The sequence below is a fragment of the Onychostruthus taczanowskii genome, unplaced genomic scaffold (genome assembly GCF_017590055.1).
Source record: "Onychostruthus taczanowskii isolate IOZ18803 unplaced genomic scaffold, ASM1759005v1 scaffold2, whole genome shotgun sequence".
Lineage (NCBI taxonomy): Eukaryota > Metazoa > Chordata > Aves > Passeriformes > Passeridae > Onychostruthus > Onychostruthus taczanowskii.
The window spans coordinates 8,221,324-8,439,416 of NW_024499239.1; the positions used below are offsets into that span (position 1 = coordinate 8,221,324).

Below are 218,093 nucleotides of genomic sequence, written 5' to 3' on the forward strand. Positions count from 1 at the left end.
TTCAAAATCTCTCCCAGACCCCTCTTCAGGCAGGAAACAGTTCCCTCCTGGATTTTCAGCATTCATTCGTAGGTGAAAAAGGAGGATCAGAAAAGGAATGGGATCTTATTGTGTGGTCTGGCCTGAAGCATCTTTATGCCCTGGTAATGAGTTCAGTTCTGTTAATGGGAATTTAAAGACTTTCAGTGACTTGAACAGTGATTAAAACTCAGACATGAGGAAGAAATAATGAAACTGTATGCTGAGAACTTAAAAAGTATAGTTAAAGAGCATCTGTTAAGTGATGCTCACCAAAAAAGCCAATGTTAATAACTAATTTTCAGTGGCCTCACAATAACCTGCTTTCTAATAGTCTGGAAACCTGTAAAAATGTTGATTAATTCTGCAAGACCTAGTGGGCATTGTATATTTAGTTTAGTGAAAAATATTTTACAGAAAATACTATATAGTTGTGCTAAAATAGGCTGTTCTGTGAATACTAACATTAAAAATGCATCCTTATTTTTAAATTTTATTGTTAAGGCATAAATACATCAAAATAAATATTAATTGATACTTCTGCAGATTTATTCCTGACTTTATTAGGTTATGTAGACATGGTACTTAGGAACATGGCTTAATGGTGAGCTTGGCAGTGCTGGGTTAATGGTTGGATTTTATGATCTTTAGGGTGTTTCCCAACCTAAATGATTCTATGATTCTGCCTTTGTCTTTACAGAAATGCCTACTAAAACAGATCTGTCATCTGACTGACCATGAATGAATGTTTCACAGAGAAACAAACCCATTTCTACTTTGATCATTGGCTGTGAAGCAGTTTTGTGCTCACAGTATATACATTTTCCCTTTTATGTAAATCTACTTATCATTTGCATCATCTCTGATAATGCTGTAAAAGCAAAATATATCATATGCTTTGAAACAAAGAGCCTCCTTGCTTAAGTTGACAGCCTTCTTATATTAGTTTAAAAATCAATCTTTCCTCAAACGGAGGATTAGCCAGCTACACAATAATGATCAGTTTTGTAATATGTGAAACGTGTCAAATCTAATAACTAAAGTCTGCCTAAACAAAAGAATGTGTTCAAAAAGATTAGTGGATTATTGAAGGCTCACACAGTCTGATGCCACTTTTCATGCTCCTTGGACAGCTTTTAGCACGTCTCAGCTGCCAGTCAACACGTGCTCTTTAGGCACAGAAAATAATTCAGGAGTTTATAGGAGAGCTGGGCTGATGCTTTGAATGAGATGGCTATTTGGTGAGCTGGAGATGTAAAAGGCTTTGCTTTTTCATCAGAAGGATTTTCTGCAAAGCCTGGGAGAGATCCTGTGCTTCAGTTAAAACAAACCCAGTTAATGCATATCATCCCCATCCAGCTGCTGGCTGCAGCAGGCTTAACCAGCAGTGCTGATGCACTCTCACAGGTTCCTGTCGGGCACTGCACACGCTGCTCCTCATTCACACCTGCCTTGGAAGCTGCTGCCAGAGGGACAAGGTGCTCCCTGGGGCTGGCAGCTCAGAACACAGATAGAACTGCTCAGGGTGCATGCCCTCACCAGGAAAAGAGAAGGGTCAGCGTTCGGCTAGCAAACACATGAACCAAATTATCTCTCATAACTACAAAATTCATCAACTTTGGTAGTTTGTACTGAAGGCCAGTAGAATTACAGTACCCTTGCCTTATGATGTGTGGACAGTTTCATTAGCAGTGCATCTTCAATAGCCTGAATTGATGTACTTGGAGAAGCACTTCTAAGCGATGGCAACTGTCTACTTGCTGTGACATCATCACCCACAGCACACTCAGATGCTGAGATATTGATAGTTTTGACAAGAGGCTTTAAAGGTTTAAGTTAAAATGGTGCACTCTGCCCTGTATGATTTATCTGCCTAACCAGTTTTGGGAATTCTGTGTTGGAATGTTGTCACTATTCAAAAACTATTCTCCTTAAACTTGAATTCTTCTTTGAAACAGGTTTCTGAGGTCTAGTGGTGCACACTTTGCAGGAGTCAATTTTTCACATGGCAAATATCTAACTTGTAAACCTTTCAGTGCATAAGAAAAACACATCATCTCGTGTGGTATCACTAATGCATGAAATATTGAGACAGATGTAATCCCAGAGAGACAGATTTGGATGTGTTTTCCTAGTCACATTTTGCTGTCTTTCCATATTCTGTGTACTACTGTGGGTAGCTGACATGTAGGTAAGTTGCCATTAACTTGTCTTGAAACTTCAGGGTCTCACTGTGTTGCACAGAACCTGCAGAATGCTTGCAGAAATCCTTTGCAGTTAATTTAAACCTAAAACCACTACTGTTGCAATTTCAGTTTCAGCTACTGTCCAGCAATCCACCGTTGCATCAGGTGATTGTGGGACTATTCTACTTTATTTCTGCGCATGAGCAATTTGTCAAACATGAGATTTATTTAAATATTGCTTAAAGTTTATTTTAAGTATTGCTTTTGGCATTATTACTTATTAAGTTCGGAAAAGAAATACAGCCACTTCTGCCAATACAAGAATGGACAAGTTGTAAGGTACTCTACACTGATGCTATCAAGTTCCTGCAAATCACTCAGTGATTGCCAGCTTTCATGCTTTCTGTATGCTGCTTTGAAAAATTGACTTCTGAAAACCTGTTTTGCTTAGGTTGCCACAATATTTTTGAATCTTGATTTCAATGTCAACTTAAAAATTTTGTCTACCTGTGTCTCATAGATGACTGAGGCCGTGGGCAGATTTCTTTCCTTGTGACTATTGCTGTGGGACACTGGAGTCTGCAATGGGTACTACTGCATAGTCTTTCAGTAGTGCAGTGAATGAAAGAATAATTTCTGATACACTGATGTACACTGTTCAAACCTATGAGGCATTCACAGTTGTTCTGCTTTTCATCTCCTTTCTCCAAAGTTCAGTAAGAGGAAACAGTGCCATTAATTTCTAATGCCAAACACTCTAATTATATTGGCCAGCAAATTACTGATTAGATTGAAGGTAGTCCCTATTAGACATATGGAGATCACCTCCTATCACATCCCAGGTAAATGCTGCTCAGTGTGTGTGCTCTATTGTCACTATCTTTAGTTCTCTTCTTTGTAAACCAGTTACTTTGAGCACTGAGAAAAACAAGACATCATTAATTATGACAAAATGTTGGCCTTTCTGTTTTGAAATGTCTGAGAAAAATGCATGAGGATGGGCCCTACCTTGATCCTGGGAACACGAAGGCTCCTCTCTTCCAGTGAGCGTCTTCAAGCTGCTGTTGGAGGGGCCACCACTTCCCCGGGGCTGTAACTCTGGTCTCATGGACCCTGGTGAAGGAGCGGCTGAGGCTGTGGTGAGCCCGTGTGCACCAGGCAGCACGCACTCTTCTCCTGCTCCCAGAGGAGCTGCAGCTGAAGGGCACATAAAGGAAAAGACAGCCACTCACCTCCTCCTGGCATGGCATGGCATGAGCTCGGTGCTCAGCTCCTGCGGCTTTTCCGTGGATGCAGCTTTCTGCTGCAGCAGACGTGGGAGGTGGCTGCTTCAGCACAGTCCCTGCAGGTGCACTGGGCTGTGTTTATGGCCAGGCAGCCAGGATCAGAGGAGAGGTGGGAAGAGGGGCAAATGTTATCATTCCCAGATGAAAACTGGTCTGTAACTCCAAATGGAAAACTGGTCTGTAACTCCCAATGGAAAACACTCAGTCCCTATCTGAAAGCCATGAACTTTGAACTTTTTCCGTACACATTGTTTAATGTGTGTTTGTGTATGTGTGTGTGTGTGTGTGTGTGTGTGTAAATGTGAAATACATACAATTTTTTTCTATTAAAAGTTTGAGTTGTTGAAATACAATCTTCCATCAGAAGTAATAAATGATGGATATGTCCTTAACAGTCTTTTTTAAAACTGCATAAATCTAAATAAAACGTTCCTTGTGGTATTAGTAGGTTAATGCAATGTGCTATAAAGTTCATATTCATAAAAGGATATTCTATACTGCATAGTCTTGGTGTTGGAAATTAGCCCAAGCCAACTCTTGCTACACTAATTGTTCCTTACCCTTTGTGCTCCCTGACTTCTGCAGGATACTGATGGTCAGTAAATAATCATACTCCCTTAAATAGAAAGGTATTTGCTATAAAAGTAATGTTCTTTGATTTCTGTTGATGATGTAGCAATAAGTCCTTCAGCAGGCAGAACTCTGTCTGAAGTAAAAATTTTCATTTCCTGGCCATGAACTACATAATGAAGCCATTAATCACAGACTGCCATTGAAGAGTGTCAAGCCTAGTTTGCTCAGAAGCCACCTACAAAGCATAAGGTGTGATTAAAACAATACATTGTGAAAGAAGGTGAGCCTAAAGCAGTATCTTCTGAAAAGTTTTTGGTTCTTTCCCTTTTCAACTACAAAAAAACTAATTACAGGAGGGGCAGAGAAGTAAAATAATAGCAGTTACCCTAATTATCTGGAGTCTGTGTTTTGTGTTGGATGGATGCTTCAGGTGTGCTTACTATCTGTTTGATTTCATTAATGGTACTTCATAAATTATATGCAAATAAGGAATGCAGATGGGAAAGATTTCAGACTAAGTATGAGAATTTTATTGCTGACTATCAAAGACCTCCTAAAATGCTAATTTTTTAGACATAGTCCTTTGATCACTACAGATAGTGGATGTTAATCAAATAAAACTCTGACATTGTTCTTGTGATTCTAAATGGGAAGTGAACAGTAGTCTGCCAAATTTTAATTGTTCATTTGGGCTATACTACTATCACTTTGCAAATCTCAAAGCCTGGTATTAGAGAATATCCTTCTTAAGAAGAATAATATATTTCTGGAAACATGCCTGAATATCACTGGCTTGAGAGCACAGGTATTCCTCACTTCTGAGAACTGAATTTATACTTCCTCTGAGTGCTGCAGCAAGTTGCTGTGCTGAGTGGATTGTGGGTTTGCACAAGGCAAGACTGGACAGAATATTTCTAGGTTAGCTGGAAGGTGGGGCGATGTGAACTGACACAGCTTTCACAGAGCTCTTTTGGTTGCAGAAGTGAGGCCACCACAATATGCCTGCTCACTGCGGGCCTTGCAAACACCTCCTTTTGACACTCAAGTCATGTAGCCAGACAAGTTATGGTTTACCTAGAAAAAAAAGCAAAACAATAAAGAGGGAAAGTGAACACCCTTGTTGCCTTCTGCCTAACAATCCTTTGATGGGGGAGCCATAACTTAGCACCAAAGTATTAAGAAGCCTCTTTGATTAGATACTAGCAGTGAAAAATATACCCTGGAGGAAAAACATCGTAAGAAAGAAGAACAGCACTTTTTTTTCCTTTTCTTAGCCTCAGGTCATGCATGTTTACATTGCTCAGGTGTTTATTCTACTGTAACTTGAACTCTACACTAAAACTGAATCAATTATGAGATACTGTTTGTAGAATACCTTCTAACATAAACTTTCAGGTATGAATGAAGACACTGAGGTGGAAAATGCTCATTCATTTCATAAATATTAGGATTTTTTAAAGCATCCTTCTGTATAAAGCTCTGATAAAACACTTCTATGAGCATTTTTATGTGGATTTCTCCTGTCTTTTTAAAACCTCAGTTATAAGCTTCTAACCCCCTTTAGATGGTTTTAAGAAGGAACAAAAAACTTTGCAAATGCATAGACTTATGCAGTCCTGGCTCTACATCGATACGCCAGCCCTTCCCCATGAAACAAAGGGAAGCTTCTCAAAAGTAACCCAGAGAGGAGGTGGAGGAAATACCACCACCATCTTCAGGAGTCAGGGTGAAGTTCCTTTAGGAATGGGCCAAGAGGCTCTTCAGTGGCTCTGAAGATGAGGTTCCCTCTGTAAGCAGGTCGGGGTGAGGGTGAAGGGCAGGCACATGGTGCTGCACCCCTTAAGGTGCTGAGAGTGCCTTCTCACCCTCCTGGCAGCCAAGCATGCATGTGCCTCAGGAATCTCTGTCCTCGGGTAAGTTCCTGCCTTAGGCAGGGCTGGGGAGCAGCGGAGTGGGAGCGGTGCCCTGCAAAGGCACCCCGACCTCAGCCAGCAGCTGCCCCAGAGGGAGGCAGCAGCCAGTGCTGGGAGGAGGGGCCGTGAAACGGGAGAGGCAGGAAAATTCCAGAGGGTAAAAGTTATCTTGAGACGATGTGGCGACACCTATGGAAAAGACTTGGGCCTGGCTCTCCCAGAAATTATTATTATTATTTATTAGCTCAAGAGCAAAGAGCAAAGGCTCTTCTGTGCCTCCTTTCTTATTCCAATGTTAAAGAGCCACAATGAGCCAAATTAATCTTTAACAAAGAATACTTCCTCCTGTTTTCCCTGGATACTCTGTCATGATGGTGGTGGTGGCTGGGTGTCCCCTGAGCAGGTACAAAGAGGGAGGCACAAGTCTTTCCTCACCAACCCTAGTGACCCAGCCAGAGTAGCCATCTGACGTAGTGTCTGCCATGCGCTGTGCTGAGAAGAAACACTCCACTTTCCCTGTATTTGTAAGAGTTCAGATCTTGCTAGATAAACACAAGAGGAACTGGTATTTCATAGAATCAGAGTGGTTTGGGTTGCAAGTGGCCTTAAAGATCATCTAGCAACCCTCCTGCTATGAGCAGGGAACCTTCCACTAGGCTGGGTCACTCAGAGCCCCATCCAGTCCAGCATTGAACATCTCCAGGGATGGGAGTCCACAAACTCTCTGGGCAATACTTTACTTCAAAATGGAAGTGTAAAGCCTTTGCAGAGCTCTTAATTACAAAACAAAAGTTGTAGTCTTTTTGTCAGAAGTGGGCTCTAAAAATTTTTTACAATGTGAGTTGTTCAAAGCTCACTTCCTCAGAGTCCCGCTGAGGTTCTGCTTCTCTGCACACACCAGAGCAGGATTTCTCTGTCAGAGATTTTGTAGTCTCAACCTGGTGAGGAGATATTCGTTTGTTTAAATATACTGGCAAATGTTATGGCCAGAATAAGGAGGATGCTTAAAGTAAGGTTGGGAAAATCCTTTTTTTTTGGTGGGAAATATTATTCTGCCACATACATATATGCAGATACACATCTCCAGCAGTAAGGTAGTTCATTATTCCACTGAGCCAGGACAGCATGTGGACCATGGTCTATCACTATTCTAACACCATATTAAGCATTAATTTGTTAACTGGCAGCAATGGAAGTGAATGTAGTTTCTTGAAAGGCTGTGAGCTTGGGATTCATAGTGTCCTTGAAAAGTCTTCAAGCAGACAAAGGGTGGCAGGGCTGATGAAGCAGAGGAGGATACCTTTACTACATTTGGATCTGTGCCATGGAAAGTACCCACGTAACAGCAGGGAAGTGCCAGGGCTGGCCCTGAGGCTCACTAGAAAGAAAGTGCTCCAGGGAGAGCAGAATCCAGGTATCGGTCACTGCAAATATGTGCAGTGGTGATCTGGTAAGGATATGGCTGAACATGGGGTTATTCCCTTAAATATCTATGTTAACAAAGACGTTGTCTGCATCAGAATGGGAAAACATGTAACAGATAATCAGATTACAATTTTCAAACAAATCTTATTCCGACTTCATGCACTGTACCTTTTACTTTCTGCACTGTAGTTGATTTAGGTAGAGTTAAGAGCTCTTGTAACAGACCAGGCATCTCTCTTGCACAAACACAAACTCACAAGATTCCCTGCTTGGGCACTGGGCCATTTTTTTCTCCTGCATATTTTCTACTACAGTCTCCAGGAATTATGCACGTGCAAAAGACACTATTTGGTCTGTAACAGGAATATAATTGTTGAGAGATATGATGAAAATTCATGAAAATTTAAATCTGAGATAATGCTGGAGTGTATATAGTTATTATTGACAATGAATTTAAAAGTGTTAGGGCAAGGATCATCCAGGTTTACTGCAGTTGCACTGCTGGCATGTCAATCATATTGCATACATGATGGTGTGAATAGTGCATAGCAGCAGGAGGTACCTGACCTGTGCTAGAAAGTAAATGACGGCATGGAAAGAGCCAAAAACCAGCAGGTAGTTCCTCAGTTCACCATGGACATTGTCCTTCCCACATGGTAACAGTCCCTCAAACTTGGCTAAAGTGTAGCTCAAGCTTATTATAAAGATATAAAATCTTAATTGGAAGCAAATTTCTGTTTCCTCTTTTATTCTATTGACAAAAATAGCTTTCTAAAAGTCCATTACTCCTTTAACCGTAGTCTCTAAATGCTTTTAATTACACCACCTTTCATGGTATGACATGAATTACAGATATTTAAATGCTATGCATGGCTCAGGTATCACAAAAACAGGTTCTCCTGAAGTGTTATCAATAAAAGCATACATGATAGAGCTACAGATTTATGGCAAATAAATGCTAATTTTACTTTTGCTAGGCATTATAAACATATCAAGATTGTAAAAAAAAATATAAAAATATTTGTTGAAGGAAATTTCCAATACAAAGAAAAGTCTTTTTTTTTTCACTAGGTCTCTCAAAAAAAAAAAAAAAAATTCAAGTGGAGAATAGGTGATAAAAGCCAATAAAAGCCATTTTGCGTGTTACAGTGTATGTTTATGGATAGTGCCCTGCACACATGACCAGTGCTGAGCAGAAAGATGTAAATACATCTGAACTCTCTTGAATAATGTAAATGTCTTTCTTTTCCTTGTAGATCAGGCTTAAACTGGGTATAGTCAGCGTATCTGTGAGAAAATAATTGTAAGAACCATCTGTATATGGCCATTTGGAGCAAGTAAAATACTAAAATTGCTTTTCTTGCATATATATGTCAGTAAGACCACTCTAAGTCTAATTAATGATAAGGAATTATATAATGAGAATAATTTATCCTTGTCACAACCGTCCTAAAATTAAAATAACAAATTATGAAAAATATCGAAACAATCCCTTCCAAGTAATATCCAGTAAGAACATTTTTGAGATTTCTCTTTTGCAATAGCTCTTTTGTGAACAGAAAACATTGGTTTTTTTGTGTTACAGTGCTTATAAAATGGGGAAAATGTTGATTTAATTGTTCATTGACAAGTGGCCTTAGAAGCAATTTTCAAGCAGCTGTATTTCTGTGGATTATTCCCTCAGTGTTGTTCATGACATACGGAATTACTAAATGTCACAAATCATCCTGGGACACCAGTATTGTACAGTGCAGATTATTTATTTTGCCAAGTCCAGGTTTTTCTTTCTTAGCTTTAGAATTTGGAAACAATCCCAAAGGTAATAGGGAAGTTTGAGAACCTTCTCTTAAATATACCTCTTGGCTGGCTCCATTTCCTGTTTTCTTGGCCTCTCCAGGGACACAGAATCAGTGCTACTCATGCAGTCCTTATGAAGTTGCCTACAGGCCTTCTCAACTTCGTACATTTCAGAGGAAGTAAAAAAAAAAGAGTAGGCTGTTTTGAAAACTAGGCTTTTTCTTTTAATTAATAAAATCTAGCTGCTTTACAGTGCTGGATAAAGAAGCTCCATGTGACTGCTCCCAGCTCTCTCACACCTGCAATGTGAGAGGTTATAAATCAAATGCAGTAGTTTGCCTTGTGGTGCTTCTGACCAGGTAAACCTCCCCCAGAAAAATTCCAGAAAGCAAAGAACCGTAACAATGGATTGCTGCACATAATGCTTCTCTATCATTACATAAAGGACTTCATAATAATCATAAAAAGCTGAACTGGTTATTCAGGGATTTCACAACTGGAGACAACTTGAGGTATCTCAGTTTTTCTGCATTTGGATTCTCCTTTCAGTTATTTACCTTTTCTTGATTTTGATACAAAAATGTTGGTTTTTTTTCATTTCCCTTCATTTACCAAACCAAACTCAGGCCAAAAGGCCTCTATGAAGTCCAGTACAAGATTTGGATCTATTTATTTGTTTATAGTCAAGAAGGAGGATGAAAGCTGAGTTCCAGCAACAACTACACGTTAACATGAATTTGAATCTAGAAAATGAATGGCTGTCTGCCAATTTAAAAATTCATTTCTCTTAAATCTTATGGGCTTGCCTTTGGTTGCAAATGCAAGATGTGGCTGGGGGGGTGTATTCTATTGCCATCTGTTAAAACCAGGTGGGGCAGTTTTCTTTGTCTATTCCACAACCCATCCTCCCTCCTGGAGATATCTTCTGTTCACGGGCCATTGAGTGTCACTGCATGACTGATAAAATTACATCATCCCATTGTGAGATGCTTCATGCAGGGGGAGGAGCCAAGCATTCCCACCTGGATGGAATCTGAGGTGTGGAACACCACAGCAGCCTTTTCCCACTGGATTTCCAAAGGATCAGCTTTTTCCCCCACTGGATTCCCAGAGGAAGACCAGGCCCATCTACACCACCACTGGACCTTCAGAGGAAAACTCCACCCTTCTACAGGATCCCTGCTCCAACAGAACCACAGCTGGCACTGCAGGAGGGCTTCAGTCACCATTTAATGGGAGTGCCACCAACACTCTGACCCACTGGGTGTCAGGTCGTATTCTGACTCTGTTAGTGGTTTGTTTTGTGTTACTGCATTTTTATTTTTCCTAATAAAGAACTGTTACTCCTACTCCCATATCTTTGCCTGAGAGCCCCTTAATTTCAAAATTATAATAATCCTAAAGGAGGGGGTTTACATTTTCCATTTCAAGGGAAGCTCCTGCCTTCCTTAGCAGACACCTGTCTTTTCAAACCAAGACAGGGCTTAAAACTCATTTGTCAACAATCATTTTATTTATGAACACATACTATAAAAGGAGAACCATCATTCTTTCTGTTTCTGGAGATGTTTGGATTTCAAAATCTTGCCTCTGTTGCTTTTACAGCTGAAATAAGCACCTTTTGCCTGGGTGTTAGACGATGTCCACCCTAACATCCTGCCTTTCACACCCTCTCCCCACTAATATTGTGCAATACCAATCTTGAAAAGAATCAGCTTTGCTTTGAATGGAGCAGAATGCCTCTTGAAAAGTAGCCTGTGGTCAGGTAGTGGAAGTGTTGTTATGTAATGTATGCCGAAGAGGTGAATCAAAGACATTTAGGCCTTTTGCTAACTTATTAGGTGCCTCCAAAACAAGGTTTTGGGCATTGATCTTCCAGCCTTAGTGGCCTTTTACCACTGTTTAATCTAATTATGTCAAACCTCACTGGAGCCAGCTAGAGTCCCACACACTGATCACCATGTGAAAGTGAAAGCACTGTTTTAATTACACACTTATTCCTATATGTGAGCAGATGTCACAGGTGTGGTTGTCACATCCTTCTAATATCTCAGACTGCTCAGTGCAGGAGTCTTGTCAGCACCATCAGGGTGGATGCCATGGTCACAGTTCTGGATATGTACAAGTGTTACAAAATAACATAAAATTTAATAGAGGATGGGAGCCTCAGTCCAATACTGGCAGGTGAGCACCCTTCTGATGGCACCCTGAGCTGAGGTCTGCTGAGACACACACCACAGCTACTGAGGTACCTGTCAGCAGGGATTTGATGTGGTCCCTGCTCCTTCAGAGCTTGTTTTGTGCCATCAAAACTGACTCTTTAAGGAAAGAAATTACCTCCCTGGTTGCCACATCATGTTTAGCTCTAACAAGAGAAAGCCATGAGGAAAGAAAGTCTGAGGTGCTGGTGTGCAGGGATATGTAGAAGGTGACTGGGAAGGATATCCTACACAACCCAGGGAGATGTAGCAGGCTCAGACAGACATTAGCTTTGGTCTGGGAGGGGGTTGTTGTTATCCAGTGAAAAGGGCATTAGGCATTGTCAGGAGGCCTGGATTACACATCCTCTGCATTGCTGCCAAGTGCTGCTGCTGTGTTACTGTGTATTTCCTTGGATCATCCCTCACAGCTCTGTTTCCCATCCCAGAGTCTGACAGTCTGATCTGGCTCTTAGGGCTCTCCTGATGCCCTGATTGCCCTCGAACACAGCACTCCTGTGCTTCCACAGCAAACAAGGGTGATTTGTGCCCTTCTGAAGGCTTGAATTCACCTGTGGTAGATGTGGACATTTGCAATGCCTTTTCTTTGCTGTTTTAAATCAATTTCTATTCTAGGAATAGAAGTGTTTATTGTCACTGTCATATTTTCTGGAAAAATCCCTTTGCCAGGATTGCTCTCCTGGGAAGCTGAGAAGCCTCAGAGAAAATAGAAAAACAATATTATCTCATTTGCTTCTCCTGTGTTTGGCTGCTTTGGAATGTGGTTGGAGATTGTTTATACAACAGGTGATTGTTTCATTGGTTTCTGCTGTGAATTATTTTGACTTATTTTCCAATTACAGCCAAGCTGTGCTGAGGCTCTGGAAAGAATAATGAGTTTCTCTTTAGTATTCTTTTAGCCTTCTGTTTGTATCCTTTCTGTATTCTTTAGTATAGTTTAGTATTCTTTAATATAATATAGATAATAAAATAATAAATTAGCCTTCTAAGAACATGGAGTCAGAATCATCATTCCTTTCTTCATCTGGGAACCCCACTAATACAAGAGTTTATCAAATAAATACTGAGAGCAAAACAGGAAAAGTAATTAATTTTCCAGATTTTTTGCTCATGGTGGAATTCACAGCCATCAGAGAAGTGAGCCTGATAACTAATAGATGTATTTATTTTTTTTTTTTCTTTAAGATTTTGAAGCTTTTAGGTAATTTTGCTGACACTATGTAGTAAGGAATTCTTCACTGATTCAGGAATTCCTTTAAAGGTCTTAAGCAACAGATGAGTTGAACTGAACTGATGAGTCTGGTACACTCATAATATTGTTCATGGACATAGAGGAAGCATACCTTATATAAGTAAATCCAAAGATTTTCAGTATAGTGGAAAATGTATCAATCTCCTTCTACAATTGTCTTTAGTCTAGATCTAATTGCTGCTGAAATAGAATGATATTTTTTGAGACAAAGTCTCAATTATGGTGATATGGTCCAGCCTTATCATTTTTGTGATTCTGCAGTACAACTGAAATTATAACATGTGCAGTTCTTAGGAGACATCCTTTTTCTCAGGGTAATGGTCACACTTGCACTGCACCTTTGAGTCCTGAAGTCAGCAGCTTTGGGCTACTGAACAGGGTGAGCAGTAAGTTATCAGGCTCTGAGGGCACAGTTTAGTGCAGCTCCATACTTTATCATCCCACATCTGTCTTTCTCTATGCCATCCCCTGTGTCTCTGCTTCTCAGGGCCTCTGTTATTGTATCAGACCCATGCTTCTCTCCATCATTATTAGTTGTTAATTACTATTTTATTCTACAGGAAACAACTGCTTATTATGGCTACCAATACAAAACTGAGATTATACTATGCAATGGATAAACAAATTAATTATCTGTAGATACCGGGTTAGTTAGAAAAATTGCTGCAACAGCTAAGTTCAGTAAAACAAAGCTTCAGGCAGATGAGGGTGAGAGCAGCTTGACAAGGCTCAGTCCCAAGGCTCAGTCCCAAGGCTGTGCAAACTCACTGCCAAAGTGATGGCCTGTCTGCAGCAGTGACGTGGCCATGTTCTGGAGTCACAGGGTTAGCACGGCCCCCGAGTCTCCTGGCTCACAGGTGGTAAGGCTGCCCATCTCCCTGCAGCAAGCAGTGATTCCATGCAGTTCTTCAGGTCAGAAGGCACCTCTGGACATCATCTGGTCCAACACCCAGCTCAAAGCAGGGCCAGCTTAGGTGGCTTTCAAAAGACAGCCCTGCTTTTCAGGGCTGTTCTTAACGGTGGCTTTTCTCACTAATTAAAATCCGGGGTGTGATACTGTTGTGGTTTAACCCCAGCTAGCAGCTAACCACCACACAGTCACTCATACCCATCTCCCTGGCCAGATGGGGGAAGAAATAGCAAGGATGAAAGTGAGAAAACATGTGCGTTGATATAAAAACAGTATAATAATTAAAATTTAAAAAAATTAATCAATTGTAACAAAGACCATATCAATAAATGGGGGGGGGAGGGGGGGGGGGGGGGGGGGGCAGGTGGGGCAGAGTGGGAGGATAACAAAAAAATAGAAAAGTAAAGTCCAAAAAGATGAGATAAAAATGGAAACATTAATTGGAGGTGAAATTCCTCACCACCAATGAAATGATGCCCAGCCAGTCATCAAAGGGCAGATCCCCACCTACACTGCTGTTGAGCACGATGCCTTATAGCACGGAATATCTCTCTGGTCAGCTGTGTCCTCTCCCAGCTTTTTGTGCACTCCCAGCCTACGTGATGGTGTGGTGGTGTGAGAAGCAGAAAAGGTCTTGGCTCTGTGTCAGCACTGCTCAGCAGGAACTAAAACATCCCTGTGTTATCAGCACTTCTCAGCAGAAATCCAAAATAAAGCCCTATACCAGCTACTGTGAAGAAAATTAACTCTATCCCAGCCAAAACCAGCCCACGTGCCACAAGGTAAAGAAGCCAGAGTCAATGGGCTTAATTTTCTGTATGAAATAAAATAAACCCCTCAAGCATCCCAAAACTATTACTCTCAAAACTGGTCCTACTGAATAGTCATGACTTCAAAATAACTAATTTCAACTTTAAAAATCAACTTTGTTTATGCTATATGGTTGGTATAACATTTTCTTGGTTGAGCAAGATGGTATGGTGTTGCTGGCACAGGTTTCTAACTCAAGTTCATCCAGTAAATTTGCCAGCCAATTAGGAGGCCATAACTCTGATGACACTGCACCTATTCCTGTGCAGAGCAGGAATTCCTTGTGGCATGGGGGCTTCCCAGAAGCTAGAGTGTGTCTGCCTGGGTGAAGTGTGGAGCCCAGCAGGCTGGGGAGAGCAGGGTGGGGGAGGTGAACAAGGAAGAGGATACTGACCTTCTGCTCCCTGGGGCTCTTGGTGAGCTGGGAAAAAATCTGTCACTCAAAGGTGCTGTATGTTGAGGATCACCAGCTGTATTTATATGCTTATCTTATGCAGCTGTATTTATTTTCCTTATTTATTTGCTTATTTATTTGCTTATTATTGTATTTATTATTATTATTTATATGCAGCTGTATTTATATGCTTATCTTGGAAGTACATGTTTTGAAACAATTTGCTCAATGTGTCAATCTGCTCAGATGGAAATAATCAGCAGGGGTAGTGATATTTTATTTGAACACTCACTTTGGTTATATTTCATGGGGATTTATATGCTTATATAAGTCATAGAGGGGTTACTTGAGTGAACCAGCCAGTGGCTGATGCCAGAGCTGAAAAAGAGCAGAGGCATCTTGCAACCCTGCATGCTGAGCTGACTCTAGGCCAGTGTGCCCTTCTCACTGTCCAAGGAGAGTACTCTGTGTTTCGAAAAGGAAAGTGAGTTCAATGTGGCAAAAGTAAGACAAAGTTCAAAGCTGTGAGTTGTAGTGGAGCAAATACAGTCTAGAAACACATAAAGGGAAGGTGCCAAGAGGATGGAGCCAAGCTTTTATTGGTGGTGCCAAGCAATAGCACAAGAGGCAAAGGGCAGAAACTGATGCACAGGGAGCTCTGCCTGAATTTGAGGAGGAACTTCCTTACTGTGGGGGTGACCAAACACTGGAACAGATTGCCCAGAGAGGCTGTGGAGTCTCCCTCACTGGACATATTCAAGAACCATTTGGACCCAATCCTGTGCCGTGTGCTGTAGGATGACCCTGGCTGAGCAGGGAGCCTGGACCAGATGATCCACAGTGATCCCTTCCAGCCTGAGCCACTCTGTGATTCTGTGAAATTAATTTCCAAGCAGCAATAGCAGTTAATCATGGAAAGGATTTAGATGCCATGAGCTCTCTGACTCTTGTTTCTAAATAAAATTCTCTGCTTAAAGACATATAACCATTTGGAAAAGAAATCATTCAGGTGAGGTTTTGACCCATCTTGTTTACATGCAAAATGAAAACATTCCTGATAAACAGTCTATAAATTGATCTATACATTTCCCTCTAGTGGCAAAGAGACATAGCCACTGTTTGATCTCGTGTTAGTAATGAATCTGATGTTGTTTTGATTTGTGGCAGTTTTTCTTGTAATTTATCCCCATAATTGAAATTACCATGTTTTGGTTTACTATTTGTGATATTCCAGGAAGATAAATTACTTCCTTTCTCATTCCTTTTTTTTGTTTAAAAGTAAAACACCAACCTTATTCACTTATTGTCCCTAATGACCTTCTTAAATTTTCCTATTTCAGATTTCCTATAAGAAAAACAGTAATGAATAAATGTTAGCTATCAGCTCTATGAATCTCAGCCTAAATTAAGTAAGTGTGTTGACAAAGTCCTGACTGATTTGTGGTAATGCAGACATTTTTCACAATCCCAAATAAACCTAATCTTTCTTCTTAACAAAATTCTTTGTTGTTGTATCCTTAAATAACCTGCTAGTAAGTAATTATATGTTTGTCTATATAAACAGGTTCTTAGTAAGATATTAGCCACAGAAATTTGTTTCTCAGCTTGCTCCCTAGCCAGTTTATTTTCAGTTGTCCAGTACCCTGCACTAGAGATGATTGACCAAAATGTTGATAATAGGCCAGACAACAGGTCTTAATATTCCACCATGCAGTCATGCAGCCTTTAAGAATTTGAGATTTTTGTTGAAAATTATGTCGATATTCTGATATTTTCCCCCCAAAGCCTTATTGTTCCAACACTTTTTTTTGTTTGTTTGATTGTTTTTTTGTTTTTTTGTTTTTTTTTTTTCCTGAGGCAAATAGCTACACTGATGCATTTTCCAAACACCTTTACTCAGTTTTTACTACGACTCAGTGATTAGGGTTACTTGTGACTGTACCTCTGGACTATGTGGATATGGGCTGAACAGGTGTGGGCTGAATTGAAGGGAAGCAAGAGTATGTAATGAGATTCAAACTAGGAAAACCATGAGTTCATCTGACTAGGCTGGGACTCAGATAGAGAGGGGCCAGTTGATGCATGCTGATGGAAGCGAGTACAGAAAGATGTAACTGGGCAATGTTAGATCAGTGGGAGGGAGTTATGGGCCTCCTCCCCTCCAGGCTTGGGTCCAGATTTGTAAAGTCTCTTTGTTTCATCTCCATGATTTCTTCTGCACATATTTCTGAAAGCCTTTCCTGGAAATGGTGATACATATAACACATTTGACTTGTGAAGTAATTATCCCCTTCTTTATGCCTGCCTTGTAGGGCTCCTCTAAGAACAAGCTCAGCCATATCTGCTGATGATCTATTTCAGGAAAACCTTTCCCAGCCCCACCCTTCTGTGTTGATAGGGCAACAAATTAAAAATTCAAAGCCTCTGGCATAGGGGTGGCTGTTTCAGATACAGCAGAAACTGAAGATTCCTCCTCCTATCTCTCTTTGATGTTAATCAGTTATCAAGACATTGGCAGGTTCCAGCACTCTGTCTAAACCAATGATGTAATTTTTACAAGTAGGCTTGAAGCCCTTGGCAAACCAGCCCTGTTTGTTTCCCCATCCTTAAGAGCTCTGTTATTGCTATTCCTGATTGAAATTCAAGGCCTTTGGAATTTCAGTTCATGTTAGAGCCAAACCCAGAACTCTGGAGCTCTCCATTCCTGGACACCTCTTGGGGCAGGGACCTGAGCATGCTTCCTGTGCTAGAGCTGGCTTGCCTGAACACCACAGGCAGCAGCTGACCAGGAACATCTTCTGGAGGGTCACCTTGTCCTTGGCAAAAAATCTCTGTAAGAGATTATGTGACAAAATGTGACTGTAGTGGAAATACAGGGATCATCAGTGGGTCAAGAATCTCGCACTTTTCTCCTTTTTCTTCTCTCACAAAACGCTAATGCATTACACAGAAGTCCTAAAGCCACTTTCATCCACTCTCCATGTGAAAGAGCCTCTCACTTCGTGCCTTCTCCAGTGCCACTTAACTTTTTTCAGGCATATGATTATATAAATGAACATTCATCAATCAATTCATCATCTCTATTACACAGTACCTTACCATGACCAGAGACACCGAAATGAAGAAGACCATGTCTAATTCATACTTGCATTCCTCTCTCAGGGCACAGTCACAGGAATTCCCAGGGTGCTCGCTGCTCAGAATTGGCAGGCATGGCAGAGGTTACACACAAGACCAAGATGGAAGTAAATGGAAAACTTAACATAGCTATAAATAGGCAGAGCTATTATTTAAGTTTCCACATATAGGAATTAGCTGCTTTAAGGAAGATCTTTGGTATGAATATCCTCTAGAGAGGATAACTGGAGAGGCCCCAAATAATCTTGTTTATGTTTGCCCAGTGACAAAAGCCAGTAGTTTGCTGTTTAAGGGGTATTGTTCTAAAAAAAGAACAAAACATCCTTTTAAAGTCTGATAAATATAAGGCGATAAGTAATTTCAGATTATCAAAGATAGGATGGGCAACCCCATCTCTGTGGGGAGAAAAAGTGTTTCACAGTAGTTACTACTGAACCTAGCAGTAAGATCTGGCAATGAAAGACTGAAGCTAGAAAAATTGCTATTGGAATTGAGGTACAAAATTTTAATTGCAAAGTTAATTAAAAATTGGAGGATCTCAGTGTGGATTGGGATGGATTCTTCACCACCTGAAGTCTTATATCAAGACTGAATGTCTTAGAAACCTTTTCATTATTTCCTCTTGAGATTACTGGACCTTATACAGGAATCACTCAGAGAAACTATGTTCTGTATTTTGTCAGAGGTGTCAACATGGTCCCTTTGACCTTAACACCTGTGAAAAAAATCAGAGCCATTTTCCTTCTCTGTAATAAGAAGGCATTCCATGACATGTCAGGGAGTATGAGTGGAGAAATGTAATAAACTCGACCCAAGAAGAAACAAATGGCTTAGTTATGAAGGAAATGTCAGTGTTACCATTGCTGTCAATCTGGCACTGCAGCACACAGGATCAAGTGCTGTGTTTATACAGAGAAGGAAGCCAGTCTCTGAGAAGGTAGGGACTCTGACAGAAAACTGAGAGTCTGACCAGAGGAAAACAATCTCCTTGGGATTACTGCTGAAGTACAGCTGCAGAGGAGGTTCTTGATGTCTCCAATCTCCAGGCTGGCAGGAAAGGGCAGGCTGGCTTGAGTCTCTCAAATGTATGGGGACACTTATGTAACACTGACTGGCTGCTGATTATTACCATCGAATTATATATATTTGACTAATACTTTTATTCATTGCCATTTTAAAGACAATGGGAAGTTTAGGCGTTTGTTTCTGCAGAAATAGGGTTTGGCTCTTCAAATATGTGTAGAAATGGAAAGCTGAGCTTGATCCTGTTTCTCTGCCACTCCTTTAATAATAGGACTTTAGGCTCAATAGAAAGGTTTCCTGGATAAAAAAAAAGTAAGAATATGGTCCCATGCTTTAGGTTCATTCTGAAACCATCATAACAGAAGTAAAAGCTGTTCCATTTTCTGGGATAAGACAAAGATTGGAAAAGCAACCCACTCCAAAACAAACAATGTAATTACAATGGCAGAAGACAGGTGAATAAAGCAAACTGGGTCCACCAAATGAAAACAGATGATGCTGTAACATTACCTTCCCTCACTGATCTCACCCAGTCCAACGTTCACATAAATCAGGCAGGGGTGTGCCTGAGAGGCATTAGTTCACTGAAGACATCTGACCCAGGTCAGAGACTGCATGATAAACTGGAGCATGGCTCCAGGCACTCGCCTTGGGATTGAGCAGCAGCCTGCACGGATATGCCCTGCTGAAATGCATCCAGATGATCTGGTTCATCAGGTCAAAATTATCCCAGCTTCCCACCCCACCCTGTGTCCCACCTGGCTAATCCATAAGCAAGGCTTACCATTCCTTCAGGCTCCTGGTGGCGTGGGGCTGAGGTAAACTGGCAGAAGGCTGCTGGGCAGCTCTCTTACAGGCGCACGCTCCGATTCACACAAGGCAGCAAAGTACACACACACGTGGCATTTGCAGAAAATCTGCTCCCTAAGTCAACACGAGAATCCCTGCTGATGGCAGCAGATGCAGGGTAGGTCTCTGCTCGGTGCTTTTCTGCTCATTTGCTGTCCTTGCAGGTGGCAGAGCAGGACACCCTGGCACACACGCACAGCAGGGTGACACTGGCGTGAGACAGTGACACAGAGATCAGTGCCAGCCCTCAGCTTTAGCAGTCTCAGCTCACCCCCTAAACAAAGGTGTGGAACAAAGCAGTCCAGCCTGGTACCGAGGGAAGGTGGCCTCCTAAAAGATCCTAACAACCTGACCACACTGCCCCAGTGGGAGAAGACTCTTCCTGGGAGATTCCCAAGGGAGAAAAGCCTCAGGAGAAGCTCAGGACCTGACCACTTAAAAAAATCAGGTGAAGATCCATTTGTTTTACTTCATAGGATGGAAGTTCATTTTTACCAGTAATTGAAATGCATTTTCATATATTTTCTGAATAAACTTATGCTCAGACAGTGAGCAGAGCCTTTCACTTGTGAGCATTCCCATACTTTTCCTCTGCAGCCAGTCAATCCACATCCTTTAAATAAAAACACTGATAGGGCAGTTGTAACCAGCAGTGCCTTTACATGTCACAGTGCACAGACAAAAACCTCTTTGCTAGAGGTAGCTCAGGCTGCTTAGGATGGACATAGTTGTTGGGATAAGTATATACTAGAGCTCTACCTTCCATTAGTCTCCAGGCAGGCCATGCTTTCCTCCTCCTCACCTTTCTCATGTCCTGAGGAAGCCTCTCTGCCTGCCTCCTCTGCTCCCACACCTGACCCAAATCCTCACTCTCCATCCTTGACACGATGCCATATCCCACACGCCGTGCACATGTCCTTTCTTTCCCCTCACACAACGGTGAGGGAGGAGCTGTGGTCTGGCTGCAGACATCCCTGGAAGTGTCTCTGCAGAGCAAGCTTAGCTTGAGATGAACGCTGCAGCAATATCTCAGGTGAAATCTGCTCTTCACATGTGATGGTCCCTTGGTGTCATCTCTGGAAAGGTAGCCCTGTGTTTCTGAGGAACACCCACCAATATTTGTGTAAAGAAGATCTGGTTGGTCTTTCCCACACTGAGAGAGAGCTCAGGGAGGTGGTGGCTCTCCCAGCCAGGCTTTCTCGTGCAGCTTCACACTGTGATGAGGTGTGAAATCCAGTCCTGAGAGGGGCACTTAGTGAGAAAAATCATACTCTTAAAACCCTTTCAGACTTCACAAAAATAAGATCAGTCACTGAAGTTACTGGCATAGATTAACTCTGCTGATGGTCCCTGGAAATGCCTGCATGTCCATCTTGTCAGTGGAGAATACTCAAAGCAATTTCACCTGAAATCTCCCTAAGACTAAAGAGGAAAAATAAGGACAGTGGGAGGTGCATTGGCAGATGGATGGGATGTAAGGAAGTTATCATAACTGTATGACACTGGAGCATGAGAAAGCACCTTTTTATGCAATATTATAAAGAAATTTCAGCAAGGCATGTGATGCATGCCAACCAGCAGTGCCCCAGAAGCTGTCATTGCAGCACCTCTACTGGCTGCCTGGCAAGGAGCGCTGTGAGACATTTGGGTTCTCTAATAATTAAGAGCTTGCTCCTGCCAGCTGCTGAGCATGCCCATCTTGTGTCCCTTTTGGCTGAAGGTAAGGACAGTCATATCTGCATGACAAGAAGCTTTGGCAGGATGGCAAGCCATAATTTCATCAATAAGATAATATTAAACATTTATATGATAAAAAAAAAATATCTGGAACTAAAAAAAAAAAAATCAGCACCTCTGTCCACCAATACACAAACCTCTTCATTTTCTTGTCTTTCTCTTGATCTGGGTTTTAAAACCATGCTGAATTGTGGGAAGCCATTCCAGACCCTGCATAATGAAAACGCAGTCTGTGGAACTGATGAATTGCAGCTTAGCTGTTAAATACAGAACATCCAAACTTTACTGCTGCCACAAGCAAACTTCTTGGCAAAATTTGGAGAAAACAGACAATGTTATACATGAGTAGAAGGACGTATCTGTATTAAATACCTCAAGGAGAAAACTTATGTCTATATCATGCATGTTCTTGTCAAGAACAGTTTGGAGAATTTGAGACAACCAATGGATTCCTAATTTTGAAATTATGTCAAATTCAGAATACAGAAATAGTAATAGGATGGTAAGATCATGCTATGGTCATCTACTGTACAGAGCATCCTGTGGTATTCAAATAAATGCATACATTTTATAAGCCCTGAGAACACTTTTGATCTGTGGAGAGTTGGACAGTTTAAGGTTTTGTTAATAGCTTGGAATGTTTTTTATGCTGCAATTGAGAATGCAGCTTTGAAGTCATTCAAGCAGAGACTACTTTGAGATAATCAGGTTTTTGAACACTCTTGCTGTTTCTTCCATTCATTGACTGAGGAATATCATTGGCAGGGATATGGTGAACATCAGTCAAAATCCTGGAAGACCGTGATTTCACAGGTGATACCTGAATCATTGACCAGACATGATGGCATGTAACTGCAGAGACTGACAATGGGAGGAACCTGAAACACAGAAACTTGCAAAGCAGGAAGCTGATAGAGCTGGGAAGATAAAAAGGGTATTGAATAATGTAGCAAAACACACAGACTGCAGAAGTAGAGTCATTCAGGTTGAAAACTGTGAGTTTTGTTGCTGTGACACTAAAGCAGATAATAGTACTGGGACTGGAGGGGAACCAGTCGCTTTTACTGTTTCAAAGTGATGTGTAAATGAAGACTAATGGAGAAATAAACTTCTATTCTAAACAGAATGTAAAGGAAATTTTATTGAACAGGTCAGAGACACTAGGGACCACAAAGGAACTGATGAGAATACTTCTAAACATTGCTATGCCTCCACATTGCAGACAGTAATGGATGGTTGGATGGATGACAAATGTACAAGCGAGACACATCAAAGCTACTATTAAAGAAAGTGGAAATGGATTAGCCACTGTCTGGGGAAATCAGATATCAGAGCTAGCAGTCAAGCCATGGAGTGGAGTCTACAGGGTACAGAGAAAAAAGACCATAAAGGTTTGTGCTAAAGAAGATTTGTCTGGCTTGGAATGATATCAAACAGCGCTCTAGGAAAAAGATGAGTTATGGGTCATCTCAGGGGCCCTAAGTGTCTCCTAGATAAGTAATATTAGGAGGAGATTGTCAGGTATGCCTTTAGACAAGTCTCTGTGGAGTGCATTGGGAAATGGAGCTGTGTTAAACAGGTGCTTCACGTGTTCTCATGAGGGTGATGCTTGACTGTGCATTGGTGATACAGTGGCTGCCTAATCAATATCTGGTTGGAATACATGGCAGCTGTAATTTAGGACTTTAAAAAAAGACAGTTTTTATTCTTTGCTCTGTACTACTACACGGCTGATGGCTGCTAATGCCCAAAGCAATTGTTGTGACAGAGACACATTTCAACTTTTTCTTACCCTGTCACAGCAGTGACCCCTCTTAGCTTTCCTCCCTTCTCTCCTTTCAATGACTTTCCTGTTTATCACTTTGTTCCACACTAGCCAAAATTTTTTCTCAGCCACTTGTTTCTCCTTTAGTGTAGCCACTGGCTTCCCTCACTGCTTTTACATAGATTTTGTTGTGACAAAAAAAAAAGAACCACAAAGTGGATTTCAGGTTATATGGAGGGGAGGAACAGACACAAGTGGGGACCAGACACGAAGACCTGTATCTTCACACATGTTTTGTAGAAAATACAAGTCACTTTCCTTCATGGAGGGGCCGAGCTTCCCTCCTAGGAAACTACAGCAGAAATTGCTCTCAGAGGAAAAGAGAGATAAATGTTTTGTATTCCATATTGGCACGAAGTTAGCTGGCAATTAGTGGGGATGAGCTAACCAAAACATCAAAAGAAACTATATACAGCAAACACACAGATCTTTCATGTCAAGAATCTTGCAGAGTGATTGCACTGTGCTTGGTGCTTATGAGTCCAGGAAACTATCCACCTAACCAAAATACAATCTTCTATCAGGCAGGCTACTGGAACTAGACAGATTTGGAATTATTGACATTTAGAAACTCATTTTCAGAGACAGGCATCAGCCAACAAATGGGAAATATCTAAGCCAAAGAGACTATTGTAATGTGCAAAATAAATAATGCACACACTGAATTATTTATTAATTAATTAATGTTGTCATAAACAAACTTTTAGTGCTGAGCCTTTCAAAAAACTCATCTAAGTAAAAGACAACTCAGGCTAAAAAGAAGGGGAAATTATTCTGGATATTGAAAGCAGTGAAGTAAAAAATCCTAAGGAACATTTTTGCTAAACTTCCTAACTTGGGATTCACAGAGACTGGAGCTTCCAAGATAATGATGAAAAAGATGGTGTCTCTAGTGTAGTGATTTATCAAAATACTTCACAAAGTTCTTAACATACATTGGTAAGAACATAAATTTCTCGGCATTTCAAACTAGTTATCCTAATATCCAGTCATCTTTAATTGCCAGTGACTTCACTCAGGCCTTGTTGACAGTTAGTTCTTGACTCAAAGAGTAGCAGTGGCACAAGTATTTGTTAATGCAAACCTTTTTTCCCTTAAACAAACCATTATTAAAACAAGTTTCTATGAAGTGTACAGTTTTCTTACCTTCGAGTTGCTTACAGACAGTTAAGTTCTTTATCTCCTTGTCTGCTAAACTCATAGTCCAAATGATTCCCAACCCAGTCTCAAAGAGAAATACCCTTCAGCTCAATTTTTGGAATCATGATTTTGACTAGAAAGGCTTTAGGGAGCACTATTCTATTACAAAATCACACAGCAATGCAGGCATAATCTGAAAAGCCCTGAAGTGAAGTAGACCCAACCATTCCTTGGCCCCACTAAAAGTAAGCTTGACACATGAAGACTTAGCTGCTCTGGCAGCTTCCTTGGCTGCTGCCTAACATATTTTCTGAGGAATAGCATTGGGTGGAAAATAGTTTCTTCCTCCCACAAAACTACAAGACTTTGAAATCTTTCCTATCCAGAGTTGGACAAAACCCAAGACTTTTTGAAGCAGTTTGTAGAAACCAAGAGATGCCTCACCAGCCAAGAGTCTGCCCGAGGTGTTCAGCACTGACTGTCCTTCTCCCTGGGCTAGCAAGACATTGTTCCACCTGCCCCAAGGTCAGAGGAACCACTTATAAAGAAAATAAACAATTATGTCTGCAAAATGACCGATTTTCTATAACAAGCATGGGAGCTTTCACAGAAACCACCCAAAACACATTCCTTATCACTCCCCAGCAGAGAAAACACTTGGGAAGGAAAACAGTGAGTGCTGTTCCCTTGGCCTGGAGCTGGCAGGGTATGGATCCAGCCTTGGGCTTTTTTCTCATTCCAGAGGAGAGCTCTAATCCCAATCAAGTGGGATGTTATGACCAAATAGCCTGTTCTGTCCTGGAAACACTCCTCTTTCTCTCCCTTAAAATGAAAATGAAGGAAAAAAGGGAAGGGAAGGGAAGGGCATTTGTTTGATACATACACATCCTAGTGAAAGATTCTCAAGCCTAACCAGAGCAGGCAATATCTGATCAAAAGCATTTGGCTGCAAAATTCATGACCAGCTCTGTTTGAAAACTGCTATTCAGAGGTAGCTTTAACCACCACCACCGCTCTCTCCAGGCTCCTCCGTGTTTGTTTTTCCACATCCCCTGGTAAATTTGCACAAGGGTTCAAGGTCTGCTGCCGTGCGTGCAGCCTTTGCCAGCCTTGTTTCTGCGGCGTTGCAGGGAGCTCCAGGTGCCCTTTGCAGCCCCACTGCAGCGCTGCTCCGGCGCGGCCCGGCCCAGCAGCGGGGTGCGGGGTGCGGGGTGCGGGGTGCGGGATGCGGGGTGCGGGATGCGGGGTGCGGGATGCGGGGTGCTGCCAAGGGACTGCCGATCTCGTGGGGCAGTGCGGAGCTGCTGGGGCTGCCTGGCCCTCCGGGACAGTTTGTCACTCGGCCCCCAGCACGCCGCTCTGGGCGGATATGATTTCTTGGCTTTGCCCCCAGCACACCCTTCCTGCCAATTTCTCCGCATTTGCATTCTGCTGGCGCTGCCGGCAGAAAAGGCGCCGTGCCCCCGCGCCAGCCACACCTGCTGGTGGCTCACAGTGGCCCAATTCACAGCGCAAACCTTCCGAAACCTCAGCCTCCCCTCCTGCACCTTCTGCAGCTGCCGCGAGGAGTCCTGAGTGGTCTCTCCCAGGATAAGCCCCTGTTCCCTTCTCCCCTCTCCCAGCGGCACATTGCACAAGCCAGTGTGTCTACCAAAAAACACCCAGGAAAATAATTTTATAGTCCGTGTTAGCTACTGTTCTAATTGCAAAGGAAAAGAAAATTCTACTTAACTTTCAGATCCTTGGTAACAAAATCTTTGTTGAGTCTATGACTAAAATATTAAGGAAAGACCATCAATAAATGGGATTTCTTTGGATGAACAGGAAGCTCTGCAGAATAATAAAAAAAAAGGACAAAATTAGAGTGGTGTAAAATCAAACAACTAGAGTGAGGTGAAATCCACAGTGGGATCAAGTGGTTGGGGGTGACTAAATTAAGAAGACATAGCTGAAGAAACACAACATTTCAGGCTTGATTTTCATTACTAGTTACAAGCAAGTGTGCATGGAAAGTAACCCAGACTCGCTGTGCACCAGCTGCTCGCAGCGAGCGCAGCAAGGACAGCCCAGGCACTGGCACAAGTTGTACACAGCCCTAGGACACAGCCTATCCACGAGTCACTGCTGTCTGCACTTCTTCACACCACAAAGGCAATGCAATTACATGTGCTCTTGCTTTTTCTGGTCTCTTTTTTTGGTTTTGTGTCTCCTTTTCCTTAAATTCTCAGTCTCTAACTTAAAAAAAAGGATTACATTACATAGTACAATGTAATTAGCTTAAATGAGGGAAATCAAATTTACTAGGAGGAAATCCTGGTTTTGCTCTAATGCTTCCTGCTTGTTCTGGATATTAGGCTCAAAAAGATCAGAGGGAGAGTACCTGTTTTATCATCAGTATGTTTTCCCCTAAAATCTGTGGACATCAAATGTATGCATTTACTTTCCTAATCATCATAGGTATTTATTCATAGCCTCACTGACTGGCATCTAATGACATCAAAAATTCAACTTATAGCATGTGGCATACACGGTTTAGCCCCTTCCAGTTCTTCTGCAGGAGGTTTACCCCCATGGCCTATGCCAGTTTCAGTAGTGCTGCCCTCTTCATTAGCCCACCTTTTTCCTGTACAAGCTTTCTTCCCTCAGTGCTGCTCACATTTCAAAGCACACGGATGCTACAAGTGAGGAATTCCCCTCAGCTTCACCTCCTTTGCCTACTGCAGGGGGCTCACCTTGCTGAAGAAGCTCAAAACAGCTGAAGCAAGGATGCCCTGGGGATAGGAACTGAGGGAGCAGTTTCTCAGCATCTTTTGTAGAAACATGTTGCACTGGGGTGCAGCTTGCAGCTGGCCAGCTGTGCTGCTTGAGTGGAGACTTGGAATGTACCTCTCTGTCACACCAGTGATGGGAGTGCATGTAGACTCCCCTGTGCTGGTTTATGTATGGGCAGCAATGCACAGAGCTCTGCTCCAGCTGCAGAGCTCTCCAGAAGCAGGTGTTTAGCCTGTGGGAAGCCAAAATATGAGCTTATGCTAGGCCAGGGTTCCTTTGCCAATTCCACCAATGGCCCAAGAAAGTTTCTTGGTGTCACCCTCTCCCTGAACTCAGCTCGGTTGCTTGTAGAGGCAGCACAGAATCTCGCCACACTTGTTCTCAGGCAAAGTGATCTCAGCTCTATCAGTCTGCCTTTTCCAGAGGTGCATCCTGCTTCAGCTCACCTCGTGTTTTGTTCTGCACGACTATGGCAGGATGTATCCTATCCCCACCCTGTGTCATGCTGTGCTCCAAGGCGCTGTCCCTCCAGGATGCACAGGCAGTGACACACGAGAATAATCTGGGAGACCAGCCTGTTCCAGCCTGTATCACTCATGTCCCAGTGGTGCCCAGGGGCTCTCACATGTTGATGCTTTTCTCAAGGCCCCCTCTGGTCTTAAGAGATACTCTCTGGATCTGCCACCCCTGCTCACACCAAATACAAAGCTAGGGAATTTTGGAGGGTGCTGCTCAACAAAATTGGGCTCCTGCCATGCCTTGCTCAAGCCCTGCCCTGTTCACACATCCCTGGACAGTCACAGTGGCCCCACACCAGGCAAGGGGTGTTTGCTGTCCAGGGGTGCCCCTGCCCAGCCTCTCATTGCTCACTGCTGCTGCATATATTTCCCTTGTTGCCTGGGAAAAAGAATTAGTCTTGGTGTTCTTGGATGTTTTTATAGAAATACATTAATTGGACAAAGGAATTTAATCACCTTTTGCTAAAAATAGGGATCACTGCAGTGCAGACCTAGCAGGAACATAGATCTGTGGTGATTTAATGTTAGGGCCCACTCTGGGAAGAACAGCTAAATATTCCAGCTTTCTAAAGGTTAACATACATGCCTAATTGTGGTCTATTTAGAAAAAAATAGTTCAGACATCTAATACATAGCCAAAAGTGAAAGGCACTTGTTAAAGTCTTGGGTGGCAAGCAGACTGCTGCCTACCCTTGTGTCCTAGCACTACTCACAGCCCCTCCAGCCCTGCAATAACTTGCAACATTTTCTGCCTCTACAGCTGAGCTTCTTTGTGCTGGCTCAGTGCCACCATGCTCTGCACTTCGGTGAGTTTATGCCCAGGAAAGGCAGGGCTGTTTCAGAGTTAGAGTGTCTGAGTGGGGCTAAGGACTTTCCAGCACCCATCTCCATTCTGCCTCTGCTTTTGTAGAGCATGGTGAGCCCAAACAGAAACAGCTGAACTCATTGTGTTCCCACCACTGTGCTTATAAAGAGAGAAAAATGGGACATCCTCTTCAAGGCACTTGAAAAATCTGCAGATGAAAAGTTCTAAAGAAGAGCAGAGAAATGGAATAATGCTTTCTAACTAGCTCTTTGTAACAGAGAGATGTAAAATTGCTGGATTCTAAATTGAATTGATAAATTGAAAACATTAATTTTTTTCAAGGTAAGATTTTTTTTAAATAGTCAAATTACAACAGGAAGTATTGAATTTCATAATATTGAAAGATTATGAGCATAATGACATGCAATATGGAACAAACCTCTCATGTCAACTTAAACAAAAAATCTGCATTTTCAGATCTTTTTTCTCTTCATGTATCTAGAAACTGAGCAGTGACCTGGCAGCTGATGTGAAACAGGTCCTGCCTCTCACACCTCACCTGGAAGAAAATTGTGAGGTCAAGTATTGCCTTAACTTCAGGAGTCTGGCATCCAAGATATTCTGATGTCCCAGAATTATATGGAATAGCAGGTGCAAATTAGGAAAAAAAGCAAATTAAAAAAAAAAAAAAAGAAGAAGATTTTCCAGCTCTCTTGTGTATTTTCTCTGGAAAAAGCACATTTAGGTTGCTCTGCCAACAGTCAGACACTTGCACTGTGTAAGGTTGACTGGGCCTTGTGGGCTGCTGCCACCAAGTATGGACAGAAATTTGTATTGTATATAGAAGATGGGCTGCCCAGAGATTTTCTTAAGGGCTTGTTCTGCAAAGCATGTCAGGAGTGCTGCTCTCTTTATGCATCCAGATGATCACAATGTGAAGAAACAAACAATATAATGTGAATCATAAATTATCTTGTTATGTTTCAGAGCAGCTGTTTGTGACAGAATATTGTGATAAAACCAGCATATATGCTGTGGTGTGGTGCAGACTGGGTAAGCACGATGCACTCATCCTTCTTCTTGGTCTTTGGCCTTCAGAGGCAGTTTTGGCAGAGACAGCATCATTTAGCCTCTTTAGAAATAACACCACCTTTGCCTTCTTAAACTAAGGTCTTTCTGACTTGTGTGATTGCTACTCAGCTGGGGACTGAAATAGCCACAAGAAGGTGTCTTTGGTGGCTAAGCCAGCAAAAGCAACTACGATAACCAGTGTGGAATGCATGGGATGCCTAACCTTCCTTCAGTTCCGATGCTGCAGCTTCCTGCCTGGACAAACGAATATAATCTGAGTGCAGAAGGATATCAGATGTGTTAGCTCTGATTGAGACTATTACCTCTCATTGTAAATGTTGCCTCTCTAGATAAGGCACAAGCACAGCAGCTGGCAATGGACAGTGCCCTTAGAAGTGGCTGCAAAGTCTTTCCTGAGTGTGAGATTCATCTCATGTCTCTTGAGAGAGGGATAAACCTGTTTTTCTCATTTAAAGCAAAACTGACAGTTATCCATTATTCCATCTAGCAAAGAATAAGGAATATGATCCCAAACTTGTAGCAGAGGCTTTACATTTCTCTCATCCAAACCAAATGGTGCCTTTCCATAACAGTATCAACAGCCATAACAATGTCTGTAGCCCAGGTTGGATTAATTCATTAATAACAATTAATGGAATCACATTGCAGAACTATCAAATTCTAGAATTGCTTTTTAAATTGAACTTCTCTTGAGTTTTTCCTAGGTGGTACCTTTCTTAATCTCTTGTTCCAAGTGAAAGGTGAAAAGTTTTTTTTTAAACTTCATTTTATTACTAAGAATACAACTAGCACAGATGAACTTTGAAGTATATGTAATTGAGTCTCATGTGATCAGAGGATCCAGTGTTGACAGGGACTCTCTTACTCGATGTAAGTTAAATGATGATATTCCCAGCCAGTGCTAGTGGAGAGCTGCTTATTGTTTGCAAACAGCATAAATCTGCTCTTGATTTGTAACATTGGCGGGTCACCTTGAAGAAACAAACTGAACTAATTTTAGGTTCGCATTTTTAATACATCAGTTTAGACCTGTCAGCACATTACAGAAAAAATTAATGTTAAGGATTTCACTGAATTTTATGACAAATTCTAATACAGAAGCTGGAAACCTTGGGTTTCTAAGGTGGAAACCGTGTTTAGCTTTAATGCTATGTGCTATTTAAAGGCTTTTAAAAACATTTTCCAGAGCTGCACTGGCCTAAGATATTGCCTGGGAGCGAGCCTGCAGCTGTTTGCTTGCAGCAAACCTGGAACTGTGTTTCTTCTTGTGGGGCAAGCTGGCCCCTTTTTGTTTCACAGCGGCTGTGTTTTGCTGAACGCAAATAAATAAATCATGTTTGTGTGACAAGGGCCGCCCTTCGGTCCCGAGTGCAGCCCGCATTCCCTGTGGGCAGTCAGGAACCCGTCCCGCTCCGTTCATCCCAGCGCTGCTGGAAGCTGCTCGGGGGCTGCCCTGGCACAGCCCCGGCACCGCTGCGGGGAGCGGGGAGAGCCGGGCTGCAGGGTCTGCCCAGCCTGCGCTGCAGCACACCGCTGTGTCTGCAGGCACACCGCTGCATGTGCAGGCACACCGCTGCATCTGCAGGCACACCGCTGCATGTGCAGGCACACCACTGCATCTGCAGGCACACCGCTGCATGTGCAGCCTGAGCTGCAGGCACACCGCTGCATGTGCAGCCTGCGCTGCAGGCACACCGCTGCATGTGCAGGCTGCCAAACGCAGCCGCAAGGAGCAGGGGAAGGGCAGCACAGCTGCTGTTTTGCCCCACAGCCCGATGGAGCCAGAGTGGTTTTCTAGCACCACTGCAGAAGTGGTTTTTTGCTCCTCTGTCTCCATTGCCATAAAAGGAGGAGAAGAGCACTTTCCTACTCCCCAGACAAACTGTGGCTAAAAACAAATGAAGGATTTTGAGTCACTCAGTAACAACGATGGATGTCGGATAGCATAAAGTAGAGATCACTCCGCTTGTCCTCTGCATTCTCTGTCAATTGATTCATTGCTTTCAGACCTTTTCAAACTTGTTTCATGAACTAAGACTTCCATGACCCTAGTAATTACAGCACATACAAAGTTTTCATCAAAACCTTTTCAAACCAAATATTATTTATAATAACTAGAAACTTTTCTATTTTCCAAGTCATCCGAAGATAATTTCTTGGACATATCTCATGGCTTCCGTTTTCTCTTGGAGTTGCTGGCAAGGAAGCTCCTTTAAACACAACCTATTTGAAACAACATTACCATCTAGTGGAGAATATGATCCAGCACTGATGTGAATTTCTTCATGCAGAAATAGACACTGTGTGACTTGCACAAAAACTGTTCAGCACTTCTTAATACCGAATCAGGAAGTGAACTAAATATTCATTTTGAAAATCAATGCTTGAAGTTAGCTGACTGGTTTAACAGAGGAGTAAAAGAGTCTTTCAGTCACACCAGTAATATTAGAAATGCAGGAAATCAGTACAAGAATCTCTAGATTAGTTTTAATTCCCTAAGATTTTCAGTGGAAAACTTTGATACTCGTTCTGAAAAAGCTGGTCACAGGGCTTTCACTTCCTGCACCTCCACCCTGCCCTTCCTACACTTTCTCTCTGATGCTCAGTTTGTTTATTGGGTTTCTCTACTGTCCCACCAGTTGCTTACCCTGCACAGGCTTTGGTAAAACAGCCAGCCTTCAGTGGGGCCTCCACAGTGAAGCACAGCTCTAAAGTGTGCAGGACATGTAACAACTCTCCTAAATCTGTCTGGTCTCATCTGTGTTGCTCCTGACCCACCATGCTTCTTCCCTCATTGCCACATTTACTTCAGCATTGTGGCTGAAACCAGTTTGCAGTTCTAGACTTGGCTAGTTTGTCAATCTGTGGCCTAAACCCCCCTCATTTAGGCAAAAGTTAACTGTTAGGGAAACACACCATCCTTTGGGGACACTAACTTTACACAGTGCTCAAATGCCAAAGTAGAAAGCTGGACAGAAAAATCAAGGCCAATGGCTGCTTTCAAATCCACCCATGACTTTCACTTGCAGGTCGCCTAGGGCAACATGCACAAGTGTGAAAAGTCATACTGGGAACGTGGTTCATCTCCTCCACTTTCCCTGCTGCCCTGAACAAGCCCTGGTATCCCTGAGGAGAGCTGCACTCGCGGGAGTTGCTGTCTGGAGGAGACGGAAGCGCTCTGTGCAGCACAGCCGCAGGGGTTGCACAACACTGAATAACAGCGTTACAGCACCTCCTTGGCTTGGGGTCACAGTAGCTGCTTTGCTTTGGAGATTACAGGCTTAGGTCTTAAACTCCTGGGGTAATAAACACATTAAAAAATAACCCCAGCAGCAACAACAGAGCCCCTCCCCCAGAAGCAGTTTGTTATCTGAGGGTGTCGTCCTGTTCCAGTTGGAATCGATGATCAAATTCCTCCCTGGGGATAAATTTGGGTACTTGAATATCAGGCATTAAAAGGAAAGTAAAATGAGACAATAAAATATCAGCCAAAAGTTTTGTGGGTTTTCTTTTTAGAATCAAATTTCTTCCCTTCTGATAAGATACAGCAGGGTAATACTTCACAATTGTTGGTGTTTCTTCACTTACACAGACAGAACATGGTAGATCTGAGAGACAGAAAGTCCTTAAAACTTGTAATTAAGAAGATCATTACAATATGCCCAGGGTAAGACTATATTGAAATCAGCCTGATTTTTGTGATGGGCCTGGGTATGAGACCTATTTAATTTTTAAACCTTCTCCACTAACAGCAATTGCTACATACCTAGGCTAATTGCCTGAAGCTTTATAATCTTTTTGCAAAAGATTGTTGGAGAGAGCTGGAAAAAGCTCTTTCAGTACAGTCAGAAAATAGGAAAAATGACCAAATGAATTAAGGCAAGGGAATGAGCTTGGCCTTTTCTTTGTGGAATATTCAGTACATCTTTTCCCAATTCCATTTAACCTCCAGTGAGACTCATAATTGTTTTTTTTTTAAATTCCAAATTAGGCCAGTTTGGTATCCAGTGATAACATTAGATTGGATGTGTGGGGGCTTGGTAAACTAACACAGCTGACAACTTGTGAGTCCTTGCTTTCAAATGTTGCTTGCTTTTAAATGTTGCTCCTACCTTTAAAAAATGCAAACACAATCTGGTCTCAGACCAGTGCCTTGCCCATCTATGTAACAGCTAGGACTGCAAACAGGACTGGGAAGCTGGGGGGGTCATGATGTACGTAATTCCAGACTGGAAACTTCACTGAATCTTGCAAACCTCCATGGGGAAAAAGAAATGCAGGTATAGAAGATTTTTTGCACAGATGATGTTTCAGAACAAGAAGCTTAGGAAGGTTTCTGACTGGTCTTGATTCTTATATCATATTGTGTCCTGTGGAAACAAAATGCCTTAATACAGTGGAAATTAAATAATTGAAAATGAATAATCTATGCTATAACTACAGAATAAATCTTGGGATGATCAAAAATGACTGAAAAGACCTTAGGAGCCATGGCCATTGCCAGCACATTTAACATGAGCTCCCAGTGGGTGCTGAAGCAAGAATGCTATCTACAAACATGGAAATGCAGGACTAACCAGGGGCATGCAGAAGACCATCAGTGGTCCATCCCATGCAATATCTGTTCCTGTCTTCCAGTAAGTAGGAAAAATGAAAGGTGGTACAGAAGCCCACAATATAAATGGTCAGGGGCTGGTAAAATGCTTCATATTGCCTGCATGCTCATTGTACTTTAGCCAAGAGAAATCTTGAAGTTGACCTGAAAACACTCAAAGCAAGTCAACATGGAATGGTGTAGGCAGACATGAGTGAGCTCTTTCTGTATTCCAGCCTTGCTGGGCACAGGCTAACTCCAAACTGGGAATCATGTAACTGCCTGAGTTTGGGACTGCACTGAGCTCAAACTAACAAACTTGGCCAGGAAGCAAAGCAATAGGTGTGGGTTCTGGGTAAAATTAATTATCCCTTTTGGAAGGCTTAGTATATCTCTGATCACAGACAGGTTTTTGTAAATCTGCTTCTTGGGAATTGTGGAGATACACCTTGAAAAATAGCCAAGAATCAGGAATGGAAGGGAGGAGCTGACTTTGGAACCATTCATCAGGAATGGTGGGTACATGTCTAACTTACATCCTTCTTTTCTGACTGAAAGAGCCAGATCCGGGTATCCATAAAAGCTTCCAGACTGCCCATGCCCTTAGTTTCCTCAGGGAAGAGGGCTGGCAGTGCCAACAATTTCTGGGCAGAAACCATGCTTGGTAATGGAATCTGGGAGAAAACATAAAATCTTTCAAGAACTCCATTCCAATGGTTGATCTGCCTCAACAACAACAACAAAATCTTTTGGTTCTGCAGGGTCTTCAATGTTTAGTTCTTGTTTGAACACAATAAGGGTCAACCCTTCTAGATCAAACTCTCATGGAAAGTGGAAGAGGCATCATCTCTTGACATTTGCTGGATCATATGCTGCTGGTTTTCCAGAAGAGATGCTTCACCAAAATGCACAGGACTGGTATTAGTACGGAGCCAGTGACTCTCGTGGACCTCACAGCTCACAGAGGAAACTACCTAAGTCCCCAGTGATGTTTTTCCTCTTGACTGTTTGGCTCATCAGGACAGGGTGCTCAAGTGACAGACAACAGAGCTTGCAGATGTTCTGCTTATGTCTGTGTAGTGTGCATGTCCCACTTTATATTGCAAAAGAGAATAGCTGGTGGGAGGGGAATACAGAAGAAGGAAAGTAACCTTCTCTCTGAGAGAATTTTTAGTCACTGTAGTAACTAAAAATTCCTGAAATTCGTAGCCCACAGCAGTGAGCTGTTGCATGCTTTTTACTGGGATCTATCTGGAGGTCATACAAAGGGTTTGGGTAAATCCCTGCTGTCAGCTCTTTGCTTCTGAAACTCTCATTTCCTCCTTCTCTCACATACACTTATGCTCCTTTAATCACAGAACTTCCTACTTCTTTTTTAAGCAAAAGCTGACAGTGGAAGTTTTTATCTTTTGTTGAAGCATGAGGCTTTTTAAAAGGGGAAACAAGAATTTACTGTACTTGCAACACAAACAGGTCCACTCAAATGTCCAAATATATATTCCTTAATTTGTCCACAATTTTAAGCACCTGTTGCCTTAATTTGTCCCTATTTAGTAATGTCTTTTAAACTTTAGCCCCAGTTAAAATAGTATTGCTTTCTGGAACTCAGATGCTGGAACAAATAAGTAGAGAATCTGAAAATCTGAAATGCTAGCTTTTTTTTTTTTTTTTTTTTTTTTTTTTTTTTTCTTTCCTCTTTTTTTTCTTTTAAACAAATGCCAGTAATTTTGTGTTTATGCCTGCTGGATTTAGGCTAAAACTGACTTATTTTTCCTACCCTGTGTGGAACTTGGCAGCTACCAGAGTATGGGTAGTGGCTTGCTGTGGCACCTTTCATGCCAGCCAGCGTATCTAAAGCAGCATGCAGTAACACTGAAGTCAGCAGTTATATATGACTCCATCACTTTATCCCATTAAATCCTGCAGGAGCCAGTTGGGTCACCTGGAGTTTCTGCAGGTACAATTTCTGTTCAGGCATGGTAAAACACCTACATATGTTCTGTCTCACCATCCTTTTTCTTGTTTTCCTACAAAGTCAGTGCATTAAAGCAATTTTTCTATTCCTTTGACACAGTTTAGGAGCTTAATGCCAAACAATGAAGTTAAGGTCAGAAACATGACAGTCAAACAATAAACCCCAAATTTGTGAGCAAATAACTTTTTCATTAAATGTCAGGTAAGGTGGCAGGTATCACCAAAAAACGGTTCCAGCAGGGGCTGCAAAATAATGGATCAGCATCATGGACTGCCCTCACGTAAGCTCCAGCAAAGTTACACGTTCTAAGTGTCTGTGGCTGAATTTGCTACTTAAATTATTTGATTTCTAGGTACTACGGAAGCTTGTTCTCAGCATGATGAAGATGTCAGTGCATCCCAGATATATGCCAGAAGCTCTTGGAAGATATGGAAGATATTTTTGTATTAACAAGTCTTCTTTTATTTTCCATTCTAGCAAGTCATTCTGACCAGATTACTATGTTATGTAATCAGCTCTTACTTGACTTTCTCCACTGCTTGAAAAGGATAGAACATTTTCTTTATCAGAAAAACCCTGCTGACACTGAAGCCCTCCTTTATGAGCTCCATCAGGGACTGAAAAAAACCCGAAGGTTTTCTGAGGCTTATCCCAATTATTTCACCATGCTCAGATTAGTATTGCCTCTCAGTTCAATGGGCATTTGCGCTCACATCTCTTTATGGTATGTCAGACATCCTGCTGCAGGTCTTGAAAATGTCATGGCTTTATCCTCTCTGGCCCTACATGCCTTCCTAACAGTCCATCTCTCTCCATTTTTAATAAGCATCTTGGTTTTTCCTTCTCTCAAAAATGAACATAAGGTCTGTTAACAAATTGCTGGACAAGCTTCCTGTAAAAAATGCGCTAACATGACTCTGTACTTATGTACTAATTACATTGCTATTTCTCCATTTGCAAGGTTCACTGCTCCTCTGTGTCTGCCTCTTACCTCAGTCTCTAACCACTGAAACCACCATTTAAGATTCCTTATCAAAAAATACCAGAGACAATTGGTGTATCAGGCCATTAAACACTAAACAACAACCACATTTCAGGTTTTGTTTGTTTTGCAATCAGGCTTTTTGTGATATGCCCCAAGAGAAAACTGTGAATAAGGAGCTGGGAAGACATACATGTACCACTAATCCCACCAAGAACCCATGACTTCATGAGCTCAAAGTCCCAGCCAGCAGCTGACTCGAAGCTACTCAGCTTATCTTAACTAGTGCATGGAAGAAATGCTCTTGAAGACAACCACTGCCTTGGCAATTCCAAGTCTGCAACATTACAAGAAATGTCACTGTCTACAGAGCCAACAACATCCCATGCATCAAATACTGGCAACACAGAAAAATGAGACTGTATATAAGAGTGTTATTAGTATTCACTCATCCTGTAACAACTTATGAAAAAGAAATCTGAGAAAACTGAACTTGAAATTTCTTAATGCTGGTGAAACAGTCAACCCTTGTGCCTCCTTCTCCCTCCCCCACTTCCAAAAGAAAGAGGGCAATAGGATGAACCAAATTGTAGCAAGACTTTATTTCCTGAGGACCATCTTGATTAGAATGATTTGCACATAATTACTGAGAAATGGAAACTCACTGCCTCACTAGTAATACAGGACCAGACAGATACAACAGATAATTATCATATTCTGCTTTTACCTAGAAAATGAAAAATGTATTTCTATCTCCTTTGCAGACAAGCAGTCTAGTGTGAAATGTTAACAAAAGGAAAGGTATTACAGAAGAGTGCTAGAGAATGACAAAAACAAATAGGCATTTGGTTGAATATAGGATCAATGGCTGTTGCCAGAACATTTTTATTAGGGGTTCCCAATCAAAAAAGAAATGTAATGAAATTTTTCTAAAATCTCTTTGGTTCTGAAACAATGCACAAGAAAAGTCCGGGATGCTGAGCTAGTACAAGCTTCTCCAGAAGTTCTGTTTTAATGATCTCTGTTCTCTCTGCAAGAGGAGTTTCATCATCTTTCAGCATCTATAGCCCCAATGCTTTTCTAGCACCATGAAAATATATGATACAATGAGACAGAAGAAAAAATGCATTTAGGCAAAAGAACAACTAGAGTCTTGTACATAATGAAGTCCCTCTTGATTTGCTTTGGGTTATGCTGAAAAGGCCTACTTTGAGGCACAGAAAGTTCTTGCAGCCTCAGGTTTGTCTAGATGAAAGGAACATTTTCTGGCAGCTACATGAGCAAATGAGTACCTAGTGATCCACCCTAACTCAGGTTATGTAAAACTTAGTGGGTGTAAGCTGCACATGTGCCTTCTGAAAGAAATGCCTGGATTGCACTCCCGCTGGTTGGCCTGGCTGCCAGCGCTCCCCTCCCTCCCCCGCACCTGCTCTAGTAAAGCTCTCTTGTAGAAAAATTACTTCATGTCACAGGGCGTGACACCATATAAATGCTGTGCAATGATCTAAGGTGCCTCAAGCAACCACGGCATTCATCCAGCTGTAGTCAAAATGTATTAATTTCAGGCATTTTTTCTGGTGCCATCAACACCAAAATTGTGTTTGCAAATACAGTGCAGCGTTTGATGTGGAAAAGAATGTGAACATAGAATTTTGAAATGGATGGGAGACTAGTAAAGGGCCATGTTACACAGAGCAACCATTGTGTTGGAGGTGCCTAAGCAGGCTCTAGAAGAACAGGCTGGCTTGTTCAGGGCAGAGCAGTGGCATGCACAGACACCTAAACAAGCCCTGACCAGCCCAGCCCCAGAAACAGCAGCAGTGTAGATATGAAACCTGAGCTGCGTGCTGGGGAACAGCAGGGGCAGGGCAGCTCTGAAGGGGACAGTGAGCCAGGGGCTGAGGGTGACAGGCAGGCAAAGGGAACAACTTCCTGACAAGGAGCATGTCCCACCATACTCAAAAAACACTAGCAAGGCAGGTCAACAGTTCAGATGACCAGTCAAGGCTGAGCTCAAGCAGGAAAGCCAAGCCCATAGGTCAGGATCAACAAGGATACATAGCCAGATGCAGGTGTGGCTGCAACACAGCTCAGGCAAGGACCAAGCACAGGAAATGCAGTTTAAATGCATCTCCTAAAAGATGGTGGCATTGTGGGAAGCAGCTGGTTTCTTCCAGCTTTCTGTTGAATGGTTGCAAGGCCAGCAGGCACGGAGGCCCAATGCTGAAATGCCTCTAAGACAGATGTCTGCATTATCTAATTAAGCAGCCTAATCTCCAGGAGAGAGGGGAATGCAGGGAGGGCACTGATAGTATCCCACCTGACTTGGCTACAAAGTAGTATGCTCTGCCATTCTGACATACCAGGCTGTTTTATTACTATCTATTAATTGCAGCACCTATTATAGTGGGCTTGAAGTAAAAAAATGGATTCAGTGTTCCTTGCTTCACTGAGTGATGGAATAAGATCCTAAAGGAGTAAAAGCATCAGCTATGTTGTCTTTGCCATGCAGAGACTGTTGTCCTTCATTCAGAGTCCTACTAGTTGCAGTTTTGTGAGTTAGTCCTAAATGCAGTTCCTGTCAGATTATTATGTTTGAAAAAAATTCCAAGAATATTTACTGACTGCTATACTACAGTCCTTGCTGCTCAGGATTGCTGGCAGTGCCTCCACTTGAGTATGTGTCAAGCAAGAGCTGGTGTGTGCTGGGTACCTGCAGAGGAGGTACCTGGCAAGGACACAACATGTTTTAATGGGCCTGAGAGAGTTACTTTTGGGAGGAAGGAATAGCTGCCAGTAAAGGACAAGGTTGCAGTGGCAGCATTTCCCATTTCACATTGTTTTGGCAGAGCATTGCCTGACATACCAAGTACATACCAAGACCTTCTGGAAGAATCTTTCAGAAAACCAGTTTGACACAACTTAGAAGATCTGAATTGCACTGGATGCCAGCAACCAGTGAGAAATTGAAATATTTGGTGCAAGTCATTGCACTTTTTTGTGACTCAGTTCTCACTCTAAACAAGAGAACTTGTGCCTTTATGAAAGTGCTTTGATCTTCCCACGATAGGCACTGTATCATTTCTCCAATTCTGTATTAAATAATGATCTCTGGAAATAAACACCAGGGCAAGAAGAAGTACATCAAACAGTCAGAAGCACAGGGAGTCCCAGGTACCTACCACAATTACTTGTTGGAAGAAAACCAAACCAGAACTGGTGACCATGACCCACTGCAGCCGGTCCTCTGTCCATGCAGCGCTGTTCACTGCAAAGGTTTCAGAGATCCTGCCTTTTTCTTGTTGCAAATGTCAACATCAGTTCTTTCCACGTTTCAGGCTAATCTCTCTCAGGACCACTGCATCCATGTAATTCACTAGCACACTTACACTGCACCCTTGCTGCCTTTGCCATGCACCTTTGAAAGCCTAAGCTGCACGTACCAATGAACCCCTTCCTTCCTTCTTCACTGTTTTTTCTTTTCTTCAAAGATTAGGCATCACTGCTGGGGATTTTTATCTGTAGAAGTGATATGGAGAAAATGTTGATTATTTCAACTTGGATTTTCTGGGAGTGGCTCATTTGCTATTTTTGCTGAGGGATTTGATGTATGGATTTGCAGGTGGCTTTTTAAAAAAATATTCTCTGAATCAGAAATTACTGTTCATATAGAAGACAGTATATGATGACAATTTCTGGTACTCAGAAAATAAGAGACCTAATTTTACACATTTTTAAGGATGCTCAGCTACAGCATAGCTGGAGTATCAAGTATCTGGGACTAGCTCTGGGCTCTATTACTTCTTTCTCATACTTCCAGAAGGAAAAGCCCCGAGCTTTTACAAAGTTGGAAACTTGGTAAGTGGTATTACTTCCCTTCAACTTCAGGTCCAAAGCCTTTTACTGAGAATTTGTGTAAGTGCATTACTTAGTGCACTTTGATGAGAACTAGAGTCACTGTTCCCAGAAAGCCTGACTGGTAAATAGGTAACAAGTAAGTTTAGGCTTTTCTAACTATATAGAAGCAACTGTTTCATTGTACCAGGGAGCTGAATGTAAATTATCAACCATTGTAGACAGCACCGTACTTCCAGGGCAAGTCTCATCTCACATGCTTCTGAACTGGCACCCCACCAACTGTGGTTTTGTTTTTGAATACCAAAAAATGTAACAACATAGATGTAGGCATAGATTATTATTATTATTTTTATTGCTTTTGTTAAAAAGTCACTGTATGAACTCTGGCGCTATGCTGTAAAAATGCAACATTACTGAGTGATCTAACAGTACGAGGTCCATTATGACAAGATTTTAAACATGAAGCGTAAGCTTCACTGTGGATTTCCAAATTAAAAAAAACAAGCTGAAGAAGTAAATGAATTATTAATAACTTATGTATGTGGAATTTCAATACTAAGTGAATATAAAGTGGACTTGCAAAAACCAAACATATAAAAATCACGTCCTGGGTGAATCTCCACTATAGCAAAACACCAGTGCCTATAAATTCAGTGTTTAGCAACTGAAAAAACCGATGGCAATATTCCTAATTCTGAAGTAAACCCCAACAAAAGCATATCAATGGCTATTATTGCACAATGTTGCTTTAACTGGCTTCAAACTGCTTTTGCATTAAGAAAAGTGAGACTTACTTTTTTCAGATATTTAATCTTATTTGAAAGATGCACTGCAAAATAATGGTGTCCTAACTAGAACTTCTATATCCTTTATGAAACAGTTTAAGCATATCTGGCACACCATGAAGCTCTTGAAATTATTCCACTTTTTCTCAGAAAAAGTCTTTAGATTTCTCAGAGGATGGGTGGGCATAGAGTAGCAAATAAAGGGGAAAAAAATGACAGTGGACATTACTTTCCCAGCAATAAAAGATGTCTTACATCACACAGCAGGTCAGAAATAAATAAGATGAAATTTGAGGAGTCTGAATAGAAATCCTTGAATGATGCTGCAAGAGTCACAGGCTTCACCAAATTAATGTCAGTATATTTTGTTAAGAATAATGTAGTTACTATATACAGTATGTTTATCAGATAATGCTAACTAAACAATACACTAAATTAATTGTAGTTAAAGAAGAAATATACTAAACCAACATACTTAAAAAAAAGGAAGGCAACCCCCAGTTATGCATAGTTACATATGATAATGTCCAGCTCCCTGGAGTTCAATGGATTGACACCTTCAAGCATCAGGAAGCAGTTTCTGAGGTGTAAACAACATAATTAACAGAACCCAGCCAAGCTGTAGGGGAATTACACCAACAAAAATTTCAAGTCCAATCACAAATCACCTGTAAATGTTACCACTGCACAGCTGCAATGGGGCAGTCATGCTTTCAAAGGTTTTACACTGACATATTTCTTCAAAAGACCTTCTAAAGGATGTGCTATTTAACTTGGTGGTGATCCAGACACAAACAAAACTGTGACAAACCCAAAGCACTTAGGTTTAGAAGCACTTATTGAAGAATCCATACCATATTTACAGTGTATTGCGCATGACTGCACACACTAGTAAGTTTCTCCTGTTTACTATTTCTTATGTGGCATCTTACTCTTCACAGTATTTCTACATACTAAGAAGAGAAGAGTCTTTCCCCAGGAAACCAGCTTCTCTGATATGGAAAGCCACCATGCCCATATCTTGCTTTGCCACAGTAAGGTGTGTACAACAAACACGACAACGTCAAATCCCCATGGATCATGACAAAATGACTCAGTTCTTCCCTTTGTTTCTTGCTCAGCTTCTCTGCTTCCTTACAACTGTGCAGGTCAGTCAGCATCCAGTTCTTGTCTACTAAGAAGAGGCTTCCCATCTGTATCACCCATCTTTTTTTGCATCTCTTCCACAGCTTTCAGCAGAGCTGCTCGCTCCTGCTCAAGAGCAAGAATGGACTGCTTCAGTTTGCCTTCATTGGTCAATAAAAGCTCTACTGTAGCTTCAAGGTTTTGGATTTTTCCATTAGCCACCTATCACAGTAAAAAGATAGGAGGGGAAAAAAAGGTAAATTCATTAATGACTGAAACCATCTTTATTTTTTGAGATACATGACTATATATAAAATACTAAAGAAATTATGAAAAATTAAACTCAGAATATAATGTAAAGTAATGAACTTAGAAAGTTACCAAATCTGCAAATTTTATACCAAAGAACTGCAGGTTAAGATAAGCTTCTGTATGGGTCAGTTGGGAGATATTTTTGGCCAGCCACAGTTGTTGCTTTGCAAAACAAAGACAACTCAACATATTAGCTGCATCCTCATTTCATCTCAACATGGAGTCCAATGAATATCAGGTTTGAAGGCAAATGAGTAGAGGATTTAGAGCACTATGCAAATGGAAAACACATTGTGAAAAAATTCAAAAATTCTTCCTCAAAATGCTGCACATACTGGCATTCTACTTCATGGTGAAACAAAGTATTAGATGGTTCAAAGTCCTCGTGTGAGACCTGTAGGTACTTTGACAATGTCAGATATCTGTTTGGAAGTTTCAGCACTTGGTAGTATTTGGAGACAGGACGAGTACAGTGTGGTCTTTGCTTTCAGGAAAGTATTTCCCTTTCTGATGAGCCCACTAGCCATCATGTAATTATGATAGGTTACAAACTTCAGCCTTTGGGGACAAAATATTGACAAATTATATTGACCCATTGACATTATCTTGTGATGCATTTTCCTCCTATCAGCAATGCACCACCTGCCACCCTATGAAACAAAGTCTGATGCAGCCCACCTCCAAGACAAAGGGACTGCTCCAACACTACAGTGTTAGTTAAGTTCCCCCTGACTTGCCAGCACTCAAGTGGAGACAAGCTTCATAATAAAGTGCTTCAGGCTGTCAAGTCTATAGGGACAGGAGTGGGTGGAAGATCACAGAATCACAGAGTGGATAGGGTTGGAACGGATCACTGGAGGCCATCTAGTTGCAACCTCCCTGCTCAACCATGGTTCCCTAGAGCATGTAATTCAGGACTGTGTCCTGACTGCTTTTGATTATTTCCAGTGAGGGAGACTCCACAACCTCTCTGGGCCACCTGTGCCAGTGCTCGGTCAAGCACATTGTGAAGTTCTCATGTTCAGGTGGAACTTCCTATCCATTAGTTTCTGCCCATTCCCTCTTTTCCTTCTGCTCCACACCTCCGAGTAGAGCCTGGCTCCATCCACTTCACACCTTCTCTTCATATGCTGATGACCTGCTCCAGGAGCTCCATGTCTCTCTTGAACTGAGGAGCCCAGAACTGGACACAGCTCCTGATATGCCTCACCAGGACTGAGTAGAGGGGCAGGACCACCTGCCTCCACCTGCTGGCAATGTTCTTCTTAATACACCCAGGACACCATTGGCCTTCTTGGCAACAAGGTTAATGGACAGCAGGACACCCAGGCCCTTCTTCACAGAGCTGCTCCCCAGCAGGCTGTCCCCCAGCCTGTGCTGGTGCCTGGGGCTATTCCTCCCCAGCTGCAGGACCCTGCACTTGCCCTTGTTAAATTTCAGAAGGTTTTTCTGTGCCCGTCTCTCTCTCTGCCGAGGCCCTTCTGAAGGGCTGCACAGCACTCTGGGGTATTGGCTGCTCCTCCCAGCTTTGTGCCATCAGTGAACTCACTGAGGAGGCATCTGCCCCTTCATCCAAGTCCTTGACGGATAAGATAAATAATACTGGGCCCAATATTGAACCCTGTGCAACACTGCTAGTCACAGGCCTCCAACTGGACTCTGTGCCACTGATCACAAGCCTTTGAGACCTGTCATTCAGCCAGTTTTCAATCCACCACACAGTACACTGTCTAGCCCATGCTTCCCAAGCTGAAGATCCTTGATACAGGTATTTACAGGGCATCACATCTTAAATATCATCCCAGAAATCCATATTCCCCTTACTATATTCAACAATTTCCTTGTCCATGTTGCCCAAAGCTTTATGATTATATCTTGCAGAAGAGTGCCTCTCCTTCTGACTTCTCTAAGGCTCAACCTAGAACCTAAAACAGGATCAGATCTCACAGGATCAGAATGTACAGCTGAAGCAAATTTTTGTTAGGCAATCTAAATCCGGGTGATTGACTAGTCTTAGTCAGGAAAAAGAACCAATGTCTGAGAAACCTAAACTTCCTTCACCGATTATCTTACAAAGTTTATGTCTAACAATAATCAAGTGGTTTGAAATGTCTGCTTCTTACCCTTGAAGTCCCTTTCTCCATCAAATTAAATGCACAGTCAAAAGTTTTACAACAAACATCCTGTTATAAAGCAGCCAGAAAACTGACTTCTTGCTCACATAAGCAAAGAATTACCCCTTACAAAGAACAGGTGCACTGCCTCTGAAAAAGCTGCAGACTATATATATTAGAAATTATTATTTCACATAATGTTTAAAAAATCTGGATAACAGCTAAAAAAATTGTAATAGAAAGTATGTCTTTATAGACAATGTATCCTTTCTCTAAAGTATCCCTAAATTGTGACTTTGTAATTAGTTTACCAATTTTTGACAGAGTAGTATCCCTGCTGTAATAAAGCAGTGACAGAAAATATATAAATGAAGTTGAAAAAGCACTTTATTTTTAGTTTGAAGTTGAAACAGCACTTTATTTTTAGTTATCTTCTACAGATATGATTTTAATTACAAGAGAAGAGGCAGTGTGTTGAATCAACTTTTCACTAACTACAAATATATGCTCTAACCACCCCACTCTCACAATTCCTTCTGCATGTAAACTTTGAGGGCTAAATTAAATAAAACTTTAAAGTGGCTACCTTCTAAATTCACTAGACCAAACACCAATCCCTCCTGTGATGTGGTATAGGGCAGCCTCTTCTGAAAAGGTGCATAAATTAGAAAATTAGAATGTTAATCATATATGAGATATAAATTGTACCTGCAGTTCTTCCAGGAGATCAAAGTTTTGTTTGCGCAAGCTGCTGTTTGCCTTTTCTAATTTATCCAGTCTCTGATTGTCATTTAAAGATGAATCTATAAGCTCATCCTGAAGCACATGATATTCAACTTCATAAGCTTGCAACTGTTTGGCAATATCCATTTCAAATACCTGTTGTACATAAAAATATTATTCAGTGCTGTGCAGATTAAAACATTGCTCTTTCAAGGCTTTAAAATCTATTGATCTAGGTCTAGACTCAGATATTTAATCAATGCATACAATAAAGGACTTATTTTTTGGCATTCACATTTCCTATTGTGGAAATGGCAAGCCTGAGACAGTGGAGTGCAATACATTGGCATTGGATCTACTTAAAAACTTTGCTATTGATTTGCTGCCTGACTTCAGCAAAACTACTTACAATAAAGGCTTCAAGGGCATGGACTTGCAGAGTATTTCCCTTTTCAAATTTAATACATCTCAGTTTTGGCATAAACCCTTCTAGTCATACCCAGAATTAGTTGTCAGTTCAGAAAAAGTGTGGTCCAAACTCACCTGCCACATGTACAAGTGTAAGGCTAAGTAAAATAAAAGCCTTAAATGAAAAACAGTAGACTTTGCTATCTTTATTTATGACTCTATAGTATTTTTACAGACTGAAAGAAACTGAAATTTTCTCTCCTTACACTAACATACCTAACAAAAACATTATATAACATCAAAATAGATCTCTATTATTGTTAACTACAGATCACTGAAACGAATGCTCAGTCTTATCCATGAACATTAAGAAAAACTTTTATTTTAAAAGCAGATAAATACATTGAGATGCAAAGTGACCCAAGAGAAAAAACCTACTATTTTCTTTTCCTTTTTTTAGGTTTTGGCAAGCATCTGCCTTCAAATTATTCATAACTATGACTCCAATTTCCACTACAAGCAGTGAAGAAGGTAGTAAATGAAAAGGACAAGTGTGCCAATCACAGAACATAGAAGAAATAAAAGTTGATTTTAAAATGTATTTGAAAAATAGCCCAAGAAGGGAAGTTCCAGGGTCATTCTTTATTTTTAAATCTCTTGTACTTTATAAATATTGAAAATTAGTCAAATCCCATCTTAAATACATGTTAAAAATAACAGGAATATTTGCCAATTTTATTTATCTGCTCTGTCTACAGAACTTTAACTGTTGGTTAAAGAAAACATCAGTTTATTTAATGTTTCTGTCACATGTAAAATAAAAGGTTACTTCGTAGTTAAATAGCAGCAGAAATGTATGTACTGAGCATCTAAGCACAGGCTGAAATAGAATTTTAACTCGAGTTTGATTACACATAGGGAATTTTCATTTTCTGTGAATCTGAGCATTTCTGGAGAAGACACCCTGTTGAAATTTCAATAAAACAATCAGTGCAATTCAGCAGGGCAGAATGTTACTTCCTCTCATCACCTCTGCCACTTCTAACCTCTGTGCTCCTGAGGAGGGAGGGAAGTCCCTGCTGTCATAATCAGAGTATCAAATCTGAAAGAAGGGAAACATGAGGCAATAAAAAGTTTTGAAATGAAACCTAGCTAAGTGAAGGCACGTTAAGGCACGGAACCAAAGGCCATGCTGCAGAAGGATGAGGAGCATGGGGATTAACCCAGGAGCTGTGTATGGACTGTGGGCTGGTCAAACAGCTGCTCTCTTCAGAGTCAGCCCTGATCAAAGCAGGGAACTGCTCTTCCTTCTACTCACTTCTACCTACCCACTTCCAATTTAGAGCAGTCAGGGCTGCCTGAACAGAGCATCCCTCCCTCCTTCAGCTCAAAGCACACGGTTTTCTGCAGGTCACCCAAGCACTGCAAGTCTTTCAGCCTGGCAGGTAACACACAATTCCCTTCACCCCTTGGAAATTCCTTGCTTTCCTTCCTCTTGCACAGACTTTCTAGCTCTCATCTCTTTCCTTTGACACTAAGCACTAGGAGCCTTTTTTCTGGCCCTAATGTGGGCTGTGTCCCCCAGAAGCTTTGCTGCCAGGGCTCAGAGGGAGGCCCTCACTAGCCCTCTGCAGAACCCTGCGCTGCTGCTTTCTGATCAACCCATGAGCTTTGATCTCCAGCAGCCCCTGGGGGGTTTGTCAGCATCTGCAGTTCTGCACAGTACAGCCCCTATGCTGGACCACAAAAGGCCTTCAGAAAAACTGGCTAAAGCCCATCTTCTATTTGCCTGCTGCAGTATATATGTCAAGTGTAGAAAACACTTAGGGTTTTCAAACAGGCAAGCCTTAATTGAAATAATTTCTGTTTTTTTCATAATCCATAAGTATCATCTGGAGTATTCTGCTAATTTAGCAATATTGCATCATTTTCCTTGTCTGCTGTTTAAAAGAATTGCATCAAGGATTCCAAGTTTTGCTGTCTAGAGTCACTACTCACTGCAACAGTCTGCACTGCCTCATGTACTCCTGACAGAACTACAAAGGTGCTGTTGTTACATACTGGGCCAGTACCATGAAAGCTACTAGAGAAAGAGTGGATGTGGGAAGGCTTCTAATTTCATTAAGCAAGGTTAATATTTGTGAGGCTCTTGTAAGTCAATTTTTGCTTCTGATATGAGACTTGGAAGGCAAGCTTCTTTGGTAAAAAAAAAATTAATTTTCCCTAAAGGCTTCATAAAGTTACAATAACGAATGGTTACAATACCATATAAAGCCACTAAGTTGTCTTAGTTTACAAGTCATCTGCTTCCAAAAGTTTTCAACATCTTCCAAACTACAAGAGAGTTCTCAGCTTGAAGTAGTAGCTGCTCTGCCTTTTCTGTCGGGAACTTAACAAGAGCATTCCTTTGCATACCTCTCATGTGTTCAGTTTATTTCATACCTGACTAATGGTCTTTTCCATCTGTACCAAACCCAAGTTGGGGAGAGTGCTTTTAATAAAATCAACAATAGTTTCTAGATTCTCATGCTGCAGAATCAAGGGCTTGTGGCTTCCCAAAAGGCTTAAAGCCACTTTAAATATAGCCTCTGATCCTTGAAGAAAGAGCATATCTGTGAAAAGAAGGAAAAACCAGATTATATCAAGCAAACACATCTTTTGACAAGAATATCAAAACAGTAAATTGTCAAAGGACAACAACTTCTGATAGAAGTGACCTGGAGGTTAGATACACTGTGCTGGACACATACTTTTGGCTACAGTTTTAGAAGTTTTATAGGATCAAGATTATTACTGTGAATAGCACACTTAACTAACACAATCACTTACTAATTTGTTTAGTGAGTTTTCACAAAAAAAACCCAAAAAAAGCAGTTCAAGTTTAAGCTAAGTCTACAATAAACTAGGTAGTCAAGTTTATCAATGTTGCCACTTTTTGTGCATGTAATAGTTTAGTGGGCTGTTTTCATGTTTGTAGGAATATAAATTTGAATAAGAATCTAATCCAAGTGCCCTTTAAAAATCATAATACAACGGAGAAAAAACCAATACCTGAAGGCGCATCTGAAGATCTGAAATTTGGTTTTTCTCTCATGTGGTGGAAAAAGCCACAAAACTACAAAACAACATTTAGCACATGAGGCTAAATGCACACTTTCCAGTAGCCTCAAGTTTCAGGTGCATGTGTTTATTTTTAGTATGTGTCTCAACCACTTCTGTTAATATGCTAATAGCTACATTAATAAATACCCTGAAATCTTAGTCATACAGCTGAAGTGTAAATATTGCAGGTGGCCCTGCAATGACAGCACCTGGCATACCAAGCACACTGAAACCACAATATACAGTGACCTTTCAATGTCTTTTCCTTTCTTTTCTTTTACAAAGTGCCTATGTATTTATAGAGTAAAGAAATAGAAGTCTGCAATAACGACATCAGACAAGAAACTCAGTCTGTACAAACAGCATTGCCCTGCACTTGACTTTCCTGCTAACTACTGTCAGAATCTGCTCCTGGTTTCATTGAAGGGCTCACCTTGCTACAGACAGAAGCACCTAACAAATTAAACAATACAGATGGAGGTGATAGAGAAATAGAAGATACTGTGGGGTTTTTATATTTCCTAAATATAAATTTACTTTGAAAGGGCTTCTCTCTTGTTCTTTCCCTGCTTTGTATTTGAAGTTGTGAATGCAGCCACAACCAATCACAAAACCATCAAAAACCAAAAATTAAAAAGAAAAAAAAATTATGTCCCAACACTAAAAAAAAAAGAAAAAAAAAAAAGTAAAGCAAAGAGATAGAAAAAACCCACCATGCTGTAAGGGAAACAGCTACTAGCAAAACTACAGTTATCTCTGATACAGTGAAAAACCTATGAAAGCACTGGCTAACAGCCTTTCTTAGGAAAACCAAACTCTATTTCCAAATTTATATCATAATGAAATTCCCCTCTTACACTCTTTAGCTTGCCATGTTGAAGCCGTAACTCATTTCACTCTCTCTCTCTCCAAGAAAGAAAAGCACAAGAAACTAAGCACAAATCTCACACTTTCTTGCCATTCGTCCTAAAAGGGGTGGAACATTTTTCAGCTCTGTGTTGAGCTGAATGTGAACTCCAGTGGCAGAAATGATTAAAAAGTGGTAACAGAGCACACATCTGCCTCAATTCTCTATTGAAACTCAAAAGTATGGGAAAATGATTCATAGGGAAAGCTCTATATTAGGACAGGAAATGCTGAAGAACAGCTAGAAACACAAAGTGAAAAAAAGCAGAGCTAAAAAGAATGTGTTTTTATGATTCAGCACCTGTCCCATAACGACATGCAGATTAACTCAAGGTGACCTGAAAGTTGTTAATGAATGTCTGTATGACTGAGCTGGTAATACACAGCCAAAATCCCTCTCTCATTTAAAACAGCAAGTACTTAACAAAGACCTGTTTGTTATCCACTCCCCATGCTTCATATTAAGTGGGCTCCCAGCCAACAACAACACAGTCAAGACACCCAAATTAATGTCAGCATGACTGCCAGCCTACAGCATTAAAAAAAAGCAAGTTTTATATACAATCTTGAAACAAAATAAACACTATTCTATCAAATCTCCTCTATTAATAAGTAAGCAGAGGTACTAAAGGATGCATCTTTTGTAACACTGTACTTTCATCAGCTCCTGCTCAGGAGAAGTGTTGAAAATTTGGACAGGTAAATGAAAACTTAAAAGGAGTTTTGCTGTTTGATTCATAAAACAGTCTAACACACATTTACATATTACCTGTTAGATGCCTGCAAAAAGCACGCTGTATGGAAATCCAAAGGAATGGTCTGTAACAATTATATAATTAAATATGAGTGGTCTAGCTTCAAATACCAGGGGTTCAGAGCTACCATGTTAGAAAATGGCAGTGCAATCTCAGACTGTTAATAACCTATAAATCAGTTACTTCAGCATCAACATTCTCTCCTCCCAAGGGTTCTAATAAGTGAGCAATGAAAATCTATATTTGTATGTTCTGCAAAAGTGTGCGAAGACATAGGTCAAAAATGATTGGATTTTAACTTGCCATGTTGCTACTGACAGCCACTGGCAGAGTGACAGCTCTAACCTTTTTTGTTTAAAGTTGTGCTTCAGTGTCTTTAGTATGGATGAGGATAAGACTTTACTTTCTAATGTAAGAGTATGTCCAATGTTCCTAACCAACAGCTCAGTAAACACTGTTTTAAGAAAGTTGTCACTCTGTTCTTCTAAAGTTCTTCTAAGTCTTCTGATGTTTACATTTTTGTAATAGTTTCTCACGCACTTTTCATGTAAATAATGATTGTTTTGCATTCCTTTCTGGAGAAAGAGAAAATTGATACACTATTGGTTTGACCAGTGTGGTTGGAGAGGTAGCAGTTTCATCCTCCAATCCATGGTCACTTTTAGAATTCTCTAAATATCAAAGTCCAGAAATAAATGCACCTTTTTTGCCTTGAACATCTCAGCGTGTGAGTGTCATTCATTTCATGTTGTATTGTGACAGGAAGTTACTAAATACAAAGGAAATGCTGAGTTTAATGAAAATACTAAATACAAAGCTGCAGGTGTTGGTCACATTGAACTTTCTCTCTAAAAAACATCAGAGGTTTTGAAGAGGCAACAGTTTCTGCCACATATGCTTTTCTCTTCTTGACCTAAAATCAGATGTGTGAAGATAATGTATCAGTGTCTTCTATTGTAATGCAAAGTCTTGGTTTTCTAAAACCCTACAGTCCTTCAATGATGAGAAAATGCTAATCTGTGTATTAAGGCAGACATCCAGATATACTGAATACAGAAGGCACTTTTATAACCTCACTGTAGGTCAATTGCCCCAAACACTTCTTACCATGTACAATACAATGAAAGATTAACAAAAAGATGAGTTGATTATAAACTCGGTATTTGACACTTGCATACAGCACTTAATTTGATTCCTACAGATTATTACTGTCAGCTATACACTTCTTGATGCACATTAACCTGCTTTGCACTCTTCCAGGAAAAAAACATGCTGTTTTCCCTGGAGTTTGGATGATAGTCATGGGACATATAGTTTTACTCAATACACCATCCTTTTCACTGTAAATTTTTCTAGCATTACTTTTAGCATGCCCTTAAACAGAAACTAGACAGGATTCTTGTTGGTTCTTCCTGAGCTCTATATTCCTATTTGTGGTAGGTAAAACTTATTGTTTTTAAGTCAAGAAAGTGTCAATATTAATCTGCTAATGAACAACTTCTTCGTTGCTTTCTCTTAAAAGAAAATTAAACTGGTTTCTCACTAGAGGAGAACTGGGGAGAAAGCTCCAATTTTCTTCGTTGCTTCTCTTAAATGACTAAAGAAAATTAAACTGGTTTCTCACTAGAGGAGAACTGGGGAGAAAGCTCCAATACACCCCACTCATTATGGACAATCCAGTACCATATAATGAAGAGGAAAAACAAACAAGTGAAAATGAAACAAAGCATCTTCTTAGACACCAAACAATCTATGAAATATATATCCAGAAGAGAGCATCAAGGTAAATTCTTAACTGGAATTTAATTAAAAAAGAAAGATTATGTAGATATTAAAAACAGGCAACAGAAGTGACTTTAAAAACTAAACCCCAGATGATTCCAAACATTTTTGGAACTAAAACTGTCAGTAACCAAGACAAGAAACACTAGCTTAAATGCCTTGTATTTCTGCAGAGTAAATCCACAATTACACTGCAAGGGCCATCTCTGTGTGTGTTTTAAAACATAACGCTCAAGCTAATTTTCTGCTGACACTGTTGGAAATGACGGATGGAGTAAATGGATGTACTTCTCAGATGATGTCTTTATTACATTTCTTTTCAGCTTGAAAATAACTAGTTGTTGGTGTTGAAGTGTCATTGTCATAATACAATGGCTGCCTTCATGGCACCAAATTTTACATCCTCTCTAAAAGTGGTGACAAGGTGGGAAAAGGTAACAATGAGGATGAAAAGACATTACGGACTGTAGTTTACTTTCCTTCTCTCTTCCACTTTTACTGATATACTGCATACTCCATAGGATGACCTCTGTTGTTCTGTTCACAGTAAGCAAAGTATTTCTCCTGAGTGTCTGAAACTGCTTGGACATAATGCTGCTCCTAATACCCAGATTCCACATTTAAGACTTCAGAAAGAACAGAGAGAAGTTTTATGAGGAATTACCAAATACTCTGGATACGAATCCAAGGGGAAACTGGGAGGCAAACATGGTGAGAAACCAGGGAGCAGCATAGAGGCTGGGGCCAATCTCATGTGCCTCTAGGTGGTTGTAGAGATCTCGATGGTAATCATGAAGAAGTCGAGACAATTGGTACATCTGGATCTGCATGAAATAAGAACAAGAGACTAAAGATCAACATGTTTTATCATAATACCAAAGTTCATGCTTCATACTCATCAGAAACAGAGAAAGGTATTTGTCAATTGATGTTTGGATGAAATTGTGTGGAAACAAGAAATACCTGGAAGCCACCTAAAAGACACAGGATGGGTCACCTGTGAGCCTACAACAGGCTCATTTGCAGGGTCATTTGAACCTCATTTGAACACAACAGGAGTCTTCTTATTTATGGTTTCCATAGTTTCCCCAGAAGTATTTTGATTTGAAAATCATGAATTTAGGATGATGTATTCTTTTCCTGGATTATCCTTCCCTATTTTTAAGAATTCAATTGAAGTTCAGGTTTTGACAATGCTAGCTGTATTGCATTATTACTATTATTTAACAATAGCATCTTTTACTTAAAAAAAATGAAATCATACCTGCAAAATTGTCATGTCAGGACGATATTGTTTTCTCAGGCCCATGTCAAACATAAGAAACTTCAGCATTTTAAAAGCATCTTCCTCACTCATATGAAGTAGTAAAACTCCTGCTACAAAACTAAGGCCCTGGCAATATCCTACTTCCTGGTCCAGAAGTGAATAGGCCTTCAAAATGTTGTAGAGTGACAGCTGCCCAGCTCCCAGCTGTGCTGAGAAGTACGGATGTGTTGGAAATGTGCGCCCTGCGAAAAGAGCTGAAGTTACTGACTTAAACTAAAAAATAAACAACAAAACCCCCAAAACTATATCATATTGTCAAATTAAAGTTTTTCAAAAATGTAGGTTCTTTTGAGAAGTAGATTTTGAGTCAACCCACAGGAAGACCATAAGAAAGTTAACAATACAGAACAATTGACTTGTATACTCTACCACTGTTTTGTTACAGTTATTGCAATGTTAATTTAGAAACTGTCAGGGGGTAGGGAAAACCTGTTCTTTGGAACAGCTGATTTTTAAGACTGACTCCTGAACATTTTATCAAAGGATAATAAACTATTATAAGGACTATTATAAGTTGTTCTAATAAGGACAACTATTAGGATTGAGGCACAGACTTAGAACATCTAAGTGGGCTGAGGCCCCTTCCCTTTACTTTTTCTTTTTGTGTTTTTCATGTAAATGTGTCTCCCATCACAACCCTCCTTGCCTTGGTCCCTCACAGTCTCCATTTGCCTTTTTGTTCCCTGCAGCCTGTACCAAGAATTGAGTACCTGTATATAAGCAACGATATATGCTATATACATATTATGTGAGAGCACAGCTAATCGAGGCAGCCAACAGACACAGCATTTTGTGCAGCCATTTCTGGGCTTCGATTCCTTGAGCTTTGAGCATACAGAGACTATGTCCAGGATCAGCAGGGGACTGCTGGAAGTGTGAGGGTACTGCTGCTGGCTGGTAAGGCTGATGCTAACCAACCCTTGTCAGTTGCCCTTGATGACAGGGTGCCTGGAGGCTTTGTTCCAGCTGATCCCTTATATAAGGGAGGACCTAGGCAATGGGGCAGAGCACACCTTCAGCAAGCTTGAAGGTAATACAAAACCGGGAGGAGTGACAGATTCACCTGTTACCATTCAGAGGGACCTCAACAGGCTATCCAAATGAGCTGCCAGGAGCTTGATAAAGTTCAACAAAGTTAAGTGCAAAATTCCTGCACTTGCAGGGAACAAACCCGTGCACCAGTATTTGCCACCCATCTGGAAAGCAGCTTTGCAGAAAAGGACCTGAGGGTTTTGGTGGTCACCAGGTCAAAGTTGAGCCAGGAAAGAAGGCTAATGGTATCCTGGGAAGCACTAAAAGTGCTGCCAGCAGCTGGAGGCAGCTGATCCTTCCCCTCTACTCAGCGCTGGTGAGGCCACATCTGGAGTGCTGTGCCCAGTTCTCTGTTCCCACTACAAAAGAGATACAGCCATGCTGGAGAGAGTCCAGCAAAGGGCCACTAGGATAACAGAGGGACTGGAGCATCTCTTCTAAGAAGAGAGGTTGAGAAAACTGGGACTGTTCAGCCCAGAGAAGAAAAGGCTCAGGAGGATGTTACCAGTGGGCACAAATACCCAGTGGAAGGGAATGAAGAAGAAGGAACCAGGCTTTTCCCAGTAGTGCTCACTGACAAAACAAGAGGCAATGGGCACACACTGAAAAACAGGAAATTCCACCCTTTTTTTAAATTTTAAGGGTGGATAGACACTGACACAGGCTGCCAAAAGAGGTTGTGAAGTCTCCATCTATGGACAAAGTCTGAGCAAACATGATCCTAGGCAGCCTGGGCAGACCTTGCTTTGAGCAAGGGGGATTTGGACTAGATGATCTCAAGAGCTCCTTTCCAATCTCAACCACTCTGTGATTCTGTGAACAAAGACATTAAAGACTTAACCTTTGCAGATTTTTAAAAAAAACTTCCAAAGGCAAATTTTTCACTTTTAGGAAAAACCTCCTCCTATCAAACTTCCTCTGTGAAATACCTCGACAGAGGAGAAATCTGAATACCTCTTTTGTTCTAGTATTAAGTTGAGCTTGTTTTCTGATTGCCCACTTGTTAAATACCACCCCACCCTTTAGCTCCTGGAATGCTGCTCTGCTACCAGATAATATCAGAACTCCTGTTTCAAGACAAAGCCCGGGGCAGAGTCCTTCTGCCATGTGGTAGCTGCTCTAGCCTGTCACATGGGACAAGGCATTCGGTTCTGAGTAGGTTTCCCTGGCCAGAGTGTCAGAGTTGAATGTTACAGAATAAGTATTCCTAGCTTTCAAATGAGAAGGAGCTTGCATTCCTTTGCTTGAAGGACAAGTTACTACAGCAGAGTCTAAAGGCAAGCCTGCACTGCCTCACTCAGGCAGCAAAGCTCATTTCTTGCTAAGTCATGAAAAAGAGTTACAAGCTCAGCAAGAATAAAAATGCTATGAAGTTCTAAAATCCAGTAAATGGAGGAGGAGAAGAACTGCTGAACTCACAAGCTGATGTGCTTCTGAGAGCCCTGATGTTGGCTTAACTAAGAATTTTAGCCTTTATTTTGGAGCAAACATCTCTGGCCCTGCCCAAAAGAGACTAAATAACTGTGATACCGCTAGAGCCCCAGCATGCGAAAGGAAGTACCTATTACTTTATTTTTAAAAATGTAATAACACAAAACCTAATTTTCTACCGTGTTCATCAAACACCTAGTGATGGATGGTTTCCTACACTGATAGCACCGTGACATGTAAATTGGGCCAGCAAAACAGCAGCTACACCTTAGCTCTGCATCCATCTGCACACTCTTGACCTCAGGAAGCACCACTTACATCTGAGGATGCATCAATTCAACTAAGTGTGAGCAATACTATTACAGCCTTGGCTCACGCTGTCTTAACAAGACCTATTTAGCGTAATTTGAGAGAGGTTGTCAAGTATTACAACCACTATATAGTGAGAAATACCTTACTTTCAAGGTGTAAGTCCATGCTCTCAGAAGGATTCTTAAAGACTTAAGAGAAAATGCTTCTGATGGCCTGAAGGCACACAAGTCAGAACATGTAAATCCCTTCTAGCTGCCTGTCCAGTTTTGCTGTCTGTTACTGTGCAGCACAGCACTATTTCAATGTGAATTACTAGGAAGTCTTCAGCTTCCTAATTCACCTTATGGTTATGACAGGGCCCAATCCCTGTTTCAGCTAGTGGGCTGGCAAATAGCACCCTGGCAGAAACAACACCTTGCATGAAAACCACCATGAAGTTACCAATTTGCCAACACAGGCAGTCATTTGTTTCTACAAGAAGAGCACATGGCTAAGATGAGAAGTGTTTGTGCGCAGAACCAGGTAGAAAATATGAACAGCTTGCTGAGCCAGTAAGCCCCAGACTGCTATTTGAGATAAGCAAGCTCAGACTGACTGTGCTCCCTACTGTCCAGGAGTTGTCCCAGCACTTATACCTCTGCTAAGGTGTTCACTCAATTTACCCAGCACAAAACTGTTCACCTCTCACTCAACCACTTGAGTGTCCCACCGTTCACTGGCAGGGCTATCAACAGTTCCAGGTATGCTGGACCAATAGGCATTTGCTAGTCAATGATCTCTGGCTGCATGTACGTATTTCTCTCAAACACAAAAGATAGTTGTCTGGAACTGGGGAATGCCTAGATGTGCAAAGTCTGAAGGGAGGCAGTTTACACACAGTCCATTCCCGGCTGGCATTAAAGCTCCTTGGACTGTTACTTTCCCAGTGCCAAGTCAAAACCAGGCAGGTCTGCCAAGTAGGGGAAAGTGAAGGTGACAGCCACCACCACCCTCTCCCACCCCTGGTCACACCACTTCCTGCAGAAACACACCTGTTCTTTCACATTCCTGTGTATTTTCTATGCACTGCTTTGGTTTTTTGACTTTACCAAGTGTTGCAAAAAAGTAAAAAATAGCCTCTTTATTATCTAAAGCTTAGGTCACCATTTAAACTTGACAAATTTTCTCACAGTTTAGTACCCACTGAAGACAGTCAGCACACCGAGTTTTTAATAAAATAATAAATGGGGGCTCCCAGACAGCTCTGGGTAAAGGTAATCCTTTCTCATCAGGCAAGAAAGGGGGTAGATCCACTTGCAGTGAAAAATGCTTAAATACTGTTTGAGTAGTTATAAAGAGCAGAATTATGATGGGACAATTTTGTACTATTGCTTTACAGAAAAGATGTAAGAGAAAATAATGCAATGGGCATTAATCACTCAGATTAGTCCAAGTACAACTTTTCCCATAAATTTTTATCATGACATTTGGTTACTTGCAGTGCATAATTTCCTTTGATGGGAGTTTTTCATTGTAAATTCATTTACTCAAATGCAATGATAATGGATTTCTTAAACTGACCCACACAGACCCTCAGGACCAAAGTGTCAGCGCTATGTTCTGGAAGACATTGATTTTTTGCTTTTATTAGGGAAGAGCATAATGAATACTGAGTTCAATGTGGGAGCATCCCACACATGAGCTGTGATCCTCTTGGAAAAATATCAGCTCTTGATTTCTCACACCAGATTAAAAGCAGTTCTTACCAACAACCTATTATTAAATAGTGAAAGGCATTTTGTGTGTTGCGTTTAAGTGTCTTACAGAGACCACAAACCCTTTTTTTAAATTTCAGACTACTACTGTACTTACCTAGATCAATAAGAATTGCATGCTGTTGGGAAGTTAGTTGCTTTAGGAGTTCTTTATAAGGTGTGTCCTTTGGTTGTTGTTTACTTGGAAACTGATGTTTAAGATGGTATTGCTCAGCTAGAAACTTCCAGATCTCCCCACGGTGGTGACGTGGCACTCCTGAGCAGAGAAAGTAATTAAACCAGTAATTTGCACTCCTACTAAGGGTTCTGCTCTAGGTAACAGGATTGAGAAAATTAAGATGCCTATTTGCTATAAAGTCAGGCATATCCCTCTTGGCAACCTCCAGTGGACCACAGAAGTAGATGAAACTACAGTGCTTTCACTTTCTCAACCAATAGAAGACATCAGCCCCTTAACAGGAGTGATTTAAAGCAGAAAGAAATACTATGAACTGCCTAAGGTTAATGCTTACATCCAGTCTGAGAAGCACTAGAAGAGGCATCAAGAATTGCAATACTTGTCTCTGAATATGCTTATCTCAAATTTTTCTGTGCAAAGTACACAATAAAGCACTGCAATAGAACTAATTCACACTTTTCACTAATATAGCATGGACTCTGATGTTATGAGTATGTTTTAGGAAGGTGGGGTGCACACATACCAAAAATATAAATAGGGACAAATGAGACGTGATCTAGAGACTACAACACAAGGCACATAATCAGATAGCAAATATTGGATTTCTAGTTTTGCTATTGGCTTGCTTAATGACTGGTGCACATAAAAATGTTTTAAAGTTTGAATTTATTTCTCTTTAAAAACGGCAGATGTTACTTAAATATTTCACATAGGTAATGACAGCCTTCATTTTTAAACTGTATGCGAAGCTCTGAGAGTAAAATTAATTCAGCACAAGACTATCACTCACTATTAAATCAGCTACACAAGAAATCAATGCACTTTCACTTGAGGAAGTGTTCTGTCAGATATTACAGTTTGAAGTAACTTACAGCCTGAAGTTTTTAGGACAGTTTTTTTCTTTTGGTATATATATGACATATGGAGGACAATAACAATAAGAGAAATCAAGACTTACTCAAGCATCCAAGTTATATGGAAAGATAACAAAACACGTTAAGATTTGATATTGTTAAAAATATAGGCTTACCCAGTTATTTTAAATGGGCAATTTGGTTTAACTTGCTTGTATAATTGCACATAGTCAGGTGCAATATTTAAAATATTAAACTTCTGACAGTGGTTAAGTCTTGATACTTCCTTTACATGCTGGAAAGCTTTGTAAAGAACTACAAAAAGCTCCTTAGAGTAGCCATCATTAGTCCATATAGCACTCAGCCTAAGGCCTTTGGGTCCAACCATGGCAAATGCAACACTGAGTAATAGCCCAATTTCTTAGAATATTTAAAAAACATCCTTAGGTTGTATTATTTTTGCTGCAGTGGAGACAGGGGTGGTTGGTCAGCCCTGTAGTTGTGAGGAAGACTCCAAGTGGTGTTTGCAGGGACAAAGTTCCTGAACTCAGAGAAAAGGCAGTTCTGCAGAGATACCCATGTCTACTGCTTGGGCACAGACACAGCCTGGAACAGAGAATTTCCAGAAAACAGTGCAGAGGGCTTCTTCAGTTATTCACACAGTCATTTATTAGCATTATCCAGGTGGGTTTTTAAATTTAATTGTAACTTTTAATTTATAAAATCAGATTGCAAAAACTGTAATACGTTGAAGTAGCATACAACTCTCCTGGTAAGGGCAGATGTTATTCAAAAATGCATGATGTAGCTCCAGTGATACAACTGCAGCAACCACTGAAAGGGACTGGTACTTGCATTTGCATAACCATGATGGTACCAAAAGCTGTTACCTGTTTTGTCAGCAGCCTGAGGAACAGCACTAGAGAGAACATGGTTATTAGGAGTGGTTAAGTGGCCACACTATTCCTTTTCAGACACAATTTACATGCATTTCAACAATTCAAAAAACAAACTGTTTACCTTGTCCAACAGCAGAGTGTATTTTTTCCACATCAAATTTAATCTTTGATCTTCCAGGTGTACTCAACATTTTTTCCCAAATCAAAGTTACATCTTTTAAGCATGGTGTGATTTCCTCATAGTCAAGTTTCAGGCGTCTGTTCTGCAAATTGTTTTCAGATGCTAAAAAGTGATATAATGAATGTAGCAGTTAATATTGTTTACTATTTTAAAAATGGATTAATTTAACTTACAACTTTCTCATGCTATTCACCTGAAATATTTCGTGTCTAAAATTTCATGATTCTGGGGTTGGATGGGTTTGTTTGGTTTTCTAAAGATATTAATTGTGTTTGGCCAGTTAAATTGAATTCCCTATTCCTAATCAACTCCTAAATATGAAGAAACATGAGACATGATGACTAATGAAACAAACGTATGATTTTCATAACAAGAATTTTCATTTTCCCAGCTCTTCAGTGCAGAAGACTTTCAGCAGATGAAAACACAAACCCAATTTAGTAATCTATTTGTTATGCATACAGCCCTGTAATAATAATAAGTAAAAACAATAGTTGGGAAAGCATCAAAAAATCATGGCAGAAATGAAAATGATTCTGTCACTGAGTGTAATTCCAAAGTTTAGAAGCAGAGTGAGAATTTAAAAGGGTGTCTTGGTATAGCTTATAAGTTTTTTTTCTGTGGGGGCATTTTAGTACTATAATGTCCTGGAAAACAGGATTTATTAATGTTAAACATGTAAACTAAATAATTAAGCATGTTTTGTGACAGTGGATAGATCTGTGAAGGTAATAAGACTGAAAAAATAGAAGAGGAGAAAAAGAGGTGCAGTTCTTATGAGATATATATGTCAGTTGTCTATTCCTAAAAGGATGAAATGATGAAAGAAAATGCTATAAGGAAACCAAGATGCAGCTACAAAGACAGCACTAAGGAGAGACAAACTGTGGGGAATTTATAGAGAAATTAACAAAATAGCTTTCAAATTTTTAACTAGGCTGAAACGTGGCTGAGTACTCAATTCACCTAGTTCCAGGACAAGAGCAGCTCTCTACTTGCAAAAAATGAAGCAGAGCAAAAGTTCAAAACACATAAAAGTCTGGAAAGGCTCTATAGTATTAAAAATTAAAAGGTAATTATCTTACAAATAACATGATTTGAAATGATGTTTATGAAATAGTATATCAAGAAATGACCAGGTTTTTTTATTAATTTGCCCTGATGTGTTTACAGTACTTCTTTGTTGTGATGATGCATTACTGTAATGGTAACAAGATACTCTTATTTTGAGGATATTCTGCCATATATCATAAGTCTGCTGCTACTTTTGAGGATTTCACAGTATGAACTCATAGAATCACTCCTCTCCATTTCAGTCTTGAGATAATCTATGTTAAAATGTTATTATATTATCTTTGAATAATTTAACTCTCCATTATTTTTATTTTCAACTCCTTTATACAAATTTAATAAACAGTTAAAGATTGCCTGACATTAACATTCCATAATGACACTATCAAGACACTAAACTCAACTTGTTCTGAGATCTGTATCTGCAATTCAAGTTTTTTATATTATTGAATTCTAAGAGTCACAAAGGGTTATCTTGTCCTGTACTCCCACTGATTACACAAGCATCTAGATTTTGAAAAATTAAAAAGAAAAGAACTGTTTATATCTGGAAAGTGTACCTCCTCATCTTGTAGTTGCTTTCACATGTGAATGACTTTATTCAGTGAGGTTATTCAAGTGAGTTGTGAGGTTATCTAAGTGTTTGCAAGATTTGGACCTCAGAATATTTAATTTTTAATTCAGTAATTAACTACAGATACATGAAATACATCCACTCATAGTTTTATTACAGCTGTGTGTTCATGCTGAAAGTAATTCAGTCTATCTAAACTATTTGTCAAGTTCTTCATGTTTTTGTCAGGTCAAAACCAACACATTTATAAATCAGAATATTAAAAACCTTAAAACACAGATGTTATTGTATGAACATAACTTAAAAAGGGGCATTTAAATTTCAGGTTACAGGAAAACAAACTTGGCGAAATCTTTCAATGTTTCATCTTCTGCAAACTAATGTTTTTTGGTGCTTGGCAACTTTTCAGGCTTTTCTGCTTTATTCAGTCTTCTCATGCTATGTGCAAAAATGTGACTTGTGAGGACTGAGGTGAGAATACGCCTTTAGCAACAAGCTTATTTAGATACTGACACTACCCAATTCCCACTACCACACATATGCACTAGTAGTAAAGATGCTGTGCTCACTGCAGCACAGTCATCTGTTGTTTTCAAGTATTGTCTCACCATCTGAGCTCTTCATGCAGCAGCTACCTAGGACAACTTCCTCACCCCACAGGGCATACAGCACAGCTGGGCCTTCAGTTCTGCCAACACCCACCTCATTCATTCACTAACTAGCTTTTTAGACATGCTCAGCTTAACGTATGTGTGATGGTTTTGCAATTTTTTCTTCTGGGCAGACAAAATTGGAGCATTTGGTTAAACTTGCTAAAATGTGTATGGATATTAATGACCAGCACTTGCCAAAAATCTGACTGCAGGCTGTGGGTTCAGAGAAGATTTGAATATTTGAATACATTTGAGAAATGTAAAAAAAATCAGGAGCATAAATACACAAACCAGAGAAAATTTAATTCCAAATGCCATAATAAAGTTACAGAAGCTCATTTACAACAGCACTGTTCTAAGCTTGAAGAGTTTGTATAAATAATTTCTCTTAGCACCTCTTCTCCAGATGGCCTCAGCCTCTGGCCAAGGACACTGTATATCTGGTATCCACCGTGATATTTTATTTTACTGGATTAGCTAGTACATTGCTGGGAACATGCTTGTCACCTGTGGGGTTCTTAGGAAACGCGGGTGTCAGGTGTTCTTCAGACAGGGCTGAAATAGGAGAGCTACACTGCAGGGAGCAAACAGCCTACAAGTGGGCCAAGTGCTTTGGCAGGCCATATCCAATATCCAAGAGGTGCTCTGTCTTTCCAGTCATGTGTCTTAGCCTGAGTTTAAAGGATTTCATGTTTGGTGTACTGAACTTTTCATACAGCTGGGCCCTCTCTCTACACACTTCTTGGAAGTCAATCCTTCCTCGAGTAGAGACAAGAAAAAGAAATATTGCCATTTTCATGCCAGGTACCTCCCCTTTTGAGGGTTTAGGTGCCTACTCCCTTCCTGAACACCTAAAATCACCACGATAAAAATTTCTGTCCTCATCATTCATATCTTCAAAGGAGAGCTCTCCAAGGCAATCACTTGTGATTCTGCATACACCTGTTCTTCATGTGTAAAAATTGCCACCAAAATGGATTTGTTGCAGCCAAGTCATTCACAGAAAAATTGTGGCTAAGAACAACTAAAAATTAAAGTTTCTCAAGTCCCTTTGGACTGATCTAAGTCATTACCACCCTGCAGAAACCTTGCTTGCACAATGCGGGTGCTACTGCAGGAACCCATAGTTTCACGTCCACATGAACCTCTTTAAGAACTTCCTTTGAGCCTCAAGACTGGCTAAACACAACGTTGCAATGACCAATACTTAGACAAGGACCTGTGGATGTGAATGTAGAAAAGAACTGAGTTCATGATACTGATCATGCTGAATTCCTTGTGAGAGCTTCTAGACACCAGCCATGGTAAAGACAGGGTCTTTCAGATCAAGTAAACAAATAATAAGGTGAAGTAATAAAAAAATTATCATACATTGTCACCTACACTAATGAGTGCTGAGGGAGATATTGCTAATCTGATTTACCTGTGGGTTCCTAGAATGTTTCATTAAGGCTTGGTGCAGTCCACTACCAAGGCCACAGAGAAAACTGAAAGGTGAGTTTGTATTGCAGTAGGGTATAGTACTCAAGAACTTCACCAACCTTGTAACTTCTGGTTTTCTTTCTCCATTCTGAGGAGCAGTATCTGCTGAATAATGGCTTTCTTCCACAGCTCTCGAAGCTCATGGGGTGTCCGTTTCCTTTCTTCTTTCACTGGCCCAAAGGGGCCATCTTCACACACTGGCTCCAATGGGGATCTGGGTGGGAGATCTCCCAATTCACAGTAATCTTTGAAAAAGAGAAGCTGCTGTCAACTAATTGGATGTCACAAACATGTGAAAGAAAGAACAGTTTGCACATGTATAGATACACACATCTATATATATACACACTATCTCATGTATCCATCTATATCTAGATAGATAGATAGGTAAGAGGTAGCAATACCAAGCAAGGTTTCTCAAATGACAGTTTCAAAGAGACTTAAAAGCTGCTTCAGAATAAGAATCATACAGACTAAAGCCTAGAATATTATTTTCTATAACCTGGTAAAAACATTGTACCACAGACCAAGAGCACATCTTGCTAATTACAACTTTACCCCAGAGAACTGAACAGAAAAGGCAAGTTTGAGAAATTACAAAAACATAACCTACAGCTGAAACGTGGCATGACTCAAATAGCAGATAAAATCAAATACAACACCCACATAATTTGAAGAATAATCTCTAAAGCATGTTTAACAAAGAAAACACACGCCCTTAGCTGCACAAACACACCACCACCTAAGGCCATACAATGGGATGATTACCAGCTCTTAAAGTAAATAGGTGGAAAGAGAGACAGGCACTTAAGACATGCTTGTTTTTACTTCTCATTTTTAACCATATCATAACTTTCTTCATTTTTTCTTTTGGCTTCAGATGGCCTACCACAAAATTTTGTCAAAAATTTTATCATTTTGTCAAGCATGCAAAGCAATTCTAAGACTGAAAACGTTACAAAAGAAAGTGAACATTAAATAAATCTCAGGCAAATTGAAAAATAATTTATTTTTAGAAAAAAAGGGTATATAACATTGTTTTACATAAGTAATCAATGTAAGAAGCACAGGCTGTTATACTTTGTTTTCTTAATACCTGCTGTAGTATCACTTAATTTTATAGTTTTATACAGCTTCTCTGGAGGCTCAGTAGTCTTTGACACAACCTGTATCTAGAAGAAAAATTACGCAACTCAACAACTTTAAAATGAATGGTCAAAACAACCAATCTCTTCCTACCAAATCTCAAACAGAAGGCCATAGCAACAGCACTTCTTCACCCAACCAGAATGGCTATGAAACGGCTCCCAGAGCTATACATGCAAGACAGTGCTTTAAAGTTAGTGCAACAAAATCCATTCACAGATTCACCAGCCAAGGACACACATCTGTGTGTGCTATTTCAAACAGGTCCTGTAGAAGAAGCATTCCTGAAGCAATTGTTCTGATGGCAGCTCAGTGCTCCACATCTTTATCATTGCCGAGCATGGTGGTAAAGATTTTGAATTAAACACACACATCATTTCATCTCTTCAAAACTAACAATATAGGAAGGTTTTCCCCGCTGTAATTTCTGCCCAGACTGTCACTCTGCTTTGACTCATGCAGCTCATATACAGCTATTCTTTCCTTGTTTGTTCGAGGCACTCACACAACTGAGCTCAAATGACGAAGAATGGAAATGTTCACAGCTGTTCACTTCTGCTTTTCTAAGTCTTGCCACTCAATCTTCTCCTCTCAAAGAGTCAGAGAGAACTAGAGTGGCTCCAAATACCACCCATTTCCTTATACACCATTTATTTGCTTGCCACCACAAAGTCTAGGGCTAAAATACACATACAAAAAAGAGTGCAACATTTTCAGCTAGCAAAACAATTTAAACCTTTACAACCTTGCACTCTGGCTATAGACGTGGATACCCACACCTATGGTGTCTACAGCATTTCAAAGGACAATGAACACCATGGGAATGAGAATTAAGCAAAGGTCAAATATTTGACACTTTAATGGCAATCACCATTTCTGCAAAGAAAATAGGAAAACTGACAGGTGCACTCAGAAATACAGCTGGTTATGAAAAGTATCAATACAATGAAAAGACTACTATATTCATTAAAAGAAATAGGGAAACATTAATCTTTTTTTTCTTTACAGGTAAATGGAAAGACTTCAGTGGGCTAAGATCTGCAATGATGAAAGAGCTACAGGCAAATGTCAGCACACAGAGAAGATACACACACTCGATAACTTTCAACTTGTATTGACCATGAAAGGAAAATTATTTTTATTTGATTGCTGGTTTTGATGCAATCGTAGGTTTTGATGCATATGCTATACTGTGTAGAATTTCTAAATATAGTAGCTTTGATCTCAATTTTCCTTAGTGCATATTAAGAAATATTTAAAGGGCAATGCTCTTAACGATAATGCTGGTAGAATTCACTTTCTTTTTTTGGAATAAAATAATAAAGAAATAAAAAGACAATCTTCAAAGGAAGTTGTTAATTTCCGCTAAGGCTGCATACAATAATGACCATAAGAAAGAGGAATGAACAGAAGTTCTCACCATAAACCAATGCAAAAAAGTAAAAGTGATCTAGATAGAAAACCCCTTATCTACTGTACAGTGTGGTCTATTCACATTTTACATTCACATTCCATTCTCAAAGCATCCTATATGGAACACAGGCACATCCTGGGGGAAGCAAGTCTCTTCTGCACATCCTCCCAGTGATTTATGTATCTCAGCGTCAGATGTGTATCCTGATTTTATGTTTGCATACATGCACTAACATGTTAGAAAACAATAGACTATGTCCAGATACAGTTTATGGGTACCTACTTGCTAAAAAAAGCCCTAAACCCAAAAAACCCAGGCTGGCAAAACACATGCAAGGAAACTGATTAAACACGTTGCATTCCTAAAGCAAGAATGAACACATTCAACATCTAGAATCTTCCTGTCTTTAAAGTACACATCCCACTTCCTCAGGACAAATTTCAGGGATTGGTCTTCAAGTACCAAATTCACAAGTTTATCCGAGACATTACTCACTTGTCGTTCTCCAGTGGTCAAACTGTGGCAACACCTGAACTGCTGCAAAGCATTAATTACTGAAGACCACAGTCCTGCTTCCATTTAGGCTGGAAATTTCCCATCTGTTGCTGACTAATCTCATAAAATCAGTATTTATTAAAAGAAATAATACTTAAGGCTATAAAAGAAAACCAAAAGGTTACAAAATTCTATAAGCTGAACAATTATGATTATCTACCCTACCTCTAATGCTTCTGTGAAGAGTCCTAGGATTGATTTTGCCTTCCAAAAAGCAGCTCCTTTTCTATTTTTTCTTTTGCTTCTTATCACTTGTGGACATTTAACAAAAAGTCTAAAGTCTACTCTGATAAAGTGCAAGACATTCAAAAGCTGCCTTCCTTCCTGTCTGCATGCTGGCAAGATTTACAGAAAGCAAAATGAACCTGTTTAACTGCTCAGATGGCCTGTCAGAAGTCTGCAGAGTTGCATCAGCTGTTTGGCTAGTAAAGGAGGGAGGAAGGTGGAACAGGAAGGTAATCCCTCAAAGCAAAATAAAAAACTCAGACATTTGTAAATCAGCACTAACCCATGCCCATGAACATACAAGGTGATAGAGAGACATATCACCCAGCTTCCAGATGCAGAACAGACAAGAGCAGAAATACCGTGACAAGGGCCTGAGTATTGCATTGTTACACACTGGGAATCTGGAGAATAGCAGAGAAAGCAAAGGTAAACAGTAGAGCAACTCAACTGCATCTAACTGGGAACTCACATTCCACTGAACCAAACTGCCATGTGTTAACATCCAAGCAATGTGTACCCTTCAGAACTTTTATGAGATTAGTAGGTGCACTTGAGCAGGATCTGAAGGCTTCAGCACACACTGAAAGACTGCTTCCCTGTTCATCTGCCAACTTAGTCAGCTTTTGTTGACTCCTATTCCACATTTGACCTGACCCTAACTCCTTTTAAATATATTGCTTCCTTTGCTTCCACATAACATTCTACCTCCATACATGCGACTCCTACAAGCCTATAGCACTTTTGTTCTCTAAGGTTCAGGATTTGGCAAGGTGACTCAATAACTATTAGTATATTTGATCAATGGTAATTTAATGGTAATTTTCCATTTGAGGTTCATATTTGGACTACACTTCAGAGCTATTCTTCTGCACAATGGAATTTTACAAGTCTGTGGGTCAAACCCAAGGATTCCTTGAGAAACTGCACTTCACTGGGAAAACCACCATCTTTCCTAGGCTTGTGAGAACTTCTTCAAGGTACTGAATTTCAGATGACACTTCTCACGAACCAGATGGAAATGTTGCTCAAATATTCTAGCACATCCATACATACTTCAAAAGCATTCCTCTTACGCTTTCACTACTTATAACACCTAACAAAGGAGAAGGCCAGTAGGCACAATGGACCGCGATGGAATTTGTACAGCTCATCTATTCATTTATACTCAGCTCTTGGCTTCACATGGCAATGCTTCAACCCTAAGGTGAAGAGTATCCCTACACTCCAAAAGGATCAACAAATGCATGACACAAAACTCTCAAATGGAAAGACAACACAAAAACAAAGTACAAAAGATTAAGAAGGAAGTATCATGATATATTTCTACCAGGGCCCACATTAAAGAAATTCTGTACATGGAAAGATGGTGAATGACCTCAGTAGTAATTAAAACAGAAAATATCTGATCAGAAATTATATGAACAGGGATATTTCATTTGTAAATCACTAAGAAAAAATTAGTTTATCAAATATTTTCCTAATCAATCCACCTTAGTATTAAACAAGGTTTAAGTGACAAACCAACCTAAAAGTCTAAATTTAAAAAACATTCTTTCAGGATCACTTAGTCTAACCAAGCTCAACTGTCAAAACCAAGACAACAAGATCATCTTTGACTAGAAACTCCAACACTTCAAGTAGAAAGGAAGGGCTGATAGGGAGGAGGCTCAATAATAATGCATTATCATCAACCTCACTACAGAATTGTTTACACATGGCTTTCTACATGCAGTGTTTACCAGTCACATCCACTCTCTGGGGTTAAAAAGTCAGAGAAGATATGGTAAGAATCTGGACAGAAGAATCCATTAAGCCTTTTATTTACTACATTATGTTATTTTTCTTTGTTGCATTTCAAACTTTACAAAATTCAGCTTGGCAAACAAACAAGAGAATTTCATAATCATTTAAGATTCAATTGCCAAAAGAAAAGACATCAACAACATCCTTAGTTCTCTTCAGATTTTCCATTCAGGTAGTACAACACCTTTCACACATGGTACAGAAATAAAGAGAAATGCAACCTTCTATAACCGAAGATATAATAGTCCTATTATTTTACACAGCTGCCAGGAATATTTAACTTCATAATCAGATGTGGTAAAATGACCAGGAGCCTTCTGTAATCAGAAAGCTTCAGATACAGAATTACAAGAAGCAACAAGTTCTTCTAATCTGACATACAACTTAAAGCAATGGCTGAATGAGGAATTATTGAAAAACTGTGCATTTCAACACTGTTGATTAAAATCAGCTCTGAAGGATGCTTTGGACTTTGCTTTTGTTTTAAAGCCAAGACTTTTAAAAAACTACTCACTACTTACAAATTAATCTCATTTGCTAATATTATCAATCCCTGAGAAAGGAATGCCCTGATATTTCAGTGGGCACAGAAGACATCAAACGTTAATTGTGTACTTACTGGCCATAGCCAAACTTCTATGCTGCAAATCAAGATTGAGCACATATTTGCTCTGAAAGGAGCAGAACTGAGTAATCAATTATGACCAACTGCTTTTAATTAATAACAACTGTGCTGCTAAAACAGTATTGGCAAACACATTACAAATAGTTTACACCCCATAAATACTCTTAAGCACAGAATGCTAAAGCAACAGCTTATAGTATTTGCAGTGCTACTACAAAATTATTAAAAAAAAATTTTGCTTAAATAATGAAGAGATATAGCCCACACCACAAAGCACATAAAAGATAGGTAGGTGTTAACTACAGCTTTTAGAATAACAATTTAAAGAATAACAGTTCTTCAAATACAAACTTTTCTTCAGCACATAGGATTTAACAGTTTGACACTTCTATCTGACAGAGGCTGAAACCAAATTAATTTTAATTAATGAATCAAGTTCATTTTCCTGTACAGAGATACTTGTGTTTTCTGTACCATTTTTTTTCTGCATCTCAAGGTCTAAAATAAAATGTAGTTCATTTTTTATCTGAATTTATTTGCTGAGTACTGCTAAGAGATACAAGAATCTCATTGCTCTGGATTTCAACTTCTTTCACTATTCAACAGGTAACTTCATTACATATTGCCCACATTAAAACAAATCACCCATTCTCCAACCTAAAGCTGACATAACTGTTACAAAAGTCTTGTTGTCTACTTCTAACACTCCTCCTTCACCAAGAAAGCTGCAACAAGCACAAGTAGTTTCCCACCATTTCCTTCAAAAACTAATCACATCCCCCTTAAATCCAGCAACTGACTTGACTGTGCTGGGAGCTTCTGACAATCTGCTAAACAGTTCTCTTACTATGACCAATTCTGAACAGTCAATATGTGAAAAGTGTAGTTAAAACTGTCCACTGCACAGAGATTTGTAGATGCTGAATACATGTAAGTGAATATCTTGCTGCACTGCAGTGCAAGGTGAAGTTTCATTATCAGTCTACACAGATTTAAGGATGTCCTGCTCCTGAGGAGAGTAAGGGCATCCACCCTCACCTTCCAGACCCCTGGCCCTGCCTGCTCTACTGCTTGTGTAATACTGTGAATAGGACCAGAAAATGACCCAACTGAAAATCAGGGCCTTTGAGTGTGTCCGTACTTCATCTGGTTTAAAGTGATCACTGAGATGTTATTCTCTTCACCTTTTTAGCAGTGAATTAAAGAGTCCTAGGCCACTTCCATAGCCAAAAAATGTGGCTCTTGAGTGATGCTACAGAAGTAGGAGCATCTGCCTCCAAGCAGGCTGAGGAGATATAAAGGTAAATACCAAATAATTGAGGAAACACATTTATTACTTAGAATGTTTAAGACAGAGAGTATGGGAGAGAGCTTCAGAAAAACAATAATAAAAACCTTCTTTCAAAATAAATGTAGTATTGAAACAGATCAAAGTGTGATCCACTTTGTAAGAAGACTCTGCTTCCCTTTTTCCATCTCTTGACTTTGCAGGATTCAATACTCATTACACTCCCACACATAAAAAACAAAAACAGAATTCCGAGGATGAGACACCGTGCCTGAAGGTGCCAGTGAGAGGAACGCTGCCCCCTGGTGCTGCACACCACTCGAAGGATCCCAGCAGCTCAGGAGAAGCCACTAACAGCAGGAGCTGAGGCTGGAGAATCTGAACTGCAGCTTGCTACAGGGGAACTAGCATCAATCAGCACTGCATCCTCCAGCTACCAGCTGTAAAGTGTTAGAAGTCCTACAGATCATTTCACCCATGTAGAAAATCCTTTCTACGTCTTCAAACTGGACATCAGCCTCATCTTCAGGCTCACCAGGGATCACCTGGCTCTCCTGTCAGGCAGCAAATTGTGTAATAGTTCTCTGATGTGCTTAATTGTAAAGTTATGTACAGAAGCAGGGAAAAATACTAGGGGAAGGGGAAAGTGGCAACACCAACAAGCAGGAAGTGGCTGGAAAAGGGTGTGTATGTGGGGCTTTGCTCCCACAACAACCAAAAGTAATGGTTTCTCTACAAGGCTTTGTGTTATCTCAGAGTGCTTGCCTTGCTGAGCATGGCTACTTTAGTCCAATCATCAGGCTAGGCAGGAATCTCAAACGGCAAGAAAAAAAAGGCTTTCTAGCATATCTGCAGTAGTTTTCTTCTACTGACTTAGGACAGAACACCCTCCTTCATGTATACTAAATCCTTCCTTTTAAATAATGGTGTCTGCAAAACAAACTGTGCTCTCTGCCTGGTAATTCATGATGCAACCCCCAAAGCACAGCCAGCAACCATTTTGTCCCACCTGAGCTACAGAAAATGAAGTTTTAGCTCAAACTATTTATGAGCACTTCCTAAAGAATTAAAGTAATCAGAAGTGCAAGACAGTGGGACTAAGTGCTGTTTAAGCTGTTCAAGCTACAAGTGGAAATTCAGGAAATATCAGACTTTTATCAAGTTCAGTACCCCGAAATGTAAGATCAAAATTTCAGCAAAAGCTATGTACTAGTTGTCTGGGGTTTCTTTTTTTTTTTAACTTTTAGTAAATACACCTTCATATCCTGCTGTGTTAACCACACAGAGAACAGCAATGAACATGATGCACTTTGAGACTCAGCTCACCACCTGCCTATACAAACAAAACCACAAGTGTCAGAGCCTAGGTTTTTCTGTGAATATAAAGCTTAAAGCTGTCTCTAGTTCTTGTGACAACTTACACATTCTTATGTGCAATTTACTCATTACAACCCAGAGGAATTACAGCCACAGAGCAGTTTCATTTTGTTGACAATGCCTGCCCACATGTGGTCAAAGCAATGCACAGTTCAGGCACCCTGGTGGATTTTACCTTTAACACAAAGTTTAGTAAAGCAGCCTAGGTTAAGCTTGAAAAACTGTGAGTTTCATCTCTGAGTCACAGAGGTCTGGGTCTCTTGGCTGAGGGACTTAGTAGCTTTTAAACACACCCCTTCCCAGCTTCTTGCCTTACTCCCCTCCAGCAGATTACTCTGTAGCAGGGTGTTGACCATGGCAGCTCAAGGGAGAAAGTGGTCAGTGGAGTCTGCGTCTATGAAGGGGAACTCATAAATCACACATGTTCCCTTATTTCCCTCCCTTCATGCTTACTTTTGCAGAACATGACAAAGCATGTTATCTTTAAAACCTTCTTTGCCCTCTGTCCAATTTGGCTGAAATTGATCTTTTGGTGATACATCAGCTGTTTGTACAAATTAAAGAAAATCGGTCTAAAAAGACTGAGAAAGACTTAAAAAAAGACAATATGAAAGAAAAACAAGACGATGAATGACAGGTAGTTACATTTATTTTGGAACTAGAGGGGTTTCTTAGTTAACTGTGGTGGTGAGTCCAGTGTAAGACCAGCTGTACAGCAGCTCTCTTTAAGGCTACAGAGACTGGATAACAAGTGAGCATCCTTCACTGCCAGAAATGCAGGAGATGCATAGAAGTCCAAATAGAAAAACCCTGTATTTGCTTTAAATAATTAAAAAAATCTCCTGACTCTGAGTTTTCTTCTGTTCATAAACTATGTACAGTGAAAGAAAAAAGAAAATTAATGAAGAAAGAAAGCCAAATATTTTAAATTTCTGCTCCTATTAATAGCACATCCTGTTTTCCATTTTGGCCGCACTTGTTTCCCAAACTATTCTGCTTACCCAGCTGTAGGTTGTTAAAATTGTATCTTGCAGCTATTATGTCTCAGAGGAAATGCTTGGGTAGGCAATCTATGTGGATTTTGTTTTCCTATTTAATATGGGAAGGTTACCTGGCTTTCAAAAACAAGTCAGACTATTTCCAGTCACAAAGAAAGACATCACACTTGTAAAAATAGAAATTTCAATAACAGCTCTTCATATAACATGCCTTTATGTACAACAGAGCATTTCACATCTATGTTCGCACAACACACTCCTGAGACCACTTCACATTGAAGTACACTAAATTTGAGAGGCATCTGTGCCCATATATGCAGCTTACCTCACTGTCACTCAAACTGCGTTGCAAGCAGTGCATTAATGATAGAAACACTTCTGTTACATGCCTACTGCAGTTAATTGAGATCTCACTTTAAGATGCAAGAAAAACATCTCAGTGACACTAACATGGTTACTTTTTACTACATTTACTATAAGACACTGCTCCTTTCTGTTTCCTTACACTTCTTCTTATTTTTCATACAACGGCCTTAGAGGTAAGTCAGAAGATTTTCTCAAGGATTCTTGGCCCCAGCATGTCCTGTACTATCCTGTACTATCTGGCTTACATAAAACGAATGCACAAAATGATGCACATGCATGGTTATGTGCAGCGGTTTTCTTCTAGTCTGTGGTTCTTCAGCTCCACAAAATTTCACAAAATAATTATGGGAACAGTGGATAACTATGACTCAAGTGGCAAATGTCGCAGACTAGAGCAGCATACATGAGGACAAAGCATGCGCTACAGAACTCAAATGAGATAATGAAATAGTTCTATACTCCAACACAGAAAGATGAAATAGAAGCATCCTCTTTTCTTCCGCACAATACTTGGCGATGCATTTTTTCCCAGAACTCATTAAAATAGTACACATAAAAATAATTTCTTCTCTGGCTAGTTAACATGATGTAAAGCTGAAATGTAAAAACTCAACAGCTAACGAGCTGAGTATTACCAAAAAAGCAGGTGGCAAACTGCAGTGACAGTACAATCAGAACACCAGGCAAACAGATCCCCCTTGGTGGACACAATGATTCACACCTCACACACTACATACACATATAAACTCACAGAAGCAAACAAACCCAGGCTTTACCATCGTATCTGCTGGGAGAATCACAGGCTTTCTGAGGGGTGGCCACTCGCAGGAATATCTGCTGCCTCCACGAATGCCTTCGAGTCCTCACGGGGCTGTCGGCATCCAGGGCCGGCTGGCCGTGCTTGGACTCGTAGTCGCTGAAAGGGCAGAACACAGAACGGTTTGTGGGGAGGTCACCTGGGTGTGCCAGGAAAGCCACACAGCCCTCGGGAACACGTGGGCACTGCCTTGGGAGCGCAGCGTGCTGTGCACATGCCGGGCCAAGCTCGCAGTGCTCGGAAGGTGAAATTTGCTTTGTGGCAGAGGCTTACGCATGGCTGCAAACAGCACTGAGGCTCACAAACAGGAACTGGCAGCTCTTTACAGTCTACTCTTTCCAGTTCTAATTAATTTTCAGTTTTCTTTGCAGCAGTATATTAATCAGATGTATTAAAGATACATACACAATAATGTAGCTTTACCATCACACTATTTACATTGCCATCCACAAAACTTAGCAATTATTCATAGGAGACACAAAGGCTTGCTGATGCCTTTTATCCGTACTCATCAAGGAGCTTTATAAACACCAACTGAACTTCCAACGTTCTGTGCACTGGATATGCAATATATCCTGTCCCAACACAGACTGGGAGAAAAACTTTAAATCTTTCTGTTAGCAAGTCCACCTCTGAAATATGCAACAAACTTGGGAACAAAATCCAAGAACCTTGGATAGTACTCCTTTGATGTACATGCCAAACAGAGGTTTTTATTCAGAATATAAAACAAAATAGTGAGGAACAATGCTGTTTTCCTATTAAAAATCCCACTAATAACTCACATCTGTTAGAACTCTAAACTACTCATTGCTTTATTTCAGCTATTAGCTAAATTTTACATGAGTCTTTGTAGAAGCTGAAAGGGATAAATGAAATCCAGATAGCATCTAGGAAGGAGCATTTTACAGATCATCCTCTCCTTCCAACATGAGGACACTGACATTGCTTAGGATGAACCATATATTCTCTTAAGTGAAAACTCTTCCATGTCAGGAATAATCACAGAAATACATAGATGGAAGTTGCATGACCATTGCAACACAAAAAATTACTAAAATCTGTAATCCTAATGGCAGAGTTGTCTGGGATAGCTTAATTCTTTTGACAGCAGTTACATGCAGAATACATGCAGGTAAACATTTGCACAAATCAGGTTTTGCAAGTGCAAGAAGCATTTGAAATATTTCAGACAAAGAAGTCTTTGAAAATACAGTTTTACCTCCAGGCTTTAAGAGAGAACCCTACCTTGTTGTGCTCCTAAAGTCAGAGGTGTTATTTTCATCTACAGGAGCCAGAAATTTTAAGAAATTTGGCACAGAAGAGGAAGAATGAAGCTTTTTCCTTAAGGCAGTACGGTAGGAGATGCTGAGAGTGCAGTTGGGAAAAGTATAGTTTAGAACAAAGAAGTATAAATCCACAGAATAAAAATAATACACATTCCTAAGTTTCAAACAAAAGGCAGCTAAATCCTGAAGATCTCAATATCAAGGAAACCAAAGTCAAAACTAAAACTGCTAACAAAGCCCTACTTTGAGATACATATTTGTTTGGGCAAACTAAAATGTTCCAATGTATATAAATGTACTTCCAGTAAAGTTATTGTTCTTTGCTATATTGCAAGATTTTTAGTGCATGTTTCAAATAAATTCCTTTAATCTAATAAGAACCAATGCCAACTTTATGACATTTTCTTAAATATGAGTTTCAATGCTGACTAAGTTTGGGGGAAAAGGTTAGGAAAAGTTGACACTGATAATCTCTGTGCTGGCAAATTAAAAATAAGACTTTGGCAAAAACTATTTTGTAAAGCATTAACAGGGTTTTATTCACACAAACTTGGAACTTTAAAGGTAAAAGCTAAGCCTTCTGACTGATCATTCAGGACTGTGGCTCTATTTATGCAGCAGACAGGAGCACTAATCAAATTTCATCAACAGTCTTCTGGCCAACATAATTGTTTTAACATAAATTATTTTCGTTAAAAATAATTATTTAATTGTCTTTTAAAATAACAAGTCTGAAACATACTCAGAAGAAGGTCAAATAAAATGAAGTAAGAACAACTCAGATAATGAAAAGTTTTTGCATAGAGTGACTTGGCTGACAATACTAGACAACCTTTTTTGAGACAAGTACACAAAAATCACATGAGTAGGAGAATTTATTCCTGAAAAAGAAAGTTTAAGAAAGAACATTATGGTTTATCAGAAACAATTCTATCTGGCTGGCATTTAGCACTGTTTCCTGAAGATGTGGATGGAAGGGAGTGGGGAGCACAGAATATTCTGGGATGATCACTAGCATGAAGTGAAGAAGGTTCTTTAGTAGCTGGTATTGAGATAAAGAAGATAAGGCTGTAGCATGGTGTGCCATGCAAACAGGGCTCACGTACAATTACAGTGTAAATCCATTACAATTACATGGTAATTTCACTTACAGAATTGGGAAGCACGACTGTATTGATTTAAACTCATTAACCCATTTGACACCCCTATCAATTTCCATTTTCAGTGTTGCTGCTTAGATGTTCAATATGGCATACCCTTAAGAGACAGGGAAAGGAAAGGAGAAGTTGCAGCTGTGTGTACAGAATCATTACCAAATCACTTGGAAAAAATTGCTCTGAGAATTTAACCTTCAGGATTCAAGTAAGTCTTACTAAATTGAAGAGTGATTCTGCAGACTTGGATTTCCTGCCTTGAGCTGTGTCATACTTCTGAGATAAAGCTGAATTAAGAGATTCTAGTTAGCACTCAGCAAGTACAACTGAAGAAAGTGGTGAAGCAGCATCCTCAGCTGAGTATTTTCTTAGGTTTAGAAAAATCAGCACCTTGGAGAAACAGGAAACTTTCACATACGAGAAAAAACCCAAAAAATAAACAGCAACAGCAATAAAAATTGCTTGCCAATGGCCAGTGACTGTTGACAGTGCTTCTGAGGACATTTGGTCTCATTAGCCTTTTGAGCTGAAATAAGCAGTTTTAGCTCAAGGGGTTAAGAAAGAGTTACACACTTTATAATTTTTAGGGAGCCACTCAGTTTCAGGTTCTCAGAGAAACAAATGTTAATGTCCTTTTCTTCAATGCTCTCTCTAGGTATTTTAATTCTAAGAAAGAAGGCAAAAAGTATAATTTGAAAAGTATAATTTGATACTGCTGCAAGTAATCAAGACAAATGATGGGTTGATGGTTTGGGGTTTTTGTTTGTTTGTTCTTGGGGCTTTGTTTTGTGAGGAGTGGGGATGGTGGTGGGGTTGTATGTGGAGAGTTTTTTTCCTATCAGCTCTCCATATTCCTGGTGCTTCTTGCCCCATGTAACTACTTGCCTTTAATATCAGGCACAAAAGAAAAGTAGTATGTTTTTGTGTTGCCATTAACAAAGGACAGAACCAAATGCTTCAGGAAGGACAAACAGAGTGAGCTCTCAGGTTCTTGGCAACTTATCCCTCACACAATTTAAGGAGTGCTGCTGTCTGCTGCATAACAACAAACTGGTTTGGAACAACTGGCTCTAAAGAAAGAGCCAGTGTCTGAAAGAATTTGATTGATTAAAACAGTAAATTATGTAAGTACCAGCTCTACATTCAGTGGTGGAGCAGTCAACGAACTTCCTCTCCCACAAAAATCTACCACCTTTGGTCTATACTAAATTGTTTCAATTATTTGTGCTATAGAGTTTCATATTTACGACATAGGAAAACAAACACTAGCCCAAACTATTTGCAGCTACTAGCTCACCTTTTTTGTGCAAAATGCCCACTTGTTTCTCCACTTGAATTATGCCTTAGATATTTTAGGAAGTTGGGTGAAGAGGCCGAGGGATTAAGACGAGCTAGAGTAGGAGAACGTGCAAGTTGACCAGAAGAACTTTTAGATTTGCCGACAGATTCGTTCACACCATATAGTGCGGATTCCAACCAGAGCGATGGAGTTGAGGTAGCACAGAGAACAACACAGAAAGAAAGGAAAGGAGGGAAAAAAAAATGAAATCCCTTCTCTAATCTTTGAAAGGGAGCTGGCATATGTAAATGAGACATTTCCTATGTTTTTCACAGTTAATGCAGTAACTATAAGAACACTAACTTTTTTTTAACTCAGTCAGCAAAGCTCCAAATTCACATTTACAGGCTTCAGCAAGGCATTTCAGAATATGACCAATTATAACTCACCAAAAAATGGCACTAACACCCCCATTTCTTTTTCCTTATACGTGCTTCCCCATGATTTCGATCAGAAAGTCAGGCATATGATCAAGAGTTCCAATAATGAAAAGTGAAATACACAAGTATTTCAACAATAATTGGAAAAAGCCAGATAGAAGGGAGGGAGAAAACTGCCATAAAGTTAAGAGGGGACTAGCGATGCAGAGGCAGGCCTTTGAAGGAGGACAGCTTGAAGAGTATTCATATTAAAGCAAGTAATGGTTTGTTTTTGTGAGTAAAATCTAGACAGGCTCACTGAAAAGCTAGACAGGAGCCTCATCTCTACCAATAACTAGGCACTTTAAGTCACTTTGGTGTGCTATTTCAAAGCTACATATGAAATCACCAACTAGTAAGGTTTTCAGGATCACAGAGGCTACTGGATTTTTCTCTGTAAATAGAAAACAAGAAGTAGCATTTATTTATACTCACATATCAAAACAACAAAAATGATTGTTTGGACAAATATAACTGTATCAAGTAGTTTGTGACATATACTGTGGAACTACACACCTCATGTCTTCTTTCTCCTGGGAAGCACCCAGCGCTAAAGGTGTTTTCAAAAAGAATACCTACAAACCTCCACGGAGTGACACACTGCATCTCTTATCCATTAAGAGGACATACCTGGTATGCAATTATCATCCCCAAATATGCCCTTAACAAACAAAATCATAGCCTGCTTTTAATAAGGCTTACTTTCTTTGGTGAGGAGTCTCTGTGCTCACTGAGTGATACCTCATAAGTTTCCTCTGAGGAACAGATGGCGATGTTTCGGCAGGCCCCAGAGATTCCCGGCTCTCACTCGGTAAATGGCTCAGTGTGTTTGCTCGCCTCCGAAAGCTCTGCTGGGGCACTGTAACAGACTGCTCCAGAGAGAAATCTTCTGTGTTGCTGCAGAGATCATCCAGCGATCCACTGGTCTTGACAGCATTTTCTGCAGGAAGCGTAGGAAGTCTGTCTTTTTCCTTTTCACACAATGGTGGCTCCTAGCAGTGCAAGAAATAAGGTTATCAATATATGGGCTTAGAATCCATCTCTGAGATTGCAGTACCATGTCATTATTCACATCCCACAGATAACTGCTTCAAACACACGCATTTTTATCAAGCTAGGTCAAAGAAATATGTTTGATGCTTTATGTCCTTGTTATTCATCACTTAGGCCAACAAAGCAGAGTCTTTATTTTGCAGAGAAAATTTTGAGTAATTTTGAGAGTAATTGTATTTTATAGTATGTTGACTACAACTCAAAAGAAATAGGGTCAGAACAAAATGGTGATGTTAGGCTAACAGTGAAAAGGGTGGCATTGCAGAATGCTGTATCTTTAGCAACTCAATCTAACCATATAATATTCCTCTTGTCTACCTGTAGATTACAAAGAATTTAAGCCTATGACTAAATGCCTGTTTCAATCCCAAGCCATGCATTTTCTTTATTCCTCACCTTGTGGGTTTCCTGCAGAATCAGCCAATCTTTCAAAAACAAAAGCAGAAAGAGCAGACTCTTGTTTACATGGCGTCAGGAGTCTGCAGGTGAGCAGGAATTACAGCAGAATCAATAGCTGTATATCTAAGCCTGCAGAGTGCTATGCCGCCTCCAGGGAAGAAGACTGGCTTCTTCCATGCTTTTGGTTTGTATTGTTTTATACAGACTAAAAGTTTTCTAACCACACAAACAGGGAAATTACTTCCTGCTTTAGTTTTATGTTTCTTTTAATACAGTCCTGCATTCATGGTATGAACTTTCAGGGCTAAAATCAGTCAGACTAGGATCAGGAGCATGGTCATTATAGCACTTGTTTTGCTGCACACTGTTGTAAAATTCAGATGATTTTATATAATATTTTATTTCACATATTCATACAAAATATATGTTACATATAGTACAAGGCATTTCTAATTCAGTAACACTTCTCTGGTTTATAACACAGGGAATAGAATGAAAAGCCTAAAAGCAACTTGAAACATTTCACATCTGACCATATTTCATACTTGCTTAGTTGTTTCAGGGAATATTTTTTGAAGTGTCTAAATATGTACAATTATCCCAGGCTTTACTTACTTTACTTGTGCTGCTTAAGGTACTGGACATAGAGCTGTCCAAATCCACAGAACCAGACCTGTCCAGTGGACCTCTGGCTTTACTGCCCTGTTGAAATAAAGCACATCAGTAGTTAAGTTTGTCATTTATAGGGCACACCAAAGAGATTTGGATAGCACAGTTGGGATCTGCAATTTTCACAGACAGTATCAAATTTAATTTCCTGAAATGCCTAAAAATACCCTTTTTCCCTATGGGAAACAGAAGCCTCATTCAGGATAGGCTCTGTAAACTTGAAGGATCCTGTGGAATTAAGGAATTCTCATGGGCAATGATGTGCTTTCCATGATATGTACATAACCACATACTTCATGAGTATTAGAACTACTGTTAAAGTACTTGCTGTATTAGGTACTTACAAAGATAGAGAAAAATGAAAAGGATGCCTTTTACAAAGGACTAAAGCCATATAAATTTAATACACAGGACAACATAATTTCTGGTATTACCATTAAGTACAAATCAGAAAGCATAAATATTTCTGTAGAATCTGTGAACAATATTTTTATATCATTTGTTTGAATAATGTTTTTTGTGTAACCAAGAAAAAAATATCGGAAGAATTCTGATGTGCTAACACAATTATGGAACTCGTATCTTCCTAACCTTAAATCATATAATTTTTTAATGTTCTGAAGTTAAACCTCATCTTCTCTTTCAAGTTTTATTCCAGGTAAAATATAAAATGTTGTCATTATTCACAACAATGACTATCTCTCTAGTTCAGCCAAAACTTCTGGCTCCAGATCTGATAAAAATCAAGAGTTTCCATCAAAACAGCAATGCCAGTGAAAATGCAACCAGTGCACAGCTATGCTTACATGAAGGCAGCTTATACCAGTCAGAACAAACTGAAAAAAATTAGAACAATACTACAGCTAATATAACAACACTAACATATTTCATATCCTGAGCACAGCTGCAGTAGGATTTTATAGAGGTGAATTTTAGAAATGCCGTCTGGGAAGTAACAAGAGGAGATACAAAACTCAAAAGCATCTCTATATGTACAATTGTAACAGGAAAACCTTTCTTTTGTTATCATTTGTCTTAAGAGAAGAGGTTAGATATGATGCCTGAAGCAAGCTTTGAAAACCTAGTTTTGTCACTACGAGTTGCTCGTCTGTGAACTAATAAATTGTACTAGATATTGCTTCAATGTAACCATCCAATTTCTGTTCCTATTTGTTATTTGGCATTCTGTCACAACTCTTTTGTTTTAAGGGAGAAGGTCTGATTTTTTTTAATCCTTTGTCAAGCAGAAGTCCTTCCAAGCCTCCTACTTTTTTCCTCTGTTTTCCTCAGACTTTTCTCATGAGGTGCAGAATGAAGGCTATTTGAATGAGAAGACACTCCATAGATTTAAATCATTATTAAACTTGACATCTGATTTAATTTCAAACTGTTGCTGTTTACTTCAGTAGCTAATTTCAGTGATCTGTTCATGATAAATATTTTCACAGAATCACAGAATTAACTAGGTTGGAAAGGAATCACTATCACATAGAAGCTGAAGTTTTTTCCACTAATTAGTACTTCCAGACACTGCCTACAGAGAATTTTACCAGATGTAATATTGCATAGATGCCTTCATGTTCTTAATGCCATTCTTTACATTTCTCACCTTTAAATAATCTACAGAATTAAAAAGTTCAGATATCCCACTATTAATCAGTTCGGTGTCACTAATAAACACATCTCATAAGGAATGCTTAGTCAGCTCCTTAGTAGTTTCCTTCCACATAAAGAGAAGTGAACAATTATAATTACTGGTTTAATTTTTTAAATCCAAAAGAGAAATAAACCAATTGTTTCTTTTTATAAGTAATCATATTAATCTTCATATTAATTTTTTAAAATGCCTATATTCACACCTTCTCATCTTGTAATTAGTTCACTTTATCCAGGGCTTGGTATTCTCTCTTCCAAAGCCTTGCTTTTTCTGTCTTCTAAAATGTACACTCAAATATTTTTGTCACTGTGACTTTAATAACCTTTGGGCCAAGGCCTGGAATGCTAACAAATAAGACTTTTCTATCAAATAAACAATGCAATAACATTCTATTCAAAGACAATAAACATGAAGATACTTACACGTGATAAAATACTTTCAAAAGATTCTGTAAGAGACCTTTTTGCTTTGTTCTTTAACATGTCTAATCTGAATCTCGAAGCACTGCTGGACACTTCATTTACAGCATTCTCAGCAGGAGGTTGTGAAGCCTGCAAGTGTTTAAAAACAGAAATGCAAAATACTTAACAGCACGGAGAAAATCTCAGTGAACTGTTTGAAGACTTCTATAACCTGTACCAATAGTTTTTCCTGGTGTCCTCAGGTTGTCATGAATTTTTCACTAGTGATACTTTTACTGAAGTTTAACAAACTATCCAAAAATAAGGACAGGAAATCTCTTAGGAAATGTGTTGAGTGAACTAACATGCTTCAGAAGAAGTGCCACTTTAATATGGATTTACACTTCTATTGATAAATTTTCATTTATACCAATGTAGAATTGTACAAATTCTAAACGTTTAAGTGTAACAGATTAGAGATTTCTTATGGATTCCCTTTTCTTCAATGAAGAAATGAATCAAATTCTCATCATTAACAGAAACTCTCAACTTTCTCCGTTATGCCAGGAAGATGAGTAACAATCTATCTCCTATATATTTCACCAGTAGAAACATTTTCACCTTAAAGCTAACAGCCATTTGAGAGTTTTGCTTCTAAAATAAATATTTCAGTCCATTTTTAGTGCTGGTGAATACTAACGTAGCAAACAAAAAACCAATATTATGATACAAATATTACCATCCAAACCCAATACCTGCAGTAGAAACCAGAGCTCAGTTTTCAAGGCTGTTTTGGGAGGTTCATCTTGAAGCTGACAGGCACCACAGCCCTCTCTACTAGTCCCTAAATTCAGAGATCTGAATGCTTGATTTGTGCAATTGCTACTGGGCAGGTGAATGATATGTTATTAACCATCACCAAACTGTCAAGCCCAGATGTAATTTTAAAACATTCTCTTTCCAGTATGACAACTTTATAGGCTCCTGTATTTTCTTTTTAACTTCTGTTCTGGTTATGCCAGGCCAAGGTTAATTTTTGTAGTAGCCAGGAGGGGGCATGGCCAGGAACTGAAGGATATTTTACATCATCTGCCATTGCTGGAGGTAGGGGTCTCTCTTCAGAGAAAAGGGGCTCCTTCCAGTCAAAAAAATGTGTCAGGAGGGAGCACTGCAGCACTGTCTATCATTGGGGGGTCGATTCTGCGTGAATAATTTCTTTTCTTGTACACTCTGTGACTAGTATTGCTGATATTACTGGTCATTTTCTTACCTCATTGCTGTTTCCAGTAAATTGTTCTTATCTCAGCCTGTGATCTTTGCCTTTTGTGCCTCCAACTGTACTCTCCATCCCACCACTGTAGGAGCCTGGGTTGGAGAGTCTTGGTGGGGGCACTGAATGGAGAGCACCATTCCTAAACTATGACACCTTCCCTCATTTTATTCTCCAAGGGTAAATCAGATGCTGCTTGCTATTACATTCTTATGAAAAAACACTTATTTTAAAGTGTTTTTGTTAAACATCATCCATGTACTAGTATAACATTTCATCTTTTTTCTCCCCTGATTTAAATATTTTTTTTTTAAAAGGCAATGAAAAGCATGAAAGTGAATACACAGAACAGAAGGGAACAGGAACATCAGGGTGTCATGGGTTAATGATTGCTGAGACAAATAACAGTATGTGTTCAAAGGTATCTAGTATTACACAGGCCTGGAGATAAATTATCAGAGTCAATATAAAATGTTATGCTGAGACAAATGATAGATTATGGGGAAGTCAGTTCTTCTCTTAGAACGCTGGCATCTTTGCAAGTGTTGTATTCACCAATTTGGTTTCAGGAACTTAGCAAACAGATTGCAGCAGGCCTTATAAATTTTCAAATCATTGAAGATATATTTCAATACTTCATACCTAAAGATTTTGTCTTGCTTTGTATATCCCTATTTCCAAGCTGTTTGTGACTGACCATCTAGCTAGCATTACACCAAACAAAAATATTTTAGGTATGACGACAGAGGACCTCAGGCAATGTTTCTTCCTCTTATTCCACAACCGAAATGCTTTTATCTTAAAAGCATATTTCTGGTGAGATGCCCAAGACAATAAATCAGAGAGTGAAATAGGCAATTTTCCTTCTGTTTACTCAGGAAGGTCAATAATTAGCTAGTAAGCCATAAAAGGAGAAGAGATTAACAAAAGTGAAAATATAGTAAAGGAAGATTTGCTGCTACTTTCCTAATTTATTCACAGGTCTAATTACTCTCCATATATTTATTTCCTAGTTCATGTCACAAATGGCTGACAGCAATCATCACAGTGGAATTATCAACCAACAGTAGAGGGACAGTCAAGACTTTTAAAAGGGTCTAAATAATTGGAACTGAAAGTTTTCAGTGAACGGATGGAATCCTTTTTAAAATACTAACCTCCTTGAGTTGTCTCAAGGTAGCTACTCACAAACCAAGGCATCCAAAACCACTAATCCCTAATGTTACCTGTGCTGTATAAATAGTTTAACAACACTGATGGAACCTGATAGAGAATAAAAGGTAGCTCATCTCTTTGGACATGGATGAGAGTATCTGCTGCTGTTTCTGCAGCAATCCTCCTCATCTTAAGGCCACTTCAAATGGTTGTTTGCACACAAGAAATAACTTTCAGTCCTGAGTAAATATAATAGCTTTATCAATGACCAAATCCAATGTGTTGTCATTACTGACTCAACACTGACAGCGAGATGGCAAATGCCACAGATCAGCTGAGAGCAATCACAAATTCACTATACATTCTCTCACATATATTGAATTTTCATTGCAGTGAGAACAAATAAATGATTTAGTAGTTTGCCTTGTTTGCACGCCTGTCTCCTAGGCCTGAAATCAGACTGTACCAGGGACCTCAAAATCAGAGACATCTGTTTTGGCACATGACAACAGTTTATGAACCATAAGCAAACCCAGTATTCACCACTGCTTACACACTGAAGTTTCAAATTACAAGTGATGCAAATTTGCCTTTGGAAAGATATAAAAATGGAATAGAAAATTTTTTCCTGGCTTCTCCTTACATCAACTAAAATTGAATGTTTACTTACCTGTTTTGCTTCTCCAACATGAACATGGTCCTTCTGTTTTTCTTCATACATGTTTCTCAAAAGAGAGATAACCAGCTCATTCTCTTTTTGTTCATTTCGTGGTCTTAATTTCTGTAATTGAAAACACCACAAGCACAGTAATTATACATTTGTGCAACAGTTTGCAAATGTTTACACTTTTCATTTGTCACTGTAATAAATCATCAATCTAGGAACAAGTTTAGTCTGTTAATGCTACTACTCCAGTCCACCAGAGGACACCAGTGTCCCAGACAGAGCACCAACACAGCGACAAAAGCACTTGACCTCACTTCATACAGGACAGAATTTACGCCTAAGACAGGGGACAATTGTACAGATATCAAACTGCCACAAGCAAATAAAGGCTTTAAAAATATTTTGGCCAATTTTCTTTTGATATAAAGAAAACTGAACCACTGTAGTTCTGAGCTGGTAGCACACATGACGTACTGTTCTAGAGACAGGATTCACAACACTTCTAGAAATCCTTCACACTGGACATTTAGTTTTTGGGAAATTACATAGGTTTTTTATAAATTAGTGCACAAGGTGAACTTATTTATCTATGCTGCATTTTATTTCGATCTCAATTATTTCAAGAGAAGATTTTAAAACAATTTATTAAGTAATTTAATTCCAGAAACTGAACTTTTGAAAAACATATGCTGCCATAAGCCTGTTGATATAATGCAGAGGATACAGTATGAATTAATGCCAAGGTAGCACATTAGAGTAATAGAAGTACCACCCAAAAAAGCAAATGATGGTAAGAACACATGGATCTGCAAGAATGCAACATTCCAGGCTGTCCAACTGAAAAAGTTAGCTGAGAAAGATGGGCAGGAGATTTGTACTTTACTCTTAGTTTTACCAAGTTAATGGTTTGCAGACCAGAAGCAATTAACAGTTTCCTGTGACTACTAGAAAGAAGCTTTTAGTGTTCTGTGTGCAGAACACTAAAAGGCAACAGTGCTGCTAGCTGTCCTATGCTAAGACATTACTCAGCTCATGGAATTGGTTCCACAAGGTAACTTCCAAATTTGGTATTGAGTAATAAATTGCCACGTGGAAACACACAAAGAGACTGAAATGACTCAAAAGAGGAAGGAAACATTACTTTTTAAAAATTCTGACATTTCTTAATCTTCAACAGTATTCAATCCCAGTGACATTTCCTACAATGCACATCATCTGTTGTAAATCCAGCTATGCTTTCCTCTTCCTAAAATAGATTTAATTAAGAAGATTGAAAGTTTAACTTCTTTAGTTAATTTGACAAAAATTAAGATATGGGATAAATTTTAGGCAAGAAATTTTCTCATCGGGGAATATTACAGAAATTTGTTTTGGTCCAAGTAACAGTTTGAATGTCCTCACAGTACAAGTTATTGCCTTCATCCATAAAAAATGTGTTCAGTTTTACCTAATGAGAAGGCAACATCTCCATGGAAAGCAAGGAGTATTAGGGGAAGAAAAATTAGTATAACAGTCATTTTCATCAAAAGATAAGTTTTTAACAGCTCTAGAAAAACAAATTAAATAAAAGCACAAGCTGGCTAGCAGTCTATTAAGGACAAAAAATGAATTATTCACAAAAAATGAAAATTACTTCTGTGTTTTACACAGATGTTAGCAAAAAACACCAGCTGCTTTAAAATCTTGTAGGAAACAAAGCTTACCTGAACCTCTTCAAAAACAGAGGCCTGTTCCTGGTTATTTAGTGTGGTTAGATGCTTTTGTAGTTCCAGTTTAGTCTTAGAAGGGTGCAACCCTACCAAGAGGAACAAAAATGAACAAATTAAAGGGTCAAATTTTTCAGAATTAATCAATCACATAAATATGCTGACAATCTAAGCCAAAGCTTGTCAATTATTTGAGCTGGCCCATTCCATGATTTCATAAGAGGGCATTAGAAAGAACTCTAGGTTAATTTACTACTAAATTCATGTATTTAAAATGAGGGACATGAACTCTGCAATGAGGAGATTTACTGAGCACAGACCAGGATTATACTCTTAGCTGAGGACTCCATTATCACACAAGACAAACCCACAATCTACTGCATTTTAGCAGACTTGTTTTGTTGGTGTTTTGTGCAGTGCTGCTTGGATATTGCTTATGGTATAAACAGAATTCCCTTTCATTTTCTCCAATTTCTATGCTCTGGGCCCTTCTGAAAATGAGTAAATTTATTGCTTGTTAGTGAAAATCTTACTTTGCCTTTTGATGAAAACATTTATTGACAGTCTAAAGCAGACTACCCTTTCATTCAGATTATTTTTTCTGTTCTCATCCTAGATTAAATTCCTTTCCTGTTTTCTGTGGAAAAACAGCAAGCCATCAACAATATTGTGCAGTTCAGTTTCTGATCATGGAATATCGCCTTCAGAAGCAGACAATATGATTAACAACATGGCTTGATTGAAGGTATTAAGGAACATTTGCCTTTAAGAAACTTTCCAAAAATCACAGCTAGCTGAAAGCCAAAATAGAGTGAAAGTACTTTTGGAAGTTCTCCAGTTTCATCAAATTAACACTAGGCAGGTTTTAGTCCAACAAGCCACTGCCACGTGATCTGACAAGCTGCTGTTGCCCTTTATTCACCCCAAACTTAAGTGAACAAAATCTAACACTGAAATTTGCTGAAATGTAAAGAGGATTTTTATGACTTGAACGTCTGTTCCTGGGCAGCAACTACAATTCTAATTCCTGTGTTTCCATGAAGGAGCAGAGATCAACACCACAAACACACATATTAAAAGCATTCTGTTCAGTTCCTGCTTAGTGATAGCATAATGCCAGTTTCTAAGTGGATTCAATAGGAGCAGGTCTTAGCTATTGCAGCATCTGTCCTTCAGAGGTTCCTTATCTACAGTCTTCTGCATTTATAGGGCTAAAAGAGCCAAACAAGCTGCAACTTGGTAATGTTTACACTTGGAAACAGTTTTCAAAAGTTCAACTAAAACACATACAGGAGCTTACCTCTTGTTAGAAAATTCCTATTACTTTACAGAAAACCTGACACTACAGTCCTCTAAATAAAAGTACCTGGCTCTCAACTTTCCCCCCAAGTCCCAAGCTCTTTTTAAGCAGTAATTTCCTTAGGATTTTACATACTGTCCACCAATGAAACTGCCAGAAAAAATATTCAACCAGAAAATTCTTTTAACTTCACCTTCTATCTTTTCACAGAGTTTATGCAAACTTTGCATAGGACACCCTTCACAGAGCTGGGGCTGTGCCTTGGAAGTTTGTTGTACAGCAGCCACAGTAAAAGCCTGTTTCAATGTCATCATGATTTCATCAACCTGAAAAGAACAGCATGCAGAAGAAAAGAATTTAACTCTTCCACTGTTTTCCTTAACACAAACACAACAGTTTTTTAGAATGATACTGCCCCTTGCATGGAAATGTGCTTATGATTGAAAACCCAAGCTGTTGGTTGCTATGTCGGCTCTGTGCACAAACACACAAGCACAATAAAACTCATCATGAACTCATGTCTCCTCCAGGCCACCCAATTTTATAACTGTGGTCCAATGAATGATAAAACCCGCTATCTCAAAGCCCTTTCTTGTCTATGATCAAAAAGCTTACTGCAGTTGTGATGCACTGGTCTTATGGTCTTACTTAGAGCACAGGAGTGTAGTCCTGATTTTCAGAACAGGTGCCCTAAGAGAAAACACTCCCCAGAAAGAGGCATAAGGTCTGACTTAGTTTGTGAAATGAAGATTTAGTGGATTTTAAAGAGGATTTTAACTTCTGCCCTCAAAACAAATGGAAAGGTATCTTGCAGACTGCTATATTAGTTACATTTCTGAAATACTTGTATTTCTGAGTGGAGTAGGATTTGAGGACATTCAGCAAAATACAGAGCATACAGCAATAGAGGACATTTAGGGCCTAATATTCTATTTGGATATTCTTGTCTTTCACTTACCAGTGCTTCATCTGTACACTGAAATACATAGCAAACAAAGTGGAAGCCTCCATTTTCTGAAGACTCTCTGCAGATGAACCCAAAGTGATCCACATGTCTAATTCCCTAGCAAAGAAACAACAGCAGTGAAACAGTCATACCTACTCTCAATGTTTTGTACCTGTATTTCTTTCAGGAAGAAAAGAACAAAATAGCATTACATGTAGGTCACTTTTCCCTGTTAGAGCTACATTAAAGACATCTGGCCATTAAAATTCTGTCCTGTTAGAGAACCTAATACTTCATGAATCCTTAATTTCAATTAAGTCAGACATTGTTTTGTTTTTCATTTTGTTTTTAATGGATGAAGTACAAAAGACCCATACAGCAAACTCAGAGATTAATAAATCCTATTAAAAATGTATTTTACTCTGAAATTTTCAGAATATGTGCCTATATGTTCAGTGATGAAAGCTATTATCATCAAATTAAAAAATAGAGTAATTTATGGAAAATACAACAAACCTGCAAAACAAAAAAAACTCAGGCAGAAGGACAGAGAAGCACACTCTGTGGCACAAGAAAAAGGGATTAATAGTGAATGAAGAGTCTCTGACACACCCCGCCCACAGTGCATCACATATATTACCTCTGCATGGCAGAGGACTGTCCTCATTTAAACACATGCAACCTATATTCTTGTAAAGAATATATTTTTTAAGTATTTTCCAGATAACTCTTCCATATAATTTTTCTCCTTTCATTCTCACTTCTTGAAAAATATGGCTCAGAGATCCCAAGATCTACACAACCGTGAATCATGCTCACTGCAGACTCAAACAAGAGTTTGTTCCTGACCAGTGTGCTCCTTCTAGCTAATATTATTCATCCACTGCACACAGGAGTGAGTCTTCATTTCAGAAATCACAATGCAAAGCATGAAAGAAGAATGATGGTTTTATAAAATTACTGATTAATTAGCAGCTTTTCAATAGCAATCACTGAAATTGCTGTTGAGAGAATCCATGTGGAGTGCAAGGATTACATGAGCATTCACAAGCAGAGAATATTTAAACAACAAAAAAAGATAAAAAGAATACACTACAATCTTACCTGAGAACAAAAGGATATTTCTTTAAAGCTTTTCTCAATTGCGACTTTTTTTGTGTCAGGACTGATAAGGTAAACTTCAGACTGGCCAATCTAAAAAGAGCAAAATAAATTGCAAGATGCTAAAAAGTAACATTACACTTTCTTTTGTCCCACTATACAAATGTTTCCTAAATACAGATCTCTTTTTTTTTCTACCTGTATATTTATATCAATTAGCATATTACTACCAGAAAGAATACTGAAACAACACTGATCTGGCATTGAGAGCTCTGCACATTATGGCACTGAGGTTTAACGAGACAAGAAAATACTGTTTAAACAGATGAGAGCAATATTGTATCACAAGTAACCTACTTTGCACTGAGAGAAATACACTCACACTCCCTCTTCCTATTTTCTGCAGTCTTGGAATGTACTACAGCCACAGAAGCTACTCAATAAGGCTGCTTTAAAATTTAAATCCAAGCGTGTGCTTCTTCCTGTAATCTACTTAATAATTTTTGTGAACTTTATTTATTTATGGCACATATAACATTTAATTTAAAGCACTTAACTCAAAAACAAATTAATTTATTGGATTATATTTTCTAACGTAATTTAATCTGTAGGCCATTTGTACAGTCAAAAGCTGATGTTAAGTATTGATGGGCAAAGTATATTTTTTATGGTGAAACTATTGTTTTCATTTTTTCAGATTCTGGTAACATCTTTGTGAGATAGTAACAGAAAAATTTAAATTCCTCATATTTTCTAGCATGTCAGAGACTGCTAAAAACAAATCTCATATCAGATTTTAGGAAGGCAGATGGAATTTAGATCCACTCATGAGCATGACTTGGAGAAACCTGCTTCAATCAGTACCCAATACCAAAAGATGCACAAAAAAACATCAGCAGCACCAATATAACTGTACTTTCTTAAGAGAGTGGGAAGGGACAAATCTCATGTGGGAAGAGATCAAGTCAGATGTGCCACATCTGTATATCTAAAAATGGTCCTGTGCATTCACCTTCCACCTCTTCTTTCACGTCAACCACTCACAATGGTTCTCCCCAGATGCCTGCTGGTTTCCTTGTATTGTCCCTGGGGCTGATCTTGCCTTTGTTCATGGGGCTATTCCTTCCAACACCTACTCCTGATTACTGCTGTCTTCCCCTCTCTGCAGCAAGAGCCTCCTTCTTATTGCTCAGTCCCACATAATTCTTTCACATTTGGCCCCTGGGCAGTAGTGATCATTTGAAGTCAACTGAACAAGGGGAAAAAACTCAAACCAATGAACCTCTTCCCCCTCATCCTCCAATATACAGCCAGGAGAAAAACCTCAAAATACCCCCTCCTCCCCACCTCCAAATCCTAAGAAACTGGGCTAGGAAAGTGGTTCTTCAGGAAGAAGATATGAAGATCAGGACTCTTTGAACCAAGTGAGGAGAGCTGCCAAATAATTAATCTGAATATTTTTCACACGTCATGCATCAACCAACCTTTTCCTCAGTCCTGGGCAAAATGTAAGTAACTGAGAATATAACAGCCATTTTTTTTTCCCCTCTGGATGCTAAGCTACTTTTAAGTGTTTCATATGTAGCCACACACACGGATGAGACTCAAGCATGCTGCCTGCATTCCCTAACTCAGAACCAGCTGAACACTGGGGAAAGGTAACCAACAAACTCAGCTCTGCCATCAGCTGCTGCCTGTGGATACTGAAGGCACAAACTAGAGTTACTTCACTTCCTTACATTCAGCTGAATTTAGACTGGCTGAATAGGAAAAGAATACAGCTGTGCATACTAAACAATATTTTTCCAGGCAGAAAGCAACCCAAGACACAAAGCCAGATCAGCAAAGCCTCACAATTCGGAAATGTGGCTGCCAGCAGGTGACCGACATTATATTCAGACTGAAGTTGCAGGTGTCTTTGAGACAACTCATATATTGCATATATTTAATATAAATATATTTTAATACATTTGCATATATTCAATATAAATTAAAAATGCACTCACTGGAGTAAGGGGATTTGGACCTACCCAGCCCAACTATAATCTCTCTATTTCTAAAATATGTGCCATGAATCAATAACAGAGTAATGATTTATTTAAAATTAGTCATTATTATTACAAAGGGTACCTATATTCTTTATGTGAAATACATGCTCAGGGGAAGAAGGTGAACATGGCTTTCTTTTTACTAGGGAAGAAACATCTCTCCACCTTTTTGCACTCACTGTTTGATGTCAGCCTGTCACAACCAAACAGAAGCTTTAATTCAGGTATAGCTGATTACAACACTTTCTGCATGCTACTTTTTACGGATATAATACAGTGGAAATCCTCCTTAAGGATTTTCCTTCCCTGCTTTAAAAAACCTGCTATGATTGCACACACTCCACTCCATTACTGGCCTTAAGAATGCCCAGCTCCAACAGCAGCTGATGGATCCAAGATGACCTTAGGAGAGTCAGTCATTGCAGTATCAGCTCCAGGTTTGTATCATGCTCAGAAGATACAAGCTGAGTAAAATATGTTACATAGCTTATCTATCATGAGGCTTGTAAGAGGAGCAAATACCACACTCCCTGCTTGCTTCTCAGTTCTTAGAAAATAGTTTTGCTGCTCACCCATCAAGGCAAGGGCATTGCTAGACACATCAAAGCAGGGCAGGAGTGGAAGCATGTGTGGAGTAGTGTAGGAAGCTATTACACTACTACCACACCATTACACAAACGTGCTGGCAGCAGGAGCATCTTCATCAATTCAACTGCTTATCACGGGACAAAGTCTACTAGCTCTCAGTCATGGTTTGGTCCTTCTGCTCTAGTTACAGATAATTTGTTCCCCTGGAAATTTATTTCTGCTATTACTAGCTAATATAAGTGTACATACCATTCTGCAATTGCACAACCACCTACTAACTTGCAGTAACTTTCTAAAAGCTTTCTTTAGAAGCCCAAGGTTTCAGGCAGTACTGTTTTAAACTATTTAATATAAACTTATTTAGAATATGTAAACCAATTTGCACTAACAGGCAAGTTTAAGTTCAGCTTTGGTAATTGCAATTAAGTTATCAAAGAAGTAACTGCCATCTGTCAGAACACCTGCTTTGGTGTCTGCCACTCCAAACTCCAAGATGTGAAAACGCTACCAGAAGCTGCAAATCTTGCTTTACCGTAAACAACATAGTCCGGTTTTCTGCAATGTCAGTTGGCTGCACAACACTGTGTCCATAGATGAGTTGACTTTTTAGGTTCAGTGAAATTGCATCTTCTTCAAAAGACCTGACAAAGCTGTTACTCCTAAGGCTTCCCTCTTGGAAATCCTTCTTAAAAGCAAAGGAACGAAGTCCAGGTTGAGAAAAAGATTTCCTAATTGGCCTTTTTTCCTCCTCTTCATTGACCAAGGGCTGGAACACAGACCGTAATTTGCTGCTGAAAGAGAAACCTCCAAAGTTATTAGCAGTTTCATTTTGTTGGGATGATGAGCTGAAATCTGAATTTTTCGTACAGCTTGCACGATTGAATTTCTCAATGCATTCATCTATGAGTGCTGGAGGTGCATTTTTATGTGCTACTGTTACCCGTCCACAGAAGAGCACCTCAAACTTTTTGGCAAAAGGGTCTTCAACATCTGAGAGATTATTCTGAAACTCTTCTTGACGGGCAATTTTTCCAGCTTGTCGAATAGAGCTTATAATCTCAGGCACCTACAAGAGGGGGGAAAAATACACATTAGCATTCTGGTAGTTTATGACAAACAAATTGCAAAATTAAGAGGCTCCCTATTGTGATTTTCCTGGAAGGATACTTTGATTTAGTTTCAAAAGTAAAAGACCAGTTGAAGTGATCTTGCATTCATTCAAGAGATACATTATAGCAGTTAAACACTGAGAAGGAATTTCTCATTTGTCTCCTTGCCAGGAGTTCACCATCATCAACACTTTGTCAAAAGAACTTTGTCCCTTGTAATGCTCTTCATCTTCAGTAAAACTTTTGCCACTGAATCAACCTTTATAACCTGACAAATTCCAAATCAAAATGAGATAGAAGTACTTCAAAAAGCACACAAGAAGACATGGACTAATTAATTGGTAAAGTTACTTAATCTGTTATTTTTCACTCCCCTCTCTTACTCAAACAATCATGTCATGTAGGTTAATGAGTCTCACAAATTTGCTTTTCCCTTCATAATAGCATATTACATTGTTATGGCAGTTTGGTGGTTTTTAAAAAAAAAAAGTAAGTAGCTGTATTTTTTAATAACTATATTCATTATTTTACGTGTTCATTTTTATTCTACTATCCTAGATGACACTGTTAAATAATATTACCTCATATACAGTGTTATGTGCAGGGCATCTGTATGAGACAGCAGTCTGCTACAGATCACAGATGTTGTAATGAGAACCCAAACTGCCATGTGACACATTCTGAGGGACAGTAAACGGTCTCAGTTGCTGATATGGTTAGATGGTAGTGATAGGCATATGCTCTCTGCTAAGCTGCTGTGAGGCCAATGCTTGGTTACATCACATTGCTTTAACTGACCTAGGAGATTAAGGTTCCTCTGCAGTCTGTGCTGCTGCTGTGGTAATGAAAAATGCGAGGCCACCATCTATGATTACAACTGCTAATTCTGCCAGTTTTATTCACCAAACTTAATTTGAGAAAAATCCATGCAAAGAGTGCTAATTTCCTGACAAAATGGATTTCCCCTGTCAAACATCAACTGGAACTCACTTTACTTACAAGTATTTGCTTGCAGATAGTACAGAAAGAAGCCTGGGACCAGCAGCCTAGAAGAACAACCTCTCCTATGAGAAAAGGCATCCCTAAACCTAGAGAATATTTTTGAGACCTGGCCTCTGGGTTTTTTTCAGACATTTTTACAGCTCTGTATTGCTTAATCATAATACAGTAATGTGCATAAAGCAACTGAGGAAACAGCAAAGGACTCTGAGGGAAAAAAAATCCGAACCGTGAAAATTGAATGAATATTCTGGATGCTCATAAAGACCTCAATAGGATTCCTTTCATAGACAAGGAAATAAAGATAAAGATATGGATAGATAGATAGGTAGGGAGGTAGGTAGGTAGGTAGGTGGGTAGGTAGATAGAGGATTTAAAACAGTAAGTAACACATTAAAAATAGGAACTCAGGAAGCATTACTTCACCCTTCAGCACAAGGCATGAGTCATCAGCTAATCATTCAGCAAAGATAACAGGGAAGAATGGGGTAAGAAAAGCAGGGTCAGGAATTTTTAAGTCCATTCTCTGATATGTCACAAACCAGTCAGAAAGCCTTGGGCTCAGGCAGCTTTGTGCCGAACTTCTTTATAATATGCAACAAGAACATCAAGGGTATAACAAATCTTTAGTACCTCAAACAATATGCATTTGCTCTACAGTGAGTTTAAGGTCCACCTCAGTTTTATTTACTCAACACTCCTTCAAAGAAACAATTCTGAGTGGCATAACATATCAGACTTACAATAAAACATAAAGCTTCATTCTACCCACATTTGAAGGTGCAACTGTTTTAGCAATTTTTAATAAACACGTTTTACTCTTGTGGGAGTGCCTGGACTCATCAGCCATAGGCAATTTTACTACTGAGCTGCCCAGGATACATGCAGAGACCAGCAATCCCACCTCCACTTTTGCTGAGGCTGCAGAGGCAGCAGCAAAGGACTGAGGCATTTTCTGGACTCTGCTTACTTTGGTAAAGCCAACATCAGCTCTCAAAAGAGGACCACTACCTCAACCAGAGTTAAGCTCTCCCTGATGTGTAAGCTACACACACATCAGTGACTATAAGGACAGTTTCCAGCAGTGCAGGTGCTGCAAGGGTTACGGCTGAGCTAAAGCCCTGACAAGGCATTAGGGATCCAGCACATCTATGCACTTACCGAATTTAATTTCTTCAATGTTTTTTCTTAACAAATACCTTGGACATCGACAAAATAGCTATTCAACTATGGCTATACTTTATATACAGACAGTGCTTAGAGAAAGACTCTATATCACACAGAAGGACTTTGCAGTAGTTAATAAACTTTGTGTCTGAGGAGACCAAGCAGGCCTGTTGATGAAAAATCAAGGGGAGTATTTATTTATTTATTTTCACACATGCTAGGGCTTGAATCATGTCATTGATAAGTAACAGCTGGCTTCCGTGCTACACTTACTAAAAAACACAGACTCTTCTGTTCTCACTTACAGACCTAAAAAAATTTCCAGCCTGCTAATAAAATTTTATTACTTATGATTAGGCAATTGATGCAGCAGCAGCAGAAACAGCAGATCATCACCTCACTTTCCTGCGATATTTATGTACATTTATCTATTTATACACATTTATCTATTTTCATTAGTAAAGACAAGATCCATGATGAATGACAAACAAAAAAACCAAATACTTTTTTCCCTGGAACTGATCTTTGCCTGATCAAGATTTGTGCTCTTTTTATCTACCTGTACCACTCCAGACTTTTTATGCAAGTACGGAAAATGAACAATCCACTTGCCCTCTGTATCCTCTGACATTGCCTCTCCAAGTAAACAAACCAGGATGCTTAGTAAACAAACATGAAGTAAACAGTAGTTAAAAATAAGTATATTATAATTATTTCAGGTTATTAGAATAAAGATGTAGGCTCTATCTTGCCAAATGTTTATTAACCACAGCTGGAACATTTCCAGATTAAGCAGCATGCCACTGGGTGATCAGTAACCACATCTCTTGCAAACCTCCAAAAATTAATTAAGATGTAAACATAATCAGGTTTTATGGCTCTTCAATTTGTATCAAAAAGCAGCAAGGATGAAGTTGCTTCTGAATTAAGTTAATGTTGCTTGGAGTCTTTTAAAGATTGTGGGCTCTTTCTGAACACAAGAATTAGATACACAATATGTTTACACAAGATATAATATATATACACAAGATATATATACACAAGATATTTATCTTTTTTGTTCAATTACAAAGGTAATTTAATTACAAGCTGGCATAGGTTGCCCAGAGAGATTGCAGAGTCTCCATCCTTGTGGATATGCAAACTCTGACTGGACATGAGCTGAGCAGCCTGCTCTAGGTGACCCTGCTTTGAGCAGGGGGCTGAACTAGATGTCCTCCTGAGGGGCCACCCTATGTCACCCTGGGGATTTAGATACCAACTGCTTTTATACATACCTATTGGTAACTGTGCCTTCTAATCTGAACTTGCTAAGACAGTGGGGAAAGACTGTTGCGCACAGGATTTCTTCCTGCCATGCAAATCCTCTTTTCTAGCATACTTCTATTCTTAAGTATTTTCTGACTTGTTTCTTAATACAAATATAGAATTAGTGGATAAAGATTATTTCTGCAATCAGAAAAACCACTGCTGCTGACCTAAAATTATTTCCCTACAAAAACCCACAAAACTAGGTACATAACATCTGTGTAAACAACAATGAACTTTTACCAAACACAGAGCATTACCTTCTTATCACTTCAGGCCAAATAAGCCTGCTGAACAGAAGACGCAAATGAAAAGTACTAGGGAAAATGTTTTGTGTTTAGAATGTCTGAATTAGATACAGAAAAAGATCATGTATATATAACCATTAAAAAAACCACTGGACTTGTGGGGTTTTTTAAAGTGGACCACATTATTTCTGCTATAATGAGAATGTTTACTTTGCAAAGACAAAGCAGGGAACTGAAATGCTGAGTATTCTTGTGACGTGGCTTGCGGGTATTCAAGCAAATTACAAACCAACACCTAGGACTTCCTAGTGAATGCTACTCAATTACAAAACAAATAGCTACAGCTTCTATGCCATGCAACAAATAATGACAAAAGGCAGTAATTGTTAAGCATGCATGGGTTTGCTGCATCTGAAGAACAAAGAACAGTTCTTTCCCCTCACATAAATTGCAATTGCATTTTTACCCCTTGAAACTAGCAGTCAACCAGAAAGTTTACATACAAGCAGGTAAGAGGTCAAGGTCTTTATCCTGTCAGTAGATGTAAGAAAGAGTTAGAAACTATTTTAATGAAAAGAGCCCAGTAACAGCTGAATGCAACAGCTGACTTTTGGAAAGTAAGACCAGACTAAAAAAAAAAAAAAAAAAAAAAAAAAAGATTAGTTTCTTTTATACATAGTAGCTAAAAAAGCAAAATGTGCCACAGAAAAAGAACTGCTAACGCATCAGCTGGGAGAACTAGGTGAAAAAAGAAAAAAGTGGGATAATCTATTATTCTAGATGCTATGCAATGTTTATACCTGCAGCACAAATCCACCTGTTTACACCTAGCAGTCTCTGCATAAGGCTCAAGCACCAGCTTAATGATTTCAAGAACATAAGAGGTTTTGTTTAACCTAAGCCAGACCTGTGCTGTCAGGAACTGATCTTATGCAACAGAGTCCTGAAATTGCTGGAGACTGAAAAACATTAGGGTCAGATTCTTAAGCTGAACCTCAGGAGGTCTCACACCACCCCAGCTAGAACAAGCTTTGAAAATCTTTCACAAAACTCTTGAAACAAGCAGATGTTTTGCTTGAATTTTGCTAGCTTACTCAAGCAAGAGAGAACATCGGAATTATTTTTAAGTGCTTTTACTTGCTTTTTTTTCCCTGATCAATAGAACAGGCTCAATAAAATATGTCAAGAAATCTAATACTGTTTGCTGTTAGCATCTTTCCTTCTAGATTTTACGAGAGAGTACTGCTACAGAAAAGATAGGGTACACAGCTATTTAACCGTGGGAGAAGCTATCTAGTTGTATCAGGACAATTATAGCAAAATTTTTGTCACCTGTAAGTTATTTATGATCATGGAATATTTGTAAAAGTAGTAGAATGAAGAAATTAAAATAATTTTTAAACATATGCAACACAGATCAAAGGTAATACAGCACAGTATTTACTTGCATTTTTTAAAAGACTGCATGAAAGTTTTTATTTCAGTAGTTTGATATGTAATAAAAAACAGCTGGTCTGTTTTCAGTACACTGGTGGCAAAATAGCTGTCCAGAAATCAATGCAGATCAGCACTTCCTGTCCTTACCACTCTTTAAGCCACAGTAGTGGTCAACGGACTTCTCAAACACTTTTCTCCACTCATAGGATTTAAAGTTTGGCATTTTTAAACCAAAAGCATTTTAATTAATATAGTTTACAGATATTCTTCTTTTAAATTGAGATACTGCATGATTTCTCCTTCCAAATTCATAGAATGACTTAATTTGGAAGTGACCTCTGATGGCGCAGTCTCCCACATTAAGCAAGACAAACTTCCAAGTTAGATAGAACTTCAAACTTTGATGAGATGCTGGGAGTCACATACAGCTAAGTTCCACATAGGAATAGCAAGACAAAATTATCTTCCTCCCTGACATTAGCAGAAATTCATGGTAGAAAAGAGCTATGAACTTTGCAGTTCATCTCTGTTTCAGTGAACGACTTTTTATATTCAGGTCTTATCTGGTGTCTTCACAGAGCTTTTGCTTCTACTGTTATCTTGTTTAGAGACTGGTCTATAGTCTCCTACACCTCCCTGACTTTTTCCAGTCATTAACTTCAATTCTTCTTGTAAAACATTTTTACCCATTGACTCTTAATAAACAGTTTTTATTTGATTTTTATTCTTCCCACAAAATCACTTTCAAACCCAGATTTAATTCAGGGAACAATAAAGTTCACAGCTCTTCCAGTCCCTGGCTGATGACTGTCCTTGCAAGCTCCTGTCAGTTTTTCTGTGCATAGCAAATGCACCAGGGGTAGAACTAAAGAGACATTCTTACCAACAGCTCCCTAAGTATTTCAGATTTGCAGGTGCACAGAGAGACAAGTCACCCTCACTCCATGACTTCACTTCTCAACACATACAAACCAAAATTTTGCTGCTGTATCCTCACTGCTCATAAGACAGCTATAAACTGTGCCACTCTGAGCAGCTTCACCAGTTGGTCTAGAACATTTCTCTCTATGGCACATAAGATGCACTGGGTGTCTCACTTAACCAGGGAACTCATCAATGTCCTTTGAAAAGGAGAACAAGTTGGAGCACAACCAGAGGGCTGGGAGGGGTAGCCAGGGTAACAGCCAGCAGGACTAACCACAGTGCAGGTAGGCTGCTTAGGAAGGGCTGTGAAACCTACAAAAGCAAGACAGAGGTGCTGTTTCAGCCTTAATAAGGGAGAGCTCAACAGCTGAATATCACCATGGGCCCATGAAAGGAAGAACAGTTGTACATGTTTACTTGTGGGCATGGTTTCCTTAGTAAGGTTTGAATGGGCATTATACAGAGAAAGGGATAAGTGAGAGTGATAAGGCTAAGACTCAAATTTTGCAGGGATGCTTAAAAAAGCTGATGAATCTGCACTAAAATTCAAAGGATATTCTGTGTGGGGCAGAAGAGAATTCTCTGTTTAAATCTAGTTATTTTTGACCTGGATGAGTGGATGAATGCCATTAGCATCGTCTGAGATGACTGACACAGTAAGCTCAGTAAGCTGAAGAGTAGAGCTCCATGTAGCCAACACATACTCTTTACAGTTTACACATTATCATGAAGAGCTGTAAAGGGGACTGGACTTTCCAAACACATCAAGTGCTAGCTTCAGAAGGTTGTTAAAGTACTGCAGATTGATGTCATCAGTACTGTATGCCACATTCACAGTATTGCATTCCTTTTCATATTACAGGCAAATCTCAGCTCGAGAACATTCCTCATGATTCCTCAGCCAGACAGAAAAGAGTACACTTCTTGCAACATCACGTGAGTTTGAGAGCACTCCATGTAATTTAAATAGGCACAAAAAGGTTCTCTTTCCTTCTGGAAAAAAAAAACCACCAAAAAACAAAACAAACCCAAACCCGTATTTGCAGAATCTGTTCATGCAGTATTGTAAACAAGCTCAGAAATAGAACTTAAGTGTACTCAATACTCTAATGAAGTTGGACTGCTCTGTTTTGTGATGGTGCTTTCTCCCCAAGAGAGACACATCATGTTGCTGATACACTTAAAGGGTTTCTTACACATGCTTTTAAGACATACCTTATTTGAATCCTGAAATACAAAAAAAGCTGGCTACTCTCCATAAAAAAAAAACCTCCATGTCCTAGATTGCTTCTTACTTTCGGATCCTTCCTCACGAAAATGCATGACTCAAAAGCAAACTGCACTTGGCAAAGTCCCAGTGTGTGTTTAGAATACCTCCAAATGCAACAGCACTTGACTGGTTCTGGAGGGGCTATTCCTATAAATTGTGCTTTTGGGAAGAATACAGGTATACTCTGCCATATACCTGGTGTGCTTATTACATAGTGTTCACTAATTCATATTTGCCCAGTCCTTTCTGTCCTTACAATAAAACCCATTTATTTTCATCCTGCACAGCTTTATCTGCTCCTCCATTCAGTACCATAAATAAAATGGAACAACCGTGGAATAAATTAAAAGATATTTCAAATAAGGCATTAACACCTTTAGATGTATTTTCTCCATATTTTGTTTCAAATGTTTCTTTTCACACAATTTCATAAATGAAAACATCATTTCTCTAGTTGCTGGTCATACCTACAGGGTTCCTGGCTCACATTTTACAAGGTGAGTACTGAACAATGAGGCAATACCTGTTGTAAAGCAATACCTAGAAATATCTGTGCTCATTCATTCATTCATTATCAACAGAGATGAAATCCTTTTTTTTTGGGAGAGGTGCAAGATGGAACTGCAAGCACCTCCCTTCACAGGGTTGAGACAGGTTTGTGACTTTGCTGGAGGCCATGGGATAGGAAACAGAAGGAAGCCTATTCTTAAATAGCTATAAATGGAAAAAGACAGCAATGGCATTTCAAAGCTTTCAGGACAAGAGTTCTTTTCTGTTTTGATTTTTTTTGAGGCAGGGCGGAGAATTTGTCTTTTTGGCAATATCTGACTGAAAGGCAATGTCAGGAAACAGAAAATTAGGTAGTAACTTTTTTTAAAATAAATTATTAATCAGATTAAATTTCATTTGTACAATAGCATACAGGCTCTCTCCTGGTATCCTTTCCTCCTGGGCTACCAGTTATCAAAACTGGTACAACTGGCAAAATAGGGGTTAGCAAAACAGACAGAAGTGAATATAATTTCTTTACAAATTAAAAAAAACCCTGAAATTCTTCTCTCCTTCTCATTAATATCCAACTCAAATCAAGAAAGGAAGAAAACTCCATGTGTATCTTCACTACAACTAAGGTTATTTCTGATACAACCTTTTTGACAGCTGACCCAAATGTGTGTCAAAATCTCCCTCCCCTCAAAATTTATTTTGATGTTTTCACAAAGGAAGGCAATGGGGGAAGTCAACCCGTGAATGCTTTTGGTTGACATGATGTGTAAGTTTTATCTGCAGCAGAGTAAAACACCATCTCTTACTCTGACAACAGAGTTGACAGATTTCCAACGGAAACAGCCAGCCACACAGCCCTTCTTCCTAGGGCTGCTGGTGGGCGGCACAGGGACAGATGATGTTTTTAATTGGAACAATCTTACTTGAACGTTAAACTTACAAAGGCCCCAGGGGAACTGGAGCGAAGAAGCTGATCAGCTTTTTCCAGCATTCTGCCTGATTAGTACAAAATTCTGATTTGCTTGTGGATGAGCGCATTTGCTGCTTTGCCATATAGCAACAGATTTCAGCTGCCTCAGGTCAACTCCCAGGAGAGCAGGACGGAAAGTAATGACTAAACATCCCATGAAAACTACTCTGACTTTCACTTAAAAGAGCAGTTAGTTCACCAGTTTTCCTTCTCTGCTGACACAGGAAAAAAAACAAAAAAAAAACAGAAGAAAAAATTGCTAATGGCACTATAACAAACTACAATAAATAATTTTTATATTATTCCACATTTCATAAACAAAACCACATCAGCTGCATGAACTGTTTGCATACAAAAAATATGCTTTGGTCTAAAATGGTCAGCCCTCAATGACTGTATGTCAAATAGAAATGTTGCTTTCACAGAATGATAAACTCTGTAGGTTACATCCCAATGGGACATACCCAAATCTGAAATTCCAAAAGACATTACTGGTTAAGGTTCTGGGTAAGTTACAACAGTTTTAATGACAGGCCCCTTGCACTTAATTACCTAAAACCCCAAAGCACTGCTACAAATTTTCTTTTCCATGACTTGCATTTGAGGAGATTAGAAGCTATAAAAAGCTCCACAGAAACAAAACCAGCATGAAACGTTTAGTGCCAACCATCCAAATTTCCATGACAACGGCTTCAGTGAGTTCATCTCATTGGTACTACAGCAGCAGACCAATAGTTCAGTAAATATAGTGAGGCAACTGTTAAGATCTGGTAAAAGTAAGATATTTGGCTATATAGCTCCTTGAAATAAACACAAATTCCCCAAAATGGTTCAGTGAAAAAGAAAGGAGCTGTTTAGTTTAGCTCAGCTTTGCCATTTTCAGTAGCAGGGAGTGTGCCTGTGCAACGATGCATAAGCACCTTGTTTTCCCCAAACCTGCAATTTCACAGGATATCTGTACCTGAAAATCCTGTTTAGTAGCTGCATATCAAAGGTTTCCCCTGGAAAAAAAAACATGCTTTTGATTACAGTGATGGTGCTGCAAAAGTATAAAGAGAAACATTCACATGTCCAAAGCTAGCAACTTTTTGAGTTGGAAAGAAGCTTCCAGATACTCCAGAATAATGTTTGGTTTTAAAATGTGACCATTAACATGTGCGCTTACATACACAGTGCCCTGAAAATGGAAGGCTACAAATGTTTTTATACTCTGTTCACAGCTCTTCAGTTAGTAACAGACAGAAGTCAAGGGCACAGAAATTCCACATAACCTCTTCAGGCCTGATATTTTCACTAAGCACTAGCCAAAAGGTCAACATCCCAATGAAACAAAAATTCCCTGATGGGCCCCTACTCCCTCCATCAGGGCCATCCACTGTGCCACAATGTGTCCACACAGCCAAAGCCATGTGTATGCTGTTTGTCCAGCTTCTCTAACTGGACTCTCAAGTATAATCTGGTGTGATGCCTTCACTATTTTGTTTTGAACCAGGATTGTGTTTGAAAGAGTGGATTCTCCCATTCCACTTCTTATGTGACAGACTACATTATGGGGATATATCAAAACATCAGAACTGTCACCCATTTAAACAGAACTAAACCTTCATTTTGTGATATATTTTGCCGCAAACAGGCACTTGGTTCAGAGCACCAAATGAGGGCCAATTTAAAGCAAAAGTCACTTCACAGAGTGAAGATCCTCAGCACCAGCAGCCCCCTTTGAACAACATATTGCTATATGGCACTCGCTAACATAGATGCAACCTACATGGGATTTCATCCAGGCTAAGAACAGCAGCTTTTGTGCACCTGGCCAGCTGATCCAGGAATAGTGGCCTGGTCTTTTGGGAACTTGAAAGCACAATGGAAAAGAGGCAGCAGAAACTCTGTTGTTATGCGCTAGTCCTCTGAAACAGGTCCACTGAAAAAGTGCCTGAACCTCCCTCTTGCTTCTCAGCAAGAAAATTATGCTTTTCAGAAAGATTTTACTTTAGAAAATGGACACTAAGCAAGTTTGCAGATGATAGAAAATTGGGAGGAGCTGTGACTCTCTCAAAGGTGGGGAGGCCCTGCAGAGCAACCTCGATAAACTAGCAGACTGGGCAATCAGCAAATATAGAAGTTTAAAAAGGGAAAGTTCCAGATTCTGCATGTGGAATGGGGCAAACCTGGATGTACAGACAAACTGGGGAATGAGATGCTGGAAAGCAGTGCCATGGAAAGGGGCCCGAGGGTCCTGGTCAACAGAAAGTTAAATGTGACTCAGCAGTGCCCTGGCAGCCAGGAGGGCCAGCCCTGTCCTGGGGGCATCAGGAACAGCAAGGGAGGGGATTGTCCTGTTCTGCTCTGTGCTGGGGCAGCCTCACCTCGAGTGCTGGGGGCAGTTTTGGGTGTCACAGAACAATAAGAATATAAAGCTGTTAGAATGTGCCCAAAGGAGAGCGGTGAGGACGGTGAAGGGCCTTGAGGGGAAGCCGTATGAGGAGTGGCTGAGGGCCTCAAGATTGAGCCTCAAGGAGACTGAGGGGAGACCTCATCGCAGTATACAACTTCCTCATGAGGGGAAGAGGATGGGCAAATACTGATCTCTTCTTTATGGTGACCAGTGACACGATGTGAAGGAATGGCCTGAAGTCGTGTCAGGGAAGTTTAGGCTGGATATTAAAAAAGGTTCTTTGCCCAGAGGGTGGTGGTTGGGCACTGGAACAGGCTCTTCAGGGAAGTGGTCACAGCACCAAGCCTCACAGAGTTCGTTCAAGAAGCGTTTGGATGATGCATGTGGTGTGATTCTTGGGGGTGTCTTGTGCAGGGCCAGGAAGCTGGACTTCATCCTAGTGGGTCCCTTCCAACTCAGCTTATTCAGCAATTCTGTGAAAATACTCCTATTAAAATTCTATATTTATGTATTAATGCATCTCATGATTTGTTATTGTAACTTGATTTAAAAAGCAAGAATAACTGAAAACAATTCAAATACAATTCAGTAAAGCTAACTCAGTGATAAAACCAATACACAGTAGGTAAAGTCATTCCCCTGTCTCACCTTCTGCTCTTTGAGTTCTGGCTGCTTTTCCCAGCTCTGCTGCCTCACCTCCCCATACAAATTAGTAAGCATCTCTTGACATATTTTGTGTATCTTAACTGATATGTAAAATACTACCAAAACAGAGACTGAGAATGTTTTTCCTCTGAGTCATTGCCATCCATAAGTATTCCAGCTTGAACAGTAGAGCTGTAAAGGCTTCTAATTAAAAAAAAAAAAAAGACAAGTTGTAATTCTATTAATTGAATAATAATTCAGTAAGTCCATTGAGGATTTACTTGTTAAGTCATTAGTCAACCTCTGTACACCATACACAACCTCAGCTCCTTCAAATTTAAAATAAAATGGTTCAGAAGACTTCTTAAAAGTATTTAAAGCTTTTATTAGACGGCTCAGTAAAAAAATTCCAACAACCCCTTAAAAGAGAAGTTTCTCAGAAATGCTGCAGCTTCTACATGCAGGACAATGGGAAGCTACAAACTGTAAAGAGGTTCTTTACCTGACTTTTCCCTAAGGATATTTCTATTTATGGGACTCAGAATGGAACTGCTGCTTTGGTGTTCTCCTGAACACCTCTAGTACACATAAAAGACTGCTTCATTACAGCAGCCTTTCAAAAAAAAAAGGCTATGATGTGAAACAGTATTTTAAATCATCAAATGTAAGGCAAATAAAGTTAAACTGCAGAGCTGCAGACATATGTACATATGGAAAAAAATCCAAACAAACCCTTAGTTTTATCATCTATCTTTGATATGACCTGGGGTTTTCCCTAATCCTGCAGGATTTACTAGTAGTTTTGCTAGTGGTCGGCTCAGAACATGTTAACCACATGAAGACAGCTAGCACCAACTTCCAGGGTGCCCCTCAGCAAAGAAAAGCAAATGGTGTTTGACTAGAGGCTAAAAGTTCTGTTTTGAATTGCAGAGGACAGAACCTGTACAAAAGAGCAAGCTCAGCTACCTTGTCAGGCTTGGCTTGTTAAATCTGAAGGTCAACATGAACCTCAAAGAAGACACTCATGAGAAATTAATTCAGAAAGGCATAAATTATTCAAGAGAAAAACCTTGCTAAACTGCAATCTACATGGCCAGGAACTTCTCTGTGAAAGCTCTGCTCCTTACTAAGCACCCCAATGTAGCTGACAAATGCAGAGGACACTGCGCAGCCACACAAAAGCCATGTGAGCGACTACATTCCAGCCCTCTCCCATCAAATGGGGAACACCTAAGCAGAGCAGGTGCAATTCCAGCCTGCCATGCACAAAAAGAAATGGAAGGATGAAGAAAAAAAGGCAAATAGTTCCAAAGGGGACTTAAGTGCTGAGTAACTGAAGGGTTTCACCACAGGACTGACTTAATTTCAAATGCTGAGCGCATATTCCTCAGTCATCGCCCGGGCCCCAGCAGGGGAAGGCGGGGAGTGACTGGCATACAGAAAACAGTGCATTTGAACTGCTCAGTATTTTGTGATCATCAGCATTTATCTGAAAGATGTCAACTGGCAACAACATTTTACCCCAACATAAACTGACCTGAAGAATCACACTGAGCAGAAATGTAGCGTTCTCTGACAAGGGCATTGTGTAAGCTTGGGTACCAAAACACAGCTCTGGCAGAAATCTGCACTTTCTCTTTGCTACACTGCTGGCATCCAGCCTGGGAGACAAGCGAGGGTCTGTCCTTTCAGCCCTACCCACAGCGTCAATGGCTTCAAGGAGATTCTTCCACAAGCAAAATTGTGGCTTTTGAGCCTTCCCTCCTCAGTGATTCCCAATTCTTCCCTGGCACTAGCTCTCTATTAACTACTTGATTCTTGATACGGTATGCAAGTATTCAAATTCCTTTACAATTAGGGTTATCAGGGATAAATGCACTAGCAAAACCAAGAGTTGCACCCCATAGAACACCACCACCACTTACCTACCCAAATAATTTATCATAAAATGAGCTTAAAAGTAAGACAGGTTTAAGAAATGTGTAAGTTTTTTGGCTCTAGACAGTTTTAAAATGGCTGGTTATGGGGGCTCCTGAAGAGACCAAAACTTGATTTGTTTGGCTAAAATGTAAATCATTCACTCGGGGATTAAAGATGTACAAAGGTGCTCAACTTTGCTAGAAGCTGTGGAGAATAAAAGAAAGAGGCATATCAGTTAAACTGGAGCAAAACATCCTCATAAATGAGTGTGACATACCCTAGAACAGACCGGCAAAAAAGCAAAAATCATCCTTACAGAACACCATTAAAAAGTACCAAAAAAAAAAAAAAAAAAAAAAAAAAAAAAAAAAAGAAGGAGGGGATTTCTTGGCCATCATGATTTTCAGTCTCTCATTCCTCTTCATTCCTTTGCAGAAGGCAAATTAATTTCATTTATAGCTTCTGACCTTAACTAAGAAGTATATTGTTACTCCCATGCATGCCTCTCCAGAGGTCTACCATTATATTGGCACTCTCTATTATATATAGAATAGTATGAATGATGGCAAAACAGCAGCAAGATCAATTCTAACACAGAATAAAAAACTACATTAGGATTACAATAAATATAAATGGCATTTCCAATATTATTATGATTACTTCTTCAGTAATCTTTCATGGCACAAGCCAAGTAACCACATCTTGCTGCACTGAATAGGACAGCAACTTGTTGATGGCTTGAGAACTTCCCAAACTGTGGAAAGCTCATAGGCCCTTCTGACTCAGAAATCCTTGAAAAAAAACCCAAACCAAACTAAAACTTACTTATTGTTTTGCTGTTGGGAATTTCAGAGCATCTATTGTGAATACACTCTAAAATCTGATTTTCATAGGAGAAGGAATCCAAACAATTGGCTTTCTCAAGTCAAGGTCCAAGATTAGCCAACCCAGCTGGGGACAGCTGCACTGTAAACCCACCCTGTTCTTCCGGTGCTGGTGGCACATAAGCGGAGGTTCCTCAAGCTTCAGCACCACACTCTATCACTTGCAGCTCCCCTCAGGAGGGAGCATCTCTTAATAATTATAGAAGAAACTTCTAATTAAGTTGTGTAACTTTGCTTTGCATTTCATCTTAGTTATTCTCTTTACTGGTTCCTTGTTGGTTTATAATCATTCAGACAAAATAAGTTGAACACAGCTATTAAATTATATACAGTGCCTTTTTTTGTAACTAGAAAGACAAACTGTATAAATTTCATAGCTAGCTGAGAATCTGAGGACACATTTACTCAAAATTATTTCTACAATTTCTTGCACTAAGAATTGTTTCAATTTCTTCAGCAATCAGTTCTCTGATTCTGGTTGCTGTAAAGCTGCTTCTGAATAGAAATTTGCATTATAAAATTAAGCAATTTGTAAAGAACTATGACAAATCTTTTTTTTTTTTTCCTAAAGCTGTATTAAATATTATAGGAACAGAAATAAAATTATTTATAACACTTGTCACTGTATTATTACCTCCTACTAATGAATTAATAATGTGTCAGTTTACCACTAAAACCCTGCATGTCTTTTTTGCGACATTTTCAAGCCCACAATGATTACTTTTAGTAACAGTTACTTCAGTGATCTAAACTGAATATGAATAGTCTCTGTGTATCTACCAAAGCACAAAACTGTATTTTCTACTCAGAACAGTGCAAACATACTTTACATTTCCAAGAGACTGTGCTTTCAGGTGCTTAGTCAAAGATTTCCTTTAAGTCAGTTGTCTTAACTTTGTATCAAACCATGCAGGAAAAACAGGTATAACTATTCTTTTTTATTTAAATAATTTTATGAGAGTAAAACAAGTCAGTAGTTTAGAATTCATTATCCACAGAGCCATCATACAGGGGTTCAGCCAGCATCCATAAGGCCAACGGGGGCAACATCAATCCACATATGACTCAAGAGGGGTTTATCCTCCAGCCCAGAATGGGTCCCTTGGCTGAGCCGGGCAGTACTGCAAAACTCAGCCCTGAGGAGCCTGTGTGTAGGTAAGAGACAAGCTGGGTGAAACTGCAGCTAAAAATGTGTAAACAAGATACATTAAAAGGTAATGTTTATACAAACACCAGGGAAATAAATTTTATAGTACATGGCAGTAAATTGCTTCACATGTAACTATCTGCAGGCCTGGTGACCTGCCTGGTGAGACTAAACACTTACCTAAGTGCGTAAGTAAGGGATGCAAGGGGACAGCTTTCCTTCGAGGGGGACAGTTTCCTCCTACTACAATCCCTCCCTGTTCTGGAATGGGCCACCATCTTATACATACTGGAAAGGCTTGCATTTGTGTTGAAAGCCCACAGCAATAGCTCCTACATTTTAATTGATCAAATTTTGGCAGGCAGGAAAGTTTTGTCTACTAACGAGCTTCATTTTATATTTCTAAGTACACTGGCTTGCTTTCCCTCCCAAATTAGTGCTGACAATTAATGGCCATCAAAAGAATAAAACTAAGTAGCTGTGAGGAATAAGCATTGAAATAATGAGTTTTGAAAGCCCAGAAAGAAAGCACTCCTAAAAGCAGTCAGAAGTGCGTTTGTGCAAGAGCTTGTTTCTCTAAAAACAGTGAGCTCCGTGTGCTACAAGTTCCGACACCAGCTCCTCTCGGACCAGCTGCCTTGCCCAGCTGGCAAGTGAACAATGAGAGAGGGAAATGAGCCATGCCTTGGGGGCATCCTTGAAGTATGTACTCAGCGGCATCACTCATCCTTGAGAGCAGCCACCTGTACAGGAGACCGGCACATTCCTAAGGGTCGGGACGGGCATCAACCGGAATCTTTCCTGCAGAGTGCACGGCGAACCGGGCCTTAGGTTATGCATGAGACAGGCTGAGGAGTGACGGGAGAGGTCACTACACGTGCTCCACCCAACAGGTCTTCACCAGAGGAAAAAAAGGCAAGTGGAAAGACAGAAGGATACATTTCCATTTTTCAGGGTGTGTCTAAAGCAGCCTCTTTTCAAAACAGAATAGAGTAAATCCTTCTATCTGAGAATCTGAACAAAGGCAACAGTCACAGATCAAGCACTTCCCTCTTAACATCTTCTGAGGGTAGGTATTTTACTTGTTAAATATTCAGGAACAGGAATGCAGAAGTAATTAAGCAACTGACCATTTACACCTGACAAGAGAGAAGGGAGGATCAGGTTTTATGTTGTCTGCCTAGCAATCTACCTATCTGTTGAATTTCAGGATACACGTTTTTTTTCCCCAGCTAATTTATTAAAGGAAACTACAATTCTTGACTGCTGTACAGCTGTTTCACAGACTTGTCCTCTTCTACAGGTTGAACTGTGCCTTGAGATAGAATATCATTTGCAGCTCATTTTAAATTCATAATGACGGTTACCTTAGAATTTTTTTTAAACATCAGCTCAAAACTGTATTCTAGAGATCTTTAACCATCTTTACTTATGTAATTTCAATTACAGTAGAAAATCCTACTGAAGCCCTAGACACAGACGAAGAAGGCGACGCATGCATTGTCATAATAAAACCTGTAAGTGTCCCACTAAAATCCAACTCATTGTTCTTCATAAATTCAGAGCATGACAAAAAATATGGAAAAAAAGGACTCCAAAACAAACAGTGGGAGCGCTGTTACACATTCCCCAGAGTGTAAAAGTAGCATTAGACTTCAAAAGGCACTGAGGTAGGGCCTTCTGAGCAGTTTTAATTTCAGCTCTCCCCTTCTGCAAATCCGCAGCAACGTAGAACGGGTCGACCAGACCTACAGCTTCGCTTTTAGCCCCTAAACCCACGCCACGTCTGACAGCAGGTTGACTTTCGTGGTCACTTTGAGTGCTCCTCCTTTTCCCTGCCTGAACAATGCAGCAGGGCTCCGCTCCCTTCCCAGGGGTGACTGACTTGCCTGGAAACTACACGCGAACATCTGCAAGCCCTAAGGCTGGACTTTACTTCCCGAGCGCGGAGGGCGCCGCGCCGCCTACCTTGGCCACCCAGCTGAACAATGGTGACATCTTAGGGGCTCCGGCCGCTCCTCTCCGCCTCTGCCGCCCGCCGCTCCCACCGCCTCATGCGCCGGGAGGGACGGGCCCGCGCGGACTCCCGAGGTGTCCCCGCCGCCGAGCGCCGGCCGGCGGCACCGCGAGCTCTGCGCGCCGGGGACACTGCCCGTGGCGGCGCCGGCTGCAGCCGCGGGAAGGGAAAGGAAGGGCCGCGGCCGCGTCCCGCCCCCGCCGCGCTCCGCCTCCGGCGGGGCTCCCCGCGCCCGGGCTGCGGCCGCCCGATCCCGGCGGGCGGGAACGGAGCGGGCTCGGGAGGGGAGCGCGCTCGCCCTCCGGCAGCGCGCCCGGCAACGCAGGCAACCGCCGGCCGCCGCCTCGCGCTGCCCGGCCCCGAAAAGCAGCGCTGACCGCGGATTCTCAACTAAAACTTTCTGGGAACATCCCGGCATTAAAGGATCGAGCGAAAAAGCATCTGTTTGAAACCACTGTGAAATGTTACACTTCCAGTCTGTCTTGCCATTCGTGTTAGCTAATGGTATTTGACATCACACGCTAGCAGCTCAACTTCCAGAAATCAGACTGTCCTGGAAGGCCAGGCAGTAGTATACATGTTTCCCGCAGGTCCAGGGATGTTACTTGCCACTCAGCCAGGAATGCTCATTCCTGTCGTTGCTCCGGCTGAGCTGGCTGAGAACTCCCTCCTCCCCTACTCGGCGGCTGTAGGGCTGCCTGAGACAACTAATTTTCCTGAGTTTGGAGGAAGGGCACAGAACCAGGGAAGGGAAAAAGGCTTGGAGTTCACAGGAAATAATCCACTAGGCTCAAAACAAAAAGCCCTTTATTTTCCACCACCTCAGAAACAACATGAAAAACTAGATTTGCACAATCATAACAGAAAAGCATAGGAGTTTGCTATGCACTTCTCAATGAACAACTAACAATACACTCACCTGCCCCCAAGCCCACATTAAACACTGATGTCAGCCAGGATATCTGGCTTCCCACCCTGTCTGCAATCGGCTCAAACAGCCATCTCTAGTGTGTTAACTTTGAAACCTGTTGCATGTAGTTGTTATAGTGACATTTGTATTTTAAATGCACTCTGAAAACTTCTACATGCTTCTATAGGATTGGGTAGAAGAGCGGTCTTGTGGTGAAGATACTGAATTAGGAGATAAAGTAACAATGAATGAATTCTGGCTTCTGCTGTTAACATGACTATCTGGCATGCTACATAACTGCTCTCTCTGCTCTAGTCCACCTGTTAAAAAAAAGATGATAGATGTTGGCCTTGAAGGAAGGAGAAGTGGGCACACTTTGGCATTTGGGAAACAGCTGTAAGTGAGGCTTAAGTGTTCAGCTATAAAAACATTTAGTAATGCATGAAATTCTTCAGTGTAAATTAAAAGGCCACTGTGTTGCTTACCTTCCAAAAAGCATGCATTTAGTAATGTAGTGGGGACAATAACTGGATTCATTTTTCAGAATGTTCAAATTTCTAAAAAGACAACTTCTGTATTTTAGTATATTAAGTTTGGCTTGTTAGACAACTGTCTCTCCAAAAATACTACATACCCATTTTGGGGAAATGGAAAAATTCGGGGTCAGGGAATAACATCTGCATTGCATAAATAGTAAGTAGCACTTGACACCATCTTATCCAAGTCTGTGATCTCTTAAAAATCAAAACAAACCCTCAGTCCTATAAGCTGTTTCATGTTATCATGGAAAGTATTAGCAAGATATTTGTGGCTGTTTTTAAAATAGCAACAATTAAAATACTTCAAAGACACAACTTAGAGCTTACATCGCCAGAAAGGTGATCTTTCTGTTCTACAGATGTCCTACATAAATTTATACAAATACCCCCATGATTTTTTCTCCAACAAAGTTTTCTCCATTTAAAGAAGCCATTTGGAGAATGAAAGAGATATAAAAAGAGAAAGAAGACATATGGAAATATTAAGAAGAAAGGAAGGTGCAGTTGACCTTTCAACTCAAAAGAGGAGTATTCCTGCCTAATTGTCCTCTGATTTCAGTTTCTCTGTGTTTAATGACAATATTTTTGTGACTCTTCACAGTGTGTCATCACTGAATGTCTCGTAAGAACTTGCCTTAAGGGTATAGCCACAACTGTGGTACCTGAGAACTGGCCTCTCCTGTTGCTCTTGTGTTACCACTAGTGGAGGTTTTAAAGCAGATCCCATTCCCATTTAAAGTTTTTTCTTCTGAATGGTACTTAAACATTGGCAGTTATTCTTCTTATGAATTATCCCCTCTGTCCACATTCACTTGCAACTTCACTTATCTCCTTCCTTCCTGTATACAAGAAGGTCTTGATAAATTCAGGCGGAAAAAATACAAAAAATAAAAAAAGCGCCTGCCATTAATTATCACATTCCAATATTTAGTATTTGTTTAAAAACACCCACAATTTTTATCCTTTATCACTTATTTCTCACCGTTCTTTAAGATTTCCCTGAGAACTGTCTTATCCTTTCCCGAAAGTTCCAGGTGTGAAAGTTTCTACTTTATCAGAGAAAAAAGAGAAAAAGAAAATAACTACTGTGAGAGTACTGTTTGTGATGTGAATTCAAAATGTAATAATGTTTTGGTTCTTAGATGAAGCTGTAATAAATCATACCAAAACAAAGATGTCTAAGGAAACACCAGACTTCTATGACACCTTCGCACAATGCAAGATGCAAAAAAATTGTTTATCTGAATCCATCAATAGAAAAGAGTAATGAATCAAGCCTAACTCAGTGGCTTCTGAATAGATACTGTGGTGAAGAAAAGAGTAAGCTTTCTTACTTCTTTTGGCTAAATTATAAGCAAACTTTTTTCTCAATACAAAATGAAATATTAATCATAAAACCAATTACTTCAAACCAGATCTGCACCAGCCCCCCGATGAAAGACAACAGCAAGAGCCAACACCTAACCACAGGCTAGTAGTGGCTGTCCCTTTGAATTAAAGTGCATAGGAGCCCACCGCCCATGCTAAAGATGAAATCCAGCTTTCACCAAAGCACCTGGGATGACTTTCTTGGTGGTTTCTAGACACTCAGGGGAAAGAGAAATTACACAGATCTGGACAATCTTCTTAGTACCGTGAGTGAAATTTTCTGGCTATTTGCTAACCAGTAGCAAACATGAAAAATGCTGACATTGGGCCGGTGCCCAGAGATAACTTGCAATTCACTCCCTGTGTGGAAGACAGAAGAGAACAGCAGTTCCTCACCAGACTGCTGGGCACTGATTCAGCAGCAGAGTCCTTTCCACCCTCTCCTGTAGGTTTAGCTTACATATAATTGTCTTTTCCATCACAAAATTTGTAATTGCTAAAATGCTTCAATTCACATGATACTTGGATTCATTTTCATTTCATTCCTGATTACTCAGGAAAGAAAATTCCTGTTGGTGATGGGCCATCCTGTACTCTTCCCTACCACCACTATCCCTTCTCTCTCCAACAGTGTCAGAGCATGAGGGTTATCATGTGCTGAGGCTCAATTGCACCTCAGCAAGAGGATTGAGGGAAAGCAAGATCTGTGAAGGGAAAGGTGATCCTACACCTGTAGGAGAGAAGTGTAAGAGCACACAGGCCATGTTGCTCACTCAGCAGACAGTGGAATTGAAGTCTTCCTTGGGCAAGTCATATCCTACAGGCAGGGTTACATCAACTAGAGTGATGTCATGAGAGTCATCAGACAATAAAACACCTCATAAGGTTTAAGCAGCTTTCCTGATTGGCTATCATTAGCTTCAGATTCTTTCCCATGGGTCTGTTTTGGACCAGAAAGTATTTAGGCATTCTTTTTCTCATTTGAAAAGCTGTATCTAGAGAAAATAGCTTGTGCTTTTCTTATGCCCTGTTAGAAGGCAGTTGTGGGTGATAGCAGATGCTGGGATGATCAATCAGTTATCTTGAATGGAATGGATAATTTCTTTGTATTTGTCCCAGACAGTTCAGAGTGGAAGGGTTTCGATGAAATACTTAGACAAACAAGGGACTGGAGAAAATACTACTCACAGCATGTGGAATCCATCACCCTGTAAGGGTAACCACAGCTATACATAATCAGCTTAATGGTAACACAATCTAGCTTTAGGGTCCATTGGTGCCCATTCATAAACATTTAGGGTCATCTGATACAAAGAGTACATCTGGACTAAAATCATTGTGCCACTTCAAACGCTTCCAAAAACACTGATGAGCAAACTTTGGATTGGCAAGCTTTATGCTGGATTGCACATTTTTTGTCTTCCCATAGACAACAAAATAAAGCTTAAAGCTGTCAGGAAGTTCAGACTAATTCCACTCAAGCATAATCATATGTCTGCATTTGACCAAGATGAAATGTACACTGCTGAGTGATTTAATTGTCATCAAATTATCAGATCTCTATAAACGAGTGAAAAAACACAGCCTGAATCTACAGGTAAGTCCAAGCAAGATTTATGAAGATATCTTGTGAGGACATCACTTTGATCTGAATAGTTGGATGCAGAAAACCCACAAGGACGATGTGGCAAATGAGCAACAGGGGAAACTCAGAGCACAGCAGGGAATTGCCACAAAGAGACATCAGAGGTTCCATACATTTATTCTGTTTAGTAATGAGGTTTTCTGGAAGCTGTGAAATGAGCAGGAAGACCAGAAAACAGGTAGAGCAAACTAGGAAACTGCAGAACCAAATCACAGAGCTCAAAATAAACGGGGTTGCTCCCAGTGTGCAATGACAAACAGACACATCAAGCCTTTGAGATCATCGGCTAAGTCTTGACTGTAGCTGGAACAGCCAGAAACCTCCTGTTTTTCCTCCTTGTAGGGCAGTAGCTTTTGGTCTTCTCAGTGTCACCAAGCTGAGGGATAACTTAACTGAGCTCTCCAGAATGCTGAGGTAGCTCTGGAGAGAGAGCAGCAGATGCCAGCCACAAGGATGACACACACCTGCACACACACCCCGACACAACTGGATAAACAATGAAATATTAATTATGCAAGACTGCTTATTTTAAAAATCTTCCAGCACTGGGATACAAAACATGTGAAAATTAAATTGCCATTAATGTCCCCTGGCACTAGACACATGGCCCTGAAAGGACTTTGCACCCTTTTCCATCAGCTTCCTGCTGCTTCCTTGTGACAAGCGCCACAGATCTCAAGAGAATTAAAAAAACCTCTTAAAGTTTAAAAAAAAAAATTTTTCAAAATGCAATTAGTTAAAAGTTATACTTAAGTGCTTGTTGAACTTGAAGCTTATATGATTAACTCAAGTCACACGGGAAAAAAGACAATTCATTTGAAGATAGACCTCATTTCCTTTGTAAAGAATCATACCTCACAGTCGAAAAAATCCTCCAAATTACTAAGCACTTCTACTTCCAATAACAGGTAAGTTACAGAGTAAAAAATGTCTAGAAAGTATCGAGGAAAACCTATAAACAGAACATGACACCTCTCATTTTACTGGTTAAAATCAAAACATAATTATAATTTTATCAATTCCCTATATGCTATGGGAGACATATAATTATGAATGTCTATTTCCATTACATGGGACTTCATGTTAGTTTAGTTAGTCCATATTTACTGTGGCTCACTAGAACACTCTAGTAATGAGTAATATAAAATAAGGAATAATGTATGCATCATTTTACAGAATTATAGCCTAGCTCTTTGTTCGCATCATTAATTATAGATACAAAAATAGTCCCACTGTCCTAGGCATATTATTTTGTATATCTCAGTTGCAGCAGTAGGAGACTAGGGAAGTATATTGAGCTCCATAGTACAGAGAGCCATGGAAAGAAGCCAGTCTTAGCAGTTCTCCACAATTTACTTTATAACTCAATAAATTTATTTCTAACAGCATTGATTTCTCATTATTTAATTCAGCCACAATCCCCATAGACAGTACACAGATTGGAATGGGCTTATATTGCAGTTCACATACTCTAAAGCAATCCCCAGTTCAGTAAATTGAAAAAACTCCAACAGTTAAAATAAAACTTTAAGTGTTAACTATTCTACCTCCAAACAAAAATATTTCTTAGTTTTCCTGGGAACTGCTTAACAATAAGAACTATCAGTTCAGGTTTATCTCTCAGTAGGTGTAGGGTCCAGAACTTACAGTCAATGGAGCTATATTGCAGTTCACATATGATGAGCAGCTGAGTGTGAAAGCTATTTATTTGAGAATTACCCCCACTAAAATCACAGACTAAGTAGTTAAAATATCCTTATACATCTTAAGCAGAGATAACAAAAAGAGGGGAAAAATACCATATTGTCCTGTTCTTTTCCAGAATCAAGCTGAAGAAATTTTAATATCTGTAAGGTTGCCCTCATACTGTAAGCCTCCCTGCTTGGGTGCTCTTGGACAAAACCCTGGTGGAAGAACTGTAGCAGCCAGCTGAGAGCTACTGCAGGCCCTTGCAGTTGATCAAGCGCACTCAGCGGCCTGCACAACCCTTGCTCTACATCACTTCTGAGCACCAGCCTTCCACTTGATTAAAAGCTGCAGCACAGTCTTCCCCTAGATATTTGCAGTGTAATGTGAAATTGAGAATACCACTGGAACCTACTAACATAATAATTTGCATGTACAGTAATTTTGCATGGAGCACGTAAATCTGCCTTTATATTAAAATATCTGTGATTTTTGCTATGTTGTGCTGTTGATTATATTCCTCCTCAGCTGTCCTCTTGTCTTTATCAGCAATGTTCCCAAAATGCACACACTTTTAACTTACTGCTGCTAATCTCTCCCCTTAACCTCTTCTGCAGACTTATTAACCCTTTGAGTGTATCTTTGCCAGTGATATGGACTCATTTGCTTTTGTATTTTTGGCTAAATCATACTGTATTTCAATTACAGTGAAAGCCACAAAATGACAATAAACCACCTTTCAAACCAAGATTCAAACACTGTCTTAACCTATCTGAAAAATCACTTTCCCCATGATTCAGTTGGCTTTCCATTCAGAAATTTACAGTTCCAGGTTTCATTACAAACAACACTCCACATTTAGTTACTTTAAGACAATTCCATTTTAACTCCTAAAAAACACACTGGGAAACATTTATGAAATATAACACACAATAGAGAGGCTTTTAAAATACAGCAGCAGGATTTGTCCTTATGGCTCTTTTGCGGTTTTGATAAAGCTGCATTGCTTCAAAAGGCTCAGGATATACTACTGTAAGTCACCGCTGCACATTTCACCCACATGTGCTGACTGCGCTTCCTCCCCTCTGCCAGAACAATGGGAGCCTCTGTGTGCTGAGTCAGCCATCCAAAAACCAGGCAGGATCCACGCAGCCCCAATGCAGCCCCTCACCACAGGCTCTGTTAACCATCTTGTCACCAAGAAGGGGAGAGAGCGGCATCATTTCATGAAAGACTCATCAAATTTGGAAATGTGTACATATTTTCTGGAATAAAATCTAAAATATTAGTTGACATGCAGTACGCTGTTGAAATACATAAATAAATACATAACTAATTGCAGGTCAGTTTTGCCATTTCCTCCTTTCTAGGTATTCCTAGTACCAATAGGAAAGGAACTCTGGCATTCCAGGAGAAACCTGCAAAAAGCTGGATGGATGGGTTAGACAGTGAATTCTTCACTGAAGTGATCTGCTAAGTTCAGACATCACTTCAACTTGCAAGTCTGAGCTCACATATTTGAATAACTTGCAAGTCTTAACACACATATTTGAATGTGTTCACAGGTGCAAAGACCCAAATGGATAAGAGAACCTCAGAAGTCATCTGAGCAGATATTTTACAATCATAGAATCAATTCAGGTTGGAAAAGACCTGGAAGATCATCAAGTCCAAGCACTAACCTAGCACTGCCATATTCACCATTAAACCATGTCCTCAAATGTCACATGCACACATATTTTAATGCTTCCAGGGATGGTGATTTTACCACTTCGCTGAGCAGCCTGATCTAATACCTGAAACCAAATTATTGAGTAGTTTTTTTTCCCTAATATCCAATTTAAACCTTCCCTGGTGCAACTGAAGCCACTTCCTCTCATGCTGTCTCTTGTTACCTGGGAAAAGCGGCCAATCCCACCTCACTATAACACCTTTCAGATCATTGCAAAGAGTGATCCGGACTCCCCTGAGCCTTCTCCAGGCCAAACAATCCCATCTCCCTCAGCTGCTCCTCAAAAGCTTTGTGCTCCAGACCTTTCACCAGCTCTGTTGCCTTTCTCTGGCCCTTCAATGTCTTTCCAGTTGTGAGGGGCCCCGAACTGGACACAGCACTCAAGGTGTGCCTCACCAGTGCCGAGTCCTGCTCCTGCTGGCCGCACTATTTCTGACACAGGCCAGGATGCCACTGGCCTTCTTGGCCACATGGGCACACCCTGGCTCATGTTCAGCAGCTGTGGCCACATTCCAGCCACTCTGCCCCCAGTCCGTAGCACTGCCTGGGGTCCTTGTGACCCAAGTGTAAAATCCAGCACTTTGCCATGTTGAACCTCTTGCAACTGGTCCTGCCCTATTTATCGAGCCTGTCCAGATCCCACTGCAGAACCTCTGTGCCCTTCAGCAGATCAACATTCCCACTTACTTTGGTGCGATCTGTGAATTTACTGAGGGTGCCCTCAATCCCCTTGTCCAGATCATTGATAAAGATATTAAACAGGACATTTCACCCAGGGTATATTAAATTCTCAAGCGTCTCACTGCTTTCAATTAAATGAGTAGAATGAAGATCAGTTTTAATCAATCTTCCCAGCTTTTTCTCTTAGCATGCAAAATGCTGTAATATACAGTCAAACAACAAGAACTTAATGTATCACTTTCTGTCACTGAGATCCACAATGTCATCCCCACACAAAAGACAAAAACTCCTAAGTCTAACTCAGCTGATGTTTCAAGCTGGCATCAAGATTTCCAGAACAGGCTGACATGCCTGTGCAAACGTGTGTACTTAAAGTCAGGTCACTGAGGGTTATCTGGCTAAGGAAAATTTGTCACATATCTAGGTTTTATATGGCTTGTTGGATGCACATTGTCTCAACATGTGCAAAAGGGTTTATCTTGAGACCTTGACAGTTTCTGTTCTGTAACTTTAACAAGAAATGTAATCAGAAATCTGTGTTTTGTTTATTTGAGGTTCCTGGGAACTCTTCTGATTCTTCCAAATCTAGCATGCATATGGATAGTCTATTAAACACAAAAACTGAAAGAGAAGGAAAAAAAGAGACAACTCCATTGTAAAGAAAAACTTGAAGCATGTCTTCTGCAGTACATGAACTCTCTGCAGAAACCCCACTGAAAAACCTCCTCCCAGTAAGAGGAAGCCTGCATACAGGCAATGCATGCACTCTGAGATGTAAAAGCTATTCATTTCAGAATTGCCCCCACTTAAATCAAGTTGCTACTATATGTGTCTTAAGGATGTATCTGGTTCAGTATGCAGTTAACATACACGTAAAGACTATCCAGAAGTCCTGCAAGTTTCTAGAAGATACATTTTTATACTCGCACACATAAAAACTTATTATAGCAAGCTCCTAACATGACTGAGAGCTAATGGTTTCACATCTATCAGGTATTCTGCTGAGGGGAGCTGAAACACCCCAGAACAGTGGCTGATGTCAAACACTAACCAATGTTAAGCACATCTTGTTTTGTGAAATTTAACACACAAGAATGAACTCCAGAAACAGCAGTATTTCTGTTCTACAGACTTTACATAGTGCTGCTTCTTGTTACATAGTACAATACAAACTCATTCCAATACTTTTAGAGGCATTGCAAAAATTTTGAAAGAACACCCCAACAAAAAAGAAAAAAACAAAAGAACCCACTAGGAGAACCCAAACAGAACTTCAGCAGGACAATTTGGGAAACAAAGTAAAATGCAAATTATACTACTGAAACTTTCTAACTGAAAACCCACCAGCATCTTTCAACTGATTTCTACCAGTTTTAAATTAAGCCTTCAGTATCTCCACGGTAAGGTGAGCAATTCTCCTGCTGGTGGAAAGCAGAAGAGGTGAAAACACAGCAATCGCAGTATCTTACATTTGCTCTGGACAGCCACTAAGTGGCACTTGAACACCTCATCTTAAACCCTGATGAAGCTGCGAACTTGCAAAGGGATTGCAGGGACAAAAGGAGTATGCACTCTGGGGAATAATCCCTTTCAATAACAAAGAAGTTCTTTTCCTGTAATTAGAAAAGCTTCCTAACGGCCTGGCTACGAATCCTACTGTCAGGAACACTGCACAGCGCTCCACAGCAGCACAGATACTGCAGAGAGCTCCGCAGAAGCAACTGCTTTCTCTCCTAAATCCCAGCTCTGATTTGGGTGTCTCGTGCCCCGTTCCAATGTGTCATTACCCACTACTGTGTCGCTTTGAAATCTGCACTTAAGACGGGAAAACTGAAGTGCCTCATTGCTGCTGGACAGCTGATCCAACAAAGGCACTTCTAACATGATAACACAACTTCTGGAAATACCTCTGAATTCAGCTTCAGTGAGAGACCTCTGAAGGTACCAACACTATTTGTACTGGAAGATGCACATTAGAACATGGTTTTCATAGTCTGCAGAGAATTAAAAGTGATGAACGGGGCTTTGCTCTTCTTAAGACTTCAGTAAATTATTGCTTCACAGACATATGGCATATGTCTATTTGGAATATTAAATAAAGAAAGAAACCTAATTTTTGTAATAATGGTGTTGAATCAACCATGTTAATAACACTCAATATATTCTTGTATTTGAATTATAATTTTTCTCGTCTGGTTTTGAAGGTACTTCTGTTCCATTAAAAATCTTTCTAAATTAATTAATTATAGGTATGGAAACCTTTTTTTTTCTATGTGAACAACACAACCGCCATTAAAAAAAAAATCTAAGGCTAAAACCAAGCTGAATAATATATTACATATTATAGGTGCTAACCAAGCAAGTGTCTACAAGCATGTTCAATGTCATTGCTGCAAGTATGTCTGTTGTCTTCAAAGGAACTAGCCTGAAGTTAAAATGCATACAGATCTCAGCCTCAAAGACTCAGAAGTAAGATTTATGTACAATTTGCTTTCTGACTCTTAAAAAAAACCTCCATTTCAGTTAGCCACAGGTTCAGATGCAAATACACCACCAGACATTCATTGCAAGCTCTACTTTACACCTTTGTACTGAATGTACCTTCCAAAAATCTCAAATGAGGAGTTATAACTCCTAGCTTTTATTCCCTCTTCCTATGCAAGTTTTTCACATTGTAAGCAGAAGCATAGCATATAAGCAACAAATGAACACAACAAACCACATAATGATTACTAAAAATACAATTTTGAAGCACATTCTGCCTGTGTGAAGCTAGTTTTGTGGGGGTCTTTTAAAGGCTGACACAAGAAGCTTGAAAAGTGTTCAATCAGTTATGCAGAAGGACCAAACTTAATCCAATGCAAGAGGAATCATGATCAGTGAAGCTGTTTTTATGACTAGCAATAAACCTCAATTACTGTCACTCTGGGAAAAGTTGGGGGGAGGGTGGGAAAGAAAGGGGAAGTCCACATCGACCAGCAGTTTCATACAAAGGACAAACCAAGTATAAGCTGGCATTATCCACTCAATCCTTGTTTCAGATCCTCGATGATCAACCTTTAGGGCAAACACACATATCCATTTAAGCCTGTATTTGTCCAGTCACACAAATCATTCTTTAGGAAAATATTTCCCACAGCCCTTCCCATAACTTGACGTCCACAGAGAGGGTAAAAAAAACAGAAATAGAGAACAACTGTGTCTACACCAGGCAAGGGAAAGAACTGATTTTACGACAATGATTTCTTACCATTATTCACTTTGACATATAACAGGATGGGAGATTGTGCCGCTAAAGTAAATACAGCAGTTATATATGCCTCCTCTGCTTTGGTTTTCTGCTCCACTACAGCCAAAGAGCCCCCATCTGATGACCTTGGGGGCACAGCATAAATGTCAGCCCAGGAAAGGAAAAACTCTAAACAAGCCAACTGCATGGAAATATAAGGAGCTATTTCAGGAAGATGATTTACTCAATATCATAATTTATGACTTGGCATCTTCATATTTGAATGTGGATGGCTTGCATTTGTCTTTTAGGGCCATTTTAAAATCTGAAAAGAAGAAAATGCAACTGCCTGAAGATGAATGTCCATGTTTAAGTAGCTCCAAGTGAGCTAAAGCCCAAGCTTCCTAATGAAACTTGCAAAGCACAGAAAATAGGAGATTTTGGTCTTATTAGTCTTGAGGAAAGATAACTGATATCAACCAGATATGAGCAAGAACCACTCCTGAGTCTGTCTGTACTAGCCCACATGACAAATACAGTCTTTGTTTATTCATGTATTTGACAAAACTTATCTTCTCACTTTTGTTAACTAAATCACACTGTCCTCAATATGCTATTGTATTGTTGTGTATGTGTGCACCACAAAAACTAATATTGTTTAAGGTAAGACAGACTGATTTTTAAATGAAAACTGTTATTTTCAAAGCAGTTTCCCCCCCTCTCTAATACAGCTACTTTGTGGCTTTAAATTGCATACAACTATCATTGCACCAAGTATCCACAAAATTAATTTAAGAACTTCACAACTGTGCATGTTTCATATTACTTAAGAGTGTTAAGTAATTAAACAAAAAATAAAAACCATCTAGTGAGTCTAGATTAGACTTTCTGACTTGAGTTCAGTGATGAACAAAACAGCATTCAAACTTCCAAACTTCTTCTAGTCTTAAATCAACTTCAGCAAGCCTCAGCAGTGGATAACTGAGAAAATACACTGGAGCTCCTTCATCATTAAGTATTTCTTTATATAGTAGTGTGCATGCAGTTTATATTCAATATTGCTATAAATAAAACAGTATTTTCTGAACTCTTAATTCTGTATACACAATTTTTATTTCCACACTCATATTTCTCACTCAGAACTTTTCCATGGGCACAAGTCTCTCAGTTGGGTTTAGGTTTTTTATTTTCCCAGCACAGTCTGCTTGCTGCACATTTGTTTGAAGCTGTAGGACTGATGAGGCTGCAAGGCAATGAGCAGACCCATTCATTTCGTTTGTGCCTTGAATCCAGCACCTTTGCAGAAATCAGACTTTACTACACCACAGTAAGGTGAGCTGGATAACTTTGTTGCTACATATTTTGTTATTGTTACAAATTGTGAAGCTGAGGACTTTCAAAATTATTAGTGTTTGGATATATGCGGATAGACAGCTTTCCAACTGAAGACCACCCACCTTGTGATGTTCGTCTTTTTAGAGCAAGGCTACTTAATCACTGGGCAAGCATGCAGTGATTTCCTCTCACACATTACTAGCAGGACAGATTTCAGTGTCAGTGACACTTTCAGAGGATATTCTGAGTTAGGAGGGACCCACAAGGATCACCAGGTCCAACTATTCAGTGAATGGCCCATATGGGGATTGAACCCACAACCTTGCTGTTACGAGCACCATACTCCAAACAAGGTGGCTCTGTGTGCAGAGGCCAAAGAAGCCTGCAAGTGTCCCTGTGCACCTCCATGCTCACAGTCTTACTTTTAAGATCTGTCATCCTACAAAGAAAGAACAACACGTTTCCTGCTTCACGGCCCAATCCCTTTGGAGTGCTCCTGGTGTGGCACTCTATTTCCCCCACCCGCTTCTGAAAGCCTTATCCCAAAATATTGTATACTCACTTTAGTTGCCAAATTTCTGTCAACTTGAAATTTGACAAAAAACATCTATGGTGATCTAGCATGGTGCACCAAATGGGTTTTGGAGCAGAATGAAATTCATGTCTTTTACCTTATCCCCTAAAGCAGATCAACACAAAGCTGGACAAACATAAGCGTCAGCACAAGGGAAAACACCAAGGAAGTACATCAAGGGATGGTTCAGAAAATAATAACAGAATTGCCTCTTTTGACAGAGGACAGCTATAAAATCTTCTCAGTGTACCATCATAGATTACACTTGAACTAAAACCCCACAGCAGTTTAAGACTGAATGAATTGGAGATCTGAGGCCAGGCTCTAGGTGGTGATATCCTGACTCTCACAAAGGTGCACATGAAACTGTTCTGTGATCATGTTAGGATGCTGATTTCATTGAAATGTTATCACTTTTCCTTTGGAATATTCCAAATGCTCTGAAACACATCACTGAGTGATACTACAGTATAAAGAATAGGGGGAAAGGTGGGAATGTGCAAATCAGCAAACAAAGGAATTAGAAGACCATGGAAAACTGACCTCTAACTTGGTTAAGATGTTAAGAGTGAGCTTCTCCTTGGAGATATGTATGGAAGCTCTTCTCTGTGTGAACATGAGCTTTTTAAAAAAAAACTCTTCTACAGAGCTGGAGATTGCTTAGATACTCTTGGCTCCAGTTACCTGTGCTGGACATCACAAGCCACAATAAGAAAAAAGAGTGGTTAGTAATCAGACGAGAGGCCATCACAAATCCACTTATTATGCTTTTGCCTCAGTTCTACTCTTTTGTATTTCCGCTACAATCCCCAACAGGAAAAGTGAAGGAACAACTGCTCCTTGTTCCTTAATAGCCTTGAACAATAAATAGCCTTGGCATGAACTCTGACCCTAAAATCAAGTGCATGTAACATCATAAGTAAAACACAGTTACCTTCAGTATTATTTAAGTTGAAAAATACATGAACAATGCCATCTGATGCAGTTTACTATACAGTTAACTATTACACTAAGATAAGAAATCACAAGAATATATAATTTTTATGTTGCTGCAGCCATAAGAGTGGGAATAGGCAATTCTTTTTACAAACCTTTTGATTAATTTCATCTTCCTTGATCAGACATTATTTCTGGCTGCAAGTCAGCAGCACTGATATTGCACAAATTATTCCTCCATGTGGCAATCACACAACATTTAGAGAAATCCCACAATATTTTTTTATAAAATGAGAGCAAACACACGAGCATTTAGCTGATGCAGCATGTCACAAAGTCACTCAAAGATTTGACAAGAGCCCCATGAAGGCTTGGAATAATGCTGCTAGGGACAGGGTGACTGGCCACTAAAGTTCCCTGCCAGAAGAGCTCACATACATGGATTGTTTGAACAGATCCCAGGATAGAACTGGTGTCATCACACTCACACTCAAGAAGCCTGTAAAGCTTGATTAATTGTGAGAGTACTGAAAGCACAGCTGTTTGTTTGCATTATACAGGATATTCTGCTAGGATTTACACAGCTAAACTTTGACCTATTTTATAAACTGGACTGTGTATGTGCACATCATAAATATGTATTTGATTTTTCATTTGTTCTGCTGCATGTTTTTTCCTTCTGTATTTTACATTTTCTTCAGTTACTATTTGGGATACAGAAGAGATGTCCTAAACCAAAAAGCAGTGCTAGGAGTTTGCAATTACACAGATTCAATCAAAAACCCTAAAGATGCATAAGGAGGCAGAAAACAGCCAAATTAAGCTCTCACTTGCACTGGCACTAGTCCAGTTACTTAATTTTGTTTCAGTGTTTTATGGTTTTTGCAAAACAAGAATCTCCCTGGATTCATCACACAGTAAAATACAGAAGAAAAAGATAACCTCTATCTTTCAAATTATCTTCCCTGAATTCATTTAAGAACAGGAAATGGTGCTATTAAAAATGAAATACTTAGTGAGGCTATACCTTAGAGTCTAAAGTAAAAATAAGTTGTGTAAGAATCGACAGTCATGAAGCCAAGCCTCACAACAACTGCTTAGGAGTTCACTGGGCCCCTGCCATTCCTTTTATAGATGAATAATGTGAAGTTCAGCTCTGTGCAGCCTCACAGAGAGCTAAGTGTTGATGATCTGAAACCAGCTTCTTCAGCACTTAATCAGATCATAAACAACATGTAACAGAGTGCTGCATTCCAGGTAAGACAGCATGATCTACTTAAGTGCATAAGCTATTTTAACTCATGAAAGTAGGTGAAGGTTGTTTAAAAGCAAAATAACTGTTAAAGCAATGGGTGGACAAAAGCCCAAAGGCCTCAGACAACAGAAGACACCACAGTTGTAATCAAAAAGCCCCACAACAGGCGAGTGCTGCATTTCAAGAAGTGCCTCAGTGAAAGGAGATGTGTTCTATCTGTGCTTGCCTTGGGGCAGATTTGGCACAGGTGAAGTCAATCAGCAGGCTCAGGTTTCGAGCAGGTGTCCCAGTCTGCTGCAACCATACAGACACTGCAACTCCCATGGTAACCCTCCTCCCCTGCCTGGGCCAAAAGCTGTCCCTGACTGGTGGCACTACAGAGAGAAGATTCAGAAGCACCACGCAGACTTGTGCATGTCTTGTGCAGCTGTGATCCTGTTTAAATTACAGGCAATATTTTTCTATTAAGCAGAGAAGTTCTACCTAGTATTTTGCCATCATAGCATTAACTGCTCTGGAAAACACAAGCATATATTACACGCTGTTATGACAACTTGTATCCAGACTCTTGGGGACAAAAAAAGCCCTAACCCACACAAACAAAAACACCAGTACAAAATGTAACCCTTTAAAAATCTGACTGAACTTTTTCAACCTTTCTTCATACTCCAGTTCTCCATTGGTAATGTCACAGACATATTTTTCTTGCAAGACATCAGGTTCAAATTTCTAGGCTTTCCCTCAAATTCTCTAAACCTCCAGTTCATATCACAGAATAAAAAAGGAGAAACTTTCATGCATTCTGAGCATCTGCCTCACTAAAAAAAAAAAAAAATAAACTAAGAAATGACAGTGCTGTCTGCCAATTTCTGCTCCACATACAGGAATTTATTTTACCCTGTGATCAGAAAGAACAAGTGGATCACACACTCTACAGACAGCTCAGAGTAGCCTCACATTAGCATACCCTATCCTGATGGGGAAATTCAACCACTCAAATATCTGCTGCAGGAAAACCACAGCAGAGCATAGGCAATCCAGCCAGTTTCTAGAGAGCCTTGATAAGAATTTGCCAACCCAAGACGCAGGCATGATTAGGAACGCCATAGTCCACCTGGAGGTGAATCTAGCAAAGGCAACAAGAAGTCTTTATAGCTATGTGGGTGACAGAAGACAGGCTTGGGAAAATAGAGCCTGCTGCTGAATGGAGCACAGGACATGGAAAAAGGCCGAGATACTAAATGTCCTCTTTGACTCAGACCTCTGTGAAACCATTAAATTTAGAACTCTTAATCTTCATTTACAATAAATATAAAAGTATAATAAAGGACAGCATAACCTTATTTGCCTTAAATCTAAACTAGCTCAGGGCATGAGTCAGATAAACTATTGACCTGTGTTCCATTTGCCAACCCAAACATCTATCAAGTAAGATTAAACATACCTAAGTAAAACAAATCATTCAATACACCAAAGAAGGATCAACATAATGACATTTGGAATTACTTTTCCAAGCTGAAAATAAGAACAGAAATTACTCATCCTCCATAATGTTTTGGCTACTTCACATCTGCTGGAGGGGGAATCCCTGCTACAGTATGCCCTTAGCCTCACGTTATCTCTTTCACTTCTTGGAGGGAATGATGTGATAAAGCAGGGCATCATACAGAAGGAAAGCTGGGGAGAATGAGCTCAGGAAGGAAATGACACACCTCACCTGCAGTTCCAAACAGTTTAGAACTAGCATATCTCAAATGTAGGACTAAAATGCCAATATTTTTTAAAGTACATAGTTTTCAACAACAACAGTGATATCAATAGCATCACACTTCTGTAGTACATAAGCAAACGTCAGTCCAGAGGCCACTGGGGAGACACAAAGGGTAGAGCATGTATGGTTTCATTTCCATTGCACTCTTACAGTAGCCAAGCACTCTCACCAAGGTGTTCAGCAAGGCTGTGTTCTTATCCTGAAGGGACTACTCTGCTAACAGATTTAGGGGAGATTTAATTTTTCCCCACCTTCACCCACCATTACTCACCTGACCTATAAGTAGCCTCCATAAGCTCCCTGCAAGCAATATAATTGAATCCAGCTCCATTCCTGAGCACCTACAAAGAGTATGCATTAATGCTTCAGCCCCACCCTCAGGCAGAAATTACTCAGTCATGAGGACACATCAGAACCTCGGCAGAATGAGGGGGTAAGGATAAGAAACTCCGCTATGTGTAACTAGCGGAAATTTACTGAAGTTCTATATGAAGGATGAACACTCCAGATCCCATGTCTGACAAATCAATTTGGACAGAAGACTCTAATCCATAAGAGAAGCTCTCTCTAGGCAAAGTAACCCATCCTTTAAGTACAAAGTAGAGTGAAATCATCTCCATATTCACTTGCTTCTTTTCAAGTAATGCCATCTCATCCTTCCCTACTTCCTGCTATCCAGCAGGGAAAGTGAGCCACACATTGCCATGATGGTACAATGGAAACAATTACAGCAGATCCTACAGAGGAAAGACAAAGACCACAATGGGGCACTACCTTTTCTTTCACTGCTACAGAGCAGCATAACAAAGAATTCATCACAAACAATCCTGACATTACTTAGTGTTAATTACCTGTCTACAGATTTTTTCTCTAAAGTGGCTATATTAGAAATGCAGCAACAAGGAACCCAAGAGCCTTGTATTCAGGAAAAACATTGCATGGCATCGAATGCACCTCCATCAACTCTAGAGCTGAGCTAAAGATGACCCAGCAACACTAGCTCTCATATTAAAGAGTAAAATAATCCCTCAGATTAATCTAATCAGATGTATGTTTTTGGTCAATTTGTATTTACAAAGGAGTAAAACAACAGTTAATGGACTGCAGTTGATCTGCAATGCTGATGCAAAAAGCCTGACCGTTCCAGGAGTTCTGTACTTTCTGCCACCTCCAGTGGTATGCCTCTGTCTGCATGACTTTCAAGTTTCTTGTCCTCCTCTTAAAGGCTTTAATTGTTTAGTCTTCTACTCAACTGCCTTTGTCTTAACATTCTAATCTACTGTACTTCTCTCACAGACATACTTCTATCCCCTTTTATTCTACTTATCTTAAGGTGAGGATATACACAGAACTTATTTGCAAAGCCACAAAGTACCTTCTACTTCCAATCCTCAGTCAGACATGACTTAATCCAAGAACTCTTCATCAAATATAACCCTACTACAGATTTATATATGCAGGCACAAAGAATTGTGGCTCTCACAGTTTACAATATTATTGTAATTAGTAATTATCACAAAAGTCTGGATGTCCAAGATTGTTGGCTAAAGATTGTTATGAACATGTAAATTCTGTGACTAAACTTATCTGGACCGCTGTGGTTCTTTTACAGACCTGAAGCAAATAGGAAAAAAAGAGTTCTTACAAACACGAGTGCCAGCACACAAATCTGCTGAGTTGCACAGACTGCAAAAGTCCAATTTCTAAAATTTATTTCCTCTGAAATGGAACATAAATTGCGCTAACAATCCTAAATTCTTTATCCCAACTCAGTGGCTTTTAACAAACAGCTCCTTCAGTTTGTAACAAAAGCATGTGTGCACTCCCTTTCAAGTTGGGCATCTGCAAAACAGGTAACATCAGTTCACTCCTGATAAATACAGAAATATCAATTAGCTAAAAGGCATTATATGACCATATTCAGGGCAAAGTAATAACACCCTACAAAGCACAAAGAACTTACTTTAAATGTGGAAATTGCACAAAATTTAAGTAAAAGAGGCAGGGCTTCACTTTAGATGGTAAGAACATCTGGCATTTCCATTACCCTTTTGTTAAAACATAGGTCCACAAATGCTGATCAGATGTCCACCCAGACTGCAAAGAAGTCAAGAGTAACAACTCTTGCACACAAGGCAAGAGACCAGGTGGAAGGCAGTTTTTGAAAGGATGGATATCTGTGTGAATCTAGAGCTAAGTAGTTAAAACAGGCATACAAAAATTGTGGATGTTGTTTCCAAAAACATGTAGAGACAGCTGGAAATTTAACTAGAGACTTAGTTTGTTCTTCATCATTTCAAACATGTCCAGAAATTTGACCAAACATGAAGAAAAAGTACTTGAATCTTTTGTTGCACAAGAAAATGCCTAAGAAAATGTACTGCAGGTGATCAGTGCTGTGTTCTCACCATAGTCCTGGAAAATCACAAGCACGAGTAAATGCAGAAGCAAACTGAAAAATGCATTTACCAGCTGCTATCCAATGCCAAGTTTTGAAATAACTATTCCTTATTTCTGCTCTTACATACATTAACTTGGTATTCTACATTTAACTTGACAGGATTTTTCACTTGAATGCTTACGATTTACAACGTATTTGCCTTTTAATTTACTGGAACTGCAGTTTTATCTGGGGGGATTTAACTAAAGCTGTTTCCATATGTTTTGAGCTGTAAGCTTGAGACCACGGATTTGGAACTGTACAATGTTTTGCTATTGGGCAGGTTGGCATAAATCCTATGTGTGGTGTATATTCACATATTACCTCCAGGGTTCTTCAGCAGGACACTTCCTATGAGTCAAGTGAGCATGCTGTTTTCCAACATAATGGAGACCAGAGTCGGCTTTCAAGAGGTGAAGGATATGTCACCATTTTGTCCTCAGCAGTTCACAATAACTTTGTGTTAAATCTTACTCATTTTATTCATTCATCAGAGTCAGTGTCTCACATTACTCTCAAACAGAAGAGATCAACAATTTTAACGCTTCCACTTTTTCAGCAAAGACACAACTGGTTAGGAACTGGTTAGGAAATGCAGGCTAAGCCAAATCTCACCCACTGCCAGACATGCGTACCCAATTCCTGTCTCACATCACACAGCAGCAAGCCTGCATGTCACAGAGGGGCAAAGACTGTGCCTTTCTCCTACTCTAAACCTGCCTGTCAGGCTTTGAGAAATATAGAGCTAGGAAAAGGTTTCCACAGAGTCCTGTTGTTAGAGATATGATACATATGGAGGTTCCACACTACCCTCTCCTCTTTCTGAGAAAGGAGGTATCTCTGTTTCCCAGTCACATAGGTCTCAGCTCAGGAAAACAGAAATTTGAGAGGTCTGAGTGCAGGATTAGATAAAGTTCACAGTGACTCGAGAGTGAAATATTAGCCCTAGTGACATCAACAGAAAAGCTCTCACTGACTTGAGGGTCAAGATTTCAGCCCATATCTCAAACTAAAGTGTTTTTTAAGCTGATGAAATTCAGGCCCTGATCCTGTAGGAGTACACACCTTTCATTTCACATATTGAGCAGCTTAAATTTCACTGAGCAATTAACATCAAATAAAGTAAGTGAGTAAGTTTTAATGAGAGCTTGTCTCTAATTCTAAGTACCACCTTAAGATTTTACAGTGTAGCGAAAGGATTCAAACAGTACAAAAGCAACTCTAGGGATGCTTGCTTTGGCTCTTTTTACTTACTTTTGTCTGATCATCAGCCTTAAATACATAGCAGATACTTCGCTGATTTGCTGCTTCATCCTTTATCAGACAAGCAAAGTAGCTTGGATCGTGGCTGTTGTGAATCAGTTTGTGGACCTGCTGTGGCTTGTATTCAAATAAACTTGAACAAATTAAAGGATCCCACTGCTGGGTTTCCCCTGTGTCTGGCTCACAACGCAAACTGGCTGGTGAAACACAAAGTCGAATTTGGCTGACGCTGGGTTCTTCTTTGGAAGACTTTGCACTGAGCAACTGGATCTCGGCCACAATCCAAGGCAGCATTGACATAGTGGTTAGGGAATGCACCGGGAGAGAACCCACGAGTTGCAGACTGAAACTTGCTGAGAAATCACTAGGTGTTTGACACTTTTTAACTTTGAAAGTTATTGGCTCCATTTTACAGTCCTTTAGGGAACGTGGACTAATTCACCAATATTTCAGTTCCATGGAATGACATTATCTGGATGTTGGATGGCTCCTTTGATTAAGGAACAGAAGAGTTCTGAAAGGAAAAGAAAGAGTTATGTAGGTGCTGGAACTCTAGGCAAAACCAACTCTCAATAACACAAATAATTAATAGCTTCACATCCAAAGAGAGCTACCATGGTCTATCTAGCAAGTTCCCCCTCTTTACACTGGGCCTTACTATTTAAGGTCCAGCAAACATAATTGTAACAAATACACTGCTTGGACAAGAGACAGTGCTGATTTAAAATTTGGTTTATGACCTTAGCTCAACTATCTAATGAGTAACTAAATTACAATGAATGTTCTTTCTAGCCTGTGTCTGTTTCATGGGCAGCCACATGTAGATCACATGGGCCTATTTCAATCCTGTTATCACAGGAAGAACTCAGCTGAGTTATTCTGACCTTCATGACAGTTGAAGTCACTGCCTGCTAAGACACCTTTACATGTGAGGAAAAAAAAAAGTCACCTTGACAACTTTCTTGTCCATCAGTGGATGACTTTGAATTTGGCTACTAACATGGAGCTGTTCCCTTAGGTATAGTTTGCCCAGTGATTATTGGTTGCAACCAAACAGATTTTTTTCAATAAATAACACCCTAGAAATCACTGTCATGTAAAAATGCAAGCAGCAGTCAACAGAGTGATTGCTGAAAAACCTGTCAGAAGGAACAATCCCTACAGCATTCTGGGAAGAACCAGATGATGATCGCAATTCATGGTTGCATTTTAACACTGGTCAGCCAGACAGGAACACTTAAATGTTAGCCTGACTGACATTGTATCATTTTCATTTCTTAAAATATCAAATGGAATATACCAAGTTACACACAACCCTGTTGTAACCCTGTTATACCCAGCAACTAGTACCACTACTGTTATTGCTGTATTAGTGCTTTTAGTAATGAAATCCAATAATTGCATTTCTTTATAAATTCCATTTCACAATTTCCATTTCATGCAGTCCATGAAAACACAAAGATTGGCATTTGTTATATACTGTTTAAACTCCTCTTTAATTGCCCCTAGTTCCAGCGGTTACATTATATTGTGTGAGACTGATGCAAGGCTGACAGGCCTGTAATTGCCTGTGTTTAAATACCAGGACACTAGTTTACCATCAGTCTTTCAATAGTTTCCCATGATAAGACTTATTAAAAACAACATAAATAGTACCAAGATATCCTTAAATAACATTTTAATTACTTTTGAACAAGTTTTGAGTAAGTGCCATCTATTTACTGTGGTAACAGTATTTCTTGTCTTTGTTCATCTACAAATATGATCAAAACCAGCACTATTTTTCTCATGAGTTTCCATTGAACTTTTTTGTCCTTCTTTTGCTCTTGTAATAACATTTTCAGACTGAGTTTCTAACAGTCTTTCACCTTTTTGAAAATGAAAGGAAATTTCAGGATTAAAAGAGCTCCAAAAATTTCAAGATTGAAATTAATGTTGAGTTGTTTAAAATGAAAACAATCTGTAGATATCCCACTGTGGAAAAATGTTTCTGCAATAATTGGCAAACTGTAAAAACAAGAGAGCTGCAGAAATCATCTTTGAGTACATTTACTTTTTGAAACTTTTTCATCTTTTGACAAATGAACACTGCGGCAGCATTATCAGTTCCAAGAATAGCAAACTTAGGAAGAGTGCAAGTTTTCAAGATACTATTCAATAAATTAATAATAAATAGCATTCTTGATGTGTAGATCAAATTTTTTAAAGTCTTCCATAAATCTCTGTGTGTGTATCTGGGCATGGGAGGTATGGGAAAAAGGGCCATGAAAATCAAGCATTTGTACACCTCATTTTAAATATACTACAATTGGGAGGGGTTTTTTTGTTTATTTCACGAATGAGCAAGAAAATAAGCATCTTGTTAAGTATACTACAACTGGGAGGGGGTTTTTTTGTTTATTTCACGAATGAGCAAGAAAATAAGCATCTTTTAGATTCATATAAATGCTTTACATCCTAAATTAAATGGCATTAAGCTGTGGCAGGGGTGATTCAGGTTGGATATCAGGAAGAATTTCTTCAAGGTGGTAAAGGAAAGGGTGAAAGGGTGGTAAGGATTGGGAGAGGCTGTCCAGGGATGAGGTGGAGTCACTGTTCCTGGAAGTGTTCAAGAAACTGGATGTGGTACTTGGTGCTACGATCTAATCCACATGGTGCTGTTCAGTCAAATGCTGGACATGATGATCTTGGAGATCTTTTCCAACATCAACGATTCTGTGGTTCTGAACGGGATAGCAGCTGCAGGAAGCACTTTTACACCTCATCAACACAGACTCCTAAACACAGTTACCATTATAGTTTTCCTTCAGCCAAGAATCAAAATGGTCTCTTCTTTCACAAACTGTTACAAACTTTTTCTCCTTAACTTCAACAATGAAAAATAGTTCAGCAACTGCAGGGAAGATGATTGGATTAATTCATAACCACCATGATGTGTAGTCAAAACTACATAAAAATCCAGGTTTTAGCTTCTAGTGCTCTTGTCACTTAGTGGCATAGATAATAATCTCAGGATAAGAAAGCCTTAGAAAACTTCATTCTTAGTTGAAAACAAGAGAACTGAGCTACCACACAGACAATGATGTATTAGCCACATACTTTTTATGGCAAATTTTTTATTTGTGTTTTCTGAAAACACTTCTTAAAAAAAATGTCGTTAAAGGCATGTAGAAATACAACAAAGTCACCCTTGTTTCTAGCAACTTTTCATGTTTCTTTTTGCTCTTTTACCCTAGATCTAATGCAGCCTCAAAGAGAAATTAATATCACAATATAATACATTATTTTGCATACTAACTCTAAGGACTGAACAGAATATAAAAACCCAAGGTTGATACTCTGTCATACTTAAACAAACATTGTACTGCTGGAATGTATTTAATATAAATGTGAAGCTTCTCAGGATTCATCTCTTTTTAACAAAAATAAATACCTTGCAAAGTCAACAGCGTAAATACTCCAATGTCTGCATTTGTTATTTCCAAAGAAAAACACTTACTACTAAATCAAACCAGTTAAGCAGAAGTTAAAATGCTAGGTTTTTTCCCTAATGTTTAGGAGAGGCTGAAAGTGCAGTTTCTCAGAGCACAAATTTAGCAGCATCAGAAAGTCTCCTTATCTAACCCACATCATTCTGCATATTACTGTTTTGCATGTTCCATCTCCCTTTCCCAGACATTCTTTGTTTTCCTCTCCTGTCACTTACTGTAAACAAATCCCACCAGAAATGATGCCAATTTCAAGCTGCTGGTGTTAATGTCCTTGAAGTTTCCCCGAGGACTAGGTTTTACTTCAAGACCATGGAGTATTTATGTACATGCTTAATTTAGACCTAAAAATAGTTTTGTTCTTCTCATCAGACCTATTCCCAGCCATAAAGTTAAGCACATATTACAGCCAAAGAGTAGCCATGCTCTCAGCCCATCCATGTCTGCCCTGACTCTACTGCTTGGAATTTTAGCACCTTTACCCATCTCTGGTTGCCACCTTTCAGTTCATCCCCTCTGAAATTTGGCTCTGCAGGTGCCATAAGAGTTTACCATACACATTAGTACAGTAGGCTCAAACAAGTTTCCTCTTCCTCCCAAGTGTCTGATTAACTCATGCTTATTTCACTTTATTTCACTTCTAATCCAAGAGGGAATAGAAAAGATATAAAAATACAGCTGTCCACTGGTTTCATTCTACCTCAGCTTTGATGTTCCTTTGGCAGCTCTAAGCACCATTCAGCTTTATTACTCTGGGCTATGCTTAGCACACTGGATGTCTCCAGTTGTTCTCCCAGTGCTCACAGACATAACTGGGACAGTTCCTCTTTCTCCTCTCCACTAGCATCTTTTGAAAGGTGTTGCTTGCCCTTGCACTCAAAACTGAGAACAGCTTGAGTGGCACTCCTCAGCTGACAGCTTTGCTGCTAAGACACAGTTTATAGAGATATAGAGAATATGAATGTTTTTGTTCCTACTGTTTAGCCTGCTTTGATTCAGCTGTATTTGCTCCATCAGCACAAGAACAGCCAGTCAAACTGTAACACATAAGATATTTACATAAACCACATTAATATATCTATTCCTGCCTTCCGTACTAGGGAACACCAGACTGACCCATTAATGTGGAAGATGCACATGGGAACACACGTGTGCCCTTTGTCCTCAGCTTCTCTTTTGCTCTCATCAACCCAGCCACTTCTCACAAGGGGGGAGGCTTAAAAAGCATGCAACACAACACTGATGGCCCTTTTCCAGCAAAATACGATATTGTGGTTTTTTAAAACTCTAACCTAATTAAAAAAAAAAAAAGTTAGTCTCTTGCTCTCCAAAATCAAGTTACATTCTCACCGTGTTATGCCACCAAGCTAAAATGGACCCCTTCAGATAGAAGTGAGGGTGATGGCAAGACAGCATGAAAGGAAGAGCTACACAAATTATTATTTCTGCTATTCTGGACCCCATGTGAAGGTACATGTCTAAGCAGCATTGCATCAGGCAGGACAGGACAGCATTCCTCAAAACTCACCCTCTCTCAAGAGATCAAAGACTGTATCGCAAGGGCAAGGTACTGGCTCCAGGTGCCAGTCGGTTAGATGGAGTCAGGTAAGCTTTGAGTTTAGGAAGGAGAATCTTGTGAGGTTATTGTGTTAGTAACCTGGGAAAGTCAGGCACTGAAAAATCAGGTTTGTGCACCTGGGGGAACACCAGGCAGATCTGGAATAGACTCAGATTAATACAGAAAAAAGAGTGGAAATAGAATGTTCTAAACCAAAAGAACACCACCCCATCACAACAACAACAACAACGAGCAGAAACTTTGACAGTGGTGAAGTGTTATCCTTCTTTTGTCCTTTCTTTTCAACTGGACTAAGTTCAATACAGACACGCAGCCAAAAGTTTTAAACTGTTGTTCAGAACATTGGTAACTGCAGACTTCACCCTCCTCCAGTTCCTTCCCTGCTTTGGTAGCAGTTGGAGTGCTGGGACTCACAGCAGAACTCACGAGCTTGGAAGATGTGTCATGCAACGAAGCAGTCAGGGCTTTCACACAGCAATGAATAAATGAGGGGTTTGACCTGGGAGCTGAACAGAAAGATGCCATCATCCTTGACCTTTGCAGTTCTTCTGAGACACAACTGCGCAGTTACTCCACATCAGGCTCAGGACATGACAGCAGCTTTAGTTTCTGTAAGTTTCTGTAAGTCAGTTTTCCTCCCCTTCAAGAAGCTAAGCAAAAAATGCAACCATACAGCAAGTTCTTAAGAAAAACAGCTGGTCTTAAATAGCACAAATTTGTTCAGCTCTTCTCTGCATGGCATTAGCACTGAACCCTGTTGACAAATGGAACCAGAGGCACTGGTACTGACTGCACTTCACCACTGATTATTTTAGCAGAAATATCATACTACTTAAGGATTATGAGGAGCCCTGGCCTGCAGCCAGAATTCTGGAACACTAGCCAGAACTAAATACCACTTGTCTCCCTCTCTTTCTGATCCCTAACTGAAATTTACATTGTCTTTGCTCAAGCTGACAGATTTCTCTATCCACCTGGCAGGATATATAGAAAAACACAAATGAGAATATATATAAAGTATGTCATGATATGGTCACTGCTGAGAACAGTGTTCAAAAAGTTTTTTTATTTAATTCAAGTGGGCACTTGGAAGAATGACACACCCCTCTTGTTGCAAGGATATTCTTTTTATCTCATAGCTACTTATTATCTGCTGTTTCCCTCTGAAGCTACGGTTTGCTGTGGCCAAAAGCATGCACAAGTCCAGAAACCAATTTGCCTCAGAAATTAGTTTTAATTTCCGTTATTTTTTCATTAAATGCTGACTTTTAAAAGACTTAATGCTTAAATGTTGTTAGCAACTCCAGACTGGGTGCTGAATAACATAACCATATACCCTGGTACTAGTTCCAGTAATAAACACGCCTAAAATATTTAGCAGTACAGCCAGCATTTATATCACTCCTCAAGTATGTTTTATAAATAGGCTATTAATAAAAAAATGCAACAAAATGGTAGCATGTTCTTGATTACAAATATACACATTTATAATCAACTATAAAATGAAGAAAATAGCTGACTGTTCCTGCCCTTAACACCTGTTGCCATTTCCTTAGTCAAGTCCACTGAAACTAATATGCTGATGATTGAAGTCTCCTGACTCAGCCTCATACAGACCTGAAGAATATATTGAGCTGTTCTATGAATGTAATGCACTAAAAAAAAAGAAAAAAAAATCTTTGTAAAATAAAGCTTGCTAGGTAAATTACATTATGAATACCGTTCACTTTTATTCAATTGCATATCCATAGCCAAAATGCCTGCATTCAACTTTGCAACTAACTAAATTAAAGTGAAAAAGTGTCAAGTCATCCACATATCACTGAATGTGTTTCACTTTCCTTCCATCCTGTCGTTTTTCTCACCTGCAAACATTTCTACTTTTGTGTATTATCCATGATTTTCAGCATTCCTATACAATAACCCGCGACAAATTTCTATTTGAGCACTTACAAGTGTTGAAAGTATAGTCATATGCATCAGCTCAGAGGTATTCGCTATTCAGAAAATGTATGATTTATTAATTTTGACCCACAATGTTCCATTCAATCTCTGGGCTTAACGCGGACACAAATCCCACCATCTGCACTACTAAAGGCTCCTACGGCAGATCTGCCATGTTAGCCTCTCTCCCAAATAAAACACAGCACACAAAGGCCTCTATCTTTTCGAACTGCGCTATAAATAACCACATTCGTTTCATACCTCTCGTGAACGCAGTTTCAAGAGATCATTCCCCGGTGGCTTAGCTGGCGAATTTAAAGGGCCACAAGAACACTGCGCCGCCGTGGGCAGACTCAAAGTTACACTGGGCCGTGCCCGGCAGGAAAGCTCCGCTTACCCCGGGAACAGCCGCTCGGCTGCTCCGAGACGGAGCGGGGTCTGGGAGGAGTTATACCCACCTATTTTGCATAGATGGGCGAGGAAACAGCACACAAGAAAGAAAAGGAACTAAAGGCACCTCAGGTCACTGACAGATTAAATTCAAGCCGGTCTTTTGGTTATTCTGATGAGGAGCCAACACTGCCAGAACAGCGGCACCGGCGCCCCCGTCCCCGCTGCGCTCCCGCCCGGCCGCCCCGTCCCGCAGCAACGTTGTTCCCTCAGCCAGAGCTGCTTCGCCGGGAGCCCCGCTCGGAGCGACGGCGGGACCCGCCGGGAGCGCGCAGCCCGCCCTTCCCGCCGCGGGCACGGAGCGGGGCCCCGGCCGGACCCGCCCGGCTCCGGAGGCTGCTCCTCCCTCGCAGCGCGGTGCCGGCACGGGCCGCCCGCGGCGGGTGCCGCACTCCTCGCCACAACTCTTCACTTCCTCTGCGCCGAGAGCTGCTCTTCCTCCTTCCCCCACCCTCCCAAAACGCTGCTCGGCCCCGCCGGCGCCGCTGCCCCGGGCCGGCCCACAGTGGGGGCACGGCGGGCCTCACCGCCGCCCCCTACCCGGCCTGGGGCCGGGGCTGCCCGGGCGCCGCTTACCGCCGCAGGATGTGCTCGCCGCAGGGACGCGCCCTCCCGCCCGCCGCCTCCTGCCCTGCCCGCTGCCCGGCCCGCCCCTACCTGCCGGCGGGCCGGGACGAGGAGGGAGCCGAGCCGCACACCCGGCCGGGCCGCTCGCCAGCGCGGGCGAAAATAGCAACAGGCGGTGGGTCCCGGCCGGGGGGGGCGGACGGCACGGGCGCCCGGCAGAGACGGCGGGCAGCCACCCATGTCGCGACAGCGGGCAGCTGAAGCCTCCTCCCCTCGCCCGTGAAGTTCCTCTCGAAGAGCATTTCGGCGACGCTGCCCCGTGTGTCTGGCACAGCCTCTGATCTCCCGCGGGAAACGTGTCGTTGTCGCCTTGCGGCAGTGAGCCGGGGCGGATGGCGGGGTCAGCCGAAGTGGCGAGCGAAGCTTGCTCGCAAAACTGGAGCCAGCCCGGCTCGAGAGCCCTGAAGCGGTCAAGTCCCCACTCGGCTGTGGGCCCAGCCCTGGCCGCAGAGCAGCCTTTTGGGAGCTTACCTGAGTCACCTCGACGGCTTCCGCAGAGAAACCACACTTGCATATGCATAAAATCATTGTAAGGGTAGGTATTAGTTGGTCTTCCAGTTGCCAGAAATGATAATGCATTAATGGATCCAGAGACTTATTATACTTCTCTGCAAGTGGAGAAGATTAAGGCATCCTACATTCCCGTTGTGCAAATCACTTCTGTACTCAGTTAATTATCAATTTCAGCTGCTACTTCTTGGCAGTAAGACCACTGACTTTCTTACTTTTAATCCTGTGCACATTTGTAGAATCAGAGCTTTCTACAGGAAATCTGCTCTGTTGGTGTGAGGGAAACAGTCAAGCAGTTAAATGCAAGCACAGTGTTGCCCCAGATTATGAAAAATAAAACAGATTTTGGTATTCAAGCACATCCCCTACTTGCTAAGTGTAGATACACACGGAGATACAAAATCCATTGTGTCTCCAAGACCTTTGGCATCTGGGTGTACTTCCTGGCACAGTAAATTACCACTTCACTGGTAAGTGAATTGAGGTGTGTAAGTAGCAGTTCACCCAAAGATCTTGTTCCCAGTCTGTGCTCAGGTCATGGTTGGCTGCTTCCACTTCAGACATGGGAATAGGTATGAGTGCCTCTTCATTTTCCATGTCACCTTTACGGTCCTTGGAAAGAGGAATGCCATTTCCTTGCAGTCAGTGCCTGTCTTCATTTTTAAAACATCACAGCTAAGGACAATGCTCTTACTCCAGTTATTACCAAATATCAGTACTGAGTCAAGAACGCCTTTTTGCTCATTTTAAGCCCGTCTGAGCATTGTATGCCTCTGGTAACCATGCTCTAGCAGAAGGTGAACTGCAATTCCCACCCAGACAGCTCCAGCACTTCAGCCGAGGCTCATGCATTCCCACATAATCAGCCAATGATCTTAGGAAGACTTTTTTTACTGTTTCACTGTTGCCTTTCAAAAAAATGTAATGAAAATTTAATGATAAAAATTTAATGAAACAGAGAAAGACTAATTCTCACTTTTTGGAAAATCCTTGAACAACAGAAGCCAATACTAGAGCATCACAATTAAAAATACTTTCTTCTTTCTCCTCTTTGATACTGGGAAAGAAATCAGCCCCAGAATGTTCAGCCTGCCTGCAATGAATGTTACCTAATCATCGCCTTTCAGACTACTTTGGACAGCATTCCTTCTCTGCTTCCTGATGAAACTGTTACTTAAATAGGGGCAATAAAAAAGAACCACAATGAGGGTTTTATGTTCCAAGCCCTCAAAATTAAGCACTTTTATGTGTTGCAGGGACTGGGATCCCAGTATTCATGTGAAAGCTATGAGCACCAGACTTTCTAATAATTTTCTGTTTTCTGAAAAAGTAGATCTCTGTTCTTTTTTCCTTCACAGGTTAGATTTTCTTCACAGTAGCCTGTTAACTGAAGCATATACCACCACATTAACTTCCTCAGACTGAGGAGGAAAATCAAGCTGTGCTTTCCACATCCTGCAAACATGATGTAAAAATAACACCAGTTTAACCATTCTCTCTTTGTCCAGTCACGTTCTAAAAAAAATGCAAGGAAAACCCCACCACTGCCTTTTGTACAGAACCTGAATATACAGTCTTGCATAAAGCACTCTGTGAGAACATGGGGTAATGAACTTCTTTTGTAGGTTAAGGACCAGAGATATCTACTTTCTTGGTCCCAGCTGGGGTAGGATTGTAGAGCAATATAAATTTAGGCTGAATGTGCCAGGCCATGAGTCAGGGCAGAGCTTGGTGCTGTACCCTTTGAAGTGCCACAAGGCAAACAGGAAGTTTCCACCCAAGATGCTTTCAGAGTTCAAGTTGCTCCATAGCTGGGCAGCAGCTGAGCAGCCGTGCTTTTGGATTGTGAATTTGAATGCAGGCACCTATATTGTGTTTCAGTTGCCTTGTAAGCTTCTCTACTTTTCTATGTTACCCATAAAGATTTTTTTCTATGGTTATTATGTAAAACAGTCTTTTTTGTGACTTCTGTCATGTAAATTTGTTTAGTACATTATTAAGGGATGTTGCTAACTGGTCTGCAGTGGTCTGACTTAAGGAGTTCTGGATGAAGTACTACATTCTTATCCAGTGACACTGTATCTCCAGATGCTATTTATATATAACCTCAATTCATAAACAAAATTTGCATAACTGTTATTATAGCACATTTACCTACTGCATGTGCTGTAGGAATACATGCCAGTGACATTAATTAGTGATTACCTTTGTAGACAAGAGGCTTTCTATTATCACTGATGAGTAGTCAAGAAGGAGTTGAGCTGCTGTTACAGATCCTGCCTGCTGCTGTCTCTGTATTTTTGAGCATTTCAGATGTCATGGTTAATCCTCTCTCTTTCATTCCCATAAATACTTTTGAAAATTACTTACCAGTGTTTATGTGAGTATTTTAAGCTTCTCCTTTTTGTTTGGAAGCTGCTGTTTCTATGCAATCATCTATATTACAGTTTATTTAGGTGGGTGTTAGGATATAATTGGAGAGTTTAATAGTGTGATCCCATTATTCACAATGTTCTGAGGGTGCATGACCTCATTTCAGTCACCTGGCAATTGCTATACAACAGAGTGATGTTGTTTTCTACTTGGAAGTTGATCAGAAATACTAATACCATGATGAATGTATAGTGCAAAAATGCCCTGGGGAGGAAAAAAAATCAGCTCAATTACTTTTGATTCGTTTTGTACTTAGAGACAGGAAACTGTTTTACTGATGATCATTTTTATTTAAAATTAATTAGATATACATATGGCATCCAGATGCCTTCAGCATCGGAATCCTAAAAATCCCCAAACTTGTTAATACTTATGTTGGTGGTTAACAACTGTTAATTTAATATCATTTTAACGTTGCTATTCACAGTGATTGTTAATCAAGGACATAAGATTTGCTTGTTGGTGGTGTGTGAAAATAAAACCCATGACCACTGGTATTTTTAAAAGAATTAGCAAGGAGAAAATCTTTATTTACAGAAACTTTGTAGGTGAATCAGTTACATATTTAAGCATACATTGTACAAAATTGAAATTGTTTATATAATAAAGCTTCTTAGAATTAATTCCAGTTATCCTGAATGATTTGTTGAATATAGCAAAATCGTTAAATAAATCCTTCTGCAGCTCAGTACTTGACTATCATAACAATACTTTTATATAATAAGCTGTGGACTAAGTTCATAGCACTTAGATGAAATGTATTTACTTCCTTCCAGCCAAACTGTTCCAATCCATCCCTGAATTTTAATTTATTCAGTAAATTTTATTATACTGTGACTTGTAAAAAAATGAATAACCTTCAAGTGAAGTCCATTGGTCTATCCTTAAAGCATTACTGGTTTTGGGGTTTCTTTTGGCAGAGTTTTGAGTACTATGCTCATTCTTCTCAGTCTCTCCCTCTAGCCCCATAGGCCTGATCGCCTATAGGATCAATATTTATAACTGTCACTGGAATTGTGTTCCCTTCTGTTATAAAAATCAGACTAATTTTACATGTTTTTGGTAATGTAGGGATGTGTCTTTCTCTAGAAACAGCCAAGAATTCCCTTACACCCAAGTTCAATCTGGGCTGCAAGCACTCTTTATTCCAGTCATGGCAATTCCCATTTCTGGATACAATACTAGTGCACCTGCTCCCAGTTCAAGGCTTCTTTTTAACAAATTACATTTGGCTATGTTTTAGTATCTGTCTTGGGACTAAGAATGTCTAAGTAGGCTTCATTATCTTACACAACACTTCAGTGAAAGAATTAGACCAGCTCTGAAGAAACTGTAGCTTAACACCCGTTCTGACCTGCAATATTAACTTCTCTCTTGCTATACTCTTGCTGCCTTTGTTTTGATTCTTTATTTCAGCTCTAGATCCTCTTTCTCTGATGCAAGACAAAGTTAGTAAAGACTTTAGCAATAACAAGTTTTGTCTTGTAATTTTGCAGTTTGTTGTAATTGCTCAAGCAGTTTGACAAACCGCTGTGAGTTTGGCTATTTTTTTTTGTCATGTCCCGCCCCCCTGAAGTTGTGAACTTCTGTCTGGGATAGAGAAAGGAATGGAGCAAGTAAATTCCTTGACCTTGGGAAGACAAAATGATAAAGATTAGGTCATTATCTTATGTCTGTACTGCTTCTGAGGATGTTTCAGTATATATGAGCGCATTTCAGGTCTCACTTCCAAACTTCTAACATTAGCAAAATCCAAATCCAGGTTTGGCATATAAAAGCACATGTAAAATATGCCTCGCTAACCTGTGGAGATGTTAAGATAAATACATTAAAAGATTCAGGACCTGTAATCCTCCACCTTCAGGCCTTCCCCATGAATTCAGTAAAGCATCCTTTATCATATTCTGCACCAAAAGAAATGTGAGCCCTCCCAGTAAAAATGAAAGTAAAAAGAATTACGGAATGGTTTTGGTGTGATGGTCCCCTTTAAAAATCACCTAGTTCAACTTCCCTACATGAAGCAGGGACACCTTCCACTAGATCAGATTGCTCAAAGCTGCATCCAGCATGGCCTTGAACACTTTCAGGCATCCAACAGCTTTGCTGGGCAATTTGTTCCCATGTCTCACCCTCCTCAGTACAAAAAAATCTTTCCTTGTATCCAATTAAATCCATCCTCTTTCACTTTAAAACTGTTTCCCCTTGTCCTGTCACTACAGACCCTGATAAAACATGTGTTTCTTATAAGCCCACTTATATATTGAAAGATCTCACAGCCTCTTGTACAGGATGAGCAACCCCAGCCCTCGCAGCCTTTTTTCCCAGCACAGGTATTCTAACCCTCTGACTGTTTTCATGACCTTCCTCTGCACCTGCTCTAACAGCTTCACATCGTTCTTGTGCTGGGATGCAGTATTCCAAGAGGGGTTTCACAAGAGCACAGTGGAGGGAGAGAATCGCCTCCCCTGTTGGAGCACAAGGCTGCAGGCTTGTGCAGACCCACAAAGCTTCTCCAGCCCTGAGGATGTAGCTCATCAATGCCCAAACTGAAGGCACTGCCCCAGCCTGCCTCCTGAAGTGCCATTCCTGAGTCTGTGATTTCGAGCAAGGAGAAAGCCAGTAAGAAGCAGATCCTTTGTGGTAGGATAGTGCTTTTTATCCTGCTAATGTCCCCCCTTACATAACTGGCTCAGGCATGAAAACTCCCCTGCAGAAAAGTACTGGGACACACACATGGAGGCTTGAAGGTATTAATTCCTTCTGATGGGGCATAATTTACTCAACTCGGTTGACTTGAGAGGCCGCTGTCATGTCTTAGAAGGTGTCATAAACCACCAAAGATCCCTGAAGCACCCCCAGACTCATTTCTGAGGCCTCTCACAGGCCTGCACATGATCTGCAGTAGTACATCAGACTGTAAAACTTCCTCTCCTTCCACTTCCCCTAGGGCTGCCTCCCCGTATGCAGCTGCACAATTGCTGCAATCTTCAGTTGCACTGAAAATAACAAGTACAGAAGACTTGAATTCTGGGAGGATAATCAAGCTTAGGAGTTTTGCATTTATAAGAAGTATGTAGCTATGGTTGTGACCATTATTGCTACACTAATATCCAAAGCAAATACTGAAAATGCAGAAAAGCCCCACATTAAAGTCAACTGGCAACCTCCAAAAAACCCTCTCAGGCTTTGCAAGCACAGACAAGAGCATGCAATGAAATTGAAACTTCTGCTCTAAATTAGACATGCACCAAGTCATGGCAGCACAGTGTGAGAGGCTCCAAAACTAGGCTATGCATTGAACTAATTATGCTTAGTTCAGTGAGGCAAAAAAAAGGTGCTGTATGTCGATATACTATCTTAATGGGTTCATGGTATTCAAAGACAGTTTAGTACACTTTGTATCCCTTGCCTGGAATATTATACAGAGTCTCATAACAAATAGAAATTGAACAAATTTTGCTGTGAGCTTCTTGTTTCTTTGGGCCAAAATCCCTAAGAAAGATCACTACTTCTGATTCATCTGCCCCAAATTTGTCAAAGTCTCACCACAGGCTTTAAATACTTCCTGTTAACAGAAGAACTTCCTTTGCAAATCTAAACCTAGACAAAGCTGCATAGTGTTATCAGATGATATGCACACAAAACAAATAAGTCACGACAAAACAGGCTGTTTTAGATATCAGAATATTACTTATATTTAATTAAAACAAGTTTTGATTGAAATACATTTGCAGTCAACTTTTAGTTCATAAAGCTTTTACTTCAACTTATTGGGTTTTTTTGGTCCATTAAGAGTAAAGGTACTACTTTCCTTCCAAAATAAGATACTAGAGCCAAGAGTACCCAAAATAACTCTTAAAAGCAGAAGTCTTTAGAGTCAAAGTTCTCATATGTTTGGTCCTAAAAATCCTTAACTTCTTAAATAATGCACTTCTAATTCTGCAAAAGGCAATCAAGGTAGTAATTTTGCTATTTTACTCAGTCTTTCGTTGAAGTTTGTTTTTCTCTGGTTGAAAGAAGTGTTTTTCAAGAGCATTGACCAATTCATCTAGTTCCTTCTTCAGCTGTTCAACATCACTGGAAAACAAAAATCACAGAAACAAAGAAAACAGTGAAACAATGGAAAAGCTAAAATGTATAATTTTAGTGTGAGGAATTTTTAGATCTGTTGCATTGCTTTAGACAAACATTTTCTATTAATGCTAGAAGTCTACATTTGATTTCTTATGGCAATGCACTGATGTTCACTTTCAACTGATATGCATGAAGACTATGAAGAAACATAACTCCACAATATAATCTAAAGTAGTATGGCCAATTTGAGTTCAGAAGATCCTCTATTACTAAATGTGAGTGACTAGAAGTGTAATTTTTATACCTGTAGCAGTATTCTTAGGTGACTTTTCATCTGTGAAAAAATATTACTTTCATTATATAAGTTAATTGTATGATTTCCAAGGCTACTGGTTAAGGATATAATTGCTAAACACAAAAGGGTCTGAAATATATTAGAACACTTTATATTTGATTAAATATTTTTAAAGCAACTTTGTATGTAAAAAAGGGGTGAAAATATTTGCATTTATTTAAGGCAGAATGCTTTTCCTGATACTGTTTTCACTGAATGTAAAACCGAGTTCAAAGAAATTTCAGTGACATGAATGTGTCAAGAAATTTTGCAGAAGCTTTATACAAATACATTCTCTAAAATGACTTTAGTAATATTATTGACCATGGACAGCTCTTATTTCTCTAAAACAACACCAAAAAGCCACACAGACCCTGTTACACCAACTGTACTGCTGTAAGTGACAATACCTGTTTCCAGGGGGTGCACAAAGTTCAGAATAGTATTTGATCTTTGGTTCTGTCCCACTGGTTCTCATTGTAGCCACTCCTCCATTAGCAAAAGTGAATGTTATCATTTGGCTGCTTTTACTAGTAGGAAGTATCTAGAAATATTAAGAATATTATTTAAAAAAACACTTGGAAAGAGGCTATATATAAATCCAAATAAATCACAATCACAAATAAATGATTTGATGTTAGATAGTATGAAAAAAGCATCAGCTAAAATTATAGTTTAGTTCTGTTTTCTTCAACATTATGGTCTTAAGACCACAAGGACAGCCTTGCCCTCAGCCTGGAATCTGGCAGAACTGCATCACTGCTAGGTAGCTCATTTCAAATCTAGACAATTTTTTACTGCTAATAGAAGTTGAGCTGTCATGGCATTTCCCAGGAGGAAAGGAAATGGAGATTGTGGCGAAACAGAATCCAAAGCCACATCTTAACAGACAGTATAACTTGCACTCACAAGAAAACAATGCAGATTGCTGTAGCAAGGCAGCAAGATCCTCCTACTGCCCTTCACAAACTGTCATCTTGGAGAGAAAAACACACCACAAAACCTAACAAAAAACCCAACACCCCCGTGGCTTCACTTCCTCTCACCAAGGCATAACAATCGTCACCAATCTAAGTTATTTTATGACTCAGCATGTAAATATGTTTAGTGTTTCTCCACAGAATGTCTTATGAATGTCTACATACATCACATATGATTTACATGCAATTTAGAAAGATACTTACAGCCTTTTGATCTGGCTGGCTGCTGTCATACCCAGTAGTTAGATCCCTTATTCCAGAAACTTTAAATCTACCACAAGATTTTGGGTATGTGTTTTTTCCATCAAAATTTCTAAGGTTGTCAAAAAGCTGTTGAATAACTTTAGGATCATGGCAGATGAAATACGAAGCTTTGGTAATATGGAAGCCGTATCTGTGAAGATGCAATATTAGTGAATCCAGGAAGCAATGTCCTAAGAGTTGTACAACCTTCCAAAAAGCAACACTGTACTCATGCTCACTCAACTGAAGCATCAGTTCTTGCCCTTAAAATTTTAAAAAGGTCCAAACAGCTTAATTATCCATTTTACATACTTCAAATAAACTTCTCTGCAGATGTCTTTTATTTTTAATGATGAAAACTGAGAAAGTTTACAGCAATACCAGAAGAAAAAAGTACACCATTATTGCCTTGAAGTACTCTAACCACCAAAGGAAGGGAAGAGATTACATGTAATAACTTCTTTGAGTGGATTCCAGCTGACATTTTCTAAGTAAAACAAATTCTAGACTGGTTTTTCCAATCACACTTCACTGAAGTGTTTCTACTCTCCCATTAAAGTGTTTTTACTAAACGAAACTGTTCTGAACATTGTCTCTCTACCTGTTTGCTGCCAGGTAATGTGATGCAAAGACAAATGACCCGGTAACACTGACTTTTCAAAATATCATGTTGTTGAGAAACATACAAGCCTGGGCTGGTTGTTCCAGTGAGCTCTTGCTACAGATCAAGACTTGATAAATATCCCTGACGGCAGTGAAAATCTGAGGGGCAGAAACTTCATTAGTACTAGGATGTTCACGCTAGAAATCTGACTCTTAAATAGGGTCATGTTTATATCTAAATGGATATCTTGAAAGTTAATAGTAGTTAAATTAGTCTTAAGAATTTAGTAAGGGAATTAACAAAACCTATCCTGTATCTGAAAGAAGTGATAAGCCTGTTAGGACCATGTCCTTTTTCTGATCTGCATTTACTTCGAGACAGATTCCCCTTCTACATTTCCAAAGCACAAAATAAGAGTTTCTTCTGCTTCAACATTAACTCACAAAAATCTAACAAAAAAGTAAAGTAGTAAGAAGTAGAAAACTGCAACTCTGTATCAGCCACAAACAAAAATCAAACACATACAAAACAACCTCCCAAAACAAAACAAGAACCGTCCTTCCAGCTCATTATCAAACAACAGTTTAATAGGGCAGATTTGTATCCCTCCCTCTATCTGTAGCTTTGCCACGAAGAGTGACTATGTGCAGTGACATCTTACAGACTGCTGTTATGCTGAAGCAGCTCTGAGTCCTCCTCAGTGCCTATGTACACAGCAGCACTGTGGCACAGCTCAATTCCACTCAGTCAAATATTGAGGTCAACCTGAAGCAGGTGTTTACTGTAGTATTAGTATTTAAAAAATAATAAAAAAAGCTCAAACCGGAGCCTGAATAGTCAGTTATTGAACATGCACTTCCAGCTAGTAGCATTTAAGGGAATTCTCACATCAGATGCTGCATTTGCTGCTCTAGGTATGAATTCTTCTTTCATGCTTTTATATCACGCAATTTATCTATGCAGTGTAAGCAAGTCTTTGGCACTTGACTCCTTCCTAAAGAGACAATGAAACAAGCATGGCTAGTGCTGCACACAAATAAGAACTCAGGACTAGCAAAACAAGCAGCACAAAGGCTGGAGTTTTCCAAGAGTCTCTTTGCAGGTTCCGCACTCCCTCGTTAGTGCATACGAGACATGAAGAGCTGGAGAGTATCAAACAGCCTGTGCTGCTCCCTCCTCTAAAACAAACAACCCAAAACCTCCACAAAAATCACTCCCTGCCTCATGAAATCCAATATTCTTCTTTGCTATTGATTTCTTTGAATCCATTAAAAAAGAACAAAAGAAAAGTAGTGCCTCAGAGGGATACCCAGCTGTATACAGCCAAGAGTAATGGCCAGTCACAGCCCTTCTGCATAATCAGCTCAAATCTCATTAATCAGGAGCAGAAAGAGAAAAGGAGAACCAAAACTCAACAACAATAATCTATTAAAAAAAAAAAAAGACAGAATAATACAATAAAAAGCCTAACTTTAGAGCCAACTAGAATGAATTTAATCATAGGTAGCCCTGCAAGGACAGAAGCTGGCTTCTATGTATAGCATAAATAAGCCAGAGCTACTTAAACCCATTCAGCCATTAACATTTTTGAGTGTCTGGCTCATTTAAGCAGCAAGAAGCACTATAATCTCTACACCTTAGCAATACAGCTGGCCAAGCTTCTGTAAAAGGACCCAAGTACAGAACTTCCCAAAATAAAAAAAAATTTCAGGCAAGTGAAGAAAAACACCACAAATATCTCATTACTAATAGAGAATTAGTAAGGTAGTGATTATTATATTTAAAATACCTTAAAACAACACAAAACAAAGTCATAAATATATTGATGTCCACAAGGCAGGAACATTTTCTGAAGATTACTATTACAGAATTATCTTAATAGTACAATAATTCACATTTTATTTCTTTATAAACTATAGGTTGCCATTAAGTCCCTATTAACCCCAGTATGTGAAATTGAGAAAATCTGAAAAATAAAAAATTAAAATTGAACTCACTCATCATAGACAGCTTTCAGCTGCTGAGACAAAGATAAATTCCTGGTTGCCAAAAAGCTGGCCATCTCTGCAGTTATAACAGCAGCACTGACACCATCTTTATCCAGAACAGCAGGACAGCACATATACCCTAAACAAGGAACATTAGTTATAATTAGACACATTTTAACAGGAAATAGGAAGAGGAGGGAAGGTCAGCCAAACATCTTTGAAAGGAGAAATGCACACTACCACAGTACAGACATTTTAGTCAAACCAAAAGCAGAAAAAAATATATCTTCTAATCAGTGTTAATTTTAATAAGCAAGGTATCCAATGGAATTTCATGACAGAGTTTTATCATATCATCAGCATCATCAGTGTCACATGCTTGCAGGTTCTTAAGGAGCTTTCTAGAAAAAGAAATGCCACACTGCAGGAACAACGCAAGTATAGCATTGTCTCAAATGTGATTACCTTATTCGGTGGTGTAAGGTAACACAGATAACTATGTGTGAAATTATCCACATTTTCTCTGTTTTTCAGGTATTGAGACACTCAAAGAGCATTAGAGCTTTACTCATGAATTCATAACCCTCCTCATGAATTCATAACTTTCATTTGTGGCTTTCAACCATGGCTTTTCTGTTCACAAATGTAATTTGGGGTAGTTTTTACTTTATTTTATTCTCTTTTACACTGAACTTAAATCTGTCAGGCAAAAAAGCTCAAGTTCATGTCTGAAAAAAGGCGTTTGTTTCTTTTTTTTAAAAGAACTTTATGCAGAATTTGGAGTCTAAATCTGCATTGCCATGCTACAGCCATGCTGCAGATATATACTCCTAGCTCACAAACTTTGTGCTAAGCAGAAATACAAAGGTTTTAAAAACTAGTATCAATTAGCCAAACAGATTATCTGTTTATCTGAATTATCTGTTACTCACTGGAACTACACCCATGGTATTGAGGACACCCTTTTGTTGCCATTTTTACTTTTTTTACATTTTACTTCATTACTGGGACACTAACAGAGCACTGGCAAAGGCTGCCCTGAGAAATTGTAGAATATCCTTCCCTGGAGACATTAAAGAACCATCTGGGTCCAATCCTGTGTAACATGCACTAGGACACCCTGCTTGAGCAGGAAGACTGTACAAAATGACCTCCAACAGTCCCTTCACAGAATCTCACCCATTCTGTGACTCTCTGCAATTCTGTCACTTATTGCAGTAGCTCTATTTTCATTATTTTGCAAGATATGAAAACATAACATTCTTCTCTTACCTATAGCCTCCTCAAATGCAAAAAGAACAGCTTTCCCCTGGTCCATGAGCTGTTTGGCACGGTTGCCCATCCACTTGAAACCTGTCAGAGTTTCCTAGAGCAGTAAGGAGAAATCAAAGGCATTAAAAAGAAAAGCAATGTTTTATGAACATATGACACTTTGTAGGAAAGATACTAAAAGCACATGGAATAATGTGCAACATGTTGCTTACCTCAAAGTGAAAACCTTCCTTTAGTGCAATTGCTCTCAGGATTTTGGAAGAAACAGTACTGGATAACATGTAGACATCTTTAATGGCACGAGTATCCCTACTGTTATTCTTCCAGCAAGTGAAGATCCACCAGCCTAAAAGAGCTCCTAGTTCATTTCCAGAAAACACTTTCCATTCACCACTACAGGCAAAAAATAGATTAGAAAGTACATGAAATCAAAGGATAATACTGGGCTAAAAAAGAATCTATTGGCTCTTCTATAAATGAATTTTAACAAATAGACCACTGCTTGGAATTCCATGTAACAGTAACAAGGTATCACATGTTCATGATGAACAAACAAAAAAATTCCTCCCCCAAAGTAATCTGAAACTGTTACCTTTCTTCTCCATCATACACATAAGCTTTTGCAGTTATCCAAAGATGAAACATATTTTAAGAACAAAAATGTTCAGCATACAAATTATAAACTCAGTGACTGAGACAAGCACAGAGACACAAAAACCAGTTCTCAAGTGATCAGTATTTTTAGTTGACCTAGTGACAAATACTTTTAATTTAATCACAAATACATCAATTAATCATTGGGAAGACTGGAAAAAATCTTAAATGGGTATAAAATACTAATATTGATGTGTTGCTAGAACAGGAAAAAAATGAAGAAAAAAAAGAAAGACAGATGTCAAAATTGCCAAAAAAATTCCCAGTCACAAAAGGGGACAGAGACACTTCCAGACTGACAAAACCAAGACCTACAGAAACAGTACCTGTTGTGAAAGAGAAGCAGACTCAGTCTCCTGCATTTATTGATGCCAACAGGCACAAAGCAATGCACAGCAGCAACTTAGTGTAAGAGTGCTGAGAGAGTGTGCTCTACAGGAGGTTCTGTCAAAGAAGAAGTACAGATACTGTAGAAGCCTATATTAATACTTGATTAGTGTATGAAAAGCTACAGCAGAAGTCTGAGAAGACACAGGACTGGAAGTTAGGAGACAACTAAGACTGGCTAAACAACGAGCATAGAGGCAGCAGAATGAGAGCACCACACTCTCACTGGTAATGGATGCAGTAAACTAACACCCCTCTTCAAGTTTCTGGTAGCTCAAAGTTTTCAGACAAAAAGCATGAGTGATTTTGCATTCTTGTTTTAACCCATCATAACTAGCATAATCTGAAACTCTTGATAGCTTTTTGTAAATGCTGAATTGCCAACTGAGGCAGACACAGACCAAAACCACTGAAATAAGAACCTTCCAACTAACACTCTCCAAGATACAGCAGTGTCCACAAAAAACCAATCTTCTTCCAAAGGCAGAGAAACCTCCTTAGTTCATGCTGTGAGGCTAATGAATTTAAAAGCACCCCAAAACCCCAAAGAAAACACTGCCACTTTTAAAGCTAACTTTTTTGGTTATCTGTTGAGCAAAATGGGTATTTGCACTATCTCCTTTAACTGGACTTTTGAAATTTGTCTAACTGATACAGATTCAACTATTTAATTCATCCACAACCACTGAGGACATCTAGCAGATGCCCATAGCATCCCTTGGGTACCAAAACTGTTGCCATCATTTTACATCCCTCTTCTGGCTCTCATGCACAGGGAATTCATATATGCTGGCCCAGCAGCAGATTTTTTTTCTGCTCCTCTCTAAGCTGAAAACCTTGAAGCTTATTTTTACTGAGGATTTATAGTTTATAACTGCTCAGATTAGTTTCTGCTTTATCAAGGTAGATAAAGGAGAAACACCAGTATTTGTAGATACGATACCAAGTGCTTGAACTTCAGCTTTCTTTTATTGATCAGATAAAACCACAATACAGAAATGCAAACAATTGTAGAAGTACAGGATATCAGAGGGCATGAAATCAGGGGACAGCTATATTGAGTCAGAACTATAAGTTACATTTCACAAATATGAACAATTTATGGTAAGCCCTTGACTGAGCAAGTCTGCCTGTTGTGATCCCCTTGTTGACTGGGTATGCAAAGATAAATAATGCACATGTAGGTGGTTCTTGAAGGGGAGAGTACAAATGACTACACCAAGATGTACCAAACGGAAAAACTTTATGGTGAAATGTAAATACATAACACTATGTAAAGAAGTGGGAAACTGAGCAAGAGAAGCACAAATCATCTAATGATTAGCAAAATGTTTGGTTTAACAGGATTTGAGAAAGAAGATACCCATACTACAGAGCAAGAGACTATCAGGGAGCTATACATATTCTCCTGAATCCAAGTTACTTTTTAATAAATCTAGAATGAAAAAAATGTTTATCAGTTGTACGCGAAAAAATCTAACTGAACACCTACCTTTGAAAAAGTATAGCACAATAACAATTCACATGCTTCTGTGCATGCCTGAACTACAGCAAATAACTATTTATTCACGGTTCTGTACACTGTCTAATATTGATCATTATTTCATATCCTGCCTCTACTGTGGTCTGCTTCATACAGTCTTCTCACATTTCTGTATGTTTACAATAAAAAAAAATAATTACTGTGACTATTCTTCTTCTGCAACACAAGTAGCAAGAATTCTCCAAATGAGCCTAACCTTGGGAGTAAAAAATGTCAATGGTTTGCATTACTTTATTACCATACCTCTCTTGTTTCTCTGCCACTGCCAGTCGATCAGCATCAGGATCATTTGCTAAAATGATTCTTGCCCCATCTTTTTCAGCCAAAGCAAAAGACAATGTCTGGAAATGCGGCAAGCAGGACCAGATGAGTGTTAATATTCCCAAATAATATTTTCACTTTCTTTATAGGTTTTAAGTACTTTTCCCAATTTTTTGAATCTCAAACACCTGAAATCATTATGTGTATCTCAAAAAACCCGAAAACTTCTAGCCTGGTAGCAGAAGAACATAGTCAGGACATTTAACTTTACCTACATAATTCCACTTCTGTAGCCCAAATTAAAAGCTACCTAGATTTAACAGGATCCTTCAATAACGAAGTGTAACAGAAATAGTAGCAGAAACTCTAACCACCTATCAGGACTTCTCCTGTTCCCTCCTGGTGTGCTGTCAGAACAAAAGAGTTCCTTCGAAAACAAAATGAGAAGATTCCTCCCAAAAACAAATGAGAAGATTTTTTATTGTTATTTTATTTTTTAAAATTAACTATCACTTTGTCCCATCAGCAGATCCTGCCCATTCTGTTAGAGCACAGAACAAAGCAGCTGAAAGTTATAGCTAATTACTACCTGACTAGTTATAGCTAATTACTACCTGACTACCCTCAAAGAGGGTTATGTCAATGAAAGGATACCAGCTAACTCTTCACTAAATGTAAGGCTATGAAACAGATTAAAAATTGACATTCCACCAATAACTACAGGTGTGACTTCCGACAAAAAGGAAAACACTGAAAGACATCACAACTATTAAAAAAAATTAAGCCTATTTACCAGAACACCTTTGCCTTCTTCAGGATTTGGATACTTCACTGTGGGAAAGTCTGGATCAGGATCTTTCTGCTCCGGAACAGCAAAAGGAGGGCTAAGGTCAAATGCCTTGAATGCCAACTGCACAAATTTATGTCCTACGCCATGCACAGAAGTATGAACAAATTTCAGGTTTGTTTCCTTGTTTATATTCCTGAAATAAAACAGGTTAACAGTAAACTTGGACACAGAAGACCAGACTATGTTTGGAAACAGTATTTTATGTCACTGTTAAAATAATGAATTAAAGGAGATCAGATTTTAAAAGCAATGGCTTGAAAATTGGCTTAGCCTAATTTTTCAACAATATGAGTCATTCTTGGCATCCAATATCCTAGTATGTGCAAATCACTGGAGTAATAAAGACAGTACAGTCTACACAGCCCAAAGAAGTCAAGCGAAAAACAAACACAACTGACTAAAGAGACTCTTCATCCCCAACTCTAGCATTTAAACCTGAGAACTCAGCCTGCCCAATTTGAGCACACTCATTTTAAGGAAGTAAAAAGCGTTGGGCATACCTAAAATCATGCAAACTCCTAGGGAGACATTTAATTCCAGCTCTGAAAAAGCAGTGTAATAGCCCCAGCTTTCTAGCAACTCCTGACTGTTTTTAGCAAGAGGCAGAAGATGGTTACTGGTGGTCAAAATTTCTACACAAAATAAGCAGCTCTAAAAGGTTGATACTCATATACTACATAAATCAATTCTAACTGTTCACCAAGAGAAACATCCACTTCATTTTGCTGAGTAAAGATTTTACTGAGCATGTGATAGGAGTAGGCTGTTGTAAGGCACTCAAGGCTACAAGGAGCAAAAGCAAGGCTGGAATGACAGAGCCAAGGCCTTCTTGTCCAGAACTGGCTTAACAACCTGCCTCACTGTCTCTGAGAATCTTGTTTTGAGGTTGGTTAGTGGGCTGTCCATGCCAGCTCACCTCACAGCAGCCCCAGTCTTGCTGTGACACTTGGCCGATGCATGACCATGAAAATACAGGGAGCTATCATCAGAAATTTGCTCACTTTGCTGGGTTAGACTTCTGCCAGTTTTATGAACTGGATCATGACACCACCACACAGCTGCCAGCGCAACCCCAAAAGATGACAAAAAGGCACAGGCAGAACTGGGTCATGGCAGGATTGTGGCCACGCTCACTTCCATCAGTTTAAGCCGCCCTGCTAACATACTAGATGGAATATCCTTATTCTTAAAGGAATTAACATTAGTCACCTGTAAAAGCACTGCTTCTGTATGTCTTTGAAATACTCCTTATTGACCATGGCATATGGATCATGAAGCAGTGGGCTGCTGTCAATCAGTTTGTCATCCCAAGCCTGAGGCCATGGTTCTTGGTTCTCCTCAATAGCCTGAGAAATTCCTTTATCATGAGGGGAAATGATCTGAGCACCATTTTCCCAGTAAACCTAAATAAAAAACAGATAAGTGAGTATTTGACCATTAATCTTGTAGGACAGTTTTGTTACATTTTTTGTTGGTTAAGGTGCAGTAAATTAACTAGAGTAGTACAGTAAATTAGGCTTAGGTATATCGAAAGTATTCTGTTCATCTTCTCAGCATTTCTTCTCACATTCCATTTTTATTCTATTAAAAACTCCAGTTTAATCTTATCAAAAGATATCAGGATCCATAATGAAACACAAAACAATGCCCAATCACTTACTGAGAAAAATTCAATTTTTGTATTTTAGAAACAGTCTGTACATGACTGCCAAGCTACTGAATGAGTGGTGCACAGGCAAGTCTGCTGTGGTTTTTTTCAGTGGATAGCAGATTACAATGACATCCTGCTTTCTAGAGTGAAGATTCTAATTATATTATTAGTTTAACATGATACTAGCTTTAAATACGCAGTAGAGATAGAGAGACTTGCAATTAATTTAGTCTACACCATGATAGGAACTATATCAATTGCATTTAGTTTCTCCACATGGAAAAAAGAGCCAGAAAATAGATCACATTAGAATACCTTGTAACCATTGTCTTGTTTTGGATTATGGGAAGCAGTAACCATAATTCCAGCACAAAGCTTCAGATGAGTTACTGTGTATGGCTGTAACAAGAGAAAGTTACTTGAAGTAGAATGTGTCACATATCGTGTATTACTTCTTCTCATGCATATATAATACTTCACAGTATGAAAAGAAAGTCAAGATGTGATTCCTACACACGGACTCCCTAAAGCAGAAGCTAAACAGTACTTGTTCCACCAGACTTCATGTGGCACAACTTCAGCCCTTGTTTTTTCTTGTGCATTTTTCCATTTATAAGCTATTAATGTTGTTCCAGATTCACTTTGTGAATCTCTAGTGCCTTTCTAGAAGGAAGCCAGATGCATGTGTTCCTTACTGTGGAATGACTTGAGGTACCTGAGGCCTTAGAGGGTGCCAAGTCTGTTGGGGTAATGACACAAGTCAGCACAGAGAGTCAGGGCAGAGAATTTGCAGCTCAAGCAGTCTCATCCACACTGTCTTTTGGGAGCAGCCTGGGGAGCAGCTATTCCATCAGGGTTCAGAAGATAATTGTTTTGGAGAGAGCTCTTATAAATTAGCTCAAAACAGACGGAGTGAATTAAAAAATGAAGCATTATTCATGAATACAGGTCCAATTTGTGTTTACTCCTGGGTCTTTATTTAATAGTGAAATGCAATCAACTGCAGTTCTTGCAACACCACTTTAAGCTGCACTATGAAGAATTTAACCCTAAATCTAAAAAAAATTGTATCGGTATAAGAATGGTATGTAGCAAGTCTTTATACTACTGTGTTCTGTTTGCAATGCTCACTGGAGCAACTGGCACATGGAGAAATGATTGCTTTTAGGACAAGGGCCTAGAGCAGGGCTTTTCTGTGTTGTTCTGGAGACACCTGGTGTTCTGATGGGGGCATCGTGGACACAATCCGACAACCCTTCTGGCAAAACATCACTGCACTCCAACAACTTGCTATTTTGGATTCAATGCCTGCCCTTGCCCCTCATCCCCTAAAAAAAAAAAAATAAATCCAGCCAAATGTATGTTTCAGACTTCAGACTCCACAGCAATCTGCTGACATTCCACAGTCTCTCTTCTTTTCCTATGGATGTTGTAAACTATAAATAGCTAAATAAATACAAGACTCCCTGCAGGAAGAGCTTAAAAAGTAAGAACTGGTTTGTGTAGTTATCTTTAATTTACGTAATGCAAGGTATCTTATGGAATTTGTGTACATTTCAAGCAGATAAAAAGATATAATAAAAAACCTACCACAAAAGGAGTTGGTATTATATCAGAGAATAGATAAACTGGAACTCCCTGACTGATGAAGGTATTGGCAGCAAGTCTTGCAAACCTAAACAGGAAGAAAAGATACCATGGGAATATATTAATTTTCTTGCCTATTAGTTTCCTAGAATTCACAGATTTCCCTCCTACTCTAACGCAATTACAAAATCCCAGCAAAAACACCATCACTTACCAATATATCTCAATTATTGTACAGACCCAATTTAAATGTGTTCCCTCATTATTCCCAATAGACAAAGCACAACTCAAAGAACTGCTCTGGCATTACCAGTATGTAAGAATACTGTAAATCCCACACATTAATGCACTTTACAGAAAGAAAATACAATTGAAGTAGATATAAATCCATCATAGATCACACCAGGTATCTACAAAATACTAAACACAAAACCTAAGAAGTACCTTTTGCTACTACCTCCACTGGAAAGATGAGCACGAGCATCAAACCCAATCACAACTCCTCTCTTTTTCAGGTCACTGAAATTCTTCTCAAGGTATCTGCAAAATCCCTTAAGACAACAACAAACATCACATAAACAACAACCTCATTAACCCAATCTTGATGTTTAATTTACCATCACATTAAGATAATTGCTAAGATGTTGATGTCTTAGGAAGCTAAGCACACATAGCATCTCACTGAACTGCTCTGGGATTCAGCTTCAGTCCAGGACCAATAAACACCAAGAAATATCAAAAACCTTCAAATCAATATTGCATACCTGGGCAGCATTTAAGTACTTTTTAAAATATCAGAATGAACTCCAAAAAGGTAACACAATTAGTCTGAATTGCAGATTTTGAGAAATTATTCAGCTGTCATAGGTCTCACATGAGGAAGAGGACAGCTGGTCAGTGTTTCAAGTTTTCAAATCTCACTCTTAATAATGGCATCTCTCTATCACATGATACATCACCACTCCAGGCTGCAGTTATTCAAGGTTGTGGGTTTTTCCCCAAGAAGATCTACTTTAGGATCCACGTATATATACATACTTTCACTGCATGTAAAACCATGTCTAGCACACACAAAGCTTAATCAAATGTTGGCTACTTTTTGGGTTTTTTTGTAGCTGTTACAACAGCGCTAACTGTTACACTTGAACTTAACAGCAGCTGTGCATAAATCAAATTGCAAATCAAATACGGAAAGTAACTTCTTTTAATGGTTTAACAGCTTCTCTCTGCTTGTTTTCAGAGACCAGCACTCAGCTAATAATTATAATTTAAATTACTTCTGAAAACTGGAAGAATAGGAGAGAACTTGTACTTCCACAGAATACTCATTTGCTTGCCATAAATCAGGCTCTTCCATTCATCTACACAACCAGTTAAGTGAGATAAAGTGCTGAACACAATACCTGGGTTGTCTGGATAATAGTCAAGTCATTCATGTGGGAAATCCCTGCTCCCATGGCAGCTCTGAGCCCTGCTGTGCCAAACTCCATCCTCGAGCCAAAGTATTTCTGCAGTTCTCCGGCATTTCCTTCCGCAAGCAATTGTTTCACGATTGCGTAAGTTTTTGGATTCTGTTGACACAAAATTCAGACATTCTAAATGAGGTTTTGTTCGTTTTAACAGAAGTGACTTTCTGTCCCAATCTCTGGGTTTCAGTATCAAAACATGGCACACAACTTCAAGAACACCAGAACTCCTGCTGTCTTCTTAATTTTAAATCAGTACAACCTCAAGTATTACTTGCTTTAGATTTATTTCCTTAAGAGAGCATGCTACCTGGACAGCAGTGTGTGTTTGTGTATATATATCTCTCACAAACTGGGATGTTAAAAAGACTTCCAAGATGTCTATTTTAATGTTTTCTATTTTTAAAAACAAAACAAACAAAAAGCAGCACTTTCACAGTTCAGAGAATTTTTCCTCATCACAACAGAAGAACTAAACATTGAAGAAAGTAAGGTAAGCTAATTATTAAGTAATATTTTTTTATTTCTATAGCACTATGTGTAGAGTTTAAAACAAATGAAATCATAACCTTGTCCCAAGACTGGGTAGCACCAGAGGTAGCAGCAAAACCAGGCAGACTGGGCAGAAGATAATTTCCAACATGTTTGCAGGTAATGCTTGTAAAAATAAACATAACCCCAGGATGAAAGCCTAGAAACTACAGCCAAATTCTTAAATAAAATTACTTGAGAGTGGCAACAAAAAGGCCATGTCAGACCTTGACAACAGTGAGGAGTTTCTAACTTTCACTGCTTTTCTTGATATATTGTTTCCACAAATTCTCTATTGTTAATTACTCTTTTTGTTTCCAGACTTAGGGAATTAGCATAGTCCTGTATGCCTCAACTTCTTAACGTTATAACATGACACTTGCGAAGTTCAGTATTTGATTTCTTGAGAACGTAAAGACAAGAGGACAGATGGCAGGTGGCAGATTCCTGACAACAAGATTATCTGAGAGGCAGCAGGTTACTCACTGCATGAGTACACATACTTTACTCTGGAGTACAAAGATTCTCATTTCCAAAGGGACACAAACTTTGATTTCTAGGCAATTAAATGAACTCATAATAGTCACAGACTTTACTATTTCCTGGATGACCAAGGCATGCTTACAGCAAGGGAAAGCATATCATTCTAGGCAAAAAAGGTAAAAAAATTAAATTTAAAACCATGTATCTTCTGCAGCTTCAGAAAATGCTGCAAAGACACAGAGCAGTAGGCATGTGAGTAAGTTTGCATACAAAGGTATAAACATTCTGCACATCAAACAATGACCAGAATCAGGATGTCCTAACCACTGACCTGTGCACCCACTGCCACAGGACAAACAACATAGTTTAATTACATACTGAAAAAGCTAAAGAGCCTTTAGTGCTAATGAGCATATTGCATAATGAAGAATAAAATAAAGAATTAAAAAAAATAATCCAGCTTCTTGAGCACAATAAACAACTAGGTACCTCAGAATTACTGATTTCCAGTGCAAAAATTACCAATTTACCAGTCCAAGAATGTTGTAACTGACACTTCCTTGCAGGCAGCTTGACACAATTATCTATTATTAGTGGGTAATTACACTCTGTAGGAATAAATATAATTCTATATTGTTATAGAATATATAGGGCAGCATAACTGAGTTTAGGCTGTTTACAAGTTGACCTCAAGTTTTTGCTGTAACATCAGGCCTGTGTCTCAAAAGTAAAGCCCAGATGACACCATTTGCATCCAGTTTTGTACACTGCCTAATCACCTTTTAATTTCTCTGTGTGAGCTTTGTGCACACAAGTCATCTCTTAGTACTGAAAAGAGCATGTTTTTAGGTAGATACCACACACATTTCTACAGGTGTTTGACAGACCAGAAGCTGCAATGCCAATGCAGAAGGACATCAGGAGCATCCTGCAGCTCTAACAACCAAGGAGTTTTTTGTTTGTTGTTAGTGGAATTTCCCAGGTCTGGTATGTACTGTGAAACTAGAAGGATCCTCCAGTTTTTCAAGTCTGGTTAAATGTACATGTCCAGGTGGCTGCTCAAGTCTTAAGAGTTTCAGTCCATATAATTTACTAACGAAAACTTGGTTGCATTAATTGAGTTGTTCCCCACTGCCTGCCTCCACCCCATACCAAACAATGGTAAAAGCCAAGCCAAGACTGTTCAATATGGTAGAAGGATTTTTCCAGAACTACTGTTATAATTGTTTATGCCTATTTTCTCCTAGGAACTTGCCTATTTTTTCTTTTGTGGAGAACATTATGATGCCATTGTATACAGCTAAGTAAAAAACTAATCTTGGTTTTGGCTTTTTCTTCTGCTTAAACAAACTCTTCATAGCGTCTCTACCAAAGAAGGACCAAATTGTATCAGAAGGATGAAATGCTGGCTTTCTCCTTTCTAATTGATTCTCTCAGGTTATGCTTTTTCTGCTCTCAAATTAAACCAGATATGAATATGGGAGTACCATTTTCTGTGAATACAGTGGCAGATGATTTAATACCAAGATAATAACCACTAGTGCAATTAGCTTGGACATCACCTGGTAACACTCGAGTTATTTACTTTAATCTACACTACAGGAAGGCCCAAAGAGTTATCATCAGTAGAGGAGCGCCCACAAGGTTTTACAGGAGAGGAAAAACTTCTGACTAAACAGATTTTTTTTTTACTAAAACCAGAAGCTACCTTCCATTCATAATTCTATGACTGATAATAGAAAGAATGAAAAATATGTTATTCCTGTAATGAACAGAGTGATGAAAACAACCTGGTAATGAGCACAGTAATTGTCATGTAGGTAAAACTTCCAGTTAGGTCAGCAGGACTGCCATCAGCCATAAGGGCTTGCCCTTGCAGACGATTATTTTGTAAGAAACATGGCGCTTATCATCATTAAATATTAACCCATCTCCGCATGTCAAAAAGGAACTTTTTTTTATATCAGAGTAAATGGACAAGGGTTACACCTGATTCTTCTGTTGCTCAATAGAAACACGCAACAGCTCCGTGAGAAATTAAAATACCTCATCATTTTTGAGCAATCATCAATGGGTATTGCACACCAGTCAATCATTACTGAGTCAAAGATGGAAGTTCTAACAGAGGGCTAAACTTCCAAGAGCAAAGATGCTATTAGTGATACTGCATTATATTTCCAGAGGGTTTAACAAAATAATCAGAATAACCAGTTAAAAAGCAAATTATTACACAGAAGACAGGAATATAACTAACGCTGGTCAGGGAAGCTATGTAAATAAGAGGCTCTAAAACCAAACTGTTTTCTCAAATTTAATTAAACTAGGAAAAAAAGGCACAAAAGCTCATTGGACGTGATGCACTAGCATTTCTGAAAAGAGGACTAGTTTGGCATTGCTCTATCACTAATAAAACCAGAACTGGGTAACTGGTCGGTTAAACAGTTTACTGATTTTAATGAAGAATCACAAGAAGCTCGAGGTACTTCTAATGACACCCTTTAGAACCTGGAAAGAATACTAAAAAAGAGAATTATAATATGCTTCCACTGCTATTTTTGAAATTAGCAGAAGATGCCTCACCAAACAGGTATGTGTGCTGCACAAAACCCAGAGAGCATTGCCGAGTGCTCAGCTCGGGGGGAGTCGATTAGTGACTGAAGGAGGGCAATGGCCAGTGTGTTCCAATACAGACAAATGAACAAATTATATTTAAAGGGACATAAAAAATGCAAACCAAATGTGCCAATAGAGGCATCTCAGTGGGTCCTACAGCAGCAAGCAACTACATGACCATTTCCAGAACGCTACTATGGCAAAGATATTTCTTTAGGTATGTGGAAAACAGAAACAGACAGATGATTTTACTTCTGCATATAGTGCTGTCAAAACCAAAGATAGGTGTCAACAGAAAGGGAAATAACACCTGAAAAATACAGGACTGACAGCTTCTGCATTTCCAAGTGTTTTTGAAAGGAGCCCCTATGTCTTTTGGGATCAATACTTTAGTAAACAAGAATTTGAAGGTACCAGGAGGTTTTTAACACTGAGAGACAGGTAACACGGCAATGTATGCTGGTCTTTAATAATTTCAGTCTACCAACTGCCCTGCGACTGAAGGCTCGGAACAATACAGGCCCTTTTGAAAACGACGTTCAGTACAGCTGAACGCCAGACTGAGAGACCAGCCGGGGCGGTTCTGAACGGCAGGTGACGGAGCCGCAACACCGGGGGGCCCGCAACCCCACCTGCGCCAGCCCCGCCGCAGGCCGGGAGGGGATGGATGGAGGGGTGGAGGGGGAGCGCCCCTTTGTCAGAGAGCTCTGAAAGCAGAGCCGAAGGAGCAAACAGGTGCTTTTACCGCACCCCCACCCGGTACAATGCAACAGCCGGGCGTCACGCCTCCTGACCCTGCGCCCCCATCGCCCCCAGCCCAGCCCGCGCCTGGCTGGAGCCGCCGCCCCTCACCTTATCCCAGAGCAGCCACTGCTCGGCCGCGCGGCGCAGCGCGCCGTCCGCCGCGGAGCCCCGCGCTGCCATCCCGCTGCGCCCCACCCGCCGCCGCTCCGCTCCTTCCCTCTTCCGGAGCGCGCCCGCCCCGCTCCGCCCGCCGGGCCCGCCCGGGCCGTCCCACCTCCGCCCCGCCCGCCTGCCCGGGCCGGGGTCAGGGCCGGGGCCAGGGCTGAGGCCACGGCCGGACAGGGCGGCCCCGCCTGCGTCCTACCCGCCGCGGCTGGCTCAGGGCCCTCGCTTAGAGCGGGGGTTTAATAATTTATTGTCCCGGGGCGCTGAGTGTTGTCAGGCGGGGCTGCGGCTGCCGAAGGCTGCCGGGGGAGCCCCGCGCGGCCCCTGGCCCCGGCCCTCGCACTGCGCCGAACGGAGGAGGAGGAGCGTTCCCGAATAACTGCGGGAAATCTGCGGTGGACACAGCCGCCTCCTCCGCAGCATGGCTGACGGAAGAAAATAACGCTGTTAGAAGTGTCACATTCCATGGGCTAAGGCGACTGAAATTCCTTTTTTTTTTATAGCCAAGGTAAATGAGGAATGAACTCAGGAGCCCTCTAATTTAGAATAAAGATTATAAGTAGATGATCTTTAAGGTCCTTTCTGACCCAAAACATGGTATGATTCTAAAATTTTCAAAGAAATAATGACTTGTACAGATACTTGGAAACCTTTTAAAGTTGATTAGTACATTACCAAAATGCATGTGAACAAGAGAAATGCTACATCACTTGCAAAAATGTTAATGCACATCCTTCTGATATTCACTACTGATCAGTGAAATAATTGTTATGATACCCTTACAGAAAAACTGTTCAGATGAAACATCAGAGGAACCAAAGAATAAGAAAATCAGAAAAAAATATGTTGTTTGGCCACTTTTCTAACCATCTGTTTTCTCTATTGTTTTGATAATGGTCATTTAACCCAGCTCCTCTGGCCTGTGCACCTCTCTGGCTGAACACAAATCTGACCTCAGCTACAAAATTAGAAAAAACCCGAAGCAACTGAATTTCACTCGGAAAATGGATTGTGTTCCTTCTGCTGGAATTAAATAACAGGTTAATATGGCTTTGATTGAATAATTATTATAGCTTATAGCATGGAGGTTTTGAGAGAAGCCTGAGCTGCCAAGCTGCTGCTCTGTCTAAGCAGTTCCTATAACTAAGCTTGTGTTTTGACTGAAATCCCTTGAAGATGCCATGATAAGCCCCTCTATCCTGGTTGATTTCTTGCAATTTTTTGGGCATACAGTCCAGAGAGCACTGAACCGTCTTTCTTGCCTAACAAGATTTCTGTCATCAACTTCCTAAAGTACTAAGGGAAGTAGCAGTGCTCTGGAGCTACAGGGCAAGGTGTTCTGGAGGTTTTTCCTATATTTTATCAGCCTTTATGTGAAGCTGGGCTAGACCAGGTGATGCACATCTGCAGGGAGTGACTGGAATTTCTCTGTGTAATGCTGCAGCACAGGCCAAGGTAGGGGAAGATCCCTGAGAGTGGTGCAGAAGCAGAGCTGTGTTGCAGGTGTTCTGAGGCTGCTGAGAAATGTGAGGTCACTGTGAAGGTGCTATACAGGAGGAGCAGGTTAATTTGCCAGGGGTGCCAAGTCCTGAATCTGAACTCTTGTAAGGGATCCAGGCGCTTTCCATCAGTGCTTCAATGGGAGTAATTGGAGCATCCCTTTTCCCCCAAGTTTAGAGGATGGGACAAATGAGGAAGGGGCTGGCCTTGTGGAAATGTCACTGAACTTCTACATGCTGATCAAAGGCAGGAGAGAAGCAATCACAGGAAAAAAAGTAAGATTTGCTTATGTTAAGAATGATACAGTCACTACAAACACTGACTTTGTAAAGCACCATAACAAAGTACTGCCACTGACTCAACTGAAGGAGGTGACAGATTCATGGGACATGTCCTCTTTCCCTTGAATGCCTGAGGGTGGCTATAAATCAAGCAAGTTTTCTTCAGGATGGATCAAAATGGTTATCAGGATCCATTACAGTATAGGCTCAGCTGTGTCACAGAAAAACACTTTTGAAGTTCTTGTCTAATACCTTTTGGGACTGCTCTGAGCAGAGTGGCCAGAACCATGCAAGTTGCAAAGTGCCACAGTCCTGAAAACTTCATGATCTAATGACACCAGAGGAGGCTGAAAATGAAACAATAGCCAACTGTGATGAACACAGTTTTTCATTAAAATGATACAGTGTAAATTATTTGAAAATAGTACATAACTTAACAATAAGATCCTTCCTAGTGATTCTTTCAAAAAGTGATTTCCAAGAAAGAATTCAAAACCCAACAGTATTTCATACGAAGCCCTGGATACTGAGTTGGACAAAAAAATGGTTGACTACATGTTAAAAATCAGCTAAAACTGAGACATAAAAGATCAAGAGTTTTTCCTTTTTTTTTCCCCCCCAGCTGTTACCAAACCCAGGTGAAATTGACAAAATAAAACTTAAAAAATCCATTCAAGAAACCAAGTAAGTTTGCTGACTTTATACTCTTTTTTGAAACTTAAAATACTGTGTCTAATTTTAATTTGGATCTTCTTCAGAACAGGCGTAATCCTTACTAAATTCACATTAATGCTAGAATTTCAGAGTGGGGTACTTTGTGGGGTACCTAAAGCATCCCTCTCTGAGTGGATACCTCCGCTTTTCTGAAGTGAAACGTTTCAATGAATACTGAATGCTATAACTTGAGCTCAGTGTGGCTGCAGCTGCAGTGTGGCTTTTCACACCAAATATGAACTAAATGGCATTTGTCTGTTAGCTCTCTTAGGCTTCAGCCTTAGCACCACAGCACCAAATTGCTTTATTTAACTTGCAGATAGGAAGAGCAATGAATGCATTAATGGTGCTCATCAGGATCTTCAGTCAAGTTTTGATTTTTATGTTATCTGCAACTATACGTTGTACAGAGGGATTTTACCAACGTATATAAATACCTGAAGGGAGGATGCAAAGGAGAAAAAGAGCCAGGCCCTTTTCAGTAGTGCTCACTGACAGGACAAGAGGCACAAACTGAAACAGAGGAGGTTTGAGGTGAACATTAGGAAATACTTTTTCACTGTGATGGCGACTGAGCACTGACAGAGTTTTCTTAAGGAGGTTTTGGAGTCTTCATCCTTGGAAATACATAAAAGCCATCTGGACATGGTTTTGGGCAGGTGGGTCTTGAGCAAGGAAATTTGACCAAATGACCTCCAGAGATCTTGTCCAACCTCAACCATTCTGTGAATCTGAGATATTGGTACATTCTGTAATTCATGAGATGTTGTAAGTTCTGGCAAGGAACCTAAATTTTTCATTGTTGACTTCTGCAGTATTGTGATGCAGATGTAGAGAAAATTTGTGAAATGCTAACAGAAAATGAATGTCATAACCAGTGATATTTTCTTGTTGTATGTACAGATATTACATTTAAACACTTCTGCCCAGTTCCCCCATTTTCAGTATGCTTTTAGTACATGATCATTCTCCATTTGCAGCCAGCTGGGGCATAACAATTGCTATTTGTGTCAGCTACAGAACTAAAAGGACTAAGGATTATAGAATATTACTGATGCCAAGTTAAAGTTAGCTTTAGGTTCTCAGAGTTTAGACTACATACTTGTCTTAGCTTCACTACTTTAAGCAGTCTGAAAATTTAAAGGTATTTTATTAGTTTTCACTTTCATCACTAGCTTGAAATACTAGCAGGGGGCAGGAGAGAAAAAAGCTTTGATTCTACAGCACAGATTGACTGGGAATCTGTGGTGCACATTGCACGTTTTAAAAAGTACATACAGCCCTCAGAAGAGGATGTTGTCTTAAATAAAGCACTGCTCTTGTAATCTGATGAGAGGTGAGGGGGAAGCAGGGGAAGAAAAGGAAGGATATGGTGGTTATTGTATTCATGGCTTGAATTTTAGTATTTGTTCTCCACTTCTGTTGTCTACCAGCTAACCCAAGGATGTGTCAGATTATTTTATGTTTCCTCTTTGAAATTTTTTCTCCATTGTTTATTGTAAGTTTCTTGTTCACAACTGAAAGTCTTTTATAATTTCCACTGATTGGCATAGACTCCTGGTCTCAGTCAGGCAGATTAGTCAGGCAGATCAGTCCTCAGTCCTGATCTTAGTCAGGCAGATCTTGGATCCTGTGGCAGCAGAACTACTAAAACATGCTTTTTCTGTCTTGTTCTAGACTGCATTCAGTTTCAACGATAAGTTAACTTATGTTTGTTCAACACATAGGACAAAGTCAGAGCTAATGCCAGTTCTTTTCAAGTATATTTTGGACTGCTGCCCTTTTCTTACATCTTCTCTTTTAGTAAAGACCAAAAATACAAGCCGAAGTGAAAAATAAAATTAGTCTGACTAATAAACACATGATCCTGAACTCACCCCTAGTGCAAATGATTTAAATTATGTTGTGACAAAAAAGAAACATTTGATGTTATATTTTCATGGAATTCAGGAGTAATATGCACAGTTTATTTTGACCCAATTCCTTTATGAAAGAAGTGAGTAGGATGCATTATTTTCATATATGTTCTTCAGTTTGATTGTGATTAAACTTTATTCCCTCCCTAGGGAACTTTCTGGATATCTAACAGAATTACCAGACCTACAACTTGACTTGAATAACACTGTGCTGTCTGTTACAGGAATGGAGTTGAGAGGGATTCTGACAGTTCTCTGACCCTGAGTAAAGGAAAGCTTTCCTTAACCAGGATTAGTTATCCAGAGTAAAAGTAAAAAAATCGAAACTGGTTACAGCATAAATATACTGGAGAGATACTTTCCTTAACAACAAGTTATGAGGATTTTCATAACTTGTTATGAAAACATAGCAAGTTTCCCAAAAATGTTAAGCTTCTAAATCCAACTTGAGACTTCTAAGTAAGCTGTTTCTCGAAAGTGCTGAAGCTGCAGCAGTTCCCATTGAATGCTCAGGCTTGTAAATGCATGGCTGAGAGGCACGATGGCAGTATCAAAGGGGAAAGGCGGTTGCTTTAAAAAAACTGGCACAGTATGCTTTTATAATACACAGCTACACTCCACAACTTACAGCACTAAAGTAGAAATATTTGTTTTACATACAGCAAAACTGAGCCTACATGCAAAAGATTTATCTGATGTCCTATTGATGAAGGAAATAGTATCTGAAATTTGGAAATTAGTAGAGGCACATTTCCATTAGAAAGCTGCTCTAAGAAGGCAGCACTAAATTCCCTACCTTGTTTTTCCTGAATAAATAAAAAAAAATATCTGCAATTAAGGAACTGACTTCAAAGATGTAGCATCTTATTAGTGTAGATTATTTACTCTTGGCAGAGGAGATAAGCATATCCTACTGAAACCATACAAGAACTAAATGAAAGGCTATATTGAGAAATTTATACAGTAGGTCTTAAAATGGCCTCAGACAATTTGAACATTGCACTACAGTATGCTTTTTAAACAGCTTCATTTTTAATCTCCACAAAGTTTTAATTAAAATGAAGCAGAATAATTAAAACCCCCCAAACGCCAAGTTGATGCAATGATTTAATGGGCACAGGCTGCCCTCTCGCGGTCGCAGCAGGAATAGCTACCGAGGTCATGCGCGGCTCTAAGTGGAGCTGGAGCTGCGTCCGCGGGTCCCGCCTTACAAAAAATCCCCCACGTTTCTGCCAGATAATAACTGTTTGATAATGTAGTTTAAGTATTCCTGTAATCTGGGGCAGAAGCTTCCTCTCCGTGTTTTTTTTAGACAATAGAAAACGGATGTCAGTGAATAAAAAATATCTGCACACTTTCTTATCCCGCTTCAATATTCCTGTTTCCAGAGTGTATCAGTATGAAGAAATGAAAAGAAGTACTGAGAACACAATACCATTCCATATTTGGAACATTTCCAGTTATAGACATTTGACCAGGCAGACTGATATAAACCTACAAAAGTCAGAAAATTGAAAAAGAGGTTGGGAGAAAGTGAGGACTGAATGTCACAAAATCCCAGATGTCAGTAGGGCAGCTCTCCACTGATTTACTATAAATGGGTTTATTGTTAAGCATCCACTGGAAATATTACAGCCCTCAGAAGACAGAAACAACCAGCAATATAAGCTTTATTTATCTGTAAAACAGGGGAGGGATAACTCAGCAATGCACAAAGGAGCAGAAGCAACCCCTCTTCCCACCATGTCCACAATCCTAAATTAACCTGAAAATACTACTATCTCTTACTTGGAAAGCCTTGTAAGCAGCAATCTGTGTGACAGGCAAGGATCACATGCCAATGTTTCCCCAGATGATTAAACCACAGTGACTATATTGGAGCTGATAACCTTTGCAGCTGTTAAAATAAATCAGTGTTCCTATTTTAAGGTCCAGAGCTCCTTGCCCTGCAATGCTCAGCTGACCTGATCTAGATACCCAGCCTTATTTATGTGCTGCCTAACTCCAGAAGCAGCTGTGTACTTTGTGACTAGAAAGTAGATCAGTTAGATGTCCTTTAAAAGAATCAAGTCTTTGGCTGACACTTTCAAAAGTCAGAAAGCAAAACCAGTTAGGGATTTAATGAAGAGATGAGCATGCAATCAGCATGTCCCCACCTTTGCTGAAGCAGAATATTGTGCTTCAGAAACCCTCTGATTTCAGTCAATCACCCCCAAGTTTTGTTCTCATCTATTCTCATGGGTCCCCTCAAACACACTGTAGTGTTGTCCTCACACCAGCTTTGGCAATGATGACACTGACTGTGTGCCAGTTAACCAGCACTTGCTCCCCTTCCTATTCTCTATGTTCTCATCACATCTCTGGTTTTTTTCCCAGCCCTATCATGGGTCCCACATGATCAGTAACATTTATTGGTATAATTTGTCTCCTAAGAGCAAACTGTTATTCAGACGACTGCTTATTCTGCTAGACTTCTGCTGCTTTTCAATTATAAATTGCATGAAAGGCAGAGTAAAAACCTACACTGTGTTTAACCACAAATGTGAGTCTGTGGCAAATGCCAAACCACTAACATCTCCTCATCTGATACAGCAGTTACTCTGGGCTGTCCAAGGGGCTGCTCCTCCTGCATTCTTCTGACAACCATTCTGTCAGAAAGGCAGAAGGAACAGCTGAGAGGGGAGCAGCATGAAGTCCCCACACTAAGTGCAGAGACTGTTAGTATGTGATGGTTTTTTCTCTCAGTGGAACTTTCAATACCATTTGAGTTGGATTTGTGTTTTGAAAAAGAGTATTTTAAAGGGGAGGAAGATCCTCTTGACAGAGTTTATTGCAGTGGAGGATTAAATGAAGGATCTGACCTTATACAGCAGCACTTTTTTGATCTGCGTTGCACTCTGTTGTTAGAGCGGTGTAGGAACAAACACCACTGGAAAAAAAAACCCTTTGCATTTTTTCAGTCAAAATATTTTGAACTCAAGCAATGTGAAAATATTCAGCAAGATCTTACCTTTATCAGAGGACCTCAATAGCTGAGACAAGGTTACATTTTATAAACATCAGGTGGGATTATGGAATCCTATTTGTACTGTGCTATCATACGAAAAACAAATATTTGGAGATACAAAGCCTTTTGTTGACTTAACACTCTGGATTGGTGCTATGGAATAATTTAGGGTGTTTACTTTGGGAGGCTCAATAAAGGTCAAATGAATACTTAGGATAAAATCTCTTGTACAGTATACTGCCTGTATAGTCCCTGTGAAGAGATTGAATAATCTTTTTACCTAACATAATTCTAGTTGAAAATATCTCTCTATATTACACATTATCCATGTGATAGAGACATATATATCATACAGATAATATAGAGAGATGTGTTATCTCAATCTAGGTTCTAATATAAGTAAGTTTAGGCAATGACTCTCTTGAGGAAGCCTGGGTTACACACTGCTCCTGGAATAATGATTATTAAGGTCACAATTATTGCAGGTTAGTGTTTGGTTTACAGAGTGATTCATGCAAAAAATATCCTTCATAAGGCTGTCCTCATCTTAATGTATTAATATTATTTGCATTATGCTGAGATAACGTTTTGCAAACCTAAGCTGGTTATAATGCAATTCTGTTTGCACATTTCATTCCTGCCCCCGTTTCGATCAGAAAATACTCTGGCAGGAAGAAACCGATTTGTTTATATCCTATATATATATATATATATATATATATATATATGTAGGGTTTTTTCTTGAAGATATAAAGCAAAAACATTTTATAGGAGACATTTAACTTAGCATAAAATTAAATATTTTATTTGAAACTATTAGTAAGGAAAAATGAATGACAAACTACAAAGGAGTTTTTTACCTTCTTTCCCAGTTGTCCAGCATTTGCTACGTTCTCCCAGAATACTGAAACTATACATTCTGGCAGTGTGTTAAATCATCAAGCTACGTAATGTTTTGAGACTTAGACACTGTTGGAAATATTGAAAATTTTCAAATAATCATTGTGGTAGCAGCAAAAAAAAATGATGATTGCTCAATTCCTTGTGATTAGGACACAGGCTAGTGCTGACTATAGTTTCTGCTGCTCTAAAGATTTGTCTTGTTTTACAGAGCAGGACAGGATCCACAGTTGAGAAACAGCAGAAATGCTCATCTTTCACAACCCTTTAATTAAGACTCTGTTTAGTAAAGCAGGAATGTATGGATTTATGTCCTTTTAGTTCCAAAACAAAATCAATCAACTTGTGAACATCTGAAAAGAAGGCTAACACTGGGCTTTTTGATTAAAACCTGTCTCCTCCCTCTGCAAACATGGGAGCCTGTTCCCACCTCCTGCAGAATGTTTATTCTGTTATTGTACTGCAACAAGTTTGACTACATTTAATATACCGTTTGGGAATATCTGAAATAATATATTTTAGTTAATTTATTATATAATTTTGCCCTCCCCTCCCATCATCCTAGGCAAGAAAACCTAACTTGCTAAGACTTGAAATGTATGGGCACATCTTAACAAAAAAAATCTGTTCATCTACAAGATGACTTTAATATTAATTAAATTATCACACACACCTATTAAAATCCTGTAAAAGATATTTGTCTCAAATCCTACAGCAAGAGTAGGTGATACAGCAGGGTAACCAGGACAATTATCCAGACCATATGCTCCACCCAAAACATGGAAAATCAGCAGCTCCTTTATCTCCTGTTCCCAGGAACACATAACCTGCTTGTTTCTTTTTTAAAAAAAGCACAATGCCTTCTGGTAACAAAATGACTGTTTAAGTGCAGTTTGTATCAAAGCTAACTACTGCAGTTTTTGAAAGTATGGCACTAGAGACAGGCAATCTCTAAAATAGTATTAATTTAACTAGGGCAGAACCAGATTTGTGAGAGATGTTCAGTGAGAAACACCAGGATATTTTCTTATTGCCAGAAGATCCTCCTCAAAAAAACCACAGTGCCAGAGTCCATTTTGCTTGCGGAGCCTTATCCTTCTCCCCAGCATGACTCTCATCATTCCTGCTGGCCTTTGGCACTACTTGTTTCCTGATTATAGACTTTTTTATCCTCAGTGAAAACTGTAATCAATTTAAAGTTAACAAAATAGAAGATTAATCTATAGATAATACATTCCTTGGAAAACTGGGACTTCTCAGAATGATATATTTTACCTTTTTAAAGCTGTCACAAACACCGACTGTTAATGAACTGTTAAAGCAAAAATTACTCTGATTTAATCATACTTCAGATCTCGTCTTTGTCCTTAAATGAAAAAGAAAAATCTGTCCAAATCTTGTAAGTTCTCACAATCAGGGGATATTATTTCCTGACCAGATTTAAGAAGATTCTCCTTCCATTGACTTTTCCCTAAACTCTCATCCACCTGCCTCTTCTGCTCCACTCCCTTGATTCCCTCTCAGGCTTCAAAGCGGAATCAACTCCTGAATCAACTGTGCTTCAGATCCACATTCTCAGGTAGTTTATCCAATGTGCATGAGCAATCAGCACAATTTCAGATAGTGAAATCATTATTTCAGTTCTTGTCAATAAACTATTTTCTTTCAGAGCAGAAGAGCTACTGCAAGATGCTACCTTGGTAAGAAGATTACTTACCATTAGGCTCAGAGAAAGCAAGACAAGAAGCAGCAGAAATACCCAATACTCACATTATTTTAGCAAATCCCCAAATAGTACTTAGCATGTTACATTTAATAAGCATCCATACAGCCATGCCCACTTTATATCTTACTGAATTCAAGCTTTTATATTTTTCTACATTTATTTGTGTACAACTGCTTTTACGTATTCTCTGTCTCTAAACAATTGGTGAACTGACCTACCAGGGATTATATATATAAATAGAAACACTGTTGTGAAAACAGTAAACTGGAATTCAAATTAAATCTTTTCCCTCTCTCTACAGCTTTTCAGTCAGTTTGTGGCTTCTTATCTGGAGAGTTTCATATCCAAAGCAGTGGAAATAAACAGGTCCAACAAGATTTGAGATTTATCTCAATAGATCTGTTCTTCACTGAGTTTTAAGCCAAACTCTTTGCATGCAAATTTGGTGAGTCATATTTGCTTAAAGCAGAGTGTGCTTCTGAAATCTTGGAGAAAATAAAGGCTGTCCTTACTAAGACTTTAAATTGTAAGTTAGTGATTACATACTTGGCTCTGGGCTTTTACCTGTATTATGTATTCTTGCTTAAGGATATTAAACCTTGTAGGTAAGAGTTCGGTCAACCAACATGAGAAGTTTAATCATATCAGGTTAATAGATCACCTTCCTGACCTTCATTCTCTGCAAATGAATGAGGAACTGTTACTGCAGTAGTGTTTTATTTTACTGTAATAGTTTCAGCCTCAGTATTATTTTCAAGGAATGTGCTATTCCACCTGCATAGCCAGCATGCTCAAATTAAAGCAAGGGTTGTTATGACTAAGTAAGCCTCCAGTCTAATAACTGAAGCACTTCAATCCTCTGCTAGAGGTCTCTTGGAGGTCTACATCCTTTTTTTCCCCCAGTTCAGTAGTTTCCTAGAAGTAGATTCTAAATTTTCTGGAGAATATTACTTACGAGTGATGAAGAACTAGAAAGCAGCTTCTGAAATGAGGATTGAGAAAGTGGCTAGCCAGTGTAAAGCTAAGTGTAAATGCTGTTGACAGACTAGGACCATAAATCTTGAGATGGGAAGGCCAAACAGATGTATTTATGCCATATCTCCTTGCTAGTATACTGTCATTGCATTCTCCTAGCCTGATCTTTGTTATGAATACAGTCTTCAGCAGGTTATTTAATAAAGCTGGATGTGGCATAATCTGCACAACTTACTGCTCTTTGGCTACCTTTTTCACTTTTATGTCAGACCTAGTATAGAAAAATAATCAAAATGCAAGTGGTTTAACATTAGCATTTTATACATTAAAAAAACACCTCCCAGACAAACAGTTCATGAAATCATGAGAGCAAAAGCAGTAAAAAGCTAATTTTTAAAGAGTCCAGGGTAAGCATATTTGCCATGACTAATCACTTCTTGTAATGGTTTAAATGCTATCTCTCATATGGTGCTAGAGACTGCTGGAGACAAAATACTTCTTTATAAGGTTTGATCTATAAAAAAGGACAAAAAGGCTGCCAAGCAGTCCATTTTTAGCAAAGATCAAATATCTTTGTTGCATTTGGATAGACTCACTCCAGAATTACTACATGGAAACTTAATTAATATTTTACAAAATACTTTGTTACTCTCCTTTTCAAATAAATTTACTATCTTCTTGCAGCATAGACAGTTTGTTATTGATGACCAAATTTCAGAAGCTAAGGAGATTTACTTCAAATTTTGTCTGAAGTTTTGAGCATTAAAAATAATTTAACATGAAACACAACTTTCAATTATTCTGTTTTCCTTACTAGGAACTGGGATGGAGAAGAGGAGGAAAATAAATACCTTCAAACTGGCTAGATAAAACAACAAATCAAATTGGTTAATTAAAATATCCAAGATTTTTAATTTGTACTGATCTTTTTACTACCCCTGGGAAGTGGAAAACATCTGTAATGCAACACACACTGCCAGTCTGCCCTGGGCAGAATATGGGGAGTGACTCCAATGAGAATTACTTTCTGCCCTGCTTTACATAGCCACACAAAGTCACTGAAGAACCAAGAAATGGTTCCAGGTTTCCACACGTCTCCATGCATGCCTCCTGCTTCCCTCTTAGCTGAAATACAAAAGCAATCTTCCTCAGTTACTTTCTTACTTCCATTTATGAATGTTGACAAAATTATTAGAGTTGAATCAAAATATTAATAAAATACTTCCAGATTTCCTTTTGTATGTACACTTAATGCTTTAGGCATGCAGAATGGACTCTTTGTAATGAGGCCACTAATGAAGCCAATCCCTTTATGCTTTGTCACTGCACACAATACTACTGAGCTTTCTTCAGTTTTCCAGCCCCACTACTATCACTGAATTCCTCAGTGAGTGTCCAGCTATGAAAAATTCAAACTCCATCAGATTAATTCATAATAATGTATGAATGGGGAATAGGAACCAGTAGATTTTGGTTTCAGTATTGTAGACTTTTGCTTTACTTTAAATGTACTTAGCATCACAATATAAAATATTCATATAGTATTTACATGATAATTTTTACTTGCTAACTATTGTGTGATGAATTCCTTAACAAATGTGCCAGCATAGAACCCAGGAAAAAGCTGTCATCTGTAGGGACTCCATCTACTTTGTGTTCAGTTTCTGCCTCTACCCCACCCCAAGCAAGCCACTGTGTACACTGTGTATTCATAATATGGTTCTCCACAAAACCACTAATCTTCTTTCACAACTCCTTTTAGCCTAGGATGGGCTTGTTGTTTTCTTGTGATCCCCCTGTCAAACTCAGAAGCTGCTCAAGATCCTCTCTCCTCTATGCTCCAAAGAACTGATCTAATAACATGTAACTCCTTATATTTCACTAAAGTCCAAAGCTGCTGATTAATTTAGGAAGAACCTGAGCGTCCTAAAAGCCATAGCATAAAGTCTCCCAAGGCACTGAAGACATGTTTGGTTTGAAGCCTAGAACCGGGTTAATGGTCTATCATGCCTAAACCTGGTTAGCATCCAGAATATCAACATTTTTCGTCAGTCCCTGAGGAAAGCTCTGTCTACCAGGCATTCCTGGGGATACATCTATTGAGTACCATCAGGAACTGGCGTCTCAGGAGACGTAATGGCAACCACAACATGGTTTAAGCTAAGCATGGTTAAGCATGGGTTAAGCTTTAAGAACTAAAGCTAATGGCCCCACTTCCCTCTTTATACCCTACCACAACTGCCATAATGTTAAGGGCTGGCATTGTGAAGGGGTGTGCTAGGCTCCAATTCTGGTTTCCAACAGTTTTTTTCAATCGACATGCAAATGATGGTAAAGTATTGACTCTGTCCTTGGGAAGGCATCAATAACCTTACTCTTTTCTCCTCTGGCAAGTAGAACCAAGGCCAATTTTTTTTTTATTCTCTCTGGACCAGAGAAACAGATTTTACAAACAAAGGGAAGACAGAGTCCTTCCCAAACCAAAAGTCTAGTGCTTAAACTATTTCCCTGAAAGATGTCAGCCACCTGACCCCTGACCTTACACATGTACAGCTAAAACTGAAACCGAATTCTGCTTACAAAGTCCTGTAACAAAACATCCCTGAAAGATGTCAGCCACCTGACCCCTGACCTTACACATGTACAGCTAAAACTGAAACCGAATTCTGCTTACAAAGTCCTGTAACAAAACTGATTACTGCATTAGAAGTGTAATGAAAAATACAGGGAGATAAAGAGAGTAAGCAGGAGAGAGAGATTTCTTCTAGAAATATACTACCCTTATAGCTTAGTTCCTCTACTGATATTTTCTCAACCTGAAGGCTGAAATATTGTAAAGCTGGGCAATTTTTCGAGTATAAAGTTCAGCATCATAATGAAGAACTGTATCTTCTTTACAGCTTTGTTAGGTTTAGGGATTTATTTTTCCATTTAAGAATCATAGAATCACAGAGTGGCTTGGGCTGGGAGGGACCTTAATAGTTCCAACGCCCCTGCCACGGGCAGGGAACACAGACCTTCCACTAGACCAGGTTGCCCATTAGCAATACCTTTCATCATCAGGAACAGCTGCTTGCTGGGAAAAGTGGAAAGAACTAATTAGGAATCTAGCTTTTATATATTTTGATGGGAGTGTTCCTTACCACTTTTCCTTCACTAATGGCTTGATAATATAGCTACTTTGAGTAAGAAATACCAAGTGTTTCCAAGTGTTGGGGTTTCATTCCACTAGGCAGCTAAGCACCACACAGCCAAGCATGGAACACCAAGGTGAGTTATATTGCCTGGATCTAGGAATTTTTACTTTTGATATATAATTTTCCAAAAACAAATACACAAGGTGCAAAGTGTAAGTTACCACTCCCAAAGAGTGCTTCTTTGATGTATATAAGTGTTTTAAATACTACTGGCATTCGGATGCAGCTTTAAAACATTCTGGAAGTACTTTTGCCTTGAATATATAGATAATACATACAAAGAATGCTTGTAGAAAGGATGCTTAGAAAACAGAGACAGTCTTAACTGTGATTCTAGTAATAAAACACTGCAATTAAGTTATGTGGGAATATGTATAATTTAATTTTCAAAGGGAATTTCAATTATCCATGTTTTACTAGCACTAGCATTGATTAGTTTTACACTGAGGTATTTTTGCATACTTGAAATAGATGAATTTTAATATGTAATTACATATATATATATAACTAATTGTAAAATTAGCATCCAGCTAGTTCAGTATAAAGTATCTCATTGAGTCACATAAAAGGGCTTGGTCACATGAGATTTCCAGTGTCACTTTCTTTGTTTTGATGTTTAAGACCACACTACTTAAGACATGCAAACAATGGTTCCTGTCTTCTACTTACCTCTGCCAAGGTTCTTTCTGTAACTTTTACAAATGATGACAATTAATTGTCTGGTTTGTTCAGGCATTATTACCAATAAAAATGAAATTCCAAAAAGGTCTTCCAATAAAGAAAGTCAACACAGGAATTTAGTCTGGAGATGAAGTTTCAAGAATTAGTAGTGGATAGAGCCAAATACTACTTAAACAAAATTTCTTGACTACTTTGCAATAGAAAAACTGTTTGCATGTTTCCCAAATGATTCCATTTTCTAGTAATAGGAACAAACTGAAGATACATTCTAGAAATAACTGACATAGATTGGGCCAGTTAAACCTCATTGAAAATTAGTTTTGAGATTGTTAAGGAAACTTAGTAACATTTTGAGTGAGATTTATTATTTTTCATAAAAGCTGATGGATGGTTTCACAAATCTTCTAGTGGCAAAGCTAATTGGATAGTTTCCCCACGCCCAGGGGTGTTTGTTTCAGTGGATGAAGAAGGGCAGGAAGCTACTGCCTCAGAAATTGTGCCAATTCCCTGCTTGTAAACCCAGATTAGTTCTCTAATCTTAAAAGGATAAAAAAGCACAGTCTTTCTGAAGTCAGAGGGAGATTGAGTTAAAGCCTACCTCTGAAGAGCTTGTTTCATGTAGGCAGACATGGTTCAGTAGTCCTGCTGCATTTTTCCATTTCCTCTGAGTTGGGATCTGCAGTGCTGCACCTTACCCAGAAGAAAAGGAAGATTGTATCTCTCTCCAAGTCTGTCACTTTTGTGACACTGAGAACAGCTGACAGAGAACCACACCCTCAAAAAGAGAGTAAATAAAAATATGAGACAGAACAGAGGCAACTGAGTTAAGCAGCAGTACTTTCTGTAGAAAACCCAAGAGGAAGAAACAATTGTTTTTTAAAGTGTCCTGTGAAATAATTTTTAAAAGAACCCTGTGCCCTGCTGCTTGACTGCCTATTGTGTTGAAAAGAACAGCTCTGCTAGTTCCTCATTAGCTTGGTTAATAAACAGATAAGTCTCTCACCAATAGAAAGAAAACATCTGAGTTTTCATGTTCTTGGTTACCTACTGGACTGAGAAGAGGTATTTCCAACTACAAACACCTCAGATACTAAAAAAAAATAAATAATTGCATAAAAGTAGTGGCTACAGTTAGTGCCATGAATAGAGCTGACAGTCAAGCATAGATGAAAAGGGTTAAAACTTTTGTTATTCCTAGAACACTTTTTTGTCTATTGCAGAAATGATACTGATGTACTATTTTATGAGAACATAATTTTCTGCATTTTTTTTTACTGGAAAATGAGACTGGGAGGTAGTGAGGGGAGGAGATATCAATTGGGGTGATTGTCCCAAATAGAAAGCTGACAGTCTGGTATTCTGATGGGTAAAGTTAGGGGCTGATAAGGGTATTTCTGCACACAATGTTGGTACCAGATGAAAAAACCCATTAAAAATTCTGTCCTTATATTATTACAATATTGTATCTTAAATGAGTGGAGTTTACCTTAGGTATTCATAATCAGTAATAGCAGTTAATTAAATTATTTAGGTTAGAATAATTTCGAGTATTCTGTCTGGAAGTACTGGGAAGCTATAGTTGCCTCTGCCTTGGTACAAGAATAAGTCTTTAGTTTCATGCCATGTCAGTAGGAAAGTCCAGCTGTGGCTGCTGAAATACAAAATGGGCCAAGCTCTAATCATGGAAGTTAGTTTACCAGAGTATAAAACTAAGCTCAAGTTTAGCAGTGAAGATTTAAGGAATACAGCAAGAATTTCATGCCTAGTGCATGGGAAAAAGTGAGTGGAAGCAATGCCCCGTAGCATGTAGATTTACATGCTACGGGAATGTAAATCCAGGGCCACATTTGGTTTCTGAATGCTTGTGTGTACTGGGTCATAACGCTGCCGTGGCGCCAACAACTTCCACAAGGCTCTATGGCTCCTCGGGGCAGGTGCACTGCCCTGCCCTTACAGTAAGCATCTCCATGCAGCTCTGATAACAGGCTCCATGCTGCTGCAGATTGCTCCTGACACAGCCCCACAGCGAGCACAGCCCCTGAGGCAGCAGCGGCAGAGAAGCCTCGCCTGGCCACAGCAGAAACCCATAAAGAGGCACACCCAAACCTGCCTGGGTGAGAGGCTCCCCCGTGGGCAATTCCATGAGGGTGGCCCTGCACCCCAGGCACTCGGGAACCATTGTGGCACAAGAGGAGCGCCGTGCAAACGGGTCAAGGAGTCACCTCGGGCCCTTTAGGACACGATGCCCCGCGCCCATCTTGCCCCCTCGCTGCCCCCCAGCGTTGCGGTTGCCGGGCTCAGAAAACCACGCCTCGGAGCTGTGATACTAAAATTATGTGCGGGGCGCCTTCGGGTAAACCTCACAGTAGGGTACAACAAACGCCTTCGCCCCCCATTAAGGCTGGGCGCAGGCAGCACGCCTCGGCGCTCCCCCACAGCGGCTCCGGCAGGGCGGGCGCTGCAGGGCAGCACCGCCCCGGGCCGGCGGCCCCGCGCAGGCGCCGGGCAAGGCGCGCCCCGCCGCCGCTGGGCCGGGCCGGGCAGGGCGGCAGCGGCCCCGCTGCCAACGCGCGCAGCGCGGGCGAGGCGTCGAGAATGGCTCCGGCAGCGACCGGCGGGATTCCGCCGACTGCGCCATCGCTGGGCCTGATGGCTGACGGGCTGGGCAACAGCTCCGCTCTCGGTGGGTCGCTGCGGCCTCGGTCTTTCGCCGCGGTGGGACGCTTCAATCCGCGACCCCCTCGTTCCCCGCCGGCCGCCCTTGTAGCGCTCCGCGCGCTGTGACCTCGCTGGGCAGTACGGCCTCACTCGCCGCTCGGATGTCTAGGCTGACCCCGCTGCTTCTGCCGGGGCCCGACGCGGTTTCCTCGGGGCCCCCGGCGTTCGAGTCCCTGCGGGGAACGAGGGAGGAGAGCGGCAAGGCAGGGGCGCGTCCCCCTCCGCCCTAGCCCCGGGCAGCCCAGGGCAGCGGGCTGGCTCGAGGCTCCGCGGCTGAAGTTTCTCCCGCCCGTCAGCGGAGCGCGGCGGGGGCGCTCGGGGCGGGCGCTGCCGGGTCCCGCTCGGGCGGGCTGCGGTGCCCTCAGCGATCGCCCGGTGCTTACTGTCGCGACAGCCCGCCCTGGTGATGTCGGAGGTTATGGCCAGGAGTGGCGAGGGAAAAAAAAACCCAACCAAAAACTATAATGAGCTGTGCGAACTCGAGTTTGTCACCTCCTCCGTAGTTGATTCACTTTAACTGAGAACGGATGGCTCTTAAGATAGAAGTTCATTAAAGAATTGTTTCTATTTTATCCTCACTTGTGAGGTTAAGCTTGGCTTAATGTTTAGGTTTTGGAAATGAAAAGTTGACTGTAACGTTTGAGAACTCTGAAGAGCCCTTGCACACATACAATCACCAGAGGAAGTTAGTTTAAAATGACATTTTATTTGTTTATGTCTAACCACAACTATTATGCTATTAATAATCTCAAAATGAAACTGATTTTTTTTGCCGGTGTAGTCTGAAGTGCTTTTTTTTTGTGCATTGTCTGTGATGCTCAAACACTTTTATTAAAAATTGATGCTCATTTCCATTTTCAGCTTGATCAGCTGTATTACCTTCGGGTGGTATGACATAAGTAAGAGTGTGCCAGCTTGTTTGAGGGTAAACTTCCAGTTTAGTGGAAACAGTTAAGATGGCCATACTTCTTAGCAAAGAATAAATTCAGAAGTGTTTCTTGTCTTTCTGACATTCCTTTTGTATATCGCTATATTACTTGGTGCAGAGAAGCTTGGTCAAAAGGGTTTGAGGTATCTATTACCTGCTGTTTATTTTCTGAAAGGAAAAGGAATGGAAGGCTTGTCATCCAGTGCTTCAAGAGAGTGGAAAGAAATAAGTATCAGTACGCACCTTGAATTTCAGATTTATGTTGCCTGCTAGCTGCTGTCTGAGGACCTGAGGTTTTCTGTGCAAACTATGAGGAGGAGAGAAATTGTGGATTTTTCTTCTCATCTTGATCATGACCATATGTGTGCATATATTTAGCAGATAAAAACCAATTTGCTCTTTGGCTGTTACTAAATGGAATTGCTGCATGTTTTTACATGCTGTGATTACAGTTTACCTACTAGTGGTATCTTGAAGAGGCTGTAAACAGATGTTTTACTAAATGAAAGGATGTGTGTATGTAGGTTTATACTGACTTTTTACAAATGTTTATACTCAGGATTGCTTTATTGAACTTGAAGGTGGGTGGAGAACTCTTAGTGTGCTGTGTGCGTTTGTAGGATTTAATGACTACAGCAGCAGTTTAGTCGTGTGTCTAGGTGAATAGGATTGTACTTATTCAGGCTAAAATTTGGCAAGTCTAGCAAGTGATGCAAAAGCTATGAAAGAATTTTCTTCTCAGAGTTTTACAAATGCTTTCTGTCAATGTATCTGCTGTATCTCAAGATCGCATTGTGCCTCTTCACATAAGAGATACTTTGGTTTGGGTTAAAATTGATTTTTGACTCATGTAAACTAGTGAGGATTGTTGTTAGTGTGCATAAATTCATTGATAGAATGTGCTTGATGGCATTGATTTAGTGCTGCTCACTAGATGCTGATTGTACTTGTGAATTTAACCAATGGCATGCAATAGTACTAAATAGCTGATGTGTCCAGGAAGGATTTTATTTCATTGCTTTTTAATGGCCATACTGGTGAATTGTGTTTTATTAAATGTACTGTAGCTATTTGCAGAGTGTGTTGTATTTGAGAACTGAAGTTGGAGGAACCATTTTCCAACAGAAATGCAAATGTAAAGCACTAGTTCTGTGTATTTTTGCTGTAGGAGCTATATGCTGCTCAAGTAGTGACCAAAGCAATTACACCATAAGCACTGCAATTTAGTGCTGGCAAACAGTGAACCATAAGCTTTTTGTCTCTGTATGTGTTAATGCGGCATTATCAATCACATACTGTGTAGCACAAAGACCAGGCTAAATCTTACTTCCCTTTAAGTTTTTCCCTTTCTCAACAGGACAAAACTGCTCTATATACTGTTAATTTTTTTTCTCATTGAGTTCTAAATAATGTCAGATGCCTTCATGGTGTGGTGACTGATGATTGACTAGGTTTGGTTTTCCCTGTTGGTTCTTAACAAGCTGTCTCTGGCTGTGAGGGAATTGCAATGCTTATTGCAATTATTTCAGTACCCAAAATCGTTGAGTCTTGTATGCATTATACAGTAATACTTTTAGCTATATATTTTTTTTTGCTGTGAGTACGACCTACCTTACATAGCAGGTACCTCCTTTGTGAATCCCCACCCTACCCTCAGGCTTTCCGAGAAGCCAGTCTAAAGCTTTCTGCAGAGAACTCACTGAATGTGTTGATGGGGTGTGTAGTTCAGAAGAAATTTGCGTTAGTAAAGAACTTGTCAGGGTGGAGACTAACCTCTCAGTGTAGAGCGCTCTTTCCAGACCTCCTGCAAAGTTTGCCTACAGTCAGAATTTTTGTAGTGACTTCGGTGAGTCAGAGATTTTGTCTCTAATGTAAGAACTCTTATCAGGCTGTGGCCTGAGTTACTCAGAAAAGCTTGGTGTTTTATGGTTGTGAACACAGCGTTGGGTACCCTGGATGCTGTTTGGTGTCTCAGGTCATGCCTGAGACTTGCTGCCTGGGTCTTACTGTTGGTGTTCACTAAGTAGGTGCATTTAGAATGTGCTTTAAGGAAACTTGGCTGATCCTTCTGCTCATTTTCTTGAGATATTGCTTTTGACAAATCTGATGAAGGCTTTGAAGTCTGTTCTTAACAGAAATTTTTAATCAGCCCTGCTTAACCTCTAAGGCAGTTGGCAGTGTTAGTAGTTGTCAGTATGTTCCTTCATCATGTGGCTTCCTTTTTGTCATCTCACTTCCTGCTTATTTCATTTCTGGTTGTAGGTTCTGATTACTACAAGGAAGCTAGAAGTTAAGCGGAATTCACAAATGTGTTGAATGTTCTTCTTCGATGATAGGTGGCTTTCCTTTGTTATTCACTTTAAGCATATTCCCTGAAGTACAATTTCCTTAAACAATAGACAAAGCAAGTGGTAGGGAATAGGTTTTCTTCACTTGAGAGTTTTTTTGTCTCTAGAAGATAAACTTTTTTTAACCTCTTCTCTACTGACTTTTCTAGTTTGTCTGCACTCTTCTGTAACTGAACCACCTGACTAATAACGCAGAGAAGCCCTCATGTTTCCTCATTATGTTTTTGTGTGTGTGTGTGTTTTGGGCAGTGATATATTTTGTCTTGTGATTGAAATTGCTGGTAATTACATCTGCTTAGTTTTGCAAAAGCAATTTGACTGTAGTATCCAGAATAAATAAGTACTGTTTGAATCAGATAACTTGTAAAAAGTATATTTATTTTGAAGTTGCATCAAACTGTTCTTGTTGAGTTTACTATTGGTAAAATACTTAAAGACATGTATTAAATGAATACATGATTACCATCAGAGTAAGGGATTTACCTAAATTATTTCCCTGCTACACACCTGAATTAAGAATCTAAAAAAAATTAAATGTGACTTGATAATAGAAACCTCTACTGCAGCTCTGACAGAATGCTGTATCTCTGAGTAAGTTGAAGATACTGGATGAAAGGATACAACTGATTTAGCTATATATTTAACTTCTTTTCTTTTAAGGAAATATCACAATATCTGAAATGCTAGGAGATAAAAGTTGGCATTGAATTAACTTCACTAAAACTCAAGTTTTTAAAACTAAGTTTCTTAAATGCTTGAGATTAAGGTACTTAGTGTGTATTTAGGAAATTGAGCTAATAAACAAGGAGTTTTTATTTTTATGCCTGAATTTAAAAGCATGTAATTTAACACGAAAGAAGTTTTACGCTAAATGATACTTAAAATGAATGCTGTAAATGAAAGAGCACATCCAGATGGAGCAATCTGATCTAGTGAAGATGTCCTAGCCATTGGTGGCAGGGTTGGAATTACATAGTCCTTAAAGTCCTTTCCAATCCAAATCATTCTATAACCTATCCACCTTTGATACCTGTCCTGGAGGTAGGAAGCGTCGTTAGTGTTTAATGTAGTTCAAAATACACTTCCTCTAGAGCCAGGAGAGGATGACTACGTATCATCATCAGGTGTCTTCTCCTTGCAGGAGGAGCTGGGTTCCCTGCTGCCTGACCATTTCTCCTTGTGGCATTGCCACAGAAAGCTTCAGCAAAGCTTTAGCAGCACTGTGTGGGATGAATTGATCCACAGGTGATCCGGGTAGAAAAGAAAGGAAAAGACAAAGCACCAGAAAAGCCCCAGAAAGAACCAAAATCCATCCATGCAAACGATATTCTCTTTAATTATTTTGAAACCTAAGTGATGGCCCTTTTTTCTACAGATGGGTAGACTGGCCCATTAATGGTGAGGAGGAGGAGAAATACCTAAGCTGATATTGTTACTGAGGCATGTTTTCCAGCTTTGCTTAGCTGACATGTTTGAGCAGATCATGTGCCATACCATAATATTTCATTTGTGTTGTACTTAAATAGGTTGTATGTGATCATATTTAGTTTGTCTAAAAATTAACATTAAGGCCAACAATAGTTTGTTTCTGTATACGGTGAGACTGATACCTATGTTTCGTTTTCATGCCTAAAAGCAGGGAATATGATCCTGTAACTCCTTAAACGTCATGGACAAGAAGATAGTGAATATATGTGTACTTATTTTTAGCAGGTAGATTGCTCAAATAACAAAATTCATAACATGTAAACAAACATTTCTAAAAGGCATGCCATAAAAGGTAAATGGCATGGGGATAATGGGCAAAATCCATAGTAACTAAATAGGATTTTTTACCACTAGAGCAGAGAGAAGATTACATTGTTGTTTATGGGCCACTTTCTCTAAATTAAACAATACAAAACCAAGTGGAATGTGCTTGAAGTAATTAGATGGGTGTAGATTCTACTTGGATTTAGTACAGGAGAATTAGAAAAACAGTGCTATGTATTGCTAATATAAGAACTAAACTGTTTTGATCTTGGTTATTAAAATGATCTGTTTTTCAGGAATCTGAGTTGTACTTTAGGCAAGATAGGATTAAGATTAAATATTTCTTGCAATTTCTTATGTGTTTTATAAAAGAATTTGTCTATGCCTTGTAAAAATTGCAATTTAATGAAGCATGAAATATTTTTCCACTTATCCGCTTTTTTCCTCTTACATTCTGTTTCCTGAAGGTGCTGTAATCTGGCTTTGTATCTGAGTAACAGTGATTAGAACCAAAAGACTTGTCTGTGGTTGACTATCTTTATATTTTACTTCTTAGGTAAGGATGAAGTAAGGGCAGGCAACATTCAATTTCAGTACTTGGCATATATTATTTTTTAAGCAAATAAGTACATGGGATCTGAATTAGTAGCATGAGTGTAATTTATTATTTACAGCTTAAGCATCACTAAGTGTGCTGAATATCGCTTCTAAATAATTTCATTTAGATCACATCTTCAAGTAAGTTTCATATGTAGACTGGTATACAATGGCTGGTGTATAAAAATGTCAGGACAGCAAAGCACTGGAACAATTCAGTTCTTTATGAATTGACTCAGGTAAAGGAAGATTGCTGTGGCCTGATTAAAGCCATTGAGAAGCACCAGCACGCATCATGAGACTGAGGTGACCTGTCAACAGTCTGATATAAGCATAATGTGCCTCTGGGGAAGGGGAATAGGGAATGCACAATGAATGATGGAGCTGTGACTTGGGACATAAAATACATTGTAGGTCCTCAAGGCTTGGCTTTGCATTATGACATAATTGCTGAGGGTTTTCAGGGCAGACTGTGTAGGGTGTTTGATAATGAAAGCTTGAGTGCTTTGCTCTGCTTGTAAGGTTACACAGCACCAAGTACTTGATTCAGCTAGGTTAATTTCTTGTAGGATATTTTTGTTTTACTTTTGGTGAATTTTTATGTCTGAACAAAAAATTAATGGCACCAAGCAGTTTCTGGACTTTGTGTAAATAACGTGTTTTTATAGAAATGTTATCGATACAATGTTTTACTAGTAATGTTTGTTTCTCGTTGAATTTTTAGGTGTCTGATTAAAACCAAAGAAAAGTCACATAGGCCTATGTAAATAATTTGGTATGTTAAAGTATCCGTGTTAGTTGAATGAATTTTTAAATGAAAAAAATACTTCGAAGTATGTTTTCCTTCAGAGTTCAAAACCTCTGTAAACTTTAACCCTGTTAATAGACTAATCTATGTTACAGAGTATTCACTTGATAAATTACAATTTTTCAACATTCTTCTGTCAGTAAAAAAAGTGCTAGTATAGGCACAATCCTCCTTTTGGAGGAAGTATAGGCACACTTTGCTCTTTTGGAGGGTGGTGATGGTGTAAATTGTATCTGTGTTTTCAGTGGCTGTGTCAAGCTGTCGGGATTTCAATTATGTTGGACATTATGCTTTCTTTTAATAGACTCATAGAATGCTGAGGGTTGTAGGGGACCTTAAAGATCGTTCAGTCCCAACCCTCCCTGAACCACCTCCCACTAGACCAGGTTGCTCGTGGCCTTATCCAACCTGGACTTGAACACTGCCCTCGCAGTTCAAATTTTTCTGCATGTAATTAATGTTAATGCCCTTTTTTTTTTTTTGTTTGAACATACTCTGAGACTGTGCCTCCATGTTACTACAATTACTCTGAGAAACTTTCTTCTAGATGTACTTGTCTATCCCTCTCATTATTATTTCCTCACTTCAGCATTCTCAGTCAGTGGATTGTCTTAACAGAGGAGTTTGCCAAACCTCAAGCTATACTGATTCAATAAAATGACTGCTTAAAAACGAAAGACTTTTTGTGGCCCTGTTTCTTGAAAGCTGGTTATCTCAGTAATCCAGTTAAAAACTTTTTCAGGGTTACAGTCTGTCAGGAGCACAAGTGGGGTAGCAGAGAGCTGAATGGGAAGTGAACCACAACATGAAAAGCCTGAGGCATGGACTTCTAGCCATGTTATAAAGCCCCTGTGCTCTCTCTGGTGGGAATTTCCTGCCATGGTTATGGAGAAAATAGATACTTGTTGGGGCAGTCCATACCACGTTGCCACAGAGAGAGGCAGAAAACCCAAAAAGCTGAATTGGATAAATTTTGTGACCCTTCCACAAAAGAGCTTGAGTAGCAAGTGGATGTTGATGGTAGGGAGGTGTTTCCTGTTCATTCTTAAAATCAATACAGTGCAACAAAATCCAAAGTATCTGCCTGTTGTTGTCTTAGATTTGAACATAAAAGGTGCTTATTTATTAATACACTTAAGAGCTTGTGTTGTGTACTGTTTCAGTTGGATTTCTTCAATTCTGAGATGTTGTAGTCATCAGAGTAATACTTCTCTGGTGTGATGGCTTTTCTCCTGCCTCGAAAGTAAATGAAACTGCTTTTGTTGATTAACTGGGGTACTTTGCGGCTATTGCTACCTGATGAGTTAGGAAAAAAAGGAAGAAATTATATTTTGATATATTAAAGCATGAATTGTGAATTCTTAGAATGCAAGTAAACTGCATGTAAGATCAGCCTTCACAGTTACATGATCGTATCCTTACCCTTTCCTGTCTTTTGTTTCCTTGCAGTATAAAACAATTGCAACCTTAAAGTGTTCAATTGTAGATACTTTTCAGATGTCCTACTCAGACATAGGTAGAGCTTCTGAAGGTTACGTGTTGGTAAATTCTGCATACAGTCATCTGTAGGATTGCTGGCCTCTTAAAAGTGAATAGCTTTCTCTTTTGGTTTTGTCCAAAGAAATCCTGAGATTCTGCTTTAACATTTAGTTTTGAAGCCAGTTCAGTAATTTGTTTGTACTTCTTTCCATTTTTCTGCATTTCTACTATTTCCTAGAAAATTATTTTAGCAAAATGCTTAATTGCATCTTTTTTTTTTCTCGTTGCTAATTGGAGTTTATCAGTTGTTATTTAAAATAATTTCCATTGTTTTCACTTTGAGCAAGTCTTGTGTGTTGCATACTACCCAACTGACAGTTCGAGACTGTTCTGAAAAATTCAGAAATATTTTAAAATAAAAGGTTTACCGTTTCTAGAGGAATAAAGAAAACTAGGGTAAATACCAAACTTCTCATTGCTGATGTTTCTCAAATGCAACGTAGTTATGCAGCCAGTGCAGGAGACATTAGTGGAATAACGCTCTTTCCGCAAATTCGTGGAGGCTTCAATTTTTTTTGTTTTTGAAAGGAAAGGATTATTATTCTAGACATTTGTGTTGTGAAAGTGTGCCTGTCATGTAAATGGTTTTCTGCTGACTCTTGATTCTTCAGCGAGTTTGATGAATGGAACAATTGTGAATTTCCTTGTCCATTTCAATACAAGTAGATGGGAAATACCTTGAAATAGATGGATAAAAAACAAACGCTTTCTGGTTGTCATTATTTCCTACTCCAAAAAAATTGTTTTCCGCTGGAGTGGAGGAGAAGAATAGAAGGTAGAAATGCATGTTGAGGATAGTAATGTGTAAGTCTTTATTATATGGGGTGGGGAATGTGTATAAACTCTTAAGGGTTTGCAAAGCTTTTGAGCATGCAACATGTAATTTTGGATTTATCTGAGCTGTTGAGCTTTTTATACTTTGATATGGGAGAAGGTACTGTGTTTTCAGTGTCTTTGTGTATGTTGGACCTAAAAGTGTGTTAGTGTTGAAGAGATTGTCCAGAAATGTGGCATGTTCATTATCTGGATGGAGTTTATGTGCAAAACTTGATCTAATCATTGCTGCTTTTAGCAGCATTTGGACTGATGAACTTCAAGTGTACATTCTAATGTAAATATTCTATACTTTTGATAGGTCAGAATCCCAGTTTGTGCCATGGAGTTTACATCTGTGAAATTCAGAACTTAAGTGAAACAAAAGTGCTTAATTGTGGATATAGTGTGTGAGAATGCTTCAACTTAAACTCTTTGCAAGCAAAAATAATTCTTTCATGTCCTGTTTCAAGCTTAAATACAAAATGATTTCCAGATCTCAGACAAACGAAGAATGAGCCCATCTTATTCTGATGAATAGGGGGTGAATGCTCTTTCTTTTGAAAATTCCCACTGTCAAAAGAAAAATAAAAATCAAGGCTATTTCTTTCACACCTGATAATTTTTCTGTGCAAGGGTCAATTAAATCCTCTATTTACTCTCCTGTTAGGGAAGGATCCACATTTTATTTGTAATATTGCAGAACTTCAGACTGGAGGAATCGTATAGCATTCTCCTCACTGATGTGAACAAGAAGCAATGTTAGTGTTATTCTTCTGTGAAATATGTGAGCCCTCCATTTGAGATTACAAGACTGTCAGGCTACAATATGATTGGTTCTTCACTGTTACATTGAAGAAATATCACACAGGCTTTTTGGGTGTTACATGTTTGTAATTGTTTGGTGAAGAGGGAATATATGCTGTTTCTGGTGTAAGTTCTCATCCAGTAGAGTATGTGTTCTCCTCATCACTGCAGAAGGTGCTGTGGGGATTTGGTCATGCTTGTAATTTTCTGAATTCTTTCAAGTGATTTACAGTGTATAGTGATACATTTGTTTATTGATTTACATAGATGGAGAGGTTCCGTGGGTTTTGTCAAGCCATGGCTTACAGACAACTACTTTGACAACTAAAACGGATGGCAATGATGGCAAGGCTGAGCACCTAGAGTACATTGCCTTTGCTTTGGTTCCTGTTTTCTTCATCATGGGTCTCTTGGGGATCCTTATCTGCCATATCCTTAAGAAAAAAGGATACCGTTGTACAACAGAAGCTGAAGAACTAGAAGAAGAAAAAATTGATGAAAAAATAGGTAATCAAGTCTAATAAACAAATTCCTATTTCTGTACATTGCAACTACTATGAAATAATTTATTGTGAGACTTCTGTCATTTCTGTGTCTATATTTGACATCAAAGCAGTATTAAGAATAATATTTTTGTTATTACATGTCATTTGGGATTTGATCTCTGCCAGTCAAATCCAGGCGTGTTCCGCTTTTCCCATGCGAGTCTGCTAACATTAAGTAAGAGCTTAGAGAGGGATCAAAGTGTCCCTATATTTGTTTGCAGCTCCTCAGATGGAGTCATCAGATCACTTTTCTGCATTCTACATGCTGTTAACAACAAAGTATTGGTGTAAATAGTGCTAGCTGAGAAGTGGCAATAAACTTCCATTTAAAGCCTAAAATCTTAGTTTTATGTTTCGCAATCTTAATTTGTTCCTGTTGTGCTGTCATTCTCTTCTCCCCTCTCTTTATAAAACCAAGCCTTTGGACTGAATATCCTTATTGTGTTTTATGTCATGCTGCTTATAATTTTTACTTGAAGAGCCTTTGTTTTTATCCTGACGTTTGTTCATTTGTGCCCTTGTTTTTTATTGTTCCTTATTCCTGTCTATTCTTACTTGGGGAAAAAAAGGGTATTACCAGGTGGGAAGGGCTATAGTAACACGGTATAGCATTTATAAAATGTAAATAAGAGCAAAAGTCACTTGTAAACACTCCTCTTCCTTTGTCCCAATTAATTTCTTTCAGTAGGTTCATAATGAGTGCAAATTACAGTGGCTCTGTGGTAAGGGTAGCCCGGTGTGGTGCAGTAATGATGTGCCAGCGTGTTGTTAAGCATTAACTGCCTGGGGCAGCTGTGCAGTGAGCGAACGATCTGATCTGTTCGTTCCCCGCAGTGGAACGGGGGAGTGGCGGTGAAGCGGGGACATCCCCTTCCTCTTGGTGGCAGGAACAGCTGCCTCTAAGTTACATTGCAAAGTTGCAGGTATTAAGACTAAGTGTAGGGGAATCCCCTAATTTATTACATAACAGAAGAATTTAGAGTCTAGCCTATCAAACTTGCCTCAACCCCATTTTTTAAAATAAAGCATTATAACAATGATTAGGGAAGGGCACAGTTTTGCCTCTTCATTGTTTTAGTTCTCCAATTGATCTTCTTCAGTCTTTGCAGATTATTCTAGGGGAGCTTTTAATATTGTTAAGGGGTGCATTGTGTTACCAAAGTTTGCAGGTTTTTTTTTATTTAATTAGTCGTTATGTCCTTGAAGATGTGGTGAAAATCTTAAATTGAATCCCCCTCATAATAAGAGCCGCTAGTGCGTGTTTTAGATAGTGGTTTGAGACAGTTTAGTCTTTTGTTTTGTTTTGGTTTTTCCCCTCCCTGTTAGGATTAGAAATGCTGCTCTCTTTTATTTGTCTCCTTACTAGCTAGAGAAGGAATTTTGAAGTATGTTTGTGAAAATACTGAGCTTAATTAGTTCTCAGATCAATTTGTTTGGGCTAATGTAGAGATGATAAACCTGTGCTCATAGTTTTTACGGAATAAGGACAATAAAGTCTTACCTAAGCTTTCCCTCCCTCGTAACAAAAGATCTTGCCTCTTTTTTAAAATGTAGTTTCTTTTGGTGTGTGTTCCATTTTGGTTGTGAGTTTATCGTTATTTATTTTTAAAATAGTTCAATTCTTGATTCATAAGGCCAAGATACTGACAACATATTTATTTCTTTGCACAGAAATGAATGAAACTATACATGAGAATAGTGACACTGTGGGACAAATTGTTAACTACATCATGAAAAATGAAGGTATAGTATTGTGCCATTGGAGTTAGCAGTCCTTCTGATGGTGTTCTATAAAAGATATGGTTTTTTGGATAGTCTGATGTATGGTATGTTCACATGCTTTCATTTAATAACTAATTTATTTATTCTTAGCTCTTTGAAATGGTCTTTCAAGGAAGTAACTTCAAGAACAGAAGGGAAGTTTCTTGCTTACTTGAAAATTGTTTTGTATGGTAAATTCAGGTCATGCATTTCCAGATACTTTAACTCTTTAGGTATTTGGGGTTTTTTTGGTTCAGCCTTTTGCTTTGTTTGTGAAGCAGAAGCTCAGTGTTGCTTTCTTAGTGGTAGTGTTTAAAGCCTGTGGAAACTTATGTTTTGACTAGATTTAACTTCTTGTCCTGAAGAGATTCTTGCAGCTCTTGTCTGATGAGAGGCTTGTGCATAACTGAGACAGTTGGGTATGTAGCGCTAATGTGGAATTCTGTATGTGCTATCTGCATGTGTGTGCAGAGTAAAGGATAAAGAGGAAGATGTGACTGAGAAAACAAAATCATAGTTAAGCACCCCATGGAATGCTTGGTTAGTTCAGAATGTATTTGTCCATTGGAAGAAATGTTTAGCAGACTGGATGTTTTTGTAGGACAAGAGCTGTCAGCCTTTTGATTTTACATTTGTATAAATAAGAGTTCTGACCACTGAACTTCCTTTGAGTTACTGAATGAAGACTAGTCCTCCGGAAAAGTGATGCTTTTGGGTTTGCACTTGGGAATTTTTTGGATTTGTTGTTTGGGCATTTTTTCTGTTGTTTGGGTTTTTTTTAGACTATTAGTGCTTTGAGTTTGTGTATTTTTCCTTGAGATTGGGATTAGGTAATTCATGTGTTTTGATAGGAAGTGAGAAATTGATGGTTCTTGGCTGATAATGAATTTGTGTTTTGTAGGACTCACTTAAACTGATGTTTTTAATCTGAAGTTGGGATAAATGTGTGAGGTGATTCAGAGATCTTGTTCGAGAGATTTGTGTAGATGGCTGCGTTTCATGGCTTGCATTGGGGTGGAGCTTTGAGTGCAATATGAACTGCAATTTTAGTAGCTCATGTTAAGGTTACCCATAGAATTATATTAACATTTTTTCCTGCAGTTTTCATTTGTGCTTTTTTGGAGATACATAATGCAATCATCTTTCTTTAAATAGAATTTCTTTGAGAAACTTTTATTTTGGTTTTATTTTTTTTCTAAAGTTAGAACCGTTCACTTTTGAAGAGTTCTGTTTATTCTCATTGCAGCAAATGCTGATGTGTTAAAGGCCATGGTAGCAGATAGCAGTGTCTTTGAACCTGAAAGGTAATTACTCCTCATTTTAATGCATGTTTCCTGAGGCAACTAAAAGCATATGCTTTCAAAGGACTTTGTTTCCTGAACTCTTCTAAGACTACATTGCTTGCTTGAGTTACCAGCTAAGAGGATAATACTTTGATTTTCCATTGTGTTTGCGCCCTTAAATTTTAACATATACCCTGGATGGGTTAGTGTCTGGCTCTTCTTGTTATGGGTTCTAGGTGCATGATATAGTTTTTCTGTATTTTGGTCTAAAAATTTACAGATGCTGCAAATACTGGTTTACTTTGGAGTGAAGTTAGGTACAAGGTTTCTTAGTCCAAAGCTACTGTGGCTTCAAAGAACAGAGCAGCACTCATTTCATTTGTGTAGGTGCTAACTTACCAGAGACATCTTTTTCTGTGTCTGCTTTTGGTTTACTTTTTTCTTTATAATTGTAGCAATAAACATTGGTTGACCTACCTCTTAGGATTTTTCACTGCACATCTGTTCAGATAATTGTGTAGAGAAAGCATCTCTCCCTTAGATGCATTGTATGCATAAAAAAACTTTTAGATGCATCATGTGTGTAAAAGTGCTTGTATCTGTACATGAGTACTTCTAGCTATATCTAGACTACTCTCAATACTCTTCACATATAACCCATATTCAAGGTGGAGGAGATGGAATTTCAAGTAGTATTGTGTCACCTATAAAAGAAGTAGGAGTATATAGTTTCAGCAAAAAAAAAGTTGAGTATAGAACCATTAAACACCTGTTCTGATGGTGAGAGGCTTTGTTATTGGGAAAAAAACCCTGAATTTCCAAAGGGATTTCTTCTCAAGTATAGATATTTTTAAATGTCTGGGTTCTGTAGAGATATTTATTGGAATTTTTGCTTGGGCATGTGTAATGTTATCTTGGGCAATTTAGGCTGTAGTTTCAGTGGTGAATTAAAATACGAAGAATAAGGAGGAGAGAAAATAATTGTTCTTACAGAATCTGGCAGATACTCCTGAGGCTTTTCTAATCAAGTAGAAATCCTCTGTATTTCTTTGCAAGTTCTGTGCACTATGAAACTTCCTAATTATAGAAATAGTTATGGCTGAGTAAAATCTGCACTTCTCTCACTTGAAGCCATTAGTTCTATCTTTGCTTCAAGTATTGAACTGCTTTTATTTTCCTTAATAGCATTTTCTTATTTAATTGGAGACCATTAAATATTTCTTGTCAATATTTTTATTTTGAAAATGAGCATCCAAGTAACTCCCAGTCTTCTCTGGCATGTTTTACTTCTTTAATTTGTTCTTTCTGTTCCCCTTTGGAGTCTCTGCAGTTTGTTTGTATTTCTTGAAATAACATTTCTAAACCTGCATGGTAGGATCAGATCTGGCACGATTAATGCTGAATAATGTAAATTTAGGTTCACAGGCTATATATCTGTTATTTCTATTGTTTTGTCCTTTTTTAAGCAAGAGTGTTGTTAATGATTCATGTTCAGCTCGTGATCCTCTTTTCTGAAGAATGCCCATCTGTCTTGTTGCTTTTTAGTCTAGGTTTGGGTAAAGGCTTTCTGCTAAAACACAGAATTTGTGTTGTCCTTGCAATACATCCAGTATTTTTAGTAAGATTTGTGTGTGTGTGAATGTCTTTCCTAAACGTGTTCTCTTCTCATCATTCTGATTTCTGATCTTGACCTTTACAGTTGCTATGGGTTACCCAAAGTCTATTGGTACTTTAGCTATTCTTCTATTCTGTTACCCAGTGTACTATTTAAAGCACTGAATATCATCAGGACCAAAAAACCCCACATTTAGTATGACTTTGCAGTTTCACAGCAACTACAGATATATTTACTTTCTGTATGTATTTTTAATTTTTTTTACAAGGTGTGCTGCCTTACTTTACAGTTATTTCACCTTTCATGAGCTCTGGCCTGCTGTGTAACAAGACAGTGTTAAAATCGATGCTAAAGTCCAAAAACAGTACTACTAGTTTCTATCTAAGCTATCTGTTTCTTTTTCTGTTTTCGAGGAAAATCGGATTGATTTGATTAGTTAATCTCAAATGCCTTTTGGTGGTTGTACTGCTTTTTCTTTCTAGGTACTTAAAATTGTATTTTTTTCCCTTGAAACTGAATGATATTGTTTCCTCTTGTCATTGTGGTACACATTTTAGTTTTGCCTCCTTTCAATATTGTGGGACTGTGCTCTTCTTCTCGGAGTTCCTTGAGATCCTGTAACAATTCTGAAATACTTTCTGTAGTTTTCCAAGGTGGTTTTTTTTGTGAGTGGAATCAGCTCATTAAATGTTTTCATCAATATAAGGTCATGTAACCTGTTTTCTTCTATTTAGGCTGATTTTTTTCCCCCTCTTAATTTTCTTGTCTTTTGTATTAGTTACCTTAACCACATGACTGCAGCTGAATTAGTTTGTGAAAGTGATTCTAATTGCAAAAATACAATTGGAGGGAGCCGTAAGCTGGACATCCTCACAAATATTTCCTGTAAAAATTGGTTATTCACTAGACAAAACTGAAGGCTGGATTTCATCCTTTTTCCTTTTTAAGAAATAGTATTTTATAGTAAACATTATATTTTCTTTATTTCTTTTTCTTACAGCCCATTATCTCCTACCTCTCCTGAGAGTCCAATGAGTCCAGGGACTCCTTTGTCACCAGGTGTTGTTCCATTCAGACACAACTGCAAAGCCCATCACTTCCATACTGTTGGAGGAGTGGTGGAAAAGGATGTTTGTACTCGCTGTAGCCACAAACGATGGCACCTTATAAAGCCAGCTCAAAAATCTAAAGAGAACAGAAGAAGTCGTATTGGAGAAGTTACAGTCCTTTCTGTGGGAAGGTAAGGCTTATGTCATTTTGTTCTATACTTCTCTTAGAATGTTACAGTGGCCAGTGTTGGATCAGATATCCACTGATCCTGCTCTGTTTATAAGATCAGTGATTTTTTTTTTTAATAACCCTGTTATTACTAGACTGAAGTCATTTCTGGAAGAAGTAAATGTGATTTTTTTTTAAGAACTAAAAAAGAACGTTAAAAAGATGGAGATTTACTGTGGGTGTAAATTTAAGGCTCTTGCTCATTTGATACAGGCTAAAAAGACACAAGAATTGCACCCTAATAAATTCCTGTTTCTGAATTTGGTATTTCTCAAGTAAGTGTGAGGCTATAGAAACCACTTCATTCTATTTGTTAGTTTTAATTTCTACCTTATATTGTAGTTGTCTTTGAAAATTACTATTCTAAGAAGTGGAATGCAATCTGTGGATTCTGCTTCAAAACACAGTTCACTGAGAAAGTGTGATTCAGCAGCAGTGAGTACTAAAAAGGCCTGTACGTGATAGGAAGGAAGATGCTCTGAAGTGAAGCAGTGTCCATGTAGGTGTCTGCTCTGACATCTTGTTCTGGGGACCTGGAAATTTGTTTCTGCTGTTGCTCCTGAGAATATCTAACTCATCCGTGGGGAAATACAAGTGCACTTTCTTTTGCTCACCTCAGATTTCGAGTCACAAAAGTGGACCACAAATCAAACTCCAAAGAGAGGAAGAGCTTGATGTCCGTTACCGGCGTGGAGAGTGTCAATGGGGAGATGCCTGCCAAACAGGATGGGAGCGAAGCGCCCGCCACGCCTGCGAAACAGGAAATGCAGGAGAGGAGAAGCTCGGACTGAAGGCAGGTATCAAACATTTCAAACTCATACCGAAAGTGTTATGTTGGGAAATATGTGAAGGCAGTCGGTACAGTTGAAAATGCGTCAGTTCTGTGTGAAAACTCATCTTTCAATTTCAAAATTCTCTACACAAGTCTGCAAAAATTATACTCTGTTAATGATAAGTTAGGAAAGGCTTTTTTATCCACCAAATTCTTATATAATTGTTTATTCAGACTTTGTAATTAGAGTAGGTGTTGAAATAACTTTTGTGGGTGTGGCATAACTAGTCCAACAGATAAAATATCTGCATATTAATTTTTTGGCAATAAACAAATTTTGGCAGTGGCTCAGATTTAGGGGCAATGTGCTTATTGTCCAAAAAAAACAAGTGCTGCTGACAGTTGTATCATTGGAATAACTACAGTTATTCAATAACTATAGCTGCTTCCTTATGCTTGCTGCTTTGTACTGCATGCTTGTATAAGATGATTGCTTACTAGATACTTCTCTGATAGATCTGTGGAGCTTTGACTAATAGCAGTGGAGTCACATGAAACTGCTGATCTCACAGGGATCTAACTAAGCCTGGCGGTTGGGGTTTTCTTGTGAGTCATTAAACTTCAGTGAATTGCTTGAGTTACTCTATTGAGCCTGTGAAAAACATGCCCAGCATGGTTTTGAAATGCAATCCTCACTGTGTTGTGGTTTTTTTCCGCAGTTCAGAATGTTGGGGGGAAAAAAAACCCTGGAAGTTCATATGGTTTGCCTCTATTTGATGATATGCTGATGGATAATATGAAGGGGAAAGGTGATTTTAAACAAATATGATTCAAAATTCAGACTTGACCCTTGAGGAAGAAAGGTTCTGGGGTGGCATAGTAAAGGTATTGGACTTGAAAAAAGTGAACAAAGTGCACAGTGCCAAACTCTCTGTATGCTGAAAGAGAGGATAAAATTATGTTGTCTCAAACTATTGGCTACTTCAAATGGATGAGGGAAATGCACAAGAGTAAATTTGGTCTGTTTAGAAAAGCAACAACATTCAAATGTCCTTGGGTATCCTGAGGTTAAAGTAGAGAGCTGGTATGAAGTGGGACACTTCCTCCCAGCCCTTACTGGCAGCGCAGGTTTGACTGTTGAACTAAGCAGAATGTATTTGTCTGGCATCTATGCCTCATCACTCAATTATACCCAGGTTTTGGAAACATTGCTGTAGAGGAAGAGAGACTTGGAGATGTGGTATGCTTCCAAATAATAAAAAAGTTATGGAGGATAATGAGGTTGTTTTTTGTTTTTTGGTTTTTTTTTTTTTTTTTTCCCCCACAGTAAATAAGAAGACAGTGATAGGCTAAATTGCAAGGAGGGGGAGCTCAGGTTTCAAAAATTAAGAAGTTGGAATATGCATCTTTATTGCTGGACATTTATAAGACCAGACTTGTCCATCCCAGTCTTTCGCTTTTTGATCTGTAGCACATTTTGGCAAATCACAGGTGCCTAGTGGCTGCTGTTTCAGTGTTGCGCTGAAATCTGTGAAGGATCTACAGATGTCAGGGAAAGGGAAACAGTGCTCTTATTTTCTGATTCAGAATAATGTCCTTGTGCTCAAGGTTTTTCCATGTTGATGTGGTTTCTATTTCTTCCCTTTTTAAAAATCAATATCAGCTAAATGCAATAGGAGATTGGCAATTCCATGCCCAGGTTTTGTTAGTTCTGTGACTATTTTTATTTCTTTTCTGTATCTCTGGTGGGAGATACAGAAATCTCATCAGATTGTTCATAACACGATTTTTTTTCTTACTTAAAGGCAAGCTAGTTATCTTCCCTTTAAGCATGAGAAATAGAAAGAATAGGGTATATATGAAAATAAATTCCAGTGCACTTTGATTAAAAAAAACCCTTCATTTTAAAATCACTCAAAATGTTTTGTAGTCCAGTTTTCTCTCTAATTTGTTCTTTCCTCTCCTAAATAGGAAAGCTGTTCCCTGTAATTACCAAAAAGCTCTATAAAAAAATTAAACCATTACTACTTTAATTTAAAAACAAGCTGTTCTCTAGAGAGATATGATAGTAAAGCTATAAAAAATTGTCCATCTATGGCAGTTTTTATTGTAGAACCTCCCTTTAGGATTAAAGTTTTGCCCCTTCTGAAAACAAATGTTCTAATAGCAGAGAAATGGTTCAGCAGAATATTTTAATGGCCTCTCTAGTCCAACAGAGCTATTTTGTAAATCATATAGGAAACTAGCCAGGTCTGCTTGATTTGCACTACAAAAAATAAACAGATCTTGCTTGAAAAAGCGTGTGATACTGTTCCCTGGCATGGTTCTAGATCAGTTTTTTTCTACTGTCATGAGAAGCTGTTCGCATGTAAACAGGTAGTAGTTAGACCTTTACTTCAGCTACTTACTTCAGACTTCTAATAAATTATTGTAGCCCAATTTACTGAAACTGAATAGATAAACAGCATTTCAGACTTGTGCCTCTAGTCAATACATTTCTGATTAAGGCTTATACTTCGGGGGAATTTGACTCAGATCTTCAGATGCAGAAGAAGGCAGACATAAATGTGTGTTTTACTGCTTCCAGAACAGGCCTTTCTGTTGTTCAGAGGCAGTAGATTTGTGGCTGACTTTAACCACCATTACTGAGAGTTCCTGTATGAGGTGGAATTCCTGAGTTGGACAGTACCTGAATGAAGTAGCATTGCTGATTGCCTGTATTCACTGCTACTCTCAAGTCCAGGGTTTTTTTTCCCCCTAAACTGATGTGTTCTGAAGCTACCTCTACAGTGTTTCAGCTTATCTAGTGTCTTGCTGGCTGTATCATTTAAAGTCGTAGCATGTCTTCTCTATGTCTTCAAAGTCCATGTTCTCAGCAGACTCCATTTCATCAGTTAATTTTATTTCAAATATGCTTAATGGCACATAAACAGTGGTAGATACACACCTGATAATTGAAGTCAAAACTTTGAGTTGAGCTCTTGGACATCCATTTTAAGCTCCTGGGTAAACAGAAACTGGTACACTGAAGCGATGTAACATTTTCCATTTGTAGTGCTTAACACTGTGGTGTGATTTGTCAGTTTGTCCATGCATTTCAAGAATACTAGCTCAATTTTTAGTTCCTCTTTATGATTTCACATGCTAAACTTGGAATGCACGGCAGCTACTTCATGCAGTTGTGGCTTTTTTTTTCCATTTCAGAGCACCTGCTAACTTTTTAATTGGTGTGTCCATCCTGAAACTAATTGTGCTATTTAGGTTTATTTTTAGAATTGTTTTCTTCTCTTACAGGTGGAACTTTTAGAAGAAGATTGTCTGCAAGCACTTTGGAGAAAACTTAAAATGCCCAAGAGATGCATACTATTTAAAGAAATGTATTTATGGCAATGTAGCATTTCACAAGTTCTGTGATGTCATTCCTGCAAGGTTAAACACTTAATGGTTTTTGACCAGTAAAATAGTGAGATTTAGACTCTTAAATATTGTTGAGCTGTGTGGACATCATAACGAATGGCTTCATCTTGGAAAGAAAAAAATATGTACAAGTTTTTGAACAGGAAAGGTAAAAGCTTTATCAAGTCTTAAACTTTTTTGTACATAGACAAGCATTTATGAGCTCAATATAAAGAGCAATACAATTACCTCGTGGATAAACTACATTCACCCCAGTGATCCATCTGGATTTTTCTTCTGTTCTGCCCACTCCAAAATTGACAAGTGTTTGCTGAAGATAAAAGCCAGCCTTTGAAAGATGAAAATATTCTTTTAATCCAACTGCTTGTAGCCAAGTAAAACATACATGGAATTAATTGTCAGACAAATCTGCATGTGTGCCTTCAGTACATAAGCCCTCGAACTCTGTGCAGGGTACCTCACAGGAGAGACTGATTCAGCTATATGCAGATGTTAAATTAAATCATTGCTCCCCAGACCTGTATCTCTCCCTCTCTGCAGTTGGATGGGCTCTTCGTGAGGTTACTTTCCTCAAGGGCTTGTGTTCTCCTGTTTTCTTGTAACTGCTCACTCATATTTGAAGAGGGCCTAATAGTTTTGCTTTTCTTTTTTTTTAGTTTTGCTTTTCTTACCCACAGGTTCCTTATTAAGTTAAGGCAACATATTTCAAGCCTTAGATAAGGATATGGAATATTGGGCTTTAAAAAATTTATGGAATATATACTTAAGTGCTTCAGAGTGGCTTTATTGGACTGAGGATAGTTGTATTCATTGGCAACAAAATCTTAAGCCAGTGTTACTTCTTTCATATTTTAAATGTGACTTAATGCTAAAATTACCATGGTATTGTGATACTAATTTTTTGTATCTACTGATGATCTCAGCTTTGTCCTGTTACTTGTTCTGGGGAGAGGAATCTCTGTAATACTTCAGCAAGCTTTTCTATGTAACAGAAAATCATATCAGTGTTCCGAGTGCCTAAGAATATAAGCTCGAATATAAAGCTTTTTAGTAGAGATTGCACTCACTATATTCTGAGAACTATAACTTAATCTGCTTTATGAACTCAAGGAAAATCAGTGTACGTTTTTGAAATGGATTTATTTTAAATTGATTCCTTCAATCTTTTTAAACAAGAGCTCTAAATTGTGTTTCTTCATATCTGAGAATTGTGTTTCTTCACTGATTTATGTATGCAGTGTTAACAATCAGTGTGTACAAAATTACTCTTCTTGCTTGTGTATTAGTTACTCTCATGTCTTGTCAGGAAACATCAAGTTTCACTCTTGCTGCAGTTATGTGCTGCTGATGGTCTTCATTCTGTGTGTATCCACAAGATACTGACTGGTCCTATCAATATGTACTTTTCAGTGATGATATATTTGCCAAAAAACCCACCGCTACCCACCCAAACTTTGAAAATAATTAATGTATTATTGTTCATTTCAAAATGGACATTTGTAATTGTCTGTCCTTGAGAACTCAAAATAACTGTTTGGCTGGGACTCTAACTTCAGTGTTTAGCACTGTTCCCTGCTCCCATAAATTTAAAATCAGCTTGTGAAACCTCTTCAATATTTAAGTACAACATAAATACCAACCTTATCTTACAGGCACACATTAAGCTTCTCATGATTATTTGTGTGAAGAATATTTCTAGAAGATTTAATTAGTATTGGTTGTAGTAATAAGCTTTCAGTTTCCAAGAGATTGATAGCTATGAGTATAAAGTGTTACTGGAAAAAGGAAGCATTGGAGAAAACAGCAGTTTTCAAATAATTTTCAGAAAGAAGATACAAAGTTACAGACTGTCCCCAAAGCTTTTTCTAAAAAACGGGGCAGTTTGTCTTGATACTGTATTTTGTTACATGATGGGTTAGTATGGTGAATAAATGGCAAAAGGATGGAAGAAAGTTTAAACGGTAAAATGTATTTTTTTTACTTACTTTAAAAGTAGTTTCTATTTTGATTCTATTGAAAATACATAGAATAAAAGGGATGGAAATATGTTGGATATGTAAAATATTGTTTACCTGTATAAAGTAATTGTGTAAGGTATTATGAGACCTGATATGTGCAAGAATTGAATTTATGCATTGCTACCTAAGTAAGAGAGGATTTAGAAACTGTGCCTGTTTCATTGCCTTTAACACTACACTGCTATTGTAGGGGTATGCATATTGCCATATTAGTCTGCTTTTCTTAAATTTGCTTATCAAATGTATTTTTAACAAAATAGTTTATATACAACTTTTATACTATCAAGCAGTAAATAAAAAATACTGATTCTTAAGCTTGCTTCTGACTTCCTCAAGCCTTCATCCGTTGAGTGAAATTTAATTTTTGCACCATCTAAATGCAAAATGGAATCTTTTTGCCTCTTAAGTTTTTGTTTATGGAGATAGTGAGAAAGTTAGTTTATAGTGTGATGTACTTCAGAGCAGTTTTATTTTCTTCAGAAAGGACAATTGCAAATACTACTTTAATTTCATATTTAAATGAAAAAGACAGAAATCTGTGCTTTAACCCAAGCTGGTATCTTAGATTTAAAATATCAAGACTTTCAACTTTTTATTATATTTGATACAGAGCTTTTAAAAATACTCAACATTATTGTTAATTTTCTCATAAGGTAGGGAATGAAAAATCACAAATGACAGGAAGCTCTTTGCAGTTGTTTCCTCTCAGCCTGTGTCCGTCTGTGATACTACAATGCTTAGTTTGTTACATTATGTTCTCACAGATGACTGTGATCTGTAAAGGGCATTAAAAATGGGTTTTGGTGCATGAATAGTGTGAAGGAGCCTTGAAGCAAGTTGTGGCTAGCTGAGATGGGATTATCAGTGTACGATCCTGTTTACAGGTTTGGGGTCCTTTATTATTTCAGTGTTCCTAGCAGTATCACGTAGGGTCTGTTTTGAGCTCTGTTTTTGAATTTCAGAGGTTGATATACAGCTGTGTTTTATATTGATAATGTTAAAAAAAATTAAAAAAACCACATTAATAAAGTCCTTCCAGGTCTTAATCTTCAGACAGAATTGAGACGCTGTTGCTGCTGAAGCTTCTGGAAATTCTGTGCACTATGTGAGTCTCATTTTGAGGAATTCCTTTTTTGGTCTTTTTTTTTCCTACGTAAAAATTCTGTGTAGTATGTGTAGTACACAGTTTTTATTAGACAATATGTACATATATTGAAATACAAGAGGATCGCTGTATTAAATTTTGAGAAATTCTGTTATAACTGGACTGACATAGACAAGTCCTCAAAAGAAAAACAAAGACTTTTTTTCCAAATGGATTCTCTTTTCTTCACATGGATTAATTCTTGTGTTACTTTTCCACAATGCAGGCACTAGTAAAGAATGATTCCAAAATTCAGGATCTTACCTTATGCTGTAGTCCAGGGAGCTACTTCTCTGTTTAATAAAATCTGATTTTACTAGTAAAGAACACAGAGCCCATGTGCAATGTATTTTTGTAAAATGATAAGGATTAAAGTGTTTCTTTTGGTTCTGAATCTCTTCATAAAAGTCTCAATTGAAAGCATGCCATAGTGTACCTGGTTTCTCATTGCCATATTCTTTCTGAACTATACCCCTGTTATTCACACATACAGAAACTCTGACAAAATTGGTACCTTATTACCTTATATGGTCCCTGAACTCCCACGTGTGTTGTGTGTCACTTGGTGAAAGTGTTATTGCAGCCAGCTGGTCTCGTTCTGGGGGAATGCTGAAGCACAAGTGCTTTCCTTTGTACTGAAGTCTGCAGATGTTGCAGCTATGCACTATCTAGAAATGACCGCAGACTCCAGTATTCCTGCACAGGGTGGGTGTACAGCTTGAAGTGGGGAGCCCTTTTGAGGCTGCTGGAATTATGGGGCTGCCACTTTCAGTGAGCAGAGCTGAACTGAAAGACACAGAAGAAGGACATAGGCACTAAAAACATGATGAGAAATTACAGAAGAAAAGGATGCCAGATAGATTTGTTGTCTGGTTGTTTTCTTTTTTGGTTTTTTTTCTCCTACAAATGAATTGAGCTTGTACTTACCTATACTCATAAAAAAAATCATCCTAAAAAAAAAAGATCCTTTTTATGAGATTAGCTTTGCCTGAAGGAGAGGAGGACATATGGTTTGGTCTGGCTTGGTAATGCTGAAAGTGCCTACTGGATTGGAATGTGAGACTGTCTCTCCTAAGCAATTAAGTTTCCTGGCCGTTTAGTGGTTGTTGAGGATTCCCACCTGTGACCTGTAATATGAAGTGTGAATCAATTTGTATCTATTAATTTAGGGTTTCTGGGCACTTCCTTTTTTATTCCCTGCTAAGTGACTAATGCTACTGCTAATGGGCAAGGAAAGAGTGGTTAAGTCTTGGCTATTTAATATTAATGAACAGCATGTAAGACTTGGACAAATAAAAATTGATTTAGATTTAATTTTTTTCTCAGTGTTTTGTGAAACCCTGCATTTTGAGATTTTGTTTGAGGGAGACTAGGCTCAAAGTACTGGCATCTGAAATTTCCACTTGTTGATTTCTTTTTTTAATTTTAAATATATTTTGCAGCAGTAGGGAGCCTGCTCTAAGGCGCTGCTGGTTTTCTGTACTCAAGCCATGATTGGATGTTATCTCTTGTCCTGGATGCTCCCTTTTGCCTCTCTGAGGGGGCTGGCTAATTCTGGAGCTACCGTTGCGCAGAGCTGGAAAGCACCCTGTCAGCCTTGGAGCTTCCTTCCTGGCAGGTTAAGGTCACCTGCTGAGGCAAAACTAATAAAAGGATATGTAGGGCTGGAGCAGGATAAGGAAAAGGAAGCCGAACAGTTTGGGAAGGTAAGCGCCTGTTCCTTTAACTTTCAAAGAAAAGGTAGGAGAGATGCCAGGCTTGTAGTGCTGGAAGCAAGAAGGTGACAGAAGCCTTCAAACAGACATTAGTGTCACGATCTGAAAGCTCTATGCTGTTACAGTAAGCAGCTTCCAAATTATCTGTGGCTCCCAAATTATCTGGAGGAAAAGAGTGGGTTGGTGGTGTATTCTGCTACTAAGTTTATATAAGTGAAGCCAAGTCCCCTGTGGCATGGACTTAGTGCAGATCCAGTTACGGGGGTAGTGCTTGGCCATCTGTTTCTGTGTGTGTCTGTGTCAGTCTTTAGCTCAGAACACCTGCTGAAACTGAAACACCTCTTAAATGATATCTGGGCAGCCTCTGGCACTGTAGAGGTGCAATGGTGTGGAGTGTAGCTGCAGCTACAACACAAAGGAAGGTATATTAGCAAATGCATTTTTCTACCAGTGTAACCCCTCAGTTTCAGATGTGTAAACACTCTGATGCCCCCTTCCCTTGTCTGTTTTCATTCAGTCATCCCAGTCCTGTCTCCTGTGGGCTGCAGAGTAGTTAGAAGTGCAGCAGAGGCAGACAGGAGGCACTTGTGCTGTTACACCACCATTGTGGTGGTCTTGAAATGGTTCTGGCGAATAGAGGGCATTGGATTCTGGACACTTTTCATAGCTGTCAGCATGGAGCAGAACAGCAACAGCAAGACAACTAACAAACCTAGCTGGTACCTGATGCAGAGGGGCAGGTTTGGAGAGGCACTGCTGGGGAGGGCAGGTTCAGAGAAGAGGCAGCAATGGGAGTGTGAAAGAGTTGGGAAGATGGACTGAAAAATAGTAGTGATAGGGCAGAAGCAGTCTGAGATGAACTCTTGTCTCTGAACTGTTCTGAATAATTAATTTTTGTTTTGTGGGTGTCATTAGCTATCCTGCTAAATACTCAGGTGGTAACATGGTTTGATTTTCATATTGAATAAGACAGTATTTTGAAATTACCATATTAAATTAGTATTTAGTCCTCTTCAATATTGATTTACAGTAAGAATAATTATCCAATAAAATCAGAAATCTTAGGAGAGCCTTAAAATAAAATACCCATAAAATTTCTCAGATCTTGTTTTCAAAGGACTCTACACATATGTATGCTTAGAGAGACAGGAATGCAATTTTTCTGTTAGCTGCAAGCAGTTTGTGTAGAGTAATTGAATTTCATACTTGCTGGCAGCAGAGGGAGCTATGAAGCTTTTATTGACAATTCAAAAAGGTCGGAGTGGGTCAGTGTAAAAAAAGAATTAAACCAAAAAATCTGAAAATGTCCCGATTTAATGGGAGATCTGAGGTGCTTCATGGGGCTGCGGCAGAGCTGTGGCTAGTCAGGACCCAGCAACTCAGCCCCTCTCCTGCCCTGCAGTGCTGTGGAAGTAGCTGCTGCAGTTATTAAAAGGAACAATGTAAACCTCTCTCTAAGCCAAATTTTTAATCAAAGCAATGAGGAAGAACAGGATCTGTGTGTCGTATGTCAAAACAATAGCAGCGTGCATCGCCTGGTAATTAACACTCATGCATGAATCTGGAAAAGTAATTCCCAGTCAGGGTGGAGTATGCATATTCCTTTGTAAGGCTTTTGATAATTTGTCTTGATTTTGATTAATGCTGGATCTCTAGTATGGCTTTTTTTTGCAGATGCTAATTGGATGAGTTTTTTATGTAAGTCTACGTAAGCAGCAGATTAATGAGTAAAAGGTAACCAAAATCAGACCGGCATTATTCTAGCAAAGTATAATGTTTGCTGGTTAGATAAACCCATGTCACTTTTATCTATCAAACTGAAATGTGCCATTAAAAATATGTAATATTTCCTGTTCTGGAGACTTGTTCCAGAGAAACTTTTACTGCTTCTGGCCACAGCAAAATATCTTTCTGTAGTGCATCTTGTATTGACATCGTGGTTCAACCCCAGGCAGCAGCCAAGCCCCAGGCAGCCACTTGCTCACTCCTGCACTGATGGGACTGGGGAGAGAATTGCAAGAGTAAACACTGGAAAACTTGTGGGTTGAGATGAGGACAGACAAAGACAGTTTAGTAGGGAAAGCAGAAGCCGTGCACACAAGCAAATGATGGGGCCCTGCTGTCCTCCCCAGGACGGCAGGGCCCCATCATGTGTAACAGTGACTTGGGAAGGCAAACACCATCACCCCAAATGTCTCCCCAGTGGGCATGATATCCTGTGGTGTGCAATCTCCCTTTGGTTGGTTCAGACCACCTGTCCCAGCTCTGCTCCCTCCCAGTTTCTTTTGTGCACCTCCTAAGTGGCAGAGCATGAGACAAGAAAAAAAGTCCTTGACTTAGGATAAACACGATTTCCCAAAAACACAAAACATCAATATATTGTCAATGCCATTCTTATTCTGAATCCAAACCACTATATTCTGAATCCAAGCACTCTAACAGCTACTGAGAAGAAATTAACTCTATCCCAGTTGAAACCAGGACAATTGAAATTAAGGATATTTGCATGGATCTTTTTTTTTTTCCTGAGGATTTTGTGAAAAAGCTAATCTGAGGAATGCCCCTAAATTATTTAATGCATTATTTTTGGAAGATGATCTCAAATAAGAACTAAACAGATGTGAGATGAAACAACCTAAGTTATTAATTTTTGGCCAGATCCCTATGGTTTGTCCTCAGATACCTAAACAGAGTTTTAATCTCTTTCATTTTGCTCTGTAGTTATCTTGCCTTTGTCACGTACCTTCCTTTCATTTTGCATAAGTCTAGGTGAATTACTTGGTACTGGCTCCAGGTATTAAGAGCAGGGAGGGGATAGGATATGTGATCACAGATTATTGAAAATCTGGCCATGCTTGAGGTGAAGGTAAATAGCTGAGGGTGTTGCCTTTCTCCTCTCTGCCTCTGCAACCTCATAACATTCAAGCTAATCTCTAGCTTGGAGTAAACAGAAGGGAGCTTAATGAGCAAATAAATGACTTAAACGCCTGTCTTCGTGTTTTATTGTGGCATTGGTTGAGTACTTAAGTTGTCTTGTACCTGACATAATATTGGGATGCTGTATTTCCCGAAAGACTTCTGAGGTTTTTTGTTTTGTTAATGAATGAAGGGTTTCACAGTTATTAGTGTATAGTAATTGAGCCATGAATTAAAGCAAAAACCTGTTAAATCCTGTTTATAATAATGCCAGTCAAGATTCAGAGTATGGTGTAATGATGCCTTGATAGCTTTGATCACAATCATTGTGAGGTGTGTGTACTTCAACAATGGGATTAGAAACAAAATGAAGAGAGGTGATGTTTTTCCTGCTTCTTTGAGAGAATCTTGTTTTCCAAACTAACTTGTACAAGGGAGTATTTATTTTCTCTGACTAAAGGAGAAATAGGTAGGGAGTGGGGGAGTAGCTCCATGTAATAAATTCTGTTGTGAAATTGGACTAAACGATTAAAACAGGTTAAAATGGCATTTAACAAAAAAACACTTTAAAAGTTATTGCTGCTTATGTTAAGGCATTAATTTGCTATAATCTATTTCAATTTTTATTACAGAGTCCAGGATGCACATTTAGATTCTTCAAAACTTTCAACAGTTGATAGTTTGAAATGGAAGAAGTCCCAAAGGAGGTGGGATAGAATTTGCAGAAGTGATCAGCAGTAGCACCGTTTTAGGGGCAGGCAGTATTTCCTGCCTTCTGTTTACTCAAGAAGTTCAGTTCAAGGATTGTCTGAGCTGAAGTCTGGGATTGTGAGGGTTCAAGATGAAGGAAAACTTAAAAACAAACCTCCCTGAGATGCTAAGTAAAATTGGTAATGGAGAAGGGAGTCCTAAGACTAATGTCTCTAGCAGTGCATGTGAATGCATGAAATTTGAAAAGCTTGGCCAAGAGAATAAGCTGGGAAGTTTCTGTTTTGATTTCACAGTGGTAAGGAAAAAAAGTCTCTGCCAAGGGCATTTCATGTTGAAAAGACCAATGAAAAAATTTTAATCTGCTTCTAACAATTAGTATTAAACATTTTGCTGTATCTGTGTTCTAAACTGTAGGGCACAATGTCTGGAAAGAAAGTTTTATTAACAGAATTGTTTAAAAATAAATTAGTTGTTAATGTAGAATGACTTTCATAATTTAAATTCTTAGTGTATTCAGCATGTTAAAGAAGTTTTAATACATTTAATTTTGAAGTGATGCTCTTGTGCAATTTAGTGGATTCCAATTTCCATCTACATGCAGGGAGAGATACCAAAATTCCAGAGAAATAATCTATTAAGATTCATTGTTTCAATGTAATTAAAATGTATAATATAGGCATTTGAATAAGTATGTGGAATACCATATATACAGACCTTAGTAAATGTTGAGATATTGTATTCTCATTTAGCAAAATGAGATACATTGCTAAGAATTAATCTTTTGGAAAACTAAATCACATTTAGGAAATTGAAACTACAAATGCAACATAAGGTCAAGATTAAGTTTTTAAATTTTATTTCCGAGTCATTGTTTCTTGTTTCACCCTTCAAATGATGATTAAAGTGATATTCTACTTAAACAGTCAAATCTGGAATATCTTTTAGAAAATAAGATTTTCTGTTTCTGAATTTCAATTTTTAATGGGAAGTCTCCATAGCAACACTTGCCCAAACAATTACCTTTGTTCTTTAGGAGGAGTGGAAACACCTTCATCTTTGTGGAATTTGTCTATTTCCAGGTTCCTGCTTACTTGTTTGAACTTTGTTTGCCGAGTTGAAGAATTCTGCAGTGTCAAGTTTTGGGTTCTACTCTTGCTGCATTTTCTGTAGGAAATAACTTCCTTGAGGATGGGCTGGGCTGTTTTCCACTCCTGTAGTTGTATGTGAAATCTCTGCAATCATCTGAATTTTTAAAATAATCCAGGGTTGACCTGCTGCCAGATGTGAAGGTGCTAAATTTTGTCTTCCTCAATGTCTCTTTGCTTTTGAAAGACTGCAAATTCCCTTTAAATTGTTACTGACTTTGAAGAATAATAAATAAAACATGAGCTTCCAAGATGCAAAAGCTTTCATAGAAATACCAACTCCTATCATAGTTTCCCATCCTGTTACCTGTTCTTTATTGCTACGTGTATCTTAACATTTACCTATAAAGGATTATATCAAGTACAGAAACATTAATAATGATAGATATTGGCCAACCAGCTCCCATATTATTTTTTTTTTGTATCAAAGCAAAACTGAAAGACTTAAATGATACTTCATAAGTGACCCCTCTGAATGTAGGAAACATAGCTGATTGGTAGTTGAAGTTACAGTGTCTGGGTGTCTTTAAAAAATATGTAGTTTTTGACAGAAGTCTTAAAATACAGTTTACTTTTGCTTCCAGTAGCATTTTTTCTCTGTGATTTTCTGCTTTCACAAGTTACTGAATTTTTCTCTCACAATTGCCAGAGCAAAATGGATTCTTCAAGCTGGCAGTGTTTGTCGTTATTTGGATCAACATCTGATGGACTGAATAAGATCTGGTTCTCACATAGTTATTTAAAATCTATTTGTGGAGGAAATTGTGTGTGGCATTCAAAAGTTATTTATTAAATAAGTGATTCTTTCACATTTATTGTGAAAATTGTACTGTAATATGAATCCTGACACTTGATCTTGTCATGGTAGGGTTGAAGGTATGTATGTAAATAAAAAATGCATACAAATTTTTTTTTTTTTTTTTAATTTAAAAACTGCACTGGGATTTTTAATTTAGCAGCTAAAAGAAGTCTGAATGTTGGTGTTACACCATAGGTTTATGGAAGCTTTCCATTTGATGTAGGTTTGAGATATGCAGATGCCTGACCTTTTTTTTTCTTTTTTTCTTCTGTGGGAGAACTCTGACCAGAATGGAGTGACCAGAATTGCTTTATGCTGGATTTTGCCTTTTGTATTTGTGACAATGGGAGCTTGGGCTGCAAGACCTGCAGTGTCTGTGGCTCAGCTGCTCTCATGCAGAGGGTTTCAGGCGGGTGGCCCATCGTTGCAGGCAGCTCCCATGAAGAGTTGATTGGTTTGAGTTGTCTGGGCTGTGTCTGACCAGGGGCTTTCCTCTAATATGTTTTAATGCTTGGAGAGCAGGGTGAGAAACTTGCTGTGATTTGCACTTGAAGTTTGAGCTGGAGCTCAGGTTAGAAAAATCTAATTGAGTGAATATTGAAAAAATCAGGTAAGTTTTCTGGGGTGTTTGTTGCATTTCTTTCTGTAACATCTTTTTTACTTGAATTGTTTTCCATGGTTCATGTCATGGTGCAGCAAGGGGCTGCTGGCTCCCTGGGGCTGGGATGTGGGGAGCAGCAGGGGTTCCCTGGGGATAGCCAGGCTGGATCCCACAGCCAGTCTGTCCTGCTGCCCAGCCAGGGCGTGGGGCAGCCAGCAGCACCAGGACAGCCCCAGCACTGGCATCTCCGGCAGGGCCCGTGGCTGGGCTGGCAGGTCTGCCCCCGGGGGTGAATGGGATGCTGGGCAGGGACGGTCAGGGCTGGTGACACTCTCAGCATAACTCATTATTGGCAATGTGCTGGCACTTCCACCCACTCTCAGTACTGTAGCAGTCTTTGAAAGACAAATGGTTGTGTAAAACTTGTATGCACTTAGGAGAAGGCTTAGAAGGGCCTATTAAAATAGTGAAGTGGTAGAGAAGTCAACAGTACTACAATACTTTAAAACCATATAAAGCTTTTTTATTTTACAGATACAGTGTTGTGACTCTTGCCTGTAGCTGGATATAGTTCTCTAGAAGCTGAGACTTTAGGTTGTTTTAATTGCTCCTAGGAGTACCATTAATGTTTTGAGAAATCAAAATCAGCATGTACTGTAGGCAAATACATTGTTGGTGTTTTTCATGTATCTAATGAGGGCTATATCTTATTGAATGTCTTAAATGTAACTTTTATATTCAGAAAATGCATAAAGTACAAAAGCTACC

The 218,093-nt window shown here is 39.4% G+C and overlaps 3 protein-coding genes across 5 annotated transcripts; 1 reads left to right on the forward strand and 2 right to left on the reverse strand.

Annotated features, from left to right (window-relative positions):
• Positions 1-41,413: 41,413 nt before the first annotated feature.
• Positions 41,414-142,348, reverse strand: TBC1D1 (TBC1 domain family member 1). Of its 2 annotated transcripts, XM_041403089.1 has the most exons (22): positions 142,210-142,348; positions 134,929-135,451; positions 95,162-95,695; positions 91,997-92,086; positions 90,905-91,009; positions 90,140-90,272; positions 88,644-88,735; positions 86,944-87,054; positions 83,870-83,998; positions 81,737-81,823; positions 80,372-80,661; positions 79,209-79,337; positions 76,717-76,836; positions 75,428-75,567; positions 64,911-65,096; positions 61,012-61,173; positions 59,057-59,215; positions 54,368-54,612; positions 53,768-53,927; positions 49,001-49,170; positions 46,136-46,306; positions 41,414-43,223 (listed from the first exon to the last, which is right to left on the reverse strand). In XM_041403089.1, the coding sequence occupies exons 2-22, from the start codon at positions 135,343-135,345 to the stop codon at positions 43,026-43,028; spliced, it is 3,828 nt and encodes a 1,275-aa protein (XP_041259023.1). In that variant the 5' UTR covers positions 135,346-135,451; positions 142,210-142,348; the 3' UTR covers positions 41,414-43,025. The 2 variants fall into 2 exon arrangements, with proteins under 2 accessions (XP_041259023.1, XP_041259022.1); XM_041403088.1 differs by lacking the exons at positions 81,737-81,823; positions 83,870-83,998; positions 86,944-87,054; ... (5 more) ...; positions 134,929-135,451; positions 142,210-142,348 and having other exon boundaries at positions 80,411-80,543.
• Positions 142,349-149,655: 7,307 nt separating this feature from the next.
• PGM2 (phosphoglucomutase 2) lies at positions 149,656-168,462 on the reverse strand. The gene is made up of 14 exons (XM_041403090.1): positions 168,342-168,462; positions 163,800-163,967; positions 162,841-162,947; positions 162,400-162,484; positions 161,125-161,208; positions 160,368-160,561; positions 159,102-159,291; positions 158,291-158,388; positions 155,676-155,856; positions 155,464-155,557; positions 154,201-154,330; positions 151,561-151,750; positions 150,787-150,920; positions 149,656-150,045 (listed from the first exon to the last, which is right to left on the reverse strand). The coding sequence occupies exons 1-14, from the start codon at positions 168,411-168,413 to the stop codon at positions 149,943-149,945; spliced, it is 1,830 nt and encodes a 609-aa protein (XP_041259024.1). The 5' UTR covers positions 168,414-168,462; the 3' UTR covers positions 149,656-149,942.
• Positions 168,463-185,804: 17,342 nt separating this feature from the next.
• On the forward strand, positions 185,805-208,608 carry RELL1 (RELT like 1). 2 transcript variants are annotated; one of them, XM_041402850.1, is made up of 7 exons: positions 185,805-185,978; positions 195,873-196,112; positions 197,822-197,893; positions 199,158-199,215; positions 201,810-202,049; positions 202,707-202,884; positions 206,154-208,608. In XM_041402850.1, the coding sequence occupies exons 1-6, from the start codon at positions 185,891-185,893 to the stop codon at positions 202,876-202,878; spliced, it is 870 nt and encodes a 289-aa protein (XP_041258784.1). In that variant the 5' UTR covers positions 185,805-185,890; the 3' UTR covers positions 202,879-202,884; positions 206,154-208,608. The 2 variants fall into 2 exon arrangements, with proteins under 2 accessions (XP_041258784.1, XP_041258783.1); XM_041402849.1 differs by having other exon boundaries at positions 202,707-202,880.
• Positions 208,609-218,093: the final 9,485 nt, after the last annotated feature.

What these genes read in the sequence shown, in the direction of transcription:
- TBC1D1 (XM_041403089.1), bottom strand. Translation starts at nt 135,345, where the DNA reads ATGGAGCCAATAACTTTCAAAGTTAAAAAGTGTCAAACACCTAGTGAT. An exon ending in CTGACATGACAATTTTGCAG is followed by an intron (nt 53,928 to 54,367) that starts GTATGATTTCAT and finishes TATTTCATGCAG; the next exon opens with ATCCAGATGTACCAATTGTC. An exon ending in TGGAAAAGACCATTAGTCAG is followed by an intron (nt 46,307 to 49,000) that starts GTATGAAATAAA and finishes TATGTACAACAG; the next exon opens with GTATTTGAAATGGATATTGC.
- PGM2 (XM_041403090.1), bottom strand. Translation starts at nt 168,413, where the DNA reads ATGGCAGCGCGGGGCTCCGCGGCGGACGGCGCGCTGCGCCGCGCGGCC. An exon ending in AGTGGAGGTAGTAGCAAAAG is followed by an intron (nt 162,485 to 162,840) that starts GTACTTCTTAGG and finishes CTTCCTGTTTAG; the next exon opens with GTTTGCAAGACTTGCTGCCA. An exon ending in TAATACCAACTCCTTTTGTG is followed by an intron (nt 161,209 to 162,399) that starts GTAGGTTTTTTA and finishes CTCTTGTTACAG; the next exon opens with CCATACACAGTAACTCATCT.
- RELL1 (XM_041402850.1), top strand. Translation starts at nt 185,891, where the DNA reads ATGGCTCCGGCAGCGACCGGCGGGATTCCGCCGACTGCGCCATCGCTG. An exon ending in GGGCAACAGCTCCGCTCTCG is followed by an intron (nt 185,979 to 195,872) that starts GTGGGTCGCTGC and finishes TGATTTACATAG; the next exon opens with ATGGAGAGGTTCCGTGGGTT. An exon ending in ACAGTCCTTTCTGTGGGAAG is followed by an intron (nt 202,050 to 202,706) that starts GTAAGGCTTATG and finishes TGCTCACCTCAG; the next exon opens with ATTTCGAGTCACAAAAGTGG.